The following is a 288,358-nucleotide window of genomic DNA, read 5'->3' on the forward strand; positions in this document are numbered from 1 at the left end:
GGAGCCTGTCAGTCAGTGCTTTATACAGTTCTGTATCTAGCTCCATCGAGTGATTAATTATGATATGACATTAATCCTTTGTATTCTGAACATTTCACATAATGTCACAGAGTGGGCCATTCGGCCCCTCGAGCCTGCTCTGCCATTCAAGATGAACATAGCTGATCGGATTGTGGCCTTAACTCTGCTCTCCTGCCAGCCCCTCATAACCCTGGACTCCCTGGTTGTCCAACTCGGCCGTGAGTAGATTCAATGGTCCAGCCTCCGCTGCTCCCTGTGGTAGAGAATTCCAAAGGTCAACAACCCTCTTCTTCGAAACACTGCCGTGTGATCTCTTACATTCACTCGAGAGGACAGACAGGGGTTTGGTTTAATAGTTTATCCAAGAGAAAGGGCAGCACGGTAGCATAGTGGTTAGCACAATAGCTTCACAACTCCAGTTGCCCCAGGTTTGCATGTTCTCCCCGTGTGTGCGTGGGTTTCCTCCGGTTGCTCCGGTTTCCTCCCACAGTCCAAAGATGTGCAGGTTAGGTGGATTGGCTGTGATAAATTGCCCGGAGTGTCCAAAATTGCCCTTAGTGTTGGGTGGGGTTACTGGGCTATGGGGATAGGCTGGAGGTGTGGGCTTGGGTAGGGTGCTCTTTCAAAGAGCCGGTGCAGTCTCGATGGGCCGAATGGCCTCCTTCTGCACTGTAAATTCTATGATAATTAAGATAATCTATGAGATTATTTTATCTGGTTTGGCAGTGCTGCACTCCCTCAGTACTGCACTCAGTGCCTGCCCTAGAATTTTGTGCTCAAGTTCTGGAATAAGACCATTAGACCATAAGACATAGGAGCAGAATTAGGCCACTCGGCCCATCAAGTCTGCTCCGCCATTCAGCCATAGCTGATATTTTTCTCATCCCCATTCTCCTGCCTTTTACCCATAACCCCTGATCCCCTTATTAATCAAGAACCTATCTATTTCTGTTTTAAAGACACTCAGTAATTTGACATACAAAGAAAAAAGAACAAAGAAATGTACAGCACAGGAACAGGCCCTTCGGCCCTCCAAGCCCCTGCCGACATTGCTGCCCGTCTAAACTAAAATCTTCTACACTTCCTGGGTCCGTATCCCTCTATTCCCATCCTATTCATGTATTTGTAAAGATGCCCCTTAAATGTCACTATCGTCCCTGCTTCCACCACCTCCTCCGGCAGCGAGTTCCAGGCACACACTACCCTCTGTGTGAAAAACTTCCCTCGTACATCTCCTCTAAACCTTGCCCCTCGCACCTTAAACCTATGCCCCCTAGTGATTGACCCCTCTACCCTGGGGAAAAGTCTCTGACTATCCACTCTGTCTATGCCCCTCATAATTTTGTAGACCTCTATCAGGTCGCCCCTCAACCTCCATCATTCCAGTGAGAACAAACCGAGCTTATTCAACCTCTCCTCATAGCTAATGCCCTCCATACCAGGCAACATCCTGGTAAATCTCGTCTACACCCTTTCTCAAACCTCCACATCCTTCTGGTAGTGTGGCGACCAGAATTGTGGCCTAACTAAGGTTCTATTCAGCTGCAATATGACTTGCCAATTCTTATACTCCATGCCCCGGCCATTGAAGGCAAGCAAGCCGTATGCCTTCTTGACTACCTTCTCCACTGGTGTTGTCCCTTTCAGTGACCTGTGGACGTGTACACCTAGATCGCTCTGACTGTCAATACTCTGAAGGGTTCCACCATTCACTGTATATTCCCTACCTGCATTAGACCTTCCAAAATGCATTACCTCACATTTGTCCGGATTAAACTCCATCTGCCATCTCTCCGCCCAAGTCTCCAACTGATCTAAATCCTGCTGTATACTCTGACAGTCCTCATCGTTATCCGCAATTCCACCAACCTTTGTGTCGTCTTCAAACTTACTAATCAGACCAGTTACATTTTCCTCCAAATCATTTATATATACTACGAACAGCAAAGGTCCCAGCACTGAACCCTGCGGAACATCACTAGTCACAGCCCTCCAATTAGAAAAGCACCCTTCCATTGCTACTCTCTGCCTTCTATGACCCAGCCAGTTCTGTATCCACCTTGCCAGCTCACCCCTGATCCCGTGTGACTTCACCTTTTGTACCAGTCTACCATGAGGGACCTTGTCAAAGGCCTTACTGAAGTCATATAGACAACATCCACTGCCCTACCTGCATCAATCATCCTTGTGACCTCTTCGAAAAACTCTATCAAGTTCATGAGACACGACCTCCCCTTCACAAAACCATGCTGCCTCTCACTGATACGTCCATTTGCTTCCAAATGGGAGTAGATCCTGTCTCGAAGAATTCTCTCCAGTAATTTCCCTACCACTACGTAAGGGTCACCGACCTGTAGTTCCCTGGATTATCCTTGCTACCCTTCTTAAACAAAGGAACAACATTGGCTATTCTCCAGTCCTCCGGGACATCACCTGAAGGCAGTGAGGATCCAAAGATTTCTGTCAAGGCCTCATCAATTTCTTCTCTAGCCTCCTTCAGTATTCTGGGGTAGATCCCATCAGGCCCTGGGGACTTATCTACCTTAATATTTTTCAAGACGCCCAACACCTCGTCTTTTTGGATCTCAATGTGACCCAGGCTATCTCCACACCCTTCTCCAGACTCAACATCCACCAATTCCTTCTCTTTGGTGAATACTGATGCAAAGTATTTATTAATACTTCGCCCATTTCCTCTGGCTCCACACATAGATTCCCTGGCCTATCCTTCAGTGGGCCAACCCTTTCTCTGGCTATCCTCTTGCTTTTTATGTAGGTGTAAAAAGCCTTGGGACTTTCCTTAACCCTATTTGCCAATGACTTTTTGTGACCTCTTCTAGGCCTCCTGACTCCTTGCTTAAGTTCCTTCCTACTTTCCTTATATTCCACACAGGCTTCATCTGCTCCCAACCTTCTATACCTGACAAATGCCTCCTCTTTCTTTTTTTTTTTTTTAAATTTAGAGTACCCAATTATTTTTTCCAATTAAGGGGCAATTTAGAGTGGCCAATCTACCTATCCTGCACATCTTTGGCTTGTGGGGTGGAACCCACGCAGACACGGGGAGAATGTGCAAACTCCACACGGACAGTGACCCAGGGCCGGGATTCGAACCCGGGTCCTCAGCGCCGTAGGCAGCAATGCTAACCACTGCGCCACCGTGCTGCCCCTCCTCTTTCTTTTTGACGAGGCCTACAATATCTCTCGTTATCCAAGGTTCCCGAAATTTGCCGTATTTATCCTTCTTCCGCACAGGAACATGCCGGTCCTGAATTCCTTTCAACTGACATTTGAAAGCCTCCCACATGTCAGATGTTGATTTACCCTCAAACACCCTCCCCCAATCCAGGTTCTTCAGTTCCCGCCTAATATTGTTATAATTAGCCTTCCCCCAATTTAGCACATTCACCCTAGGACCACTCTTACCCTTGTCCACCAGCACTTTAAAACACATCCACAGCTTCGTGCGGCAAAGGGTTCCACAGATTCACCACCTTCTGGCTGAAGAAATTCCTCCTCTTCTCTGTTTTAAAGGATCGTCCCTTTAGTCTGAGATTGTGTCCTCTGCTTCTAGTTTTTCCTGAAAGTGGAAACATCCTCTCCATGTCCACTCTATTCAGGCCCCGCAGTATCCTGTAAGTTTCAATAAGATCCATCCTCATCCTTTTAAACTCCAACGAGTACAGACCCAGAGTCCTCAACCGTTCCTCATAAGACAAGCTCTTCATTCCAGGGGTCATTCTTGTGAACCTCCTCTGGACCCTTTCCAAGGCCAGCACATCCTTCCTTCGATACAGAGCCCAAAACTGCTCACAATACTCCAAATGGAGTCTGATCAGATCCTTATACAGCATCAGAAGTACATCCCTGCTCTTGTATTACAACATGAGTGCTAATATTGCACTTGCCTTCCTAATGCCGACTAAACCTCCACATTAACCTTAAGAGAATCTTGAACAAGAACTTCCAAGTCCCTTTGTGCTTCTGATTTCCTAAGCATTTTCCCATTTAGAAAATAGCCTGTGCCTCCATTCCTCCTTCCAAAGTGCATAACCTCACACTTTTCTACATTGTATTCCATCTGCCACTTCATTGCCCACTCTCCTAGCCTGTCCAAGTCCATCTGCAGCCCCCTTGCTTCCTCAATGCTACCTGTCCCTCCACCTATCTTTGTACCATCTGCAAACTTAGCATATGCCACATGAATGAACAACCTTGTCACCTAAAAAAGCTCGCAATCTATCCACTACACCAAGCATGCAGATAGTGAGCTAAAGGGTTGAAGAGAGGCATTCATTTTACATAACAGGACAATCGTATATGTCTCTCTTCACAGGATGAATGAGCTGTTATTCACGCTATCTCAGCAGGTGTAGGTTTACATGTTGGGAGTGGTTAATGGTTGGTACACCACTCTCTGTACCCCTCCCATGCAATTTTTCATTTATTCTTTTTCCACCCTCCCCACTTAACTCGGTTCTGACCTGTTTGTCTCTGGAAACGTTTCTGAGTCCGCAAATGTTGCCAGAACTGCTGACTATTTCTGTTTTTACTCAGTTTTTCCAGCATTCGCAGTATATCGCTCTCGTTTTCTAAACCAATTTGAACGTATTCTTGTTTCCTTGGGGGGTTTTTTTTTCAGCTCAGGGCTGACTGTGATAAATTAAACCCCTGCTCGCTGGATTTGTGAGAAAGCTGTCAGTTTGAGTAATTTCACCATTAAGTCAGTTCAGTTTCAGAATATTCACCCTCCTTACAAACGGAGCCAGCGTCCAGCCCCGATGAGATCGGGTTTCAGCTGAGATGGCAAACACTGGTTTGTGCTTTGCCCTGATCTCTGATTAAGTTGAAGGGAATGTCGCATTGTCTGTCTCGTGTAAAGGTATCAGATCTGGCTCAGTGAATAACCCTCTCTCCTCAGCAACCAGAGATTGGGAGAAGGTGGCCAGCTCCCCAGGTTGGGCCCGTGATCTAAGCTGACATGTTCCTGGAAGAGTTCTGCACTGTTGGAGAGTCCTGTCTTTTGAATGGGATGTTAAACATGGGATGTCTGTCCCCCTCTGATAGGATCCCATGACACTACCTGCTAGCAGAGCAAGGGAGTTTCCTGGTACCCTGGGCGAATGTTGATCCAGTAACCATTACCTCCGCCATCTGTTTGCTTTCCCATTGCCATCTGTGGACTTTGCTGAGTGCAAATCAGCTGCCATATTTCCTCCATTACAACAATCACCATGCTCCGTCCCATCTAAATGATGGCTCCTCGGACAGTGCTGCACACCCTCAGCACTGCCCTGCAAAGCTAGCCTTGGTTTTCATGCTCAAGCCCTACTGTGGGACAATCTACCAACCCCTGACTCTGGCACACTGTGTACAGTTCTGGTCACCACACTATAGGAAGGGTGTGATTGTACTGGAGAGGCTGCAGAGGAGATTCACCAGCATGTTGCCTGGGCTGCAGCGTTTCAGCGATCAAGAGAGACTGGATAGGCTGGGGTTGTTTTCCTTGGAGCAGAGAAGGGTAAGGGGGGGGGGGGGGGGGGGGGGGGGGGGGGCTGATTGAGGTGCATAAAACTATGAGGGGCATAGATAAGGTGGACAGGAAGGAACGTTTCCCCTTAGCGGAGGGGCCAATAACCAGGGGGCATAGAGTTAAGGTAAAGGGCAGGAGAATTTGAGGGGATGTGAGGAAAAATGTTTTCACCCAGAGGGTGGTGGGAATCTGCCTGAAAGTGTGGTAGAGGAGGGAACCCTCACAACATTTAAAAAGTATTTAGATGAGCATTTGAAACGTTGTAGCATACACGGCTACGGGTCAAGTGCTGGAAAATGGGATGAGAGTACATAGAACATAGAAAATATAGCACATAACAGGCTCTTCGGCCCACAATGTTGTGCCAAACTTTTGTCCACGATTTAGAACAAATTAATCTACACCCCATCATTCTACTGTAATCCATGTACCTATCCAATAGCCGCTTGAAGGTCCCTAATGTTTCCGACTCAACTACTTCCACAGGCAGTGCATTCCATGCCCCCTCTACTCTCTGGGTAAAGAACCTACCTCTGACATCCCCCCTATATCTTCCACCATTCACCTTAAATTTATGTCCCCTTGTAAAGGTTTGTTCTACCCGGGGAAAAAGTCTCTGACTGTCTACTCTATCTATTCCCCTGATCATCTTATAAACCTCTATCAAGTCGCCCCTCATCCTTCTCCGTTCTAATGAGAAAAGATCTAGCACCCTCAACCTTTCCTCGTAAGACCTACTCTCCATTCCAGGCAACATCCTGGTAAATCTCCTTTGCGCCTTTTCCAAAGCTTCCACATCCTTCCTAAAATGAGGTGACCAGAACTGCACACAGTACTCCAAATGTGGCCTGACCAAGGTTTTGTACAGCTGCATCATCACCTCACGGCTCTTAAATTCAATCCCTCTGCTAATGAACGCTCGCACACCAGAGGCCTTCTTCGCAGCTCTATCCACTTGAGTGGCAACTTTCAAAGATCTATGAACATAGACCCCAAGATCTCTCTGCTCCTCCACATTGCCAAGAACCCTACCGTTAACCCTGTATTCCGCATTCATATTTGTCCTTCCAAAATGGACAACCTCACACTTTTCAGGGTTAAACTCCATCTGCCACTTCTCAGCCCAGCTCTGCATCCTATCTATGTCTCTTTGCAGCCGAGAACAACAGTAGATAGGTGTTTGATGGCCGGCGTGGACACGATGGGCTGAAGGGCCTCGGCCTGGGCTGTAAGACTCTCTCACTCAGAGACGATCGTGTTCCCAACTGAGCCACAGCATAAACCCGAAAAGCAAACCTTGTTCTTGCAACACATTTCATGAATGGCTCGATTTCAGGAGCACCCAACCAGAGAAGATGGGAGATTAACCTCCTTCCCACCAGCCGAGGCTGGTTTAGCACAGTGGGCTAAACAGCTGGTTTGTAATGCAGAACAAGACCAGCAGCGTGGGTTCAATTCCCGTACCGGCCTCCCTGAACAGGTGCCTGAATGTGGCGACTAGAGGCTTTTCACAGTAACTTCATTGAAGCCTACTTGTGACAATAAGTGATTATTATATTATTATTATTAGCTGGAGGAGTAAATCCACAGATTTACTAAGTTTTCTCCTTTTTAAAGATAGTTATGAGTGGCTCATCATCCATTTCCACAGTTTCAGGACGGCCAGATATGAAGTTGCAAAATTTTATAGATTTCATAGAATTTACAGTGCAGAAGGAGGCCATTCGGCCCATCGAATCTGCACCGACTCTTGGAAAGAGCTCCCTACCCAAGGTCAACACCTCCACCCTGTCTCCATAACCCAGTAACCCCACCCAACACTAAGGGCAATTTTGGACACTAAGGACAATTTAGCATGGCCAATCCACCTAACCTGCACATCTTTAGACTGTGGGAGGAAACCGGAGCACCCGGAGGAAACCCACGTACACACGGGGACGATGTGCAGACTCCGCACAGGCAGTGACCCAAGCCAGGAACCGAACCTGGGACCCTGGAACCGTGAAGCATATGCGCTATCCACAATGCTACCGTGCTGCCCAGTTCTGACAGGCAAAGATTAAAGCAACAAGTTCCCCCTCGATCTGAGTGTAACGAGTCTCCGAGTCAGTGAGGACCCTTGTAGCAAAGGCTATTGTTCTGTCATTCTGGATGCAGACTGTACCAAGTCTGTGCTGGGGGGGGGTGTCGGCTGATATAAGTCCAGGTGCTCGAACGGCAGAGTATTGCGGCACTGGTGGGGCTGTGAGGGCCGGTTTGAGTTGTTGAAGCCGCTGTGAGGCGCCCTTGCCAACAACATTCAACATCCTGGTGGAGAAACTGATGAAGACGTCCAGTGACCTCACTGTAACTCGGGAGATACTGAGAAAGATCATTTGTCATATCGATGAAGCGTTGTAGGGTGTGTTTGTCCACAGGAATGGCCATTGTCGTGTCTGGATCAGGCCTTACACCATCGGCTGTGAGTAGATGGCCCACGTAAGGATCCTGCTTGACCCCAAAATCAGCATTTCACAGGGTGAAGTTTAATTAGGTGGTCCTGATTCTGTTCAGGAAGAGACAAAGAAAATACGAACAACTAAAACATTTTGAACATTGAAGGGAAAAGAACATGGGCTGGATTCTCCGCCCCGCCACATTTCTGTTTCACCCCGCCGGCGGGATGCTCCCGTACGCCAGCTGGTCAATGGGGTTTCCCATTGTGGGGCGGCCCTCCGCCGTCGGGAAACCCCCGGGCTGCCGGCAAAATGGAGCATCCAGCCGGCGGAGAATCCCGCCCCGTCAATTTAGGTCAGTCAACAGGAAATCAAATCGGGAGTTCATTAGAGGCTTTATTACTTAGTGAGAACAGTGAGAATGTGGAACTGGCTGCCACTGGCAGTATTTGAAGTGAATAGTATAGATGGATTTAATGTGGAAGTCCGATAAACACATGAGGAAGAAGGGAGTAGAGGGATATATTGTTAGAGTGAGATGTGAACAGGTAGGAGGAGGCTCATATGGATCATAAACACTGGCACAGACTTGGTGGGCTGAATGGCCTGTTACTATCCCCTAAAGTTACACTCGCACACTGAAGGCAATGCATCGAGGAACATTGGTCAGCTGTAGGCCGATTATCCCCTCAAATCGACCAATGCCATTAAATTAGATCATGGCTGATCCATATCTTAACTTCATCTTTCTGCCTTGGGTCCGTAACTCTCAATCCACTTACCCAACAAAAATCTTTCCATCTCACTTTTAAAATGATCAACAGGCCCCAGCCCTGTGTGTGAGCACGTGCTTCCTGAATGACCAGCTCTCACCTGGAGCTTCTGCCCCGTGTTCTGCAATCTCCCCGCCAGAGGAAACGGTTTCTCTTTATCGACCCGAACAAATCTGATCGTCATTTCAAACACCTCAGTGGGACCACCCCTCAATCTTCCAGACCGCAGGTAATACAAGATCAGACTCCACAACTTGTTTTCATTATTTAAGACTTTCAGTAGGGGTGTCATGCTGCTGAATCTGTACCATTTCTCCTCCAAAGCCAACTTGTCCTTCCTGAATTGTGGGCTGGATTTTAATGCAGTTGTTTTGGATCGCAGCCATGCACCCCCCCCCCCCCCCCCCCCACCCCCCACCCCCCAAATCAGACCTGCTCCATTGTGGGGTAGGCTCGACTGTTTTCATAGATTTGGGCCAGCTTATAAAGCACTCATGGAGCATCGACCCTCCGAGATGTTGCGAGTCATGGCCCGGATGAGAGAACCTTTTGAAATATAACTTGAAATATAAATCTTACCCCTGCCGTTACTTCAAAGCTGTGTCCCCTACCCCCCCGCCAGTGGTTCAGAGGAACACACAGAGAGAGGTTTATGAGGAAAGCGGGATTAGGCTATTGAGTTGAATGATCAGCCATGATCATAATGAATCGCAGAGCAGGATCGAAGGGCCGAATGGCCTCCTCCTGCTCCTATTTTCTGTGTTTCAGGAGCCACTTCCAGTCATATGCTGGACAATTTCTCTCAGCACCGTCCCCATCAAACAATCCCAGGACAGGTACAGCACTGGGTTAGATACAGAGTAAAGCTCCCTCTACACTGTCCCCATCAAACACTCCCAGGACAGGTACAGCATGGGGTTATATAAAGAGTAATGCTCCCTCTACACTGTCCCCATGAAACACTCCCAGGACAGGTACAGCATAGGGTTAGATACAGAGTAAAGCTCCCTCTACACTGTCCCCATCAAACACTCTCAGGACAGGTACAGCATGGGGTTAGATACAGAGTAAAGCTCCCTCTACACTGTCGCCATCAAATACTCCCAGGACAGGTACAGCACGGGGTTAGATACAGAGTAAAGCTCTCTCCGCACTGCCCCATCAAACACTCCCAGGACAGGTACAGCATGGGGGTTAGATACAGAGTAAAGCTCCCTCTACACTATCCCCATCAAACATTCCCAGGACAGGTACAGCGCGGGGTTAGATACAGAGTAAAGCTCCCTCTACACTGTCCCCATCAAACACTCCCAGGACAGGTACAGCATAGGGTTAGATACAGCATAAAGCTCCTTCTACACTGTCCCCATCAAACACTCCCAGGACAGGTACAGCACGGGGTTAGATACAGAGTAAATCTCCCTCTACACTGTCTCCATCAAACACTCCCAGGACAGGTACAGCATAGGATTAGATACAGAGTAAAGCTCCTTCTACACTGTCCATATCAAACACTCCCAGGACAGGTACAGCACGGGGTTAGATACAGAGTAAAGCTCCCTCTACACTGCCCCCATCAAACACTCCCAGGACAGGTACAGCACGGGGTTAGATACAGAGTAAAGCTCCCTGTACACTGTCCCCATCAAACACTCCCAGGACAGGTACGGCACGAGGTTAGATACAGAGTAAAGCTCCCTCTACAATGTCCCCATCAAACACTCCCAGGACAGGTACAGCATTGTTCTAGACACAGAGTAAAGCTCCCTCTACACTGTCCCCATCAAACACTCGCAGGACAGGTACAGCACGGGGTTAGATACAGAGTAAAGCTCCCTCTACACTGTCCCCAACAAACACTTCCAGGACAGGTACAGCACGGGGTTAGATACAGAATAAAGCTCCCTCTACACTGTCCCCATCAAACATTCCCAGGACAGGTACAGCACGGGGTTAGATACAGAGTAAAGCTCCCTCTACACTGTCTCCATCAAACACTCCCAGGACAGGTACAGCATAGGATTAGATACAGAGTAAAGCTCCTTCTACACTGTCCATATCAAACACTCCCAGGACAGGTACAGCATAGGGTTAGATACAGCATAAAGCTCCTTCTACACTGTCCCCATCAAACGCTCCCAGGACAGGTACAGCGCGGGGTTAGGTACAGAGTAAAGCTCCCTCTACACTGTCTCCATCAAACACTCCCAGGACAGGTACAGCATAGGATTAGATACAGAGTAAAGCTCCTTCTACACTGCCCCCATCAAACACTCCCAGGACAGGTACAGCACGGGGTTAGATACAGAGTAAAGCTCCCTCTACACTGCCCCCATCAAACACTCCCAGGACAGGTACAGCACGGGGTTAGATACAGAGTAAAGCTCCCTGTACACTGTCCCCATCAAACACTCCCAGGACAGGTACGGCACGAGGTTAGATACAGAGTAAAGCTCCCTCTACAATGTCCCCATCAAACACTCCCAGGACAGGTACAGCATTGTTCTAGACACAGAGTAAAGCTCCCTCTACACTGTCCCCATCAAACACTCGCAGGACAGGTACAGCACGGGGTTAGATACAGAGTAAAGCTCCCTCTACACTGTCCCCAACAAACACTTCCAGGACAGGTACAGCACGGGGTTAGATACAGAATAAAGCTCCCTCTACACTGTCTCCATCAAACACTCCCAGGACAGGTACAGCATAGGATTAGATACAGAGTAAAGCTCCTTCTACACTGTCCATATCAAACACTCCCAGGACAGGTACAGCACGGGGTTAGATACAGAGTAAAGCTCCCTCTACACTGCCCCCATCAAACACTCCCAGGACAGGTACAGCACGGGGTTAGATACAGAGTAAAGCTCCCTGTACACTGTCCCCATCAAATACTCCCAGGACAGGTACGGCACGGGGTTAGATACAAAGTAAAGCTCCCTCTACAATGTCCCCATCAAACACTCCCAGGACAGGTACAGCATTGTTCTAGACACAGAGTAAAGCTCCCTCTACACTGTCCCCATCAAACACTCGCAGGACAGGTACAGCACGGGGTTAGATACAGAGTAAAGCTCCCTCTACACTGTCCCCATCAAACACTTCCAGGACAGGTACAGCACGGGGTTAGATACAGAATAAAGCTCCCTCTACACTGTCCCCATCAAACATTCCCAGGACAGGTACAGCACGGGGTTAAATAGAGAGTAAAGCTCCCTCTACACCGTCCCCATCAAACACTCCCAGGGCAGATACAACACGGGGTTAGATACAGAGTAAAGCTCCCTCTGCACTGTCCCCATCAAACACTCCCAGGACAAGTACAGCACGGGGTTAGATACAGAGTAGAGCTCCCTCTGCACTGTCCTCATCAAACACTCCCATGACAGGTACAGCACGGGGTTAGATACAGAGTAAAGCTCCCTCTACACTGTCCCCAATTAAACATTCCCATGACAGGTTCAGCACGGGTTAGAAACAGAGTAAAGCTCCCTCTACACTGTCCCCATCAAACACTCGCATGACAGGTACAGCACGGGGTTAGATAAAGAAGACCCCCTGTGGTCTGAGTAAGGATTCCCTTGTTGCAATGGTGTACATGGATGTAATTGCTAACCTGGAACAAAATGAAGGACACTATTTAGAGGTGCATTTGCATCTGCTAAGAATTTGTTGACTCTCAGAATAGGCCCATTAAGTGGAATTGGATTTAACGCTAGACACCAGAGGACTAGGCCCTGTGTGTTAACCAACCACACCTCCCGAACCACCCATTCAAACATAAAACAACAATCTTGTGTCCCTAAACTGAGATAACAGCAGGTATGGCAGATGATAATTAAAATGGGCAGTACTTGGCAGGAAGCAAGCCAGCTGTCTATACAATGATCTCCTCTTCAGTGAAAATGTACATTGTGCGAGAGCAGGAATTCCCAGGGCATTTGTTGCCTCCCATGTTCTAGAATAGAAAGAGAGTGACTTGCCCCCCCTTCCAGCCACAATGATCTGAAACCGATGTGACATTTTGTCAATGGCACTGTCCTCCCATAGTCGAGACGCAACCAGCCATGATTTAATTGGTGATAATCCCGCCTGTGCATCTTTCACACTGGCAGGATGTCCCACAGCGATTTACAGCCAATGTCTGAAACAATGTCATCTCTGCAGCAGTTTGTACACAGCAAGCTACCACAGCTGTAATGTGACAACAACCAGGTAACCTGGCTGAGTGATGTTGCTTGAAAGTCAGGGGACCAGGGAGAACTTACCAAGTCTCCTTTGAGGTAATTCCCTGTCTCCCTGATGATGAAGACACCTCATCTGAAATACTGATCTCCAGAGGTGCAGCACTCCCTCGGTCCGGCACAGCAGTGACTGCCGGCACCATCAGCTCAGGTGTCTGGAGTGCGATTTAAATTCATAACCAAAGAAAAGTGTGCTGTCCACTGTGCCGTGACTGACCCAGAAATCCACCACCGGCTACGGGAGGATAATCCCAGTCACCAAATTAAATCACAGAGCCAGGGTCCCAGGTTCAATTCCCGGCTTGGGTCACTGTCTGTGCGGAGTCTGCACGTTCTCCCCGTGTCTGCGTGGGTTTCCTCCGGGTGCTCCGGTTTCCTCCCACAAGTCCTGAAAGACGTGCAGGTTAGGTGGATTGGACATTCTGAATTCTCCCTCAGCATACCCGAACAGGCACCGGAATGTGGTGACTAGGGGCTTTTCACAGTAACTTCATTACAGTGTTAATGTAAGCCTACTTGTGACAATAAAGATTATTATTATTAATGAAGTCTGAGCCTATTGGAGGATGGCAGGTTCTGTTGGTTATGAGCACTTGTCTCAAGATGGAATAATGGTAAAATAGGAAAGACCTGTGTGTGCGGTACCTGCTGATGTAGTCAGGGGTTCCACTCTGTCCAGCCATTCCTCAGTATCCCTGCAGTCTGTGTGTTGAGCATGAGCCAAAGGTGGGGGTCAGGGTCAGTGAGAAGTCCCCTGATATAAAGCGACACAGAGGTTGCCAGGTATGAATTGACACTTTGACAAGGGCAGCTTACAAATCTTCTGCCTCAGAAGCGAAGGGAAAGTTTGGTACCCAAAGTGCTGTTGCCCTTGTCCTAACTCACACTGAAGTCCTGTTTACCCATCCCCGCTGACCTTGCTCACTTACATTGGATCCCAGTTAGACAACACCTTTATTTTAAAATTCTCATATCATGGAAGCAAATCATTGCGGATGCTGGAATCTGAAACAAACACAGGAAATGCCACACAATCTGAGTTTGAGTCACCCAGACTCGAAACGTTCGCTCCCTTTTCTCTCTCCACAGAGACTGTCAGGCCGGCTGAGACTGTCCCGTATTTTCTGTTTTTGTTTAAAATTCCCATTGTTGTTTTCGAATCCCCCATGATCCCCCGCCCCCGCCCCCATCTCCCAAATATCCGCCACCCCACAGCCGTTTGAGATATCCAGGATCCTCCAATTCTGACCTCCAGCCCCGATTTTACTTGCTCCACTATTGGCGGCAGTGCCTTCAGCTGCCGAGATCCCAAGTTCGGGAATTCTCTCCCTCAACCTCTCCGCCTCTGTACATCTCTCTGCTCCTTGAAGGCAAAGTTTTTTGCTCACCTGCCCTGATATCCCTGCACGTGGTTTAGTGTCAAATTGTAACAATGCTCCTGTGAAGTGCCTTGTTGGGATATTTCACCATGTTAATGATGCTACGTGACTGTAAGTTGTTGTTGTTTTGCTGGGTTCAGTCATGCGTTTGGGGGGTTGGGCTGGTCGGTGGAATGTCTGGCTGGAATTAACTATAATTCTGCAGTAGAAAGAGCTCATTAAACTGACCTGCTAATGACCTCCCTCACCCTCTCTGTAACATGATGTGGAGATGCAGGCGTTGGACTGGGGTGAGCACAGTAAGAAGTCTTACAACACCAGGTTAAAGTCCAACAGGTCTGTTTCAAGCACGAGCTTTCGGAGCGCAGCTCCCTCCTCAGGTGAATGGAGAGGTATGATCCAGAAACATTTATATAGACAAAGTCAGAGATGCCAGACAATGCTTGGAATGCGAGCATTTGCAGGTAATCAAATCATTACAGATCCAGGGAGAGGGATAATCACAGGTTAAAGAGGTGTGAATTGTCTCAAGCCAGGACAGTTGGTGGAATTTCGCAAGTCCAGGCCAGATGGTGGAGGGTGGATGTAATGCGACATGAATCCAAGATCCCAGTTGAGTCCGCACTCATGCGTGCGGAACTTAGCTATAAGGTTTTGTTCCTGTGGTGATTGTAGATCTGACTAAATGCAATACACCTGAGCAAGCACTAGAGGGAGCATGGTAGAGCTATATATACACAGGGACAGGAAGTGACGAGACACTTCACGGAAGGCAGAACTGAAAGCAGGACACAGACACAAGCAGGCAGCATTTGAGGTAGCCGTAAGTTAAGCTCTGAAGAGAGAACAAATTCACAATAAAGCATCTTCCCCACCTTTGAGACTACGAGCTTTATTAAGACACGAGGAACAACACATGGTACCAGGAGTGGCTTCAGACGCTTACTACAGGACAACTCAGCTGCAGACACAGAAAGAACAAAATAGCATGGAAATCTCCTACTGGACATTGGCCTTGGGAATTCATCGTTGATTCGAGGATGTGGCTTGGATACCCACCTCAGCTGGACATGACTGGCAATGTAAGAAATGTCTGGAAAATGTTTAAACAAATGTTCGATTTTTATATCATAGCTAATGATGTAGCAGCAACCTCAGACGAAATTAAAATAGCAATGCTCATCGCAGAACATGAAGCTAGGAAAGTATATAATGGATTTAAATACTCAAGAGATGAAGACAGCAACAGCTTACAAATAATACTAAACAAATTTGAAGAGTCCTGTAAGGAATTTGAACAGCACGGTATGCTCAGAGGCCAAACTGCACAGAGACTGAGTGATGCAAAACTTAAACAATCACTAAAAGAACAAGAAATCGCGAGTGAAAAGTACAGATCAAAAAGAAGAAATAACTTGAATTTTTCACACAGCCACAACGCTGAAATCCAGTCCAGATCGAAAGGAAAAGGAAACTTACAACTTTCAGAAAGAAAAAACGCTGAAATCCGCGATAAAATGGCGTCGGAGCACATTTTACAGTCTCGGGCAGACAAAGAACTACAAACTGCGTCTGCGCATGCGCAAGAAACGGAAGCCGCGCATGCGCAGTTACAATCACCCGTTTTGCGTTCTGCGCATGCGCAAGCCACGCATGCGCAGTAGACACAAAACTGCACAGTACAGGAAGACCGATTTGCGCATGCGCAATTGATTCCTACGCATGACGTCACGAGCGTCATGACGTCTGAGCATCCGGACCACGCCTACTTAAAAGGGAAATGCCCGAAAATTGAAAACAAGATACTTAAAGCGGTAAAACCAAACTTTCTTGCCTCAGAAGACAAAAAAAACGCCTGAACTTAAACCAGCAGTTAAAAACAACTCGCACAACACCCTGGAAAAAGCAGTCTGCACCACCCAAAGTGAAGAGAACAAAAAGAAATCAAAAACAACAAAAGATGATTTGTTTTTCGAAGATTACTACTCAGACATGGCTGAGTTATTCGGATATGCCGATCACAGCATCAGCGACACGGTCGCAAAGCTCAACACGAATCTACTCGTGGTAGATGAATCCAACACCATGATGCCATGGCAGATCGTCGATACATTGGATGACAGCAATACCCAAGACGAAGACGACACCACACAGAGAGCACAGAAAGACTCCACAGAGAGAGCGATGACAGGCTCCACAGTGAGAGTGATGAAAGACTCTGAAAGGGAAGCAAGCAAACACTCCCTGGCGAATACGATGCATGAACAAGACCATGAAGGTCAACCCGGCCTACCTGAGCAACCGAAAGCAGACTATGAAAGTCTACCAAGCTCACATAAACACGAGGAAGACAATGTACATCTACCCACTGTATGCAAAAACAGTGACAAGGTGATCACACTCGACATACAGGAGATACAGGATCACAGTGAGACTGACAGTTCTCAGCTTGTCTGTACAGAAGCACAGAGTGAGACCACGCTAAAAGAAACCATGCAGATTTTGACTCCAGAAGAGGAGCGCCAAGAGTCCAGAGAGACCACGTCAAGTGAAATCATGAAGATTTTGACTCCGGAAGAGGAGCACCAAGAGTCCAGAGAGACCGCGTCAAATGAAATCGCGAAGAACTTGACTCCAGAAGAGGAGCACCAAGAAAGCAAAGAAGACAAATCTAACCCACAACAAATGACTGATGTCACCAGCATCAATGCAACATCAGATCATTCTCACCATTCTCGAGACGAAACGTTCAATGACTCAAATTATCCACACGGGACACTCATTGAGCATAACAAGAAAAACAAAAGCCAAAAGAAGCACAGCAGAAACGAGAACAACAGCAAGAACAAAAGCAACATGAAGCGCGACAAGAACAACAAAAATCGCAAGAAGCACTGCAGAAACAAGAACAACAACAGCACCAACAAAAACTACAAGCACAACGACAAAAACTACAAGAAGAACAACAAAACCAACAAGAAGCATAACAAAGATAGCGACAACAACAAAGACAGAAACGACAAAAACAGCAACAAGAACGGCAACGAAAACAACAAAGACAGGAACGACAGAAACAACAGCAATGAAACAACGACTTGTACAAAATGGTACAACTATGCACATGAAGGACAATGCCACAGCACACTGCAAAACAATCACAAGACTACAAACATACCATGGGATGACAACGAATCGCACAAACTGACATCTGCTCCAGAACAAGCAAGCACACCAGCTTTCAAGGCAGATGACACACTACATCGATACCACAAGCACAGAAAAAAGTCCATGTCAGTCAACATCAGTGGTTCGACCATGCAAACACCTCGGGATGACGCATTGGTTACTTAAAATAACAAGGAACACCGACAACATTCACAACGGAGTTGCAATATCAATATCACCACGTCAACAACAACAAAAGAAAAAACTCAGTGAACAAATTCATCAAGTTTGGACTCATAAATGTTTTTATTAAGATTGGACTCATAAATATAAATTGGCTTTGTAAAATATGCAATAGCACCATCACTTGTATAGATACACATATCATAAGTAACTGTTTTGTACAATTTCCTTTAACGATGTACAGAAAACATGTAAAGAAAAAACAGGGGATGTGGTGATTGTAGATCTGACTAGATGCAATACAACTGAGCAAGCACTAGAGGAAGCACTTGAGAGCTATATATACACAGGGACAGGAAGTGACGAGACACTTCACGGAAGGCAGAACTGAAAGCAGGACACAGACACACAGGCAGGCAGCTTTGAGGTAGCCGTAAGTTAAGGTCTGAAGAGAGAACACATTCACAATAAAGCATCTTCTCCACCTTTGAGACTACGAGCTTTATTAAGACACGAGGAACAACACAGTTCCCTTCCAGTTGGGGAACACTTCAGCAGTCAAGGGCATTCAGCCTCTGATCTCCGGGTAAGCGTTCTCCAAGGCAGCCTTCAGGACACGTGACAACGCAGAATTGCCGAGCAAAAACTTATAGCTAAGTTCCGCACGCATGAATGCGGCCTCAACCGGGATCTTGGATTCATGTCGCATTACATCCACCCCCCCACCATCTGGCCTGGACTTGCAAAATTCCACCAACTGTTCTGGCTTGAGGCAATTCACACCTCTTTAACCTGGATTATCCCTCTCTCTGGATCTGTAATGATTTGATTACCTGCAAATGCTCGCATTCCAAGCATTGTCCGGCATCTCTGACTTTGTCTATATATATGTTTCTGTAACATACCTCTCCATTGACCTGAGGAAGGAGCAGTGCTCCGAAAGCTCGTGTTTGAAACAAACCTGTTGGACTTTAACCTGGTGTTGTAAGATTTCTTACTACTACTACTACTCTCTGTAACACTAATCTGTATCCCATTTGATTTGGATATTCCTCGTCGTCACATCATTCTTGTGTTCAATTGCAGGCTTTTGAATCCTGCTGATATCACTCTGCCTCCTCAGGCACCGAGAATCAGCCTGTGTCGGAATATTCAAATTCTTCATTACCCTGTGAAGTCTCTGCAACTAAAGTCAAATTGGACAGGGACAAAAGTAAAGGTAAAAGCACGCCAGTCGAAGAGAGATTGTGAAGTAGGTTGGTAAAGAACTCTCTCTCTCTGTGTGCTGCTATTCTGAGTCTGATAGGGACCAGTGCTGTTTCTGGGTCACCTCTCTCTTGGGAATCTCTGAAGGACAACTTAATTTTTCAAAGTCAAAAACACACATACATGCAGATACACATTAACACAAAATCATTATCACACTCATACACTCATATGCAGGCAGACACTAACACATACTCACTATCATACACACCCTCACATGCAGGCAGACACTAACACATACTCACTATCATACACACCCTCACATGCAGGCAGACACTAACACATACTCACTATCATACACACCCTCACATGCAGGCAGACACTAACACATACTCACTATCACACACACCCTCACATGCAGGCACACATTAACACATACTCATTATCACACTCACACACTCATATGCAGGCTGACACTAACACATACTCACTCTCATACACACCCTCACATGCAGGCACACATTAACACATACTCACTATCACACTCACACGCAAAAGACACATCCGCACACACACTCAAATGCAGGCACACACTAACACATACTCACTACCACACACACACACTCAAATGCAGGCAACACTAACATATACTCATTATCACACACACACACACTCACATGTAGGCAGACACTAACACATACTCATTATCACACTCACACACACACTCAAATGCAGGCAACACTAACATATACTCATTATCATACACACACACACACACACTCATATGCAGGCAGACACTAACACATACTCATTATCACACTCACACACACCCTCACATGCAGGCACACATGAACACATACTCACTATCACACTCACACACACCTTCACATGCAGGCAGACACTAACACACTCACTATCACACATACACACACCCATACAGAGACACAAATGCACAGATACACACTCGCTCACAAATAGATATATTATCAAAGGCACAAACACGCACGCATACAGACACACACTAACATATATTCACTATCACATACAGACCCAGGCACTGACATGCACACACACACACACACACACACAGACACACACACACGCGTAGGCATCTCCTCCTCCGGCAGTCCATTCAGAGGAAGATGATTTGCTCCCGCTCTGGTTTGATAGGTTTGATAAGTCCCGTCCGTGATCTGTACACACATGTGGGGCAGATGGTGCTGGAAGTGTTGGCAAGACGGGCTGTTTGGATGTTTGTGCTCTGTCTCCAACGTCTGTACCTTCCTGACAAAGTCTCTCGATGTTTTCGGTGCTTTCCCAAAGCAGCTTTCTCCCTCCTGGTTGGTCACAAGTTCAGGGTCTCCCATGTGTCCATGGGGATGCTTGATATTTTCAGGGATACTAGAGGACATCCCGAGGGCATTTCCACGCTCCTGCTGGGAATCTCCTGCTGAAACTGAGTTCCAATTCGAGCAATTGCTTCGGGAGCCTGGTGTCAGGCATAAAGAGCCATATGTTTTAGTGGGGATGGTGATGGGGTAACAACACTGAATGAGTAATCCAGGCCACTCTGGGGACACAGGTTCAAATCCCGCCCAGCAGCTTCAATTAATAAGTTTGGAATTGAAAACGAGTCTCGGTAATGGTGACCATTGAACTATCTTCAACTGTTGTACAAACCCATCTGGTTCATTAACGTCCTTTAGGGAAGGAAATCGGCCGTCCTTACTGCGCCTTGAATACATGTGACTGCAGACCCACAGCAATTTGGTTGGCTTTAAGTGTTGATTGGGGATGGGCAACAGCTGATGACCTTACTAACGCCACGTACATAGATCATAGAATTTACAGTGCAGAAGGAGGCCATTCGGCCCATCGAGTCTGCACCTGCTCTTGTAACGAGCACCCTACCCAAGCCCATACCTCCACCCTATCCCCATAACCCAGTAACCCCACCCAACACTAGGGGCAATTTTGGACACTAAGGGCAATTTATCCTGGCCAATCCACCTAACCTGCACATCTTTGGACTGTGGGAGGAAACCGGAGCACCCGGAGGAAACCCACGCAGACACGGGGAGGATGTGCAGACTCCGCACAGACAGTGACCCAAGCCGGAATCGAACCTGGGACCCTGGAGCTGTGAAGCCATTGTGCTATCCGCAATGCTACCATGCTGCCGTACATCCCATAAGAATGAATTTTTTAAAATGTCCGGCCCAGCGAGTCTGCGGCGGCCCTTGGAAGGAGCAGCCCACTTAAGCCCACACCCGTAACCCAGTAACCCCACCTAACCTATTTGGACACTAAGGGCAATTTAGCATGGCCAATCCACCTAACCTGCACATTTTTGGACTGTGGAAGGAAACCGGAGCGCCCGGAGGAAACCCATGCAAACACGGGGATGTGCCACCAATGTGCTACTGTGCTGTCGTGACAGTTTTAAATCATTAGCGGCTCAAGGCTGAGCAAGTTAACTTGGAACGGGCCACTGCTGTTGGAGCATCTTTCCTCCCAACAGATTTGGAGGCTTTTGTGAAGATTATCGCTGATGGTATTTCACCACTGTTCTGAGGTGGGGCTGTACGTGTCCAAATCTCTGAAGCATTTGGAGCACGGGGTCACTGCTGCCCTATGGATATAATAATAAAAATAATGATCTTTATTATTGTCTCAAGTAGGCTTACATTAACACTGCAATGAAGTTACTGTGAAAATCCTCTAATCGCCACATTCCGGCGCCTGTTCGGGTACACTGAGGGAGAATTCAAAATGTTCAAATCACCTGACAGCACGTCTTTCGGGAATTGTGGGAGGAAACTGGAGCACCCGGAGGAAACCCACACAGACACGGGGAGAACGTGCAGACTCCGTACACAGTGACCCAAGCCAGGAATCAAACCTGGGACCCTGGCGCTGTGAAGCAACAGTGCTACCCACTGTGGTACTGTGCCATCCAACTATGACCTGTTTATTGAACAGTTTTCCATCTGCTCTTAGACTGATGCACACACACTGACACATACACACTCACTAATACACACACACTCACTGCCGCACACACAGTGACTGACGCATTCACACTCGCTGACGCACACACACTCACTGATGCACACACACTGACTAACGCACACACACTGACTAATGCACACACAAGTACACACTCACTGATGCATGCTAACTGATGGACATTCACTGATTGATGCACACACACACGTGCACGCTCACTGACACACTCACTCACTGACGCAGACTCACTGACGCACACCCACTCACTGACGCACACACACTCACTGACGCACACACACTCACTGACGCACACACACTCACTGACGCACATACACTCACTGACACAGACACACATGCACGCTCACTGATGCATGCTCACTGATGCACACTCACTGACACACACTCACTGACGCACATTTACTGACACACACTCACTGATGTGCACTCACTGACACACATTCATTGACACACATTCACTGACACACACTCACTGACACATGAGCGCTCGCTGACGCACACACGTTCACTGTCAGACACACACTCACTGTCACACATGCACTCACTGACACACAAACTCATTGACACACACGCACATGTGCACACTCACTGACGCACACATGCATGCACACTGACACAGATGCTCACTGACACGTATGCACTCACTGACACACACGCTCATGCTCACTGACACATATTTACTCATTGATACACATGCTCACACCCACGTACACATAAAGATCTCACGCACACACTCAACACTGACATGTGGACACACACACACCATCAATGATAGTTTTGTCTGCGTGGTGAATTTGGCTGTCGTGGTTGATGTAAGTATTGACAGTGGACAGGTGAGAACTTCGCAACATCAGTATAATTGCGTAATGATGCTAACCGTGGTGAGATGGAATGGTTACATCAGTAATAAAGCTGCTTAGTTTCCACAGCCTGTGATTCAGTGCCCACATGTGACCTTCCACTCTCTATCTTGAATGGCATTCATTGATGGATGAACTAGGAAAGCCAGAGCTTTGATCTTTTGTTTTTCTATGAAATGCAACGATGAGATACATACAGATTGAGAATGAAAATTTGGTGTTATTTTGGCTTTTGACAGTTTCAGTAATTCATTCCTGGGAGGTCTGCGAATATTGAACTGAGTCACAAGCTGCTTAATTACTTCTTTTGGAATCTTTGAAGAATTATCCTTTGCAACGACAAGCGTGATGATTATGCTACAGAAATATGAGTGAAGGATGTCATTTAACAGCAAAAACGTGAGTGCTGCTGAGAAAGGAGACATGCTGTTGAAACTTTTCACCTTACACACATCTGGACAGTTGCAAGAAGACCAAATTTCAAAGAGAGCAACAATTTACTCTGCAAGAGAAAATTGCGCTGATCGGTTGACACGTCGGCTCTGATTGGTGTACTTGCCGTGGAGAATGCACCGTACAGCTTTTTTGAATGAAAGAAATACCCAAATCCTAGACCTGTTCTTTCAGCAATAACTTGCATTTATACAGAACCCTTAAGCACCATCCCAAATTATCTCGCAGAAGCAATTAGCCAAATAAATTTGACGTTGATCCACACATGGAAGTTGTAATGCAGGTGACAGCTTGCTTAAAGAATACATAGCCCCAGGTGACCATAGGCTGTTTTCCCCTTTGGGGGGGGGGGGGGCTGACTGGTGGTCATTTAACCTGAGGGTCACCACACCTCAGGCGAGGGGCGAAGTTGAGAAGGCGAGGCCTTCATCAATAACCTCAGCCGGTACGGGTGATTGAACCCCCGCTGCTGGCCTCGCTCTGCATCACGAAACCAGCCGTCCAGCCAACTGAGCTGAACCAACTGAAAGAGCGTCTTAAAGGAGGGGAGAGAGGCAGAAACACATAGAAATATTGGGAGGGAGTTCCAGATCATGGGGCTTAGACAGCTGGAGGCTCGGCTGCCAATTGTGAAGTGAGTTAAATCAGGCCAGCATTGGAGGAGCACAGGGAGTTCCGAGGGTGGTGGGGCTGGAGACGGTCACGGAATAGGGAGGAGTGAGACCATTAGGAATTTGAAAACAAGTGTGTGAATTTGAAAATGGAGGTGTTAATGGACCTGGAGGTAATGTAGGCCGGGGAACACAGGGTGTGATGGACTCACAGTGCTTGGTATGGGTTAGGATGCAGACAGCCAATTGTTGGATAAGCTGAAGTTTGCCATGGCTGTGAGAAGGAGGCTGAGCGGGAGTGTGCTGGAACAGTCAAGTCTGGATATATATGTACGCTTTTGTCGAATTAATGAAAGCAATTGATGGAAACGCGAACGCCAATGAAAAAGCTTGCAGCGCCATGCTTATTCTTGTATCTGACAAGGAAATGAAGTTAATTACAACTGACCATCAAGATCAAAACTCAGAGGGCAGCACGGTGGCGCAGTGGTTAGCACAACTGCCTCACGGCGCTGAGGTCCCAGGTTCGATCCCGGCTCTGGGTCAGTGTCCGTGTGGAGTTTGCACATTCTCCCTGCGTTTGCGTGGGTTTCGCCCCCACAACCCAAAGATGTGCAGGCGAGGTGGATTGGCCACGCTGAATTGCCCCTTAATTGGAAAAAATAATTGGGTACTCTAAATTTATTTAAAAAGAAGATCAAAACTCAGGAACACAGAGGATTGGAGGTAACACAGGGCAGGGATAAAGTGAGTTAATCACAGGGCACAGTCATACGTGTGCTATTAGACTGGCTTGGTTAGAGGTTGCCTGTGTAACACTGGAACAGGAGAAAGCCATTCAGCCCCCCCAAGCATATTCTGCCATTTAATCGGAACATGGCAGATCTGCACCTTAACTCCATTTACCTGTCTTGGCTCCATACCCCTGGAGAGCCTAACTTAACAAAAATCTCAATCCTGATTGCTTCAACCTCATAGAATCCCTGCAGTGCAGAAGGGGGCCATTCAGCCCATCAAGTCTGCTACGACCCTCTGAAAGAGCACTCCATCCAAGCTCACTCCCCCCTCCTTCCAAATAGCCCCTTAACCTAACTTACACATCTTTGGACACTAAGGGGCAATTTAGCGTGGCCGATCCACCTAACCTGCACATCTTTGGACTGTGGGAGGAAACCGGAGCACCCGGAGGAAACCCACGCTGACACGGGGAGAAAGTGCAGACTCTGCACAGACTGTGACCCAAGGCAGGAATTGAACCTGGGACCCTGGCGCTGTGAGGCAGCAGTGCTAACCTGTGTGTCACTGTGCCGCTTTCCACAGCCCTTTTCAGGGAGAGAGTTCCAGGGTTCCATCCTCTTTTACTTCCTGAATCCTCTTCTATATGCCTAGCTTCAATTTTAAGATTTAAGATTAGCTATAATATTGTGCTATAATTTTAAGATTATGTTCCCTTGCTTGTGATTCCCCTGCTAGAGAAAGTAGTTTTGCTACATCCACGATGTATCTACAAGATGCACTGCAGGGGCTGCATGGTGGCACAGTGGTTAGCGCTGCTGCCTCACAGCTCCAGGGTCCCGGGTTCAATTCCGGCCTCAGGTTACTGTTTGTGTGGAGTTTGCACATTCTCTCCGTATCTGCATTCCTCCGGATGCTCTGGTTTCCTCCCACTGTCCAAAAAGAGTGCAGGTTAGATGGATTGACCATGATAAATTGCCCCTTAGTGTCCAAAGGGTTGAGTGGGGTTACTGGGTTACGGGGAAAGGGCGGAGGCATGGGCTTTAGTAGGGTGCTCTTTCCAAGGGCTGGTGCAGACTCCAATGGGCCTTCTGCATTGCAAATTCAATAAAAACTGGCCAAGGTTCCTTAGGCAGCACCTCCCAAACTCGCAACCACTGTCATCTAGAAAGACAAGACAAGAGACAAGAAGGGAAGGCCACCACCACCTTCTGAAGGGCAACTAGGGATGGGCAATAAATGCTGGTCTAACCAGCGAAGCCCATATCCCGTAAATTAATTTTAAAAAATTAACCGTTTTATCGTCTTAAACACCTGTATCATTTCAACATTCCATGCGTGAAACTCAAGCGAATACAAGTGTCTCTTTATGGGTGTTGAAGAGGAGAGAATTGAACTCAACTGTGATGCCTTCCATTGGGACATAGCTCACTGAACCCACGTTAATTTGTGTAGAGTCCGTACCTTGCTGAGATCAGGCTGATGACAGTTCTGCTCTCCAACGATTCAGTGCTTTCAAAGGAGAACGGGAGAGAATGGAATGGCCGAGATTAAATGAGGAAAAGGTGTCAGAGTTGATATTAGCGATTTCATCATTATCTCCTCTTTCATCTTCTATACTTTAGTGTTGATATTTTATCAAATTAATTTCATACGCAAGCTATGCTGAGCCCAAATTATAAAGATGTCAAATTTTTGTAATGAATGGGTCTGCCTACTTTTTCTTATTAAAATGCACCATGCTGATTTCATCCTGTGCATCTTTTATCAAAGATAAACTGGTTTCCTCAGAGGCAAATAATTACAGGCAGATAGCTCGGTACATCACCGCAGACAAAGCTGTAACCTGCACAGATTGTTAGCGACCAATCCCCTGATTTATTTATTTTCCAATTAAGGGGCAATTTAGCGTGACCAATCCACCTACCCCGCACATTTTAGGTTGTGGGGGTGAAACCCACACAGTCACGGGAGGGAATGTGCAAACCCCACATAGACAGTGACCGATGGCCGAGATTCGAACCCGGGTCCTCAGCGCCGTAGTCCCAGTGCTAACCATTGCGCCACGTGCCGCCCCTCAATCCCCTGATTTATTGCACTGTGGCTAGTTTTATTTTTAAAACTCGTAACTGTATGGTCAGCGAGAGATTTCACCGCTTGTTAATATCAGTCTGGGTTTATTGGATGGAGGAGTTCAGGGAAAGAACAAAGAACAAAGAAAAGTACAGCACAGGAACAGGCCCTTCGGCCCTCCAAGCCTGCGCCGACAATGCTGCCCGTCTAAACTAAAATCTTCTACACTTCCGGGGTCTGTATCCCTCTATTCCCATCCTATTCATGTATTTGTCAAGATGCCCCTTAAACGTCACTATCGTCCCTGCTTCCACCACCTCCTCCGGCAGCGCGTTCCAGGCACCCACTACCCTCTGTGTAAAAAACTTGCCTCGTACATCTCCTCTAAACCTTGCCCCTCGCACCTTAAACCTATGCCCCCTAGTAATTGACCCCTCTACCCTGGGAAAAAGTCTCTGACTATCCACTCTGTCTATGCCCCTCATAATTTTGTAGACATCAATCAGGTCGCCCCCCCCAACCTCCTTCGTTCCAGTGTGAACAAACCGAGTTTATTCAACCGCTCCTCATAGCTAATGCCCTCCATACCAGGTAACATCCTGGCAAATCTCTTCCTCACCCTCTCTAAAGCCTCCACATCCTTCTGGTAGTGTGGCGACCAGATTTGAACACTATACTCCAAGTGTGGCCTAACTAAGGTTCTATACAGCTGCAACATGGCTTGCCAGTTTTTATACTCAATGCCCCCCCCCCCCCCCCCCAATGAAGGCAAGCAAGCCGTTTGCCTTCTTGACTACCTTCTCCACCTGTGGTGTGGGTATATCAGAGTGTTACAGTGAGGGGTGTGGAGTATATCAGAGTGTTACAGTGAGGGGTGTGGAGTATATCAGAGTGTTATAGTGAGAGGTGCGGGGTATATCAGAGTGTTACAGTGAGGGGTGTGGGGTATATCAGAGTGTTACAGTGAGGGGTGTGGGGTATTTCAGTTTGTTACAGTGAGGGGTGTGGGGTATATCAGAGTGTTACAGTGAGGGGTGTGGGGTGTATCAGAGTGTTACAGTTAGGGGTGTGGGGTATTTCAGTTTGTTACAGTGAGGGGTGTGGGGTATATCAGAGTGTTACAGTGAGGGGTGTGGGGTATATCAGAGTGTTACAGTGAGGGGTGTGGGATATATCAGAGTGTCACCGTAAGGGGTGTGGGGTATATCAGAGTGTCACCGTAAGAGGTATGGGGTATATCAGAGTGTTACAGGGAGGGGTGTTGGGGGATATCAGAGTGTCACCGTAAGGGGTGTGGGGTATATCAGAGTGTTACAGGGAGGGGTGTGGGGTATATCAGAGTGTTACAGTGAGGGGTGTGGGGTATATCAGAGAGTATTACAGTGAGGGGTGTGGGGTATATCAGTGTTACAGTGAGGGATGTGGGATATATCATAGTGTTATAGTGAGGGGTGTGGGGTATATCAGAGAGTGTTACAGTGAGGGGTGTGGGGTATATCAGTGAGTGTTATAGTGAGGGGTGTGGGGTATATCAGAGTGTTACAGTGAGGGGTGTGGGGTATATCAGAGTGTTACAGTGAGGGGTGTGGGGTATATCATAGTGTTATAGTGAGGGGTGTGGGGTATATCAGTGTTACAGTGAGGCGTGTGGGGTATATCAGTGAGTGTTATAGTGAGGGGTGTGGGGTATATCAGAGTGTTACAGTGAGGGGTGTGGGGTATATCAGAGTGTTACAGTGAGGGGCGTGGGGTATACCAGTGTTACAGGGAGGGGTGTGGGGTATATCAGAGTGTTACAGTGAGGGGTGTGGGGTATATCAGAGTGTTACAGTGAGGGGTGTGGGATATAACAGTGTTACAGTGAGGGGTGTGGGGTATATCAGTTTGTTACAGTGAGGGGTTTGGGGTATATCGGAGTGTTACAGTGAGGGGTGTGGGATATAACAGTGTGTTGCAGTGAGGGGTGTGGGGTATATCAGTTTGTTACAGTGAGGTGTGTGGAGTATATCAGAGTATTACAGTGAGGGGTGTGGGGTATGTCAGAGTGTCACCATAAGGGGTGTGGGGTATATCAGAGTGTTACAGTGAGGGGTGTGGGGTATATCAGAGTGTTACAGTGAGAGGTGTGGGGTATATCAGAGAGTGTTACAGTGAGGAGTGTGGGGTATATCAGAGTGTTATAGTGAGGGGTGGGGGGTATTTCAGTATGTTACAGTGAGGGGTGTGGATTATATCAGAATGTTACAGTGAGGGATGTGGGTATATCAGAGTGTTATAGTGAGGGGTGGGGGGTATATCAGAGTGTTACAGTGAGGGGTGTGGGGTATATCAGAGTGTTATAGTGAGGGGTGGGGGGTATATCAGTATGTTACAGTGAGGGGTGTGGATTATATCAGAATGTTACAGTGAGGGATGTGGGTATATCAGTATGTTACAGTGAGGGGTGTGGATTATATCAGAGTGTTACAGTGAGGGATGTGGGTATATCAGAGTGTTACAGTGAAATGTGTTGAATCCACCATCCACTTTAACTGTCCTACTCTCTACCCTCACACACACAAGACGGCCAAACACAGAGGGGTGGAAAGGGATACAAATAGGATTGTTGAAGGTCAAAAGATGCATCTTTGCTTCAAATGGTGAGCACATTTCCCTCGCAGAACACTTGTTGATTAAAGTCTCTGGTTTGCAGCTGTACATAGACTTCTTTTAAGAGTCACGCCTTCAGGTTCCCTGCAGGTTAGAAAACGCAGTATTCACAGGTCGCGTGCTTTCTGGAGAAAGACTTTAGTTTGCATCAAACCTTGCTTGCCTCCCAGGGGTTGTGTTCAGGCCTCTGCAGCCTTAAGAGAACAACCCCAGACTTGCTGGTTTTGGATTTTGGATTTGGATGTGTTTATTGTCACGTACACAGAGGTACGGTGAAAAAATAATGTTCTGGTTATTTCCGGAGAGAAGTACAATGCTCCCAGCATGCCTTTCAGGAGAGAGTTTGAGCTGGATAATTTTGGAGAGTATTAGATTAGCAATAGCTTTAGAACATAGAACGATACAGCGCAGTACAGGCCCTTCGGCCCTCGATGTTGCACCGACATGGAAAAAAAAACTAAAGGCCATCTAACCTACACTATGCCATTATCATCCATATGCTTATCCAATAAATTTTTAAATGCCCTCAATGTTGGCGAGTTCACTACTGTTGCAGGTAGGGCATTCCACGGCCTCACCACTCTTTGCGTAAAAAACCCACCTCTGACCTCTGTCCTATATCTATTACCCCTCAATTTAAGGCTATGTCCCCTCGTGCTAGCCACCTCCATCCGCGGGAGAAGGCTCTCGCTGTCCACCCTATCTAACCCTCTGATCATTTTGTATGCCTCTATTAAGTCACCTCTTAACCTTCTTCTCTCTAACGAAAACAACCTCAAGTCCATCAGCCTTTCCTCATAAGATTTTCCCTCCATACCAGGCAACATCCTGGTAAATCTCCTCTGCACCCGTTCCAAAGCTTCCACGTCCTTCCTATAATGAGGCGACCAGAACTGTACGCAATACTCCAAATGCGGCCGTACCAGAGTTTGGTACAGCTGCATCATGACCTCATGGCTCCGGAACTCAATCCCTCTACCAATAAAGGCCAACACACCATAGGCCTTCTTCACAACCCTATCAACCTGGGTGGCAACTTTCAGGGATCTATGTACATGGACACCGAGATCCCTCTGCTCATCCACACTACCAAGAATTTTACCATTAGCCAAATATTCCGCATTCCTGTTATTCTTTCCAAAGTGAATCACCTCACACTTCTCCACATTAAACTCCATTTGCCACCTCTCAGCCCAGCTCTGCAGCTTATCTATGTCCCTCTGTAACCTGCAACATCCTTCCGCACTGTCTACAACTCCACCGACTTTAGTGTCGTCTGCAAATTTACTCACCCATCCTTCTGCGCCCTCCTCTAGGTCATTTATAAAAATGACAAACAGCAACGGCCCCAGAACAGATCCTTGTGGTACGCCACTCGTAACTGAACTCCATTCTGAACATTTCCCATCAACTACCACTCTCTGTCTTCTTTCAACTAGCCAATTTCTGATCCACATCTCTAAATCACCCTCAATCCCCAGCCTCCGTATTTTCTGCAATAGCCGACCGTGGGGAACCTTATCAAACGCTTTACTGAAATCCATATACACCACATCAACTGCTCTACCCTCGTCTACCTGTTCAGTCACCTTCTCAAAGAACTCGATAAGGTTTGTGAGGCATGACCTACCCTTCACAAAACCATGCTGACTGTCCCTAATCATATTATTCCTATCTAGATGATTATAAATCGTATCTTTTATAATCCTCTCCAAGACTTTACCCACAACAGACGTGAGGCTCACCGGCCTATAGTTACCGGGGTTATCTCTACTCCCCTTCTTGAACAAAGGGACCACATTTGCTATCCTCCAGTCCTCTGGCACTATTCCTGTAGCCAATGATGACCTAAAAATCAAAGCCAAAGGCTCAGCAATCTCTTCCCTGGCTTCCCAGAGAATCCTAGGATAAATCCCATCCGGCCCCGGGGACTTATCTATTTTCACCTTGTCCAGAATTGCCAACACTTCTTCCCTACGCACCTCAATGCCATCTATTCTAATAGCCTGGGTCTCAGCATTCTCCTCCTCAATATTATCTTTTTCTTGAGTGAATACTGACGAAAAGTATTCATTTAGTATCTCGCTTATCTCCTCAGCCTCCACACACAACTTCCCACCACTGTCCTTGACTGGCCCTACTCTTACCCTAGTCATTCTTTTATTCCTGACATACCTATAGAAAGCTTTTGGGTTTTCCTTGATCCTACCTGCCAAAGACTTCTCATGTCCCCTCCTTGCTCGTCTCAGCTCTCTCTTTAGATCCTTCCTCGCTTCCTTGTAACTATCAAGCGCCCCAACTGAAACTTCACGCCTCATCTTCACATAGGCCTCCTTCTTCCTCTTAACAAGAGATTCCACTTCTTTGGTAAACCACGGTTCCCTCGCTCGACCCCTTCCTCCCTGCCTGACTGGTACGTACTTATCAAGAACATGCAATAGCTGTTCCTTGAACAAGCTCCACATATCCAGTGTGCCCAACCCTTGCAGCCTACTTCTCCAACCAACACATCCTAAGTCATGTCTAATGGCATCATAATTGCCCTTCCCCCAGCTATAACTCTTGCTCTGCGGGGTATACTTATCCCTTTCCATCACTAACGTAAAGGTCACCGAATTGTGGTCACTGTCTCCAAAGTGTTCACCTACCTCCAGATCTAACACCTGGCCTGGTTCATTACCCAAAACCAAATCCAAAGTGGCCTCACCTCTTGTTGGCCTGTCAACATATTGTGTCAGAAAACCCTCCTGCACACATTGTACAAAGAACGACCCATCCAATGTACTCGAACTATATCTTTTCCAGTCAATATTAGGAAAGTTAAAGTCTCCCATAACAACTACCCTGTTACTTTCGCTCTTTTCCAGAATCATCTTCGCCATCCTTTCCTCTACATCTCTAGAACTATTAGGTGTCCTATAGAAAACTCCCAACAGGGTGACCTCTCCTTTCCTGTTTCTAACCTCAGCCCATACTACCTCGGAAGAAGAGTCCCCATCTTGCATCCTTTCTACCACCGTAATACTGTCCTTGACTAGCAGCGCCACACCTCCCCCTCTTTTGCCCCCTTCTCTGACCTTACTAAAGCACCTAAACCCCGGAACCTGCAACAACCATTCCTGTCCCTGCTCTATCCATGTCTCTGAAATGGCCACAACATCGAAGTCCCAGGTACCAACCCATGCTGCCAGTTCCCCTACCTTATTTCGTATACTCCTGGCATTGAAATAGACACACTTCAAACCACAGACCTGAACACTGCCGCCCTCCTGCGAAGTCAAAACTGTGCTCCTGACCTCTCTACTCTCAATCTCTCGCACCCCAAAACTACAATCCAGGTTCCCATGCCCCTGCTGAATTAGTTTAAACCCCCCCAAAGAGTACTAACAAATCTCCCCCCCAGGATATTGGTGCCCCTCAGGTTCAGATGTAGACCATCCTGTCTATAGAGGTCCCACCTTCCCCAGAAAGAGCCCCAGTTATCCAGAAATCTGAATCCCTCCCGCCTGCACCATCCCTGTAGCCACGTGTTTAATTGCTCTCTCTCCCTATTCCTCATCTCACTATCACGTGGCACGGGCAACAACCCAGAGATAACAACTCTGTTTGTTCTCGCTCTGAGCTTCCATCCTAGCTCCCTAAAGGCCTGCCTGACATCCTTGTCCCCTTTCCTACCTATGTCGTTAGTGCCAATGTGGACTACGACTTGGGGCTGCTCCCCCTCCCCCTTAAGGACCCGGAAAACACGATCCGAGACATCACGTACCCTTGCACCTGGGAGGCAACATACCAAACGTGAGTCTCTCTCGCTCCCACAAAATCTCCTATCTGTGCCCCTGACTATTGAGTCCCCAATTACTAATGTTCTACTCCTTTCCCCCCTTCCCTTCTGAGCAACAGGGACAGACTCCGTGCCAGAGGCCCGTACCCCATGGCTTACCCCTGGTAAGTCGTCCCCCCCACAAGTATCCAAAACGGTATACTTGTTACTCAGGGGAACGACCGCAGGGGGTCCCTGCACTGACTGCTTCTTCCCAGTCCCTCTTACAGTTACCCATCTATCTCCAGTCTTTGGTGTAACTACATCCCTGAAGCTCCTATCTATGACCCCCTCTGCTTCCCGAATGATCCGAAGTTCATCCAGCTCAAGCTCCAGGTCCCTAACACGGTTTTTGAGGAGCTGGAGTTGGGTGCACTTCCCACAGATGAAATCAGCAGGGACACTGACGGCGTCCCTCACCTCAAACATTCTGCAGGAGGAGCATTGTACTGCCTTCCCTGACATCCCCTCTAGATTAAAAAAAAAACAAGAAAAAGAAAAAGAAAGGAAGAGCTTACCTGATATTACCTCAAACCCTGATCCCGCTGAAAGGTAAGCAAATTTAAAGGCACTCACTCACCTTCACGACAGGCCCCTGCTCCCGCTTCCCAACCACCGTGGGGTGGGGGGGTTGGTTAGAGGAGGAGGTAGGGTGGGGGGGGTTGGTTAGAGGAGGAGGTAGGGTGGGAAACACTCACAAAGTGTTTCGGGTTTAACTGTCACTTGCCAACAGCCCCTCCACAAACCACCTTCAACTTAGGCTGACCGCACTGCACGTATGCAAATTTCCCCAGAACAGCTGATCAGTAGCTCTGCTCTGCTGCCCTCTGCTGGTTGCTTGCCTTTATTCAAACTCCTTGGGTCTTCTTCGCAGGTTCACCTTCAACTTAGGCTGACCGCACTGCACGTATGCAAATTTCCCCAGAACAGCTGATCAGTAGCTCTGCTCTGCTGCCCTCTGCTGGTTGCTTGCCTTTACTCAAACTCCTTGGGTCTTCTTCGCAGGTTCACCTTCAACTTAGGCTGACCGCACTGCACGTATGCAAATTTCCCCAGAACAGCTGATCAGTAGCTCTGCTCTGCTGCCCTCTGCTGGTTCTGGAGGGGTTTTCACTGGAACTCTTCCCTCCGTGTTGCCAAAAATGAAACTAACAGCTCTTTAGGTCTCTGAACCATTTCAGTGGGATAAGATCCAAGCACCACCTGTTACCAGACGGAGCACAGCCTTTTGGGCCAATTCATTAGCCATCAGCCAAATCAATCAACCAGAGTCCCAGCCAATTTCTGTCAATGGTGGCGGACAGCCCACAGCTCCGTTTTGAACCAGCACAGGTTCACCCAGTGATCCCTCCTGCTGCTGAAATCCTCTGCTTGAATTAAAGGCACAGGCCAATGCTTTCTTCTGCTTGAATTAAAGATACAGGCTGACTTAAAGACACACATCCACCAACCATCCCTGGATCCAAAATGGAAGGGTAAATAAAGGAATAAACAGCGAATAAACAGGAAGGACACTTACAAGATGGGAGTGACGTGGATAATGGAATAAAATATGCATTATTTGGAGATGTGGTAAACAGGGAGCTTGATCGAGAATGATTGAGCAAGGATATAGCTAGATTAGCTGATTGGACAGACAAGGTAGTGCATGGATTTTGATGCAAAGAAGTTGAGATGATGAAATGAAAATGAAATGAAAATCGCTTATTGTCACGAGTAGGCTTCAATGAAGTTACTGTGAAAAGCCCCTAGTCGCCACATTCCGGCGCCTGTTCGGGGAGGCTGGTACGGGAACCGAACCCACGCTGCTGGCCTGCTTTAAAAGCCAGCGATTTAGCCCAGTGAGCTAAACCAGCCCCTTGCATTTGGCAGAAGGGATATGGAGAGGCAACTAGGGATAGGCAAAAAATGCTGGCCCAACCAGCGATGCCCACATCCGGTAAATGCATTTTAAAAAAAGGTAACATCGACTTGATGGTACAACTCCAAAGAGTGCAGAGTGGCAGAGAGACCTGGAGGTCATGTGGACAAGTTCCTGATGGTGCCAGGACACATTGAGAGAATAGTTAACATCTTGATCTTGGGCTTCATAAGTCGAGCTATTATGAACAAAAGCAGGGAGGTTTTTCAAAACCTTTAGTAAATCTCTCGTTAGGTCACAACTTTGCATTCAGTTTTGGTCACCTCACTTTATGACGGATGTGAGGGTCCTTGAGAGGGTGCGGAGGAGATTTACCAGAATGCTTCCAGGGATGGGAGATTTTATTTACAAAGGTAGGTTGGAGAAGCTAGGGGTCGGGGGGGAGGGGGGGGGGGGGGGGGGGGGGGGAGACGGTGAGGGGGGGGTTGTTCCCCTTGGAGCAATGGAGGTTGAGGGGAGGCTTGATAGAGTTGTGTAGGGCGAAGACAGCTTTCGAAAGGCAGCCAAAGGAAGGCTGTTCCCAATGACAGATGGTGCAAGGACCATGGGACACAGATATAGGCCGGGATTCTCCGACACCGCGCGATTCGGAGAATCCCCGGGGGGCGCGGGAATTGCGCCACCCCGTCCCGACGCCGGCTCGCCAATTCTCCGGCGCGGTTTTTGGGCACCTGTGGGATCGCCGCTGCGCCGGTTGGGGGCCGTTGAAAGCGCCCCCCACTCCCGGCGATTCTCTGGGTGAGTCCCGTCACCGTGGGTTATGTATGGTCCCACATGGCGGGGCCTGGGAGTTCTGCCTGCGGGGGCCGTCCTGGTGAGGAGGGACGGCGGGGGGGATCCGACCCCGGGGGTGCCTCCACGGTGGCCTGGCCCACGATCGAGGCTTACCGATCGGTGGGTGGGCTGGTTCCGTGGGGGCCTATGTTCCTCCGCCCGGGGGCTGGCGTGGAGACGGGGAACCATACGCATGCGCGGAATCACGCCGGCACCAGGGTGCTGGAGCTGCGGAGGCCACTCTGGTGCCGTGCTAGCCCCCCTGGGGAGGGGTGGATAGCTGCCAGATGAGGCCCGTTGACGCCGGAGTGGCTCGCGCCACTTTTCACGCCGGCCTCAGAACTTGGTCGCAGGATTGGAGGATCCCGACCATAAAGTCTTTGGACTAGGTATGCACGGGTATATGACAAAGACATTTTTATGCAGTGAGTGTTTATGACCTGGAACTTGCTGCCTACTGGGAAAGTAGAAGGGGAGGAACATCAAACAGACATTGGATGGACACCTGAGGAAGATAGAGTGGGGGAATGGGATTGACTAAATGTCTCTACAGAGAGCTGGCATGAATATAATGGGTTGAATGGCCTCTTTCCTTGATGTTGCAGCATTGTTCAGGGCTATACCCAGTTCCAGTGATGGCCTCGGGTCTATCAGAGTATGACGCTGAGAGTAATAAGCTATAAGGAATGTTATAGTCGGTTATTTATCTGGTGATGTATTTATGACTGCGATGCTGATGGAACAGATGATATTTTCAGAGCTGCAAATTCCTATCCTTTTCCTGGAGTCAGCTGATCATCCTTCCACTAAATAAATAAACACTGTATATAGTTAGCACGGCAAATGCTATGACAAGCTGCTGCATCTCCTGGGGTGTCTTGAAGCCAAGTCCAAAGTAACGCACAATATAAAAAGTTTCTGTGTCTGCAATGACTACCAGGAACTATCTCTAATTAATTATTATTTCACTATATAATAAAGCCTTATTTCACTGGTGAATGTTTTAACTCTTCCTTTTTCTTAGAGAGGGAAATATCTGACACAGGTCCTCATAATGCAATAAATGAAAGAGCTTGAATTGAGACAGCACATTGAACGTTGTAAAGCATCCAAATGTGCGCCACATGAGGAGAATCAAACAAGATTTGCCATTGATCCTAAGGAAGTGTGAGGCTGATCTTTAAAAACTTGGCCAAAGAGCTAGATTTTAAGGATTATCTTCTTTATTTACTTTTTTTTATAAATTTAGCGTACCCAATTCATTTTTTCCCATTAAGGGGCAATTTAGCCTGGCCAATCAACCTACCTTGCATATCTTTGGGTTGTGGGGGTGAAACCCACGCAAACACGGGGAGAATGTGCAAACTCCACACGGACAGTGAGCCAGAGCCGGGATTCGAACCTGGTACCTCGGAGCCGTGGGGCAGCAGTGCTAACCACTGCGCCACCGCGCTGCCCAAGGATTAACTTAAAGGAGGAGAGAGGCAGTGAGGGTCAGGAGACAAAATTGATTGGAAAGGGTGAAATTCCCAACTCAGGTCACAGAATCATGGTAAAAGTACAGAAGGATGACATTCGCCCTGCCATGTCCATACCGACTCTCTGTACATGTCCTCAGCTGGTCCCATAACCTCACCTTTTCCTCTTAAACCTGCAAACCAGGATCCAATTCTATATTCAAAGCCTTGGTTGACCACACTCTCAGGCAGTGCACTCCAGATCCTAACTACTCGCAGAATAAAAAAAGTTTCCCTTCATGTCTGATGGAACCATCAATTCACCAGACATGTGTTTCTGATATAAATATAGGCTTTAATCTACTTACTACAGAGCCAGCCTGTTACCCGTTGATGAACTCTCAGTGAACTGCAGGCTGACTCTGGACAAGGGTATTTATACAGCAGCACTAGGGGGAGGAGTCGTGGGCGGAGCCAAGGGTGGAGCCCTGTACAAGCTCCTGAGCATTCCCAGAGCTACTCCCCCTTGTGGTCAGATAACGTTACTGCTTACAAAGATATAGTGTGAATTATCATGTTACATTCACCACAATGTAGCCTTAGATCCTTTCCCAATCACCTGAAATCCCCTGAAATCAGCTGAGATCATCTGAAATCAGTGCCCTGTGGACCCCGACCCTTCCGCTAATAGGAACAGTTTCTCCCTCTCTACCCTGTCCAGAACCCCTCATAGTTTTGAACATCTCCATCAAATCTCGTCTCATTTCCAAAGTGAACAGCCCCAGTTTTGCTGATCTATCTACAGAACCCAAGTCTCTCACTATTCACGTGCACCTTCTTCACATCCTGGCTGCCCAGAACTGGACACAATCCTCCAATTGAAGCCAAACTGATGTTTTAGAAATGTGGGTCGTAACTTTGCATTTCTACTCTCTGCCTCTGTACAGAAAGCCCAGCGACCCGTATAACTGCTGTCTCCTTCAGCTCTGTCTCCTTCAATGACTTGTGCACATACACCCTCAGATCGCTCTGCTCCTGCACCACCTTTAGAATGACACCCTTTATTTTACATTGCCTCACCTTGTTCTTCGTGTCCAGCTGTATCACTTCACCCTATCATGTGTCTGCCTGCTGATATCCTCTCCATGTCTATCACAACCCTCCTCACAGCACTTTGAAGTTTTGTGTCATCTGCAAATCTTGAAATTCTGTCCTGTTCTGTTCTGTCTTGAACTTCAATGTTCAAGATTCAACAGAAGTGTAAAGGGATTAGGTTCAAACGAAGAAAGGAGGCCATGCCAGATCTCAATTTCATAGTGAGAATACAGAGAGGAGTCCATCTCAGATAGTTTGTAATTGGTCAAGTAGGTTCAGAAAGTATCAGCCGCAGTAATAGAAATAAGAGAATTGTGCCTTGGGGAAAGAAACCTGCCCAGGAACACAAGTGTTATCTTGACTCATTGATAACATTATTGCCTCTGATTCAGAGAGTGTGGTTTCAAGCTCCTCTCCAGAGACGTGAGTGCAAAACCTAATGTGGTAGTGAGGAAGCGCTGCACTGTCAGATGTACTTTATTTTAGACGAGATGTTAAACTGAGCCAGTCTCCTTATTCAGGTGAATATAATGGAATAGTGTTCTAGTTTCCGGGTTTAATGTAACTGCATTAAAGCTATTTCCTTGTGAGTTAATGCATGTACCTCACTGTAACACTGACATACTATGACTCCTGATATATATATATATAGGACACCACACCATCCATGTACGAGCTGACATTTCCTCACGCTCTCAGAGCACCATATGTTTCTTGTGACGGTCCTTGGCACAGGTTGAGCGGAACGATAGTCGTCGCTGATCTGTTCTCACTCGAAATACCCTGCAGAACACATGAGCTGAAGAGGTTATTGAGTGATGATTAACCACTTCACTTTTCGATTGACGATAAGTTGAGCTGACTTTCTTTTTGTCTTCGTTCGATGGGGGGGGGGGGGGAAACAAAATTGGGAACACATTCTCTAGCCATCATATTGCTGTGTGACAGAGTGACATCTCAGTTCCTGATCTACGCACTCGAGTGCATCACTGTTCAGCTTGAATGCAAACAGACTAACACTTCAAAAGGTTTCAAAATGCATTACGAATGAAAGTTGTGGCGGATTAGGAGGTAATTGTCACTCAGGATATTATTTGTAATTATTTTTTTTTTAAAAAAAGGACAGAATTTGCATTCACATGTGTCTTTCACGACCTTGTGAATTCCAAAGTGTCCTTGCAGCCAATAAGGTACCTTTGAAGTGCAGTCACAGTTGGAAAGTAGGAGATTCAGCAGCCAATTTGTGCAGAGCAAGCCCCCACAAAGAGCAATGTGATAATGTAATAATCTGTTTCAGTCAAGTTGCCCAAGTCGACTGGAAGAACTTTGCACTGCTGCAGGGCAGACTGATGGGGGAAGGCAAACAGACAGATATCATGGTACACATCGGGACCAACAATATAGGCAGACAAAGGGATGAGCTCCTGAAAGCAGAATTTAGGGAGCTAGGAAGTAGATTAAAAAACAGGACCCAGAAGGTAGTAATCTCTGGATTACCTCTGGTGCCACGTGCTACTGAGTATATAAATAGGAGGTTCGTCCAGATGAGTGTGTGGCTGGAGAAATGGTGCAGGAAGGAGGGCTTTAGATTTTTGAGACACTGGGACCAATTTTGGCTACAGTGGGACCTGTACATGGCGGGGGGTTTGCACCTGAACCCGAAATGGGCCGAGTGTCCTTGCAGGGAGGTTTGCTAGTGCTGTTGGGGAGGATTGAAACTAACTTGGCAGGAGGCTGGGATCCTGAGATTCGGTTCAGCAGGGATAGAGGCGCAGACAAAATGAGAAGAGACATCAAGTGAGTCAGTTCTGTGAGGGCTACGAAGAATCCAGCACGAGTTTGTAGAATAGAAAGAAATAACATTTATTTACAATTACATATATATATATACACACAACAGCAGCAGCAGTGCTCCACCTCTGCTCACTCCTCTCTCTAGCTGGTTCCACACTGGGCAGCTCTATTTATGCAGGGAATCTGCTAATGATTTCTCCAACCCGCTCATTGGGGAAGCTCATACTCCCTAAGGATTGTGGGATTGCCATTAGTCCCCAGCCGGTGGTAAGCAGGTAGGTTATAACAGTCAGGAAGGCACAGAGGTTCGAGACCAGTTGAATGACAAGGGAGTTTGGCAAGATTGGATGGTATTTCTTGTAATGCAAGGAGTCTGAAGAACAAGGCTTGAGGGCACAAATTCTAATATGGGGGTATGATGTCATTGCTTCACTGAGACATGGTTGAGAGAGGGGCAGGACGAGCAGCTCAATATTCTAGGAGATAGAGGCTGGGATTCTCCGATCCCACGGCCAAGTTCTGACACCGGAGACAAAAGTGGTGCGAGTGACTCCGGCGTCAAAGGGCCTCCAGGCCCAGGCATTCAGCCCTTCCTAGGGGGCTAGTATGGCACCGGAGTGGTGTCCGCTGCTCCAGCGCTCGAAAGCCAGCGCACCACGGCCGGCGCGGGTCCACGCGGGCGCGTGGGTTGCCATCTCCGCGCCGGCCCCCGGGCAATGTGGCAGAGACCTACAGGGGCCCGGCACGGAGGAACATAGGCCCCCACGGAACTAGCCCACCCGCCATTCGGTAGGCCCTGATAGCGGGCCTAGCCACCATGGAGACATCCTCTGGAATCGGAACCCCCGCCCCCCCCCCCACCAGGACCGCCCCCGCAGCCAGAACTCCGAGGTCCCGCCGGGTAGGACAATGTGTAAGCCACGCCGGCGGTACTCGGCCGGCACTTGGTCCGTCGCGGCACGGGTAATCACCTCGGCGGGTGTGTCAATGGCCCCCGACCGGCGCAGCGGCGACCCCGCAGGCGCGATTGGCGCCGATTCTCTGGTTGCTGGAGAATCAGCCGACCGGTGTCGGAGCGGCGTGGTGCGATTCTCGCACCCTCCCCCCTCTGGCAATTCTCCGACCCCGCACGGGATCGGAGAACCCTGGCCAGGATCTTCAGGTGAGACAGGGAAGGAGGTAAAAGATAATGAGGGGGTGTCACAATTTTGATCAGGGAAGCAATTACAGCAGTAAGTAGGGTGATACAACCATCAATTCACTCGAGACGGGAGTAGAAGTAAACTGTGCCTTTAATCAACTTAGAACAGTGCCTGCCTGCGACTGATCCAATACTGAGAACCGCCTACAGATCGACTGCTCTTTATACCTCACTTCAAAGGGAGGAGCCATGGGCGGAGCCCATACAGGCCCCAACGTGTTCCCCTATGGATAATGCCATACAATGGCCCATAGGAGGAGCCCACAAGGGCAACAGCACAGATACAAATACACTGGTGGATTATTGGCATAATACTTTCACCACATAGGGAAAATGGGCGCGATTCTCCGCCCCCCACGCCGGGTGGGAGAATAGCGGGAGGGCCTCCCGACATTTTTCACACCCTCCCGCTATTCTCCCCCCCCCCACGCCCGACCCACGCCACGAATCGCCGCTCGCCGTTTTTTACGGCGAGCGGCGATTCTCCGAGGCCGATGGGCTGAGTGGCCGGGCCTTCACGCCTGTTTCAACGCGGCAGCAAACACACCTGCTCGCTGCCGTCATGAAACGGGCGGCAGATGCCCGTTTGGGGCATCTGGGGGCCCGATTGGCACGGGAGCACCACGGCTGTGCCAAGGGGGGCATAGGCCCGCGATCGGTGCCCACCGATCGTGGGCCGTGCGTCCGTAACGGACGCACTCCTTTCCCTCTGTCGCCCCGCAAGATCAATCCGCCACGTCTTGCGGGGCGGCTGAGGGAAAAGACGGCAACTGCGCATGCGCAGGTTGGCGTTGTCCAACCTGCGCATGCGCGGCTGACGTCATCGGCCACGTCAGCCGGCGTGACGCTTGACATGCGGCCTTGACGACCTTCATCAAAGCCGCGCCGCCGTGATGCACGTGGCTGCACTCCTAGCCCCGTGTGTGGGGGGGGGGGGGGGGGGGGGGGGGGGGGGGGGGGGGGGGGGGGGGGGGGGGGGGAGAATCGGCCCCGGAAGTGGGCGTGAAGGTGCGGAGAATCTCGCCCAACATCTTTGAAGGCTCTTCAACTGAAGCCATATGGGTAGAACATAAAAACCAAAAAGGAGCAATCACATTACTGGGAGCGTTCTATCGGCCCCCTAACAGTCCAAGAGAAATAGAAGAGCAGATATGTAGGCAAATTTAAGAGAAGTGTAAAATTAATAGGGGAGTGGGGGATTTCAACTTCCCCAATATTATCCATGGGAATCATAGTGTGAAAGGTTTAGAGGGAGTGTAATTCTTAAAATGCATCCAGGAGAACTTTTTAAGCCTGTAAGTAGAAGAACCTACAAGAGAGGGGGTGGTCCTGAACTTAATTTTCAGTAATGAAGCTGGGCAAGTGGATGAAGTGTCAGTGGGGGAGCATTTTGTGGACAGTGATCATAACTCTGTTAGATTCAAAATTGTTATGGAAAAGTACAAAGGTGGCCCTGAAATCAAAGTTCTAAACTGGGGGAAGGCCGATTTTAATAAGATCAGATATGATTTGGCCAGAGTGGACTGGGAGCAGACACTTTCAGGTAAATCTGTGACAGGACAGTGGGACACAATCAAGAAGGAAATAATGAGAGTACAGGGCCAACGTGTTCCAATTAGGAAAAAGGGTAGGACCAACAAATCCAGTGAACCCTGGATATCGAGGGATATACAGCATAGGATTGGGCCTCCTCCTGCTCCTATCTCCTATCTATGTACGTACCTGTGAGAAGAAGAAAAAAGGGAGGCGTATGGCAAATATTGAGGATTCAAAACAGCAGAAGCCCTCTAGACATAGAGAATGTGGAGGAAGAAACTTAAAAACAAAATTTGGAGAGCAAAAAGGGGTCATGAAAGGATACTGCGGATGTTCCGAAATTTGGTGGGGTGGTCTTCGATTACAGGAGGATATAGACGAGCTGGTTAGATGGGCTGATCAGTGGCAAACGGAATTCAATCCGGATAAGTGTGAGGTGATGCACTTGGACAAGACAAACAAGGCAAGGGAATACAGGATAAACATCAGGACCCTGGAAAGCACCGAGGATCAGACGGACCTGGGTGTGCATATACACCGGCCCCTTAAGCAGGGCGGGTAGATACTGTGGTTAAGAAAGCATACGGTATACTTGCCTTTATTAACCGAGGCATGGTGCTTAAGGGAGGTTACGCTGTAACTGTATAAAATATTGGCGAGGCCACAGCTAGAGTATTGTGTGCAGTTCTGGAATCCACATTATAGGGGGGATGTGATAGCCACTGGAAAGGGCGCAGAGGAGATTTACCGGGATGTTGCCTGGGCTGGAGAGTTTTAGTTATGAAGAGAGATTGGATAGATTTGGATTGTTTTTCTTGGTGTGGAGATGCCGGCGTTGGATTGGGGTGAGCACAGTAAGAAGTCTTACAACACCAGGTTAAAGTCCAACATGTTTGTTTCAAACACTAGCTTTTGGAGCACTGCTTCATTCACCTGAGGAAGGAGCAGTGCTCCGAAAGCTAGTGTTTGAAACAAACCTGTTGGGCTTTATCCTGGTGTTGTAAGACTTCTTACTGTTTTCCTTGGAACAGAGGAGGCTGAGGGGGGACAGGATTGAGATGTATAGAATTATGAGGGGCATAGATAGAGTAGACAGGGAGAAACATTTCCCCTTGGTGGAGGGATCAATGATCAGGGGGCAGAGATTTAAGGTAAGGGACAGGAGGTTTAGAGGGGATTTGAGGAAAAACATTTTCACCCAGAGGGTGGTGGGAGTTTGGAACTGCTGCATCAGAACAATTAAAAAGTATTTCAAAGTGCACGTGCGATGCAAAGTCATACAGGGCCTTGGGCCAAGTGCTGGAAAATGGAATTAGAATAGGTAGGTGGTTTGGTTTTGACCGGTGCAGATGCGATGGGCCTTTCCTAAGCTGTATGACTCCATGACTCTATCACTCCTCTGGCCTTCTTCAAAATGGTGCGATGGGATATTTAACCTTTGTCAAACATGCCTGATCTGCTACCTCCACTCCACTATCCTGCCTTCTCTCCAATCCTTTGATTCCCTCAGAGGAGTCTGTCGGTCCCAGCCTTAAACATATTCAACAATGGAGCATCCACAGCCCTCTGGGGTAAATTCTAAAGATTGTTAATCCTTTGAATGAAAAAGTATCTCCTCACTTGAATCCGAAGTGATCAACTCCTTATCCTGAGGCGATGCACTCTGTTCGTGATTACCCAGTCAGGGAAAATAGTCTCTCAGGCCTCGATTCTCACCAGGTTGGGATGACTTAGAAAGCTGTAAAAATGGCAGGCAGTTCCCAATTCCAGCATTCCTGACCCCACTCCCGGGCTGTGTGATTTTTGGGAGCGTCTTTAAAGTGTACGGGGTGGGTTCCTGTCGGAAACCCACACCTGGCACTCCTGATCTGGCTGTCTCGGTTAACCAAAACTGTATGTGTATGACCAGGGTTACTTAAACAGAAGAAGGGCGGCATGGGGCACAGTGGTTAGCACTGTGACTGCGATACTGAGGACCCAGGTTCAAATCCCGGCCTTGGGTCACTGTCCGTGTGGAGTTTGCACATTCTCCCCGTGTCTGCGTGGGTTTCACCCCCACAACAAAAACATGTGCAGGGTAGTTGGATTGGGCACGCTAAATTGCCCCTAAATAATTCTGTACTGTAAATTTATTTTAACATATTAAACTGGAGAAAGGTTACTAGAGACAGGTTGTCTGTGAGGTCTAAGGGGTGAAAGGTTAAAAGTGTTAGGTTTTGCATTTGTAATGAGATGTCATGTGAGTTTAAGTTACAGATCTAAAATTTGCATTATGAGATAAATGGGGGAAAGCTGTTGAATTTCAAAGGGGAGTTCAGAGGTAACAAGGAACATTGGCATCTTTCAAGAGTAGACAGAGAAAGGTAAGTTACTGACCTGAAAGTAGAGGCAAAATAGAAAATATGAAAGTGTTTTTTTATGTTTGGTTAAGTTGAGTTCAAAGAACTCTCTAAGGACAATGGAATCTGGGATGAAAGGGGAAAAGGTATTTAATGGAGTGAGTCACTGTTGGGAAAGACCAGTTCATTTGTTTGGGATACTGAGGAGTTGTGAAAGTTTCGAATTGGAGGCAGCCACTCAATGTTAAGCCATGAGAGTCTTTGCTTTGGGAAACAATCGGCGGGATGCTCCGTCCCGACGCGTCACATTCCTGCCTCAACCCGCCGGCAGGATGCTCCGTTTCGCCGGCTGGCCAATGGGGTGTCCCATTGTGGGGCACGCCTTCGAGAAACCTCCGGACTGCCGGCAAAACGGAGCATCCCGACGGCGGAGAATCCTGCCCAGTGTGTTTGAGAATCTCCCTTTGGAATTTCACAGCAGTGTGGATGTGCGGAGGTCTGCCTTTATTAAACTGTCAGTTCCTTGACTGCAGCAATACATATTGGGTTTTTATGGTTAAAAAAACTATAAGAGGTTGTTGCCATAAAGGTAGTTTAAAAGTGTACTTTTGACAATTATATTAATCTTGGAGATTGTTTTGTCAGACTGTATTAACGGCGTAACGTTTGTCTCGTGCACTGAATTTTCCTTTCTAATAAATCTTTTAATTTTTAATCTCCCAAAGGTATTACTGGTGTTCTAAGCATTTGAGGTCAATGGTTCTTTGTCGTTGTCACACTAAAAATAAACGGGTTTATGACCAGCAAGATAGGGGCCTGGCTTGGTCAGCAATAATAGTGCTCGGAATAGCAGCGAAGTTACTTTTCTCAACCTGGGAGTAAGTTGAGAATGAATTGTGGGCGCGATTCTCCCAAACCGGGAGAAATCGTAAGGCTGGCGTCAAACCCGGGCGGGTTTGACGCCAGCCCCCCCCTTCCCGACCGGGAACCGATTCTGGTCCCCGGTCGGGGCTAGCAGCCCGACGCCGTAAGCTCTGGCATCACGGGCTTAACGAATTTCGTTAAGCCCGCTTGCCCGAGTTAGCGCCGGCTGACGCGTCATATGACGTCAGCCGCGCATGGGCGGATTGGTAAAACTACAACCCGCGCATGCGCGGATGACGTCATCGCGCATTTGCGTGAAACCTGCGCATGCGCGGGCCGGGATGCCCCTCAGCCGCCCCGCGAATGGATACTGCGGGGCGGCGGAAGGACAAATAGTGTGCGGGCAGCGGGCCCGCTGCCCGCGATCGGTGCCCACCGATCGCGGGCCCACGGCACCCTTGGCACGGCCGTGGTACTGCCGTGCCAATCGGTGCCATGGTTATAAAATGCGAGTGTTTACGGCCGTTTTTACGAACGGCCAGACCAGGTGTGTTTGCCGTTCGTAAAAACAGCCGTAAAGGGCTGGGAACTCGGCCCATCTATCAGCTGTGAATCGCTGCCGGCCGTAAAAAAAACGGCGGCAGCGATTCGTGTCGGGAGTTGGGCGTGGGGGGGGGGGGGGGGAGAATAGCGGGAGGGCGTCGGAACAGCGTGGCCGTAAAATTTTACGAGCCACGCTATTCTCCGCACCGTCGGGAGTGCGGAGAATCTCGCCCTACATTTTTGAAGCTTTTATTCAACACCTGCTGTCAGACTCATTGGTTCTAATCAGTTTGTAGTTGGTCAATGGACAGGGAAGTGCCGCAGCTTTGCATTATGGTGGGTGGAAGGGCAGAACTTGACATAGCAGGTATGAGGGGCCATGGGGGTATGGGTGAGGGGCATGCGGTGGCATAGATGGGGCATGGCGAGTGTTTGGAGGGTGGGGGGAGGGGGGTGTGAGGGCTGGAGGGACTTTGTCTTTTTATTTTAAATGGGACAAAGACCCATTGCACTGAGGTGGTCCTTTCAAACAGCGCTCCTCTGCACCTGACAGCCCCTGTGGCTGCCTCCAAACATTTTCTCAGGTTGGCTGGCAAGACCCCACCCCACCCCCGGCAATTAAGGGATTTTCTCCTGAGCCCGATGGGGCTAGCCAGTAATTTTCCTGACTCTTGTGACCCGTCTCGTGGATGAAAATCCAGGCCTTGGTCTGTCTGTCTCTTTGCATTTGCTTTGTATCCTCCTCACAGCTTACATTTCCAGCGAGCTTTGTATTGTCAGCAAACGTGGATACATTACCCTTGGTTTCTTTGTCTAAGTCATTAATCTAAATTTCCAATCGCTTAGCCCCAGTATTGATCCCAGAAGCACCCCACTAGTTACAGCCTGTCAACTTGTAAATGTTGCATTTAGCCCCAATCTCCACTTCCTGAACATTAACCAATTCTCCACCCATGCTAATATATTATCCCAACTCCATGAACCCTTATCTTGACCATTAACCTTTAGTGCGGCAACTTGTTGAAGAATACCCTTCGGACGTCAAAGTATATTGCATCTACTGGTTTGCCTTTATCTACATCATAACAACGGCACCTCCAACAGCACAGCACTCCCTCAGTACTGCACCAGGAGCATCAGACCAGATTGTGTGTTCAAGTCTTTGCAATGGAACTTGAAGCCATGCGCCTCTGACTGAGAACAAAGAGTCAAGGCTGGCTCATTGGCAATAGGATCAATCTCAATTCTTCACAGTAAGAAATCTTACAACACCAGGTTAAAGTCCAACAAGTTTGTTTCAAATCACTAGCTTTCGGAGCACTGCTCCTTCTTCGGGTGAATGGCACCCTCACCTGAGGAAGGAGCAGTGCTCCTAAAGCTAGTGATTCCAAACAAACCTGTTGGACTTTAACCTGGGGTTGTAAGACGTCTTACTGTGCCCACCCCAGCCCTGGCATCTCCACATCAATTCTTCACCTTTTGGACTGGGCCCTGCCAGTCAGTGGCATCATTGCATTGGCACCTGTTTTATACCCTGCTTAATGATTTTTAACAAGGTACAAAACATGTGTTAAATTTACAATGAACCCATGTTAATTGTGTTAACCTGCTGTTAAAATTACCCTGTCTTTGTCTTTAAACCTCTCTCCTTTTCAAATGATGATCCTTCTCCTGAGTGTGGTACTCGAAGGGTTAACCCGTTCCCTTCAAATATTTGAGCTGGATTTTCTTGTTCCAGGAACAAAGGACACACAACTGATGAGATGCAGAGTTTTTATTGGAAGGATGATTACCGTCGAGCTTCTAATCCCTTCATTCTGTCTCGAGTGCTCTGTGACTCTGAGTGACAAATGGCAGGCGCAATCAAATGATGTAAATCACAGCGTGTGGAACTGGAACAAGAGGAAACAGTGAGCGAAGAAATTCCATTTGTTAGAACCAACAAGTGAGAAATAAGAGACAGAGAAAGGCCTGGATTTTGACCTGGCCAGTGCAGATGTTGTATTTTATATTTTCCCCGCGTCTTGACTGTGATAGAGAAATACAAACATGATTCATTAGGTAAGCAAAACTGAACTTTATTTCCGAATTAGAACTGACTGCTAGCAGTAAATGGCTGAGACTTTTGAAGTCGGAAGGCAGTCAAATACAAACTGCTGAGTCCGTCCCAAGTCTGCGATATTACAGGAAAAGAAGGCGATTCTTATACATTATAGGATCAAGATAACATGAATACAACTTGGTCAGGAATTTGATCGAAAGTAAAACATAAGTAATAACCGTTACAATGGCATCACCTTGCTGACCTTTAGGGGACTTGAGTTTCATATCATTATCTTGTCTTTGTTTTAAGAAAGGGAAGAATTTGTTTAGGAACAGGAAGAAATAGTTGTTCAGCTTGTTATGTATTAAGACTGCTTCTAGTTTCAAGCCTTATCTAGACTCTCAGAGTCACCCAGTTCTCAGGACATGCTGTCTCTGTGTATTCTGTTATATGAAATCAGTTTAAATTCACTTGTACCAAGAAAACTTGACTACTTTTCCCATCATGCCATTATTTGCTTCACACAATACCACACAGACATGGTGATATATTTCCCATTCAGGATGGCCATTGGCCTGGAGGGAAACTTGCAGGTGGTGGGGTTCCCAGGTACCTGCTGCCCTTGTCCTTCTGGGTGGTAGTGGTCATGGGTTTGGAAGGTGCTGTTGAAGGAACCTTGGCGAGATGCTGTAGTGCATTTTGCAGATGGTACACCCGGCTGCCACTGCGTGTTGGTGGCGGAGAGGGTGAATGTTTAAGGGAGTGGATAGGGTGCCAATTAAGAGCATTTTCATTTTTCTCTTCACTCCCCAAGTGATTCATCCTTTCCTGTGGTCTGACTCTGAGTCACCTTTATTCAGCTGTGAGCCGAGAAGGACAATGGGCTATTCAACCATGATTAGTTTATATCTGAGGCTGCTGTTATCCTCATTTATACACTTCCACTTCTGGCAATCAGGAGCAGGAGCTTGGTTGATGTTACTCCACGCTTGCCGGGTGATGCTGGGTGAGGCTTCCTCCAAGTCTATACGACTCAGATATTCACTGGATTCACTCGCTGAACTATCAGCCACACTCGAGGTGCAACAAGAAACCAAAAACAACTCTCAAGGAATCAGCGTAATCTCAACGAAGGAAATTAATGGTTATTTTATTTTTATTTGTTCATGGGACGTGGATGTCACAGGCTGTGCCTGCATTTTCTGCCCATCCCTAATTGCCCTCCAGGGGGCAATTAAGAGCCAACCACATTGCTGTGTTCTGGAGTCACATGTAGGCCAGACCAGGTAAGGACAACAGGGGCGGGATTCTCCGACCCCACGCAGGGTCGGAGAATTGGCGGGAAGCGGCGTGATTTCCGCTCCCGCAGGTCTCCTAATTCTCCCGCCGGTAAAAAACCGGCGTTGTGCAAATCCCGCCGGCAGCCTGTGAAAACAGCTGGCGCCGGCGGGATTTCTTTTTTTAACAACTAACCTTAAATCTCCGGCCCGGATGGGCCGAAGTCCCGCCGCTGGGAGGCCTTCTCCCGCCGCCGAGGTGTACACCACCTCGGAAACGGCGGACTCAGCGGCGCGAGCGGGCCCCCGGGGTTCTGGGGGGGGCGGGGGGCGATCGGACCCGGGGGGGTGCCCCCACGGAGGCCTGGCCCGCGATCGGGGCCCCCCGCTCACTCTGCGGGGCAGTGCCGTGGGGGCACTCTTTCTCCTTCCGCGCCGCCACGGCCTCCGCCATGGCGGACGCGGAGGAGAACCCCGCATCGCGCATGCGCCGGCAGTGAGGTCAGCGGCCAGCTGCCGCTGACGTCACTGCCGGCGCATGCGCCGACCGCCGAAAGCCTTTCGGCCAGCCCCGCTTCCGACTGCGCCGGGTGTTTGCGCCAGTCTACCGGTGCAAACTGCTCCGGCGCGGGGCTGGCCCCCAAAGGTGGGGAGAATTCCCCACCTTTGGAGGAGGCGCGACCCCTGAGTGGTTGGCGCCACTCCCCTACGCCGGCACCCTCCGTCACGCCGGGTAGGGGAGAATCCCGCCCCAGATTTCCTTCCCTAAATTAGTGAACCAGATGGGTTTTTACAATAATGGTTTCATGGCCATGCTTAGATTTTTAAACCCAGATTTTGATTGAATTCAAATTTCACCATCTGCACTGGCCGGATTTGAACCTGGATCCACACAGCATGACTCTGGGTTTCTGGTTTACTAATCCAGTGATAATGCCACGACACCACCGCATCCCCACTCCAGGATTGCAGTGGATAGTAGGTTTTGATGCTCTGAAGGCCTTCTCCTGTGTCTTGTTACGTATGGGGCAGCACGGTAGCATTGTGGATAGCACAATCGCTTCACAGCTCCAGGGTCCCAGGTTCGATTCCCGGCTGGGTCACTGTCTGTGCGGAGTCTGCACATCCTCCCCGTGTGTGCGTGGGTTTCCTCCGGCTGCTCCGGTTTCCTCCCACAGTCCAAAGATGTGCAGGTTAGATGGATTGGCCATGATAAATTGCCCTTAGTGTCCAAAATTGCCCTCAGTGTTGGGTGGGTTACTGGGTTATGGGGATAGGGTGGAGGTGTTAATCTCGGGTAGGGTGCTCTTTCTAGGAGCCGGTGCAGACTCGATGGGCCGAATGGCCTCCTTCTGCACTGTAAATTCTATGTCTATGATGTTAATCAGTTTCAATCTGAAGCATAATTTGTACATTCTTTAAAAATGTCCCTTCCGGTCCGGAGGTGAAAGGGAAGCAGACGAGGACAGAGACACAATTAGCCAGTTTCAATCAAGGTCAGACAACTGAAGAACTCCTTCACACATGGAAGGAGATCAATTGAACCGACTTTCTGAAATTACAGTTATGGTAATCATAATTAATTCCTTTTGAAAGAAAGAAACAAACTCAATTGATTTTAGTTTAAAACCTGGAGTGTTAACTGCAGCAGTGAGTTTAGACTTTGATAATTAAATACCTGCTGCGACATTCCAGGCACATCTGAATGATTGAAAATATAATTCAAAAAGGTAATTGGATCAATACTTGAAGGGGAATCATTTGAAGGGGTTTGAATAAAGAGTGAGGAAAAGGGATTTCTTCAAAAGAACCAGCACAGACTTAATGAGCTAGTGGCTTCCTCCTCCGCTGTACTTTTCGATGATTTGATTTAATATCGGGGCTGATGGTGGTAGCATTGGAATCGCAATCCAGAGGCCCAGGCAAATCCCAACATGGCAACTTGTGGAATTAAAAAAAAAAAATTTAGATTAGCCAATTATTTTTTCCAATTAAGGGGCAATTTAGCGTGGCCAATCCATCTACTCTGCACATTTTTGTGTTGTGGGGGCGAAACCCATGCAGACACGGGGAAAACGTGCAAACTCCACATGGACAGTGACCCAGAGCCGGGATCGAACCTGGGACCTCAGCGCCGTGAGGCGGTTGTGCTAACCACTAGGCCACCGTGCTGCCCCAACTTGTGGAATTTAAATTCAATTCATCGATCTGGTAATGGTATCCATGACAACTATCATTGTTCTTAAAAACCCATCTGGTTCATGAAGGAAGGAAATCTGCCATCCTTATTGGATCTGGCTGACGTGTGACACCGGATACACGGTCATGGGATTGACCTTTAACTGCCCTCTGGAATAACTGAGTTCAAGGGAAATTAGGGATGGACAACAAAGGTTAGCCTGTCCACATCCTCTGAAAGAATGAAGCAAAAAAATAGACCCTTGAACGTGTTCTGGGTACCAGTCAATCATTTTGTAAAAACCTCTCCCCACCAGCTATGGGGTTCAGGTTTCAATAAGGTTACAGCATTCTGCAACAGCAAACCAACAAAACACGCAAAAGTGTCTTGTGTGTGTGTGAGATAGGAAGCAGAAAACACGACGAGCAAATCCGACCAGGAAACTTGGGATCACAGCTCAGTTTACAGTCTTGTGTTTCTGATCGAATCTTTGATATTGAATTCGCTGAAAGAATCCACTTTGGTGGGTTGAGGGGCGATCCAATCGAGGTCTTTGAAATGATTCTGCCCCTTGATATGGTAGCTATGGAGAAAGTATTTACTCTGTTGGAGGAATCAAAAGGAGGGAGGGGGTGGGTATACCCTTGAAGCTGAAACCATACCGATACAGGAGTGAAATTAGTGAAGAATGCTGACAATCTGGAACACTCCCCCTCCCAAAGGGTATGGAGGTGAAGAAATAGTTGGAGCTTTCAAAATTGAGATCAACAGGCGTTTGTTGGTTATGGGTACGATGTAATAGATTTCATAGAATTTACAGTGCAGAAGGAGGCCATTCGGCCCATCGAGTCTGCACTGGCTCTTGGAAAGAGCATCCTACTCAAGGTCAACACCTCCACCCCATCCCCACCCCCATAACCCAGTAACCCCACCCAACACTAAGGGCAATTTTGAACACTAAGGGCAATTTATCATGGCCAATCCACCTAACCTGCACATCTTTGGACTGTGGGAGGAAACCGGAGCACCCGGAGGAAACCCACGCACACACGGGGAGGATGTGAAGACTCCACACAGTGACCCAAGCCAGAATCGAACCTGGGACCCTGGAGCTGTGAAGCGTTGTGCTATCCACAATGCTACCGTGCTGCCCAAATGTGGACCAAAGGAGGTAAATACAGTTTGACAACTGATCAGCCATAATCTGAAAATGTCAGAGAAGGTTCGAGTGCGTGACTGAATGATCTCTCCCTGTTCCAATGTTCAACTCCTGCAGTCTAACACGACATGATACATATTGCTTTGTAAATATTGGGTCACATTACACACATGCCCTATGGAATCTCCGAACCCCTGAACAAATGTGGTCCTCTGGTTTTATGTTACAAGTGAGTCAGGAAGGCACAGAGATTATAGGCCAGTTAAGTCATAAGGGAGTTTGGCAAGATTGAATGGTATTTATTTTAATGCAAGGAGTCTGACGAGCGAGGCAGATGAGTTGAGGACACAAATTAAAACAAAATCTGATGGCATTGCTGTCACTGAGACATAGTTAAGAGATGGGTAGGATTGGCATCTCAATATTCCAGGATCTTTAGGCAAGCCAGGGAACTGGGCAAAAGAGGAGAGAGTCACAATTTTGATAAGGGAATAAATTAAAACAGTAAAGAGGGATGACATTTTGGAAGGTTCTTCAAAGAAAGCTACATGGGTAGAAGTTAAAAACCAAAAAGGGGCAATCACATTGCTGAGAGTTAGCTGTAGGCCCTCGAACTGTCTGAGAGAAATAGAAGAGCAGATATGTAGGCAAATTTCAGAGAAGTGTAAAAGTAATAGGGTAGTGTCAGTGGGGGATTTCAACTTCCCCAAGGTTTAGAGGGAGCGGAATTTTTAAAATGCATCCAGAAGAAATTTTTAAACCAGTACGAAGGAGAACGAACCTACAAGAGAGGGGTCGGTCCTGGACTTAATTTTTAAATTAATAATAATAATAATAATAATCTTTTTTATTGTCACAAGTAGGCTTACATTAACACTGCAATGAAGTTACTGTGAAAAGCCCCACGTCGCCACATTCCGGCGCCTGTTCGGGTACACAGAGGGAAAATTCAAAATGTCCAATTCACCTAAGAGCACGTCTTTCGGGACTTGTGGGAGGAAACCGGAGCACCCGGAGGAAACCCACGCCGACATGGGGAGAACGTGCAGATTCTGCACTGACAGTGATCCAAGCCAGGAATCCAACCTGGGACCCTGGGGCTGTGAAGCAACAGCGCTACCCACTGTGTTACCATGCAACCCGCGAACTCATAGAATCGTAGAATTTACAGTGCAGAAGGACGCCATTTGGCCCATCGAGTTTGCACCAGCCCTTGGAAAGAGCGCCCTATAGTAAGTCCTCACCTCCACCCTATCCCAGTAACCTCACCTAACCTTTTTTTTGGACACTAAGGGCAATTTATCGTGGCCAATCCACCTAACCCGCACATCTTTGGACTGTGGGAGGAAACCAAAGCACCCGGAGGAAACCCATGCACACACGGGGAGAACGTGCAGAGTCCGTACAGTGACCCAAGCCGGGAATCAAACCAGAGGCCCACAGCTTTGAAGGAACTGTGCTCACCATAGTGTTGCCAATAATTGTTGGACTCCTAGTAAGGTAACACTGGTACTAACTCCTATTGGAATGACAATTGCATCAGTTCCTGATCTTTCAGCATTAGTACTTTCTGAGTTTACAGGAATAGAGTTATGACTGACCAGGGTAATTGATGTCATCATGTCCCTGTATCTCCTCAGAGTTTCTGCCACATTGTAAACAGGATTTGAACCATACTTACATTATTACAGCAACATAAATCCAGACAAGCTTTGCCACTTAAAAATAGACTGAAATTTCCGGAAAGGGTATGGGGTGGGACCAGCTGGTGGAAGGACTATCCTTTATTTATTGAAAGGAAAATCAGAGAAGTTAAGATCGTTGAGCTAGTAGGAGCCAAGTGGGTCAGTTAACATCTTTAAATCCTGACCATAAGACATTCCTTGGACAAAGTGAGAGCATACAGGTGTATATGGTGGACAGGATACTGTGAAATTAAGAATGGGCCCCTTTATGTTATTTGATTTGGCCACCAGGTCCATGTTTCTATCACAGGTCAAATATAACCTCGCCATTTTGATGGTGACCACTTGCTGCATTGAGACCATACCGGGCAGACCTAAACAGAGTGAGCCCCCAAGCCTGCTTATCTCAGAGTAGCACAATTTCTCTGAGGCGCCCTAAAACAGGCATCATCTGCCTCAGCATGTGCAAAGGGTCAGGGTTGGCCATATTCCTGGAAGTGTCATCACATGAAATGCGAACATAAGTTTGTGTTGGCCTTTCGGGCCCTTGAACCGTTCTCCCAGCCATCATGTCTAATCTTCCACCTCAACCCCAGCTTCCCACATTATCCCCATATCCCTTAATTCCTTTAACGTCCAATAAACAATTGATCTTGAATTTGCTCAATGACTTAGCCACCACCATCCTTTGCCAGAGATTCCTAAGCATCACCACCCTTTGAGGGAAGAAATACTTCCTCACCTCATTCCTAAATGGCGGACCCTTTATTTTGAGATTGTCACGAGGACTGATATCAGGACCTGTCATCTCCTTCCACTTATCTCTTTCCATCGCCAATACCTTTCGTAGCTGATAAACAAACTTATTCCTGCTCCTCATCCTTGTATTCCGAGAATAGAATCTCATAGATTCAATGATAATGGTGTGGTGAATGTAATTTAGTAATTCACACTGTATTTACCAATACCATTGTAAGCGCAGTAGCGTTATCTGACCACTAGGGGGAGTAGCTCTGGGAATGCTCAGGAGTTTGTACGGGGCTCCACCCTTGGCTCCGCCCATGACTTGTCCCCCTGGACTACTGTATAAATACCCTTGTCCAGAGCCAGCCTGCAGTTCATCGAGAGTTCAACGGGTAACAGGCTGGCTCTGTAGTAAGTAGATTAAAACCACTGTTCATATCTTAAAGCACGTGGCTAGTGAATTGATGGTTCCATCAAATGGTTTGCTCATTTTGGACAGAGATACGGAGACACTTTGTCACGCAGAGGGTTGTGAATTTTCCAATTCCTCTACTGCAGAATGTTGGGCTGTTCAGATCATTCAAAACAGAGATTAATTGTTTGTTGGACGCGACAGCAATTAAGGGAAATGAGAGTGGGGTGGGAATGGGGAGGTGAGGTAGCACACACAGATGATCTTGTTGAATGACAGAGTAGGCGCAAAGGGTTGTATAATCGTCCCCGGTTCTTATTTCTGTTCATAGATGGTCGCTCCAGATGGCTGCAAAATGGCCCTGGGGATGTGGGTCTCCCAAACTTTGTTGTCGTCATACCCCCCTATCCCCACAAATTGCCACAAATTTTCCATTGCTTTAGGTCTTCTCATCTTCAGTCCTGTCTTCACCATTCCCGACACCGTGCATGCCTATTTTCTGTAAGATTTAACTCCTCAGAGCTGTTCGAGCCTCTCTGCAAAAGCATGCTCTGAATCTTGCTGTAGTCTCTCATCCTCTTGTCACAGTTGTCTAACCCTCCCATGCCGACAAACCCTACTGTGGAGCTATAAATAGTAACCTAACCACACGGCCAGTCCGATGTGATTTGAACTAAGCTGAAGAATTGTAAGCATCTCTATGGCACCCAGGGTGTTTTCTTTTAAACCGGTGCTTCAGATAGTCATTAATGCAGTTTGCTTTCCGGCATCAAACAAGACTTATAAATTTTTCTTAAATTCACAGTCCAAGAAAATACAAGATTCTTTTTAAATGTCGCACCTTAAAAAGATTCGGAGCCAATAATATAGTGCATTTAAATCACAGTAAAGGCAGCTTGCTGAGCAACGTTTATGAGTAATTTCTCGAGCTTATAAAACTGACCAGCTGGGTGTTATCTGAATTCTCAATCATTTAATCCTTCGAATGGAGGTGAATTTAAATGACCCAAACCATCATTAATGAAAAAAACATGGATACTCTGCTTTTTTTCGCTCAAAAATGCTGGCGATCAAAGCTTCTGGGGAGGTGAATTAGAATTAGATAAATTCTACAACACAGGAACCATATTTTGACCCAACCCACCAGTGCCTCTGTTAGTACTCCACACAAATCTGCTCCCCTTCCCCCGCTTCATCTAACATTAACAGCAAATTAAAAACAAAATACTGTGGATACTGGGAATCTTTAATATAAACCAAGACTGCTGGAAATATTCATCAAGTCTGGCACCATCATTTTTGTTCTATCTGCAGGGAATGTAAGTGCCACTTGCATCATCAACCTTTGTTACTCATTCCTAATGTTTGAAACATTCTTTATTTCAGAATGTTTTTATTGAGTTTTATACATGGTGGGCACCCCGATGCCGAAATTGCCCTTGAGCGGCCTACTTGAACTGCTACATTCCATGTGGTGTAGGTGCACCCACTGTGCTGTTAGGGAGGGAGTGCCAGTATTTTGACCCAGTGACAGTGAAGGAACGGCGATATATTTCCAAGGCAGGATGGTGAGTGACTTGGAGACGAATCTCCAGCTGGTGGGATTCCCATGTTTTAATTTCCTTGTCCTTCTAGGTGATTGATTCAAGGGTTTGGAAGGTGCTGTCGAAGGAGCCCTACTGAGTCCCTACAGTGCATCTTGTAGATGGTACACACGGCTGCCACGGTGTGTTGGTGGTGGTGGAGGGAACAAATGTTTAAGGTGGTGGATGGGATGTCAATAAGGCAGGCAGCATTGCTCTGGATAGTGGGGATGTCAATATGGCAGGCAGCATTGCTCTGGATGGTGGGATGTCAATAAGGCAGGCAGCATTGCTCTGGATGGTGGGATGTCAATAAGGCAAGCTGCATTGCTCTGGATGGTGGGATGTCAATAAGGCAGGCAGCATTGCTCTGGATAGTGGGATGTCAATAAGGCAAGCAGCATTGCTCTGGATGGTGGGATGTCAATAAGGCAGGCAGCATTGCTCTGGATAGTGGGATGTCAATAAGGCAGGCTGCATTGCTCTGGATGGTGGGGTGTCAATAAGGCAGGCAGCATTGCTCTGGATGGTGGGATGTCAATAAGGCAGGCAGCATTGCTCTGGATGGTGGGATGTCAATAAGGCAGGCAGCATTGCTCTGGATGGTGGGATGTCAATATGGCAGGCAGCATTGCTCTGGATGGTGGGATGTCAATAAGGCAGGCTGCATTGCTCTGGATGGTGGGGTGTGAATAAGGCAGGCTGCATTGCTCTGGATGGTGGGGTGTGAATAAGGCAGGCTGCATTGCTCTGGATGGTGGGGTGTGAATAAGGCAGGCAGCATTGCTCTGGATGGTGGGGTGTCAATAAGGCAGGCAGCATTGCTCTGGATAGTGGGGTGTCAATAAGGCAGGCAGCATTGCTCTGGATGGTGGGATGTCAATAAGGCAGGCAGCATTGCTCTGGATGGTGGGATGTCAATATGGCAGGCAGCATTGCTCTGGATGGTGGGATGTCAATAAGGCAGGCAGCATTGCTCTGGATGGTGGGATGTCAATAAGGCAGGCTGCATTGCTCTGGATGGTGGGGATGTGAATAAGGCAGGCAGCATTGCTCTGGATGGTGGGGTGTGAATAAGGCAGGCTGCATTGCTCTGGATGGTGGGGTGTCAATAAGGCAGGCTGCATTGCTCTGGATGGTGGGATGTCAATATGGCAGGCAGCATTGCTCTGGATGGTGGGGTGTCAATAAGGCAGGCTGCATTGCTCTGGATGGTGGGATGTCAATATGGCAGGCAGCATTGCTCTGGATGGTGAGATGTCAATAAGGCAGGCTGCATTGCTCTGGATGGTGGGGTGTCAATAAGGCAGGCTGCATTGCTCTGGATGGTGGGATGTCAATAAGGCAGGCTGCATTGCTCTGGATAGTGGGGATGTCAATAAGGCAGGCTGCATTGCTCCGGATGGTGGGATGTCAATATGGCAGGCAGCATTGCTCTGGATGGTGGGGTGTGAATAAGGCAGGCTGCATTGCTCTGGATGGTGGGATGTCAATAAGGCAGGCTGCATTGCTCCGGATGGTGGGATGTGAATAAGGCAGGCTGCATTGCTCTGGATAGTGGGATGTCAATATGGCAGGCAGCATTGCTCTGGATGGTGGGGTGTGAATAAGGCAGGCAGCATTGCTCTGGATGGTGGGATGTGAATAAGGCAGGCTGCATTGCTCTGGATGGTGGGATGTGAATAAGGCAGGCTGCATTGCTCTGGATGGTGGGGTGTCAATAAGGCAGGCTGCATTGCTCCGGATGGTGGGATGTGAATAAGGCAGGCTGCATTGCTCTGGATGGTGGGGTGTCAATAAGGCAGGCTGCATTGCTCTGGATGGTGGGATGTGAATAAGGCAGGCTGCATTGCTCTGGATGGTGGGGTGTCAATAAGGCAGGCTGCATTGCTCTGGATGGTGGGATGTGAATAAGGCAGGCTGCATTGCTCTGGATGGTGGGGTGTCAATAAGGCAGGCTGCATTGCTCTGGATGGTGGGATGTGAATAAGGCAGGCTGCATTGCTCTGGATGGTGGGGTGTCAATAAGGCAGGCTGCATTGCTCTGGATGGTGGGATGTCAATAAGGCAGGCTGCATTGCTCTGGATAGTGGGCTGTCAATAAGGCAGGCAGCATTGCTCTGGATGGTGGGGTGTGAATAAGGCAGGCAGCATTGCTCTGGATGGTGGGGTGTCAATAAGGCAGGCAGCATTGCTCTGGATGGTGGGGTGTGAATAAGGCAGGCTGCATTGCTCTGGATGGTGGGATGTGAATAAGGCAGGCAGCATTGCTCTGGATGGTGGGGTGTGAATAAGGCAGGCAGCATTGCTCTGGATGGTGGGGTGTGAATAAGGCAGGCAGCATTGCTGTGGATGGTGGGATGTGAATAAGGCAGGCAGCATTGCTCTGGATGGTGGGGTGTGAATAAGGCAGGCAGCATTGCTCTGGATGGTGGGGTGTCAATAAGGCAGGCTGCATTGCTCTGGATGGTGGGATGTGAATAAGGCAGGCTGCATTGCTCTGGATGGTGGGGATGTCAAGAAGGCAGGCTGCATTGCTCTGGATGGTGGGGTGTGAATAAGGCAGGCTGCATTGCTCTGGATGGTGGGGTGTGAATAAGGCAGGCAGCATTGCTCTGGATGGTGGGGTGTCAATAAGGCAGGCAGCATTGCTCTGGATGGTGGGATGTGAATAAGGCAGGCAGCATTGCTCTGGATGGTGGGGTGTCAATAAGGCAGGCAGCATTGCTCTGGATGGTGGGATGTCAATAAGGCAGGCAGCATTGCTCTGGATGGTGGGGTGTGAATAAGGCAGGCTGCATTGCTCTGGATGGTGGGGTGTCAATAAGGCAGGCTGCATTGCTCTGGATGGTGGGATGTCAATAAGGCAGGCTGCATTGCTCTGGATGGTGGGGTGTGAATAAGGCAGGCTGCATTGCTCTGGATGGTGGGGTGTGAATAAGGCAGGCTGCATTGCTCTGGACGGTGGGATGTTTCTGCAGCGTTGTTGGAGCTTCAGGCAAATGGCGACTTTTCTATCACACTCCTCACTTGTGCCTTGTAGATGGTGGACAGGCTTTTGGGAGTCAGGAGGTGAGTAATCATCACAGGATTCTCAGTCTTTGACCTGCTTTTGTAGCCACAGTATTTATATGGCTAGTCCAGTTCAGTTTCTGGTCAGTGGTAACCTCCAGGATGTTGATATTGGGGGATTCAGCAACAATAATGCCATTGAATGTCAAAGAGAGATGATTAGATTCTATCTTGTTGGAGATGACCATTACCAGGCACTTGCATGCCATGAATTTGCCGATTATCTGTTGAAGCCTGAATGTTGTCCAGGTCTTGCTGCATATCAACATGGACTTCTTCAGTATCTGAGGAGTCACGAATGGTGCTGAACATTCAGCAGGAAACAACCCAAGTTCTAACCTTATCAGGGGGGAAGGTATTTGTTCGAACAGTTGAAAATGGTTAGGCCAAGGACACTAACCTGAAGAAAGCCTGCAGTGATTTATCTCTAACAACCATAATCAGGTAACTTTGTTCTAAATGTGGCTTCAAACAATGAAGAGTTTTCCCCCAATCCCTAGTGACTCCATCCCTCATGTCATACTTAGTCAAATGCCAACCCGGAAAATACCCATTTATCCCTACTCTCGGCTTCCTGTTGACTAACCAATCCTTTATCCAGGTGAATATGTTACCCCCCTCCACCATGAGCTTTTCTAACATGTAGAACAGTTGGAAATTAGCAAACGTGACACCACTGTTTAAAAAAGGAGGTAGGCAGAAAGCAGCAAATTATAGGCCAGTGAGCTTAACTTCGGTAGTAGGGAAGATGCTGGAATCTATCATCAAGAAAGAAATAGCGAGGCATCTGGATAGAAATTGTCCCATTGGGCAGATGCAGCATGGGTTCATAAAGGGCAGGTCGTGCCTAACTAATTTAGTGGAATTTTTTGAGGACATTACCAGTGCAGTAGATAATGGGGAGCCAATGGATGTGGCATATCTGGATTTCCAGAAAGCCTTTGACAAGGTGCCACACAAAAGGTTGCTGCATAAGATAACGATGTATGGCATTAAGGGTAAAGTAGTAGCATGGATAGAGGATTGGTTAATTAATAGAAAGCAAAGAGTGGGGATTAATGGGTGTTTCTCTGGTTGGCAATCAGTAGCTAGTGGTGTCCCTCAGGGATCCGTGTTGGGCCCACAATTGTTCACAATTCACATAGATGATTTGGAGTTGGGGACCAAGGGCAATGTGTCCAAGTTTGCAGATGACACTAAGATGAGTGGTAAAGCAAAAAGAGCAGAGGATACCGGAAGTCTGCAGAGGGGTTTGGATAGGTGAGGTGAATGGGCTCGGGTCTGGCAGATGGAATACAATGTTGGCAAATGAGAGGTCATCCATTTTGGTAGGAATAATAGCAAAAGGGATTATTATTTACATGATAAAATATTAAAGCATGCCGCTGTGCAGAGAGACCTGGGTGTGCTAGTGCATGAGTCACAGAAAGATGGTTTACAGGTGCAACAGGTGATTAAGAAGGCAAATGGAATTTGCCTTCTTAACGGGGAGAACGTGCAGACTCTGCACAGTGACCCAAGCCGGGAATAGAACCTGGTACCCTGGCACTGTGAAGCAACAGTGCTACCCACTGTGCTACGGTGCTGCCCCAAATTGGGCACCCAGTTGGCCAAACTGGGCCATCCCTACCTGAGATGCTATGAAACCGCCTTGTGTGTGGCGTAACAAACATAGACCCTGAGGACCAACCAAAGTATTTCAGGGCCCGCTCATTCCCTACACATTGCTGACAAAGGTAGAGGATGAATTCAACCACTTGGAAAGCCAGGGATCAACTGGCCGATGTTATATTGCAGATGGGGCAGCACCTGTAGTCCTGGTACTGAAACCGAGAAATTCGTCCCCTTGTGCGGCGATTACCGCGAACAAGGCTTCGCGTTTGGACAGATTCCGATGCCGTGAATCGAGGACCTTTACACAAAGCTGGCTGGAGGACACTCTTTCTAAACTCGACATGTGTCACGTGTACTTCTAACTGGAGCAAGGCCCAGTTTCCAGAATATTCATGTCATTGATACCCACAGAGGACTCTCTGAATATACAAGGTTGTCATTCGGAGTGTCATCAGATTGGGGTATTGTCCCGCGAATCACGGAGAACATCCTCCAAGGACTATCGGCGCTGGTGGTTTACTTGGATGATATTCCGGTTACCGGAGCCACCAAAACGGAGAACTTGAGCAACTTGGAGGAATTCCTCCGTTGGTTTTCCCGAGAGAGGCGTCCACTTTAAGAGATGAAAGTGCATATTTTACATGTACTTATGGTGTGTTGACCGAGAGAGCCTGTACCTGCTGGAGGAGAAGGTGAATTCTCGGAAAGCAATGGGTCCTGGCAGGGTCCCTGGTCCTGCCCTCAGATCCTGTGCAGACCAACTGGCGGGTGTGTTCGCGGACATCTTCAACATCCCCTGACTCCGTTCCGAGGTTCCCACCTGCTTCAAGAAGATCACCATCATTCTGGTGCCAAAGAAGAATCAAGCAACGTGCCTCAACGACTACCGTCCGGTGGCCTTGATATCTATCATTATGAAGTACTTCGAGAGGTCGATCATGAGACACATCAATCCCACACTCCCAGAATGCAGAATCCACTGCAATTTGCATACTGCCGCAACCGGTCCACAGCAAACACCATCTCCCTGGCACTACACTCATCCTTGGAGCATCTCGACAACAAGGACTCTGACGTCAGACTCCTATTCATTGACGACAGCTCCGCCTTCAACACCATAATCTCAGCCAAGCTCATATCAAAGCTCCAAAACCTAGGACTTGGCTCCTCACTCTGCAACTGGATCCTTGACTTCCTGGGATCTGTGGGATCCGTGCTCAGACCACTGCTTTTTGTGATATACATAAATGATCTGGAGGAAGGTATAGGTGGTCTGATTAGCACGTTTGCAGATGATACTAAGATTGGTGGAGTTGCAGATAGCGAGGAGGACTGTCAGAGAAATCAGCAAAATATAGATAGATTGGAGAGTTGGGCAGAGAAATGGCAGATGGAGTTCAATCCAGGAAAAAGCGAGGTGATGCATTTTGGAAGATCTAATTCAAGAGCGGACTATATGGTCAATGGAAGAGTCCTGGGGAAAATTGATGTACAGAGAGATCTGGGAGTTCAGGTCCATTGTACCCTGAAGGTGGCAACGCAGGTCGATAGAGTGGCCAAGAAGGCATACAGCATGCTTGCCTTCATTGGACGGGGTATTGAGTACAAGAGTCGGCAGGTCATGTTACAGTTGTATAGAACTTTGGTTAGGCCACATTTGGAATACTGCATGCAGTTCTGGTCGCCACATTACCAGAAGGATGTGGATGCTTTAGAGAGGGTGCAGAGGAGGTTCACCAGGATGTTGCCTGGTATGGAGGGGGCTAGCTATGAAGAAAGGTTGAGTAGATTAGGATTGTTTTCGTTGGAAAGATGGAGGTTGAGGGGGGACCTGATTGAGGTCTACAAAATTATGAGAGGTATGGACAGGGTGGATAGCAACAAGCTTTTTCCAAGATTGGGGGTGTCAATTACAAGGGGTCACGATTTCAAAGTGAGAGGGGGAAAGTTTAAGGGAGATGTGCGTGGAAAGTTTTTTACGCAAAGGGTGGTGGGTGCCTGGAACGCTTTGCCAGCGGAGGTGGTAGAGGCGGGCATGATAGCATCATTTAAGATGCATCTAGACAGATATATGAACGTGCAGGGAACAGAGGGAAGTAGACCTTGGAAAATAGGGGACAGGTTTAGATAAAGGATCTGGATCGGTGCAGGCTGGGAGGGCCGAAGGGCCTGTTCCTGTGCTGTAATTTTCTTTGTTCTTTTAACTATAGACCACAATCAATAACGTTAAACAATAACAGCTCCTCCACAACAGTGCTCAATACCGGGGCCTCGCAAGGCTGCGCACTTAGCCCCTACTATACTCCCTATACACACACGGCTATGTGGCAAAATTTGGCTCCAACTCCATCTACAAGTTTGCTGATGACACGATTGAAGTGGATCGGATCCCGAACAACGATGAGTCAGAGTACAGGAGGGTGATAGAAAACCTAGTGGAATGGTGCAGTGACAACAATCTCTCCCTAAATGTCAGCAAAACTAAAGAGCTGGTCATTGACTTGAGGAAGCAACGTTTTGTACACATCCCTGCCTGCATCAACGGGGCTGAGGTGGAGATTGTTAACAGCTTCAAATTCCTAGGGGTGCACATCTCCAACAATCAGTCCTGGTCCACCCATGTCGCGCTACTACCAAGAAAGCACAACAGTGCCTATACTTCCTCAGGAAACTAAGGAAATTCAGCATGGCCACATTGACTCTCATCAATTTTTACAGATGCACCATAGAAAGCATCCTATCTGGCTGCATCACAGCCTGGTATGGCAACTGCTCGGCCCAAGACCGTAAGAAACTACAGAATCGTGAACACAGCCCAGTCCATCACACAAACCCGCCTCCCAACCATTGACTCCATCTACACCTCCCGCTGCCTGGGGAAAGCGGGCAGCATAATCAAAGACCCCTCCCACGGGCGACTAACTGGATGATTTTGACTATCGATCAAAGAGCCTGCCCTTGTGGCTCCAATATTTTTAGAGTTAGTAAACAGGAGTGTTTAAAGAGAAGGTGCAATGTTTCCAGTCCCTGGAATTTTTTCCTGGTCTGTTTGGAGCAGACAAGAGAGTAACCTTCAACTGGAGCCCAATGCTGGAGCAGAGGCAACTCCCAGTTGGACAAAGAGCCCTTGTGATAAGTCTTCATTTCAACAGAAGGATAGGAGGAAAGTGCTTTCGGATGGAGAACTCAAACTGCATTTGCAGAACAGGGGTGAAAAAAAATTTCATAGATGCTTTAGAATTAAATATTTAATCAGTCTAATCTTCAACGAAAGGTCACCGGACAGGTCTGAAGATCAGACAACTGTCAGCAGATGGGAAACAACATGAATTTTCTGTGCGAGCTTCATGGTCCTCCAGCCTCCCAGAGTGGAGACGGAGCTTACTTCCTCTCAAAGACCCTCCTGCTACAAAACTAAAGAACATCAAATAAAGCCCTCATTAGCAGAGCCTGTTCCTGCCTTGTAAAATCTATTTGTTCCAACTACTCAAAGCCGGTGTTTTTGCTCGACACAAGTAATTTCTGACTGTAATTCATTTCACTGACTTCAGCACTTAATTTAGACAGACAGTATGCTGCACTGTCAGAGGGTCAGTACTGAGGGAGTGCTGCACTGTCAGAGGGTCAGTACTGAGGGAGTGCTGCACTGTCAGAGGGTCAGTACTGAGGGAGTGCTGCACTGTCAGAGGGTCAGTACTGAGGGAGTGCTGCACTGTCAGAGGGTCAGTACTGAGGGAGTGCCGCACTGTCAGAGGGTCAGTACTGAGGGAGTGCCGCACTGTCAGAGGGTCAGTACTGAGGGAGTGCTGCACTGTCAGAGGGTCAGTACTGAGTGAGTACTGCACTGTCAGAGGGTCAGTACTGAGGGAGTGCCGCACTGTCAGAGGGTCAGTACTGAGGGAGTGCTGCACTGTCAGAGGGTCAGTACTGAGGGAGCGCTGCACTGTCAGAGGGTCAGTACTGAGGGAGTGCCGCACTGTCAGAGGGTCAGTACTGAGGGAGTGCCGCACTGTCAGAGGGTCAGTACTGAGGGAGTGCTGCACTGTCAGAGGGTCAGTACTGAGGGAGTGCCGCACTGTCAGAGGGTCAGTACTGAGGGAGTGCTGCACTGTCAGAGGGTCAGTACTGAGGGGGTGCTGCACTGTCAGAGGGTCAGTACTGAGGGAGTGCTGCACTGTCAGAGGGTCAGTACTGAGGGAGTGCTGCACTGTCAGAGGTCAGTACTGAGAGAGCGCTGCACTGTCAGAGCGTCAGTACTGAGGGAGTGCCGCACTGTCAGAGGGTCAGTACTGAGAGAGCGCTGCACTGTCAGAGCGTCAGTACTGAGGGAGTGCCGCACTGTCAGAGGGTCAGTACTGAGGGAGCGCCGCACTGTCAGAGGGTCAGTACTGAGGGAGCGCTGCACCGTCAGAGGGTCAGCTCTGAGGGAGCGCTGCACTGTCAGAGGGTCAGTACTGCGGGAGTGCTGTATTCTCAGAGGGTCAGTACTGAGGGAGTGCTGCACTGTCAGAGGGTCAGTACTGAGGGAGTGCTGCACTGTCAGAGGGTCAGTACTGAGGGAGTGCTGCACTGTCAGACGGTCAGTACTGAGGGAGCGCTGCACCGTCAGAGGGTCAGTACTGAGGGAGTGCCGCACTGTCAGAGGGTCAGTACTGAGGGAGTGCTGCACTGTCAGAGGGTCAGTACTGCGGGAGTGCTGTATTCTCAGAGGGTCAGTACTGAGGGAGTGCTGCACTGTCAGAGGGTCAGTACTGAGGGAGTGCTGCACTGTCAGAGGGTCAGTACTGAGGGAGTGCTGCACTGTCAGAGGGTCAGTACTGAGGGAGTGCAGCACTGTCAGGGGGTCAGGACTGAGGGAGCGCTGCACTGTCAGAGGGTCAGTACTGAGCAGATGCTGCACTACCAGAGGGCCAGTACTGAGGGAGTGCCGCAGTGCCAGAGGGTCAGTACTGAGGGAGTGCCGCACTGCCAGAGGGTCAGTACTGAGGGAGCGCTGCACTGTCAGAGGGTCAGCAATGAGGGAGCGCTGCACTGTCAGAGGGTCAGTACTGAGGGAGCGCTACAATGTCAGAGGGTCAGTACTGAGGGAGTGCAGCACTCTCAGAGGGCCAGTACTGAGGGAGTGCTGCACCGTCTGAGGCTCAGTATTGAGGGAGTGCTGCACTGTCCGAGGGTCAGTACTGAGGGTGTGCTGCACTGTCAGAGGGTCAGTACTGAGGGTTTGCTGCACTGTCAGAGGACCAGTACTGAGGGAGTGTCGCACTGTCACAGAGTCAGTACTGAGGGAGTGCTGCTCTGTCAGAGGACCAGTACTGAGGGAGTGCTGCCCTGTCAGGGGGTCAGTACTGAGGGAGCGCTGCACTGTCACAGAGTCAGTACTGAGGGAGTGCCGCACTGTCAGAGGGTCAGTACTGAGGGAGTGCCGCACTGTCAGAGGGTCAGTGCTGAGGGAGTGCTGAATTGTTCAGAGGGTCAGCAATGAGGGAGCGCTGCACTGCCAGAGGGTCAGTACTGAGGGAGTGCCGCACTGTCAGAGGGTCAATACTGAGGGAGTGTTGCACTGTCAGAATTGTTACTGAGAGTATTGTTACTAATGTGGCGATATGCATCACTGTAAATACACAAGGTGTTAATATAAATACACGTAGACTAGCTAGACACTAGAGGGAGCACCAGAGACATGACACACAGACATTCAACCAATAGGTCAGTAAGATAGGACACGACCAATGGGCATTCACGACACACACAGAGGTGACACTACCACAGGGGGATTACACCAACCCATATATAAGGACACAGCACACATGATCACCCTCTTTCCAGTGGAGACACTTAGCGAGTAGACAGGGTTGATTTGAAACATATCACACCCACCACGTGGATTGTAGCAGACTGGTTCGTCAGTCTGAGTAGCTACAGCAGGATTAACAGGAGAGTCGAATCCAAGTAGGAGAATCGTTAACAGTTTAATAAATGTGTTAAAGATATCTCCAAGTCTGAACCTTCCTTTGTCGGAGTGCACATCAAGGAAGCAGCTTATGCTACGTGAAGAACATAACAAAACATGTTTCAAATCAACCTTATCTGTACTCACTAAGCGTCTCCACTTGAAAGAGGAAGATAATGTGTGCTGTATCCTTATATATGGGTTGGTGTAATCCCCCCTGTGGTAGTGTCACCTCTGTGTGTGTCGTGAATGCCCATAGGTCGTGTGCTATCTTACTGGCCTATTGGTTAAATGTCTAAGTGTCATGTCTCTGGTGCTGTCTGTAGTGTCTATCTAGTCTACGTGTATTTACATTAACCCCTTGTGTATTTACAGTGATGCATATCACCACAACTAATTTGATAGATTCTGGCAAATCAAATTAGTCACAATACCGTAGAGGAGGAATTCTTGGAGTGTATACAGGATGGTTTCCTGGGCCAGTACTTTGTGGAACCAACCAGAGAGCAGGCCACCCTAGACTGGGTATTGTGTAATGAGAAAAGAATAATTGGCAATCTTGTTGTGCGAGACCCCTTCGGGATGAGCGACCATAATACAATAGAATTTTTCATCAAGGTGGAGAGTGAAGCAGTTGATTCTGAGAGAGGGTCCTGAATCTTAATAAAGGAAACTACAATGATATGAGGCGTGGGTTGGCTATGATAGATTTGGAAACTATACTTAAAGGGATGATGGTGGATAGGCAAAGGCAAACATTCAATGAGCGCATCGGGAAACTGCAACAATTGTTTATTGTCTGGTACAAAAATGAATTCAGAAAGGTGACCAAACCGTGGCTTACAAGGGACATTAGAGATAGCGTTGGGTCCAAGGGAGAGGCATATAAATTAGCAACGATAAAAAGCAGACCTGAGAACTGGGAGAAGTTTAGGATTCAGCAAAGGAGGACAAAGGGAATGACGAAGAAAGGGAAAATAGAGAAAGCTTGCAAGGAGCATAAAAACTGACTGTAAAAGCTTCTACGGGCACGATCTATGGCCACATCCCGTCAGTATTGGAGTGGGACATGGCCGGTAAATGCCTCCCACTGGGATCCCCGATGGCCGCAGTGCTTCGCGTGATCTGACCAGGCCCTCTGGGTGACCCCCCCCCCCCCCCCCACGGCGCCATTCTGGTCTGGTCCACTTTTGTGGGGGCCAGCACTTGAATGTCACTCCCCTGAGACCGCCAAGGTGAAGGGGTAATATCCCAACGTCTTGGTTTGATCATAAGATAGTTTTTTGAAGAATTAAGGAATAAAGGGTTATGGTGTTTGGATGGGAAAGTGGAGCTGAGTCCACAAAAGATCAGCAATGGCCTCATTGAATGGCGGAACAGGCTCAAAGGGATAGATGGCCTACTCCTGCTCCTAGTTCTTATGTTCTTATGTTCTTATGTTATTAGAGTGAGATCCCCCTGGATCTCGGGAGCCATGGCAAGCGGGTAGATCCCGGAAGAGGGATCTCCCGGCATCTACTTGCCGCGCATGCTGCGCCGCGTTGTGTTTCAGGCATAACGTGGTCGGTAGATCGTGCCCTGAGAAACTTTTCCCCCTCAATCCCGCCCGGTGTGTACGCGATGAGAAAAAGATTGGTGAAGACAAATGTAGGTCCATTACATTTGGAAACAGGGAATTTTTAATGGCGAACAAAGAAATGGCTGAGCAACTAGAACATAGAACATAGAACAGTACAGCACAGAACAGGCCCTTCGGCCCTCGATGTTGTGCCGAGCAATGATCACCCCACTTAAACCCACGTAACCCGTATACCCAACAATCCCCCCATTAACCTTACACTACGGGCAATTTAGCATGGCCAATCCACCTAACCTGCACATCTTTGGACTGTGGGAGGAAACCGGAGCACCCGGAGGAAACCCACGCACACACGGGGAGGACGTGCAGACTCCACACAGACAGTGACCCAGCCGGGAATCGAACTTGGGACCCTGGAGCTGTGAAGCATTGATGCTAACCACCATGCTACCGTGAGGCCCCTAAATACATACTTTGGTTCTGTCTTCACGAAGGACATAAATAACATACCAGAAATGTTGGGGAACATGGTTTAGTGAGATGGGATATATAGATGACTTACAGCTATCAAGAAAAGGGGTTCGATCATTTTAATTTTCCCTGTCTATGTACAGCATTATTAGCCGTGCAAAATCGCGAATGTGGAAGTCCCCTCAAAGGCACAGCTCCCAGGTTGTTAGACCCATCAAAGCAAGGCAGCTTTGCTGACTTGGGCATGGTCACAACCCAAATACTGTCTGTATGCTGAGGTAGCGGGAGCCAGATAATCCGTGCGATGCCACAGGCTATGCTTCAAGTGTAATGATATGTAGAATATGATTTGTGTATATAACATAATAACCTAACTGTATATGAACATTAGTGCCTGCATGCATAGTTTGCAATTCTGGCATCCGACCACAGGTGGCAAAGTCGGCACGCAGGCACACCCAAGGTCGGCCTGACTGTTCCCATGGATGTAGCGGGGTGGCTGGTGGGAGCTTCTTCTCCTGCTCCTGGCATGTGGTGCATTGTTGGGCCAGCCGTTCGATCGTATCATCCAGGCCTGTCCACCAAACATAGCTTCTGGCCAGCTACTGGGTGTCAGTAGTGCAGGGGCTGGTTTAGCACACTGGGCTAAATCGCTGGCTTTTAAAGCAGACCAAGGCAGGCCAGCAGCATGGTTCAATTCCCATACCAGCCTCCACGAACAGGCGCCGGACTAGGGGCTTTTCACAGTAACTTCATTGAAGCCTACTCGTGACAATAAGCGATTTTCATTTCATTTCATTTTTCAGATCCTGGAGAATCGCCTGTCTGCCCGGCACGGGACCACGAGACGATCTCCCCACAGGAGGATGCTGTCTTCCCCACTGAACTCCTGCACCTTGGTGTCAAAGGCCCATTGGTCCTCGGGCAGCTTCTCTTGCTGACCCTCGTACGAGATGATGTGGTGTACTTTCGCCAAATCTAGGTCCTTTTGTATCCAGCCGAGTACCTGGGCGGCTGTGACTGACAAGGCATCCATGAAGTTAAGCATCAAAATGACTCTGTCGGCCCTCGGTGGGTCTGCAGGGTGTGTTGGCAGCGGGAACCTGCTCAGCACGTCTGCATTTGCAAATGTGGACCTGGCCGATGCTCGAAGTGCGATGCTGGGAGGGCGATGCTGGGTGGGCGATGCTGGGAGGGCGATGCTGGGAGGGCGATGCTCGAAGGGCGATGCTGGGAGGGCGATGCTGGGAGGGCGATGCTGGAAGGGCGATGCTGGGAGGGCGATGCTGGGAGGGCGATGCTGGGAGGGCGATGCTCGAAGGGCGATGCTGGGAGGGCGATGCTGGGAGGGAGATGCTGGGAGGGCGATGCTCGAAGGGCGATGCTCGAAGGGCGATGCTCGAAGGGCGATGCTGGGAGGGCGATGCTCGAAGGGCGATGCTGGGAGGGCGATGCTGGGAGGGCGATGCTGGGAGGGCGATGCTGGGAGGGCGATGCTGGGAGGGCGATGCTGGGAGGGCGATGCTGGGAGGGCGATGCTGGGAGGGCGATGCTGGGAGGGCGATGCTGGGAGGGCGATGCTGGGAGGGCGATGCTCGAAGGGCGATGCTCGAAGGGCGATGCTCGAAGGGCGATGCTGGGAGGGCGATGCTCGAAGGGCGATGCTCGAAGGGCGATGCTGGGAGGGCGATGCTGGGAGGGCGATGCTGGGTGGGCGATGCTCGAAGGGCGATGCTGGGAGGGCGATGCTGGGAGGGCGATGCTGGGAGGGCGATGCTGGGAGGGCGATGCTGGGAGGGCGATGCTGGGAGGGCGATGCTGGGAGGGCGATGCTGGGAGGGCGATGCTGGGAGGGCGATGCTCGAAGGGCGATGCTGGGAGGGCGATGCTGGGAGGGCGATGCTCGAAGGGCGATGCTGGGAGGGCGATGCTGGGAGGGAGATGCTGGGAGGGCGATGCTGGGAGGGCGATGCTCGAAGTGCGATGCTGGGTGGGCGATGCTGGGAGGGCGATGCTCGAAGTGCGATGCTGGGAGGGCGATGCTCGAAGGGCGATGCTGGGAGGGCGATGCTCGAAGGGCGATGCTGGGAGGGCGATGCTGGGAGGGCGATGCTGGGAGGGCGATGCTGGGAGGGCGATGCTCGAAGGGCGATGCTGGGAGGGCGATGCTCGAAGGGCGATGCTGGGAGGGCGATGCTGGGAGGGCGATGCTGGGAGGGCGATGCTGGGAGGGCGATGCTGGGAGGGCGATGCTGGGAGGGCGATGCTGGGAGGGCGATGCTGGGAGGGCGATGCTCGAAGGGCGATGCTCGAAGGGCGATGCTCGAAGGGCGATGCTCGAAGGGCGATGCTGGGTGGGCGATGCTCGAAGGGCGATGCTGGGAGGGCGATGCTGGGAGGGCGATGCTGGGAGGGCGATGCTCGAAGGGCGATGCTGGGAGGGCGATGCTGGGAGGGCGATGCTCGAAGTGCGATGCTGGGAGGGCGATGCTCGAAGGGCGATGCTCGAAGGGCGATGCTGGGAGGGCGATGCTCGAAGGGCGATGCTGGGAGGGCGATGCTGGGAGGGCGATGCTGGGAGGGCGATGCTCGAAGGGCGATGCTGGGAGGGCGATGCTGGGAGGGCGATGCTCGAAGTGCGATGCTGGGAGGGCGATGCTCGAAGGGCGATGCTCGAAGGGCGATGCTGGGAGGGCGATGCTCGAAGGGCGATGCTCGAAGGGCGATGCTGGGTGGGCGATGCTGGGAGGGCGATGCTCGAAGGGCGATGCTGGGAGGGCGATGCTCGAAGGGCGATGCTCGAAGGGCGATGCTGGGAGGGCGATGCTGGGAGGGCGATGCTGGGTGGGGCGATGCTGGGAGGGCGATGCTCGAAGTGCGATGCTGGGAGGGCGATGCTCGAAGGGCGATGCTGGGTGGGCGATGCTCGAAGGGCGATGCTGGGAGGGCGATGCTGGGAGGGCGATGCTGGGAGGGCGATGCTGGGAGTGCGATGCTGGGAGGGCGATGCTGGGAGGGCGATGCTGGGAGGGCGATGCTGAGGGCGATGCTCGAAGGGCGATGCACGAAGGGCGATGCTGGAAGGGCGATGCTGGGAGGTCGATGCTCGAAGGGCGATGCTGGGAGGGCGATGCTCGAAGGGCGATGCTGGGAGGGCGATGCTGGGAGGGCGATGCTGGGAGGGCGATGCTGGGAGGGCGATGCTGGGAGGGCGATGCTCGAAGGGCGATGCTCGAAGGGCGATGCTGGGGGGCGATGCTGGGAGGGCGATGCTGGGAGGGCGATGCTGGGAGGGCGATGCTGGGAGGGCGATGCTGGGAGGGCGATGCTGGGAGGGCGACGCTGGGAGGGCGATGCTGGGAGGGCGATGCTGGGAGGGCGATGCTCGAAGGGCGATGCTCGAAGGGCGATGCTGGGAGGGCGACGCTGGGAGGGCGATGCTGGGAGGGCGATGCTCGAAGGGCGATGCTGGGAGGGCGATGCTCGAAGGGCGATGCTGGGAGGGCGATGCTGGGAGGGCGATGCTGGGAGGGCGATGCTGGGAGGGCGATGCTCGAAGGGCGATGCTGGGAGGGCGATGCTCGAAGGGCGATGCTGGAAGGGCGATGCTGGGAGGGCGATGCTGGGTGGGCGATGCTCGAAGGGCGATGCTGGGTGGGCGATGCTGGGAGGGCGATGGTGGGAGGGCGATGCTCGAAGGGCGATGCTCGAAGGGCGATGCTCGAAGGGCGATGCTGGGAGGTCGATGCTGGGAGGGCGATGCTGGGAGGACGATGCTCGAAGGGCGATGCTGGGAGGGCGATGCTGGGAGGGCGATGCTGGGAGGGCGATGCTGGGAGGGAGATGCTGGGAGGGCGATGCTGGGAGGGCGATGCTGGGAGGGCGATGCTGGGAGGGCGATGCTCGAAGGGCGATGCTCGAAGGGCGATGCTGGGAGGGCGATGCTGGGAGGGCGATGCTGGGAGCGCGATGCTGGGAGGGCGATGCTCGAAGGGCGATGCTGGGAGGGCGATGCTGGGAGGGCGATGCTGGGAGGGCGATGCTGGGAGGGCGATGCTGGGAGGGCGATGCTGGGAGGGCGATGCTCGAAGGGCGATGCTCGAAGGGCGATGCTGGGAGGACGATGCTGGGTGGGCGATGCTCGAAGGGCGATGCTGGGAGGGCGATGCTCGAAGGGCGATGCTGGGAGGGCGATGCTGGGAGGGCGATGCTCGAAGGGCGATGCTCGAAGGGCGATGCTGGGAGGGCGATGCTGGGAGGGCGATGCTCGAAGGGCGATGCTGGGAGGGCGATGCTCGAAGGGCGATGCTGGGAGGGCGATGCTCGAAGGGCGATGCTGGGAGGGCGATGCTGGGAGGGCGATGCTGGGAGGGCGATGCTCGAAGGGCGATGCTGGGAGGGCGATGCTGGGAGGGCGATGCTGGGAGGACGATGCTCGAAGGGCGATGCTGGGAGGGCGATGCTGGGAGGGCGATGCTGGGAGGGCGATGCTGGGAGGACGATGCTCGAAGGGCGATGCTGGGAGGGCGATGCTGGGAGGGCGATGCTGGGAGGACGATGCTCGAAGGGCGATGCTGGGAGGGCGATGCTGGGAGGGCGATGCTGGGAGGGCGATGCTCGAAGGGAGATGCTGGGAGGGCGATGCTCGAAGGGCGATGCTCGAAGGGCGATGCTGGGAGGGCGATGCTGGGAGGGCGATGCTCGAAGGGCGATGCTGGGAGGGCGATGCTGGGAGGGCGATGCTGGGAGGGCGATGCTGGGAGGGCGATGCTCGAAGGGCGATGCTCGAAGGGCGATGCTGGGAGGGCGATGCTGGGAGGGCGATGCTGGGAGGGCGATGCCGGGAGGGCGATGCTGGGAGGGCGATGCTGGGAGGGCGATGCTGGGAGGGCGATGCTGGGAGGGCGATGCTCGAAGGGCGATGCTCGAAGGGCGATGCTGGGAGGGCGATGCTCGAAGGGCGATGCTCGAAGGGCGATGCTGGGAGGGCGATGCTCGAAGGGCGATGCTGGGAGGGCGATGCTGGGAGGGCGATGCTGGGAGGGCGATGCTGGGAGGGCGATGCTCGAAGGGCGATGCTGGGAGGGCGATGCTCGAAGGGCGATGCTGGGAGGGCGATGCTGGGAGGGCGATGCTGGGAGGGCGATGCTGGGAGGGCGATGCACGAAGGGCGATGCTGGGAGGGCGATGCTGGGAGGGCGATGCTGGGAGGGCGATGCTCGAAGGGCGATGCTCGAAGGGCGATGCTCGAAGTGCGATGCTGGGAGGGCGATGCTGGGAGGGCGATGCTGGGAGGGCGATGCTGGGAGGGCGATGCTGGGAGGGCGATGCTCGAAGGGCGATGCTCGAAGTGCGATGCTGGGAGGGCGATGCTCGAAGGGCGATGCTGGGAGGGCGATGCTGGGAGGGCGATGCTGGGAGGGCGATGCTGGGAGGGCGATGCTCGAAGGGCGATGCTGGGAGGGCGATGCTGGGAGGGCGATGCTGGGAGTGCGATGCTGGGAGGGCGATGCTGGGAGGGCGATGCTGGGAGGGCGATGCTCGAAGGGCGATGCTCGAAGGGCGATGCTCGAAGGGCGATGCTGGGAGGGCGATGCTGGGAGGGCGATGCTGGGAGGGCGATGCTGGGAGGGCGATGCTGGGAGGGCGATGCTGGGAGGGCGATGCTGGGAGTGCGATGCTCGAAGGGCGATGCTGGGAGTGCGATGCTGGGAGGGCGATGCTGGGAGGGCGATGCTGGGAGGGCGATGCTCGAAGGGCGATGCTGGGAGGGCGATGCTCGAAGGGCGATGCTCGAAGGGCGATGCTGGGAGGGCGATGCTGGGAGGGCGATGCTCGAAGGGCGATGCTGGGAGGGCGATGCTGGGAGGGCGATGCTCGAAGGGCGATGCTCGAAGGGCGATGCTCGAAGTGCGATGCTGGGAGGGCGATGCTCGAAGGGCGATGCTGAGAGGGCGATGCTGGGAGGGCGATGCTGGGAGGGCGATGCTGAGAGGGCGATGCTCGAAGGGCGATGCTGGGAGGGCGATGCTGGGAGGGCGATGCTCGAAGGGCGATGCTCGAAGGGCGATGCTCGAAGTGCGATGCTGGGAGGGCGATGCTGGGAGGGCGATGCTCGAAGTGCGATGCTCGAAGGGCGATGCTGAGAGGGCGATGCTGGGAGGGCGATGCTGGGAGGGTGATGCTGGGAGGGCGATGCTCGAAGGGCGATGCTGGGAGGGCGATGCTGGGAGGGCGATGCTGGGAGGGCGATGCTCGAAGGGCGATGCTGGGAGGGCGATGCTGAGAGGGTGATGCTGGGAGGGCGATGCTGGGAGGGCGATGCTCGAAGGGCGATGCTGGGAGGGCGATGCTGGGAGGGCGATGCTGGGAGGGCGATGCTGGGAGGGCGATGCTCGAAGGGCGATGCTGGGAGGGCGATGCTCGAAGGGCGATGCTGGGAGGGCGATGCTGGGAGGGCGATGCTGGGAGGGCGATGCTCGAAGGGCGATGCTCGAAGGGCGATGCTGGGAGGGCGATGCTGGGAGGGCAATGCTGGGAGGGCGATGCTGGGAGGGCGATGCTCGAAGGGCGATGCTCGAACGGCGATGCTGGGAGGGCGATGCTCGAAGGGCGATGCTGAGAGGGCGATGCTGGGAGGGCGATGCTGGGAGGGCGATGCTGGGAGGGCGATGCTCGAAGGGCGATGCTCGAAGGGCGATGCTGGGAGGGCGATGCTCGAAGGGCGATGCTCGAAGGGCGATGCTGGGAGGGCGATGCTGGGAGGGCGATGCTGGGAGGGCGATGCTGGGAGGGCGATGCTGGGAGGGCGATGCTGGGAGGGCGATGCTGGGAGGGCGATGCTCGAAGGGCGATGCTGGGAGGGCGATGCTGGGAGGGCGATGCACGAAGGGCGATGCTGGGAGGGCGATGCTGGGAGGGCGATGCACGAAGGGCGATGCTGGGAGGGCGATGCTGGGAGGGCGATGCTCGAAGGGCGATGCTCGAAGGGCGATGCTGGGAGGGCGATGCTGGGAGGGCGATGCTGGGAGGGCGATGCTGGGAGGGCGATGCTGGGAGGGCGATGCTCGAAGGGCGATGCTGGGAGGGCGATGCTGGGAGGGCGATGCTGGGAGGGCGATGCTCGAAGGGCGATGCTGGGAGGGCGATGCTGGGAGGGCGATGCTGGGAGGGCGATGCTGGGAGGGCGATGCTGGGAGGGCGATGCTGGGAGGGCGATGCTCGAAGGGCGATGCTGGGAGGGCGATGCTGGGAGGGCGATGCACGAAGGGCGATGCTGGGAGGGCGATGCTGGGAGGGCGATGCTCGAAGGGCGATGCTGGGAGGGCGATGCTGGGAGGGCGATGCTCGAAGGGCGATGCTGGGAGGGCGATGCTGGGAGGGCGATGCTGGGAGGGCGATGCTGGGAGGGCGATGCTGGGAGGGCGATGCTGGGAGGGCGATGCTCGAAGGGCGATGCTCGAAGGGCGATGCTCGAAGGGCGATGCTGGGAGGGCGATGCTGGGAGGGCGATGCTGGGAGGGCGATGCTGGGAGGGCGATGCTGGGAGGGCGATGCTCGAAGGGCGATGCTGGGAGGTCGATGCTCGAAGGGAGATGCTGGGAGGGCGATGCTCGGCGCGCGATGCTGGGAGGGCGATGCTGGGAGGTCGATGCTCGAAGGGCGATGCTGGGAGGGCGATGCTGGGAGGGCGATGCTCGAAGGGCGATGCTGGGAGGGCGATGCTGGGTGGGCGATGCTGGGATGGCGATGCTGGGCGGGCGATGCTGGGAGGGCGATGCTGGGTGGGCGATGCTGGGAGGGCGATGCTGGGAGGGCGATGCTCGAAGGGCGATGCTCGAAGGGCGATGCTGGGAGGGCGATGCTGGGAGGGCGATGCTGGGAGGGCGATGCTCGAAGGGCGATGCTCGAAGGGCGATGCTCGAAGGGCGATGCTGGGAGGGCGATGCTGGGAGGGCGATGCTGGGAGGGCGATGCTGGGAGGGCGATGCTGGGAGGGCGATGCTCGAAGGGCGATGCTGGGAGGGCGATGCTGGGAGGGCGATGCTGGGAGGGCGATGCTCGAAGGGCGATGCTGGGAGGGCGATGCTGGGAGGGCGATGCTCGAAGGGCGATGCTGGGTGGGCGATGCTGGGAGGGCGATGCTGGGAGGGCGATGCTCGAAGGGCGATGCTGGGTGGGCGATGCTCGAAGGGCGATGCTGGGAGGGCGATGCTGGGAGGGCGATGCTGGGAGGGCGATGCTGGGAGGGCGATGCTCGAAGGGCGATGCTGGGAGGGCGATGCTGGGAGGGCGATGCTGGGAGGGCGATGCTGGGAGGGCGATGCTGGGAGGTCGATGCTCGAAGGGCGATGCTCGAAGGGCGATGCTGGGAGGGCGATGCTGGGAGGGCGATGCTGGGAGGGCGATGCTGGGAGGGCGATGCTGGGAGGGCGATGCTGGGAGGGCGATGCTCGAAGGGCGATGCTGGGAGGGCGATGCTGGGAGGGCGATGCATGAAGGGCGATGCTCGAAGGGCGATGCTCGAAGGGCGATGCTGGGAGGGCGATGCTGGGAGGGCGATGCTGGGAGGGCGATGCTGGGAGGGCGATGCTGGGAGGGCGATGCTGAGAGGGCGATGCTGGGAGGGCGATGCTGGGAGGGCGATGCTGAGAGGGCGATGCTCGAAGGGCGATGCTGGGAGGGCGATGCTGGGAGGGCGATGCTGGGAGGGCGATGCTGGGAGGGCGATGCTCGAAGGGCGATGCTCGAAGGGCGATGCTCGAAGGGCGATGCTGGGAGGGCGATGCTCGAAGGGCGATGCTGGGAGGGCGATGCTGGGAGGGCGATGCTGGGAGGGCGATGCTCGAAGGGCGATGCTCGAACGGCGATGCTGGGAGGGCGATGCTCGAAGGGCGATGCTGGGAGGGCGATGCTGGGAGGGCGATGCTGGGAGGGCGATGCTCGAAGGGCGATGCTGAGAGGGCGATGCTGGGAGGGCGATGCTGGGAGGGCGATGCTCGAAGGGCGATGCTGGGAGGGCGATGCTGGGAGGGCGATGCTGGGAGGGCGATGCTGGGAGGGCGATGCTCGAAGGGCGATGCTCGAAGGGCGATGCTCGAAGGGCGATGCTGGGAGGGCGATGCTGGGAGGGCGATGCTCGAAGGGCGATGCTCGAAGGGCGATGCTCGAAGGGCGATGCTCGAAGGGCGATGCTCGAAGGGCGATGCTCGAAGGGCGATGCTGGGAGGGCGATGCTGGGAGGGCGATGCTGGGAGGGCGATGCTGGGAGGGCGATGCTCGAAGGGCGATGCTGGGAGGGCGATGCTGGGAGGGCGATGCTGGGAGGGCGATGCACGAAGGGCGATGCTGGGAGGGCGATGCTGGGAGGGCGATGCTGGGAGGGCGATGCTGGGAGGGCGATGCTCGAAGGGCGATGCTGGGAGGGCGATGCTGGGAGGGCGATGCTGGGAGGGCGATGCACGAAGGGCGATGCTGGGAGGGCGATGCTCGAAGGGCGATGCTCGAAGGGCGATGCTGGGAGGTCGATGCTCGAAGGGCGATGCTGGGAGGGCGATGCTCGAAGGGCGATGCTGGGAGGGCGATGCTGGGAGGGCGATGCTGGGATGGCGATGCTGGGAGGGCGATGCTGGAAGGGCGATGCTGGGAGGTCGATGCTCGAAGGGCGATGCTCGAAGGGCGATGCTCGAAGGGCGATGCTGGGTGGGCGATGCTGGGAGGGCGATGCTCGAAGGGAGATGCTGGGTGGGCGATGCTGGGAGGGCGATGCTCGAAGGGAGATGCTCGAAGGGCGATGCTGGGAGGGCGATGCTCGAAGGGAGATGCTCGAAGGGCGATGCTGGGAGGTCGATGCTCGAAGGGCGATGCTCGAAGGGCGATGCTGGGAGGGCGATGCTGGGAGGGCGATGCTGGGAGGGCGATGCTGGGAGGGCGATGCTGGGAGGGCGATGCTCGAAGGGCGATGCTCGAAGGGCGATGCTGGGAGGGCGATGCTGGGAGGGCGATGCTGGGAGGGCGATGCTGGGAGGGCGATGCTGGGAGGTCGATGCTCGAAGGGCGATGCTCGAAGGGCGATGCTCGAAGGGCGATGCTGGGAGGGCGATGCTGGGAGGGCGATGCTGGGAGGGCGATGCTCGAAGGGCGATGCTCGAAGGGAGATGCTGGGAGGGCGATGCTGGGAGGGCGATGCTGGGAGGGCGATGCTCGAAGGGCGATGCTGGGAGGGCGATGCTGGGAGGGCGATGCAGGGAGGGCGATGCTGGGAGGGCGATGCTGGGAGGGCGATGCTCGAAGGGCGATGCTCGAAGGGCGATGCTGGGAGGGCGATGCTGGGAGGGCGATGCTGGAAGGGCGATGCTGGGAGGGCGATGCTGGGAGGGCGATGCTGGGAGGGCGATGCTGGGAGGGCGATGCTGGGAGGGCGATGCTGGGAAGGGCGATGCTGGGAGGGCGATGCTGGGAGGGCGATGCTCGAAGGGCGATGCTCGAAGGGCGATGCTCGAAGGGCGATGCTGGGAGGGCGATGCTGGGAGGGCGATGCTGGGAGGGCGATGCTCGAAGGGCGATGCTGGGAGGGCGATGCTCGAAGGGCGATGCTGGGAGGGCGATGCTGGGAGGGCGATGCTGGGAGGGCGATGCTCGAAGGGCGATGCTGGGAGGGCGATGCTGGGAGGGCGATGCTCGAAGGGCGATGCTCGAAGGGCGATGCTGGGAGGGCGATGCTGGGAGGGCGATGCTGGGAGGGCGATGCTCGAAGGGCGATGCTCGAAGGGCGATGCTGGGAGGGCGATGCTGGGAGGGCGATGCTCGAAGGGCGATGCTCGAAGGGCGATGCTGGGAGGGCGATGCTGGGAGGGCGATGCTGGGAGGGCGATGCTGGGAGGGCGATGCTGGGAGGGCGATGCTCGAAGGGCGATGCTGGGAGGGCGATGCTCGAAGGGCGATGCTCGAAGGGCGATGCTCGAAGGGCGATGCTGGGAGGGCGATGCTGGGAGGGCGATGCTGGGAGGGCGATGCTGGGAGGGCGATGCTGGGAGGGCGATGCTCGAAGGGCGATGCTCGAAGGGCGATGCTGGGAGGGCGATGCTGGGAGGGCGATGCTGGGAGGGCGATGCTGGGAGGGCGATGCTCGAAGGGCGATGCTCGAAGGGAGATGCTGGAAGGGCGATGCTGGGAGGGCGATGCTGGGAGGGCGATGCTGGGAGGGCGATGCTGGGAGGGCGATGCTCGAAGGGCGATGCTCGAAGGGCGATGCTGGGAGGGCGATGCTGGGAGGGCGATGCTGGGAGGGCGATGCTCGAAGGGCGATGCTGGGAGGGCGATGCTGGGAGGGCGATGCTGGGAGGGCGATGCTCGAAGGGCGATGCTCGAAGTGCGATGCTGGGAGGGCGATGCTGGGAGGGCGATGCTGGGAGGGCGATGCTCGAAGGGCGATACCCCTGCTTGCTGCTTCATACCCCTGCTTGCTGCTACATACCCCTGCTTGCTGCTTCATACCCCTGCTTGCTGCTACATACCCCTGCTTGCTGCTTCATACCCCTGCTTTCTGCTACATACCCCTGCTTGCTGCTACATACCCCTGCTTGCTGCTACATACCCCTGCTTGCTGCTACATACCCCTGCTTGCTGCTACATACCCCCGCTTGCTGCTACATACCCCTGCTTGCTGCTTCATACCCCTGCTTGCTGCTTCATACCCCTGCTTGCTGCTTCATACCCCTGCTTGCTGCTACATACCCCTGCTTGCTGCTACATACCCCTGCTTGCTGCTTCATACCCCTGCTTGCTGCTACATACCCCTGCTTGCTGCTACATACCCCTGCTTGCTGCTTCATACCCATGCTTGCTGCTACATACCCCTGCTTGCTGCTACATACCCCTGCTTGCTGCTACATACCCCTGCTTGCTGCTTCATACCCCTGCTTGCTGCTACATACCCCTGCTTGCTTCTTCATACCCCTGCTTGCTGCTACATACCCCTGCTTGCTGCTTCATACCCCTGCTTGCTGCTTCATACCCCTGCTTGCTGCTACATACCCCTGCTTGCTGCTACATAACCCCGCTTGCTGCTTCATACCCCTGCTTGCTGCTACATACCCCTGCTTGCTGCTACATACCCCTGCTTGCTGCTACATACCCCTGCTTGCTGCTACATACCCCTGCTTTCTGCTACATACCCCTGCTTGCTGCTACATACCCCTGCTTGCTGCTACATACCCCTGCTTGCTGCTACATACCCCTGCTTGCTGCTTCATACCCCTGCTTGCTGCTTCATACCCCTGCTTGCTGCTACATACCCCTGCTTGCTGCTACATACCCCTGCTTGCTGCTTCATACCCCTGCTTGCTGCTACATACCCCTGCTTGCTGCTACATACCCCTGCTTGCTGCTACATACCCCTGCTTGCTGCTACATACCCCTGCTTGCTGCTACATACCCCTGCTTGCTGCTACATACCCCTGCTTGCTGCTTCATACCCCTGCTTGCTGCTTCTTCAGTAAAGTGTGTCGTATTGCGAAGGTGGTTACTAGGCCAGGAAAACATTTTCCATAGTACTTTACAAAACCCAAGAACCACCATAACCCTGTCACGTTTTCTGGAGTGGGGGGGGGTTTGCTTTATTGCCCACACTTTCTCCTCAGCTGTGTGCAGTCCATCCCAATCCACGCGATACCCCAAGTTTGTAACTTCCTTGGCATAGAAAAGGCATTTTCCCCTCTTGAGGCGGACACGTGTCTCGGAAAACTGGCGGAGGACTTCCTCCAGGTTGTTGAGGTGCTCCCTTTGCATGGCATGGGTGACCAGGACGTCATCCAGGTAGACTGCCACTTGGGGTAACCCTCCCGGGATCCTCTCCATAATGTGCTGAAATATGCACAGCCGACAATACTCCAAACGGCATAGAGGCCCCCGTGGGTATTAATGGTTACATGATGCCTGGAATCAGCGCCCAACTCCCACTGAAGATAGTCGGGGCTCTGGTGGAGATGGAAAAGAAAAGCTCGCCAACCAACTTTGCGTATAGATCCTCTCTTTGTGGTATTGAGTACCTGCTCAGAAAGGAGGCCTTGTTTTCAACCAACTTAAAATCACCGAAGAGGGGTACGGTTTTGTCAGGTTTTAGTACAGGGACTACTGGCGCTGCCCAATCAGCAAACTGCACCGGTCAGAGACACTGAGGCTTTCCAATCAGTTGAGTTCGTCCTCGGCTTTCGGCAGCAGTGCACAGGGGGCCGGCGGGTCTGGGGTACTTTGGCTGGGTCTCAGGGTCCACATATATCTTGGCCGTGGCCTCCTCAATCTTGTCAAGTGTCTCCTGGCCGATTTCTGGGTACTCTCCCAAGTCGTCCGGTGCCCATCCGGATGATCTGTTGCCAGTCCTGCCGGAGGAGTGTAGCCAGTCACGGCCCAGCAGATTCGGTCCGGGGTGCTGCACCATCGTTAACGGCAGCCGAGTGGACTTCAGCCCTCACTTAATTGGAATCACCGTTGTGCCCGGTATGGCTATGGGTTCCCCGTCTGGGTCGCTAGCCTCGCCTCGGTGTCCCACAAACCCAACTGTTGAACTCCAGTCCTGATTCTCTCGAAGGCCTACCTCCCTATTACTGAAACGGCGGCCCCCGTGTCCATTTCCATCTTTCACCCGAACCCAAACAGGCGCCGGAATGTGGCGACTAGGGGCTTTTCAAAGTAACTTAATTGCACTGTTAATGTAAGCCTACTTGTGACAATAAAGAATATTATTATTATTATTATTATTATTATGCTGTTCACTTGGACAGTAATCCAGATGGGGGAGATGCGTGGTGTGACAGTGCAGTGCAATTGCAACCATTCCTCATCATCAGGTTGCTCTAAGTCCTGGCTCTGGGCTGGCATCTCCCTCAGGCTGGACGGCGAGTTCGCTGGATGACCTGTGGTTTCCTATCCCCCACGGGTTCGCTGGCGCACGTGCCGCACCACCTTGGATCATCCTCCATTGACTTCGGTTCCCCCTGACTGCAGTGACCCTTGGCCTTCCGGCCTGGTCCTGACCATGTTCGGTCCAGTGTGAAGTCCTGGGGGTCTCAGTCCTAGGGGGTGTTGTTTGCTGGAGGTGGGGGGGGGCTATTGCTACGCTGTTTGCTTCCATGCCTGACATCCCCTGGAGTTCCTGGATTCTCTTCTCTGCACTCTCCTGTGAGAGGGAGATCTTGATGGTCTTTTAGATTTTGTTTATTGTCGCGTGGGCCAAGGTAAAGTGAAAAGTATTTTTCTGCGAGCAGCTCAACCGACCATTAAGTACATGAAAAGGAAATAAAATAAAATACATAATAGGGCAACACAAGGTACACAATGTAACTACATAACACCGGCATCGGGTGAAGCATACAAGGGTGTAGTGTTAATGAGGTCAGTCCATAAGAGGGTCGTTTAGGTGACTTTTGTATCTCCTGCCCGATGGGAGAAATTGGAAGAGTGAGTAGGCCGGGTGGGTGGGGTCCTTAATTATGCTGCCCGCTTTCCCCCGGCAGCAGGGGGTATAGATGGAGTCAATGGATGGGAGGCAGGTTTGTGTGATGGACTGGGCTGTGTTCACGACTCTCTGAAGTTTCTTACGGTCTTGGGCCGAGCAGTTGCCATACCAGGCTGTGATGCAGTCCGATAGGATGCTTTCTATGGTGCATTTGTAAAAGTTGGTAAGAGCTAATGTGGACATATGTCGTCAGCAAACGTATAGCTGGAGTTGGAACCAAATTTTGTCACACAGCCATGTGTGTGTAGGGAGTAGAGTAGGGGGCTGAGCATGCGGTCTTGCGTGCCCCGGTATTGAGGATTATTGTGGAGGAGGTGTTGTTTTTCCTTACTGATTGTGGTCTGTGGGTTAGAAAGTCGAGGATCCAGTTGCAGAGTGAGGAGCCAAGTCCTAGGTTTTGGAGCTTTGATATGAGCTTGGCTGGGATTATGGTGCTGAAGGTGGAGCTGTAGTCAATAAATAGGAGTCTGATGTAGGAGTCCTTGTTGTTAAGATGCTCTAGGGATGAGTGTAGGGCCAGGGAAATGGCGTCTGCTGTGGACCGCTTGCAACGGTATGCGAATTGCAGTGGATCAAGGCGTTCTAGGAGTATGGAGGTGATGCGCTTCATGACCAACCTCTCGAAGCACTTCATTACGACTGAAGTCAGTGCCATCGGATGGTAGTCATTGAGGCACGTTGCCTGGTTCTTCTTTGGTCTTCTTGAAGCAGGTGGGGACTTCGGAATGGAGTAGGGACAGGTTAAAGATGTCCATGAACACCCCTACCAGCTGGTCCGCACAGGCTCTGGGTGCACGACCAGGGATCCCGTCCAGGCCCGTCGCCTTCCGAGGGGTCACTTTCAGGAAGGCCAATCTGACTTCAGAAGCTGTGTTGGTGGGTCTGGGTGTGTTATCGGCTACTGGGGCACTCGACAGCAGATCGTTGGTTTCCTGCTCAAACCGAGCATGGAATGCATTGCTTTTTTTTAACGTCCAATAATAGTTCGCCCAGCATTTTCTGCCGGGACACCATATTATTTACATCCCCAATAGTAGGGGTTTCCCTTAAAAAAACAGCGTTCCGCGTACTGAGTTCAGTCCTCTCCAAGAGCATTTTCAAAATGGTGCAAACCTTATCCTGTCATGAAGAAAGGTGGTCGTGCACCAAATGGTTAGCAGCGGCGACTGTAGTTCCGCTTTATCCTCATCGCCAATTTCGTGGTCACGGAGGAGTCTGGAAAGGAGAGTCAAAAACATAGTTTCTTTACTAGAAGACCGTATTTACAAGTAACAGACCCAGTCAGACCCTCTTTACAGCTCAGCCCCTACCTGGGCCGGCTTTTGTGGCACTGAATCAACGAGCCCCCTAATCGGCCTCTGCCCCTCAGCTGTGGGCCTCATACGCCACGAGGCTCATGGGGAGGTTAATGATGTCATCCCGTGGGTCACTGACAGAAATCTATTTTTCTTCTAGGTAATAAAAGTTTAAAAGAAGAAATGATTTAGTGACATTATATTATTAGAAAGCATGTATTAGTCATGACAGCAGAGAATGCTGAGAGCATGGGAAAGGATCAGATAAGGAAGTCAGTTTGAAAACTGACTATACACTACAAGGCCACGTTGCAGAGTAAACTCATTGGTATCATTACTGGGCAAAGATCCCACTTCTAGGAAACATGGTGGGAAACAGGTGGTTTGATCACACCATATTATGGAAACATAGAAATTCTCTCATGCCACATTATCTCTTAAAACTTGATAGACAGACATTTTGGTCAAATTAGATGAACTATAATTATTTTAACCCAATCACAGTCAAAAAGGGGACAGAACCTTAAAAGATTATGATTTCCTTAAGAGACCGGGAGAGAACCATTTTTTCTCTCTCTGATTTCATCTTTAACCTAACCTTTGAAACCTATTCTTTGCTTTGCAAACAGCTATTTTGTTTCATTTCACTTTTGTATTGTGCATTTTGATCTGAAAAAATTACCATGAACTGAATTGTATTTTGAATTCAACTCAACCTTCTGTATTTGCGTTGGAACTTTCTAAATTCTGTACTCGCATTTAATTGACTTGATCAGTAGACTGAAAACTGACACAAATAAAGCTACACTTTACTTCGCCCAAGAAGCTCAGTCTCAAGTTCTGTCGATGAATGTAGTTATGTGTCGCCGCACTATATATTACTGGAGGTTATAGCAGATACCCTATCAGCATACTCCATGAACAAGTAGTAAACAAGCATTTCTGAGGAAGCTCGGAGTATATGAGGGGAAGGAGGTAGAGGATGACAATGACGGGTTTACATAAGGAAAGATGGGCAATGCTTGACGATGGATGGGTTGGGCTGAATGGCTGTTTCTGTGCCCTACGTCCCATGTTACATAAGAAAAGGAATGAAGACCATTGATAAATCTTTCAGCAATGACAAATTTGTAGAAAATGTAAATAATCACAATATTTTGGGGAGTGCCCAGGAGATATGAGCAAACAGCTGCAACGTTGTGGAGGGATGCATCGTCTCAGTTAGAGACAACCTGGTTTAGGCCTTATTGTTCGTGGTGGCACCTGAATATTTCGCTTCAAAATAGTCCTGAGCATCAATTATTGAACGTTTAATTAAAGTGATTATGTGCAAAATTTTACAAGTGTCCAAATCCCTGGGAAAAATTAGTTTTGAATGAATGGTACGCTCTAAAGATAAAGCGACCAAAACCTTTATTCCAAGTCAGATCTGGATGAATTGTGTCCCAGGAAGCAGTGGGAGGCGAGGGAGGTGATTGCAGGGGCTCTGACCCAAATTTCTAATTCCTCTCTGGCATCAGAAGACCGGAGAACAGCTAATGTGGTCCCACTGTTCAAGAAAGGTTGTCGAGATGAACAAGGGAACTACAGACCAGTGAGTTTCATGTCTCCTCTGAAGGAGAGAATCTATCTCCACTTGGAGAGTCAAGGTTTGATCAGGAATAGTCAGCGTGGCTTTGTCAGAGGGAGCTCATGCCTAACAAATTTGAATACATTTTTTGAGGAGGTGGCCAGATGTGTAAATAAGGGGAGTACAGTTGATGCAGTTTACCTGGATTTCAACAAAGACTTTGACAAGGTTCCACATGGGAGACTTATAAAGAAGGCAAATGCACATGGGATACAGGGTAATTTGATAAGGTGGATTCAAAATTGGCTTAGTTATCGGAGACAGAGGATGATGACAGACGGCTGCTTTAGTGACTGGAAACCAGTGTCCAGTAGTACACCACAGGGATCTGTGCTGGGCCCCCTATTATTCAGAATTTATATAAACAACATAGATGACTATGTGGGGGATAGAATCAGTAATTTTGCGGCTGAGACAAAGATTGGCCGGGTGGTTAAGAGTGAGGTTGAGTGTCTTGGTTACAGGAAGATATATACGGGATGGTCAAATGGGCAAGTAAGTGGCAGATGGAAATGAAGACTGAAAGGTGTGAGGTTATACACTTTGGAAGGGTAATGTGACAAGGAAATATTCAATGAATGGCCTGACACTGGGAAGTTCCAGGGAACAAAGGGACCTTGGTGTGTTTGTCCATAGATCTCTGAAGGCAGAAGGGCAGGTTAATAGGGTGGTGGGAGAGGCATATAGAACACTTGCCTTTAGCAATTGAGGCATAGATTACTAAAGCAGAGAGGTCATGCTGGAGTGTCGAGAACTTTGGTGAGGCCACAGCTGGAGTACTGTGTGCAATTCTGGTGGCCACATTATAGGAAGGATGTGATTGCACTTGAGGGGGGTGCAGAGGTGATTCACCAGGATGTTGCCTGGGATGGAACATTTTAGTTATGAAGAAAGGTTGGATAGGTTTGGGTTGTTTTCTCTGGAGCAGAGAAGACTGAGGGGCGACCTGATCGAGGTGGACAGGATTAAGAGGGGCATGGACAGGGTGGATAGGGAGCAGCTGTTCACCTTAGTTGAAGGGTCAGCTATGAGGGGGACACAAGGTCAAGGTGAGGGGCAGGAGGTTTACGGGGAGTTGAGGAAAAATGTTTTTACCCAGAGGGTGGTGATGGTCTGGAACGCACAGCCTGGGAGGGTGGTGGAGGCGGGTTGCCATCTTTTAAATCACTTGGCACATTCAAGGCTATGGGCCAATGGTAAATGGGATTAGGTAGGTAGGTTAGGTGTTGTTCATGCATCGGTGCAGACTCGATGGGCCGAAGGGCCTCTGCACTGTACTATACTCTGATTCTGTGATTTCTGTGATTGTGTGACATGTCAGCAACGTCTTGTAACTGTTCCAAATTGGAGAAGTAATGTGTTTTACAGGGGAGATGGTGGTCATGTCACTATCGGCGGCACAGTAGCACAGTGGTTAGCACTGTTGCTTCAGAGCACCAGGGACCCGGATTCGATTCCCGGCTTGGGTCACCACCTGGGCGGAGTCTGCACGTTCTCCCCGTGTCTGCGTGGGTTTCCTCCGGGTGCTCCGGTTTCCTCCCACAGGGGCTTGTTCGGTAAATTGGACATTCCGAATTCTCCCTCAGTGTACCCGAACAGACGCCGGAATGTGGCGACTAGGGGATTTTCACAGTGACTTCATTGCGGTGTTAATGTAAGCCTGCTTGTGACAATAATGCTGATTAGAATAAGTCTCAGGTCCCTGGGGATATATGTTCTAATTCCAGGGGTGGAATTTAAATTAAATCCATTAATGAAGTCTGGAATTGAAAGCTGGCCTCATGGATGATGACTGTGGCAACTATCATTGATTGTCACATAAACCCATCTGGTTCGCTAATGTCCTTTAGGGAAGGAAATCTGCCGTCCTTACCTGGTCTGGCCTACATGTGACTCCAGATCCACAGCAATGTGCTTGACTTTTAAATGCCCTCTGAATGGTCCAGGTCGAGGGCGATTCAGTTCAAGGTAATTAGGGATAGGCAAGAACTGCTGGCCTTGACAGTGACGAATCCCATGAATGAAAATAGGACAATGTTTTAATTAGCGCATCTTAAAGAGATGTTAAATTTTAATGAAAAGTATTATTCAGGGCACAGCAGGTTAAAGTACTGATTAGTTTGGCATACATATAATTGTAGAATCATATAGCACAACAGGAGGCCATTCAGCCCTTTGTCCCAGTGCTTGCTCTTTTAAAGAGTTGTCCAATTAATCCTTCTCCCCTGATGCTTCCTCAGGGCTCGGCAATTCTTTTGAGTCCTTCAAGTACACATCGAATTCTCTTTGATAGTTACTTTGAACTGCTTCCGTTGTTCTTTCAGCCAATGTGTTCCAGATCATAACCACTCATTGCTTTAAATAAATTTCTCCTCATTTCCCCGCGCCCTCATTTCCCAATTATCTTAAAGCTGCATCCATTGGTTACCGACTTCATGCCAGTGGGAACAATTTCTCCCGACTTACTTTTGAATGCAAAGTGCGAAGTTCCGAAGTTTGTCCCATCCCCCCCCCCCCGAATCTGTGATGTTAACTGGATTTGGTCAGCCCAGTATTGTTAACATCACAATTCCCACCCAGCCCTCCCAGGCTCAGGGAGGTCAGAGCTGGTCACAAGGTTCCGGTGATCCCTGCTGGAAATGTACATGTCAGGAATAACTGGGATTGGCCGGAGTTGCGATACCACCCACAGTGTAATATCCACATTGGCAGAAAATGCCTGAAGTCACACACGAGGAATTGCTGCCAGGGTGACTGTCTCCTCAATCAACATACACACACAATAACACATACACAAACATACACAAACATACACTCATAAACATATACAAACATACACAAACAAACACTCATAAACATATACAAACATACACAAACATACACTCATAAACATATACAAACATACACAAACAAACACTCATAAACATATACAAACATACACAAACATACACTCATAAACATATACAAACATACACAAACATACACTCATAAACATATACAAACATACACAAACATACACTTATAAACATATACAAACATACACAAACATACACTCATAAACATATACAAACATACACTCATAAACATATACAAACATACACAAACATACACTCATAAACATATACAAACATACACACACAAACATACACACACAAACATATACAAACATACACACACAAACATACACACACACAAACATATACAAACATACACACACAAACATACACAAACATACACACACAAACATACACACAAACATATATAAACATATACATACAAACATATACAAACATACACACAAACACATACAAACATACACAAACATACACACACACAAACATATACAAACATACACACACAAACATATACAAACAAACACACACAAACATATACACACAAACATATATAAACATATACACACAAACATATGCAAACATACACACACAAACACATACAAACATACACACACAAACATACACACACACAAACATATACAAACATACACACACAAACATATACAAACATACACAAACATATACAAACATACACACACAAACACATACAAACATTCACACACAAACATACACACACACAAACATATACAAACATACACACACAAACATATACAAACATACACACACAAACATATACAAACATACACACAAACATATACAAACAAACACACACAAACATATACACACAAACATATATAAACATATACACACAAACATATGCAAACATACACACACAAACACATACAAACATACACACACAAACATACACACACACAAACATATACAAACATACACACACAAACATATACAAACATACACACACAAACATATACAAACATACACACACAAACATACACACACAAACATATATAAACATATACACACAAACATATACAAACATATACACAAACACATACAAATATACACAAACATACACTCATAAACATATACAAACATACACTCATAAACATATACAAACATATACACACAAACATACACACACAAACATATACAAACATACACACGCAAGCATATACAAACATTCACACACAAACATATACAAACATACACACACAATCATATACAAACAAACACATACAGACATACACACACAAACATATACAAACATACACACACAAACATATACAAACATACACACACAATCATATACAAACAAACACACACAAACATATACACACAAACATATATAAACATATACACACAAACATATGCAAACATACACACACAAACACATACAACATACACAAACATACACTCATAAACATATACAAACATACACGCACAAACATATACAAACATATACACAAACATATACAAACATACACACACAAACATAAACATACACTCATAAACATATAGAAACATACACACACAAACACACACAAACATACACAAAGATACACACACAAACATATACAAACATACATACACAAACATACACACACAAACATATACATACAAACATACACACACAAATATATACAAACATACAAACACGCACACACATGCAAACACATGCAATACCCGAACATTCAAACACACAAACATACAAACACGTACATTCACAAACACAGTAGTGGCACAGTAGCACAGTGGTTAGCACTGTAGCTTCACAGCGCAATGGACCCAGGTTCAATTCCCCCTTGGGTCACTGTGTGGAGTCTGCACGTTCTCCCCGTGTCTGCGTGGGTTTTCTCCGGGTGCTCCTGTTTCCTACCACAAGTCCTGAAAGACATGCTGTTAGGTGGATTGGACATTCGGAATTCTCCCTCTGTGCACCCGAACAGGCGCCGGAATGTGGCGACTAGGGGCTTTTCACAGTAACTTCATTGCAGTGTTAATGTGAGCCTACTTGTGACAATAAATATTATAATATTATAAATATTCACACACAAACATATAGAAACAATACAGACAAACCTACACAAATGTTCACACGTGCACACAGAAATCTACATGTACAGACATGTACAAACATACACACATGCACACACACACAAATACATGTACAAACGGTTACACGCACACGCCTTCCAACATTTTGACTGGATAGAGATCGACAGGGCACTATGACTAATTCACACTCCCTAATCCACAGCAAGGAGGATGCTGGGCATTTATTGAACTGCTACGGTGTGAGGATTCAATAGCTTCCGGAGCTGAGAATAAGGGATAAAATTGGTGAGAGGGCGGGGGCGGGGGGGGGTGCGAAGGGTTTGTAAACTTGCTGCTCCCTATTTGTTAGACATGACTAAATAAGCACACGGCCCATGAGGAATCTAAAGACACAACTCTCGCAGCCCCCTGCCAGTGCAGCTGGACTGAGAGAACAACAAGCCTCCTGCATGAAGTTTAATATTGTTTGGATTGATCCGGCTTTCTTTCCCACTGGGTACAGACAAGTAAACTGAATGAGCCTGAGAGAGTCTGCTTCTGATTTTCCAATGCTGATTCACCCGCACACATCCGCCATGCCCACAGGCCAACACCCGGCAGGCAGCGTTGTTACTGGGAATATTTGGAGGACGAGGTTGTTAAAAAAATTGAACAGTAAAACAAAAAGGGTTGATTGAGCGGGCAAGTACTTTCCTTCAGAGTACTGGCATCTCAAAGCCCCCTCACATTGTGAACAATGGAGCCTGGTGAGTTCATGTTGAGATATCGATCTCTGTCAGGACAATGGGCCTTCCCTGGGATTCAGCTCGCAACCAGCTGATTGGGCTCCTTGCTCTCACAACCAATCTGTGCACCTTAAATGTAAGTGTTTTAACTGTATGAGGGGAATGTTCGAACAACAAACAAACATGCATTTATATTGGTTGCGATCTACAGGCTGCATCGCTCCCGGCTGGGAGCGTGACGTGGCCGGTAGATGCTGGGGGAAGCTACTCACTGGCTTCCCGGCAGCCAGTATGACCCGTGAGATTTACCCAGACCTCATGAGGTGGTGTGATTTGGATCCCACCCGCAATGGGCAGGTTCAAACCCTAAGTAGGTTTTGAATCTACTAAGGCGTACGCCCCCGGGAACCACCAACCTCTCGTTACCCCCTAGCCTCCACAGGGAGTTCCCAGCGGGGCACCGTTCTGTACTGGTGCCCACAAACGTGGGCCAGGTGGAGCGACACCGAGGGGCTTGCTCATCGGAAGCCCCTGGATCATCAGGGCCAGCCGGGGTGGGGCGGACCCCTGGTCCTCTCCCGGGAATGTGGGCAACTTGGCACTGCCATGCTGGCACCTTAACACTGCCTCCGTGACACTGCCAAGGTGCCTGGGTGGCACTGCAAAGCTGGCAGGAGCGTTGCCAGGGTTCCAGGGCCTGAGGGTGAAAGGAGGGCGGAGGGCCATATAAAGGGTTGGGGGGGGGGGGGTGCAGGGCAGGTTTGAAGGGGCCTTTGGATGGTTGGGGGGGGGGGTGAGGGGTGGGGGTCCTGGAAGAGACGGGCCTGAAAGAAGGGGGTGGGAAGGCCTGGAAAGTGGGAGGGGGGGGAAGGGAGGGGGGGGGGGGGGGGGCTCTGAGCCACCCCATAGCGAGATGGGCAATTAAATGTGGGATCTTGCTGACCAGTTTAATCCCAGGTATCACATTTGCGACTGAGTCAATGATTCACTCAACAACTGTAATTCTTCACTGCTTCACTCAGTCAGTAACATCGGAAACTGTGAACCTGTGAATGAGCGAGGTTTCTTTCAGATTATGACACAGTTTCAGAAATACAACCCAGCTTTCTATTAATGCAATAGAGGTATTGAGATGACTAAATATCCTGAATCCCTACAGTTATTTATAGAATCCCTAATTGGGCACGGTGAAACATTAATGGATGTGTGTGGGCTGAGAGGAGACGTTTTAAAGCTCACTTGTATAATTGGATCACCAAGAAGCAACTAAATGGAATATGTATTGCTATCAAACACTACCTGTACCCCTGACATGCAGAACGGAGGTGGTGCTGCCTTATCGGAGGTGCAGTCCGCTGGGCGCCTTCCCAGGGAAATGTAAAAGGGAATATTTGAAGAAGAGTAGGGGTTTCTCCCTGTTGTCCAGGACCAATATCTGTCCCTGAATCAACATCGAAAACTGATGATCTGGTCATTGCCACGTGGCTAATTGTGGGAGATTGCTATGCACAGAATTGGCCGCTACATTTCTAATATAACAACCGTGACTATTGGTTGGAAAGCACTGAGGAACATCCTGAGGTCATAAAAGATGCTATATAAATGCCAGTTCTTTATTTTAGCAATCAATGAAGGCTTCGCAGATTTGCAGAGGGCAGTGATAGTGTGGCACATGCAGCAGAGTTTGAGGTTCAAGGTTCAGCTGGAGAAGCTCTCGATTATTCAGACCTGTGTGACAGAGGTCTTTGAATCAAGTATCCTGTTGGGAATTTAGGAAATGAATGAGGTTAACAGTAAACTTGAGATGAAAACAAAATAACAGACAAGTAACAAGGCTAGCAGGTGCCTAGAGGAACGATGAGGTGCGATTTCCCCAGTAACAAGATTAGCAGGCATCTAGATACATTGAAGTGAGAATGGCCACATCAGAAACATTGTTTAGCAGAGATCAGTGAGGCTATACAGATGATAACATCTATAGGGAAGGAATTTGAGTGAGATAGATAGTTGAATCCACAGGGTGGGATATCAAAGAAATTGAACCCTCGTTGGGGAAGCAGGCTAATTCTCCATCCAACAGTCAGACAGCCAGTTCCACCTGTGATCCGAGCCATGGAGGCCTGTTCCATCCAACATCTAGAGGCACAGCAGATTGCAGATATTCTCCTCTAAAAGACAGTTTTGTGCCTTTGCTGAACTAGCAAGAGTCGTTTTCCCAAACTTGGTCACCTAAGCGGTATTGTGTGGTAACTATTAGTTGGACTTGACCTATAGAGTTACTAAAATTGGATGTTGCTTAGGAAAAGGAATGTCTCAGTGAGTTCAGGGAACTTGGATACATTTTGGGAATATGAGATAACTTCAGATAAAACAATGTGATTAGTTATTAATACACTTATGAGCAATAATGTATATTTGTCTTTTGTCGTGTGTTTTTAAAATGTTCTTTTCTTTTAATAAATATTCTTTATTCATTGTTTATACAATGACTGGTATGCTTCCTCACATTATTCCAAACAAAAATACACCACTGAGAACCTGTGTTTCAAGTTATGTTTTGGGGTTTTGAGACACTTTTACAGGTAATATCATAGAACATAGAACATAGAACAGTACAGCACAGAACAGGCCCTTCGGCCCTCGATGTTGTGCCGAACAATGATCACCCCACTTAAACCCACGTAACCCGTATACCCGTAACCCAACAATCCCCCCATTAACCTTACACTACGGGCAATTTAGCATGGCCAATCCACCTAACCCGCACATCTTTGGACTGTGGGAGGAAACCGGAGCACCCGGAGGAAACCCACACACACAGTGGAGTTCTTAACAATTCCAATGTTCTCCTGGCTGGTCTCCCATCTCCCATTGGTCCAAAAATGTGCAGGTTAGGTGGGGTTATGGGGAAAGGGTGGGGAAGTGGGCCTAGGTGGGGTGCTCTTTCAGAGGGTGGGTGCAGACCTGATAGGCCGAATGGCCACCTTCTGCATTGTAGGGATTCTGTGGATTCTTGGATTCTATTACATCCTCTGTAAACTTGAACTCATCCAAACCTTTTTCTGCCTGTATCCGAATGTGCACAAATCCCATTCACCCGTCACACCTTAGGCTTGCTGTTCTACATCAGCTCATAGTCTGACAATGCCGCAAAGTTAAATTATTCAGTGCTCTTTTCAAATACCTCCATTGCCTTGCCCTGTCATACCCCTGTTACCTCCTCCAACCCTACAACACTCCCAAATGTATGTGCTCTTCCAAAATCCTGGAACCCTCCCTAACAGCACTATGGGTGCACCTACAACTCATGGACTGCAGTGGTTCAAAATGGCAGCTCGCCACCACCTTCTCACTGGTGATTAGGGATGAAAATGAAATGAAAATGGCTTATTGTCACGAGTAGGCTTCAATGAAGTGACTGTGAAAAGCCCCTAGTCGCCACATTCCGGCGCCTGTCCAGAGAGGCTGGTACGGGAATTGAACCGTGCTGCTGGCCTGCTTGGTCTGCTTTAAAAGCCAGCGATTTAGCCTTGTGAGCTAAACCAGATGGACAATCAATGTCCAGAAATGCTCACATCCCAAGAATGGGGTATTCGCTGTGATGCAATGCAATCTCCTTACTTCAATTCACTACCACAGAAAGCAGTTGAAGCTAAAACACTGCATGTTTTCAAGAAGCAGTTCGATATAACACTTGGGGTGAAGGGGATCAAAGGATATGGGGGGAAGATGGGATCAGACTATTGAGTTGGATGATCAGCCATGATCATAATGAATGGCGGAACAGACTCGAAGGGCCGAATGGCCTCTTCCTGCTCCTATTTACTATGTCAATAGTACTCAATAACCAGAAGGAAGGTCTTCCCCTTAAATTCAGTAAGTCCTTTCCCTGGCGCTCTCACAGCCTTGATGGAACAGTAGAAGGTAATAGTGGTTCTTTTTGTTCTTGGCTGTTTATGACACGGGCAAGACAGTTAGAAATTGTTTCTTCTGTGGAGTGAGTAACGCTTGGCCACCAGATTGATCGCCGGGCTCTGACATGATAGTTTGTTATTCCTAGATGACATTTGTAGAATATGAAGCCAAACTGCCCTCTGCGTGATCATTCTCTCATTGAAGATTAATAAGTCGTCAATGATTGTGAGGTGCTGCACTCTTCAAATTACTTCCATAGTATTGGAATAGTCAGGATACAGTCTGACCATCCTTTCAGACAATATACTTGGATTTGGAGAATTCTTCGCCTCAATGTTGACTTGTTTTATCTTCTGCAACATTTTAGCAGCAGTTGGCAAATTCTCAGTGATTAAGCGTGTTTCACCCTGTTCAATGAAATGTAAATTCTCATGTTTGGTTCCTTCTAATGGTATTCGTGACAGTGTGACTGCCATTGTTTGATCTTCCCCTCACACATGCTCTGTTATTGAGTCATTTCTCATCAATCTTCGTCTGAACCATTGGATTGTGGGCGGCACCGTGACAATTTCTTTCACCATCAGTGGAGTGACTAGCTGTTTATGGTCTGTCTAGATTCTGAAATACCATCCCAGAACATAGCCTGAGCAAGTTTCACATGTCCACGTTGCTGCCAATGCTTCTTTTTCTATCATGGTGTCACATTGTTCTATTTCTGTTAGTGACCTAGTGGCCTCGTGAAGGCCCCACCTGCTCTACCTCACCCCTCGCCTGAGGTGTGGCGACCCTCAGGTTAAATCACCACCAGTCAGCTCTCCCTCTCAAAGGGGAAAGCAGCCTATGGTCACCTGGGACAATGACAATTTTACTTTACTTATTAGTGGCATGGAAGACTGGTGTACATTTGCCATCTCTCTGCACTTGAAATAAATCTACCCCCTGACCTGTAGACAATGCACCTGCTCCTACTTTTTTCGATAATTCTGAGTTGTAACTTGCCAAGTTTTCAGAAAAGATTAAACGTTCTTGAATCCTCTCGAAAGGATTTTGTTGGTCCATGTTCCAGCACCTGTCTCAACGACTGTCTCAAGAGCTCATTGACCTCTGCTAAATTTGGTAGAAACCTGCCTGCTTGATTGATCATCTCAAACAATCTTTGAAGCTAAGTTATGTTACTGGGTTGTGGAAATTCTTTGTGCATCAATGTGATTCCAGTGGCTTGGACTTTGTGACCTAGAAACTTGACCATGGTATTGACAAACTCACAGTTTTCATTCAATGTTAGACCTGTACTTTGTAGGACTTTCAGGATTCCCCTGGCTCTGCGATCAAGCTCTTCACTTGTGCAGACATGTGTAAGTATGTAGTCCATTTGACATATTGCTCCTTCCATGCTTTCTGGAGTGTAAGATATTGTTCTCTGGAACATTTCTGGGGTGGACGCTATTCCACACAGCAATCTATTGAAACCATGTTGACCAAAGGGTGTTATGAATGTGGTCAGCAAACCAAGTTCTTCGTCCATAGGCAACTGTCAAAAGCCACTCTTTTCATCACCAACTTTATCCATCTTATTGATTAATTGCAGTTTTCGGTCTGCCTCTCTGTTCAGCAGCGAGCACCCTTGACTTTGGGGTCACACTTTCAAAGTTGCCCCTCCAAGCCCTTGCAATCTAAAATAATTTCTGTATCCAAAAAACAATCTGCCAATCACAGTTGGGAAAATTTCAGTTGCCCTTGAATTGTGCGGGGAAGAGATCCAGTACAAAATTCTCCATCCCATTGGGGTAGGCATTCTCGGTATCCCAGGATGGAGAATCCCGCCCCTAGGTTTTCACTATCCTTTGTATGAATAAAAGCTTCCTGATTCCGCTCTTGAAGGACCTGGCTTTTATTTTAAGATGTGGAGATGCCGGCGTTGGACTGGGGTGGACACAGTAAGAAGTCTTACAGCACCAGGTTAAAGTCCAACAGGTTTGTTTCAAACATGAGCTTTCGGAGCACGGCTCCTTCTTCAGGTGAATGAAGAGGTAGGTTCCAGAAACATATATATTGGCAAAGTCAAAGATTCAAGACGATACTTTGAATGCGAGTCTTTGCAGGTAATTAAGTCTTTACAGATCTTTACAGAGAGGGATAACCCCAGGCTAAAGAGGTGTGAATTGTCTCAAGCCCGGACAGTTGGTAGGATTTTGCAAGCCCAGGCCAGATTTTATTTTAAGGTTGTGCCTTTTGCTTTCTCAAGGAAAATAGTTTCTCTGTATCTGCCCGATCCGCCTTAATCATTTTAAACACTTCGGTCAGATCATCCTCAACATTCTAAACTCGAGGGACTACACATAACATTTATGCAACCTTTCCTCATAATTGAACACTGCGCCATTCTGGTGAATCTGCTCTGTACCCTCTCCAAGGACAATAGGTGGGATTCTCCGGTCCCCCAGCCGCATGTTTCCTCGTGTCGCACCGTTCACTGGGTGGTGGGATTCTATCTTCCCGCCGCTTGGAGGCATCCCACACTGCTGGTTAACACTGCTGCATCACAGCGCCAGGGACCCGGGTTCAATTCCCGGCTTGGGTCACTGTCTGTGCGGAGTCTGCTAGTTCTCCGCGTGTCTGCGTGGGTTTCCTCCGGGTGCTCCGGTTTCCTCCTGCAAGTCCCAGAAGACGTGTTGTTAGGTGAATTGGACATTCTGAATTCTCCCTCCGTGTACCTGAACAGGCGCCGGAATGTGGCGACGAGGAGATTTTCACAGTAACTTCATTGCAGTGTTAATGTAAGCCTAATGTGGCAATAATAAAGATTATTATTATGGGAAAGCCACAGACAGCTGCCAGCGGGAAAAGAGAATCCCAATGGCCAGAGAATTCCGGCTAATGTATCCTTCCTGATGCAGTGTCCAGAATGGACAGCGTTATTCCTGCTGGAGACTAACTGAGACCATGCACAACCAGAGCATCACCTTCCTCATTGTTAAATTCCAACTCTCTTGAGATAGAGGTCAGCATTCCATTCGCCTTTCTGATTCAGTAATAAACAAGGGTCGAATGCATTGATTTCTTCATATAAATACTTGAAAAGCAAAAGAAAACCTGCGGCTATACGGGGAAAAAGTAGGTGTGAGTGTGTCTGATTGGACAGCTCTCCCAGAGAGCTGGCACAGGCAGAAGGGCCTGAATGGTCTCATTCAGCGCTGTGTAGTTTTATAATATCTGCCATTCAACAGCAGCATATTTAGTTGGAATGAAAGCGGGAACTTAATACAACCTCAAGTCCTGCCTGTTTGATTAAATTCGAGGCAGAGGGATTTTCTCAGTTGCTCTCCGCAATATTTCTGTCAGGAGCTTAAGGACATGGCTTCCACCCATTGTCGGTCTTGTCAGAAGTGAGTCATTGATGTACCATCAATTGAATGCAAGACGAGTTGCTGAACAAAAGTATGGCTTTAATCTACTAGATGGTAAGCCCTGTGGTCGATTACAGTAGAAGGATGACCACCGGGAGTACTGGGTATTTATACCCCGCCCTGGAGGCGGGGTTAACTCAGCCTCTCGACCAATCGGGGAGCCGTCACATGACTGGTCTCAGCCAACCGGTCGAGAGGCACATGACCGATGGTAAGCCGGTGTTCTGCACCAATGGCAGGCAGCTATGCTAATCATACCACCACAGTCATCTTTCCTATTTTGGTGGCAGTTTGCTGACAGGATGTTAAACAAGACATATGAAGGTCCCTAAAAAGCCCAGCAAAACTGGACGTTCAAAACAGCGGCATTGACTGCTTGTGGGGACAATATATTGTCAGTTTCTGGTGACCTGGGAATGGGATTGAAAGTCATTCACCCTGTATGGAGACTGACAGATGTCTCCTTCTGCAGCCGCCATTCTTTGTGTGCTTTCTGCACATATATATGCACAAACAGATCGAAGTATACAGACACACACACAGATACACAAACACATTGACAGACACAGATACACAAACACATTGACAGACATAGATACACAGCTACATTGACAGACACAGATACACAAACATAGTGACAGACACAGATACACAGGACATTGACAGACATAGATACACAGGTACATTGGCAGACACAGATATACAAACACAGTGACAGACACAGATACATAGGACATTGACAGACATAGATACACAGGTACATTGACAGACACAGATACAGAAACACAGTGAAAGACACAGATACACAGGACATTGACAGACATAGATACACAGCTACATTGACAGACACAGATACACAAACACAGTGACAGACACAGATACACAGTACATTGACAGACATAGATACACAGCTACATTGACAGACACAGATACACAGGACATTGACAGACATAATTACATAAACACATTGACAGACATAGATACACAAACACATTGACAGACACAGATACACAGGACATTGACAGACACAGATACGCAGGCATACTGCTAGACGCAGACACACAAACACAGTGACAGACACAGATATGCAGACACATTGACCGACACAAATACACAAACACATAGACAGACACAGATACACAAACACATTGATCGACACACATACACAAACACATCGACAGACACAAATACACAAACACATTGACAGACACAGATACACAAACACATTGACCGACACACATACACAAACACATCGACAGACACAGATACACAAACACATCGACAGACACAGATACACAAACACATTGACCGACACAGATACACAAACACATTGACTGACACACATACACAGGCACATCGACAGGCACAGATACACAGACACTGACAGACAAAGACACACAAACACATTGACAGACACACATACACAAACACATCGACAGACACAGATACACAAACACATCGACAGACACAGATACACAAACACATCGACAGACACACATACACAAACACATCGACAGACACAAATACACAAACACATTGACAGACACATACACACAAACACATTGACCGACACACATACACAAACACATCGACAGACACAGATACACAAACACATCGACAGACACAGATACACAAACACATCGACAGACACAGATACACAAACACATCGACAGACACATACACACAAACACATTGACCGACACACATACACAGGCACATTGACAGACACAGATACACAGACGTTGACAAAGACACACAAACACATTGACAGACACAAATACACAAACACATCGACAGACACAGATACACAAACACATTGACCGACACACATACACAGGCACATTGACAGGCACAGATACACAGACATTGACAGACAAAGACACACAAACACATTGACAGACACATTGACAGTCACAGAGACACAGGTAATTTAGGGCAGATAGAAAATGGCAGTGAGATGCAGAACTGCTGCCTATTTTGATCCTTAATTCATTCCTTTCAGCCTTTCCTCCACCCAGTGGCCACCCGCCCCAGTTCCCACCCCAGTCACAGATTGGTGGATTAAGACGTCAGATGCAAGTTCAATCCCACCTCTCATTCTGTAACTCGCTCCCCTCCCCACCATAAACACTGAGCTCTCAGTGAATTAGAGTGGAAGAGGAAACTGCAGGAGCTAATGGTTTGTGTGTGTTATACCCACAGCTAAGAAATGCCATTGTGCAGCGTGAGGAGCAGGGAAAATCATTCACTGTGGGGGAGAATGAACAAAGGCTGCTTGTGAAGACAAGGACAGACCTAGCAACAGCCCCCTGGCTGAAGTGTGCTGTGCAGTTTCATTTTGAAGAAAGGGACCGACAGAAACATCAAGAGGGAGGTGAAGAGCTAGAGATAAGGGAGTTAGCCCTTTGGAAATCACACGAGTGGGGAGAGGCTCGGAAGGGTGTAAGTTTCCTTTTAGCTGCCGGACCCTACGAAACTGCCAAGACGCCGCGTGCAGTGCTGAGAGTGAAAAATGCGCTCCCGAGAGCGCCCAAGCCAGCGCCCACTTCCGATCTGGGTCCAGCGGGATTTAACATCGAGAGGTCGCAGAGTCGGATCAGTCTGTCGGCTTCCTTCGAAGCCTTGGCCATCTACTTCCCATGTATGAACTCCTTCGATGAGGACGATGCCGGTAAGCAAAGGGGGGGGGGGGGGGGGGGGGGTTGTTTGCCTTGCTGAGTTTCCCCGGATAGCGTTTCCCAGCCCGATGGGGGTGAATCTGAACTTGGCCAAGGAAACAGAAGAGGTCACAAGGGAAAGGTTACCCCAGTACGGCCGAGAGCTGAGATCCAGAAGCAGGGCAGAAGGAAAGAACGGGAGGGGGTCTGCAGGAACGGTAGAGAAAAAGACAGAATGTGAGAAAGAAAGAAAAAAAATGGGAGAGCAAGCGCCTGTAGGAATGATAACGGGATGAGAGAGAAAGAGAGAGAGAGAGAGAAATGATAGACAGAATGAGACAGAGAGAGGGAACGAGAGCGAGCCAATGTAAATGATAAGGTGAGAGAGTGAGAGTCGCTGGAAATTATAGCGAGAAAGACAGACACAAAGAGGGAGTGTGAGAGCGAGGAATGAAACTTTGGAATGCAGTACCTAATGTATTGGTCAACACACAGCCCTACCAAACTAATCTGAGAAAGTATTCAGAGTGATGATTTATTCTGAATATCTGTGATTGTCTGCTAGAAATATTTGCAAGAAGCAGTTCTCTCTCTTTCCTCATCACACACAATAAATAGACAGGCAGAATGTGGAATCAGGTCAGGGCGGATTCTTATAGAAAGAGGATTTCTTGAGAAAGAGAGAGAGAGAGGAAGAAAAGCATTGTCCGAGGCAATAGAGTGAGCCAAGAGGAGTGAATCATACTGAAAAGCTGAGAGGGAGGACAGAAAGCAACAGGAAATATGCATGAGAGAGATGAACAAAGGACAGCAGAGTCAGAGAGAAAGGTAATGAAGGTGTGGCTGCTCTATCTTGTGGTTGCACTATAAGGCTTGCAGAAGGTGATGCACAAAGTTTGATGATGTGAGAGATGACTGTAGACCTAGTTCACTTCACTAGGTTACTGTGAGCAGCCCCAGGATTATTGGTTGCAGATTAATGCTGCATCGGTGTAGATGAAAATTGGTTGGTGTAAGGGATTTTATTTTGACAGGACCATGAGACTGAACCGAGTCCATTGTTTCTCATTGCAGATTCTAATTGTTGCCCATCCCAATCTTTTCAAGGCCTCTCACGCGGTGTGTGTCGCCCAGAGTGGGAAAGTGATTAGCTGCTTGCTCCCAACATCTTATTTCCCATTGAGAGAGCAGGCAGGAGTTGAAAGCATGCTGTTAACCATTCTGGAGTGCAGGACAATGAGCTAGCTTGTTTCATTCGCTCCTTTTCCCCTTCCTGCTTCCTTTTCCATTTCAGGTGGCGCTTGTTTGGTGTCACTCCACTGTCCCCTCATTGTCATTGATTGATTCAAAGTAACTCATTGGAACTGACTACGTTTACTCAGGTATCTGGAATCGTGCCATTCCATTTTATAGTCGATTCATTGTTGAGCCTCATCATCAAGACCCTCAAACAGTCCACGTGGGCTAGAAGCTGCTCAACTGGAGCACATGCCCACATCATCGTGGCTGACCTACATTAGATCCTGGTCCAGCAATGCACTGACTTCAAAATTCTCATCCTTGTTTCCAAATTCCTCTGTGGTCTAACTCCTGCTGATCTCAGTCACCTCCTCTAACCCCACAACCTTCTCAGAGATCTGCGTTCCACCTATTCTACTCTCTTGAGCATCCTCGATTTTAATGACTCAATCATTGGTGATTGTGCCTTCTGCCGTTTGGCTTCTACGCTCTGAAATTCGCTTTCTAAACCTCACTGCCACTCTTTCCTCTCTTTTGTGTGTTCCTCTGTTCTTGTGTTTCTCCTTTAAGTAGCTTCTTAAAACCTGCCTCCTTGACCAATCGATGAATTGTCTTACAGCTTTTAGCTAAATTACAGGTGTTATACAAATGGAATAAAAACAGGAAGTGCGCGGTAGCGCAGTGGTTAGCACTGTTGTTTCACAGTGCCGGGGACCCCGGCTCGGTTCCCAACTTGGGTCACTGTCTGTGCAGAGTTCTCGCCGTGTCTGCGTGGGTTTCCTCCGGGTGCTCCGGTTTCCTCCCACAAGTCCCGAAAGACGTGCTTGTTAGGTGAATTGGACGTTCTGAATTCTCCCTCAGTGTACCTGAACAGGCGCCGGAATGTGGTGACTAGGGGCTTTTCACCGTAACTTCATTGCAGTGTTAATGTAAGCCTACTTGTGACAATAATGAAGATTATTTATTATTCTAAGATCTCAGCAGGTCTGGCAGTATCTGCGGTAGACAAACAGAGTTGACGTTTCGAGTCCAATGTGACAGTCATATTGTTAACTCTGTGTCTCCACACATACTGCCAGACCAGCTGAGATTTCCAGAACTTTCTGTTTATATCTGATCTCCAGCATCTGTAATATTTTGCTATATAATGGAAGATGTTGGTGATGAAAGTCTAACAGTTAAGAGTTATGGAACGGGTGGAGAGATGTGGGCCAGGATTCTCTGAGCCCGCACCGGGCCGGAGAATCGTCAGGGGCGCGGGAAATTCCCACCACACCGCTCCGGCCCGCCGATTCTCCGGCGACCGGAGAATCGGCGCCAATCGCGCTTGTGTGGTCGCCGCGGCACGGGTCGGGGGCCGCTGTAATAGGCCCCCTGTGGTGATTCTCTGTGGGCGACCGGCCGAACTCCCGACGACGTGGTTTACATCTGGTACCAACTGGCGGGAACTTGGACCTGTGGCCACGGTGGCGGTCCTGGTGGGGGGGCGGGGGGAATCTGACTCTGGGTAGGGGGACCTCAGCGGTGGTCAGGCCCGCCATCGGCCACTGATCGGCGGGCCATCGCGATCTGGGGCGACCTACTTCACTCCGCGCGGGCTCGCTGTGTGGCTCCGCCATGTCGGTGGCGCCCGGGCCGAGGTGGGCCGCCGCGTGCATGCGCAGACCCGCTTGCGGCCACCATGCGCATGCGTGGCCGCGCAGTCTGGACAGAGGGCCCCACCGTCAGCCAGAGCTGCGGGACGCATGCCGGGGCTCTGCTAGCCCCCTGGAAAACGGAGAATCACCCTGGACTTTCGAGGAAAAAGTCCGGAGTGATTCTCGCCCGTTTTTCGGCGGGGGTGGGGACATAGTGCCCTAAAGGGAGAACCCTGGCTGTGGTGTTTTCCACACAGTCTGTCTGCAGATCTACCTTCTGACGGAGACTCTGAGGAAATGTAATGATATTTTGTGACTGGAGAGGGCTGATCATTGGTTGTTTGGTGTCAAATGCAAAGAAAGGGAGCTGCCTGCGAAGCCTTTCAATATTTGTCGAACGATCCAAACATATTGCGCAATATCATCCCGAGGATTAAAAAAAATGCAACCAAAATAATATGATAATATCAGGTGTGGTTACTTTACAAAGCAACCAGTATTCTAAAAGTTCCTTCCTCACTGGGATTAAGGATTATTTTATATTTGGTCGGATTTTTATAGAGAGATTAGGAAATTACTATCTCCTGTAGTTGGGGAGGCAGTAACCGGGAAACATCAATTTAAATTTATCGCTGAAAGAATACGGAGACAGGCTGGGCGATATACCTTCAGGATTATTAGAGCACAGAATACTCAGTGACGGGGAATCCTGGATGCAGGGATTATTGCATTTTTCAAAGTGACATGAGCTCTCAAAACAAAGGAAGGCAGAGGGCCATGGGAGAGGTGGGACAGTGGGATTAATATTTGAAGGCTGCAACAAAGAGCTCGCACAAACACCGAGGGTCGAATGATCACCTCGATGTTGAGAACTTCTGGAGTTCCAATGACTTGGCTTGAAATAAGGAAAACGACTTGCATTTCCATAGCACCTTTCATGATGTTCTGACGTCCCACGGTTCTTACAACTAATGAAAATCTTCTGACGCGCAGACTGTTGCAATGTAGGAAATGCTGAGCCAATTTGTGCACAGCACGGTAATGACGAGATAATTTGCCTTTTATCAGTCTTGGTTGAAGGATAATCTTATGGCTGGGCACCTCACTTTTCTTTAAAATAATGGCTTTGAATCTTTTCTTCCTAACTGAGAGGGCAGACAGGGCCTGGGTTTAATGTCTGACAGTGCCGTGGTCCCTGGGAATGTAGATGAAAGTTACCTTCTGCTTTATGATCAGATAGACACACACCCATTACCCAGTGCAATGATGTGGAGATGCTGGCGTTGGACTGGGGTGAGCACAGTAAGAAGTCTTACGACACCAGGTTAAAGTCCAACAGGTTTGTTTGGAATCACTAGCATTCAGAGCGCAATTCCTTCATCGGATGAGTGAAGAGGTAGGTTACACAAACACAGCATATATAGACAAAGCCAATCATGCAAGATGGTAGGAGAAGGAGCGGACCTGTCTTTGTACCAATACATTTCCCACATCCTCTTTATACAAAACAGTCTTAGTGAGTCAAAGATAATTGCACAGCACTCACCCCGCCTTATTCAAGCAGAAGTACATTCTATCAAATGGCAGAATCAGTCTATGACACTATAAAGATACCCATGTATAAGCTATGTCCTATGTCACCGCATTGAACAATTAGATTTATAGAATCTTACAGAAGGAGGCCATTTGGCCCATCACACCAATGCCAGCTGCTTGGTAGTACTCCATTTGGTAGCTGTTGGCCCACTCACTGAAGCGATCTATATCCCTTTGTAACAAAAACAGGAAACACTGGACAATTTCAGCAGGCCTGACAGCTTCTGTGGAGAGCGAAGGGAGTCTGGGTGACTCTTTGTCGAAGTTGGGGAGAAAGAGCTGAAGTTCTCTTCAGCTTTGCCAAAGAGTCACCCAGACTTGAAACACTCGCTCCCTTTGCTCCCCACAGATGCCGCCCGACCTTCTGAGATTGTCCAGTATTTTGTTTCTGTTTCAGATTCCAGCATCAGCAGGAAGAACAAAGAACAAAGAAATGTACAGCACAGGAACAGGCCCTTCGGCCCTCCAAGCCTGTGCAGACCATGCTGCCCGTCTCAACTAAAATCATCTACACTTCCGGGGTCCGTATCCCTCTATTCCCATCCTATTCATGTATTTGTCAAGATGCCCCTTAAATGTCACTATCGTCCCTGCTTCCACCACCTCCTCCGGCAGCGAGTTACAGGCACCCAATACCCTCTGTGTAAAAAACTTGCCTCGTACATCTCCTCTAAACCTTGCCCCTCGCACCTTAAACCTGTGCCTCCTGGTAATTGACCCCTCTACCCTGGGAAAAAGCCTCTGACTATCCACTCTGTCTATGCCCCTCATAATTTTGTAGCCATCTATCAGGTTGCCCCTCAACCTCCATCGTTCCAGTGAGAACAAACCGAGTTTATTCAACCTCTCCTCATAGCTAATGCCCTCCAAACCAGGCAACATCCTGGTAAATCTCTTCTGCACCCTCTCTAAAGCATCTAGATCTCTCTGACTTTCAATACTCTTGAGGGTTCTACCATTCACTGTATATTGCCTACCTGCATTTGACCTTCCAAAATGCATTACCTCACATTTTTCCAGATTAAACTCCATCTGCCATCTCTCTGCCCAAGTCTCCAAACGATCTAAATCCTGCTGTATCCTCTGACAATCCTCATCGGTATCCGCAATTCCACCAACCTTTGTGTCGTCTGCAAACTTACTAATCAGACCAGTTACATTTTCCTCCAAATCATTTATATATACTACGAACAGCAAAGGTCCCAGCACTGATCCCTGCAGAACACCACTGGTCACAGCCCTCCAATTAGAAAATCACCCTTCCATTGCTACTCTCTGCCTTCTTTGACCTAGCCAGTTCTGCATCCACCTTGCCAGCTCACCCCTGATCCTGTGTGACTTCACCTTTTGTACCAGTCTACCATGAGGGACCTTGTCAAAGGCCTTACTGACGTCCATATCGACAACATCCACTGCCCTACCTGCATCAATCATCTTTGTGACCTCTTCGAAAAACTCTATCAAGTTAGTGAGACACAACCTCCCCTTCAGAAAACAATGCTGTCTCTCACTAATATATCCATTTGTTTCCAAATGGGAGTAGATCCTGTCTCGAAGAATTCTCTCCAGTAATTTCCCTACCACTGACGTAAGGCTCACCGGCCTGTAGTTCCCTGGATTATCCTTGCTACCCTTCTTAAAAAAGGAACAACATTGGCTATTCTCCAGTCCTCCGGGACATCACCTGAAGACAGTGAGGATCCAAAGATCTCCATCAAGGCATCAGCAATTTGCTCTCTAGCCTCCTTCAGTATTCTGGGGTAGATCCCATCTGGCCCTGAGGACTTATCTACCTTAATATTTTTCAAGATGCCCAACACCTCGTCTTTTTGGATCTCAATGTGACCCAGGCTATCTACACACCCTTCTCCAGACTCAACATCCACCAATTCCTTCTCTTTGGTGAATACTGATGCAAAGTATTAATTTAGTACCTCGCCCATTTCCTCTGGCTCCTCACATAGATTCCCTTGCCTATCCTTCAGTGGGCCAACCCTTTCCCTGGCTATCCTCTTGCTTTTTATGTACGTGTAGAAAGCCTTGGGATTTTCCTCAACCCTATTTGCCAATAACTTTTTGTGACCCCCTTCTAGCCCTCCCGACCCCTTGCTTAAGTTTCTTCCTACATTCCTTATATTCCACACAGGCTTTGTCTGTTCCCAGCCTTCTAGCTCTGACACATGCCTCCTTTTTCTTTTTGACGAGGCCTACACTATCTCTCGTTATCCAAGGTTCCCGAAATTTGCCGTATTTATCCTTCTTCCCCGCAGGAACATGCTGGTCCTGAATTCCTTTCAACTGACATTCGAAAGCCTCCCACATGTCAGATGATGATTTTCCCTCAAACATCTACCGCCAATCTATGTTCTTCTGTTTCCGCCTAATATTGTCATGATTACCTTACCCCAATTTAGCACATTCACCCTAGAACCACTCTTATCCTTGTCCACCAGCACTTTAAAACTTACTTAATTGTGGTCACTGTTCCCAAAATGCTCCCCTACTGAAACTTCTACCACCTGGCTGGGCTTATTCCCCAATATCAGGTCCAGTACAGCCCCTTCCCTAGTTGGACTGTCTACATATTGTTTTAAGAAGCCCTCCTGGATGCTCCTTACAAATTCTGCCCCGTCCAAGCCCCTAGAACTAAGTGAGTCCCAGTCAATATTGGGGAAGTTGAAGTCTCCCATCACAACAACCCAGTTGCTTTTACTCGTTTCCAAAATCTGTCTACCTATCTGCTCCTCTATCTCCCGCTGGCTGTTGGGAGGCCTGTAGTAAACCCCCAACATTGTGACTGCACCCATCTTACTCCTGATCTCTACCCATATATCCTCGCTGCCCTCTGAAGTGTCCTCCCCGCAGTACAGCTGTGATATTCTCCCTAACCAGTAGCGCAACTCCGCCACCCCTTTTGCATCCCCTCTATCCCGTCTGAAACATCTAAATCCTGGAACGTTTAGCTGCCAATCCTGTCCTTCCCTCAACCAGGTCTCTGTAATGGCAACAACATCATAGTTCCAAGTACTAATCCAAGCTCTACGTTCATCTGCCTTACCCATTGTACTTCATGCATTAAAACATGTGCACTTCAGGCCACCAGACCCGCTGTTTTCAGCAACATCTCCCTGCCTACTCTGCCTCAGAGCCATACTGGCCCTATTCCCTAATTCTCCCTCAATGCTTTCACCTTGTGACCTATTGCTCCGGTGCCGACCCCCCTGACATACTAGTTTAAACCCTCCCGTGTGACACTAGCAAACCTCGCGGCCAGGATATTTATGCCTCTCCAGTTTAGATGCAACCCATCCTTATACAGGTCACACCTGCCCCGGAAGAGCTCCCAGTGGTCCGGATAACGGAAACCCTCCCTCCTACACCAGCTGTTTAGCCACGTGTTTAGCTGCTCTATCTTCTTATTTCTAGCCTCACTGGCACGTGGCACAGGGAGTAATCCCGAGATTACAACCCTAGAGGTCCTGTCTTTTAACTTTCTGCCTAGCTCCCTGAACTCCTGCTGCAGGATCTCATGCCCCTTCCTGCCTATGTCGTTAGTACCAATATGAACACAGATCTCTGCCTGTTTGCCCTCCCTCTTCAAGATGCCCGCTACCCGTTCTGAGACATCCTGGACCCTGGCACCAGGGAGGCAACATACCATCCTGGAGTCTCTTTCACATCCACAGAAGTGCCTATCTGTGCCCCTGACTGTAGAGTCCCCTGTGACTATTGCTCTTCAGCGCTTTGACCCTCCCTGCTGAACATCAGAGCCAGCCGTGGTGCCACTGCTCTGGCTGCTGCTGTTTTCGCGATAGGCTATTCCCCCCCGACAGTATCCAAAGTGGTATACCTGTTCGAGACCACAGGGGATTCCTGCACTTACTGCCTGTCCCTTCTGGTGGTCACCCATTTCTCTGCCTACACCTATACCAATGACACAAGTTAAACTAATTGGCCTACATTTTCCTGCTTTCTGCCTCCCTCCCTTTCTGAATAAATCACTTATAAATCATCCAATTGTTGATGGCACCATGACTTATGATGTTGGAGATCTAAAAATCTCTTTAAGAAGTACGTCAGGTGTCAGTACGCCCAGACACAGATTCATACAGAGAAAGGTATGTGGAGTGTTCAGTTGCTCAGTGTTTGATTATCACAGCATGTCTGTTGACTGCTCATTGTGTATGGTTAGTTAGAGCTGGATGTGGTCACTCAGAACAATCACAGAATCACACAGTGCCCTTTGGCCCATCGAGTCTGCACCAACATGTGAAAAACGCCTGACCTACCCTACCTAATCCCATTTACCAGCCCTTGGCCATAGCCTTGAATGTGCGCATCTAGGCAGTGCATTCCAGACCGTCACCACCCCGTGGGTAACAGGTATTTTCCTCAAATCCCCCCTGAAACTCCTGCCCCTCACCTTGAACTTGTGTCCCCCTCGTAACTGACCCTTCAACTAAGGGGAACAGCTGCTCCCTATCCACCCTGTCAATGCCCCTCATAATCCTGTCCACCTCGATCAGGTCGCCCCTCAGTCTTCTCTGCTCCAACAAAAACAACCCAAGTCTATCCAACTTCTCTTCCTGACTTCATAAGAAACTATACTGTAGGAAAACTAGCAAAAACATGAGAACAGACATTTTAAAGCATTGAATATATCTGTTTGTGTAGCAGGACCATTAGTGTAACATCTTTGCATATCTCCAAAGCAGGACATAGAAACTAGAAACAGGAGGAGGCCATTCGGCCCTTCGAGCCTGCTCCGCCATTCATTATGATCGTGGCTGATCATCAAGTTCAATACCCTGATCCCGTCTTCTCCCCATATCCCTTGATCCCTTTAACCCCAAGAGCTGTATCTAATTCCTTCCTGAAATGACACAACGTTTTGGCTTAAATTACTTTCTGTGGTAGTCCTAAAAGTTTACCCCTTATCTAAGAACAAAGAACAAAGAACAATACAGCACAGGAACAGGCCCTTCGGCCCTCCAAGCCTGTACCGGTCATGATACCAACCTTGTGCCTTATCCCTCTATACCCATCCTATCCATATGTTTGTTGAGGTGCCTTTTGAACGCCGTTAATGTATCGGCTTCCACAACCTCACCTGGCAACGCGTTCCAGGCACTCCCCACCCTCTGCGTAAAAAAAAGTCTTGCACATCTCCTCTAAACTTTGCCCACGGACCTTAAACCTATGTCCCATAGTGACTGACCCCTCCACCCTGGGAAAGAGTGCCTGCCCATCCACTCTATCCATGCCCCTCATAATCTTGTAGACATCTATCATGTCGCCCCTCAACCTCCGTCTTTCTAATGAAAACAGTCCGAGTCAATTCAGCCTCTCCACATAGCTAACACCCTCCAGACCAGGCAACATCCTGGGAAACCTCCTCTGCACCCTCTCCAAAGCCTCCACATCCTTCTGGTAGTGTGGCGACCAGAATTGCGCGCAATATTCCAAGTGCGGCCGTACCAAGGTTCTGTACAGCTGTAGCATAACGTGCCAGTTTTTATACTCCATGTCCCGTCCAATGAAGGCAAGCATTCAAAATGCTTTCTTGACTACTTTGTCCACTTGTGTTGCCACCTGCAAAGATCTGTGGACCTGCACGCTCAGATCTCTCTGACTTTCTATATTCCTAAGAGTTTTACCATTTACGGTCTATTTCCCCTCTATGTTAGACCTACCAAAATGCATTACCTCACATTTGTCCAGATTAAACTCCGTTTGCCATTTCTCTGCCCAAGTCTCCAACCTATCTATGTCCTGCTGTATCTTCTGACAATCCTCGACACTATCTGCCACTCCACCAACCTTGGTGTCATCCGTGAACTATCCTCAAACAATAACCCTTAGTTCTCGACTTTCCCACCAGCGGGAACATTCTTTCTGAATCTACCCTGTCTAACCCTGTTAGAATTGTGTAACAAGCAGCAGTGTGGACTGGATGGGACAGTCTTGCTGACTGTGGTTTATTGATGAGGGGAGTATTAAAGTAAAATTAAACACTAAAATGAGGGGAGCACTGTGACCCATATATTCTGTCTCAAGGTGATTGGCCGTTGAATCTATCTTATCAGTGGCGTTACTCACAGACACCTGCCGTGTTCCCTTGCTGATATCTGCCTCCTTATTGGTGAAGCTCAATGAACGGAATTTTGCCATCATTTGTCAAAGTGTCAACACTAAGGCTGAGGACCAGTGAGCACCTCTCCAGATGCACTGCCAAATTCTCAGACCACATCTTCAGCCACTTGGACATAAATACATCTGGGGGCGTCTTTTAAGCTATCACTCTGGTTGGGTCTGATGGAGCCAGCAAGGCTGGGTCCACAGAGATTGGGGCATCATACCCACCCCCCCTCCATCCGCTCTCCGCCTACAGACACAGAGGACCCCCCCCTCCCCCGGCCCCCCACAAGCATCAGAATGATCCCCCCCCCCCAACCATGGAGGTATCGTGGGCTCTCCCCCTCAGCCCTACCGCTGTGGAAGTATCGGAAATATTCTCCCCCTTCACTGGCAAACCTGCCCCAACTTCGATGGCATCAACCTTTCACTCACACCCTCCCCCCACCCCGATGCACATGATGGGAACTCAGCGCCCCCCCCCCCCCCTAATGGGGCTCCCTGGAGGGTCCAACCTGGCACTGCCCCAGCACAGGTTGGTACAGGCTGGCACTGCCAGTTTGACACGGACAACCTGCGCCGGGGCAGCTCCAGGGAGCAGTGCCAAGGTACTACGCGGGCATGTCCGCCTCCCCCAGGGGGCTATACTTACCTTGGAATATCAAAGCACCTGCATTAGCTGTCTCCCTCACTAACACGTCCTTTTCTCTGTCCCTCTCACTGTCTGAGGCTCAGCCAGGATGGTGAGAAATATGAAAGTTCAGAGACCTGTAATCATTTTGCTCTCCACTGATACAAGCAGCCGGGCTGAATATTTCCAGCCATTTCTGTTTCCATTTCAGGCTCCCAGCGAGATTTTGCTTTTGTATTAATATCTCCACAGAGTCTTATTTTACTTGCGAGGCAAGCTTGGGACATTAAAAGTGGAATGGGATGGTATAGTTATTGGATTTAGTTATCTCTTCAGGTACTAGCGTCACTCAGTGATATCATGGAGCTCTAACTGAATTATAGAACAGGGAGTATGGGTTATATCAACGAATAATGTTTGTGGTATCAGTTATTTCATAAAATTGTAACGCAAAGGAGAAAGTGTTACAGTGAGGGGTGTGGGGTATATCAGTGAGTGTGACAGTGAGGAGTGTGGGGTATATTAGAGAGTGTTACAGTGAGGGGTGTGGGGTATATCAGTTTGTGTTACAGTGAGGGGTGTGGGGTATTTCAAGAGTGTTACAGCGAGGGGTGCGGGGTATATCAGTTAGTGTTACAGTGAGGGGTGTGGGGTATATCAGTGAGTGTTACGGTGAGTGATGTGGGAGATATCAGTGAGTGTTACAGTGAGCGGTTTGGGGTATATCAGTGAGTGGGTCAGTGAGGGGTGTGGGGTATATCAGAGAGTGTTACAGTGAGGGGTGTGGGGTATATCAGTTCGTGTTACAGTGAGGGGTGTGGGGTATATCAGTTTGTGTTACAGTGAGGGGTGTGGGGTACATCACAGAGTGTGACAGTGAGGTGTGTGGGGTATATCAGAGTGTTACAGTGAGGGGTGTGGGGTATATCAGTGAGTGTTACAGTGAGGGGTGTGGGGTATATCAGAGTGTTACAGTGAGGGGTGTGGGGTATATCAGTGAGTGTTACAGTGAGGGGTGTGGGGTATATCAGTGTGTTACAGTGAGGGGTGTGGGGTATATCAGTTCGTGTTACAGTGAGGGGTGTGGGGTATATCAGTTCGTGTTACAGTGAGGGGTGTGGGGTATATCAGTTCGTGTTACAGTGAGGGGTGTGGGGTATATCAGTTTGTGTTACAGTGAGGGGTGTGGGGTACATCACAGAGTGTGACAGTGAGGTGTGTGGGGTATTTCAGTGAGTTTTACAGTGAGGGGTGTGGGGTATATCAGAGAGTGTCCTAAAAAAAAGTAAGGGTAAAGGGGGGTGTGGTTGTTGGGTTACGGGTATAGGGTGGACACGTGGGTTTGAGTAGGGTGATCATGGCTCGGCACAACATTGAGGGCCGAAGGGCCTGTTCTGTGCTGTACTGTTCTATGTTCTATGTTCTATCAGTGAGTGTTACAGTGAGGGGTGTGGGGTATATCAGAGTGTTACAGTGAGGGCTGTGGGGTATATCAGAGAGTGTTACAGTGAGGGGTGTGGGGTATATCAGTGAGTGTTACAGTGAGGGGTTTGGGGTATATCAGTGAGTGGGACAGTGAGGGGTGTGGGGTATATCAGAGAGTGTTACAGTGAGGGGTGTGGGGTATATCAGAGAGTGTTACAGTGAGGGGTGTGGGGTATTTCAGTGAGTTTTACAGTGAGGGGTGTGGGGTATATCAGAGAGTTTTACTGTGTGGGATGTGGGGTATTTCAGAGCGTGTTACAGTGAGGGGTGTGGGGTATATCAGTGAGTGTTACAGTGAGGGGTGTGGGGTATATCAGTGAATGTTACATTGAGGGGTGTGGGGTATATCAGAGAATGTGACAGTGAGGAGTGTGGGGTATATTAGAGAGTGTTACATTGAGGGGTGTGGGGTATTTCAGAGCGTGTTACAGTGAGGGGTGTGGGGTATATTAGAGAGTGTTACATTGAGGGGTGTGGGGTATATCAGTGAGTGTTACATTGAGGGGTGTGGGGTATATCAGAGAATGTGACAGTGAGGAATGTGGGGTATATTAGAGAGTGTTACATTGAGGGGTGTGGGGTATATCAGGGGTAGCAGGGTAGCATGGTGGTTAGCATAAATGCTTCACAGCTCCAGGGTCCCAGGTTCGATTCCCGGCTGGGTCACTGTGTGTGTGGAGTCTGCACGTCCACCCCCTGTGTGCGTGGGTTTCCTCCGGGTGCTCCGGTTTCCTCCCACAGCCCAAAGATGTGCGGGTTAGGTGGATTGGCCATGCTAAATTGCCCGTAGTGTCCTAATTAAAAAAGTAAGGTTGGGGGGGGGGGGTTGTTGGGTTACGGGTATAGGGTGGACACGTGGGTTTGAGTAGGGTGATCATGGCTCGGCACAACATTGAGGGCCGAAGGGCCTGTTCTGTGCTGTACTGTTCTATGTTCTATGTTCTATCAGTGAGTGTTACAGTGAGGGGTGTGGGGTATATCAGAGTGTTACAGTGAGGGGTGTGGGGTATATCAGAGTGTTACAGTGAGGGGTGTGGGGTATATCAGTGAGTGTTACAGTGAGGGGTGTGGGGTATATCTGTGTGTTACAGTGAGGGCTGTGGGGTATATCAGAGAGTGTTACAGTGAGGGCTGTGGGGTATATCAGAGAGTGTTACAGTGAGGGCTGTGGGGTATATCAGAGAGTGTTACAGTGAGGGCTGTGGGGTATATCAGAGAGTGTTACAGTGAGGGGTGTGGGGTATATCAGTGAGTGTTACAGTGAGGGGTGTGGGGTATATCAGAGTGTTACAGTGAGGGGTGTGGGGTATATCAGTGAGTGTTACAGTGAGGGGTGTGGGGTATATCAGTTAGTGTTACAGTGAGGGGTGTGGGGTATATCTGGGTGTTACAGTGAGGGCTGTGGGGTATATCAGAGAGTGTTACAGTGAGGGGTGTGGGGTATATCAGTTAGTGTTACAGTGAGGGGTGTGGGGTATATCTGTGTGTTACAGTGAGGGCTGTGGGGTATATCAGAGAGTGTTACAGTGAGGGGTGTGGGGAATATCAGTGAGTGTTACAGTGAGGGCTGCGGGCATATCAGAGAGTGTTACAGTGAGGGGTGTGGGGTATATCAGAGTGTTACAGTGAGGGGTGTGGGGTATATCAGTGAGTGTTACAGTGAGGGGTGTGGGGTATATCAGAGTGTTACAGTGAGGGCTGTGGGGTATATCAGAGAGTATTACAGTGAGGGGTGTGTGGTTTATCAGAGTGTTACAGTGAGGGGTGTGGGGTATATCTGTGTGTTACAGTGAGGGCTGTGGGGTATATCAGAGTGTTACAGTGAGGGCTGTGGGGTATATCAGAGTGTCACAGTGAGGGCTGTGGGGTATATCAGAGAGTGTTACAGTGAGGGGTGTGGGGTATATCAGTTTGTGTTACAGTGAGGGGTGTGGGGTATATCTGTGTGTCACAGTGAGGGGTGTGGGGTATATCAGAGAGTGTTACAGTGAGGGGTGTGGGGTATATCAGAGAGTGTTACAGTGAGGGGTGTGGGGTATATCAGTTTGTGTTACAGTGAGGGGTGTGGGGTATATCTGTGTGTCACAGTGAGGGGTGTGGGGTATATCAGAGAGTGTTACAGTGAGGGGTGTGGGGTATATCTGTGTGTCACAGTGAGGGGTGTGGGGTATATCAGAGAGTGTCACAGTGAGGGGTGTGGGGTATATCAGAGAGTGTTACAGTGAGGGGTGTGGGGTATATCTGTGTGTCACAGTGAGGGGTGTGGGGTATATCAGAGAGTGTTACAGTGAGGGGTGTGGGGTATATCAGTTTGTGTTACAGTGAGGGGTGTGGGGTATATCAGAGTGTTACAGTGAGGGGTGTGGGGTATATCAGTGAGTGTTACAGTGAGGGGTGTGGGGTATATCTGTGTGTTACAGTGAGGGCTGTGGGGTATATCAGAGAGTGTTACAGTGAGGGCTGTGGGGTATATCAGAGAGTGTTACAGTGAGGGCTGTGGGGTATATCAGAGAGTGTTACAGTGAGGGCTGTGGGGTATATCAGAGAGTGTTACAGTGAGGGGTGTGGGGTATATCAGTGAGTGTTACAGTGAGGGGTGTGGGGTATATCAGAGTGTTACAGTGAGGGGTGTGGGGTATATCAGTGAGTGTTACAGTGAGGGGTGTGGGGTATATCAGTTAGTGTTACAGTGAGGGGTGTGGGGTATATCTGGGTGTTACAGTGAGGGCTGTGGGGTATATCAGAGAGTGTTACAGTGAGGGGTGTGGGGTATATCAGTTAGTGTTACAGTGAGGGGTGTGGGGTATATCTGTGTGTTACAGTGAGGGCTGTGGGGTATATCAGAGAGTGTTACAGTGAGGGGTGTGGGGAATATCAGTGAGTGTTACAGTGAGGGCTGCGGGCATATCAGAGAGTGTTACAGTGAGGGGTGTGGGGTATATCAGAGTGTTACAGTGAGGGGTGTGGGGTATATCAGTGAGTGTTACAGTGAGGGGTGTGGGGTATATCAGAGTGTTACAGTGAGGGCTGTGGGGTATATCAGAGAGTATTACAGTGAGGGGTGTGTGGTTTATCAGAGTGTTACAGTGAGGGGTGTGGGGTATATCTGTGTGTTACAGTGAGGGCTGTGGGGTATATCAGAGTGTTACAGTGAGGGCTGTGGGGTATATCAGAGTGTCACAGTGAGGGCTGTGGGGTATATCAGAGAGTGTTACAGTGAGGGGTGTGGGGTATATCAGTTTGTGTTACAGTGAGGGGTGTGGGGTATATCTGTGTGTCACAGTGAGGGGTGTGGGGTATATCAGAGAGTGTTACAGTGAGGGGTGTGGGGTATATCAGAGAGTGTTACAGTGAGGGGTGTGGGGTATATCAGTTTGTGTTACAGTGAGGGTGTGGGGTATATCTGTGTGTCACAGTGAGGGGTGTGGGGTATATCAGAGAGTGTTACAGTGAGGGGTGTGGGGTATATCTGTGTGTCACAGTGAGGGGTGTGGGGTATATCAGAGAGTGTCACAGTGAGGGGTGTGGGGTATATCAGAGAGTGTTACAGTGAGGGGTGTGGGGTATATCTGTGTGTCACAGTGAGGGGTGTGGGGTATATCAGAGAGTGTTACAGTGAGGGGTGTGGGGTATATCAGTTTGTGTTACAGTGAGGGGTGTGGGGTATATCTGTGTGTCACAGTGAGGGGTGTGGGGTATATCAAAGAGTGTTACAGTGAGGGGTGTGGGGTATATCTGTGTGTCACAGTGAGGGGTGTGGGGTATATCAGTGAGTGTCACAGTGAGGGGTGTGGGGTGTATCATAGAGTGTCACAGTGAGGGGTGTGGGGTGTATCTGTGTGTTACAGTGAGGGGTGTGGGGTATATCAGTTAGTGTTACAGTGAGGGCTGTGGGGTATATCAGAGTGTTACAGTGAGGGCTGTGGGGTATATCAGAGTGTCACAGCGAGGGCTGTGGGGTATATCTGTGTGTCACAGTGAGGCGTGTGGGGTGTATTATAGAGTGTTACAGTGAGGGGTGCGAGGTATTTCAGAGAGTGTTATGATGAGACCATCAATTCACGCGACACGTGGTTAGAAGTGAACAGTGGTTTTAATCGTCTTACAACAGAGCCTGCCTGTGACAAGATGAACTCCAGATGAACTGGCAGGCAGGCTCTCAGCATCAACCTTTATACTTCCGGTTAGTGGGAGGAGCCGTGGGTGGAGCCAAGGGTGGAGCCCAGTACAAACTCCCGTTCACTCCCAGTTAATCTCCCCCTAGTGGCAGAGCAGTGCAACTGCTCGTGTGCCGAGCTTACAGAGACATAGTACGACATGTGTAATACAGTGTGAATTACGCTACTGTGATTCACCACATGTTACATTGTGGGGTTTGTAATTATCAGGCTGTAACTGTTGCAGAATGTAGAGAACTTGCTGTCCGCGATGTCTTTGTTGCAGGCCTTAGAGCGAATTACGTGCGCCAGCGACTGCTGGAGAAGGGGACCTAAATTTGAAAGATACTGTTGAACTCGCTACAACTATGGAGGTCTCATTTCGTAGCCTCACCTCGTTTCCTGCCGACTGCGCAACCCCGTCATGGGCCCCCGACCAGCGACAACCCCCAGGCCTGCGCCGCACGGCCACCCAGCCACCATGCTGCCCCACCATAAGTGAGTGTGACAGTGAGGGGTGTGGCATGTATTGAGGATTGTTGATGTGTGAGGTGTGGAGGTTCTGCTGATATTATCAGACAGTTTTAGACACGCTGAAAATCCTGAACTCCTTCTCAAAGACCTTTGTGAAATTGAGCGGTAGTGAATCCAGGGTTAGAGATTCAGGGCGATTTTCGGAAACAGAAAGAACGTAAATTTGATTTTGAACAGGAAAGGATGGCTCTGTTGGGTTTCACGGCTTTTTGCTGTTTCTAACAACTCACATGTGCCCCTGTTTCGGTTTGTCAGTCTGTGGCAAGAATCACTCCCAGTCTATTCCCTGTCCATTGCTCTGGCACAAGGTAACACAGAAATATAGGGCGCAATCTAACATCGATGAAACAGAGACCTGTTCTGGCTGCTATTAAACGGGACACAGTTTAATTTCTAGGCCTCTGCGAGGAATGCCGTGCTCAGACCACACTGAAGCTCATTTCCTGCACTAACGAGTTCAGTTCTCTGGTCTCCCACTGTGGCCTCCGGAAACCCCCTCCCCCCGCCCCCCAACGCCGCAACGTACTAATCAGTGCTACATTGAGCCCCCTGCACCCCACCACCCATGGGCAAGGCAATCCTGAGCCTGATCCCCAACATGGGCAAGATGCCACCTGTGCACCTTGCCACTGCCAACCTGCCAGTGCTACCTGGTACCCTGGTATTGCCTGATCGATGGACCAGCCGTACCGGCTCTTGGAAATGGGGGGGTTTCCAGGTGGTTGGGGCACCTGGATGGTAGGGCTCTGGGCAGGGTGGTACCCTGGCCTTACCGGTGCCATCCACCCTGTGGCACTACCGGCCCAACAGTGCCAGGGAGCACAGGTGACACTGCCAGACTGGCAGTGGCAACTTGTTCAGGTGGCATCTTGTACCTACTGGGGATAGGGCTCGGAGGTCACCTACCCTTCTGAGGTGGGGTACGGATGGCTTGACGACCATCTAATTGGTAAGTTGCCACATTGGGGGGTCCGGACGCCGCAGTGGGGGGGTCCAGCGATTGGCCAAATGAGCCGCAGTGCAGCCTTGATGGAGCATTCTTCAGACCCTGCGGGGGGGTCGGAGAATTCCGCCCCTTGTTCCTTCAGTCTCTCAGTTGCTTGTCCAGTTTTGCAGCTAAACCAGTCACCAAACCATACAAGGTTTGTGTTATAATCGGCAAGGATCTTTCAGGGTGAGAACAATTAACTTCCCCATGGACCTTGCAGAATATGAGTGGGGACTGGGGGGGGGGGGGGGGGGGGGGGGGGTTGAGGGGGGGGGGGGGTGGGAGTGACCTCTAAACAATGTCTAGTTGTGGGGTATATAAAACCGGCCAGTTAGGCACTGGGAACGCTGACAGTTGGGATCCACTGTGTGATGTACATGATAGTTATTATAAAGATACTACGTTTTTTTGAACTACTCGGTGTGGACTCCTTCGTGTCCTTATAAAACTGGGGACGAGGGTCAAACTGGACAGCTATAGACGCTGCTACAACATCGGATAAACCACCTTCCGGTCCCTTTTGCATAAAGGTTGGAATTTATTTTTCATTATGCCTCTGTTGGGATGGTTAGATGTACAAAGAACAAACAAAAGAACAAAGAATAGTACAGCGCAGGAACAGGACCTTCGGCCCTCCAAAGCCCGTGCCGACCATGCTTCCGGTCTAAACTACAATCTTCTACAATTCCGGGGTCCGTATCCCTCATTCCCATCCTATTCTTGTATTTGTCAAGATGCCCCTTAAACGTCACTATCGTCCCTGCTTCCACCACCTCCTCTGGCAGCGAGTTCCAGGCACCCACTACACTCTGTGTAAAAAAACTTGCCTCGTACATCTCCTCTAAACCTTGCCCCTCGCACCTTAAACCTATGTCCCCTAGTAACTGACCCCTCTACCCTGGGGAAAAGCCTCTGACTATCCACTCTGTCTATGCCCCTCATAATATTGTCGACCTCTATCAGGTCGCCCCTCAACCTCTGTCGTTCCAGTGAGAACAAACCAAGTTTATTCAACCGCTCCTCATAGCTAATGCCCTCCATACCAGGCAACATCCTAGTAAATCTCTTCTGCACCCTCTCTAAAGCCTCCACATCCTTCTGGTAGTGTGGCGACCAGAATTGAACACTATACTCCAAGTGTGGCCTAACTAAGGTTCTATACAGCTGCAACATGACTTTCCAATTCCTATACTCAATGCCCCGGCCAATGAAGGCAAGCATGCCGTATGCCTTCTTGACTACCTTCTCCACCTGTGTTACCCCTTTCAGTGACCTGTGGACCTGTACACCTAGATCTCTCTGACTTTCAATATTCTTGAGGGTTCTCCCATTCACAGTATATTCCCTACCTGCATTAGACCTTCCAAAATACATTACCTCACATTTGTATGGATTAAACTCCATCTGCCATCTCTCCGCCCAAGTCTCCAAATGATCTAAATCCTGCTGAATCCTCTGACAGTCCTCACGCTATCCACAATTCCACCAACCTTTGTGTCGTCTTCAAACTTACTAATCAGACCAGTTACATTTTCCTCCAAATCATTTATATATACTACGAACAGCAAAGGTCCCAGCACTGATTCCTGCGGAACACCACGAGTCACAGCCCTCCAATTAGAAAAGCACCCTTCCATTGCTACTCTCTGCCTTCTATGACCTAGCCAGTTCTGTATCCACCTTGCCAGCTCACCCCTGATCCCGTGTGACTTCACCTTTTGTATCAGTCTGCCATGAGGGACCTTGTCAAAGGCCTTGCTGAAGTCCATACAGACAACATCCACTGCCCTACCTGCATCAATCATCTTTGTGACCTTTTCGAAAAACTCTTTCAAGTTAGTGAGACACGACCTCCCCTTCACAAAACCATGCTGCCTCTCACTAATACGTGCGTTTATTTCCAAATGGGAGTAGATCCTGTCTCGAAGAATTCTCTCCAGTAATTTCCCGACCACTGACGTAAAGCTCACTGGCCTGTAGTGGATTATCCTTGCTACCCTTCTTAAACAAAGGAACAACATTGGCTATTCTCCAGTCCTCTGGGACATCACCTGAAGATAGTGAGGATCCAAAGACTTCCGTCAAGGCCTCAGTAATTTCCTCTCTAGCCTCCTTCAGTTTTCTGGGGTAGATTCCATTCGGCCCTGGGGACTTATCTACCTTAATATTTTTCAAGACGCCCAACACCTCGTCTTTTTGGATCTCAATGTGACCCAGGCTATCTACACACCCTTCTCCAGACTCAACATCCACAAATTCCTTCTCTTTGGTGAATACTGATGCAAAGTATTCATTTAGTACCTTGCCCATTTCCTCTGGCTCCACACATAGATTCCCTTGCCTACCCTTCAGTGGGCCAACCCTTTCCCTGGCTACCCTCTTGCTTTTTATGTACGTGTAAAAAGCCTTGGGATTTTCCTTAACCCTATTTGCCAATGATTTGTCATGACCTCTTCTAGCCCTCCTGACTCCTTGCTTAAGTTCCTTCCTACTTTCCTTATATTCCACACAGGCTTCATCTGTTCCTAACCTTCTAGCCCCGACAAATGCCTCCTTTTTCTTTTTGACGAGGCCAACAATATCTCTCATTATCCAACGTTCCTGAAATTTTCAGTATTTATCCTCCTTCTTCACAGGAACATGCCGGTCCTGAATTCCTTTCAACTGACATTTGAAAGCCTCCCACATGTCAAATGTTGATTTACCCTTAAACATCCGCCCCCAATCTAGGTTCTTCTGTTCCCGCCTAATATTGTTATAATTAGCCTTCCCCCCATTTAGCACATTCACCCTAGGACCACTCTTATCCTTGTCCACCAGCACTTTAAAACTTACTGAATTGTGGTCACTGTTCCTGAAATGCTCCCCTCCTGAAACTTCTACCACCTGGCCAGGTTCATTCCCCAATACCAGGTCCAGTACAGCCCCTTCCCTAGTTGGATAGTTGATAGTCTTTGATATCAGCCTGGAAGACTGGAATCAGTATGCGGAGCGAATGAGTTACTTTTTCAGGGCCATAAGTATCTTGTTGACTGCCTGTGGCACACAGGTGTATGGAGTCACACAAAGCCTTACCTACCCAGCAGCACCCAAAACGCAAACCTTCGACTAGCTAGTACCTCCAGTGGGGCAGCATTTTAACCCAATTCCATCCGTTATCATTCAATGGTATCGTTTTAGTACCGCGGAACGGACCCCAGGTGAGTCCATCACCGAGTGTGTCACGGTTGTGAAAGATTGTAGTTTTGCAATTACGGCACTGCCTTGCAGGAAATGCTGCAAGACCGATTAGATTGCGGCATTAACAGCGCCATCACCCAAAATAAACTATTGGTCAAAGCTTCCCTGAATCTACAACAAGCCAGACAAATTTCACTGTCCCGGGAAAGCGCGGAGCATGGGGTGCAGGAAATACAAGACATGGGAGTAAACACCTTGGGGCGCCCCCCCCTCTTGGTGCAGGACCCCTCCCCAGACGGCTACCCGAGCGTCATAAAGGCCCGACCCATTGGCCGAAGGCTGAGTTATCCTGATGGGAGACTCCATCGGAATCCGTTGAGAGTGAGATGGGTCACTGGGGGACGTGTGGTTGCCGGCCCAGGCGAGAGCACAGACTACAGACCAACCAGAGATCCAGGCTTCCCGGTCGAGGTCGGCGTCAGTCTAGAATCCGTATCTTCCACTTGGAAGAACCTGAAGGCGATGACTGCATGCAGTTAAATTGTGGGCGGTGTTCAAGGTGGCCCCCTGAAGGATTGCGGTGCAGGTAAACGAACATTCACTGGACATGGACCTGGACACTGGCGTGACACTTTCCATTGTGAGACAGAGTATGTTTGACCGTATTAAACAGGGAATACAGGACCTGGGCCTGACCGATACCACGGCTAGGTTAGCCATCTATACGGGTGAGCCATTGAACATTGCAGGTCCTACCATGACTACGGTGGTTTATGGACACGAATTCGTGCGCCTCCCACTTATTGTGGTCAGGGGACAGCTTCTTGGGCCATGATTGGTTGAGCCATTTACAACTAAATTGGCAACATATCCTCCAGATGGGGTCCGGGGGACTAAGCGAAGTGTTGGGTAAGTACCCCAAAGTATTTCAACCCGGACAGGGGAAGACAGTAGCTCGCATTCATGTTGACTCGGTAACCCAACCTCGGTATTTCCGGGCACGCCCAGTTCCCTATGCGTTGTTGGAAAAGTGAAAACTGAACGCAGTCGGCTGGAGAGTCTGGGTATCATCAGGTCCATATGTTTCGAGCATTGGGCAGCGCTGGTGGTGCCGGTGTTAAAACCAGACAGGACAGTCTGGTTATGTGGGGACTATGGTCTGACAGGCTTCAAGCTTGGACCATTACCCCACCCCTATTGAAGATCTTTGTGCGAAGTCAGTGAGTGGACGCTCGTTCACCAATCTCGATATGAGCCTCGCGTATTTACAGCTCATGTTGGACGCGGTCTGCTGGAAATATCTTACAATCAATGCACACAAGAGGACTTTATGAATACATCCGCTGCCTTTTGGTATGTCCTCTACCTGTGCTATATTTCAACGGGTATTGGAGAACATCCTGAGGGGTTTGCCAGATGTGGCGGTTTACTTAGATGATGTGCTGCTCATGGGAGCGACTGAACAAGAGCATTTGGAAAACCTTGAGGCAGTGCTGAAACGGTTCTCTGAGCCTGGTGCCCCCCTGTGGCAGAAGAAATGTATCTTCAATGCCAGGGAGGTGGTTTACCTCGGTTATCTGGTGGACCACGAAGGCTTACACCCCGTCGCTGGCAAGGTGCGCGCGATCCACCATCACAGACACTTTGGAGCTTCATTCGACCATCGGTTGGGGACTCAGATAGTGAACGCCGATGAGCTGAGCCGTATGCCTTTACCGACCAGCCAAATATCGTCTCCTAGGGTGGACAAAGTGGTTGCCACCTTAAACTTCATGGACTCTTTGCCTGTCATGGCATCTTGGATCTGTGAACAGACTCAGATAGACCTGATTCTCGCAAAAGGTCTGCACGCCCATGTACTATGGAGGTCAGCATTGACAGCTACCAGGCGAATTATAGACCTTCTCATAAAAACGTGTGGAGGATGGTATCTGCTTTGGAGTGCGCACGCCATGTGGAGTGGACTCGATGGGCCGAATGGCCTTACTTCCACTCCTATGTCTTATGGCCATTATTCTAAAAAAGACCAGGTGTTGATATTGAAGGACCTCCACAATGGACATCCAGGGGTGTCCAAAATGAAGATGTTTACGTGCAGATATGTCTGGTGGCCGGTCCTGGATGTGGACATTGAGAAAATTGCCCAGCACGGCTCCGTCTGTCAGGAGCACCAGAAGCTCCTACCGGCTCCACTCCTTCACCCTTGGAATGGCCAGCACGGACGTGGGCACAATTGTATTCCGACTTTGCCGGTGTCCGGGTTCAATGTTCCTTTTCCTAATTGACACCATTAAAAATGGCTGGAGGTCCACAAGATGGTGGAAACCACATCCTGGGTGACCATCGAGAAATTGCAATTGCCGTTCAGCACACACGGCATCCCTGAATTGCTCGTTACAGACCCCATTATGAGTGAGGTGTTCTCGGGGTTTTTGAAGGCGAATGGGCTATGCCACATTCGTACCGCCCCGCACCAGCCGGCTTCTAATGGTTCAGCGGGGCGGGTGGTACAGATGTTCGAAAGAGGCCTCAAGGAGCAGTCTACTGGTTCAATGGACACAAGGCTGGCACGTTTCTTATTTTGCTGCAGAACCATCCCTCACGCAGTGACTGAGACGGCCTAGGTGAAATGCTGATAGGCCGCAGACTTCTAACCCGCCTTTGTATGATTTTTCCCAGAAATAAGTGCGCCACAACCAGGAGCTGCAATGGTGTCGCCCTGTTCGACGCGACCCCCCCCAGACGCTTCGTACCAGATACACGGTGTATATTTGAGACTTTGCAGATGGCGCCCAGTGAATCTCTGGGACTATCCTCCGCCAGACAGAGCTAGGTTGCTATTAAGGGCAAGTCCAAGGAAGGATCACGTGAAAACACCTTTATCACAATCAACCCAGGCGGCCAATTCTTTGAAAATTTCTTCGTGAGCGTCAAGTTTTCATCCAGCCGACTCTGATGCCACAGCAGGCTGTAGCGGAACCCTAAGGGGGTCAAGACGCCGAAAAGTGAGCGGCTGTGGACACAGATTCGCAAATGAAAACTCAAGCATCAAAAATCTCCGATAGAGAACCAACAGACCAGCAGCCTCCAGCAGAGCATCCACCACGAGGTTCCAGTCAAACGTAACGTTTCCCGTCCAGATTCAAGCCCCACAGGTGGCGATGTCCAGCTGACACAAAGAATCCGGCGCCCTCCTTCCCAGCAGATGTCAGAGGATTCTTCGGACTTTAAGGGGAAGGAATGTTATAACCCCCAAGGGATGTTATAACTTCCCCATGAATCTTGCAGGATACAAATTCCCTCTTTAAGGGGACAGGGGAACCTGTAAACAATGTATAGCTGTATGGTATATAAGGCCGGCCAATTTGAGACCCATTTGGGACATACTATGTGATGTATATAATAGTTATTGTAAATAAACTAATTTTCTTTGAACTACTCGGTGTGGACTCCTTTGTGGCCTTAGAAAAGGTTGGATTGTCACATGGCCTCTCTCTTCAACCAAACAGTGACCCAAATATGGTCATAGCCCAGTTGCTTTGATTGAGATTATACAAGAGAATTCCTCACTCAGCCAGGATCCCATTGTCCAAGTCATTATTTCCAATGACCTGTCTCCACCTGTTTGAGTATCCAGATGATTGTCTGGATGCTTTGCTAAAGGGAAAGGAAGTGGTCCCCATTTACCTCCTTTCAAGGCAATTGTTCCTGGCGTGGCTGTGTAGACAGGTTGCCTCCAATTCAATAGTTTTGGAATGCAGAATGTACAGTGATGCAAATGTTCAGCCATCTTTGGCTATAATCTCAAGTCACAGGACTTTGTCTTTAGTCATTTGAAAATAATCAATTAGGGGTTTCCAGCCAGTAAATTCAGAAAACATTTGTTGATCGAAAGTATGGTTTGAAATGATAGAGTTTTCACTTAGAGTAGATAAATGGATTAGTTTCCACCGGCAGGGGAGACGGCGGCGTGGTTGCAATGTCACTGGATTAGTAATCCGGAATCATAGGCTAATGTCCTGGAGACATAGGGCGGAATTCTCCGCTCCCCACGATGCTTGGGAGAATAGCGGGAGGGCCTCCCGACATTTTTTGCGAACCCCCGCTATTCTCCCCCCCCCCCACGCTCGCCCCGCGCCCCGAATTGCCGCTCGATGGGCCAAGTGGCCGTCCGTTTACGACCTTTTCACGACGGCGGCAACCACACCTGGTCGCCACCATTGTGAAACGGGCGCCAGAAGCCCATTTGGGGCTTCTAGGCGCCCGATTGGCACGGCAGTACCACGGCCGTGCCAAGGAGGGCAAAGGCCCGCGATCGGTGGGCACCGATTGCGGGCCTTGCGTCCAAAAGGTACGCACTATTTTCCCTCCGCCGCGCCGCAAGATCAAGCCGCCACGTCTTGCTGAGGGAAAAGACGCCAACCGTGCATGCGCGCGCTGTCCAACCTGCGCATGCGCGGCTGATGTCATTAGACGCGTCAGCCGGCGTCATGCTTGGCGCGTGGCCTTGACGACGGTCGTCAAGGCCGCGCCCCCGAGACGCCAGGGGCCCCGCTCCTAGCCCTGATAGGGGGGGAGAGAATCGGGTCCCGGGAGGGGGCGCGGAGGCTGCCGTGGGTGACAGCCTCTTCCACGGCAGCCTTCCCAATTCTCCGCCATTGCGGAGAATCACGTCAATGGGTTCAAATCCTGCCTCTGCAGATGGTGGAATTTAAATTCAATTAATAAGACCTCGAAGTAAAAGCTAATCTCAGTGAAAGTGACCAGGAAACCATTGTCGATTGTTGTAAAAGTCTATCTGGTTCATTAATGGCCTTTAGGGAAGGAAATCTGCCATCCTTACCTGGTCTGGCCTACATGTGACTCCAGACAATGATGTGGGTGACTCTGAACTGCCCCTCTGAAACGGCCGAGCAAACCACTCCGTTCAAGGGCAATTAGAAATGAGCAACAAACACTGGGCCTTAGCAATGACACTCACATTTCATGAACAAATAAATAAAATGGATTGGCAAATGAATCAAAGAATTATTTTTATAACACAAGTTGTCATGATCTGGTATGCGATGCCTGAAAGGGCGGGGGAAACAGATTTGATTGTAACTTTGGAAGGAGAACTCGACAAGCACTCGAAATACATGACGAATGTGCAAATCTAATTTGACAGTTCTTTCAAAGAGCTTGCATAGGCATGATGGACCAAATGGCCTCCTTTTATTCTGTATCATTCAATGATTTGGAGTCAATGAAAGTGACAGAAACACACAATAACTGCACTAGATACAGAAGGCTGCCTAGATATTCATGTTACCCTGCACAATGCATTATATAAACACGTCATAGTCATTCAAAGAGAGTTAATCTGAAATGTAAGGAGACAGTAATTGCTTAAATTGCAACCTGTAGTACAATCCTGAATGCACCCTTTGAAACATCAAACCAAAGGAAACCTTTGAGACTGCTTTCACCATGGAGTTATTCATGAGCAGTGTAATTCTTCCCCCAGATATTTTCATTCATAATTTCAACTGGAGTCATAGCAACTGCTAAGCATGTGCGAACTCTCAGTTTCATATAACATGAATTTTAATAATTTCTGCTGTCTAAAATTCATTTTTCACACTGCATTAATGTGCCATAATTCATGATTGACCCTGCCTTATATATATCGTAGATCATAGGGCTCTTTAACACTGAGCTCATTCCACTGCTGACTTTTTATGTGCTCACTGAAGAGAGGGTTTCAATGATGGACGATAAAACATGTTGACTCTTTGCAACTTCCATCCTAATGAACACTCCCAGAGCAGATACAGAGAAACCACCGTCCAGACTGTCCCCATTAAACACTCCCAGGACAGGTACAGCATGGGGTTAGGTACAGAGTAAAGCTCCCTCTACACTGTCCCCATCAAACACTCCCAGGACAGGTACAGCATGGGGTTAGGTACAGAGTAAAGCTCCCTCTACACTGCCCCCATCAAACACTCCCAGGGCAGGTACAGCACGGGGTTAGATACAGAGTAAAGCTCCCTCTACACTGTCCCATCAAACACTCCCAGGACAGGTACAGCACGGGGTTAGATACAGAGTAAAGCTCCCTCTACACTGTCCCCATCAAACACTCCCAGGACAGGTACAGCACAGGGTTAGATACAGAGTAAAGCTCCCTCTACATTGTCCCCATCAAACACTCCCAGGACAGGTACAGCACAGGGTTAGATACAGAGTAAAGCTCCCTCTACATTGTCCCCATCAAACACTCCCAGGACAGGTACAGCACGGGGTTAGATACAGAGTAAAGCTCCCTCTACACTGTCCCCATCAAACAGTCTCAGTACAGGTAAAGCACGGGGTTAGATACAGAGAAACCTCCGTCCACTCTGTCCCCATTCAAACACTCCCAGGACAGGTACAGCACGGGGTTCGGTACAGAGTAAAGATCCCTCTACACTGTCCCCATCAAACACTCCCAGGACAGGTAAAGCACGGGGTTAGATCCAGATTAAAGCTCCCTCTACACTGTCCCCATCAAACACTCCCAGAGAGCAGGTATTACACAGGGTTAGATTTGGAGTAAAGCTTCCTCTACACAGTCGCCATGAAACACTCCCAGGACAGGTACAGCACGGGGTTAGATACAGAGTAAAGCTCCATCTACACTGTCCCCATCAAACACTCCCAGGACAGGTACAGCACGGGGTTAGATACAGAGTAAAGCTCTCTCTACACTGTCCCCATCAAACACTCCCATGACAGGTACAGCACGGGGTTAGATACAGAGTAAAGTTCCCTCCACACTGTCCCCATCAAACACTCCCAGGACAGGTACAGCACGTGGTTAGATACAGAGTAAAGCTCCCTCTACACTGTCCCCATCAAACACCCCCAGGACAGGTACAGCACGGGGTTAGATACAGAGTAAAGCTCCATCTACACTGTCCCCATCAAACACTCCCAGGACAGGTACAGCACGGGGTTAGATACAGAGTAAAGCTCCATCTACACTGTCCCCATCAAACACTCCCAGGACAGGTACAGCACAGGGTTAGATACAGTAAAGCTCTCTCTACACTGTCCCCATCAAACACTCCCATGACAGGTACAGCATGGGGTTAGATACAGAGTAAAGCTCCATCTACACTGTCCCCATCAAACATTTCCAGGACAGGTACAGCACGGGGTTAGATACAGGGTAAAGCTCCCTCTACATTGTCCCCATCAAACACTCCCAGGACAGGTACAGCATGGGGTTAGATCCAGATTAAAACTCCCTCTACACTGTCCCCATCAAACACTCCCAGGACAGGTACAGCACGGGGTTAGATACAGAGTAAAGCTCCCTCTACACTGTCCCCATCAAACAGTCTCAGTACAGGTAAAGCACGGGGTTAGATACAGAGAAACCTCCGTCCACTCTGTCCCCATCAAACACTCCCAGGACAGGTACAGCATGGGGTTAGATACAGAGTAAAGCTCCCTCTACACTGTCCCCATCAAACACTCCCAGGACATGTGGAGCACGGGGTTAGATACAGAGTAAAGCTCCCTCTACACTGTCCCCATCAAACACTCCCAGAGAGCAGGTATTACACAGGGTTAGATTTGGAGTAAAGCTCCCTCTACACTGCCTCCATCAAACACTCCCAGGCGAGGTACAGCACGGGGTTCAATACAGAGTAAAGCTCCCTCTACACTGTCCCCATCAAACACTCCCAGGACAGGTACTGCACGGGGTTAGATACAGAGTAAAGCTCCCTCTACACTGTCCCCATCAAACACTCCCAGGACAGGTACTGCACGGGGTTAAATACAGAGTAAAGCTCCCTTTACACTGTCCCCATCAAACACTCCCATGACAGGTACAGCACGGGGTTAGATACAGAGTAAAGCTCCCTCTACACTGTCCCCATCAAACACTCCCAGGACAGGTACAGCACGGGGTTAGATACAGAGTAAAGCTCCCTCTACACTGTCCCCATCGAACCCTCCCAGGACAGGTACAGCACGGGGTTAGATACAGAGTAAAGCTCCCTCTACACTGTCCCCATCAAACACTCCCAGGACGGGTACTGCACGGGGTTAGATACAGAGTAAGGCTCCCTCTACACTGTCCCCATAAAACAGAAACAATGTTGAAACTGCATAACATTTCCATACTCCACAGAAGTTTTTTGGTGGGTTATTTCAGGTTCTTTTGGAGAGACTGAGTTGAAGGTTCCATCCATAGTGTAATCCAGCAGCAGACCAACACTTCCTCTGTGTAGCTTGGAGATAACTTTATAGTTTCAATTAGAACAAGAACTTGCAATAATTCAACAGCATAATGTCATAGGGTTCTTCACAGCACAGATCATCAAACACAATTTAACACCAAGAGGTATTGAGCTAGATACTCAAAAGTGTGATCAGCGAGATAGATTTCGGGGACTGTTCTAGAAGCGAAGGGGTTTCGGGGGAAATTCCAGAGCTTTGGGACGAGACAGCTGAAGGCAGGGCCACTAACACTCAAGTGATCATTAAAATGATGTGCAAGAGACTGGAGTTGAAGGAGTTCCGAGATCTGCAAAGGTTACAGGGCTGGAGGAGCATAGGGAGAGGTGAAGAAAATGGAAGGGTTTGCTAAAAAAGATGAGAATTTTAAAATGGGAGCTGTTATATTTTAAATAATGACTTATCTAAAATATATATATTACTCTTGAATCCACCAGGATGATAAAATGACCAATAGTCTTCTTGTTAATGAGTAATAAAATAATAAGCTGTGAGTCCTTTTATTCAATACTAAACTAACAATAAAGAATTGAAGTACAATCCAGACAACAATATAACTATACACTATTATAACAAACTAGTTCTAACTTCTCTCACTCCAGCTATTCTATGTCTTGCTTGTTCATTGTTCTGATATCATCTTGTCATCTGACTTTGAAAAGGTGGGAAATCAGTCCTTATAGTATCTGTCTGTGAACCATCTACTGTTGAAATGACTTTACTACATTTACATACATTGATCATGTATATTGATGTCTGAATATCACTACAGGAGCATTGTCATGTCTTGAGCCTATGTATGTCAGCATGTATAGGGTGATGGGTGAGTGGGCCTCAACCTGAGTTATGATACAGGCCGGAGAGTTTTGGAGGAGTTGAGGTTCATGGAGAATGTCAGATGTGTTATGGGAGCGGTGTTTTCAGAACCCCAAAATGTATCATGGAGTTCAACCAACCTCTCCCTTTAATGGATTGTTAGCTTTTGAAGCAAACGGCTTATTACAATTATGGACACGTGGGTTTTTAAACACAAAACAATGTTTATTCCATGAATTCAACTTAACCTTTTAAATAAACATTGGATCACTTAACACCCCTTACTTCAAAGATAACCCCGAAAATAATACAACACTAAATAATCCCTCAAAATGTTCCTTCAAACCTCCAAAAGACTTCACCTTTAACAACAGAAACACATCAGGTTAAAGACATGACTATTATGAGTTTAATTCACCCAAATGATTCAGATAGTCTTTCATGGCAGAAATCACAGCAGATCCAGCTCACTGCAAACACAGACACACCCAAGCTATTTTCCTCAAAAAAACATCTTTCTCCTTTCAAACAGCTCACAGCAAACCAGCCAGGCACTTTTCAGCTACTCTCTCTCAAACTGAAACTAAAAGCAGAAGTGAGATCAGCTCCCCCCACCCTCTGACATCACTTCAGTAATATGAGCTGCTCCATTTCTTAAAGGTACATTACTTAAACATTCATTTCTTAAAGTACTCTCACATGACAGATGTGAGGCTGAGGTTTTCAGATGTTTGTACAATTATATTTCACTGCTGGTGTGAATATCATGATGTTTTTTGGTGTTCTGCCTATTGGCTCAAATATGTTCAGCAGGTTTCCAATGTGCTGAGTATTCGATGGGTATCTGCTTTTATTGGCAATGATTGAGGTATGAATATTGGGCAGACAATTGGGATAAATGAAGGTCACTTCACTGAAGGAACCCTTGGATCCGTTACAAATATATTTCATGTTTAATGTCTACTTTGAGTGGAAAACCACTTCTAAAAATTACTTTCATAGTACATGGACCTCGCTGGCAAGGACAGCATTTATTGTCCATTTGCGATTGTACAAGAGATGATTCACTGCAGTCCATGTGCTGCAGGTACACCTATTGTGCTGTTAGGAAGGGGGTTCCAAGATGTTGGCCCAGCAATGATGAAGGTACGCATCGTTCATCATAGGGCCTATAGCCCTTACCTATAATAATAATCTTTATTGTCACAAGTAGGATTACATTGACACTGCAATGAACTGACTGTAAAAAGCCCCTAGTCGCCACATTCCGACGCCTGTTCGGGTACACAGAGGGAGAATTCAGAATGTCAAAAATACTTAACAGCATGGGCGGGATTCTCCAACCCCCCCCCCCGCCGGGTCGGAGATTCGCCGGGGTGCGACGTGAATGCTGCCCCACCGGCTGGCGAATTCTCCAGCGCCGGAGATGTGGCGGGGGTGGGAATCACGCCGCGCCAGTCTACGACCGCTGGCAGCGGCCTCCCCGGCGATTCTCTGGCCCGCGATGGGCCGAGTGGCTGCCCGTTTTCGGCCAGTTCCGCCGGCGTATGTTACACCAGGTATTTGCCGACAGGACCTCGGGGGAGCGCGGGGAATCTGACGGTGGCCTGGCCTGCGATCGGGGCCCACCAATCCACGGGCGGGCCTGTGCCGTGGGGGCACTCTATTCCTCTGCACCGGCGGCTGTAACAGTCCGCCATGACCGGTGCGGAGATGAATCCCTCTGCGCATGCGCTGGGATAACAGCAGCACACACTGGCGCTCCCGCGCATGCGCAAACTCACGCCGGCCAGCGGAGGCCTTCGGCGCTGGTTCGCTTGGCGTCAAGCCCCTTCCCCCCGGCCAGCGGGGTGCAAACCACACCGGCGCTAGCTTAGTCCCTGAAGGTGCGGAGAATTCCACACCTTTGGGCTGCCCGACGCCGGAGTGGTTCACGCCACTCCTTAGCGCCGGGACCCCCCGCCCTGCCGGAGCTTCACACAACATCTCTACTGAGTAGTTCTACACTCCGTATGCTTCACCCGATGCCTGTGTCTATGTGTTTACATTGTGTATTATATGTTTGCCCAATTATGTATTTTCTTTTCATGTCCGGAATGATCTGTCTGAACTGCTTGCAGAACAATACTTTTCACTGTACCTTGGTACATGTGACAATAAACAAATCCAATCCAATTCAGCCCCTAACCACTTACTGCGTGATAAAGCATTTCCTCCTGTCGCCATTGCTTCTTTCGTCAATGACCTTAAATCACTGGCCTCCGGTTCTCGATCCTTCCACCAATAGGAACAGTTTCTCTCTCTCTCTACCCTGACCAGACCGCCCCCCCGCCCCCCCCCCACACACACACACACACACACTGTCCCATGATTCTGAACACCTCTATCAAATATTTTCAGAGTAACTTCATTGCAGTGTTTATGTAAGCCTACTTGTGACACTAATAAAGATTATAACATCAGGAGGAGCTAGGCGGGGAAATGGAGGATGGGCTGTGGGCAGAGGCCCTGAGTAGGGTAAATTCGACCGCGACATGTGCCAGGCTCGGGCTGATCCAATTTAAGGTCGTTCACCGGGCCCATATGACGGTGGCTCGGATGAGCAAATTTTTCGGGATAGAGGACAAATGCGCTAGGTGCGCGGGAGGACCAGCGAACCATGTTCACATGTTTTGGGCATGCCCTGAGCTGAGGGGGTACTGGGAGGGATTTGCGGGGATCATGTCCCAGGTGCTAAAAACAAGGGTGGTGATGAGTCCAGGGGTGGCAATTTTTGGGGTTTCGGAAGACCCGAGCGTCCAGGGGGAGAAAGAGGCCGATGTGTTGGCCTTTGCTTCCCTGATAGCCCGGCGACTAATATTATTGGCGTTGAGGGACTCAAAGCCCCCGAAGACTGAGTGGTGGCTTGCGGACATGTTGAGTTTCCTGGGGATGGAAAAAATTAAGTTCGCCTTGAGGGGATCTGTGCAGGGGTTCACCCGGAGGTGGCAACCATTTATTGACTTCTTTGCGGGAGAGTGAGCGTCAGCAGGGGGGTTGGGGGGGGGGGGGGGGAGGGGGGAGGGGGGGGGGGGTAGAGTAGAGTAGGAGGGAAAATATGGCGGGTAGTACCGGTGGGAGAGGAGCGGGCTTGTGCAATATGTTACGATGGAAGTATTGAATGTACGTGGATGTTTGCACATTTTTGCCATTTTTGCTTTCTTTCTGATGATGTCTGTAACTGTTTATAAAGCCAAAAACTACCTCAATAAAATTTTTTATTAAAAAAAAAGATTATAACATCTCCTCCCAACCTTCTCGAGTCCAGGGGAACAGGCCCAACATCTCCAATCTATCCATCATGGAAGTTCCTTATCCCTAGAACCATTCTCATAAATATTCTCTGCACTCTCCCTAATGCTTTCATGTCCTTTCTGAAGTGTGGCGCCCAGAACAGAATGAAATGTTCCAGGTATAGGTGGTAGAGTTCTCCGGTTTGGAAGGTGCTGTCGAAGGATGTTTGGCAAGTTGCAGTAGTACATCTTGTACATTGCACTCACTGCTGCCGTTATGCATCGATGATGAAGAGATTGAGTGTTTAAGGTGATGGGTTGGGTGTCATTTGTGCGGGCTGCATTGCCCTGGATAGTTTTGAGGTTTGTCAGTGTTATTAGAGCAGCATTAATCCAGGCAAATAGAGAGTGTTCTGTCACATTCCTGACTTGTGCCTTGTAGATGATGGACAGGCTTTGGGGAGTCAGGAGGTGAGTTACTCACTGCAGAATTCTCTACCTCTGACCTACTCTTGTAGCCACAAGATGGCTGGTCCAGTTCAGTTTCTGGTCAATGATAATCCCCAGGATGTTGACAGTGAGGGATTCAGCAGTGGTAATGCTGTTGAATGTTAATGGAAGATGCTTAGATTCTCTCTTGTTGGTGAGGTTCACTGCCTGGCATTGTGTGGCACAGGTATCAGAATGACAGTGTGACAGTCCTCCAGTTGGAAGGCAGCCTAGAGTGTGCACTCAAGCCCTGGTGAAGGAGCAGAACCTCCAGAGTTCACCTCAACTGTTGAGTTAGATTGACATTTAAAACTTAATGTTCCTCTGTGTTATTGAGGAGTTGAACACCTTGGGCGTGAGTTCCCTTCACTGTTTTAATTGGACTGCTATTTTTGATCTTTCTAATGCTTACTTTTCCTATTATCTGGTGTTTCAGCTCCTGAATGTCACTTTAAAATTCTCCAGGGAGAAACATGTTCAGCAGCTAATTGTTTTCCTGTTCTTTATCGGGATGTCGGTATCACTAGCAAAGTAGACGTTCATTTCCCATCTCAAAGAGCGCCTCAGGAGTTGATGGTTGGCTTCCTATTTAAACCAAGCAGTTTGATGCATCAGAGTGGCTACTTCAGTGGGAATATAATAGTCAACTACATTGATGCGAGACTGGATTCATATACAGGCCCAGACTAGGTAGGGAAGGCAGATTTTCTTCTCTAAAGGACATTAGAGAATCCGTTTGGATTTTATGACAATCTAACAGCTTGAGTGGTCATTTTTCTGATATCAGCCTTTTAGTTCCAATTAAAAAAAATATTAATTCAAATTCTTGAACTGCCAGGATTTGAACTTGCATTTCTTGGACTAATAGCTCAGTAGCATTGTGGTGATATCATGGTTGTGTTGTAATTCACCAACTGCCCACTAGGAGTCTCATTAGTGTCTAAGTGAATGTTAGAATCGGGTGACCTCAGACTGACGAGGGAGCTGGGAGAGAGGTTGCTAGTGCATGTTCATACTGTTATTCATCTGTTGTTTTGTATATATTTGACCCGCAGTTAATGTTAATAAATCGTTCATAGCTTTAGCTACAAGTGGGTGGCACGGTAGCACAGTGGTTAGCACTGTCACTTCACAGCTCCAGGGTCCCAGGTTCGATTCCCCGCTGGGTCACTGTCTGTGCGGAGTCTGCACGTTCTCCCCGTGTCTGCGTGGGTTTCCTCTGGGAGCTCCAGCTTCCTCCCACAGTCCAAAGACATGCCGGTTAGGTGGATTGGACACACTAAATTGCCGCTCGTGTCCAAAGGGGTTGGGTGGTGTAGCTGAGTTATGGTGATAGGGCGAAGGTGTGGGGCTTAAGTGGGGTGATCTTTCCAAGGGCCGGTGCAGACTTGATGGGACGAATGGTCGCCTTGTAAATTGTATATCTATGTCTAAGTGTTCTTGTAATATAAATCAAGGCCTCCGATCAGAACATTACAAGCATAATCAAAAAAAAAATGGAAGTTGCCACAGTCCCCAGGGACTGTCAGCTGCTCTCTCATTTTGAGAGAGAGCTGAATGGTGGTGGTTTAACCTAAGGTGAGAAGAAAGATTGAGAAGGCAGGGCTTTCATGGATAACCTCAGCCGGGACAGGAATTGAACCTGCGCTGTTGGCGTTGCTCCGCATTAAGCATCAGTCATCCAAGCTAACCAACCCCCATATAGTACAATCACTGCATTGCTGACATACAGGTCTGCAGATTGCATTATCATGAATATCTGAGCTTTACTTCAGCGGCTACAGAATTAACGTTGATTCAGGGGTTGTTTCTGTCAGGTGATTGAGCTCCAAGGCACAAATGTCATAGAAATACACAGTGTTTAAAGCACAGGAAAATAGGCCATTCGGCCCAAATGCTCTGTGCTGATGTTTCTGCTCCACATGGACCTCCTCTCCCTCCTTCTCTTCATCTCGTCCTACCACCAGGTCCTTCCATTCCTTTCTCCCTCATGTATTTTTCCAGATTCCCCTTAAATGCCTCGAGACTATTCACCACAGGCACCCCCTGTGGTAATACATTCTCACCACTCCCTCGCTAAAACATTTCTCCTGAATTCACTATTGAATTCATGGATGCTTATCTTAAATTTATGATTCCTAGTTTTAGATTCCTCTACAGGTTTAAACATCTTCTGATCAAACCCCAACAAACTCCTTCATAATTTTAAAGATCTTCGTCAGGTCACCCCTCCGCTTCTAAGCTTGATGGATCTCAGTCTCCCGTTGAGGAGATGAGCCCAGAGCTAAGCTCAATGTTAGCAGCTGAAAAACAACAGCAGGTCAAAAAGCAAGCAATCAAAATTTTCATCTCAGAAATTCCTGCTTCCTGTGATGTGTAAAGAATCACAAAACAGGGAAAGTGAATTATCAGGAAGAGGTGTTTGATCAGACAGCTGCTAAGCTTACAGTGGCCTGTAAGTGCCATCTGGAGTATCATGTCTGCTTAGAGGCACCCTCCGGTGACCAGCCAACCTAACTGCCAGCCTCACAGGGGCTGGCCCACATGCTTCAGAGGTATTCTTGTGCTTCTTGTCAAGGTGACGGATGACAGCTCGAAAGGGGAGGCTTCTAATCCATTCCCGAATAAAACAAAAGACACTGAACAGTTCTCAGACCTCGATGCGTGATGTGGTGCAGTCTTCTGTCTCAGCTGTGGCTCCCTGGGTAACACTCTCACCCCCTGAGCCAGCGATCTGCTGGATTGGGCCCCACACCAGAGCCTTGAGCACACACCCTGAGGGTGACCCTGGCAGCGTAGGGAGTGCTGCACCGCCACAGAGGTCTGAGGCAATATTACACCAAAGCCTTCTCAGGTGTACATAAAAGGCCCCGATTCAGGTAAGAACAAGGACCTTCTCCCTGGCATCCTGACCATATTTATCTCTTAACCAAAACCCCAAAACAGACCATCTGCTCAACTGACATTCTCTAAAACATACTTCATTTAGCACGCATTTGACAAACAGCTGTGATATCGCCTGTGGGTGCCTTGGTGTCAAACTGTGCTTTATAAAATCTCCTTGGGACAGTTTACGATTTTGAAAGAACTTTACAAATAAATATTTGTTGTCTTTGGCCATTTCCTCATTGCTATTTGTGGGATCTTGCTGTGCACAGATTGGCTGCTGCTTTTCCTATATTACAACGGTGACGACAGTTCAGAAGGACTTTATTGGCCGTGGAAGTCATTGGGTCATCCTGCGGATGTGAAAAACGATTTGTCAACGTTCTCTCTTTGTTTTCTTCCCAAGTTTTCTCAGAGGGAATCTCGCCGATCTCGTTGAAAGATTGTTTCTCCATCGTTGCATTCAGCCACCCTTTCAGTTTATTGGAGAGATTCCAAAGCCATTTCCAAAGTTTCGGAATTTGGGGAATTTTACATTTATTCATATTGCCGTGTGTTTTCAGTTCTGTTGTGGGTTGTATGTCATTGCTGACGATTTGGTGCAGTTTAGTAGCGGTGTATCATTCCCAATAATATTCACTGCAGTCTCGAGAAGGCTTAAACTCAGGGCCGGCCCAAGGTACCGGCAACTCGGGCAGTCGCCCGGGGCGCCATGTGCTAGGGGGCGCCAGAGACTCGGGTCCCGCGCATGCGCAGTTGGGCCGGTGCCAACCAGCGCATGCGCGGTGGCCGCCCTCCCCCAGGGCGGCCCCCTCCCCCTCCCCAGGGCGCCCCCCCCCTCCGGCCGCCCCACCCTCCGTCCACCCCCCCCTCCGTCCACCCCTCCCGTCCACCCCCCCTCCGTCCACCCCCTCCCCTCCATCCGTCCCCCGCCCCCGCCTCGGCCCCGCCCCCCCTCGCCCCCCCCCTCGGCCCCTCCCCCGCCCCACCCTCGGCCCCGCCCCCCTCGGGCCCGCCCCCGCCCCCCTCGGCCCCGGCCCCTGCCCCCCTCGGCCCCGCCCCCTTGGCCCCCCCCACCCCCCCTCGACCCCGCCCCCCCGCCTCGGCCCCCCCCCTCGCCCCGAAGGGCGCTGAAGTTCAGCTTGCCCGGGGCGCCAGCAACCCTAGGGCCGGCGCTGCTTAAACTGATAGGTTTATTCAGTTAAAGAAATACAAGGCTGCGACACTGTGGGCAGGACATCCACTCCTAGCCCGGCCCAGCCAAAGGTGCCGGTTCCAATCCTGGTCGGCTTTTATCGGTCTGATTTAAACCAGCCCCTCAGCGGGAGAGCTCGCCTTCCACGTGGGTCTTATAGGGGTTACCACATCCCCCCTGCCGACCTCCACAAGTCACTCAAGTCCACAGAGGGGGTCTCCTTCGTCGTTTAACCCGTAAAAACCCGCATGAGGGGTAACTGTGATTGATCTCTCTGTGAGGCTTGTGGATATGGGCCTCCCCTCTCGGGGGCAGAGCCCCCCCCCCCCAGCGCGCACTGGTAAGAATCGAGTGTAAAGGCCGGCCTGGGCAGGGACTGGCACGTTTCACTGCTGTGGGCAGACTTTATGTTAACTTGATTAAATCCTCTGTCTTTCTTACTGCTGACTCCCTGGGTCTTAATAGTATCCATGGCTCATGTTGAATTTGGAGAAGGAGTGACCCCCAGCCAACCAGGCTGAGAGGTCCTCCATTGGTGGCATTGGATACCCACCCAGCCGAGAGGCCTTGTTCACCGTCAATCTGTAATCGCCACATAGGCGGGCGGTTTGATCCGGGTTCAACACTGAGAATACAGGCGCTGCCCACTCTGTGAAATGTACAGGGCGACTAATCTCCAGGCTTTCCATCTGGCTGAGCACATCGCCCACAAGGCATAGGGACCCGGTTATTACACTCGGACCTCACACAATCCCCCAGTGCCCATTTTGGAAACCTGCTGCCAGTCCAGATGGAGCCTCTGCAGCCAGTCAAGGCCCAACACACTGGGTCCGGGCCCTAGTACTATTATCAGTGCTACTGCCCCTGGGCAACCGGATTCGGCATCTAGCCCGCAATGGCCAGAGGGTCTCCGGTGTATGTTGCCAAACGTGCCTTCCTGTCCCTCAGGCCCAGGAGTTGGATTCCTGCGCGGACTTTCCCACGCGGCTGCTGCCCTATGATCGGGACGGCAGCCCTGAGTCAATTTCTATCTCTAACGGGTGGGCATTAACCTGGACGATAGTTTTGATGGGGGCTATTCTTGGTGAGGCAGGTTAGCTGCATGCACTCGTCCTCGCTGGGCTTTGCTGGGTGTAAAGCTCTGGCTCTGACTAGGCATGTCCCCCAACCAGGCCGACCCGCTCGCTGGCGGTCCTGGCATCCCCGGTCTCCACGCTTCCTCCGATCACAGGGGTAGCGCCGCTGTGAGTCCTCTTCCGTGCATTGGGAATTCTGTGACCGATCCCCTGGGGGTTTGCCTGGGTGTGTTAAACGTGTACCTCTGTAAAATCACCGTCGTGTTGGGGCGGTAATGGTCCACCACAAGTGCTACCAGCTCGTCAAAGGGTTTTGAGTCTGTGGCTGTCGGGCAGGTCAGGCTTTTGACGGCACTAAAGGTCGGGGCCCCACAGATGGTCAGAAGCATCACCTGTTGGCAGTACTCTCCTGCGAAAAGCAGCACATTCTCTCTGCTTATTGGGCCCAGTCTTCTACGCTTGCCTCCAGAAAAGTGGCATTTTAAAATTTGTTCTGACCTTGCTCCTTCATAGCGAAGTTCAACTTAGAACATAGAACGTAGAACATACAGTGCAGAAGGAGGCCATTCGGCCCATCGAGTCTGCACCGACCCATTTAAGCCCTCACTTCCACCCGATCCCCGTGGTCCAGATGTCCAGAATTGCAGCCTGTAGTTCTGTTTTTCCTCGTCGCCAGTATAATAGTCACAGGCATCCCAAAAAGGCTTAATCTCATAGGTTTATTCAGTTAAAGAAATGCAAGGCCGCGACGCAGCGGGCAGGACATCCACTCCCAGCTGGGGTCACCCAAAGATGCTGGTTCCAATCCCGGCCGGCTTTTATTGATTTGACTCAATCGCCTCCTGTCCTCAGCGGGGGAGCTCAAATTCCATCAACTCCACGGGGAGATCAACCGGGTCATCCCCATGGGTCTCGAGGGGATATTACATTCCCGCATTGAGTATGAAAGCGCTGTGGTAAAACTGAAGCTCACTGATGTCCTCAAGCCAATTACTGATGCGATTGTTGGGCTGGTGCCAATTTTCTCAAATTCAGGCCAGTTTGTTCTTCTCATTCACTGGAAGCCTGGTTGAAATAGTTCTACCTCATTTCATTCAGGACCTCTGTCGATGTTTGTAGGGAGGCTGTCACAGGCTCCATCTAAGACTTGACCCGAAGACTGGTCTGCTACTACTGCTCCAGGCCCGGCAGACGCAGTTCATGGCTGTGGGAATGTTGTCTGGCTTGCTGTAAAATCCCTTTACATGATTGCAGCATGACATCAGTAGAAGGGAGATGTGTCAGGTGATGCAGTCTTAGTTACACTTTGGCCTTTGAGCAGAACACACACACACAGCTCTGCTGTTAATGTCTTCAAGCTTTCTACCAATGTATAATTGCTCCCATGTGCTTATTCTAAATAAATGTACACACAACTTGTTTAAATAATAACTTATGAGTGATTGATGCCTTTATATCAGTATAAAAACATGTCATAACTGTTTAAAGTCAATGCGGGGGGGGGGCTTAAAAAGTTCTCCAATCGGTCCAAGAGCCCAGAAGGCACCATCATTTGGAGTTGGTTAGATTCTGGATTTACTTTGTAAATGAAAAGAAATGAAATTAAATCAAAATCGCTTATTGTCACAAGTAGGCTTCAAATGAAGTTACTGTGAGAAGCCCCTAGTCGCCACATTCCGAGAATGGTACGGGAATTGAACCCACGCTGCTAGCCTGCCTTGGTCTGCTTTAAAAGCCAGCTACTTAGCCCTGTGCTAAACCAGCCCCTGAGTAAAACAGAGGGTGGGATTTTCCGGTCTTACTTGCTGGTGGGAGATTCCGGTTGAGTTGAGGCGACCCCCACCGCGGCAGGTTCCCCAGCAGCAGGACGGGCGAGTCGCGCAAAATGTCGTCGACATTGAGGGGGGGGCAGGAAGATCCCACCGGTGGCCAATAACGGGCTGCCTCTGCCATAGGAAAACTTTCCCAGAGTAGCAGAGGCTTCTGTGGGGTGTTAGCACTTGCTTCCCATGAAGGTTAGTTTTCATTACAGGCAGATTCTATCTCTATGACTCTGACTATACCTTGCAATGGCAAGGTAGACATGGCTATGGGTCAAGTGCTGGGAAACGGGATTAGAATCGTTAGTTGGTTATTTTTGACCAGTACAGACTTGATGGGCCCAAGGGCCTTTTCTGTGCTGTCTGACTCTAGGAGATTCAATTTTTGTAAATTGCTTCAAGCCAAGATCTGTAATCCCAGTTTGTTCCTTCAAATCTTCCTGATGTTTTCCAGGAATTATCTTGTCATTCTCCAAAGACGCAGCTCCGTGATGCCTGTCTAAGGAAGTTTGTGAAGAGATTTTTGATGGGATTCCTGATGGGTTTCCTCAGATCTCCAGTCTTCCTGAAGTGGTTCTGGATTACGTTTCCATAGTATTCTTCCTGTCCATCCATACAGTCCCTACAGCGCAGAAAGAAGCCATTTGGCCCATCGAGTCTGCACTGACCCTCCAAAAGAGCACCCTACCTAGGTCCCACTCCACTGCACTATCCCCGTAGCTCCCCACATTGATCATGGCCAATCCACCTAACCTGCACAGCTTTGGACTGTGGGAGGAAACCGGAACACCCGGAGGAAACCCATGCAGACACAGGGAGAACGTGCAGACTCCGCACAGACAGTCATCCAAGGCTGGAATTGAACTCAGATCCCTGGCGCTGTGAGGCAGGAGTGCTAAACACTGTGCCACCTTGCCGCCTCATAGCTTATGGGATTTTTTATGTAACTTCGTTGTGGTTCTCATGTCCCTAACAGCGTCCCAGTGAAACTCCTGATCAAATTCCTGATGTGTTTCTTCATGGGATTTCTCGTGTGCTCCCTGCATTCCCAATGAGATTCCTGATAGGTTTCCTGTCAATGTCGCTGCTGTGATTCCTGACAGAATTCCTGGTGAACTTTGTGGGCTGATTTAGCACAGTGGGCTACACAGCTGGCTTGTAATGCAGAATAATGCCGGCAGCGCGCGTTCAATTCCCGTACCAGCCTCCCCGAACAGGTGCCGGAATGTGGCGACTAGGGGCTTTTCACAGTAATTTCATTGACACCTACTCGCGACAATAAGTGATTATTATTATTAATAAAATTCCCCCAAATATTCCGGCAATCTCCATGTTCGTTCTTGATGTGACTTCCAGAAATTTTCAGTCCGAAGTTGACAGAATTCCTGGTTTTCTTCAGAATGTGCTTGTTTGGGAGATTGGTATTAATTGAGCAGTCATGTTTCATCGTTTTCTCGGTCATATTCTTGCCGACGAATCTGGTCCTTTTCCCAGTCATCACACAGAAATGTACCTGGATGTTCTCCCCTTGCCGTTCTAGTCGTGGGCACGATGGATCTTTCAGTTTGGCAAGGGTGACGAGTAATGAGTCATGTGGAGAGAGGTGGACTTAATAGAAATGTTCAAAATAATTAAATGTTTTCCAGAGTGAATAAGGAGTCGCTGTTTCCATCAACGAGAGGGTCAGTGAGAAGGCACAGATTTAGAGTAATTGGCAAAAAAATCAAAAGGAAAGATGAGGGACAGATTTTGTTTTAAAATTTTATTTAATTTATTAATGGGATGTGGGCAGCGCTGGCTAGGCCAACATTTATTGCCAGCCCTGTCTACCATTGAGAGTGACTTGCGAGGCCATTTCAGACAGAGTCACACGTAGGCCAGACTGGGTAAGGGCGGCAGATTTCCTTCCCAAAGGGACATTAGTGACCCAGATGGGTTTTTACAACAATCGACAATGGGTTTCATGGCTATCGTTACATTTTGAATTGAAAATGTTGAGCGAGATTTCACGGCTTGGTTGCACACGACTTGGTGTCAGGATGAGGGTATTGAAACTCGTGAATGGCCCCTCGCGAGATTTGCGACCATCGAAATGCCGAGCGAGATTTAACAAAATCTTGCGAGACGTCATGACCTGGATCCTGCCCTCATTGGGCGTGATCCAGATCAACATGTTTAAATCAGCCAACGGCCTCCCCAGCGAGGCCTCGACCAGGCGCAGTTTAATACTGGACCACACAAACATGGACCAGACGTACCCGCCACCTGGGGGGTCGCCCAGGCCTTTGCAGACTCCAGGTGGTCGAGCTCTGGTCAGGGTGGTACCTGGCGCTCCCGCTGCCACCGGGGAACTGTGGCACTGTCAGGGTGCCCAGATGGCACTGCCAGGGTGCCAGGCTGGTAGTGTCCAGGTGCCTGGTTGCCTGGGTTACCCCTGCCAGGGGATCAGGCCCGGGCTCCTTGCCCTTAAGAGGTGGGGTGAGGGGGGTGCTTGAGGACCTTGGAAGAGGTACGTTGGGTGCAGTGGGGGGGGTGGGAGGGGGGGGGGGTGGTTACCGCAGGAGAAGTAGGGATGCTGACGGGCATCGAAAGATTGGAGCTGCCTTTAAAAATGGCGGCCCAGTCCGCGATCACCTCCCTGCACTGGTGAGCTGAGCTGGTGAGCCAGTGCAGGAAATGGTGTAGGTGCGGCATCGACAGGGCGTTCCCCGCTGACTCCAAAAGAACGGCAAAGCGCCGTTGAATAGCGGGGTGTTCCTTGGGACTGGAGTCACCAGGAGACATCCCGCTGACCGCGCCCTAAAGCGGACTCTGATTTTTTTCCCTGTGAAAACGTGCCCGCTAATTCCAGATGCAGCAATTGTTATGATTTGGACGTGCTGATTATGATATGAAATTGGGAAATGTAGTTAGCAGAATCCAGAAGGACAATGACAGACTGGTGAAATGGGTGGGCAGATGGCACTTGAAATTTAATGCAGAGGAGTGCAAAGTGATTCATTTTGGTAGAAAGAATAAGTCGAGACTATGTAAACTAAACGGTTCAATTTTAAATGTTAGCAGGAACAGAGAGACTTGACTCCCAGCTGGAGTGCAGGCCGGGATTTTGCTGGGCTAATGGGGGTCTCACCGGCGGCCGGAGAACAGGTGGAGAGCCCCAAACTGTTCCGTGGGGCGAGGCTTGATGGAACCAGCTTCCCGCCAGGCACTTAAATAGCCCCCATCGGGGTCTTCCCCGTGATTGAGGGTCCTGGTGGCAGAAACCACACCCACCAAGAGCTCCCACCCAATCAGAAGTTGGCAGTGCTGGCGGGGGCGGTGGGCACTGGCTCCACTGCACCTATCCGAGGCCCAGGCCATGGTGAGTGAGGGTGGTATGGGGTAGGGGAGAGGGAGCCTGAGGAAAGGGGGGGAAATAGCTTTCAGCAGCAATTCCATGCCGAATGCCAAGTCCCCCAATCGGGCACAGACTGGCTGATAGCAAGACCCCCCCTCCTCCAAGGGACCATTTGCAAACCCAAATGGTTAAGCTGGTGCGGTTTTCTGAAGGTTGAGGAGGAAAGCATGGCCTCCAAGCATGGCAACCATGGTGGGTTCGTGGATAATGGAATGCATTAGAAAGTGTTTCTTGTCGCAATATATTATCAAGTCAATCAGGGAACTGGTAATTTAGTACTATGGAATGAGATAGGATTAATTGATGATCTGGTGATAAAGGGGAAGAGTGATCACTGCATAATTTCATCTCAAATTCAGTTTGAGGGAAATACACCTAAGTGCCACCCTAATATCTGGCGTTAAACCCAGGTAATTACTGAGGCATGGCTACATGCCTATGTCCTAGTGGACTGCGTAGAAAGACTAAAAGGTCTTTATGAACAGTGCAAATATTTAAGAAGATATGCAATCCTAACTGAAATATATTCCAGACAGAAAGAAAGATTGCAAGAGGGGGAAAATGCGTTTGTGACTAAACAAGGAGGTTAAAGATAACATAAAGGCAAAAAGTAAGCATAGATCTGTGGCAGGCTGGCGCACTGGGACTAACAAAGAGTTAACGAAAAAGTGATAAAAATATCAAGGTAAATTATGAAAAAAAAACCTAGTGCGAAATATAAAAATGGCTTGCAAAAGATTCTATAATTATATAAAAAGAAAGAGCAACTAAACCTTTTGGTCCCATAGAGGAGAAGACTGGGGTGAGGCCGAGGTGTTAATAAGTGGGAAATGCTTGGGCAGCACGGTGGCCTAGTGGTTAGCACAACCGCCTCACGGCGCTGAGGTCCCAGGTTCGATTCTGGGTCACTGTCTGTGTGGAGTTTGCACATTCTCCCTGTGTCTGCGTGGGTTTCACCCCCACAACCCAAAAATGTGCAGGGTAGGTGAATTGGCCACACTAAATTGCCCCATAATTGGAAAAAATAATTGGGTAATCTAAATTTATAAAAAAATAAAAAAAAATAAGTGGGAACTGTAGAAATGGCAGAGACATTAATTCAATATTTTGCCTCGGTTTTCATGGTGGAGGACACTAAAATCACCCCAATAGTAACAGGTGATGCAGAGGTTGGTGAAAAGGAGGAACTTAAAGCGCCGTAAACAAGTTTTAAAAAGTCCGGAACTGATTCACCAGGGGAGCGTATTGCTGTGTACCTTGGCACAATCACAGGCGGTTTGGGGTCGCACTGGTCCAAAACTATTGCCTGGGGTTCATCGAACGACCTGGAATCTGGTGCAGGCGGGTAGGTCAAACTTCTGATGATTCCAAATGTCTGGGCCCCACAGGCGGTCAGAAGGAGAACATTTTGTCAGTCATCCCCCAATATACCATTTGCTGTTGTGAATGGAGGTGAATTTATTTACATATTTACAATTACACGTTTGCACAGAATCTTAGTCCCAGTGCAGATCGCGAGGAGGATAGATCTGATCAGGCCCTGAGGTGGGCCTGCTTTTACCCCCTGCCTTAACAAGCCCCCAGTTGGTTCACCTCCACCCCCTACCTGGGGAGGTCCTCTTCCATGAGTCACACAGGGAGATCAATAATAATTTCCCCATGGTCCTCATGGGGTTTATAATACCCTTGTTAGACATTCTACAATGAGAGGCCATGGGCCGGATTCTCCGCCGGCGTGGTTCTCTGTTTTGCCGGCGCCCTGGGGTTTCCCGACGGCGTGGGGCTGCCCCACAATGGGGAACCCCATTGATCGGCCGACGTAACGGTGTTTTGTTATGTTCTTCACGTAGCATAAGCTGCTTCCTTGATGTGCACTCTGACAAAAGAAGGTTCAGACTTGGAGATAGCTTTAACACATTTATTAAACTGTTAACGATTCTCCTACTTGGATTCGACTCTCCTGTTAATCCTGCTATAGCTACTCAGACTGACGAACCAGTCTGCTACAATCCACGTGGTGGGTGTGATGTGTTTCAATCAACCCTGTCTACTCACTAAGTGTCTCCACTGGAAAGAGGAAGATCATGTGTGCTGTGTCTCTTTATGTGGGTTGGTGTAATCCCCCCTGTGGTAGTGTCACCTCTGTGTGTGTTGTGAATGCCCATTGGTCGTGTCCTATCTTACTGGCCTATTGGTTGAATGTCTGTGTGTCATGTCTCTGGTGCTCCCTCTAGTGTCTATCTAGGTGTAGTGTGTTCACATTAACCCCTTGTGTATTTACAGTGAAGCATATCACCACAAACGGAGCGTCCCGCCGGCGGGTCAGGGCAGAAATGTGGAGAAATGGCGGGGTGTGGAATCCAGCCTCATAGTTTTAGGCCAAGGGCTTGTGAACCTGTGGAATGCTCCTCCCAGAGTGCAGTTAAGGGGGAGATAGATAAATTGATAATTAGTGGCGGGATGTAGGGTTATGGGGGGTGGACAGGGAGGCCGAGATTAGATCAAACATGATCGTACATGAAATGAAATGACATGAAAGTCAGAGCAAGTTCCAGGGGCTGAATCGCCTACTCCTGCTGCTAGTTCTCATCTTCTTATAAGGCGAGTCAATCAGTCCATTGATGAACCTAATTATTACCCCCCCTCCGGCTGCCTCAGTCCCTTGAGCTCTCCGACTTGATTGGTGGACGTTCTCCTGCCTCACCTACGATTATGTGGGCCTGGCTGGTTCCCGCTTTGCCAATCTGCCTTGAATCCAGTTCTTTGTGTCTAATTTTGGGAGTGGCACTTTAGAAGGATGCCAAGGTAGGAACATAGGAACAGGAGTGGGCCATTCTGCCCCTCGAGCCAGTCCCACCTTTCGATGAGATCATGGCCGATCGGTGGCCCATATCCCATAGTCTCTTTGCTTAACAGAAATCTATCTGTCTCAGATTTGAAATTAACAACTGTTCTGGCTTCAATTGCTATTGTGGGAGACAGTTATAAACCTCCATCCCACTGTGAGCTTCCTAATATCTCTCCCAATGGTCTAGCCCTAATTCTTAGACTCCAGGCACGATTTAATGGGAAGAGTTCTAAGTGCTGTATCAAACCGGCGAGACCATGACCCGTATTTAAGGGCACTTAGTGCCAGGAATGATCCCCTACCAGCTCCATGGCAGCAATGGCCGTCCCGTCAGCTGATTGGCCTGGATCGGGCCCGGCAGCTCCCCACTGACAAGGAGGAGCAGCTTATAAACCGTTCCCCCTGAACACACTCCAGTCAGCGCATGGCTATGTCACCACGTAGACCTGCTCCACGCTTCAGTGGTGGGGCCTAGCCAGGCTGCTGTACCCCATGTAGGTGAGATGGGATGTTCCCCTGAGGGGGGCGGAGAGTCAGCCGCAGGACAGCCAATGACGCCTGGGAGGCGGTGGCAGCGGCCGCCAGTTCGGGCAGCGTGACCAGGAGGACTGCCGTGCAGCGCAGGACCAATGACCTCCACTGAGCCACAAGGGTAACACCGGCCCCCTGGCATTGGTCCCGCCTCCCACCACCCTGACCTCTGACCCCCCCTCCTCAACAAATTGGCATCTGGCACCCCGGGAATGGGCCCAGACGGGAATGGGCCCAGACGGGAATGGGCCCAGACGGGAATGGGCCCAGACGGGAATGGGCCCAGAGAGGAATGGACCCAGACAGGAATGGGCCCAGACAGGAATGGACCCAGACGGGAATGGGCCCAGACAGGAATGGGCCCAGACGGGAATGGGCCCAGACGGGAATGGGCCCAGACGGGAATGGGCCCAGACGGGAATGGGCGCAGACGGGAATGGGCCCAGACGGGAATGGGCCCAGAGAGGAATGGACCCAGACAGGAATGGGCCCAGACAGGAATGGGCCCAGACAGGAATGGGCCCAGACAGGAATGGACCCAGACAGGAATGGGCCCAGACAGGAATGGGCCCAGACAGGAATGGGCCCAGACAGGAATGGGCCCAGACAGGAATGGGCCCAGACAGGAATGGGCCCAGACAGGAATGGGCCCAGACGGGAATGGGCCCAGAGAGGAATGGACCCAGACAGGAATGGGCCCAGACGGGAATGGGCCCAGACGGGAATGGGCCCAGACAGGAATGGGCCCAGACGGGAATGGGCCCAGACGGGAACGGGCCCAGACGGGAACGGGCCCAGACGGGAACGGGCCCAGACTGGAACGGGCCCAGACGGGAACGGGCCCAGGCTGGAATGGACCCATATGGAAATAAGCCCAGATGGGAATGGGCCCAGACGGGAATGGGCCCAGACAGGAATAGGTCCAGACGGGAATGGACCCAGACAGGAATGGGCCCAGACGGGAATGGGCCCAGACGGGAATGGGCCCAGACGGGAGTGGGACCAGACAGGAATAGGTCCAGACGGGAATGGACCCAGACAGGAATGGGCCCAGATGGGAATGGGCCCAGACAGGAATGTGAATGGGCCCAGACAGGAATGGGAATGGGCCTAGACGGGAATGGGCCCAGACAGGAATGCGAATGGGCCCAGACAGGAATGGGAATGGGCCCAGACAGGAATGGACCAAGACAGGAATGGACCCAGACAGGAATGGACCCAGACAGGCGGCGCCGTTCTCGACATCAGAGTCCTTACCTTCTAAAAGGAACGGGCCCTGGAGATCGTGGGGTTGTCAGAAGATCGAGCAGTCACTGACAGCGGGGTTGGCCTGCACCGCAGAGGTGATCCACTGCCCCTTCATCCAGGTGTCCCGTCTCAAGTGAGTTATTCATGTCGGACAAAATGATTCTTTCCTCCCACTGACCACATGCCCATTGTCTCACAGGATCATCACCACCTGATGGGGCGGGACCAACGGGGGTCCCCCCCCCCCCCCGCCCCCCCCCCCCCCCCCCCCCCCCCAACACTGCCCCCCACCCCACGACCACCCAAGAGAACAAGAGAAGAGTTTGAGGATGTCACCATTGAGGCATCACGGCTCTCACCCCCACCCTCCACCAGCACAGAGACACACACCTCAGTGGGTGACATTAGTGGACAGGCTTCTGGGGCACAATCTGGTGGGCACCAAACAGACATCAGGTGTAGGCAGGAACGTCCATGGGAGTCAGCAGCCGGAGATCTGCTGGATCCCAGGGCTCAGCTGGGTCCCAGCCAGGGTCCCAGCCTCTGGACAAGGTTCTCCCAGAGCTGATGCAGATGATAGGGCACAGCCATGATTCCAGAGGGTGCCGAGCTGATTGGAGGAGTTCCAAAGGCTATGGGCACAGGAAATGATGCGGACAATGCAGGGCACCGAGGCCAGCACTCCGAGGGTGGTTCCCGCAGTGGGAAGTCTGCAGGACGAAGTCCACATCTTTAGTGATGCCGTCCAACGTGTGGCTCAGTCATTGACGGTCATGGCTTAGAACCTTGACAGCAAGTTCCAGTCACTGGAGGACGTGTCCCAGACGCAGGTGGACATTGCCAAGGCATTCCATAGCTTTTCTCAGGCGCAAGTGGATAGTGCAGCATGAATCATCATAGAATTTACATTGCAGAAGGAGGCCATTCGGCCCATCGAGCCAGCACTGGCCCCTGGAAGGTGCACCACATCTCCACCCTATCTCCACACCTCCACCCTATCCCCATAACCCCACTTAACCTTTTTTGGACACTAAGGGCAATTTAGCATAGCCAATCCACCTAACCTGCATATCTTTGGACTGTGGGAGGAAACCGGAGCACCCGGAGGAAACCCACGCAGACACGGGGAGAACGTGCAGACTCCGCACAGACAGTGACCCAAGCCGGAATCGAACCTGGGACCCTGGCGCTGTGAAGCAACTGTGCTAACCACTGTGCTACCGTGCTGCCCTTGTGCTACTGTGCTGCTCTTCTCTGCTGACATGTTCTTGCTATGGAGGGAGGGCAGCGAAGGTTTCCCGGGCTGATTCCTGGGATGGTGGGACTGTCATATGAGGAGAGACTAAATTGGTTAGGATTATATTCACTGGAGTTTAGAAGAGTGAGGGGGGATCTCGTAGAAACTTACAAAACTCTAACAGGATTAGACAGGATAGATTCAGAAAGAATGTTCCCGATGTTGAGGGAGTCCAGAACTAGGGGTCATAGTTTGAGGATAAAGGGTAAACCTTTTAGGACTGAGGTGAGGCTAGATTTCTTCACCCAGAGAGTGGTGAATCTGTGGAATTCACTACCGAATTAGATATAACCCTTGGGGCTAAAGGGTTCAAGGGGTATGAGGAGGAAGGCGGGATCAGGGTATTGAACTTGATGATCAGCAGTGATTATAATGAATGGCGGTGCAGGCTCGAAGGGCCGACTGGCCTCCTCCTGCTTCTATTTTCCACTTACGTACTGCCACAATCTTTACAATTTGGTGTTTGAGAGCTGGTATTGGTGAGTTGGGTATTGATGCCGGCTTTTCAATCTGTCGGACAGCTCTGCACCTCAATTCTTGCTACTCATTTCTATGGCAACAGGACAAAATTGTAAAAAGCACAAGTTTATACGCGAGCAGGGAAGTTTAATTGGCACTGCAGCATGGAAGGCAGCAGACTATGATTCAATGCAGTATCTAGGGGAACAGTACATTCCCACATAATTCGATTCTGTGCATTGCACAAACTGATTTGTTAACACAGCATTTTGACAACTTTCAAGCTTGTAATTTTGTTCATTCGTTCGGGGGCATCGCTGGCTGGGCCAGAATTTATTGCCCCTCCCTGAGGGTAATGAACAGTCAATCACATTTGCTGCGGTGTGTATCTGGAGTCACATGTAGGCCAGACCAGGTAAGGACGACAGATTTCCTTCCCTGAAGGACGTCAGTGAACCAGATGGGTTTTTACGAAAATGGACAATGGTTTTAATTCTATAGTTTTTTTAATTGAATTCAAATTTCTCCATCTGCTGTGGTGGGATTCGAATCCAGGTACTAGTTACTAGTTCAGCGACAATGCCACTACGCCACCGCTGCCCTACAATATGCATGCAATCATGATATAACTTAGTTAATGAAGCAGTCCAGGCCTGTATTGGGGAAAATGTTAATGTGCGTGATTTAACACATCGGTGTATCAGTAGATGCAAGGTGGAACTTTGCCACAGATCGTGGCAACGGGTGAGAAAAGTGGCACTGGAGCTGTTGGAGGTGACTGCGGCTTTCTCCGTCGTATTATTGGGAACGTTGTGTAGAAAGCTTCAAGAGGCAGTTCCCAGGATGCCATTCTGGTGGGGCAGGCTCTGATTGAGCCAGAAACGTAGGGCTGGATTCTCCGATTCTGCGGCTATGTCCACAGAATCCGTCTGGTCTTATGACCAAAAGGTCTGTGCCACCCCTGCACCGATGCTGCGCCCGGTTGGGGGGCTAGAAGCCGCGCCACGGGCTTTACCTGCCGATACGGACGCAGAATGGCCGGGCCCGTGGCCGCGCATGCGTTGACCGCGACCGGATCCAGCCTGCCAAAAACTGCAGCCCTGTGACCCCCCCCCCTCGCCATCCCCACACCCCACCTGTACCCCAGTCCCCGCCGAAGCCCTCCGGCCTGCGGAATGGCTCCCCCCCCCCCCCCCCCCACCCGGCTGTGACAGTGCTGGACACAGTCTGCAGCCGCCACGCGAGGTCTCCGTAAAGTGAGAGGACACGGGACCGATGGCGTCAGGAAGTCGCCCCATCAGAGGTGGGCCGTCCCAACGGCGTGTGGCGTACTCCTTGAGAACGCCGTTTTTGAGAGGGTGGAGCATCGGAAAAACGGCTCCGGCCCTGTTTTGGCGTAAAAAGGTATTCTCCGGCCGATCGCCGAACGCGTTTTCAGTGTCGGCAATCGGAGAATCCCTCCCTTGGGTTTTTTAAAGATGGGGGCACGATTTTTAAAGGCTGCCCCAGTGCACAAAAGTAAAAATGGAACCACCCCCGACCCCGGGGCATTGCCCTCTGTTACTGCCTGGGCAGGGGGCGGTGACGGGGATAGTGCCCAGGCCCACTGCCCAGGTAATGCGATGCACTCACCTGAGGCTGTCTGGCAGGTCTGTCCACCAGGTGCCTGCCGTGGGAGACTAGTCCTAATTGATGCTGATGGAGATGGATTATTTTATCTGATTATTCTCAGGCGTAGAGACCTGACAATGAGATTCCAATTGGTGGTGTTCCCCATTGACCAGCGGGGCAATTGCAGCGAGCCTTCCCACCGACAGCCCGATTTGGGCCTCTCGCAAGATTTTCCGATCCCGTCACCAGGCCCAGTTCGAACAGGGCAGGAGCAGAAGATTGTGGCCTCAGTCTTCTTCAGATGGTTGTGGATCCTTGGAATTCCGCACCCCGGAGAGCTGGGGAGGCTCGGCCACTGAGTAGATTCAAGACGGAGATCGGTAGTTTTTGGGTGGTAAGGGGATTGAGAGATATGGAGGAGAGTACGGTAAGGTAGAGTTTGAAGTAGGTCCTGTTGAATTACGAAGCAGGGTTGAGGAGCTAAGTGGCCCAGTCCTGCTCCTATTTCTTATATTCTTATACAGGAAAGTAGTTTAAAGCAGCATTATTTAATGCCTGAGTATCGACCTTAGAAGTTTATAATAGCGTGAATTAACACTCTAAAGTAACGAACATCAGTGAGTAACAGCGCTATTTAACACTGCATCTTGTAACAGTAATGGAACACTGCATCCTATAGGGTAACAACACCAATGTTTAATGCTTCAGTATGCAGTATATCTGCCTGTTACAGCATTATTTTATACTGCAGTGTTTAGGGAAGCATTCTCCAAGGCTGCAATGTGTGGAATCATTTGTTTTCTGAAATGTTGATGTACAGAGAGAGTATGATTAGCAATGTGTCTGTCACATATTCCTGGAGATACTACCATATTTTAGATACAGCACCCGATGGGTGGGAAAGACGCTGAACTAAGTCATTATCCCCACGGTGATGTATTTATTAGTGCGAGGGCTCATAATATGTTTGTAAAGCTTGAATAAAATAAAACACTGAAATCTAGCATCAGCCAGGATGGGTTTGCTGCTGCGTATTCCAGTCGCATGAGCAAGGAGTGACTTTTGGCAGTTCTCCCAGTTCTGATTGCAAGTCGGTACTGGGGGGCGGGGGGGGGGGGGGGGGGTCGCCAGTTTAGAAATCTAGGCCCAGGCTAATGCTCTGGATACCTGCCGTCCAATCCCACAATGGCATTTTCTTTATTCTTACATCGGATTTGGGAATACCTGACAAAGGCTGCAAATGTTGCCCATCCCTATTTGCCCCTGAAGTGAGTGGCCATTGAGAGTCTGAAAAAATTCAGTCAAATGAGACCAATAGAAAAATGTCGCCAGGTGCTTTACAAGAACAATATCACTGAGCCACACAAAGAGATCAAAAGACAGTGGAGGAAGGGGGTCATTGAATATTTTAAAGACAGAAGTGGTTAGATTTTTATGAGACAAGAGAATCAAATGCAATCAGGAATAGACAGGACCGTGGCACCTGAAAAGCAAATATATCAACTATGATCTTATTGAATGGTGGAGTAGGAGCGAGGGGCTGAGTGGCCTACTACTGGCTCTGTTCTGTATGTTCGTAACCAGTCGTGGTCAAAGAGTCGGTAACAAGAGGTGACTAAAAGCAGGACAGGGAGAGACAGGGAGGCAGCATTGTTTAGAGAGGGAATTTCAGTGAACAACCTTAGGCTACCTGAGGCATTCAACTGATGGTGGAATGGTGGACATTGGGAATGTGCAAGAGCCCAAAAGTAGAAAAGTGCCAAGGTTTTGAAGTGAGCTGGTCACAGAGATAGGGAGAGGTGAGGACTTGGAGGGACACAATGTACAGTACTGGACTCAGCTACATAGCGACTACGTTGCCCACCTTAAGTCACTGTCTAGGGCCTGGGTGAAGTGTTGGAGGGCTCTTTTGCAGGAGAGAAAGTTGGAATCGGACAATGTATGGTAAATGTTCATGCGGGCAGGCTCCCGGCACAGAGTCTCATTATACCAGGGCATAGATTGGGATTAAGATATAATGATTCACCACCCCCCATCTGCATTACCATCCTGCATGGTTGCAGAAGTGCTTCACTGAATTTACGTGTTATTACCTCAGCTACTGAAGATGAGTGAAGTCAATGTTTTCACCCCTGTTTGTTAGTCGGTTTGTCTGTAAATGATATATTTCAAAAACTAGTGGGCTGATTTCATGAGACTTGGAATACAGATTGGGCATGGACCAAGGAAGATAATATGGATCCAGATCCCGATTCTGGAATTTTTTAAAGGATCGATTAACATTGGGAGATATGTCAAGTTGACATTTTCTATTCGACTCCTGTGGGTTGTTTTATTTGGAGTATTGTTGGATTGTTTTAGAATGTTGTGGATTGACTGTGGTCACAGCTGCCAAAATGTGAGCAGAGTTTACAGAGCAGGTTGTTGGATATGGGTTTAGACATGCCTCCCCAGTGAGATGGAAAAACTTTAAAAAAAAATATTTCTTCAACTTTATAGTTACAGATCACCAACCAGGCAGGGAACATCCTCAAGGAAGAGCTCTGTAATTGTAGTAAGGTTGAGTTAACGTAACGTGGTACATTTATACATGCTATTGAGTGGCCTGTTCACTTCTTTTCATGTATCTCTAGCTAATTGTTAATAGCCTGATAATTTAGGGAGGTTGTGTTGCATTTACGGCAAAACTAGATAAACACATGAGAAGGAAGGGAGTAGAAGGATACCTTAAAGAGTGAGATGAGGTGTGATATGAAGCAGTAATACTGGGATGGATCGATTGGGTCAAGTGGCCTGTTTCTGTCCTGTAATTATGATGCAATAAACATAACGGATTCGTAACCATTTCTCGGTGAAGTGAGAGATTGCAGGTTGGGTGGTTGGGCTCCGCAGCACCTGTGTCGAGATGTTCCCATTAAAATATTCTTATCGACAGAGAAACTGCAGCTGGTTGGAGTGAATGTGGGAGAGTTGCCAGATCTGCTGACTGCTCAGGTTTATTTTTAAACAAATGAAAGACTTGCATTTCCATTGCGCTATCCACGAAATCAGGTTGTCCCAAAGCACTGTGCAGCAAAAAGAGTAATTTCTGAAGCAGAGCCAGTATAGTAATGCCAGCGACCAACACACGCACAGTAGTATCCCGCAAATAGTCTTTATTCCTTGGGGATGTTGGCAAAGGGAAAAATGTTGGTCCAGAAATTGGGACATCTCCCCTGCTTCTCGTCAAAGGGATGGTTACCGCCCACTCGATTTTTCACTTTTTCAAGAAATTATGTCATTAGAATGGCACAGATTAATCGCCAGATTTATCTCTGTCAGTTATTGTGCTGTTTGCTCAATACTCTGACCCCAGTCTATAACTCAGTACAATAGTGGCTGCTGACTTATTCAGCTATGTACTTAACTCTGCAATCTCTCGAACCAATATTAATGTGTCAGCTACATTTTAAAAGCAGCCTAATTTGTGCTGGCGAATTGAAAGCCACCAAAATAGTTTCTGCATTCTGCTTTGTCAAAAATTATGTCATGCGTTCCTGGCCTCCCCTTCAGCTGAAGATCAATCAGCGAATGTCGCGGACTGTCAAACAGCACACGGAATTTTAAATTTCAGCAATTAAGTTGAATGAGCTTCCTCCTCCTGAACAGACTTTCCTTGCCTTCTCCTGACACACCGTTGAATTCAAATGTGCTCTGGTACTGGTCGAGTTGGGTGATTCGCTGTGACAGATCACACTAACTGACTGCTCACACACCCCTCATCTCACAGACATTGAGAAACACCCTTGTGTCAGTGTCCAGTTGGCAATGAGTGTGAGTTACGCAAACAAGTATTGGGCAGAGGCAGATGGAGATGTAGCATTTCCGGTTATGAGCGAAGGAATTCTTACAGGGGATAGTATCGTGATCCTGGACCAGATCAGTGACTCGGACACGGGACAGAAACCCCAATATTTTATTAAAATTTTGTCAGACTGTGAGGAAAGGATTCCTCGCTTCCACGCTCCAGGAGTGATTTCACACAAAATAGGGATATGGTTTATTAAAACAAAATTAATTGCTAACACACAATTCAAATCTTTAACCTCACACAAGTAAGTAGTTTACAATTACCCCTTAAACAATGCTAATTAATACAGTGGCAAAATAACCCTGCACTGCTATCTTTACTCCCACTCAAACAACGAAATAACATTACAACCCACAATCCGCTTTCAAACACAGTTAGCACTCAGGAATACCTCCCGTACCCGCCTCCCCGGACAGGCGCCGGAATGTGGCGACTAGGGGCTTTTCACAGTAACTTCATTGAAGCCTACCCGTGACAATAAGCGATTTTCATTTCATTTCATTTCATTTCATACAAAGATGTCTGAACATTCTACTTTGAGACAGATTCAACACTGATTTAAAGAAAAGAGCAGAATCCTGTCAGAACCAGGCAGAAACTCTGGCTGTGTTTCTTCAGAAGCTGCTTCTCAGCTTGTTTTAGCTCACCATCCAATCACACAAGTCTGAACTGCTTGGAAAGAAACTGCTCATCTGTCTATCAACACATCTTTAACTGAACTACAGTGAGAGCCGATGCTTGACTTCTGTTCAAATCGCCATCTAAATCTCAACTAAAACTGCTTTTCTTTAAAATGCCTGCTAATTTATTTCCTCCTGTTAATGACATCACCTTACCGTATTTAAACACTACGGGGTGAATTCGCTGTATCCCAGCCGCTTTGTTCCTCGGCCTCACTCCTTCACTGGCAGCGGGATTTGCCATTCCTGCTGTCGGCCAGTGTGATTTCCCACGGCAGCCACCCCATGCCACCGAGAAACTTGTGAGCGGGGGTGCACTTCCAGTGGAACGGTGAATTCTGCCGGGAAAAGATTTACTCCAATGTATCTAATTAACAGGGAATGCTCTTAATACAAACAAAACTCCATTATCCCATGCTTTTACCATGCCTTAATTGCACCGCTCGCTGCCAAAACCTTTCAAAGCAAGATTTTTTTACAAACACATATGCAGCAGTCATACACACACTAAACCAAGTTTTTAACCCTTACTGCACCAAATGCATACAATACAGAATAGCTGAAATTCCCACATTCATCACAATGGATGCATCTGTGTACAGAACCTTGTGGCATAATGGCAATGCGCGGGGTTATTCAGGAACTGTGGGGTTATTCTGAGACTGCAGGGGTATTCAGAAATAAGTCGGGCAATGTAAGTGGAAGATCACTATATGTGGCATGTATGTTCAATTTGAATTCATAGTGTGCTATCCTACAAGGCAAGTACTAGCACTACTGCAGCCACCTCCACTGAGCTGACCCTGATGCTTATTATACTCTGTGACCACATCAGTGAGGAGAATGGGTCGTTCCTTCCCTCGTTGCATTGAGACAGCAATGCCCCAGCCATAAATCAAGCAGCCAGAAACCTCTTACACTTGGAATGAACACTTGCACCCTTGCCTGTGTAATGTTCTTTTCACTCTGACCATCAATCCACATGGGTCACAGGTAGAGTGTCCAGGTTTGGGTTAAGGTGAGGTGGCTAAATTGTGACTATCACATCTGTGACTCAGTGGAAAGCACAATCGCCTCTGACATCATGGGTCTGGGTTCAGGCTCCAGTTAAGGGACCTGAGCAACACATTGCAGTGAAGAGACCCTGAGGAGTACTAAGGGAGTGCCGCACATTCAGAGGGTCAGTACTGAGGGAGTGCTGCACTGTCAGAGGGTCAGTACTGAGGGAGTGCTGCACTGCCAGAGGGTCAGTACTGAGGGAGTGCCGCACTGTCAGAGGGTCAGTACTGAGGGAGTGCTGCACTGTCAGAGGGTCAGTACTGAGGGAGTGCCGCACTGTCAGAGGGTCAGTACTGAGGGAGTGCTGCACTGTCAGAGGGTCAGTACTGAGGGAGTGCTGCACATGTCAGAGGGTCAGTACTGAGGGAGTGTTGCACTGTCAGAGGGTCAGTGCTGAGGGAGTGCCGCACAATCAGAGGGTCAGTACTGAGGGAGTGCTGCACTGTCAGAGGGTCAGTACTGAGGGTGTGTTGCACTGTCAGAGGGTCAGTACTGAGGGAGTGCCGCGCATTCAGAGGGTCAGTACTGAGGGAGTGCTGCACTGTCAGAGGGTCAGTGCTGAGGGAGTGCCGCACTGTCAGAGGGTCAGTATTGAAGGAGCGACGCACTGTCAGAGGTTCAGTACTGAGGGAGTGCTGCACTGTCAGAGGTTCAGTACAGAGGGAGTGCTGCACTGTCAGGGGGACAGAACTGAGGGAGTGCTGCACTGTCAGAGGGTCAGTACTGAGGGAGTGCTGCACTATCAGAGAGTCAGTACTGAGGGAGTGCTGCACTGTGGGAGGGTCAGTACTGAGGGAGTGCTGCACTGTCAGAGGGTCAGTACTGAGGGAGTGCTGCACTGTCAGAGGGTCAGTACTGAGGGAGTGCTGCACTGTCAGAGGGTCAGTACTGAGGGAGTGCTGCACTGTGGGAGGGTCAGTACTGAGGGAGTGCTGCACTGTGGGAGGGTCAGTACTGAGGGAGTGCTGCACTGTCAGAGGGTTAGTACTGAGGGAGTGCTGCACTGTCAGAGGGTCAGTACTGAGGGAGTGCTGCACTGTCAGAGGGTCAGTACTGAGGGAGTGCTGCACTGTGGGAGGGTCAGTACTGAGGGAGTGCTGCACTGTGGGAGGGTCAGTACTGAGGGAGTGCTGCACTGTCAGAGGGTCAGTACTGAGGGAGTGCTGCACTGTCAGAGGGTTAGTACTGAGGGAGTGCTGCACTGTCAGAGGGTCAGTACTGAGGGAGTGCTGCACTGTCAGAGGGTCAGTACTGAGGGAGTGCCGCACTGTCAGAGGGTCAGTACTGAGGGAGTGCCGAACTATCAGAGGGTCAGTGGTGAGGGAGTGCCGCACTGTCAGAGGGTCAGAACTGAGGGAGCGCTGCACATTCAGAGGGTCAGTACTGAGGGAGCGTTGCCCTGTCAGAGAGTCAGTACCGAGGGAGTGCTGCACTGTCAGGGGGTTGTACTAAGGGTGTGCTGCACTGTCAGAGGGTCAGTACTGAGGGAGTGCTGCACTGACAGAGGGTCAGTACTGAGGGAGTGCCACACTGTCAGAGGGTCAGTACTGAGGGAGTGCCACACTGACAGAGGGTCAGTACTGAGGGAGTGCCACACTGTCAGAGGGTCAGTACTGAGGGAGTGCTGCACTGACAGAGGGTCAGTACTGAGGGAGTGCCACACTGTCAGAGGGTCAGTACTGAGGGAGTGCTGCACTGACAGAGGGTCAGTACTGAGGGAGTGCCGCACTGTCAGAGGGTCAGTACTGAGGGAGTGCCACACTGTCAGAGGGTCAGTCCTGAGGGAGTGCCGGACTATCAGAGGGTCAGTGGTGAGGGAGTGCCGCACTGTCAGAGGGTCAGAACTGAGGGAGCGCTGCACATTCAGAGGGCCAGTACTGAGGGAGTGCTGCACTATCAGAGGGTCAGTACTGAGGGAGTGCTGCACTGTCAGAGGGTCAGTACTGAGGGAGCGTTGCCCTGTCAGAGAGTCAGTACCGAGGGAGTGCTGCACTGTCAGAGGGTCAGTACTGAGGGAGTGCCGCACTGTCAGAGGGTCAGTACTGAGGCAGTGCTGCACTGTCAGAGAGTCCGTACTGAGGGGGCGCCGCACTGTCATAGGGTCAGTACTGAGGGAGTGCTGCACTGTGGGAGGGTCAGTACTGAGTGAGGGCTGCACTGTCAGAGGGTCAATACTGAGGGAGTGCCGCACTGTCAGAGGGTCAGTACTGAGGGAGTGCCGCACTGTCAGAGGGTCAGTACTGAGGGAGTGCCGCACTGTCAGAGGGTCAATACTGAGGGAGTGCCGCACTGTCAGAGGGTCAGAACTGAGGGAGTGCCGCACTGTCAGAGGGTCAGTACTGAGGGAGTGCCGCACTGTCAGAGAGTCAGTACTGAGGGAGCGCCGCACTGTCAGAGGGTCAGTACTGAGGGAGCGCCGCACTGTCAGAGGGTCAGTACTGAGGGAGCACCGCACTGTCAGAGGATCAGTACTGAGGGAGTGCTGCACTGTCAGAGGGTCAGTACTGAGGGAGTGCTGCACTGTCAGAGGGTCAGTACTGAGGGAGTGCTGCACTGTCAGAGGGTCAGTACTGAGGGAGTGCTGCACTGTCAGAGGGTCAGTACTGAGGGAGTGCCGCACTGTCAGAGGGCCTATATGTGTAGTTAGGGTTCAGTGTCTCACAAAGAGATTATTAGGTATGTGAGGTCGAACAAGGGGCCAACACTTTTTGCTCCTCTTCTTTTTAGCAGGTTTGAAAGTTGGTTCCTCCCGCAGTCCAAAGATGTGCAGGTTAGGTGGACTGGCCAGGCTAATATTGCCCTTAGTGTCCAAAAGATTAGGAGGGGTATTGGGTTATGGGGATAGGGTGTGGGTGAGTGCAGACTCGATGGGCCGAATGCCTCCTTCTGCACTGTATGTCCTATACACATCTCCAAGGGATAGCCCTGACAAGATACTATCTCCATGCTGACTTCTTCTTGGCCAGTACTCTGCACAGTGCATTTCGATTGGCACAGTGGCACAGTGGTTAGCACTGCTGCCTGAATGCGGCAGGGACCCGGGTTTGATTGCGACCTCGGGTGACTGTGTGGAGTTTGCATTTTCTCCCCGTGTCTGCGTGGGTTTCCGCCGGGTGCCTCCCACAGTCCAAAGGTAGAGTCATAGAGGCCAGCAGCACAGAAAAGGCCATTTGGCCCATCGAGTCTGTGCCAGTCAAAAACAACCACCTAACCATTCTAATCTCATTTCATAGCACTTGTCCCATAGCCGTGTCTGCCCTGGGATCGCAAGTGCACACGTAAATACTTCTTAAATTTAATCAGTGTCTCTGCCTCCACCATCCTTTCAGGCAGTGAGTTCCAGACTCCCACCACCCTCTGGGTGAAAAGGATTTCCCTCAAATCCCCTCTAAACCTCCCGCCCCTCACCTTAAATCTCTGTCCCCTGGACATTGATCCCTCCACCAAGGGGAAAGTTTCCTCCTGTCTACTCTATCTGTGCCCCTCATAATTTTATACATCTCAATCCTGTCCCCCCTCAGTCTCCTCTGCTCCAAGGAAAACAATCCAAATCTATCCAATCTCTCCAATCCCCTACCAGCCTCCCCGAACAGGCGCTGGCATGTGGCGACTAGGGGCTCTGCACCCTTTCCAGTGCTATCACATCCCTCCTATAATGTGGATTCCTGAACTACACACAATACTCTCGCTGTGGCCTAACCAACATTTTATACAGTTCCAGCATAACCTCCCTGCTCTTAAATGCTATATTTCGACTAATAAAGACAAGAATACCATATGCCTTCTTAACCACTGTGTCCACCTGCCCTGCTATCTTAAGGGATGGGTGTACATGCACATCAAGGTCAGTCTGATCCTCGGTGCTTCCCAGGGTCCTGCCATTTATCGTACATTCCGTTGTCTTGCTTGTGCTGCCCAAGAGCATCACCTCACACCTATCCAGATTGGATTCTATTTGCCACTGATCAGCACAATCTGATCAGCCCGTCTGTATCTGAGACTATCCTCCTGTTCACCACCCCACTCATTTTCATATCATCCACAAACTTACTGATCAATCTTCCTACATTCATGTCTAAATCATTTATTTAAACCACAAACAACAATTGCTTGCAATAGTTTCCCCACCACTGAGGTTTGACTGATTGGCCTGTAGCTTCCTGGTTTATCCCCCAACTCCCTTCTTGAATAATGGTATCACATTGATTATCCTCCCGTCCTCCGACTCCTCTCCTCTGGCCAGGGAAGAATTGAAAATTATGGCCAGTGTTCTTGCTATTTCCTCCCTTGCCTCACTCAACAACCTGGGATACACACTATTTACCACTGATTTACATACTATTTACCACTGATTTACACACTATTACCACTGATTTACACACTATTACCACTGATTTACACACAGTTTACCATTGATTTACACACTGTTTATCACTGATTTACACACTATTTACCACTGATTTACAAACTATTTACCATTGATTTACACACTATTTACCACTGATTTACACACTATTTACCACTGATTTACACACCATTTACCATTGATTTACACACTGTTTACCACTGATTTACACACTATTTACCACTGATTTACACATTTTCCTGACTGATTTACACACTATTTACCATTGATTTACACACTATTTACAATTGATTTACACACTACCATTGATTGACACAATATTTGCCATTGATTTACACACCATTTACCATTGATTTACACACTATTTACCATTGATTTACACACTATTTACCACTGATTTGGATTGGATTTGGATTTGTTTATTTTCACGTGTACCGAGGTACAGTGAAAAGTATTTTTCTGCAAGCAGCTCAACAGATCATTCAGTACATGGGAAGAAAAGGGAATTAAACAAAATTCAAGAAAATACAAGAAAATACATAATAAGGCAACACAAGATATACAATGTAAATCAGTACATAAGCATTGGTATCGGATGAAGCATACAGGGTGTAGTGTTAATGAGGTCAGTCAATAAGAGGGTCATTTAGGAGTCTGGTGACAGTGGGGAAGAAGCTGTTTTTGAGTCTGTTCGTGCGTGTTCTCAGACTTCTGTATCTCCTGCCCGATGGAAGAAGTTGGAAAAGTGAGTAAGCCGGCTGGGAGGGATCCTTGATTATGCTGCCCGCTTTCCACAGGCAGCGGGAGGTGTAGATGGAGTCCATGGATGGGAGGCAGGTTCGTGTGATGGACTGGGCGGTATTCACGACTCTCTGAAGTTCCTTGCGGTCCTGGGCTGAGCAGTTGTCATACCCAGGCTGTGATGCAGCCCGATAGGATAGGATTTGCAGACTACTTACCATTGACTTACACTCTATTTACAATTGATTTGCACTCTATTTCCCACTGATTTACACATTTTCCCCACTGGTTTACACGCTATTTACAATTGATTTACTCACTATTTGCCATTGATTTACACACTATTTACCATTGATTTCCACACTGTTTACCACTGATTTACACACTATTTACCATTGATTTACCCACTATTTACCATTGATTTGCACATATTTACCATTGATTTACACACAATTTACCACTGATTTATACACTATTTACCATTGATTTACACACTACTTACCATTGATTTACACACTGTTTACCACTGATCTACACACTATTTACAATTGATTTGCACACTATTTACCATTGATTTACACACTATTTACCACTGACTTACACACTATTTACCATTGATTTACACACTATTTACCATTGATTTGCACATATTTCCCATTGATTTACACACTATTTACAACTGATTTACACAGTTTACCATTGGTTTACACACTACTTACCATTGATTTACACACTATTTACCATTGATTTACACACTACTTACCATTGATTTACACACTAACCATTGATTTACACACTATTTACCATTGATTTGCACATATTTGCCATTGCTTACACACTATTTACCACTGATTTACACACTACCATTGATTTACGCACTACTTACCATTGATTTACACACTATTTACCACTGATTTACACGTTCCCCCACTGGTTTACACGGTCTTTGCAGTTGATTTACACACTATTTACCATTGATTTTCACACTATTTACCATTGATTTACACACTGTTTACCACTGATTTATACACTATTTACCATTTAGTTACACAATATTTGCCACTGATTTACATACTAATTACCATTGACTTGCACACTATTTACCACTGATTTACACACTATTTACCACTGATTTACACACTATTTACCATTGATTTACACACTATTTACCATTGATTTGCACATATTTACCATTGATTTACACAATATTTACAACTGATTTACACACTATTTACCATTGGTTTACACACTAATTACCATTGATTTACACACTATTTACCATTGATTTACAGACTACTTACCATTGATTTACACACTAACCATTGATTTACACACTATTTACCACTGATTTACACACTATTTACCACTGATTTACACCCTATTTACCACTGATTTACAAACTAATTACCACTGATTTACATACTAATTATCACTGATTTACACACTATTTGCCACTGATTTACAACCTGCTGCTGCCTTTGTGTGTGACCTCCAAACTTATTATTTAATAAATCACTGTTCTCAAACTATTCACATCTAATTCTGAACTGTTTTCTCCTATTTGGGACCATTGGTGGGGTGTTATATGGCTTAATTATTAGTCTCCCCCATGAGTGCAAACATCTTTTTACACCTGCTCTTTCAAAGCATTTCCAATACTACCATTAGGTCTCTCCCGCAGCACTGAACACACTCGCCACTTCCTTACACCCCATCCTGCCTTCTTACCCCCATCCTGCCTCCTTACCCCCCACCCCACTTCCTTACCCCCATCCTGCCTCCTTACCCCCCACCCCACTTCCTTACCCCCATCCTGCCTCCTTACCCCCACCCCACTTCCTTACACCCCATCCTGCCTCCTTACGCCCCACCCAGCCTCCTTACCCCCCCACCCACTTCCTTACCCCCATCCTGCCTCCTTACCCCCCACCCCACTTCCTTACCCCCATCCTGCCTCCCTACCCCCACCCCACTTCCTTACACCCCATCCTGCCTCCTTACCCTCCCATCCTGCCTCCTTACCCCCCATCCTGCCTCGTTACCCCCCATCCTGCCTCCTCACCCCCTATCCCGCCTCCTTACACCCCATCCTGCCTCCTTACCCCCCATCCTGCCTCCTTACCCCATCCTGCCTCCTTACCCCCCATCCTGCCTCCTTACCCCCCAACCTGCCTCCTTACCCCCCATCCTGCCTCCTTACCCCATCCTGCCTCCTTAACCCCCATCCTGCCTCCTTACCCCACCCAGCCTCCTTACCCCCCACCCCACTTCCTTAACCCCCATCCTGCCTCCTTACCCCCCATCCTGCCTCCTTACCCCCACCCCACTTCCTTACACCCCATCCTGCCTCCTTACCCCCACCCCACTTCCTTACACCCCATCCTGCCTCCTTACCCCCCATCCTGCCTCCTTACACCCCATCCTGCCTCCTTACCCCCATCCTGCCTCCTCACCCCCTATCCCGCCTCCTTACACCCCATCCTGCCTCCTTACCCCCATCCTGCCTCCTTACCCCATCCTGCCTCCTTACCCCATCCTGCCTCCTTACCCCCATCCTGCCTCCTTACCCCCATCCTGCCTCCTTACCCCCATCCTGCCTCCTTACCCCATCCTGCCTCCTTACCCCCCATCCTGCCTCCTTACCCCACCCAGCCTCCTTACCCCCACCCACTTCCTTAAACCCATCCTGCCTCCTTACCCATCCTGCCTCTTACCACCCCACTTCTTACACCCATCCTGCCTCCTTACCCCCCACACACTTCCTTACCCCCATCCTGCCTCCTTACCCCCACCCCACTTCCTTACACCCCATCCTGCCTCCTTACCCCCCCATCCTGCTTCCTTACCCCCCATCCTGCCTCCTTACCCCCCATCCTGCCTCCTTACCCCCCCATCATGCCTCCTCACACCCCATCCTGCCTCCTTACCCCATCCTGCCTCCTTACCCCCATCCTGCCTCCTTACCCCCCAACCTGCCTCCTTACCCCCTATCCCGCCTCCTTACCCCCATCCTGCCTCCTTACCCCCCAACCTGCCTCCTTACCCCCCATCCTGCCTCCTTACCCCATCCTGCCTCCTTACCCCCATCCTGCCTCCTTACCCCCATCCTGCTTCCTTACCCCACCCCGCCTCCTTACACCCCACCCCACTTCCTTAACCCCCATCCTGCCTCCTTACCCCCCATCCTGCCTCCTTACCCCCACCCCACTTCCTTACACCCCATCCTGCCTCCTTACCCCCCACCCCACTTCATTACACCCCATCCTGCCTCCTTACCCCCACCCCACTTCCTTACACCCCATCCTGCCTCCTTACCCCCATCCTGCCTCCTTACCCCATCCTGCCTCGTTACCCCCATCCTGCCTCCTTACCCCCCATACTGCCTCCTTACCCCATCCTGCCTCCTTACTCCCATCCTGCCTCTTACACCCCATCCTGCCTCGTTACCCCCATCCTGCCTCCTTACCCCATCCTGCCTCCTTACCCCCACCCCACTTCCTTACACCCCATCCTGCCTCCTTACCCCCCATCCTGCCTCCTCACTCCCATCCTGCCTCCTTACCCCCATCCTGCCTCCTTACCCCATCCTGCCACCTTACCCCCCATCCTGCCTCCTTACCCCCATCCTGCCTCCTTACCCCATCCTGCCTCCTTACCCCCATCCTGCCTCCTTACCCCCATCCTGCCTCCTTACCCCCATCCTGCCACCTTACACCCCATCCTGCCACCTTACACCCCATCCTGCCTCCTTACCCCCATCCTGCCTCCTTACCCCCCACCCAGCCTCCTTACCCCCCACCCCACTTCCTTAACCCCCATCCTGCCTCCTTACCCCCATCCTGCCTCCTTACACCCATCCTGCCTCCTTACCCCCCACCCAGCCTCCTTACCCCCCACCCCACTTCCTTACCCCCCATCCTGCCTCCTTACCCCCACCCCACTTCCTTACACCCCATCCTGCCTCCTTACCCCCACCCCACTTCCTTACACCCCATCCTGCCTCCTTACCCCCACCCCACTTCCTTACACCCCATCCTGCCTCCTTACCCCCAATCCCACCTCCTTCACCCCATTTCCCACCTCCTTCACCCCCATCCTGCCTCCTTACCCCCACCCCACTTCCCTACACCCCATCCTGCCTCCTTACCCCCACCCCACTTCCTTACCCCATCCCACCTCTTTACCCCCATCCTGCCTCCTTACCCCCACCCCACTTCTTACACCCCATGCTGCCACCTTACACCCCATCCTGCCTCCTTACCCCCAGCCCACTTCCTTACCCCATCCCACCTCTTTACCCCCCAATCCCACCTCCTTCATCCCCAATCCCACCTCCTTCATCCCCAATCCCACCTCCTTCATCCCCAATCCCACCTCCTTCACCCCCAATCCCCACCTCCTTCACCCCCAATCCCCTCCTTCATCCCCAATCCCACCTCCTTCATCCCCAATCCCACCCTTCATCCCCAATCCCACCTCCTTCACCCCCAATCCACCTCCTTCATCCCCAATCCCACCTCCTTCATCCCAATCCCACCTCCTTCATCCCCAATCCCACCTCCTTCACCCCCAATCCCACCTCCTTCATCCCCAATCCCACCTCCTTCATCCCCCAATCCCACCTCCTTCACCCCCAATCCCACCTCCTTCACCCCAATCCCACCTCCTTCACCCCCAATCCCACCTCCTTCATCCCCAATCCCACCTCCTTGACCCCCAATCCCACCTCCTTCACCCCAATCCCACCTCCTTCATCCCCAATCCCACCTCCTTCATCCCCAATCCCACCTCCTTCATCCCCAATCCCACCTCCTTCACCCCTAATCCCACATCATTCATCCCCAATTCCACCTCCTTGACCCCCAATCCCACCTCCTTCATCCCCAATCCCACCTCCTTCACCCCCAATCCCAACTCCTTCATCCCCCCAATCCCACCTCCTTCATCCGCAATCCCACCTCCTTCATCCCCCAATCCCACCTCCTTCACCCCCAATCCCACCTCCTTCATCCCCAATCCCACCTCCTTCACCCCCAATCCCACCTCCTTCATCCCCAATCCCACCTCCTTCATCCCCAATCCCACCTCCTTCACCCCCAATCCCACCTCTTTCACCCCCCATCCCACCTCCTTCACCCTCAATCCCACCTCCTTCATCCCAATCCCACCTCCTTCATCCCCGATCCCACCTCCTTCACCCTCAATCCCACCTCCTTCATCCCAATCCCACCTCCTTCACCCCAATCCCACCTCCTTCACCCCCAATCCCACCTCCTTCGTCTCCCAATCCCACCTCCTTCACCCCAATCCCACCTCCTTCATCTCCAATCCCACCCCCATATCCCACCTCCTTCATCCTCCAATCCCAACATCCCTTCATCCCCAAATCCCACATCCTTCATCCCCAAATCCCACCTCCCTTCATCCTCAATCCCCCTCCTTCACCCCCAATCCCACTCCTTCATCCCCCCATCCCACCTCCTTCCCCCCCAGCCACCTCCTGACCCCCAATCCCACCCTGGTACTCATCCCCAAGTCCCACCTTCGCATCCCCATCCCACCTCCTTCTCCCCCCAATTCCCACCTCCTTCATCCCCAAGCCCACTTCCTTCTCCCCATCCCACCTCCTTCATCCCCCCATCCCACCTCCTTCCGCCAATCACACCTCATCGATCCGCCCTACCCACCTCCTCACCCCCATCCCACCTCCTTCACCCCCAATCCAACTCCTTCAGCCCCCAATCCAACCCTCATCCCCATCCCACCTCCTTCCCCCCATCCCCCCTCCTTCACCCCCAATCCCCCCTCCTTCATCTCCCAATCCCACCTCCTTCATCCCCAATCCCACCTCCTTCATCCCCCAATCCCACCTCCTTCACCCCCAATCCCACCTCCTTCACCCCCAATCCCACCTCCTTCATCCCCAATCCCACCTCCTTCATCCCCCAATCCCACCTCCTTCACCCCCAATCCCACCTCCTTCACCCCCAATCCCACCTCCTTCAGCCCCAATACCACCTCCTTCACCCCCAATCCCACCTCCTTCATCCCCAATCCCACCTCCTTCAGCCCCAATCCCACCTCCTTCACCCCCAATCCCACCTCCTTCATCCCCCCAATCCCACCTCCTTCATCCCCCAATCCCACCTCCTTCATCCCCCAATCCCACCTCCTTCATCCCCAATCCCACCTCCTTCACCCCCAATCCCACCTCATTCATCCCCAATCCCACCTCCTACATCCCCAATCCCACCTCCTTCATCCCCAATCCCACCTCCTTCACCCCCAATCCCACCTCCTTCATCCCCCCTATCCCACCTCCTTCACCCCCAATCCCACCTCCTTCATCCCCAATCCCACCTCCTTCACCTCCGATCCCACCTCCTTCACCCCAATCCCACCTCCTTCATCCCCAATCCCACCTCGTTCATCCCCAATCCCACCCCCAATCCCACCTCCTTCATCCCCAATCCCACCTCCTTCACCCCCAATCCCACCTCCTTCATCTCCAATCCCACCTCCTTCTCCTCCCAATCCCACCTCCTTCACCCCCAATCCCACCTCCTTCTCCTCCCAATCCCACCTCCTTCATCCCCAATCCCACCTCGTTCATCCCCAATCCCACCCCCAATCCCACCTCCTTCATCCCCAATCCCACCTCCTTCACCCCCCAATCCCACCTCCTTCATCCCCAATCCCACCTCCTTCATCCCCAATCCCACCTTGTTCATCCCCAATCCCACCTCCTTCACCCCCAATCCCACCTCCTTCACCCCCAATCCCACCTCCTTCACCCCCAATCCCACCCTTTTCTCCTCCCAATCCCACCTCCCTTCTCCCCACCAATGCTGGGCACGTGGTCAGCCTGCAAAGTGAGTGAATGTTAAGCTTCAGGATGTGTCATTTGCAATGAGGCTGCTGAGAGAGTCAATAGGCAACCTGGTTATACCAGAGGAACATTCTGTAACTACTCCCTTTTATTAAATAACATATCTGGGTCTAAGCAACATCTCGCAATCTAACCTTTGACATTTAAAATTAACCCCAGTCTCAGCAGCTTTCTCGGGGAGATGGTTTCAGATTTTCACAACCCGAGTGATTCCTGACATCACCGCTGGATGACCTGGCTCCAATTTTAAAGTTTGGCCCTCATCACAGGCAGCAGTTCCTCTCTATCTATCCTATTCATACTTTTAATCATCTCATGCAATGGGAAGGCGGTGGCGTAGTGGTCTTGTCATTAGAGTAGTAAACCAGAAACCCAGGGTAAAGGCTCTGGGGACCCAGGTTCAAATCCCACCAGGGGAGATAGAACATTACAGCGCAGTACAGGCCCTTCGGCCCACAATGTTGCACTGTCCTGTGATGCCCATCTACACTATTGAAATTTAAGTTCAATAAAAAAAATATGGAATTAAAAGGTCTAATGATGACCATGAAACCATTATCATAAAATCCCTCACCCTGGTCTGGTCACCATGTGACTCCAGACCCACAGCAATGTGGTTGACTCAAAACTGCCTCAAGGGTAAAGGGCAATTAGGGATGGGCAACAAGTGCCCACGTCCAATGAATAAAAAACACCTTGATTAAGGTGCCATGTAAGGTGCCAGGAGTGGGGCAAGACTCTTGTGGAGTGGTGCAGACCAATTGAATGAAAAAATGAAAATCGCTTATTGTCACGAGTAGGCTTCAAATGAAGTTACTGTGAAAAGCCACATTCCGGAGGCTGTTACAGGAATCAAACCGTGCTGCTGGCTTGCCTTGGTCTGCTTTCAAAGCCAGCGATTTAGCCCTGTGAGCTAAACAGCCCCTGTTCCAGTCCTGGGCTTTAGTCTGGAGGGATTTTCTGATCCTGAATTGTGTCCAGCAGTCTCTCAACGATCTTGAAGACCGATAGAAATTGAAGTTGATTACAGTGATGGGTTTGGACATGGAGCCGGGATTGGGGGAGTTTGGCAGTGCGGGGGCGATGGGTTGGGAGGCATAAAGATTTATTTCCAAATAAAAACTTTTTCCCAACTTAAATTAGGCGAGTGACTGCAGGGGTCATTAACAATCCGAGAGTAGAGAAGCAGGGGGTGAGGGGGCCTCTGGAATAAGAAACTGGTGACACATCTATTAATGCGAGGACTCATACTGTCTTTCTGAAGGTTGAATTAATTAAAACACTGAAATATAGGATGGAGCTGAATCAGAATGTATATTTAGTTATGTTTCCTAGGAGTTCGGGAGTCACTCCAGAACTTCCTAGTTCCCCAGGGTCACATTTAGAGGGTGCCCCAATGATGCACTGGGAATTCCGCTAGAATGTTCCCATGTAAGGGTTTACCCGGCAATTGCCCAAAAGTGCTAACTTCTGGGGGACAATTGCCCTGCGCTGATAAACAAACAAAATTGCTGACTTCGGCTGGGTTCACTCTGTGGACATTACGGGCACTGTTGGCAGCTCGCCCAGTATTACAACTCTGATTATACGCTGGGGCGATGGTGGCATATTGGTAATGTCACTGGACTAATAGCTCAGAAGCCCAGGCTCAGGTGGAATTTAAATTCAATTAATAGAATCTGGAATTGAAAGCTCGTCTCAGTAATGATGACCATGAAATTACCATCGATTTTTATCAAATCCCATCTGGTTCATTAATGTCCTTTAAGGGAAGAAATCATAGAATCATAGAATTTACAGTGCAGAAGAAAGCCATTCGGCCCATCGGGTCTGTACCGGCACTTGGAAACAGCACCTCACTTACGCCCACGCATCCACCTTATTCCTGTAACCCAGTAACCCCACCCAATCTTTCTACAATAAGGGGCAATTTAGCATGGCCAGTCCACCTAACCTGCACATCTTTGGATTGTGGGAAGAAACCGGAGCACGCGGTGGAAACCCACGCAGTCACGGGGAAAATATGCAGGCTCCACACAGTCACCCGAGACCGGAATTGAACCGGGGACCCTGGAGCTGTGAAGCAGCAGTGCTAACCACTGTGCCGCCGTGCCGCCATCATTACCTGGTCTGGCCTACATGTGACTCCAGACCCACAGCAATGTAATTGGCTCTTAAATGGTCGAGCAAACTGCTCAGTTCAAGTGCAACAAACTCTGGCCTTGCCAAGGATGTCCACATCCCAGAGGAGAATAAAATTAAATAATCTGAGACCCTTTTCTCATTTATGTATTCAAGGTGTCTAAAGGTTGACTTTAGAGCTAGCTAAAATCTGGGTCATGTAAATGTAGTAGTGGCGCCAGTTTCTGTGTAAATTGGGCACTGCTAAATTGGTGTATTTTCACACTCAGAATGGGCAGGATGCAGACATGTTTCTCTCTCATTGTCTCTATAAAGGCTCACACAGCCAACAACAAAACCTTGCATTTTTGTTGCACCTTTAGCATAGTAAAATGTCTCAAAGCACCACTGAGAAATGTTATCAAACAACATTTGTCATTGAGCCGTAAAAGGAGACCCTTCAACGCCAGGAGCATCCGGAATAAGGAATGGGAACTTGCAGCATGGGTTGGTACTAGGGACTTCGATGTTGTGGCCATTTCGGAGACATGGCTAGAGCAGGGACAGGAATGGTTGTTGCAGGTTCCGGGGTTTAGATATTTCAGTAAGCTCAGGGAAGGTGGTAAAAGAGGGGGAGGGGTGGCATTGTTAGTCAAGGACAGTATTACGGTGGCAGAAAGGACATTTGATGAGGACTCGTTTACTGAGGTAGTATGGGATGAGGCTAGAAACAGGAAAGGAGAGGTCACCCTGTTGGGAGTTTTCTATAGGCCTCCGAAAAGGTCCAGAGATGTAGAGGAAAAGATTGCAAAGATGATTCCAGATAGGAGTGAAAGTAACAGGGTAATTGTTATGGGGGACTTTAACTTTCCAAATATTGACTGGAAACGCTATAGATCGAGTACTTTAGATGGGTCTATTTTTGTCCAATGTGTGCAGGAGGGTTTCCTGACACAGTATGTAGATAGGCCAACAAGATGCGAGGCCACATTGGATTTGGTACTGGGTAATGACCAGGACAGGTGTTAGATTTGGAGGTAGGTAAGCACTTTGGTGATAGTGACCACAATTCAGTTACGTTTACTTTAGCAATGGAAAGGGATAGGTATAAACCGCAGGGCAAGAGTCATATCTGGAGGAAAGGCAATTATGATGCGATGAGGCAAGACTTAGGATGCATCGGCTGGGGAGGGAAACTGCAGGGGATGGGCACAATTGAAATGTGGAGCTCGTTCAAGGAACAGCTACTGCGTGTCCTTGATAAGTATGTACCTGTCAGGCAGGGAGGAAGTGGTCGAGTGAGGGAACCGTGGTTTACTAAAGCAGTTGAATCACTTGTCAAGAAGAAGAAGGAGACTTATGTAAAGATGAGATGTGATGGTTCAGTTAGGGCGCTCGAGAGTTACAAGTTAGCTAGGAAGGACCTAAAGAGAGAGCTAAGAAGAGCCAGGAGGGGACATGAGAAGTCTTTGGCAGGTAGGATCAAGGATAATCCTAAAGCTTTCTATAGGTATGTCAGAAATAAAAGAATGAATAGGGTAAGAGTAGGGCCAGTCAAGGACAGTAGTGGGAAGTTGTGCGAGTAATCCGAGGAGATAGGAGAGGTGCAAAATGAATATTTTTCATCAGTATGCACGCAGGAAAAAGACAATGTTGTCGAGGAGAATACTGAGATACAGGCTACTAGACTAGAAGGGCTGATGTTCATAAGGAGGAGGTGTTAGCAATTCTGGAAAGTGTGAAAATAGATAAATCCCCTGGGTTGGATGGGATTTATCCTAGGATTCTCTGGGAAGCTAGAGAGGAGATTGCAGAGCCTTTGGCTTTGATCTTTATGGTGTCATTGTCTACAGGAATAGGGCCAGAAGACTGGAGGATAGCAAATGTCATCCCCTTGTTCAAGAAGGGGAGTAGAGACAACCCCGGTAACTATAGACCAGTGAGCCTTACTTCTGTTGTGGGCAAAGTCTTGGAAAAGTTTATAAGAGATAGGATTTATAATCATCTAGAAAGGAATAATTTGATTAGGGATAATCAACATGGTTTTGTGAAGGGTAGGTCGTGCCTCACAAACCTTATTGAGTTCTTTGAGAAGGTGACCAAACAGGTGGTCGAGGGTAAAGCAGTTGATGTGGTGTATATGGATTTCAGTAAAGCATTTGATAAGGTTTCACACGGTAGGCTATTGCAAAAAATACGGAGGCATGGGATTCAGAGTGATTTAGCAGTTTGGATCAGGTATTGGCTAGCAGTAAGAAGACAGAGGATGGTAGTTGATGGGAAATGTTCAGCCTGGAGTTCAGTTACTAGTGGTGTACCACAAGGATCTGTTTTGGGGCCACTGCTGTTTGTCATTTTTATAAATGACCTGGAGGAGGGCGTAGAAGGATGGGTGAGTAAATTTGCAGATAACACTAAAGTCGGTGGAGTTGTGGACAGTGCGGAAGGATGTTGCAGGTTACAGAGGGACATAGGTAAGCTGCAGAGCTGGGCTGAGAGGTGACAAATGGAGTTTAATGCAGAAAAGTGTGAGGTGATTAATTTTGGAAGGAGTAACAGGAATACAGAGTACTGGGCTAATGGTAAGATTCTTGGGAGTGATTCTTGGGAGCAGAGAGATCTCGGTGTCCATGTACATAGATCCCTGAAAGTTGCCACCCAGGTTGAGAGGGTTGTTAAGAAGGCGTACGGTGTGTTAGCTTTTATTGGTAGTTGAATTGAGTTTCGGATCCATGAGGTCATGTTGCAGCTGTACAAAACTCTGGTGCGGCCGCATTTGGAGTATTGCGTGCAGTTCTGGTCACCGCATTATAGGAAGGATGTGGAAGCATTGGAAAGGGTGCCGAGGAGATTTACCAGGATGTTGCCTGGTATGGACGGATGATCTTATGAGGAAAGGCTGAAGGACTTGAGGCTGTTTTCATTGGAAGGTTAAGAGGTAACTTAATTGAGGCATACAAGATGATCAGAGGATTAGATAGGGTGGACAGTGAGAGCATGTTTCCTCGGATGGTGATGTCCAGCACGAGGGGACATAGCTTTAAATTGAGGGGAGATAGATATAGGACAGATGTCAGAGGTAGGTTCTTTACTCAGAGAGTAGTAAGGGTGTGGAATAACCTGCCTGCAACAGTAGTGGACTCGCCAACACTAAGGGCATTCAAATGGTCATTGGATAGGCATATGGATGATAAGGGAATAGTGTAGATGGGCTTTAGAGTGGTTTCACAGGTCGGCGCAACATTGAGTGCTGAAGTGCCTGTACTGCGCTGTAATGTTCTATGTTTTGGCCCTTTGAGCCTGCTCCACCATTCATCACGATCATGGCTGATCATCCAACTCAATAGCCTAATCCTTCTTTCTCCCCATAGTCTTTGATCCCATTCTCCCCAAGTGCTGTACCCAGCCGCATCTTGAATATATTCAAAGTTTTAGCGTCAACTACTTCCTGTGGTAATGAATTCCACAGACTCACCACTCTTTGTGTGAAGAAATGTCTCCTTATCTCTGTCCGAAATGGTTTACCCAGAATCCTCAGACTGTGACCCCTGGTTCTGGACACACCCATCATTGGTAACATCTTCCCAGCATCTACCCGGTCTAGTCCTGTTAGAATTTTATAAGTCTCTATGAGATTCCCCCCTCATTCCTCTGAACTCCAGCGAGAACAATCCCAACCTAGTCAATTTCTCCTCAGATGACAGTCCCACCATCCCTGGGCTCAGTCTGGTGGGTACACCCAATCTCGCTTCAAAACCGTCATTTCCCCTCTGTGACATTATACCCAAACCATTAATTCCTGGATTGTTCTGTTCCTGCAGATACCGTGACTCTGTCGAATTAGGAGCTGATGGTCGATAAATCAATTACATAATTGTTATGAGTCACTTGCAGATGAAAATGCTGAACTATAATTACTTTCATTTCTTGAATCATTTTAATGACTTGGAATTTTAATATGGTGGATGGAGTGTAAATTAAAACTGATGAACATTGTGGAATCGAAAGCCCCCGGAGTCAACTAAAGAAAGGTTGCCATGGGTTGGAGTCACTGGCTGGGTTCTGTTTGTTCTGTCATTTTTTTCTACCCAACAGTCTAGTGTCTCAGATACATGGGACTCGCTGGGTGGGGGGTGGTGGGGGGGAGGGGGGCGGGGTGTGGCGAGGTTGGGGGGGGTGGTGGAGAGATCCGGCACCCCTACTACAGGAGTTTGGGAGACCCCATTAGAGCATTTTCCACTTATCTGAACACGAGTGCTCTCGTGATTCGCATGGCGGGGGGGGGGGGGGGGGGGGGGATGTAGGAAAACCGGATTGGGTGCCGTGGAACCCCGAGGTAGGAAACTCCAACACTGTCTGACGGGTTCACCTTCTTCCTCTAGATGGAGATGGTCGCAAACTACGAGGTGCAATCCAGCGCAGCACGGAGACAGGACTAGCCGTCGAGATGCCCAGCAGGACAGTGCGTCAAGCCAGCCATGAGTCCATTGAGGAAAGCATGAACAGCTACGGATCCGAAGGGAAGTAAGTGGTAAAGCGACTGATGAGCCCAGCCTGAGGGCATTGGGGCTCCGAGGTGGTGAGAGGGGAATGGGGGAAATCTGCGTTATCCCATCATCCCCATGAAAGAAGGGGGACGAAACTGAGGGCAATGGGAAAGGAGGATTGGAAAAAGTGTAAATCGGACAGGAGATTTTAACCTGTCCAAAACCAATTTTCCTCCCAGTGTTCCCAATATTTCAAATCTCTTCCATGTCCCAATAGTTGTGAAAGCGAATGCACAAAGTCTCGGTCCAATTGGTGATGGGTCCATTTGCCGATAACACCAATCTACCATCAAACATTGTGCAAACATTACCTTTCGCTTGTATCTGATTGTAATTTTCCCACACATTTCACCGGTTGAGATACTTTTGATTCTTCCAAACATTGGAAATGAATGGACCAGAGGAGGTCCGCTCTCCGTCAAGCCTTCCTCACCTTCCCCACACACACTCTGGTAGCAGCAGAATCCTGACTCAATACTTTACTCATTCTTGGGATATGGTCATCCCTGGTGAGGCCAGGTTTCCTTGCCCATCTCTAACTGCCCTTGAGGAAGTGATGGTGAGCTGCCTTCTTGAACCGCTGGTCCATGTGGTGTAGGTACACCCACAGTGCTGTTAGGGAGGGAATTCCAGCATTTTGGCCAAGGAACAGTGAAGGAACAGTGACATATTTCCAAGTCAGGATGGTGAGCGTCTCAGAGGGGAATTCCAGGTGGTGTTCCCATGTTTCTGCTGCCCTTGTCCTTCTAGATGATTGATATCACAGGTTTGGCAGGTGCTGTCGAAGGTGCCTTGGCGAGCTGCTGCAGTGCATCATGTAGATCAGGGGTGGGCAAACTTTTCCGTGCAAGGGCCACATTCAGAAATTCACAATTTTAAAGGGCCGCATAGTATATTAAGTAAAATAATTACTTCACCCGGTTATGATTCTGGGCGCCTCATATAGAACATAGAACAGTACAGCACAGAACAGGCCCTTCGGCCCTCGACGTTGTGCCGAGCAATGATCACCCTACTCAAGTCAACGTATCCACCCTATACCAGTAAGTAACCCAACAGCCCCCCCTATTAACCTTAAAAAAATAATTAAAAATTAAAAATGAAAATTAAAATTTTTTTTTTTTTTTTTTAAATGACTTGGTGGGCCGCATAAAGACCTTTGGCGGGCCGCATGCGGCCCACGGGCCGTAGTTTTCCCACCCCTGATTTAGATGGTACACACGGCTACCACTGTGCATCAGTGATGGAGGGAGTGAATGTTGGAGATGGTGGATGTTGGATGGGCTATCAATCAAGCGACTGCTTTGTCCTGGATGTTGTTGAGTTTATTGAGTGTGGAGAGTATTCCATCACACTCGTGACTTGTGTTTGCAGATGGTGGATAGGCTTTGGAGAGTCAGGAGGTCAGTTACTCCTCGCAGAATTCCCAGCCTCTGACCTGCTTTTGTAGTCACAGTATTTATATGGCTGGGTCCAGTTCAGTTTCAGTTCAGTTCTGTCCTTCACCTCCTGGTTTTCTGGAATACAGCAGCTATATGCCCCACCCCAATTTGCCTTCACTGTTACTCAATGTGAAATTAATGCCAAGAATGCTCATTGAAAGTTGCATTCAGAAAAGCAATCCTAACCAGGAGGTCCAGAGCTCAGTGTTTCTTTCCCCCAGAGAGGAGTGGACCTGTAGAATAAATTGCAGGCACTGCAGTGGATCTGTTGACTTCCTTCAGGGAAGAGTTGGAAAGCAGGACCTCGGGAGCAAAAGACTCGACACAGACAGTGACCCAAGCCGGATTCGAACCTGGGACCCTGGAGCTGTGAAACAATTGTGCTATCCACAATGCTATCGTGCTGAAATATATGTCAAAGTATTATTAGTTCCCCCTCCCCTCCCAGCATCCCACCCAGTGTGGAGTGATCTGCATTCAGTGCGACATTCAGCAATGCCATTACTGCGCCAGGCATGGGCAGTTCACTGAGGGAATGGCAGAGGAGTTAACTCTCCCCTCTGCTGAGGCAGCAAGGTGTAAGAGCTGCCCCAGGTTGTGTTAGCTCTGAGTACTGAGGGAGTGCTGCACTGTCAGAGGGTCAGTACTGAGGGAGTGCTGCACTGTCAGAGGGTCAGTACTGAGGGAGTGCTGCACTGTCACAGGGTCAGTACTGAGGGAGTGCCGCACTGTCAGAGGGTCAGTACTGAGGGAGTGCCGCACTGTCGGAGGGTCAGTACTGAGGGAGTGCTGCACTGTCAGAGGGTCAGTACTGAGGGAGTGCCGCACTGTCAGAGGGTCAGTACTGAGGGAGTGCCGCACTGTCAGAGGGTCAGTACTGAGGGAGTGCCGCACTGTCAGAGGGTCAGTACTGAGGGAGTGCCGCACTGTCAGAGGGTCAGTACTGAGGGAGTGCCGCACTGTCACAGGGTCAGTACTGAGGGAGTGCTGCACTGTCAGAGGGTCAGTACTGAGGGAGAGCCGCACTGTCAGAGGGTCAGTACTGAGGGAGTGCCGCACTGTCACAGGGTCAGTACTGAGGGAGTGCTGCACTGTCAGAGGGTCAGTACTGAGGAAGTGCTGCACTGTCAGAGGGTCAGTACTGAGGGAGCGCTGCACTGTCAGAGGGTCAGTACTGAGGGAGTGCTGCACTGTCACAGGGTCAGTACTGAGTGAGTGCTGTACTGTCAGAGGGTCAGTACTGAGGGAGTGCCGCACTGTCAGAGGGTCAGTACTGAGGGAGTGCCGCACTGTCGGAGGGTCAGTACTGAGGGAGTGCTGCACTGTCAGAGGGTCAGTACTGAGGGAGTGCCGCACTGTCAGAGGGTCAGTACTGAGGGTGTGCTGCACTGTCAGAGGGTCAGTACTGAGGGAGTGCCGCACTGTCAGAGGGTCAGTACTGAGGGAGTGCCGCACTGTCAGAGGGTCAGTACTGAGGGAGTGCCGCACTGTCAGAGGGTCAGTACTGAGGGAGTGCCGCACTGTCAGAGGGTCAGTACTGAGGGAGTGCCGCACTGTCACAGGGTCAGTACTGAGGGAGTGCTGCACTGTCAGAGGGTCAGTACTGAGGGAGAGCCGCACTGTCAGAGGGTCAGTACTGAGGGAGTGCCGCACTGTCACAGGGTCAGTACTGAGGGAGTGCTGCACTGTCAGAGGGTCAGTACTGAGGGAGTGCTGCACTGTCAGAGGGTCAGTACTGAGGGAGCGCTGCACTGTCAGAGGGTCAGTACTGAGGGAGTGCTGCACTGTCAGAGGGTCAGTACTGAGGGAGTGCTGCACTGTCAGAGGGTCAGTACTGAGGGAGTGCCGCACTGTCACAGGGTTAGTACTGAGGGAGTGCTGCACTGTCAGAGGGTCAGTACTGAGGGAGAGCCGCACTGTCACAGGGTCAGTACTGAGGGAGTGCCGCACTGTCACAGGGTCAGTACTGAGGGAGTGCCGCACTGTCAGAGGGTCAGTACTGAGGGAGCGCTGCACTGTCAGAGGGTCAGTACTGAGGGAGTGCTGCACTGTCACAGGGTCAGTACTGAGGGAGCGCCGCACTGTCAGAGGGTCAGTACTGAGGGAGTGCCGCACTGTCAGAGGGTCAGTACTGAGGGAGTGCTGCACTGTCAGAGGGTCAGTACTGAGGGAGTGCTTTTAAATCAATTTTACTCATCTTTTGCACTGCTGTGTACCAGTTCCACACCTTGTTAACTGCTGAATTTGCTTTTCTGTTTATGTTTCTATATGATGCTTACATGTTTCTTTGTTTTTAACCTAATATTTAATCTATATGTGAATTTGTCGATGTAATTTGTACTGCACTTCAGCCTGTTTGGTTGTACTTAATACCTTTATTATTATTATCACAGTGCTGCTTGTGGGAACCTGCTATATGCAAATTGGCCGCTGTGTTTACTGTATCACAACAGTGGGAACACATTAAAATAGCATTCAATTGGCTGTAATGCACTTTAAGCCATACTGGGATTGTGAAAGGGGATATATAAATGTAAGACACTTTTCTTTCAAGGTGTGTTTGAAAACCTTGCCACATTTATATCTTCCATGGACTTCGTACTTCAAAGTGTAGGAAAACTAACACAGTACTTACCTGGCAAGGCTGCACGTTGGCAAGGTGGCATGGTGGCAAGGCAGCATAATGGTTAGCACTGCTGCATCACAGCGCCAGAGACCGGGGTTCAATTCCGGCCTCGGGTCTGTGTGGAGTTTGCACTTTCTCCCCATGTCTGTGTGGGTTTCCTCCGGTTTCCTCACACAGTCCAAAGCTGTGCAGGTTAGGTGGATTGGCCACATTAATTTGTCCCTTAGTGTCTAAAAGGTTAGATGGAGTTACGGAGGGTCAGTGCAGACTCGATGGATGAATGGCCTCCTTTTGCACTGTGGGGGTTCTATGATTTGATTCTCTGAAGGCCAATCAGCCAATCGAGCTTGTTCAAACAATCAATCAAGGCTGATCTGTATCTCGACTGATTCTGTCGCCCCTCAGTCTCATTGCCTCATCTCAGTTCTGAAATTTCCACTTGATCCAGGCTCACCAGCTTTTTTTGCGGGAGGGGGCTCCAGATTTCTACCATCTGTTTGAAGAAATATTTCCTGAACAACATGGATATAATTTTAATATTTATTTTGGACTCTCATGCCGGAGGAAATAGTTTCTCCTCTAATCTATCCGATCGAATCCTTTAATCATCCTGATCTTTATCACCCCTTAATCTTCTTTACTCGCGGGAATACAAACATGGATTATGCAAACTGGTTTTGTAATTTAATCCTTTTCGCCCAGTGTCATTCCAGCGAATCTGTACTGCACCTCTTGAACCACTGGGGAAAGAGGTTTCTTGTCAATTCCCTACTAGATTTATGAGTGACTGTGTTAGGTTTATGGCCTCCAGTCTTTGCAAACCCCCCCCCCCCCCCCCACTTGTGGTAACACCATCTCCATATCTAACCTATCCACCCCGACAGAATTTGAAAGACTCCAGGTTACCTCCCCTGTCGAGAGATAGGACCCCACAGACTGTCTGCTTTTCCTCCCGCTCACAGTGATATTCCTGGAATGTAGTTGCTCTGTTAATGAGTTCACCCCATAATTAGCATTTCTCTTGTTGGGTCTGCTCCATTGTGGCCTCGCCTTCTGTTTCCGTCTGAAGTGCTCCAGTCCACTTTGGCTGTCTCGACTGCCTGTCAAATCAGGCTCCTCGCTCGACACTGAGGTCCTCTTCTTCAAGGCCTGCTCCAATCATTTTGTCTCTCCTTGCGCCGGGCTGATTCCTCTTATTGTCTGCGTGTCGGCACTCACCGAAATCACAGTCACAGCGCTGGTTACTTCTGATCAACGACAGAAGCTGCCTGCCTCTTGGGAGCGGTTGACTTTTAAATCACAGATTGGAAGGACAAAACAAGACAAAGAACATCAGTTCAAGGGATGTGAAAAATTCTGATGAGTAAGTGATGAGAATTGTTCAAGAGAACAATTCAGCACGGTAGCACGGTAGCATGGTGGTTAGCATAAATGCTTCACAGCTCCAGGGTCCCAGGTTCGATTCCCGGCTGGGTCTCTGTCTGTGCGGAGTCTGCACGTCCACCCACTGTGTGCGTGGGTTTCCTCCGGGTGCTCCGGTTTCCTCCCACAGTCCAAAGATGTGCAGGTTAGGTGGATTGGCCATGCTAAATTGCCCGTAGTGTCCTAAAAAGGGGGGGGTTGTTGGGTTACGGGTATGGGGTGGATACGTGGGTTTGAGGAGGGTGATCATTGCTCGGCACAACATTGAGGGCCGAAGGGCCTGTTCTGTGCTGTATTGTTCTATGTTAGAAGGTGGCCCAATCCTGCTATTCTCGGGGACAAAATGGAGGAAAGACGCACCCATTTTCCGCAGGTTGCCTCGATGATACAGGCATTCCTCGTGGTAGCCTGCAACAGGTGTTCAGCTAATCGTTGATGTTAATGAGGATTTTATACATGTTCATGACCCATTCTGAGCAGAGCAAGCATCGACTATATTTGCAGCTATCCCCCCCTGAGAGGCTTACCTATTGAGGGACCTTCGAGTCCCCACCCCCTACCTCATAAGGGCAGGGAACCCCCTAACCCGATTCCCGGCACGGACAAAATGCCACCTCGGCGCGGCCAGCCTGGCACCAGGGTGGCCAGCCTGGCACCGGGGTGGCACCAGCACTGCCAGGGTGCCATCCTGCCAGGAGGCTGACCACCCAAGGGCCTCGCGGATGATGGAGTCTCCTTGGCGAGGCAGTTAGATCCGGGGGGCTAGTTAGCTCGGGTGGAGACATATTTGAGTGCGCAGTTATGTATAAATCTAGGCCCTGCCCACAATGGGCGTGATCCAGATCGTGCCATCTTGCGAGGTCCCGTTAGAGCTTGTGAGGCGGGGCAAGAATCTCTTGCGACATTTACCGGCCACGTTGGGTCGCAAGTCGACTGCGACTTGGCAGTTAGATTGCGCCCTGGGATTCTCTCCCTGAATCTTTCCTCCTTTTTACCCCCCTTTAAGCATCTCCTTATTTATAACCTACCTCTTTCACCAAGTCTTTGGCCATCTGCCCTTCATCTGGCTCATTACATTTTGTCATCTTACATTCCTCACGTCACTGTGTGTGATGTGCCATATCAATGGAAGTTGCTGTTGTCTCCCCAGTGACGAGCTAGATTTACCAACATGAATGTCATTTTATAAATTTGATCTTGCTGAATGTGGAGCTCAGGGAACAGGACATCTTCTCCTTCCTCCATTGTACGTCTGTGTTCTGCTGATGCCCCATTCTTGCCTTGTCCTCCATTTTCTGTACCTCTGTACTTTTAACTTTATTCATTTATGGGATGTGGCTGTCACTGGCTAGGCCAGCATTTGTTCTCCATCGTTAGTTGTTCTTGAGGAGGTGGCGGTGAGCTGCCTTCTTGAACCGCTGCAACCCCTGATACACCCACAGTACTGTTAACCAGGACTTTGACCCAGTGACATTGAAGGAACGGCCGATATATTTCCAAGTCAGGGTGGTGAGTGACTTGGAGGGCAACCTCCAGGTGGTGGGGTTCCCAGGTATCTGCTTCTCTTGTCCTTCTAGATGGTAGTGGTCACGGGTTTGGAAGGAGCTGCCTCAGGAGCCTTGGTGAGCTGCTGCAGTGCATCTTGAAGATGGTACACACGGCTGCCACTGTGCGTCGGTGATGAAGGGAGTGGATGTTTGTCGATCGGGTGAGATCAAGCAGGCTGCTTTGTCCTGGACGGAGCCAAGCATGGATTGGTCATGCTAACATTGCACCATTGTGTTAGGTGGAGTTAAGGGGATAGAGTGGAGCAATAGGCTTAGGTAGGCTGCTCTTTCAGAGGATCGGTGCCGATTTGATGGCCAAATGGCCTCCTTCTGCACTGTATAGATTCTATGGAATTCGATGGATCTATGGGTTGCTTTCTCCTGGATGGTGTTGAGCGTCTTGAGTATTGTTGGAGCTGCACTCACCCAGGCAAGTGGAGAGAATCCATCGCACTCCTGACTTGTGCCTTGTAGATGGTGGACAGGAGTTGGGGAGTCAGGAATTGCAGAATTCCCAGCCTTTTTCGGCGGGTCTGGAAGATGCTACCGGCTGGAATGTATCCTTCCCGAGGGATCCAGTAACAAACTCAGTTCTCCGGATGGGATACACAGGTTCTTGGTGGGCCTGAACCTCCCCAATCTCATGGCAATGTTGCCAAGGCAATATCAAAAATTGAACAAAGAAGAAGTGGTCTGGAATCAAAATAAAAAGTTCTGAAAACCCACGGCAGGTCAACCAGCTTCTGTGGAAAAAGAGGAAGACAGGTTAATAGGTCAGCTCTGGGACCTTTCATCACCTGGGAAGATTTCCGAGAGTTCGGAGATTTTAAGTAATACGGAGACTGGAAAACGGGGCAGGGAGGGAGGAAAGGAACTAACGGTTTGTGATTGAGTGGGAGTGATTAAATGACAAAAGGAATTGATGGTGCAATGCAAAATGAGAAAAATACAGCTTGTATTTATTTAGCTTCTTTAACAGAGCAAAACATCTGAAGGTGCTTCACAGGAGAGCTATTAGTCAAAATGGATAGGTAAAGAGATATTCGGACTGCTGAGTTATCAGGATAAATATGAAGGAGAGGAGAGAAGTACAGAGACCGAGAAAGAATAGATCTGGCCAGAGGAACTGTAAATGGTTAATTGTAGGTGACTCCGATAAGAAGGCACCTCAAAGGATTCGAGAAATTCCACAAGGTCATCCAAATAAGGTGACAAGAGAGTCAGTGCACCAGCAGATTGCTCTTCCCAGCCAATACACTCAGCAAGCTGCGAATCACTGATAGCCAGCTCCATTGGGCAGGACATGCCGTTCAATGCCTGATACCAGATCCGTGAAACAACCACTCCACTCGGAACTCAATCACAGCAGGAGACTCCCAGGCGGGCAGCAAAAATGCTTTCGGGATATCCTCAAAGCATCGCTGAAGATTTAAAAACCCCGACCCAACCGAAATGGAGAAGAGGTATTTGGGAAAGCACCAACACATTTGAGAGGCTTCATCGGGAATGTGAAGGGCGGGGGGTGGAAGTTGAGGCATTCGAGGGAGCGCACCAACCTCCCGAAAATGGACTTTAGGCATCTCAGACCCATCGATCAGAAATGGGATCGAGTCGTCCTTGATCCCGAGGAATGCCCGAAGGAATGGTTACAGCGACATTGCTGGAGGAAGTGCCGATGACAGGGGGGATTGGAGAAGAGGGTAGTGGCGGCGGTTTATGGGGCTATTTTGAAAGAGGAGAAAGTGCCTCTGGAAGCGATCAAAGCAAAGTGGAAGGAAGAGTTGGGAGAGGGTATTGAGGAGGGGTTCTGGTGTGAGGTACTCTGGAGGGTGAACGTCTTCACCTCGTGTGCGAGGTCGGGGCTGATACAGCTGAAGGTGGTGTATAGGGCACACCTTACAAGGGTGAGAGTAAGCCAGCTCTTTCAAGGGGTAGAAGATGTGTGTGAACATTGCCGGGTTGGGGGGGGGGGGGGGGGGGGGGGGGGGGGGGGGACGGATGCGCAAAACACGTTATGTTTTGATCCTATCCAAAGCTGGAAGGAGGGTGTGTTTAGGCTAATCCCTAAAGTGGTGCACGTGAAACTGACCCGGGCCCTCGGGAGGCCATATTCAGGGAGTCGGACCAGCCGGGGTTGGAGATGGGTGCAGAGACAGGCATTGTAGCCTTCGCCCCATTGATCGCCCAAAGGCGGATCCTGTTAGGGTGGAGATCAACTTCTCCACCCTGTGCCCTGGCGTGGCTGGGGGGAACCTGCTGGAACTCTTGGCACTTGATAAGGTCAAATTTGAACTGAGGGAAGGATAGAGGGGTTCTACAATTAATGAGGCGTTATTGATTATGCACTTTCGAGAATTGGATTACATCAAACATTAGGGGGGGTCTGGAGGGTTGCGGGGAGGGGGACTGTGTGTGTTAATGGTGGTCTATGGGGGATTCCTGATCCTTTTTGTCATTTGTTTATGTTAACATGCGGGCCAATGTCTGGGGTTTGGTGGGAGGATTGGATCGTTGTTATGGATACGGGGATTGACATTACATTCGTTACTGATTATTGTTGGTGGGTGTAAATTTGGGAGAAAATTGTGAAAAAGAAGGAGAAATAAACAATATTTACAAAAAAAGAAATGGTCACAGCTGAAAAAAGCAGATGGGGAGGGGAGCACAGAAAATCTGACAAAGAGGAGAAGATTGTATGGCCTGGGAGCCTCACTAACTGTATTCACTCACAGCGAGATCATCCCTTCGGTGAGGTTGATCGTGACTGGTACCCCCGCAAAATTTGATCTCATTAAGTAGCTTTTTAAAAACAAAATTCACAGGCTACGGGCATCACTGGCAATGCCCTCATCTAATGTCCACCCTTAACTGCGTGGCGAGGTAGGCGATTTCAGAGACAACCATGATGGAGTTGTATAAAGGCCAGGCTAGCCAAAATCATCACTGGGTTTCTATCCCTGAGGGATACTAATGAACCTGCCTGGGCCTTTACAGCAATGGCCTCCATCTCTGATCCTGTCACAGCTTTCAATTCCACCTTCATTATTGTATTTCAATTACAAGTCTGGAAAATACTTCATCAAATTTAGTCCACTAACATTACCACTAGACGGCCAATTACTCCTCCAGTTCTTGAGCACCAGGGCCGAAACTAGAACAGCACAGAGCAACCCCCGGCTGCTGAAGAGTTTCCCATTTCATGTCGAGAGGGCTGGAATACAAGAACAGGGATGTACTTCTGAGGCTGTATAAGGCTCTGGTCAGACCCCATTTGTCGTACTGTGAGACGTTTTGGGCCCTGTATCTAAGGAAGGATGTGCTGGGCCTTGGAAAAGGGTCCAGGGGAGGTTCACAAGAATGATCCCTGGAATGAAGAGCTTGTCTTATGAGGAACATTTGAGGACTCTAGGTCCTGTACTCGTTGGAGTTCAGAAGGTGGAGGGGGGGGGGGGAGGGGGGGGGGGGGGATCGTATTGAAACTTACAGGATACCGTGAGGCCTGGATAGAGTGGACATGGGGAGGATGTTTCCACTTGTAGGAAAAGCTGGAACCAGAGGGACACCATCTCAGACTAACGGGGCAATCCTTTAAACAGAGGTGAGGAGGAATTTCTTCAGCCAGAGGGGTGGTGAATCTGTGGAACTCTTTGCTCAGGAGGCTGTGGAGGCCAAATCACAGAGTGTCTTAAGACAGGATAGATAGGTTCTTGATTAATAAGGGGATCAGAGGTTATGGGAGCGAAGGCAGGAGAATGGGGATGAGAAGAATATTAGTCCATGATTGAAATGGCGGAGAAGACCCGATGGGCCAAGTGGCCTAATTCTGCTCCTATGTCTTACGGTCTGATGCTTTCATGAACTGAGTGCTAGATCATCTCATTCACTGTCCAGAAAAATAGAAGGCTTCCAAAGGGTCTTTAAAATTTGATGCAATCTTTTCCATAGGGTAGACGTGGAGAAGGCGACCCATGATCTGCGAGCTCCAGGGCGTCATAACGGAGGTGGGGGTGGTCTCCAAAGATGTGCTGGGGAACGATCCCCACCAGATCCCCAGGTAACGATGGCTCGGAAATTTACCCAAGATATTCACATTTGCGTTGGGCAATTACCCTGCGAGGGGAATGATCTGAAAGTACATTCTAAACCACAAACGTCTGGTGGTTCTGACTGTTTTACAGCGATGGCACCAATTTTTACTTCTGGGTATCTATAGCACTGCCCTCCCCACCTCCACCAACTAGCCCCATGGGAGCTCCCTGACTATGCCACCGTCCCCGACTCGTGCCCCCTGACTGCTCTCTGACTAACTCCGCCCAATGACCTCATCCCACCCCCTGATTACCCAACTCATCCCTCCATCAACACCCGCCACTGAACTACCCGCTGATTATCTCATACAGCTGACCAACCCTCACTGACCAGCTGACCTCTCATTGATCATAGAGTCATAGAATTTACAGAGCTGAAGGAGGCCATTTGGTCCATCGAGTCTGCACCAGCCCTTGGAAAGAGTGCCCCACCCAAGCCCACACCTCCACCCCATCCCAGTAACCCAGTAACCGCACCTCACCTTTTTCTATGGCACTAAAGGCAGTTTATCATGGCTAATGCACCTAACCTGGACATCTTTGGACTTTGGGAAGAAACAGAAGTGGGATTCGAACCGAAGCTTCTGACTCAGATGCAGAGAGGCTACCCACTGTCCCACAAGACCTCATTTAGATATTAAGCTTCTTTTTTTATTCCTCCTGCCAAAATGGACAATTTCGCATTGCCCACATTTACTCCGTTTGCCAGATCTTTACCCACTCTCTTAACACATCTGTGTCATTTTGTAGACTCCTTACATCCTTTTCACACCTTGCTTCCCTGCCCTACTTTGTGACATCAGGAAATTTAGCACCATTGCTAGCTGTCCATTCACCCCAATCATTTACTGCACCTCCAATGAATCAAACACAGGAAGGCACATCGCTGCTAGCCACTCTTGGCTTGGGGCACGGGCATGGTGGGGAGGGAGGTGCCTCCTATCTGGCTGGACATTTCCTAGGTACTCCCCTTCCATCCAGGAAGCATAGATACAGAGACACTGCTGATGGCTAACACATTGCCTGTGTCCAAAATAGGGAGAGCGGAGTGGATTCCAGAGAAAAACATAAGTGGAGATACCAAAGTGGTTACATAGAACATTATAGCGCAGTACAGGCCCTTCGGCCCTCGATGTTGCACCGACCTGTGAAACCCCTCTAAAGCCCAATCTACACTATTCCCATTATCATCCATATGTCCTATCCAATGACCATTTGAATGCCCTTAGTGTTGGCGAGTCCACTATTTTTGTAGGCAGGCATTCCACGCCCTTACTACTCTCTGAACTAACCTCTGACATCGTCCTATATCTATCTCCCCTCAAATTAAAGCTATGTCCCCATCGTGCTAGATCATCACCATCCGAGGAAAGAGGCTCTCACTGTCCACCCTATCTAATCCTCTGATCATCTTGTATGCCTCAATTAAGTCACCCTCTTAACCTCTTCTCTCTAACGAAAACAGCCTCAAGTCCCTCAGCCTTCCCTCATAAGATCTTCCCTCCATACCAGGCAACATTCTGGTAAATCTCCTCTGCACCCTTTCCAATGCTTCCACATCCTTCCTATAATGCGGCGACCAGAATTGCACGCAATACTCCAAATGCGTCCGCACCAGAGTTTTGGACAGCTGCAACCTGACTTCATGACTCCAAAACTCAATCCCTCTACCAATAAAGCTAGACACCGTACGCCTTCTTAACAACTCTCTCAACTGGGTGGCAACTTTCAGGGATCTATGTACATGGACACCGAGATCTCTCTGCTCATCCACACTACCAAGAATCTTACCATTAGGCCCAGTACTCTGTCTTCCTGTTATTCCTTCCAAAATTAATCACCTCACACTTTTTGCATTTAACCTCCATTGCCACCTGTCAGCCCAGCTCTGCAGTTGTTAAATAGTAAAAAAGAAATAAAATGTGTAATCTATGAATTGTACCAAGCACATTCAACTTAGACACCCCAACAACTTTGAATGTTTACTTTGTATTAGTATGATCATTAATCATTTAAGGATTTGGATTTGTTTGTTTATTGTCACATGTACAGTGAAAAGTATTTTTTCTGCGAGCAGCTCAACGGATCATTAAGTAAGATAGGGAAAGCGGTGATAAGCATATGAGGGAGAACGGGAAATAAAAGGTATGTTGAAAGGGTGCAATGAAGAGGGATAGGAAGAGAGTAGGTGTGGAGCAATGGAGCATGATCACCCCGATGGAGCAGTTGGGTTCAATTTTTTACAAATTCGTTCATGGGGCGTGGACGATACTCACAAGTGTTGTGCCATCAGCAAATTTTGAAATTGTGCCCTGAAGACCCAATTCTAGGTCATTAATATAGAAAAGGGATGATCCTCAAACTGCCCCTAGGGACATCCACCTTCCTCCATTTCACCCTACACCGTCACTCAGCCAACTTTACATTCATTCAGACGCACTTATGCTCTTTTCCAAGGCTTCAACTTTGCTTGAGAAGCCAGTTATGTGGCACTTAATCAACCCACATTAACCGCAGAATCTCATCAACCTTTCTGTTACGTCATCAAAAAACTCTATTAAATAGCTAACACCATTTGCCCTGAACAAATCTTTATTTAATCAAGAAAAAATTTGCAGGAAACTGGTGAGTGTTAATCCGTTTAAAAAGGCATTGGATATTGTCCTTTCTTGCATCTCACCGCGTGGTCGCTGAGTTCCGGATCCCTGTAACCCCAGTGAGATTCAGTATCCTGCCAAAGACCCGGCTGATTGGGTGAACAGTCAATAAATCCTTCTTTAATGATGTTAATTGAGTGCATTTGTTTTGTTAAGCAGTTGAGCAAGATTTATTTCAACTTTGTGCTGATGGCACTTGCAGCCATCCACTTATGATAATTAACCAGGCGGATTACTGAAATGATCAGTTGAAGATTTTTGCTGATCATAGAACATAGAACAATACAGCACGAGCAGGCCCTTCGGCCCTCGATGTGTGCCGAGCAATGATCACCCTACTCAACCCACGTATCACCCTATACCCGTAACCCAACAACCACACCCCCCCTTTACCCTTACTTTTTTTAGGACACTACGGGCAATTTAGCATGGCCAATTTACCTAACCCGCACATCTTTGGACTGTGGGAGGAAACCGGAGCAACCCGGAGGAAACCCACGCACACAGGGGGAGGACGTGCAGACTCCGCACAGACAGTGACCCAGCCGGGAACTGAACCTGGGACCCTGGAGCTGTGAAGCATTTATGCTAACCACCATGCTAACCGTGCTGCACCCTAAATGCCTTGGTCGATTATTTAACAAGTCAACTCCCACGGCATTGAGACCAGATCCAGGAGGCGCATTCCGTTGGTCAAACATTCATTCCTGCCTGCAGCATCCCAACGCACAAACCCACTCTCACCCTTGTTCACAGGAATCTCAACCGACAAGCCTTTTCTATTCCCTGTCGTTATTGGGAATCTCAATAGGTGGTCCCCTTTCCTCCCACTTCCATAGAGTTCAATCCCAACGGATAAATCCGTCCTTGTGCACCTTTCTTTGAGTAGAATTCCAATGGAGCAACTCTCTAATTCACTTCCATTGAGAATTCCAGTGGACGAACGCACTTTTCCCAATTAATCCGAATTCATTGGAATCACTTCCCATTAACCCATAGTGCGACTTTCCTGATCATTCCCTTTGTGCATTATTCCAAATAATCAAACTCCTATCTGTTTATTGGCACTCTGTAGAATCCCATTGGATACTCCTGCATTCGTTCTGGGAATGTGTATCGCTGACACTTTTATTACCCGAACCCGAGTTGCCCCAGAAAAGGTGCTGGGATATCAATATTGTTTCAACAAAGGTATTTCACTGGCAACTGAGAGTCCATCCTTTGTAATCTTGGATTAGAGTTACGTCTAAGACAGATCAAGGTAAAAGAGTTTGGCTCCTTTTCCATTCCAAAATTTATCTCCATTTCACAAATTCCAATGAGAATTTAAATTCCACACCTCTCTTAGCCCAGTACTATAATCAATACGTTATTGTACACGTTGTACGGTCCACTGATAGACACATCTTTATCTGAAACTCTATGGGCTGTTTTCCAATTCACTTGTGTTTCAAATCCCAATGGAGAAAATCACTCACCATCATTCATTCATTCACTCACAGCCTCCCTGAACAGGCGCCGGGATTGTGGCGGCTAGGGGCTTTCACAGTAACTTCATTTGAAGCCTACTCGTGACAATAAGCGATTTCATTTTCAGTTTCATTTCATTCACTCACTCACTCATTCACTCACTCACTCTCCCAATATGCTGAATCTAAATAGGCAAACTCATTTAAATTTAGCTGCCCATTGATCATATAGAGCCATAGAATCCCTACAGCACAGAAGGAGACCATTCAGTCCATCAAGGTCTGATCCCCTGAAAGAGAACCCTAACAAGACTCGGACCCCCCCCCCCCCCCCCCCCCCCCTCTATGCTGCAACCCCCCTAACCTGCACATCTCTGGATCATGGGAGGAAACCGGAGCACCCAGAGAAAACCCACGCAGACACGGGGAGAACGTGCAAACTCCTCACATTCAGTCACCCAAGGCCAGAATTGAACCTCTGTCCCTGGCACAGTGAGGCAGCAGTGTTAACCCGGATCCCTGGCACTGTGAGGCAGCAGTGTTAACCCGGGTCCCTGGCACTGTGAGCAGTGTTAGCCCGGGTCCCTGGCGTTTTGAGGCTGCTGTGCTAACCTGGGTCCCTGGCTCTGTGAAGCAGCTGTGCTAACCCGGGTCCCTGGCTCTGTGAGACAGCAGTGCTAACCCGGGTCCCTGCACTGTGAGACAGCAGTGTTAACCCGGGTCCCTGGCACCGTGAGGCAGCTGTGCTAACCCGGGTCCCTGGCTCTGTGAGACAGCAGTGCTAACCCGGGTCCCTGGCACTGTGAGACAGCAGTGCTAACCCGGGTCCCTGGCACTGTGGGACAGCAGTGTTAACCCGGGTCCCTGGCACTGTGAGACAGCAGTGCTAACCCGGGTCCCTGGCACTGTGAGACAGCAGTGTTAACCCGGGTCCCTGGCACCGTGAGGCAGCAGTGTTAACCCGGGTCCCTGGCGTTTTGAGGCTGCTGTGCTAACCTGGGTCCCTGGCTCTGTGAAGCAGCTGTGCTAACCCGGGTCCCTGGCTCTGTGAGACAGCAGTGCTAACCCGGGTCCCTGGCACTGTGAGACAGCAGTGTTAACCCGGGTCCCTGGCACTGTGAGACAGCAGTGTTAACCCGGGTCCCTGGCACTGTGAGACAGCAGTGTTAACCCGGGTCCCTGGCACTGTGAGACAGCAGTGCTAACCCGGGTCCCTGGCACTGTGAGACAGCAGTGTTAACCCGGGTCCCTGGCACTGTGAGGCAGCAGTGTTAACCCGGGTCCCTGGCACTGTGAGGCAGCAGTACTAACCCGGGTCCCTGGCATTGTGAGACAGCAGTGTTAACCCGGGTCCCTGGCACTGTGAGACAGCAGTACTAACCCGGGTCCCTGGCATTGTGAGGACAGCAGTGTTTAACCCGGGTCCCTGGCACTGTGAGGCAGCAGTACTAACCCGGGTCCCTGGCATTGTGAGACAGCAGTGCTAACCCGGGTCCCTGGCACTGCGAGGCAGCAGTGTTAACCCGGGTCCCTGGCACTGTGAGACAGCAGTGTTATCCCGTGTCCCTGGCACTGTGAGACAGCAGTGTTTAACCCAGGGTCCCTGGCACTGTGAGGGCAGCAGTGTTAACCCGGGTCCCTGGCACTGTGAGACAGCAGTGTTAAACCCAGGTCCCTGGCACTGTGAGGCAGCAGTGCTAACCCGGGTCCCTGGCACTGTGAGACAGCAGTGTTAACCCGGTCTCTGACAGCAGTGCTAACCCGGGTCCCTGGCACTGTGAGGCAGCAGTGTTAACCCGGGTCCCTGGCACTGTGACACAGCAGGGTTAACCCGGGTCCCTGGCACTGTGAGGCAGCAGTGTTAACCTGTGTCCCTGGCACTGTGAGACAGCAGTGTTAAACCCGGGTCCCTGGCACTGTGAGGCAGCAGTGTTAACCTGGGTCCCTGGCACTGTGAGGCAGCAGTGTTAACCCGGGTCCCTGGCACTGTGTGACAGCAGTGTTAACCCGGGTCCCTGGCACTGTGAGGCAGCAGTGTTAACCTGGGTCCCTGGCACTGTGAGGCAGCAGTGTTAACCACCGTGCCGTCACATTTCAATGGGAAAACCCCTTGTCATTCATTTTGATTGTGTAATATTAAATAATCTAAACATTCTCCAATGATACTGCCAGGAGGAATTTTAGTCAACAAACCTCTGTCATATTCAATCTGTTATGTGAATCCCAATGGGCGTACCTCGGTCCGAATTCCTCTCCATCCCATGAAATGCCGTTTCTTTCAGTCAGAACCATTGAATTCATTCTTGGAATCCAATCAATGGGATTATTTGCTAAAGATTGGGCCCATTCTGTTGTAACAGCGCATTGGCTTTTGCATTTGCTAGACTTGCTCCTTGCATGTTTAGAGTTGTATCTTTTGTATGTGGCAAGTTACTGACAGCGGAGCTGATAATGTGTCTGCGAGAGAACCTGGGGGCACTGGCGTTGGGGTGAAGAAGCCAAGGAACAGGGTACTTTCTCACCCAATTAGATGCCAAAGCCTCAGAGAGGATTGAGAGGAGGTTGACCCGCATGTTGCCAATGATGAGGGACTTCAGTTATAAGCAAAGGTGAAAACGTTTCTGCTCTTCTTGGAGCAACGAAGGTTATAAGACGACCAATTCGAGTTTTTGAAGATGTTGAGAGGTTTTTTAAAAAATTTGGAGTACCCAATTCATTTTTCCCAATTAAGGGGCAATTTAGCATGGGCAATCCACCTACACTGCACATCTTTGGGTTGTGGGGGCGAAACCCACGCAAACACAGGGAGAATGTGCAAACTCCACACGGACAGTGACCCAGAGCCGGGATCGAACCTGGGACCTCGGCGCCGTGTGGCAGCAGTGCTAACCACTGTGCCACCGTGCTGCCCAATGTTGAGAGGTTCTGATAGGATAAACAGGGAAAGTTATTTTTCCTGGTGGGTGAACCAATAATAAAAATAAATAATAATTGCTCTTCCCCTCACCCCCCCTCTTCCCCTCACCTCCTCCTCTTCCCCTCGCCCCCCCTTCCCCTCGCCCCCCTCTTCCCCTCGCCCCCTCCTCTTCCCCTCGCCCCCTCTTCCCCTCCCCCCTCCTCTTCCCCTCACCGCCCTCTTCCCCTCACCCCCTTCCTCTCCCCCTCTTCCCCTCACCCCCCTCTTCCCCTCACCCACCACTTCCCCCCACCCCCTCTTCCCTCACCTCCCTCTTCCCCTCACCCCCCCTTCCCCTCCCCCCCCTTCCCTCACCCCCCTCTTCCCCTCACCCCCCCCCCTCTTCCCCTCACCCTCCCTCTTCCCCTCACCCCATCCCCTGTCCCCTCCGCTGACTATCCCACACCCCAGGCACCCAACGTGCAGGTGGAATATTAGATCACCTCAAGATGGTGGTGGTGAGCTGCCTTCCTGGTCTCTGAAGTCCAGTGTTGTAGGCACACCCACCACGCTGTTAGGGAGGGTGCCCCAGCATATTTGGGAATTTGGAGCAAAGTGGAAATTGAACTGGTGGTTTTGAAGGTTTTTAGGTTAAGTATCCTCGTTAAAGGCCAACATGAAATGAAAAATGAAAAAAATGAAAATCGTTTATTGTCACAAGTAGGCTTCAATGAAGTTACTGTGAAAAGCCCCTAGTCGCCACATTCCGGCGCCTGTTCGGGTACAGTACAATAACCAGATACTTTAAAATCTTTTGATTTAAAGGGGAGATTGGGTGAAATATTTTCACTCACATTTCTCAGTTGATGAATGAACATTTCATGAACAAATTCATCTTCTGGATGTGAAAATTGGTTCTCTGCACTGAACAGTTTTTCCTTGGCAGTGTCTAATTCCTCTGTGCTATCTACCAAGCGCGTCTTCTGTACTTTTCCTTCTGCCGACTGTTTCTGAGACTCTTGCAACTGCTCAACTTTTTCTCAGTTCCTGGTTTTCATTTTGACCGTGTCGTTTTTCAACAACTCAGTGGTTCTCAATACGTTTGAGAAATCCAACAGGCTGGATTCTCCATTTCGAAGACTAAAGTGTTGAAGCCAGCACAGAATTCGGAGGCAGGAGGCTGCCAGCCACCACCATTCGCTGTGCCTGGGCGCAGGTGGCAGAGGGCGTCAGCGCCAACAGCAACAGAGCCCGGACAGCCAGCAGTGCCGGAAAAAACTGTACAACCTTCTCAGGGTGGCCAGGATGAGTCGGCATCACTGTGCCACTGGCACTAATCCCATCCCACAAACCTATAAGCCTATCCCTGTGAACCTGCACCACGTGCTGGCACTCATACCGGCATCCATGAATGGGTGCTCCAGCCCCAGAGGCCACCAGCTACCCAAACCCTGGGCTATCGCTGTCGTTTTGGGTTTGCCCCCTGTGGCGAATGTAACTTAGTAATTCACACTGTATTTACCAATACCATTGTAAGCGCAGCAGCGTTATCCGACCACTAGGGGGAGTAGCTCTGGGAATGCTCAGGAGTTTGTACAGGGCTCCACCCTTGACTCCGCCCACGACTCCTCCCCTTGGACTACTGTATAAATACCCTTGTCCAGAGCCAGCCTGCCAGTTCATCGAGAGTTCAACGGGTAACAGGCTGGCTCCGTAGTAAGTAGATTAAAACCACTGTTCATATCTTAAAGCACGTGTCTAGTGAATTGATGGTTCCATCACCCCCCCCCCCCCCCTCAGGTGAAGACCGCCACAACCGCCGGCAGCGGAAGGGGACCGAAGAAGGACCACCGGACCTGTGGCCTCTCACTGTGGTGAGCAGAGTCCCTGGACGTGGTCGGTAGCCCAGAGGAACGGGAGGTCACCGGGGTGGAATTCGGCTGCGGGCGAGGAAGTCAGACCCTGGTCAGTTGTGGCTCCCCATGATGTGTGTGTCAAACCCCTCCACCCCAACACCACCTCCACCCTCTCACTTTCACATTTACCCACACACCACCCTCATCCCACCCCCACACCACCCTCACTTCACCCCCGCCCCCCCCGGCTCGCGGTCTAGTCATGTGTCTTGTCTTGTGTCTTGCAGGACCTGCTGGAGATGGGGCGCGTCCATCTGGCGTGCCCGTGCCCGCCCCCAGCCAGTGCCACAGCCGGAGCCCCCCAGCGAGCCGAGCACTGACAGGGGGGGGGGAGCAGCCCAGACACCAGCCCCCTGCCCGAGACCCAGGACACCCCGGAGTTCGGGTCGGAGGAGGACAGTGATTTCCCATCACAGCTTCTCCTACACCTTCAACATCCCAGAGACACTCACCTCAGTCGGGCACTTTAGTGAAGAGGTTCCTGGGGCGCTATCTGGTGCTCACCTCACAGATGACCTGGTACAGCAGGTGGAGATAGGAACTCCCGAGGGGGCAGATGGTCGGAGGGCAGGCCGGTCCCAGGGACTAGCTGCTGTCCAGGCGGGTCTTGGCTTTAGGAACGGACAGTCCCATCGATCGTGGAGACGCAGACACAGAGCCAGGGACTCCATGAGGGGTTGTCGGTGAATATCCAGCTCCTGCAGGAGCAGGTGGAGGAGTCCGCGTGCAGGAGCAGGAGGTGGTGCCGGCCATGCCTGCCACCCAGGCTGCTGTTTTAAGAAGTTGTTTTTCATTGAGCTGAGCTCAGTTGTGGCCGTGGACCGTGCTGCAGCTCTATTCCAGCTGCACACTCTGGTCTGCTGGGGCTAAATCTGATTGCTGCAGGTTTTAAAAGGTCAGGGGCTGGATTCTCCGCAGCCCCGTGCCAAAATCGCGTTCGGCACGGGAGCGGAGAATCGATGCTGCCGACCGAATCAGGCCCTGCGCCGCTCCGGCCATTCTCTGGCCCCCGGAGAATTGCTCGTCCGTGAAATATGCCGCGTGGCTGGGAGCCATTGCCAGCGGCCCTCCCAATCCCGACTGGCCGAGTTCCTGACGCCGTGGAACTAATGTGGTATGGCTGGTCGGGACTCCCGCGGAGCGGCTGCGGATTCAGTCAGTGGGTGCCCTGGTGGGTGGGGGGGGGGAATCAGGCACCGCGGGGGGGGGGGGGGGGGGGGGGGGGAGGGCCATATGGGTGGCCGGGCAGCGATCGGTCCGATACCGTAGCGCGCAGTAGATCGGGGGGCCTTGTTTCTTCGTGATGGTCTGTGGCCCGAGCCCACCATGGCGCTTGCCGTGCTCTCTGGATGACGCCGCCGTGCGCTTGCGGGGACCCGGAACCGGATGTGCGGCTCCCCGGGTCCCTGCTCGCCCCCTGCTAGCCCCCCTGCTAGCCCCCTGCTAGCCCCCTGCTAGCCCCCTGCTAGCCCCCTGCTAGCCCCCTGCTAGCCCCCTGCTAGCCCCCTGCTAGCCCCCTGCTAGCCCCCTGCTATCCCCCTGCTAGCCCCCCTGCTAGCCCCCTGCTAGCCCCCTGCTAGCCCCCCTGCTAGCCCCCTGCTAGCCCCCTGCTTGCCCCCTGCTAGCCCTCTGCAGTTAGGTGAATAGCCATTTGTTTTTTGCAGGAAACTGGGGATTGAAACGGCAGCGTTTTCACGCCGGTGTGGGGCAATAGCCCTATGTTTGGTGAATCCAGCCCCATGTCTGTCTTTTCACTGAATTCACTCAGCCTTTTTGTGATCGGGCCAGGTCCTTTGACTCAGTGTTTCATTAAGTCTGGAAATGGACCTTCATATTACATTCCTTCAGCCTCAATGTCTGCAATGTGTCTGCACAGTTCCAACTGTGTCTGCAATACTGGCGCACTTCTTGCAGGCCGATATCTGTTTCTAAACTTTATCATGTGTTCAGGATTTTGGGCTCCGTGCTTCACAGCCACCATGTTGTTGAAGCCTGGATGGTTGAACATAAGCCATTTATTGCTCATACATAACCTCTGCAAGGTACAACCCTACATGAGTGCTGTCTCATTGCTGGCTTCTTTCAGACTCCACTACACACAGCCGGCTATCTTGTCACTCTCCACATCGTGCTGTAGCCAGTAATATTCTCCAGTCCCACATTAACCCTCGCTCTGCCCGGATGCCCTCGTACAACACACACATTTACTCAAACAACTGCAGACCTCACACGCACAATTCTCCGTCATTTCCTGGCAGTGGGATTCTCCGTCGGTTCCCGACAGCCGGATTCTCCGCCTGTTCCCGGCAGCGGGATTCTCCGTCATTTCCCGGCAGCGGGATTCTCCGTCCTTTCCCAGCAGCGGGATTCTCCGCCTGTTCCCGGCAGTGGGATTCTCCTCCTGTTCCCGGCAGTGAGATTCTCCTCCTGTTCCCGGCAGCGGGATTCTCCTCCTGTTCCCGGCAGCGGGATTCTCCGCCTGTTCCCGGCAGCGGGATTCTCCGTCGGTTCCCGGCAGTGGGATTCTCCGCCTGTTCCCGGCAGCGGGATTCACCGTCGGTTCCCGGCAGCGGGATTCTCCGCCTGTTCCCGGCAGCGGGATTCTCCTCCTGTTCCCGGCAGGAGGATTCTCCGCCTGTTCCCGGCAGCGGGATTCACCGTCGGTTCCCGGCAGCGGGATTCTCCTCCTGTTCCCGGCAGTGGGATTCTCCGCCTGTTCCCGGCAGTGGGATTCTCCGCCTGTTCCCGGCAGTGGGATTCTCCGCCTGTTCCCGGCAGCGGGATTCACCGTCGGTTCCCGGCAGCGGGATTCTCCTCCTGTTCCCGGCAGTGGGATTCTCCGTCGGTTCCTGGCAGTGGGATTCTCCTCCTGTTCCCGGCAGGGGGATTCTCCGCCTGTTCCCGGCAGCGGGATTCACCGCCTGTTCCCGGCAGTGGGATTCTCCGCCTGTTCCCGGCAGTGGGATTCTCCGCCTGTTCCCGGCAGCGGGATTCTCCACCTGTTCCCGGCAGTGGGATTCTCCGTCGGTTCCCGGCAGCGGGTTTCTCCGCCTGTTCCCGGCAGTGGGATTCTCCGTCGGTTCCCAGCAGCGGGAATCTCCGCCTGTTCCCGGCAGCGGGATTCTCCGTCGGTTCCCGGCAGCGGGATTCTCCGTCAGTTCCCGGCAGCGGGTTTCTCCGCCTGTTCCCGGCAGCGGGTTTCTCCGCCTGTTCCCGGCAGTGGGATTCTCCGTCGGTTCCCGGCAGTGGGATTCTCCGTCGGTTCCCGGCAGCGGGATTCTCCGCCTGTTCCCGGCAGCGGGTTTCTCCGCCTGTTCCCGGCAGTGAGATTCTCCGTCGGTTCCCGGCAGCGGGATTCTCCGCCTGTTCCCGGCAGCGGGATTCTCCGCCTGTTCCCGGCAGTGGGATTCTCCGTCGGTTCCTGGAAGCGGGATTCTCCGCCTGTTCCTGGCAGTGGGATTCTCCGTCGGTTCCTGGAAGCGGGATTCTCTGCCTGTTCCTGGCAGTGGGATTCTCCGTCGGTTCCCGGCAGTGGGATTCTCCGCCTGTTCCCGGCAGCGGGATTCTCCGTCGGTTCCCGGCAGCGGGATTCTCCGCCTGTTCCCGGCAGTGGGATTCTCCGTCGGTTCCTGGAAGCGGGATTCTCCGCCTGTTCCTGGCAGTGGGATTCTCCGTCGGTTCCCGGCAGCGGGATTCTCCGCCTCTTCCCGGCAGCGGGATTCTCCGTCGGTTCCTGGCAGTGGGATTCTCCGTCGGTTCCCGGCAGCGGGATTCTCCGCCTGTTCCCGGCAGTGGGATTCTCCGTCGGTTCCCGGCAGCGGGATTCTCCTCCTGTTCCCGGCAGCGGGATTCTCTGCCTGTTCCCGGCAGTGGGATTCTCCGTCGGTTTCCGGCAGCGGGATTCTCCGCCTGTTCCCGGCAGCGGGATTCTCCTCCTGTTCCCGGCAGCGGGATTCTCCGTCAGTTCCCGGCAGTGGGATTCTCCGTCGGTTTCCGGCAGCGGGATTCTCCGATCCCACTGCAGGTTACCATTGATCAGAAACTGAACTGGACTAGCCAATTTAATACTCGGACAAAGGCCATGAATCATACAGCGAGTAACTCACCTTCTGACCCCCCAAAGCCTGTCCACCATCTACAAGGCACAAGTCAGGAGTGTAATGGAATACTCTCCACTTGCCTGGATGAGCGCAGCTCCAACACTCAAGAAGCTTGACACCATCCAGGACAAAGCAGCCCGCATGATTGCTCCCCCTTCCAAAAACATTCAGACCCTCCACCACCAAAGAACAGTATCAACCGTGTGCAACATCTGCACGATGCACTGCAGAAATTCTCCAAGATTCCTTAGATACCTTCCAAACCCACAACCATTACCATCTAGAAGGACAAGAGCAGCAGATACCTGTGAACCCCACCACCTGGGGGTTCCCCTCCAAGTCACTCATCACCCTGACTTGGAAATATATTGCTGCTCCTGCACTGTCGCTGGGGAAACATCCTGGAACTCTCTCCCTAACAGCACAGTGGGTGCACCTACATCTGAAAGACTGCAGCGGTTCAAGAAGGCAGCTCACCACCACCTTCTGAAGGGCAACTAGGGATGAGCAATAAATGCTGGCCTGACCAGCCACGCCCACATCCCCTAAATGAATTTTTTAAAAATGGGAGATTTGGCTGAGTGGCAAATTCTCTGCCCTCGCTGCCAGTGGTCGCGGGGTGAACTGGAAACGGAAAACCCTAGCCCATGTCTCCAGCTGTTTAGTTATGTAAACACATCTGCAATCTTCTGATTCTCAGCATTTTACTTTATCCAGTAAACACAAGTTTCCTTTTGATTTGTAATTGTCTTAAGCCTGTGAGATTGGCTGCCTTTGGATATTCACTGAGTCCCCACCCCCTCCACTGAGTTTACATTTAAAATTTAATTTCTAAAACTAAAAGGCTATGAGCGGGATTCACCGACCCCGTGCCGGGTCGGAGAATCACCGGGGGTCGGCGTGATTCCCGCCCCCGCCGTCCTCCGAATTCTCCAACCCCCCCAAAAGTCGGCGAGGCGTGAATCACGCCGCCCGCCTCGGAGAATGGCGGGGACCGGCGCGACTCAATGGGCCCCGGGGCTGCCCAAATTCTCCGGCCCGCGATGGGCCAAAGTCCCGCCCGTTTTTTGCCAGTCCCGCCAGTGTGAATTGGAGTAGGTCCCTTACCGGCGGGACCTGGCGGCGCGGGCGGCCTCTGGGGTGCATGGGGGGTGGGGGGGGATCTGGCCCCCGGAGGTGCCCCCACGGTGGCCTGGCCCGCGATCGGGGCCCACGTGGTGAGTGAGATGTCATAACATTGGAACAGCATAACCTTTGGAGATCCAAGTTTAACCATGTATCTACTTTTGGGTAAAATTGCCACCCATTTGCACACGAGTAACCACAATACTTTGTTAGAGGAACCAGGGATAATGTTGCTCTGCAGATGTTTAATAATGGGGTTCCACTAACTTCAAAATTACAAAATTCAAAAAATGTCATTGTCATTCCTGCTTGTTGTGTTCTGTATTATAAACTGTTGTAATGATGTACACAGAACATCTTGCTGTTCAACTAGAAAGATGATTTATTAACAAACACGTGGAAAGATAACTAACAAGCTATAATAATGGCTACTAAATGAATTCAGTGAGTTCGCCTGGAGTCACTCTCAGTGCGACTATCCTCGTGTACGACTCACTACCAACTGGCCGGTGTCTCAAGTCACATGGTAGATCTCTATCGCCACCTGCTGGTCGGAGGTCATACCGATAACTATATACACTGATAAGACAACTATATACATTGATGTGGACATGCATATCACCACACTGCTGAATGCAGATTGTGGCAAAGGGATTTCATTGCTATTTTTGATTTTAATGGTTCTGCCCCAGTTGTCCTTTTTTGCTAACTGACACTGTTCAACATTGGTGATATATCCCATTACATCTTAGAACTTGGAACAATAGTCATCTTTTATAAATGTATGTTGTCAAAATGTATGTGACGCACTGAAATAAATGTATAAAAGATAAGTAAAGCCTTCAAATTTCAGCTATATTCTTACTGCTATCTTGGTTAATGGTGATGGCTTTCACCAGCTGAAAGTGTCATCTTTCCATTCAACAATCAAATTGTTACTTGTCTTACTATTTATCTAGCACTGCATGTAGCGATATATTTGTCAAGTGCAACTGAATTATCTTGTCTTGTGTCTCTGAGAGAGGCGGAAGCAGAGAAAGAGCAAGGGAGAGTGTGAACAAAACAAGGGATAAGCTGGTGTTAAGAGCCAGCAGGACCTGATTCACTCAGTTTATTTATCCATTTCTGCTTCTGATTTTATTTTATTAAAATGGGGAATCAGTGGGAAAGTGGGCCCGGAGAGGGTCCGGAGGAGGTTCACAAGAATGATCCCTGGAATGAACAGATTGTCATATAAGGAGCGGCTGAGGACTCTGGGTCTGTACACGATGGAATTGAGAAGGATGAGGGGGGATCTCATTGAAACTTACAGGATATTGAGAGGCCTGGATAGAGTGGACGTGGAGAGGATGTTTCCAATAGTAGGAGAAACTAGAACCAGAGGACACAATCTCAGACTAAAGGGACGATCCTTTAAAACAGAGATGAGGAGGAGTTTCTTCAGCCAGAGGGTGGTGAATCTGTGGAACTCTTTGCCGCAGAAGGCTGTGGAGGCCAAATCACTGAGTGTCCATAAGACAGAGATAGATCGGTTCTTGATTAATAAGGGGATCAGAGGTTATGGGGAGAAGGCAGGAGAATGGAGATGAGAAGAATATCAGCCATGATTGAATGGCGGAGCAGACTCGATGGGCCGAGTGGCCGAAGTGGCCTGGGGGCTGGTTTAGCACTGTGGGCTAAACAGCTGGCTTGTCATGCAGAACAAGACCAGCAACGCAGGTTCAATTCCTGTACCGGCCTCCCTGAACAGGCGCCGGAATGTGGCGACTAGGGGCTTTTCACAGTAACTTCATTGAAGCCTACCTGTGACAATAAGCGATTATTATTATTCTGCTCCTGTGTCTTACGGTCTGATGCTTTCATGGACTGAGTGATAGACATCCTCATTCACTGTCCAGGAAAGAGAAGCTTCAAAGGTCTTTAACATGATGTATCTGTTCTATCGGGTAGATGTGGAGAAGGCGGCCTGTGATCTGTGAGCTCTGGGGCTTCATAATGGAGAACAAATCACTGAGTGTCTTTAAGACAGAGATAGATAAGTTCTTTATTAATAAGGTAATCATGGGTTATGGGGAGAATTGGGATGAGAAAATATCAGCCATGATTGAATGGCGGAGCAGACTCGATGGGCCGAGTGGCCTAATTGTGTCTTATGGTCTAATGGAAATAAATCTGCTACAGTTACTAACCTCCATCCACTCCACCCTTTTGCACCAATCGTGGAATTGCTGTTGCTGTTTCAGCTGAAGGAGGCACTATGGAGCGATTAATAGTTGAAAACTCCAGCAATTGTTTTTAAATCTTTTTTTAAAAACTGAGTGAACAGTGTGTAATTGTCGATCCTTTGCACCGGCTGTCAATCTGTCTCAATATGGACCAGAAATGTGAACACGTGGTGATCTTTTGCTGCCTTACGGCTGCACCTTCTCGCCTTGTTATTCTAAAAATCTTCTTAATAATCATTCCGGACGGTAAAGTTTAGCCAGAATGTGAACTGAGACACAACAATGGCTCAGTCCCAGTTGGAAATTGGTTTTATGATACTGCTGAGTAAATGTTTCAAAGCCAGATTGAGTGAGGTTAATGCGGTGTGCCTCAAATCATTGATTTGCTACTTAACTCTGGGCCACAGTAGATGATACAACAACAACTTGTATTTATATAGCACTTTAATGTAGTGAAATGTCCTCAGGTGCTTCACAGCATTCAATCTATTGTACCTACCAATGGCACTCAGTAATAGTTGCTTTCCAGAGATGTTCTCTGAGAAAGAGAGATTTTTGACACTGCTTTAAATACAAGATCTGACTCCTGTCAGACTCATGCAGAAACAGGTCAAAAATATGGCATTGAGCGACAGAATGGGATCCAAAGACAGGAGAAGAAAAGCTTGGTCCAGAAGGTAGATCTCCAAAACAAATGAGTCGTCGTGAGGTTTAAACTCAACTCAACCACACAGGGGGCTGGTTTCGCCGTCGGCGGAAGCTCCGCTTTACCGGCAGCACACTCACACCCGGGAATTTCCCAATGGCGTGGGGGTGGTCACAATGGGAGACCCCATTGGCCGGCTGCCGGGACGGAGAATTCCACCCGGGATGTCTGCTTCCATACCTGAAGTAATGGACAACTTTCAACCTTGGCTGTCTGAGAACCAAAACAAATAAGCACCAGGCTGTCCTGCGAGAGTCGCTCTGTGCTACATTAGCATTCGATACGAGGAACATCGTCAGCAACAAAAGGGCTGACCCAGGCCTGCTGTGCTGGATGTAGGAATTTCAGATGCAATGTATTATAGGCATTTGGTGCAGTAAGGGTTAAAAGCCTGGGTTACAGTGTGTTTGACTGCTGTAGTCATGTTTTAAAAGAAATCCTGGTTTGAAAGACAAGTGTATTTTAGGAGCCAGGGGTGTAATTAAAGCATTGTAAAAAGATTGAGAGAATGCAATTTTGTTCTGATTAAGGGAAGTCCATGTGGAGTTAATGAGATTTCAGCTTGGTAAGATGATATCATTACTGGGTAGAGCGAAGGTATCAGGCATTTTGGAGCAAACGCAGATCAGTGCAGTTCTGTATGAAGCTGTGACTACAAGTAATAATAATAATAAGCTTTATTATTGTCACACGTAGGCTGACATTAACACTGCAATGAAGTTACTGTGAAAATCCCCTAGTCACCACATTCCGGCACCTGTTTGGGTACACAGAGGGAGAATTCAGAATGTACAATTCACCTAACAGCACATATGTCGGGACTTGTGGGAGGAAACCAGAGCACCCGGAGGAAACCCACGCAGACACGGGGAGAACATGCAGACTCTGCAAAGACAGTGACCCAAGCCGGGAATCGAACTCGGATCCCTGGCGCTGTGATGCAACAGTCATGCAGTTTTGCTCTCTGCAGGTCAGTTAAAACGGCCCTGGGTGACTATCTGTGTGAAGTTTGCACTTTCTCCCCGTGTCGGCATGGGTTTCCTCCAGCTGCTCCGGTTCCTCCCACAGTTCAAAGGTGTTCAGGTTAGGTGGATTGGCCATGATCAATTGCCCCCTGGTGTCCAAAATGTTAGGTGGGGGTAGCGGATAGGGTTGGGGACGTGAGCCTAGGCAGGGTATTCTTTCCAAGGGTCAGTGCTGACTCGATGGGCCCAATGGCCTCTTTCTGCATTGTAGAAATTCTATGATTCTGTCAGTAAGCATAAGCGTGAACAGAATCTGAGTGTATACCAGAGTGTTATTACATTAGAAATAATGTATTAATGAGAAAATGGAGACCTTTACATATTCAAACAAATGAGAAATGTGCAGAAGTTGATCACGTGGTGTTATCAGTGTGTTATAGAAAGGAGGTTTTAATGGCAGTGCAAGTGGTTGCAGCAGGGGATCATTGAGGAGTAAGAAAACTCTTGCAAAATACAGAAACATTTCTATTGCCCTGGACTGCATAAGGATGTAATTGAATGTTGTCATACGAGTCACGCATGTTAGGTGGCAATCAAACCATCATCTTTAATACCCAATCCAGCATTTGAGAACCTTTTACTAGGGTCCTAATTGACGGCGTGGGCCTCCTGCCGAAAACAAAAAATGTTGACCATAATGGATGTGTCTACTAGATTTCCGGAGGCCATTCCATTAAGAAACATACAGTAAACAGGGTTGCAGAGGGATGAACCATATTTATTTTAACAGATATGAAAATGGCTTATTGTCACGCGTAGGTTTCAATGAAGTTACTGTGAAAAGCCCCTAGTCGCCACATTCCAGCGCCTGTCCGGGGATCGAACCGTGCTGCTGGCCTGCTTTAAAAGCCAGCGATTTAGCCGAGTGAGCTAAACCAGCCCCTGGACTATGGGCTAACAAAGGAAATCCGATCAGATCAGGGTTCCAATTTTTGTCAACATTTTTCAAGGAAGTTATGGATAGTTTCAGCATAAAGCCTTTTGAAAAATTAAACCATCTTTTTATATTGCTGGCTCATTTTTTTTAAGGTGTGGAAATTTCAAATGTATTGGGCGCGATTCTCCGCTCCCCACGCCGGGTGAGAGAATCGCGGGAGGGCCGGGCGACTCATTTCACGCCCCCCGACGCCCCCCACGATTCTCCCACCCCCCCGCTCGGAAGAATCGGCGCTCACTGTTTTTCACGGCGACCGGCAATTTTCTGACCCGGATGGGCCGAGCGGCCTACCGATCGTGACCGTTTCACGATGGCGGAAACCACACCTGGTCGCTGCCGTCGTGAACATGGGCACCAAAGGCCTGTTTGAAGCTTGTGGGGGGCGGAGAGGAGAGTGAGCACCACGGCCGTGCTCGGGAGGGGACTGGCCCGTGATCGGTGCCCACCGATCGTCGGGCCGGTGTCTCAAAGCGACACACTCTTTCCCCTCCACCGCCCCGCAAAATCAAGCCGCCACGTCTTGCGGGGCAGCGGAGGGGAAGACGGCCACCGCGCATGTGCGGGTTTGAGCCGTCGTGATGTCAGCCGCGCATGCGCGCATTGGAGCCAGCCAACCTGCGTATGCGCGGCTGACGTCACTTAGGCGCCGCCGTCGCGTCAGTCTCGGCGCGCCGCCTTAACGCAAACGTCAAGGCCCGGCTGCCGAGAATAACTGAGCGCCGCTCCTAGCCCCCCGGGTGGGGGTGAATACGGTGAGAGGAGCGGCCTCCGAAGCCGTCGTGAAACTCGGCCGAGTTCACGACGGCCTTCCCGATTTTTCCCGGGAGCGGAGAATTCCGCCCATTGTATTCTACATATTTGGTTGCAGTAAGGGTTAAAGGCCTGAGTTAGAGTGTGTTTAACTGCTGCAGTCATGTTTTCAAAGAAATCCTAGTTTGAAAGGCAAATATATTTTGGGAGCCGGCGGTGCAATTAAAGTATCGTGAAAATCTTGGGCGAATGGAATTCTGTTTTGATTAAGGGAACTCCCTGTGGAGTTACTTAGATTTCAGCTGGGTAAGATGATGTAATTACTGAGTGGAGCTACATATGAGGCATTTTCTGGGAAAAGCAGGTCAGTGTAGTTGTGGGTGAAGCTGTGATCACAAGTCAGGTTTAGCTCTTTGCAATTCGGTTAAAATGAGGTTGACAATCTTTGAAGCAGTGCGGACTTGTCTGAGGACGGGGGGAGAAGTTGAAGCAAGCTGAGAAACATCTTCTGAAGACATACAGACTGCGTTTCTGCATGAGTCTGACAGGAGTCAGATCTTGTATTTAAAGCAGTGTCAAAAATCTCTCTTTCTCAGAGAACATCTCTGTAAAGCAAATATTACTGAGTGCCATTGGTAGGTACAATAGATTGAATGCTGAGAAGTCTTTTTCCTTGTTGTTTAAGTGGGAATAAAGATTGCAATTGAGTGTTATTGCATTCACTGTCTCGAGTCGTATTATTTTTTTAAAAAAGTAGTTGTAAGTTATTTTCTGGTGTGATGTCAAATATATTTTAATATTGTGTTAGTAATAAAGTTTGTTTTAAGTGGAGTTTGTCCTGGAGCGAAGTGTCCTTTCCTCACAGTCTTACAAAATTAAATTAAAATATTGGGGTTTCAGTCCCGTATCCTAGTAACTGTTGGAGTCTGGTCTGGGATCGGGATACTGTAAAGAGTTTTGTTTGAGCCGCAGGATCAGAAAGATGAGTGTCATGGTCCAGGATGTTGCCATTGACACTGGAAGTTGTTGAGAGTTTCACATGTCTGCACAGTCACCGACGCTCTGTCACTTGCGCTGAAGCCAACACATGAATCACAAAAGCAGCAGCTGCTATGTCCAAGCTGAGTGAGGAAGTGTGGAACAACAGCGACCTGACTGTCAGACAGCAAACTGCACGTGTACCAAGCCGGCATCCTCAATGCACTCCTCCGTGCGGAGTGAGGTAGACAAACAGTCTTCAGATCAGATGTGGATGACACCAGGATGGTGAACAAGTTAGCATGTGATGTTTTATAAGAATCACTGGGGACCTTGTTAACCATCACTGTTAGTAAGTTATAAGGAGCTAGCTAGGGTTTTGTCTGTGACTAAAGCCTCACAAAGGCCAGGAACTTTCTTCAATAACAGCAGAGGGGGTCTTGATCAGAAGATGAAGATTTATGTTTCCATCCATTATGTCTGCTGCATAGTGACATTGTTTGGGTCTATACTTGGTTGGATGAAGTGAAATGATTGGGTTGCAACCGGATTTGGTTTGTCAGATTCAACAACTTGTCCTACAAATAACTCTACTGTTCTTCTCTCTTCAGCTTGAACTACAGTGGAGTTTGCCTGGCATCTGATGGGCTGTTCAGAGACTTCCTGGATGGAATGGGTCCTGCACAGTTTGTGGGTCGTCAAACCCTGGCCACACCATCGATGGGTAAGACACACTTGTTACCTCAACTAGAACTCCAGCAGTGACCCTCTGAGCTCTCCCGGGCCTCTGAGAGAATGTGGTCCTCCTGATCCACACTGAAAGCTGTGTAAGAGGCGCTAATGCTGTGGGACCCGGCAGCTCATTCCGCCCATTCATTCCCGGCTTTCCTGGATTCTGGGAAATCCAACCACAAGTGTTCAACTCAAATTAGGCTCCCATCTGCATCTCGAGGGCCTGTTGACACTATGATTTTCGCCATCCCCCCGCCCCTCTGCACAGAACACACACATACGAATTAATTATGCCCCTTACTGTTAGAGTGGCAGCAGGCGGCTATGTTGTGCGCCCTCGGACATACTGGGGAGTAGTTTCTGGCCAATGTGTTTAAGAGTGCGAAAGAGAGAGAAGATCAGTAAGACACAAAGAAATAGAGGATTGTCCGATCCTGAGACTAACTGTCCGCGCTAACAGAGGATCCGCGGTGTTTCACGATGTGAAAATCCGCGCGAAAACGTCACCGATTCCGGTACCGGTGAGGGGCTAGCACCGGCGCCGTGTGAAACACCCGCAGAACGTGCGGAAAATGTTCGGAGAATCGCCGGGACCCGTGCTGCACATGCGCAGGACTGATTCCTAGCTTTGACAAAGAGTCATCCAGACTCGAAACGTTCGCTCCCTTCTCTCTCTCCACAGATGCTGTCAGACCTGCTGAGATTGTCCAGTGTTTTCTGTTTTTGTTTCAGATTCCCGCGTCCTGGCCAATATTTATCCCTCAATCAACATTGTTATAGCCCACAAGGGGCCTCGAGGGTGGGAATTATTATTTTCCCCGTCTCGCACAGCTGCACCGCCAGGGGCAGAGTGTCACTATTAACCCCTGGGTAACAGATCGGTCAGTAAGGCACTGGCCAGAAGACAATGGTCTCTTTGCTGTCTGTGAGATCTTGCTGTGTATAATTTGGTTCAACAATATTTCATTCACTGCAAAGCACTTTGGGAAAGTTTCTGGTCAGGAAAGACACGATAGAAATGTAAGTCTTTCTTTTTCATTTCCCGTCCCATATAATCTTCCCGCAGAGACTTTAAAAAGCAGAGAAAATCCCAGGGCCAATCAGGGAATAAATACGATGGAAAATTCTTCTCCGACCTCCACAGTTGATCAAAACTGGGAGATCTCAGAAAGCAAGTGATGTTTGTAAAGCTCTTGGCTCTATAACTCTGAGCCAGTCAAGAACTGCTCCAGCTCACTCTTGAATCATAGAATCCTTACAGTGCAGAAGGAGGCCATTTGGCCCATCGAATCTGCACCGGCCCCTGGAAAGAGCACCTAACTTGAGTCCATGCTGCCACCCTATCCCCTTAACCCCACCTAACCTTTTGGACACTAAGGGGCAGTTTATCACGGCCAATCCACCGAACCTGTGCATCTTTGGACTGTGGGAGGAAAGCGGAGCACCCGGAGGAAACCCACGCAGGCACGGGGAGAAAGTGCAGACTCCGCACCGACAGTTACCCGAGACCGGAATCGAACCCGGGTTCCTGGAGCTGTGAGGCAGCAGTGCTAACCACTGCTGCACATACAGCTCAAGAGCTGGGAATACATTCCAGAATTTCACTGCTCTTTGGGAAAAGAGGAGCTGCCCATCGTCTAATCAATCCCTACTCCAACACCCGTTCTTTCCCAATCTGTTGAGCCGGAAAAATCTCTTCATAGGTAAATAATATGGCCATTGAATTCTTTTATAAGGTCAGTGCCAGGTCATATCCATGTCTTAGCCAATCTGAAGTAAGTAGATTGATAACGCTGGAGTCCTTGAGTAACTGAGTGTTCGATCTCCGAATTTCACTGCTATTCGGTACTGGAACGGGCTCCACCTGCAGGTTTGTCTTCATGTTGCTGAATCCAGCATCAATTCTGTCTTCCTACCACATGGGGTCAGTATAGCACCACAAATGAACCCTTTAATCAAAGCTATTCACCAAGGTTACTGAATAGCTCACGGGCGTTATTTGGAAAGGAGCCATGCTCACAAACACTCGAAGGTTGTGTTTATTTTCCACACAAGCCCCATCCTAATTCCACCAACCTGCCCTGCTCCAATACCCCACATTCCGCTTTCCTTCAAACGATCAGACCAATAAAACTGAAATGCTTCTCGTGGACAATTGAGAATAATTGATCCCCTGCAAACAATTCCTCATGAAACAAAGTTATAATCCCTTCTTTCACTCTCAGGCCAACCAGCTGCCACTTCTTCACCCAATTCGCAGCTTACAATGAAAATCACGTAAACACTTTCCGAGGAAGTTGTCAATCTCTCACAAGAACAGATGGTCAGCTGTACGAGATTGAATCTCCAGAGTCAGGCACTATTGATAACACGATCCAACTTCAGTCGCATGGATCGTGATGTGATTTGGGCCTTTAATCAGATCGCAGTTTTCAGATTCACGCAATTCGACTTCCAAAAATATACTCAGCACGCGTCAAGTGGAGTCTGCACGTCCTCCCCGCGTGTGTGTGGGTTTCCTCCGGGTGCTCCGGTTTCCTCCCACAGTCCAAAGATGTGCGGGTTAGGTGGATTGGCCATGCTAAATTGCCCGTAGTGTCCTAAAAAGTAAGGTTGGGGGGGGGGGGGTTGTTGGGTTACGGGTATAGGGTGGATATGTGGGTTTGAGTAGGGTGATCATTGCTCGGCACAACATCGAGGGCCGAAGGGCCTGTTCTGTGCCGTACTGTTCTATGTTCTATGTTCTATGTAAGTGTGCTTGAAAAGCGAGAGAAAAGTTCATTTTCAAAGTTACCCTGGGTAGCAGCTGTCACTCACTCGGGCAGCGCTCGCAGCTCTGAGCCAGAAGGTCAAGTCCTCACCTAGATACTGATCCCCAGAATCGAGGCCAACTCACACAGTAAGGTGTTGAGGAAACATAAGTTGCACGGTTCAAAGTGTCACCTCCTGGAGCTTTAAACCAAGGACCCATGACACACTCAGGACCATTTTTATTCTTTCGTGGGATATGGTGTCGCTGGCTAGGCCAACATTTATTGTCCATCCCTAATTACCCTTTTGAAGCTGGTGATGAGCTGCCTTCTTGAACCACTGTAGTCCCTGTGGTGTAACGTAAAGTCACCATAGTCCCAGATGACCAGAGGCCGCTTTCCCCTTTGAGGGGGAGAGCTGGCTGATGGTGATTTAACCTCAGGGTCACCTGGGGAAGGGAAGGTTGAGAACGCGGGGCCTTCATGAACAACTCAGCCGGTACGGGGGATTGAACCCACCCGGCTGGCGTAGGTACGATCATACTGCGTTAGGGAGGGAGTTCCAAGGTTTGCACCCAGCGACAATGAAGGAATGGCCGATATATTTCCAAGTCAGGCTGGTGATCGATTCTCCGTTGGCCGACGCTGAAATCGGGACAGGCGATTGGGCGGAGAATCGGTCGTCAGGCCAAAATCATTGCTGGCTCCGGGCGCCCGTCAGAATGGCACATCCGGAGCCACGACAGCGGCGACAAGGCGTTCCACTCCACACGTACAGTAAATGACGTTCGCATATCATTAGCGGGCCTGACCGGGTATTCTCCGGGGTGTCCGCGATGCTGCGCCTCCACCAGGAGGAATTACCGCCGGTGGGTTTACTTGTGGCTTCAAAATTCCGGAAACTGACGCCGCGGCTGATGAGGGAGAGAGAGAGGAGGAAGGACAGAAAACACACGGACGTATGCAGCACAGCGGGTGGGTAGCAGCTGGTGCTGATGGCCAGGGCACCTGGCCTTGGCAGACGGTATGGATGCTGGCGTGTGGGGCAGGGTGGGGGTTCAGTCGCCCTCCGGGTGGGAGGGAGTGGCTGAAGGGTGTCACTCACCCTGGCTGCTTTGAGGAGGTTGTGCAGTTTCTTCCTGCGTTGCTGGCCAGTCCTGGCAGTGTTGCCCACGGCGCTCATGGCCTCTGCCACCTGCACCCAGGCCTGATGCACGGTGGGTGGAAACCCCCTTCCCACCCCGGGAGACAGGGAAGCCTCCTCCACGGTGTCCAGCAGGATCTCCAGCTCCGCATCTGCAATAGGGGTGTCATTCTCTGTGCAGCCAGCTTGTTGGCTGGGGTGGTGCGTGTGGGGAGTGGGTGCTGGGGTGGTGTTGGGATGAGAGTGTGTGGGGAGGGGCGCTGGGAGGGTGTTGGCAGGGATGAGAGTGTGTGGGGAGGGGGGCGCTGGGAGGGTGTTGGCTGGGATGAGAGTGTGTGGGGAGGGGGTGCTGGGGTGGTGTTGGGATGAGAGTGTGTGGGGAGGGGCGCTGGGAGGGTGTTGGCAGGGATGAGAGTGTGTGGGGAGGGGGCGCTGGGAGGGTGTTGGCTGGGATGAGAGTGTGTGGGGAGGGGGTGCTGGGGTGGTGTTGTTGGGCTGAGAGTGTGTGGGGAGTGGGTGCTGGGGTGGTGTTGTTGGGCTGAGAGTGTGTGGGGAGGGGGCGCTGGGGTGGTGCGTGTGGGGAGGGGGTGCTGGGGTGGTGTTGTTGGGATGAGAGTGTGTGGGGAGGGGGTGCTGGGGTGGTGTGGTTGGGATGAGAGTGTGTGGGGAGGGGGTGCTGGGGTGGTGTTGTTGGGCTGAGAGTGTGTGGGGAGTGGGTGCTGGGGTGGTGTTGTTGGGCTGAGAGTGTGTGGGGAGGGGGCGCTGGGGTGGTGTTGGCTGGGATGAGAGTGTGTGGGGAGGGGGTGCTGGGGTGGTGTTGGCTGGGATGAGAGTGTGTGGGGAGGGGGTGCTGGGAGGGTGTTGGCTGGGATGAGAGTGTGTGGGGAGGGGGTGCTGGGGTGGTGTTGTTGGGATGAGAGTGTGTGGGGAGGGGGTGCTGGGGTGGTGTTGTTGGGATGAGAGTGTGTGGGGAGGGGGCGCTGGGGTGGTGTTGGCTGGGATGAGAGTGTGTGGGGAGGGGGTGCTGGGGTGGTGTTGTTGGGATGAGAGTGTGTGGGGAGGGGGTGCTGGGGTGGTGTTGTTGGGCTGAGAGTGTGTGGGGAGGGGGTGCTGGGTGGGTGTTGTTGGGCTGAGAGTGTGTGGGGAGGGGGTGCTGGGGTAGTGTTGTTGGGATGAGAGTGTGTGGGGAGGGGGTGCTGGGGTGGTGTTGTTGGGATGAGAGTGTGTGGGGAGGGGGTGCTGGGGTGGTGTTGTTGGGCTGAGAGTGTGTGGGGAGGGGGTGCTGGGGTGGTGTTGTTGGGATGAGAGTGTGTGGGGAGGGGGTGCTGGGGTGGTGTTGGCTGGGCTGAGAGTGTGTGGGGAGGGGGTGCTGGGGTGGTGTTGTTGGGCTGAGAGTGTGTGGGGAGGGGGTGCTGGGGTGGTGTTGTTGGGCTGAGAGTGTGTTGGGAGGGGGTGCTGGGGTGGTGTTGTTGGGATGAGAGTGTGTGGGGAGGGGGTGCTGGGGTGGTGTAGGCTGGGCTGAGAGTGTGTGGGGAGGGGGTGCTGGGGTGGTGTAGGCTGGGATGAGAGTGTGTGGGGAGGGGGCGCTGGGAGGGTGTTGGCTGGGCTGAGAGTGTGTGGGGAAGGGGTTCTGGGATGGTGCTGGGGTGGTGCGTGTGGGGAGTGGGTGCTGGGGTGGTGCGTGTGGGGAGGGGGTGCTGGGAGGGTGTTGGCTGGGATGAGAGTGTGTGGGGAGGGGGTGCTGGGGTAATGTTGTTGGGATGAGAGTGTGTGGGGAGTGGGTGCTGGGGTGGTGTTGGCTGGGATGAGAGTGTGTGGGGAGGGGTGCTGGGAGAGTGTTGGCTGGGCTGAGTGTGTGTGGGGAGGGGTGCTGGGAGGGTGTTAGCTGGGCTGAGAGTGTGTGGGGAGGGGGCGCTGGGAGGGTGTTGGGATGAGAGTGTGTGGGGAGGGGGCGCTGGGAGGGTGTTGGCTGGGATGAGAGTGTGTGGGGAGGGGGTGCTGGGGTGGTGTTGTTGGGCTGAGAGTGTGTGGGGAGGGGGTGCTGGGGTGGTGTTGTTGGGATGAGAGTGTGTGGGGAGGGGGTGCTGGGGTGGTGTTGGCTGGGCTGAGAGTGTGTGGGGAGGGGGTGCTGGGGTGGTGTTGGCTGGGCTGAGAGTGTGTGGGGAGGGGGTGCTGGGGTGGTGTTGGCTGGGATGAGAGTGTGTGGGGAGGGGGCGCTGGGAGGGTGTTGGCTGGGCTGAGAGTGTGTGGGGAAGGGGTTCTGGGATGGTGCTGGGGTGGTGCGTGTGGGGAGTGGGTGCTGGGATGGTGCGTGTGGGGAGGGGGTGCTGGGGTGGGGGTGCTGGGACGAGTGGGTGTGGGGAGGGGGTGCTGGGTTGGTGTTGCTGGGGTGGTGCGTGTGGGGAGTGGGTGTGAGGAGGGGGGTGCTGGGGGGGGTTTGCTGGGGTGGTGGGTGTGGGGAGGGGGTGCTGGGGGGGTTGCTGGGGTGGTGCGTGTGGGGAGGGGGTGTGGGGAGGGGGTGCTGGGGGGGGTTGCTGGGGTGGTGCGTGTGGGGAGGGGGTGTGGGGAGGGGGTGCTGGGGGGGGTGCTGGGGTGGTGCGTGTGGGGAGGGGGTGCTGGGGGGGTGGGGGGTTGCTGGGGTGGTGCGTGTGGGGAGGGGGTGTGGGGAGGGGGTGCTGGGGGGGTGCTGGGGGAGGGGGTTGCTGGGGTGGTGCGTGTGGGGAGTGGGTGTGGGGAGGGGGTGCTGGGGTGGTGCGTGTGGGGAGGGGGTGTGGGGAGGGGGTGCTGGGGGGGTTGCTGGGGTGGTGCGTGTGGGGAGTGGGTGTGGGGAGGGGGTGCTAGGGGGGGCTGCTGGGGTGGTGCGTGTGGGGAGGGGGTGGGGAGGGGGTGCTGGGGGGGTTGCTGGGGTGGTGCGCGTGGGGAGTGAAGTCGCTGATATGCGGCTGCAGTTTGTCAGCCTCTCGAGTGTCAATCCCGACTCCGGCGAATCGGACTCTGTTTTTGATTGGAATCGATTGTGTTCCACGTGAAGTTGGTGCTAACACATTAACGGATGATGAACTGCTCTGGGAACGGCACCAATTTTGCTGTCGTAGAACATCACCGATTCAGTACCGGGGTCAATACTGAGGGTGGGATTCTCCGTTGCCGGACGCCGATGTCGTAATCGGTGATCGGACGGCGTTCCGATGCTGAAATCGGGGGCGGTGCCGTTTTGTCGCCGCTTTTCTATCCCCCACCCCCTCCAAAATGGCGTCAGCCCGTCGCGCACCGCAGGGCATTGGAACGGCGTTGGCACGTCATCGGAAAACCCTCCCCCAATGCTCCACCTCCGATGGGTCGAGTTCCCGTCCGCGAGGTTGGCGTGTGGTCTGAACGGTCGGGAAGCCGGCGAGGCGGCCGCGAACTGTGTCCAGCGCCGCCTCAGTTGGCCAGAACTGTGCTGCTAGCCGGGGGGGGGGGGGGGCTGCTTCCACGAGGGCTTGGGGTACTGGTGGGGATGGCCAGGGGTTGTCCTGTGGGCAGTAATTGGCAGGCTGGGTCTGTGTACAAACAGCAGCATGCTGTACGGCCCAACCACTGCAGGCCATCACTGTGCGCCTGCGCGGCCACGGGTCCGGCATTGATACGGCCGTTTTTGGTGCGGGAACCGGGGGTTTTACCCGGCTGTTAGCCCTTCACTGGTCCCAGAATCGGAGGGGCTTCGGCGCCGACTTTGACATTGTAAAACGCCACAATTCCCACGCCGACATCGGCACTGAGCCTCAGCAATGGAGAATCCAGCCCTTCGTCCCTGAAACAGAAAATCCCGCCAACTAGGACAGAAATGATGGAATCTGAATGGGTCGAGTTAAGAAGCACCACGGGGAAAAAAAACATTCATAGGAATAATATACAGACCACCAAACTGCAGTGGAAATGTTGGAAATAGCATTAGACAGGAAATCAGAGATGTGTGTATTAAAGGAACATCTGTGATTATGGGTGACTTTAATCTGCCTACAGATTGGGTGACTCAAATTAGTTATGGTGCAATAGAGGAGGAATTTCTGGACCAGTACATCGAGGAACCAACAAGGGAATAGGCCACCTTGGACTGGGTGTTGTGTAATGATAAAGGATTAGTTGGCAACCCAGTTGTGAGAGAACCCTTGGGGATGAGTGACCATAATATGGTAGAATTCTTTCTCAAGGTGGATAGTGAGATAATTGATTCTGAGACCAGGATCCTGAACCTCAATAAAGGTAACTATGATGGTATGAGGCATCAGCTGGCTACGGATGAGGAAACATTACTGAAAGGAAGAATAGCAGACAGGCAAGCACGGTAGCGCAAGTGGCTAGCACTGTGGCTTCACAGCGCCAGGGTCCCAAGTTCGATTCCCCGCTGGGTCTCTGTCTGTGCGGAGCCTGCATGTTCTCCCCTTGTCTGCGTGGGTTTCCTCCGGGTGCTCCGGTTTCCTCCCCATAGTCCAAAGATGTGCAGGTTAGGTGGATTGGCCATGATAAATTGCCCTTGGTGTCCAAAATGGTTCGGAGGGGTTACTGGGTTATGGGGATAGGGGGGAAGTGAGGGCTTAAGTGGGTCGGTGCAGACTCGATGGGCCGAATGTGGCCTCCTTCTGCACTGTATGTTCTATGTTCGATGTTCAATGGCACGCATTCAAGGAACGACTAGGTAAACTCCAAAAGTTTATTTCTATTTGACGCAAAAGTAGAAGGGGAACTGTGGCCAAACAATAGCTGACAAGGGAAATTAGAGATAGTATTAGAATCAAAGAAGAGGCATACAAATTAGCAAGAAAAAGCAATAGACCTGAGGATTGGGAACAATTTAAAACTCAGCAAAGAGATTGATTAAGAAGGGAAAAATACAATATGAAAGTAAACTAGCAGGGAACATAAAAACTGACTGTAAAAGTTTCTATACGTATGTAAAGAGGAAAAGATTGACAAACATGAATGTAGGCCCCTTACAGTCAGACTTCATAAAGGGGAACAAAGGAATTACTGAGGAACTAAATTTTTATACTTTGCTTCTATCTTCATGAAGGAAGACATGAATAATGTACCGGAAAATCTGAGAAAGCTGATCAGCAGACAGGGAGCAAAAACGTTGGAATAAATGGGTCTTTTTCTGATTGGCAGGCAGTGGCTAGTTGGGTATCATAGGGATCTGTGCTCAGACCCCAACTATTCACATTATATATTAATGATTTGGACGAGGGAACTAAATGTATTATCTCCAAATATGCAGATGATACAAAGTTGGGTGGGAGGGTGAGCTGTGAGGAGGATGCAGAGATACTTCAGCGGGATTTGGACAGGCTGAGTGAGTGGGTACATGCACGGCAGATACAATAAAATGTGGATAAATGTGAGGTTATCCACTTCGGTAGCAAAAACAGGAAGGCAGATTATTATTAGAATGGATGTAAATTGAGAGAGGTGGATACTCAGCCAGACCTTGGTGTCCTCGTGCATCAGTCACTGAAAGTAAGCGCGCAGGTACAGCAGGCAGTAAAGAAGGCAAATGGTATGTTGGCCTTCATAGCGAGAGGATTGGAGTATAGGAATAGCAATATATTACTGCAATTGAATAGGCTACACCTGGAGTATTGTGCGCAGTTTTGATACCCTTATCTGAGGAAGGATGTTCTTGCTATGGAGGGAGCGCAGCGAAGGTTTACCAGGCTGATTCCTGGGATGGCGGGACTGTCATATGAGGAGAGAGTAAATTGGTTAGGATTATATTCATTGGAGTTTAGAAGAGTGAGAGGGGATTTCATAGAAACTTACAAAATTCTAACAGGATTAGACAGGGTTGATTCAGAAAGAATATTCCGGATGGTGGGGGAGTCCAGAACTAGGGGTCATAGTTTGAGGATAAGGGTTAAACCTTTAAGGATTGAGGTGAGGAGAAATTTATTCGCTCAGAGAGTGGTGAATCTGTGGAATTCAGAAAATAGTTGAGGCCAAAATGTTGTGTAATTTCAAGAAGGAATTAGATCTAGCTCTTGGAGCTAAAGGTTATTGAACTTGATGATCAACCATGATCATAATGGATGGTGGAGCAGGCTCGGAAGGCCGAATAGCCTCTTCCTGCTTCTATTTTTTATGTCTCTAAGTAATTCGCTCTCCTTAGGCTGACTTCTGACCTCAGGGTCTTGATTCCAGGGCCTTTGCACCCTGATTGGCAGACTTTCCCAAAGAGACACTGGGGGGGTCTCGCACCCATTCTCCAGCTGGAAGGCGAGACCCCAGCCATTCAGCAAGATTCTGCCTCTTTCATTAATCTGAAATATTGCACAGAATTTTCCCAACCCTTCGTCGCAGACGCGGAAGCAGCAGGTGCCAGGGAATTAGCGGAGGACATGCATGGGGATGGTTTCCTGATGCATTCCTGCTATCGGAGAACTTTCCCAGTGCCGACCTGGGAACAGGATCAGCTCCTGGCTCCACGGAGGCAGGCAGCCAGTTCAAGGTGATTTTGAAGCATTTCCGACATTTTGCCGTGACGTGTGGAGACTGAATGGACACAGCTGGAGGCTTCATACCCCAAAAAGGCGCCTGCGTCTGGAAAGATCAAAATTGTGCCTGAGATCGATCCAGCGGAGAAGTTTCCCCTCCATACTGATGGACCTACGGTGTTATTTGATCAATTCAGTGAAGGCCAGCGAAGGGAGCTGCTGTGTTGAGATGCCCTCCCAGTCCCTGACCTGCCTTAGCAGAGTCAGGCTGTCCTGTCCCGAGTGGGCCTCACTCAGCTACATGCTGGCAGCCTGAATTGGATGGCATGTATGGACAGGCCAAGTAGAAGGTCACCTCAGGGAACTATGCACCACGCCTGTCTCCCTCCGGCAAGTTTGAGCGAGATCCACAATTTGTCTCGATGACAGGGATCTGAAATCGACGGGAAAATCCAGCCCCATTAACCCCGTTTCTCTATCTGGCGTGGAGTACTTCCAGCTTCAATACTTTGCTTTTGTGTAAATAAATCATTTTCTCTGCTTACATTCATTCATTCTTTACACTTTCTGTCAGGTTGAGATGCTTCAGGTTCACAAGGAGCTGAATAACAAACACTCAAGAGATTCTTTGCTTCAATTTGTTTGCTAGGCGATGTGGAAATTGGAATTTTGGAGAGGAATGGGCAGCTTGAGGTGGAGGTGATTCAGGCTCGAGGACTTACCCCGAAACCAGGCACCAAGTCTCCACCAGGTAATACACCCCTGTCCACATCCCCTTGACCATCTTCCCTTAAGGAACAAATCTGCCTTTGACCATCCACTCCTCCCTCAACCATCCTCTCCCTCCTTGACCATCCACTCCTCCTCAACCATCCACTCCTCCCTCAACCATCCAACCCCCTCCTAGACCATCCACTCCTCCCTCAACCATCCACTCCTTCTCGACCATCCACTCCTCCTCAACCGTCCACTGCTCCTCGACCATCCACTCCTCCCTCAACCATCCAACCCCCTCCTCGACCATCCAACCCCCTCATCGAGCATCCACTCCCTCCTCAGCCATCCACTCCTTCCTCAACCATCCACTCCCTCCTCGACCATCCACTCCTCCTCCTCAACCATCCACTCCCCTCCTCAACCATCCACTCCCCTCCTCAACCATCCACTCCCCTCCTCGACCATCCACTCCCCCTCCTCGACCATCCACTCCCCTCCTCGACCATCCACTTCCCTCCTCGACCATCCATTCCCCTCCTCGACCATCCAATCCCCTCCTCGACCATCCACTCCCCTCCTCGACCATCCTCTCCCTCCTCGACCATCCACTCCCCTCCTCGACCATCCACTCCTCCCTCAACCATCCACTCTCCCTCAACTATCCACTCCTCCCTCAACCATCCACTCCCTCCTCGACCATCCACTCCCTCCTCGACCATCCACTCTCCCTCAACTATCCACTCCTCCCTCAACCATCCACTCCCTCCTCGACCATCCACTCCCTCCTCGACCATCCACTCCTCTCTCAACCATCCACTCCCCTCCTCGACCATCCACTCTCCCTCAACTATCCAACCCCCTTCTCGACCATCCACTCCTCCCTCAACCATCCACTCCCTCCTCGACCATCCACTCCCTCCTCAACCGTCCACTCCCCTCCTTGACCATCCACTCTCCCTCAACTGTCCAATCCCCTTCTCGACCATCCACTCCTCCTCGACCATCCACTCCTCCCTCAACTATCCTCTCCCTCCTCGATCATCCACTCCCTCCTCGACCATCCACTCCCTCCTCGACCATCCACTTTCTCCTCGACCATCCACTCCCTCCTCGACCATCCACTCCCTCCTCGACCATCCACTTCCTCCTCGACCATCCACTCCTCCCTCAACCATCCACTCCCCTCCTCGACCATCCACTCCTCCCTCAACCATCCAACCCCCTCATCGACCATCCACTTCCCCTTCCCGACCATCCACTCCTCCTCGACCATCCACTCCTCCTCAACCATCCACTCCCTCCTCAACCGTCCACTTCCTCCTCGACTATCCACTCCCTCCTCGACCATCCACTCCTCCCTCAACCATCCACTCCTTCTCGACCATCCACTCCTCCCTCAACCATCCACTCCTCCCTCAACCATCCAACCCCCTCCTCAACCATCTAACCCCCTCATCGACCACCCACTCCCCTCCACGACAATCCACTCCCCTCCTCAACCATCCACTCCCCCTCCTCGACCATCAACTCCCCTCCTCAAACATCCACTCTCCCTTTGGCCATCCAAACCTCCTCTTTGACCTTCCACTCCACCCTTGACCATCCACTCTGCCATTGACCATCCACTCCCCTCCTCAACAATCCACTCCCTTCCTCAACCATCCACTCCCCTCCTCAACCATCCACTCTGCTATTGACCATCCACTCTGCCCTTGACCATCCACTCTGTCCTTGACCATCCACTCCGCCCTTGACCATCCACTCCCTCCTCAACCATCCAATCCCGTCCTCGGTCATCAAACCTCCTCCTCGACCATCACTCACCCTTCAACCATCCACTCCGTCTTTGATCATCCACTCTGCCCTTGACCATCCAGTCCCTGTTTGACCATCCAATCTCCTACTCGGCCATCCAATCCCCTCCTGGACCAACCAATCCCCTCTTTGGTCATCCACTCACACCTCAACCATCCACCCATTCCCCCCCTAACCATCCACTTGCCCCGTAAATGCTTTGTTCTCTCCTCCCTCCACTGAATTGAGTTTATCAGGATGGAATGAATGGATCATCTCAGGAACTTCCCGCTCTCCACCTTTCACCCCCTCAGTGGAATCAGCAACATGTGTGGGTTCAGTGTATTTCTGGCCAGGACATGATTTGCTCAGCCTGAGGGTCTCAATTGTGCAAGAGCAAAATGTTACAAACTGCTCATTCATTCTCCGATGTGTCTTCGCTCTTCTTACAACTCATTAGAGGATGGAGTATGTTTCACGCTCTCAGATTAGGGTCTGTAATCTTTTTCTTTTTCTCTGTTTCAGCTGCTTACATCAAACTCTACCTGTTAGAGAACGGAACATGTGTAGCAAAAAAGAAAACCAAGATGGCTCGGAAATCTCTGGAGCCCCTGTACCAACAGATCCTAATCTTCACGGAGACTCCGCAGGGAAAGATCCTGCAGGTCGGTACGGGGAACGATTGAGCGGCTGAAGGTGACAATGTTTAAATTCAGGAATGCAGTGAGCACGGCTGTTACACACAGCGGCCACACCTCACTGAACTGGACAAACAATGGCCAGTGTCCAGGTCTACAAACTTCACCAAGTATTAAAGGCATTGTCAGCGTGGGTGTGCGGGAGTATGATGATGCTGGTGTGAGTGTGTGATTCTGAGTGTGTGTGGGATTGTGGCTGTGAGTATGGGTATTTGTGTGTGTGAGTCAGTGTGTGGGTGAATATATATAAATGTGTCAATGTGTGTTCTGTGTGAGTGCGTGTGTATGAATATTTGGGAACGTGTGTGCACATGAGTGAGTGTGTGTGGACCGAGTGAATATATATGAGAATGTGAGTGTACATGTGAAGGTGACTGTGTGTGTGTCTGTGTGTGTGTGAAGGTGAGTGCGTGTGTGTGTGAAGATGAGTGTGTGTGTGTGTGTGTAAAGGTGAGTGTGCGTGTGAAGCTGAGTGTGTGTGTGTGAACATGTGTGTGTAAACCTGAGTGTGGTTGTGTTTGTGTGTGTGAAGGTGACTGTGTGTGAAGATGAGGGTGCATGTGTGAACGTATGTGTGTAAATGTGAGTATGTGTGTGGGTGTGAAGGTGAGTGTGTGTGTGTATCAGCTGAGTGTGTGTGTGAAGATGATTGTGTGTGTGTGAACATGTGTGTGTAAACCTGAGTGTGGTTGTGTGTGTGTGTGTGTGAAGGTGTGTGTGTGAGTGTGTGTCTGTGAATGTGTCTGTGAAGGTGTGTGTGAAGGTGTGTGTGTGTGTCTGTGAAAGTGTGTGTGTGAGTGTGTGTCTGTGAAGGTGTGTGTGGGAAGGTGTGTGTGTGAGTGTGTGTCTGTGAAGGTGTGTGTGTGTGAAGGTGTGTGTGTGTGAAGGTGTGTCTGTGAAGGTGTGTGTGAAGGTGTGTGTGTGAGTGTGTGTCTGTGAAGGTGTGTGTGTGTCTGTGAAGGTGTGTGTGTGTGAAGGTGTGTGTGTGTGAAGGTGTGTGTGTGTGTGTGTGTCTGTGAAGGTGTGTGTGTGAGTGTGTGTCTGTGAAGGTGTGTGTGTGAGTGTGTGTCTGTGAAGGTGTGTGTGTGTGTCTGTGAAGGTGTGTGTGTCTGTGAAGGTGTGTGTGTCTGTGAAGGTGTGTGCGTGTGTCTGTGAAGGTGTGTGTGAAGGTGTGTATGTGAGTGTGTGTCTGTGAAGGTGTGTGTGTCTGTGAAGGTGTGTGTGAAGGTGTGTGTGTGAGTGTGTGTGTGTGAAGGTGTGTGTGTGTGAAGGTGTGTGTGTGAGTGTGTGTCTGTGAAGGTGTGTGTGTGAAGGTGTGTGTGTGAGTGTGTGTCTGTGAAGGTGTGCGTCTGTGAAGGTGTGTGTGTGTGAAGGTGTGTGTGTGTGAAGGTGAGTGTGCGTGTGAAGGTGTGTGTGTGTGAAGGTGTGAGTGTGTGTGTGAAGGTGTGTGTGTGAGTGTGTGTCTGTGAAGGTGTGTGTGTGGGTGTGTGTGTGTGAAGGTGTGTGTATGAGTGTGTGTGAAGGTGTGTGTGTGTGAGTGTGTGTGTGAAGGTGTGTGTGTGTGAGTGTGTGTGTGAAGGTGTGTGTGAGTGTGTGTGTGAAGGTGTGTGTGTGTGAAGGTGTGTGTGTGTGAAGGTGTGTGTGTGTGAAGGTGTTTGTGTGTGTGTGTGTGTGAAGGTGTGTGAGTGTGTGTGTGAAGGTGTGTGTGTGTGAAGGTGTGTGTGTGAAGGTGAGTGTGTGTGTGTGTGAAGGTGTGTGTGTGAAGGTGTGAGTGTGAGTGTGTGTGTGAAGGTGAGTGTGTGTGAAGGTGTGTGTGTGAGTGTGAAGGTGTGTGTGTGAGTGTGTGTGAAGGTGTGTGTGTCTGTGAAGGTATGGGTGTGGGTGTGTGTGTGAAGATGTGTGTGTGAAGATGTGTGTGTGTGAGTGTGTGTGTGAAGGTGTGTGTGTGAGTGTGTGTGTGAAGGTGTGTGTGTGTGAGTGTGTGTGTGAAGGTGTGTGTGTGTGAGTGTGTGTGTGAAGGTGTGTGTGTGTGAGTGTGTGTGTGAAGGTGTGTGTGAGTGTGTGTGTGAAGGTGTGTGTGTGAAGGTGTGTGTGTGTGAAGGTGTGTGTGTGTGAAGGTGTGTGTGTGAAGGTGTGTGTGTGTGAAGGTGTGTGTGTGTGAAGGTGTGTGTGTGTGAAGGTGTGTGTGTGTGAAGGTGTGTGTGTGAGTGTGTGTGTGAAGGTGAGTGTGTGTGAGTGTGTGTGTGAGTGTGTGTGTGAAGGTGTGAGTGTGAGTGTGTGTGTGAAGGTGAGTGTGTGTGAAGGTGTGTGTGTGAGTGTGAAGGTGTGTGTGTGAGTGTGTGTCTGTGAAGGTATGGGTGTGGGTGTGTGCGTGAAGATGTGTGTGTGAAGATGTGTGTGTGTGAAGGTGTGTGTGTGAAGGTGTGTGTGTGAGTGTGTGTGTGAAGGTGTGTGTGTGTGAAGGTGTGTGTGTGTGAAGGTGTGTGTGTGTGAAGGTGTGTGTGTGTGTGTGTGTGTGTGTGAAGGTGTGTGAGTGTGTGTGTGAAGGTGTGTGTGTGTGAAGGTGTGTGTGTGAAGGTGAGTGTGTGTGTGAGTGTGTGTGTGAGTGTGTGTGTGAAGGTGTGAGTGTGAGTGTGTGTGTGAAGGTGAGTGTGTGTGAAGGTGTGTGTGTGAGTGTGAAGGTGTGTGTGTGAGTGTGTGTGAAGGTGTGTGTGAGTGTGTGTGTGAAGGTGTGTGTGTGAGTGTGTGTCTGTGAAGGTATGGGTGTGGGTGTGTGTGTGAAGATGTGTGTGTGAAGATGTGTGTGTGTGAGTGTGTGTGTGAAGGTGTGTGTGTGAGTGTGTGTGTGAAGGTGTGTGTGAGTGTGTGTGTGAAGGTGTGTGAGTGTGTGTGTGAAGGTGTGTGTGTGTGAGGGTGTGTGTGAAGGTGTGTGTGTGAAGGTGTGTGTGTGAAGGTGTGTGTGTGTGAAGGTGTGTGTGTGTGAAGGTGTGTGTGTGTGTGTGTGTGTGTGTGAAGGTGTGTGAGTGTGTGTGTGAAGGTGTGTGTGTGTGAAGGTGTGAGTGTGTGTGTGAAGGTGAGTGTGTGTGAAGGTGTGTGTGTGAGTGTGAAGGTGTGTGTGTGAGTGTGTGTGAAGGTGTGTGTGTGAGTGTGTGTCTGTGAAGGTATGGGTGTGGGTGTGTGTGTGAAGATGTGTGTGTGAAGATGTGTGTGTGTGTGTGTGTGTGTGTGTGTGAAGGTGTGTGTGAAGGTATGTGTGTGTGAAGGGGTGTGTGAGTGAGTGTGTGTGTGAAGGTGTGTGTGTGAGTGTGTGTGTGAAGGTGTGTGTGTGTGAAGGTGTGTGTGTGTGAAGGTGAGTGTGAGTGTGTGTGTGAAGGTGTGAGTGTGAGTGTGTGTGTGAAGGTGTGAGTGTGTGTGAAGGTGTGTGTGTGAGTGTGAAGGTGTGTGTGTGAGTGTGTGTGAAGGTGTGTGTGTGAGTGTGTGTCTGTGAAGGTATGGGTGTGGGTGTGTGTGTGAAGATGTGTGTGTGAAGATGTGTGTGTGAAGATGTGTGTGTGTGTGTGTGTGAAGGTGTGTGTGTGAGTGTGTGTGTGTGTGAAGGTATGTGTGTGTGAAGGTGTGTGTGTGTGAAGGTGTGTGTGTGTGTGTGTGTGAAGGTGTGTGAGTGTGTGTGAAAGTGTGTGTGTGTGAAGGTGTGTGTGTGTGAAGGTGTGTGTGTGTGAAGGTGAGTGTGTGTGTGAGTGTGTGTGTGAGTGTGTGTGTGAGTGTGTGTGAAGGTGTGAGTGTGAGTGTGTGTGTGAAGGTGAGTGTGTGTGAAGGTGTGTGTGTGAGTGTGAAGGTGTGTGTGTGAGTGTGTGTGAAGGTGTGTGTGTGAGTGTGTGTCTGTGAAGGTATGGGTGTGGGTGTGTGTGTGAAGATGTGTGTTGGAAGATGTGTGTGTGAAGATGTGTGTGTGTGAAGGTGTGTGTGTGAGTGTGTGTGTGAAGGTGTGTGTGTGAGTGTGTGTGTGAAGGTGTGTGTGTGTGAGTGTGTGTGTGAAGGTGTGTGTGTGTGAGTGTGTGTGTGAAGGTGTGTGTGAGTGTGTGTGAAGGTGTGTGTGTGAAGGTGTGTGTGTGTGAAGGTGTGTGTGTGTGTGTGTGTGTGTGAAGGTGTGTGAGTGTGTGTGTGAAGGTGTGTGTGTGTGAAGGTGTGTGTGTGAAGGTGAGTGTGTGTGTGAGTGTGTGTGTGAGTGTGTGTGTGAAGGTGTGAGTGTGAGTGTGTGTGTGAAGGTGAGTGTGTGTGAAGGTGTGTGTGTGAGTGTGAAGGTGTGTGTGTGAGTGTGTGTGAAGGTGTGTGTGTGAGTGTGTGTCTGTGAAGGTATGGGTGTGGGTGTGTGTGTGAAGATGTGTGTGTGAAGATGTGTGTGTGTGTGTGTGTGTGAAGGTGTGTGTGTGTGAGTGTGTGTGAAGGTATGTGTGTGTGAAGGTGTGTGTGTGTGAAGGTGTGTGAGTGAGTGTGTGTGTGAAGGTGTGTGTGTGAGTGTGTGTGTGAAGGTGTGTGTGTGAGTGTGTGTAGGTGTGTGTGTGAAGGTGTGTGTGTGTGAAGGTGTGTGTGTAAGTGTGTGTCTGTGAAGGTGTGGGTGTGTGTGTGTGTGAAGGTGTGTGTGTGAAGATGTGTGTGTGAAGAGGTGTGTGTGTGTGTGAAGGTGTGTGTGTGAGTGTATGTGTGAAGGTGTGTGTGCGAAAGTGTGTGTGTGAGTGTGTGTGTGAAGGTGTGTGTGTGAGTGTGTGTCTGTGATAGTGTGTGTGTGTGAAGGTGAGTGTGTGTCTGTGAAGGTGTGTGTGTGAGTGTGTGTCTGTGAAGGTGTGTGTGTGTGAAGGTGTTTGTGTGTCAGCGTGATTAGTTATGCTGCCAAATCTTTCCCTGATAATTGCACCTTACTATATTTTACTATGTTATCGGTGCTATATAATTGCAAGTTTTGGTTGTTGATCTTGACTGGATGGGCCGTTGTTTTTGCAAGGATTTTTCGTGGTTGCAGAAGTCACCTTATATGCCTACATCAACTGTAACTGATTGCTTTATTTAAATATATAAACCTCATGATTAACTTTTGAGATGTCTCCCATGGCGCAGCCTCAGGGAAACTCTGAAACCCTACCTGCTGAATCAGACTCTTAAACAAGAATTATAGAATCAGAGAAAAGTTCCAGCACAGAAGAAGGCCATTTGGCCCATCTTGTCCATGTGCCCCATCCAATCCTACCTTCCTGCACCTGTTTCTGACAGCACTTAAAGTGCAGACCTAGGTACTTTTTAAAAGAGTTTAGGGTCTCTGCCTCCACCACCAACTCGGACAGCAAATTCCAGACTCCCGTTACCCTCTGCGTAAAAAAGTTCCTCCTCATGCACCTTCTGCCTCTGATCTTGAATCTCTGTCCCCTGGTTCTAGAATTCTCCACCAAGGGAATTTTTTTTATCTTATCTCTTCCCCTCATAATTTTGTACACCTGTTAGGTCCTCTCTGTTCACTGCTGCAGTTGAGTCCCTGCGTAACTATTTATTTTAGCGAAACCCCACTCCGGAGACTGCAAGCATAAAATCCCCCAGTGCCAATAGGAGTGCCACACTGCCAGAGGCACCATCTTGGGTTAAATATTGAGCATGTGCAAGGTAGGTGGATTGGCCACGTTAAATTGCCCCTTGATTGGGAAAAATGAATTGGGTACACTAAATTTATGAAAGAAAATCAGCAGGGAGGCAGCAGGGTAGCATGGTGGTTAGCATAAATGCTTCACAGCTCCAGGGTCCCAGGTTCGATTCCCGGCTGGGTCACTGTCTGTGTGGAGTCTGCATGTCCTCCCCCTGTGTGCGTGGGTTTCCTCCGGGTGCTCCGGTTTCCTCCCACAGTCCAAAGATGTGCGGGTTAGGTGGATTGGCCATGCTAAATTGCCCATAGTGTCCTAATAAAAGTAAGGTTAAGGCGGGGCTTGTTGGGTTACGGGTATAGGGTGGATACGTGGGTTTGAGTAGGGTGATCATGGCTCGGCACAACATTGAGGGCCGAAGGGCCTGTTCTGTGCTGTACTGTTCTATGTTCTATGTTCGAAATAAATAAAATGTTAAACCGAGACACTCGGACATAAAGGAGTCCAGGGAACTGGCCAAGGGTTACCCATCAACGCGATCACAGAGACACATTCTTTGGTCATTATCAGTTATGGGATCTTGCTGTGTAAAAATTGGCCGCTGCGCTCCCTACATTCCAACAGTGACTACACTTCAAAAATTGCTTCACAGGCCAGAACAGGCATTGTAGAAATGCAAGTTCCTTATTTTTCAGGGGATTTGTCTCTATTGCTGATATTCTGCTTTACTGTCTTTGGTGTCTGTGGACACAGGTTCAATAGTCGCTTTCAGAAGGCGATTGGATTAAACGCTTGAAGGAGGAAATTGTTGCGGGGTTCTGGGGAGAGGGCAGCCGGAGCCTGAATAAAGACCAGGGTCAATAGGGAATTGGGGCCCTGTGGTCCGGTCATCTTTATTGCCCTTGCCTGGAGAATATGCATGACAGGGAATGATTTCCACCAGCCCTGCAGATTTAAAAATGAAAAAAGAAGTATTTTTACAATGATGGCACGATTGAAACCCACCGGTGTGATTTATTTCCTTTCTCTCTCTATCCTGCAAGGTGATTGTGTGGGGCAATTACGGGCGGATGGATCGTAAGTACTTCATGGGTGTGGCCCAGGTTCTGCTGGAAGACTTGGATCTGTCAAGCACCGCGATTGGATGGTACAAGCTCTTTCCCACCTGCTCCATGGTGGACCCGCCTCTGGCTCCGCTCCTGCGCAACGCCTCGCAACTCTCCCTGGAGAGCACCGTTGGACCCTGCTGTGACCGATCCTAATAACAGTGGAACCTTTCTCAGTTTTTATTTGGTGCTGAGCGCACGGGCTGCGGGGGCCCCTTGAAGGGAGGGGGGTGTCCTTCCACGCGATGCATGTTTGACTCGGTCATTCCCTCCTGGAGCCCCTTTCGGCGAAAGGATAATCGAGTGACTGGAAATGATGTCAAAGAGGGGAGGAGGTAATTTCCACCCCTATGTCTGGCACCGTCCCTGTGAGGGCCGGTCGTAGTTGCATTGTTTCATGCGGCAGTTGTCTAAAACCATGCTCAGTTTTTTTATAGACTTCTATTACCTCACCATCTAGTCAATGTGCCAAGTGCTGTTTACAATTCTTTTGATGGTTTCCTAGATTATCATTCTCTGATCCAGCACATTTCTAACGCGTGTCTGTTTGAAGGGCCCATCTCTTGAGAAAGCAAGGAAAGTGTTTCGACGACTTGCACCAAAGGTGCAAAGTTGTCTGAAAGGTTCAGAGCCTAATTGTGAGCTCCGTAGATCAGTCTGCAATGGAGGTGTTGGCAACCCGTAGGGCAAACAGCACATTTGGTCCTTTAGTTCCACGAGAAAATCTATCATTCCTAAGAGTTGGGAAAGCAATTCTCATGGATAGATCACCATTGACATTCCATTGTCTTGGCATTGCACTTACGTTACGTCACCACATGCTTCCAACGTGTTCGACGTGACAATTTGCTTCCTTAGAGTTTACACCAATAAATAGATAAATAAGTAAAATGTAGTTTTCAGTGCTACTTTAATCTATCTCACCACTTAAAGCACTGGTTTAAAAAAAGAATAGCAGGACTCTTCTTTGGCAATAATCGTCTTGAATGATGGGAAGCGTGTCAACCTTGAATGTTGATCAAGAGTGAGGATCAGTTTGATGGACGTGAATTAAGAATAACAGTTTATTTGAAGAGAGAGTGTAAGAGGGTAAGAGGAGAGTTTGCGGAATAAGCAGCTAGTGTAGCAGTGCATATTGAATATCTTAAAACAAAACTGGAATTCTCTTTAATTAAGAATGATTTGAAACCTTTAGACATTCTCTGTGTATTGAGAGAGGATGCAGTAGTGGTAGGTTGCAGCATGCGAGAATAGTATTTTAGATTAAGGCTGTTTGGGTTTAGCATGGAGTAAATGTGTTCGGAACTGTGTCAGCCTTGTCCCTCTGCACTGAAAGCAAATGATGTACAAGGTTGGGAAGCTCACGTTGGAAGGGAGGGATCTATGGTCTAATTGAAGCGATGGATAATTCTGATTAAAGCTTCTGTGCGTATTCCAAATTAAATCTTACTTTGAATCTATCAGCAAAAATCAATGTCCAATCTCAACCCCCAGCATTTACATGTAAATCACTGGCTACTCCGAAGAAACTCCCAGTCAGTTTCTTTTACTGTCGTTTATTAAATTAAATCCAGCTATAAATTTGTCAAAAAAGCACTTCCTTTGCATCAATTTCAAAATGTGCGAGACTGGAGTGAATCTTCAGATGAAATAATTACCCATATTATAATAAGAAATCCAAATTAATTTAGGCTAATTTATGATACTGAAGGATCTGTCAATGGCAGTTAAAGGGATTAATCCCTTCAAAGCAATAAAAATAGGGAGAGAATTACTGGAGACCATTCCCTTCTAACCCGCTCTGATTGTTTACCAATTCACAAACCAGTTCTGTTTCACACTAGCCTAGCTGCTACATTACAATACCTATTGTTAATATTACCATGTTATTCTTTAAAACGAAACCTCATATTACTCTAATTAGCCTGGTTTCTTAGAATTATCAAACAGCAGCCTAATGGAGGAAGTTTGCAATTGTTTCTTTTTTAATGGTGCTGAAAGATAAGTTTGTGACTTATTCTATGTTTAACGATGAAGAGTTTAAGCAAAACAGAAGAGAGGTTTAGGGTTGCTGTTACAATGGATTTAATTGTTAACAGTTAGATTAATTTGATGAAGAGTTAGCTATCTGCATGTTTGGGGTAATGTTTGCCCTGTAGTGAGTTAAAGGCAAAGCACATTTCTAAATTCTGGCATCTTTCAGTATTTCTACACTGATCTGTAATCACTAAAATGTATAGATGCCGCACATGTAGCAATTTAGGAGCCGGCTGCACTCAGCCATGTAGGATTTCTCTTCGCAATATATGTTGGAAAATGTGAGTAATGCCATTGACAAAGTAGCCTTACCATAGATGTTAGTAATAAACGATAAGAACAGGGTTCAAAATTACCGTAAAACCCACAGCGGATTTGCTAATTACAATTGAGGGAAGATAGATAAATGTGACAATGTAGGAATAAACTTTATAAATAGGTAAATTGTATAATCTGACACATTTCCTTTGATTGTTTTAATCTAACTCTGAGAGCCCGTTAGTGGTTTAATTTTAAATGTGTACTAATATAGAACTTTTGAAAGTGGTTGAAACCTTTAGAATTGTGCACTGTGAGGATCTTTCCAGAGGGAACTGTGTAATATTTGGGTTCATAATTGTTTGGCGAGAGGGGACTGGAGACTGACTTTAACTGCTGCATTTTTCCCAACCACCATTTGGAATGTTACAGGCATCAAGATTACTTCACGTCAATGCTAATCTTGTTATTTTTTTTTAAAAATTGGACGTTTCGTTCAATGCCAAGCTGGGAATCAACGATTAGGTTGTCTCATTATGCCTGAGTTTTCCTTCACTGTTCTTTAAAAATAATGTGGCGTGTTAAGAGTGGCAGCAACAATTGCTAAGCATTAGGGGATGCATCTTTCGCATCCGAGTGTGAAGCATTATTATCTGGCTGGAGAGTAGAGAGGAGAATTGGGCAGGGAATTCTCTGGTCTGCCAGCCGCATTTCCTGGGCGGCGCGCCCTCGCCGGCAGCGGGAATCTCCTTTCCCGCCACCTGCAAATGGGATTTCCCGTTGTGGCCACCCCACGCCACTGGCAGCACAACGGAGAATCCCATCGACGGAGAATCCCATCGACGGAGAATCCCATCGACGGAGAATCCCATCGACGGAGAATCCCATCGACGGAGAATCCCATCGACGGAGAATCCCATCGACGGAGAATCCCATCGACGGAGAATCCCATCGACGGAGAATCCCATCAACGGGGAATCCCATCGACGGAGAATCCAGCCCCACATATTTATTACAGAACTTACCCTCCCACCGTTACCCCTGGTTTCACTTCAATTCATTTAAACCCACTCACTTGAGTGATATTTTACACTCAGGAGATGAAGATTGAAGTCTACTACACCCGCCTGTCTTATCAAATCACCAATTACATTCTTCTTATCCAGTCAGTTAGAAAACCTTTCTTTTGTATTGGATTGGATTGCGTGCTTTTTTAAAAAGTTCATCTCTCCTGCCCAGGCTGCAGGTACTTTCAGTGCAATGGGTAACCAAGTTAGAGTTAATGGATTGATATTGGGTTCCAATTCTTGTTAGAGCACAAAAACTAATTCTCAGAGGAGTTGGTAGCAGCCCGTGACTCCTCATCATTAGTCTCTTTCATTCTGAAAAGAGAGCGATGTTGCTAAAGATCTCATCTGACACACATCAGGACAAATGAAAGAATGCCAAACTTCAAACAATCTCTATAGCCCCATGTTGTTTTCTGCATGGTAATATCTGCCAATCGGAGTCGACTTGCTAACAGGTCAGCAACCTTTTTTCCTGCAGTATAGATTGTTGTGATTGTTTGAAATTTGGTATTCTTGTGTTTGTCCTGATCAGTAAACCATGAAATGCTTCGATAACATTTCTTTCTTCTCAGCAAGATTCAAGTTCTGTACCATTAAGCAACTATTTCACTATGGTTGTTCAAGGACTCTGTCAAGTCTATTTGCCCAATTAATTTTCCACAGACATCGATAGTCCCATCACTCAAACACCTCCACCTGCCCTATTTTAAGGAACAGGGTCCAATTTTCACCTCAATTCAGTACATTACTGTGATTTAAACAGTATTTTAAAATTGTATCAAAAGAATTTTTAGCCTCAATGATCGCTCTAGCAGAAAGCAAAAAGTGTGACAGGTAAATATTCCACTTTCCACTATCCATTTAAAGTTACACAGAAATGTCTTCTTGCGATTGAAATTGTAACCATGAATTCCCTCTGCGAAAGTCCAAAGACGTGCAGATTAGGTGGATTGGCCATGATAAATTGCCCTGAGTGACCAAAACGGTTAGGAGGGGTTATTGGGTTATGGGGATAGGGTGGAAGTGAGGGCTTAAGTGGGCCGGTGCGGACTCGATGGGCCGAATGGCCTCCTTCTGCACTGTATGTTCTATGAAACTGGCATCAAAGCATCCTTAGATGGGGTGATTGAAGGGGAGGATTTGGGTGGTGCTCCCGGTCATGTGGGCCACTTCCTCTTTTATCTGCTAGGTTAAGAAACTTTGAGGTCTGTATTGCGCCCGTTTCACAGTCATGAACTGGCACAAAGTGGCCACTGAGAGCTAGTGAGGGTCTTCTGAGTTGAGGCGGGGGTGGGCAGGGAGAGGGGCACTGGGGTGGTGGTGGTCGGGAATTGTAAGACTGGAGGATGGGATTGTAGAGGAGACTGGCGTTCGGGGAGGGGGGAGGGGCAGCTGGGGAATAGGTGGGGGGATGGACATCTAGAATGGAGGCCAGAGGCAGAAGGAAAAAGGGGAACAGAGAGCAGGCAATGGGGTCAGAGGGGAAGGGTGAATGGGAATTAGGAGGATGGGAACAGAGAGAGAGTGAGGGGACCTGGGTTTGGAGAGAGGGTTGAGGATACTCAGTTGTTGCACAATATTGGAAATTGTGATCAAAGGGAATCAAGGGATATTGGGACATTATTATGGTAGGAGAGTGGAGTTGATGTGGAAGGTCAGTCATTATCTTATTGAATACTGCTGAAGGCTCGAGGGGCTGAATGGCCTATTTCAACTCCTACTTCTGATGCTCAAAACAGATTAATTTAATAGTAGGATGGCCTGGGTTTAATCTGCACGGATGTTGATATTGCTGCTAAATTGTTGGACCCTTTCATTTAATTACCTGTCCTGGAAGTTTTCATTCTGTTGGAGTTATCAATTTCTTAATTCTGTTGTTATTTACATTGTTGATCTTAAAACCAAGGAAATTGGGCCTTTTGTTGCATTTCAGGCAGTGAAAAGGCCAAAAAGAACCAATTTCCTGGTCCTAATTCCTGTGCCCGTAGATACCTTAAATCCCTTAATGGGCCAGGTGGTATTTTGCCATTCCATGTCACTTCAAAACACCAGCGTTAGGATCTAAGCCTGTTCCAGAACTTTGCCCTGAAATTTACTAGGGAGTAACAGAGGCAGTACCACCTTGTTCAGTTCTTTGGGGTCATAAGCTGCTCAAGTGGCGAGTCTCACAGAGACTGTCAGTAAAATTTGAGATTCATTTCATGTGAGTTTCTATTTTACATGTAACTGGCAGGAGCGGGGGCACCCATGCCAGCCAGAACCTGCCCTCTTCAATTCTCATCCCTCCCTCTCCCGTTCTCTCTCCTCCCTCTCTCATTGTTCCTCACCCCCTGCCACCCCCCCCCCCCCCCCCCCCCCCCCCCCTCTCCACGCCCATTCTCAGTCTGGTGGTTGTTGGTGTGCAGGAGTCAGTGTGAAGTGCCCTATTGGTGATGGGGGCCGGAATTCTCTGCCCGTTGCGATTCTCTGTTCCCGCTGGCCGTGCACCCCGCCCATGGGTTTCCCGGCGGTGTGGCGGGTGTTTTCAATGGGAAATCCCATTGACCAGCGGTGGGAGTCTAGAATCCTGCCACTAGCGGACGGCGCTCTGTCGAGAAACACGCGACTGTGAGGCGCCGGCAAATCTAGACCCATGGAGTTTATTTTGATGAATTGCAGATTTCAGTCGGTTTTTCTTACAAGATTAGTCCAGCTCCCCCGGATTACAGAAAATTGCCATTTTTTCGGGGACACAGCTTTTGCAAGTCGGGGTTAGTATCTGGGGCATGTTAAAGAAATTTCTGCCTTTGCTAATCCCATTCTGCACCTACCCTGAGGTATTAATGCAATTGCAGCATTGTGCAGTCATCATGTTACAATATGCAGCACAGAAACAGACCATTCTTCACAGCTGGCCAGTGTTCATGCCCCACACAAACCTCCCCACATCATTCATCTCACCCCATGAATGCACTCCTTGGTGCCTTTCTCCCTCATATGTTTGTCCAATTTGGCCTTAAATGCATATAATCATAGAATTTACAGTGCAGAAGGAGATCATTTTTAGCGTCACATGTAGTCTTACATTAACACTGCAATGAAGTTACTGTGAAAAGCCCCTAGTTGCCACATTCTGGCGCCTGTTCGGGTACACTGAGGGAGAATTCAGAATGTCCAATTCACCTAACAGCACGTCTTTCGGTACTTGTGGTTTCGAGACCCAAGGTCTGGTCTCATCCACAACTGGGAAACTGACTACATCCAGCCTATCAAACCCCTTGATAATATCACAAAATAGGACCCAGAAGCGCTGTGGCAGAATGTGAAAAGAAAGAAATGGTGCCAGAGTCATCAGGAGAGGCCACTTTTCTCCAGGAAAGGGCAGACCAAGGGTTGACCGGATTGATGTTTTTTAAATTATAAAAGCGTTTGATAACATAAACGTAAAGAAGGTGTTTCCGCTTGTAGCAGAACAACATTTAAGGCCACAGTCAGTAATAAATCCAACAGAGGAAGCCAGGAGAATGGGCTTTGGCCGGGGGGGGGGGATACGGAAAAACAACACAAAATGCTGCACAAGCTCAACAGGTCTGGCAGCGTCTGTGGGGAGAGACACAGAGTTAGCGCTTGGAATCCGAATGACCCTTCGACAGAGCTGCGGCTCACTAGCACAGGTCGAGGTGAATTTAAGGAGAAGCGAGAGAAGTATATGAGGGAAAAGCGATGGAAGGATATAGAGGTGGATTGAAATGAAGAGGGTTGAGAGGGAGCTCTCGTTAAACACCAGTATGGCCTGTTGGACTGAAGGCTGTGTTTCTGTGCTGTACATTCAATGTAAAATAGGGAGGCATCGGATAAAATAATTAACTGTTTCATCCAGCTCATTGTGTTGAATGTCTCAGCTGAAATCTGCTGACTGTCGACCTGTCGAATGCAGGGAGATAGAGCTGAGGTAGAATATCAGCCATGATTGTTCTGAATGGTCAAGCAGGCCCGAGGGGCTGAATGGCCCTCCCCCAATTTCTCACCTCAGGCAGAAAGCCTGGACCATGGCGTCATTGCATTTCATACCCGAATCTTCAATAAGGCACAACAAATTATTTGGCAAACGAGTAAATATTCAGTTTCACTGGAACTTTGATCTTGGGGCCATTACACCTGTTGAGAGGTGGCATCTTTTCGGTGGCAAACTGCTGATTGCAAAATCTCTTTGTGCACCCCACCCCCTGCTCATCGCGTTCAGTCATGTTGTGCCTCCTCGGTGTCAGACTTCCTCCTATCCAGCAGTTGCCGTTCCCCGTCCCCATCTTCATCTTGCGTCTTTCAGGCAATATTGGAAGAACTTTAAAGTTTACTGACCATTGGAAAACTGCGTTTAAAAAAAAATAAACTCAGTTCTGAAGTGCGGAGGCTGGTGGAAGGGAATGTAGAGGCCAATCCACAAAGGTTAACTTGGCAAAAATCTATTTTAATTGTGAGTATCACTAATCCCCAGGACAGTGAGCATTATTTAGGAGCTACAGCACAGAATCAGGCCATTTGGCCCAACTAGCCCATGCTGGTGTTTATGCTCCACAGGAACTTGCTCCCATCCCTCTTTGCCTCACCCTATCAGCATTTCTTTCTATTCCTTTCTCTCTCTTGCGTTTATCTCGCTTCACCTTCAATGTGCCCACGCTACTTCCAGCAACCACTCCCAGTGGCAGCGAGTTCTACATTTTCACCACAGTAAGCCATAACAACTACCCGTAATAATTCATACACACGCCCACCACCTTCTTGGGGCACCAGTGACAGGCCTAGAAGTTAGTTTCCAAGTTTGGAAAATATTATCAAGAGACTTGAGAGGTAAAATCCATTAAGAGCATTTATGTGTGAGCCATACAATGTTGAAAGCTTAGATAAATGTCCATTATATAGGGAAGCACAAACATTTTAGGGTCTGATTAATGTTGATACTAAAAATTAATTTTGCATTGTTCACTATGTATATATAGTCCAGGACGACCTTTGGAGGATAGTGCATCCGTGGCATTGTTAAGCTACTCTACAGCTTTCTGGACACTAAGGGCATCAAGTGATAGGCTGAGAAAGGAGAGTTGAGGTTCAAGACCTGCCATAACCTGACTGAATGGGCATATGAGGCTGTATTGCCAACTCCTTCCATATGCAATGATTTGGACTGGAATTTTGTCAAAGAAACAATGAGAGGGTATCATATTTCTTCACTGCACCCTGTTACAATTTAGTTAGATACTTTTAAAATGTAAAGAGATATCTGAACATCATTTTAACCTATAGAAATATACCACAAGGTTTCGCTTTTTAGTTAGATAGTTTTAAAACGCAAAGAGATATCTGAGCATCATTTTAACCGATAGAAATATACCACAAGGTTTCGCTTTTTAAAAAATCAAAACAAACTTTATGGTACACAAAAGACTGAGACAAAATGAAATGAAGTGAAAATGGCTTATTGTCACGAGTAGGCTTCAAATGAAGTTACTGTGAAAAGCCCCTAGTCGCCACATTCCGGCGCCTGTTCGGGGAGGCTGGTACGGGAATTGAACCGTGCTGCTGGCCTGCCTTGGTCTGCTTTAAAAGCCAGCCATTTAGGCCAGTGTGCTAAACCAGCCCCAACAAGCACTGTTATCTTAACAATGTGGTTTACTCAAGTTTACTCCTTACTCCCCTAAGATTTCTCTTATAAGTCAATTCAATCTTATTTACTTCTATAGAGACCACTCCTAACTCTGCCATAATCAACTGGAGAATTTGAAATGAAAATCGCTTATTGTCACAAGAAGGCTTAAAATGAAGTTACTGTGAAAAGCCCCTAGTCACCACATTCCAGCGCCTGTTCAGGAAGGCTGGTACGGGAATTGAACCGTGCTGTTGGCCTGCCTTGGTTTGCTTTCAAAGCCAGCGATTTAGCCCTGTGCTAAACAGCCCCTACTGTTTCCCTCAGCTCCAGCTGTAAAACTTTAATTCACTGTCCCTTGACAGTGGTGGTCTCAGTCCCTTGTTCAGGTTACTTTCCAACACTTCCAAAATATCTCTACTCTCATTTTTTTCGCACAAGGCTCTGTGAAGACCAGGGTAGGGTTGTCCATTATTTTTAACCGAGCAATCTTCCAGCTTCTGATCCCTCACAAAATTCAAACTGAGAGTAAGCCTCACCCATCTTCCACACGGTTCATGATGTAATTAGTTTTTTTATTCAGCTTATCGCGCAGATCTATCTAACTCTCCTTCCTTTTGGTTATTTTATCTCGGTGAGCTGCAAACTACATGAGGTCCAAACTGTAACTAACTGTATCAGCAAAAACATCCTGATAAATTGAAACTGGAGATCACCCCTAAACTCCGCCCATCTCCATAACAATATAATCTTCTCTGGACTCTCCTCAACCCAGCTTTTAGCTTAATTATCCCTCATTTATAATTTTTTATTTGATCTGATGGAAGTAAATGGATTTTCCAAACTTTGAGAGTTCACTGAATGCTTTTAAACAAATTACTCATGAACACAAAGCATCTCTCTGAACTGCATTTCTTGCAAGCATTGCAGACATTAAGTCTCCAGGTTAAGTAAGCCCCCCTGCTGCCCCTTGATCCAACCTTTCCATCTGTTAACCTTTTAAATCAACATGGCCACAACCGTTTAAGCATAATAGGCTCCAAACTTGCTTTAGTTTCATTTACTTCACTTTTTGCAGTTAAAACTTTAATTTCTAAAACTAAAAACTACATACTAAAGCACATAAGCCATGAACCAAATAATTGCAATAAGTCCTACCCTCAAACTCAGGAAGGAATCAATTTTTGCCAATTTACTGCAGCAGAAAAATAAATTGAAGAATTTAGTGGTGGAAATCCTTGTTTAAAAGGCTCCTGGGAATATTTTGCCCACTTTGCCTGAGCTCCAGAAACGAATTTCTGAAACAAAACCTGACTTACAAACATTCTCTGGAATTTAATTTGGCAGCAAAATGTCAGTTTGAGATTCTGACCGATCATGAATAAAATTGGCAGTCACTCAACTAAACCGACAAGGGGCGAAGATAGTTTCAAACTATAGACCATCAACTCTCGACAGACTCCACTTTGCAATGACGCTATTGGCAAAAAGCTTTCCCTTATTTTTAAAAAAGTAAACCTCGGCCAGATGTTGCTGTATCCCACTTGATGTCACATACTGCCACTCAATTCATATAGCACAGAAGGAGGCCTTTTGGCCCATCAAGCCTGTGCTATCTCTTTGAAGGAGCTATCCAATTTGTCCCACTTTCCATGTTCTATAGCCTTACAAACTTTTCCCCTTCAATATTTATCAAATTTCCTTTCACAAGTTCTGACTAAATCTGCTTCCACCGTCCATTCACACAGCACTTTCCAGGTCATACCAGCTCCTGGCATAAAAGGAATCCCCCTCATTTCCCCTCATCACCCTGAATTTGTGCCCCTTTTTTTTACCAAGTTTTCTCCCACTGAAATAGTTTCTCCTTATTGAGTCAACCAAAATTCCTCATCAATTTGGACATCTTGCCTAAAACTTATTTTCTGCTTTAAGAGGACTAATCCTAGTTGGACTTTCCTCTTAGCTTTTTGCTAATTCAAAAGTTCTCACCCAAATGATACAGACACGTCCGAGATCAAAGGTTGAGAAGAGAAGCTGCCAGATTTGCAGGACAATCTTGGAGGATGAGGCGGGATAGAGGTTCCTAGGAGTCAAATGGACGCAGGTCCTCCAAAGAAACATTGACTGACCTCAAAATGATTGATGGATGCCATGATCCTTCCTCCCCCAACTCCATACTGGACAGGGGAGTACCTATTGCTCATCTCTCCATGCCTTGATGGTGCAGTACTTCAATGTCCAACACCAAAGGTGGCTCAGTAATACCACCACAGACCCAGCTGGCCATCATAAGTGGGGATGTTCGCTGATGACTGCATAATGTTCAGCCCCATTTGCGACTCCTCAGATAATTAAGCAGTCAGTGTCCGAATGCAGCAAGACCTGGACAATATCCAGGCTTGGGCTGGCAAGTGACAAGTTGCATTTGCACCACACAAGTGCCAGGCAATGACCATCTCTAACCAGAAAATATCTAATCACCGCCCCTTGACATTCAGTGGTATTACCATTGTTGAATCCACCACTATCAACATCCTTGGGGGTTACCACTGACAAGAAACTGAACTGGACTAGCCATATTAGTTACTGTGGCTACCAGTATAGATCAAAGGCTAGGAATTCTGCAGTGAGTAACTCACCTCCTGACCCCCCCAAAGCCTGTCCACCATCTACAAGGCACAAGTCAGGAGTGTAATGAAATACTCTCCACTTGCCTGGATAAGTGCAGCTCCAACAACACTCAAGAAGCTCAACACCATCCAGGACAAAGCAGCCGCTTGTTTTCTCCCCCTTCCACAAACATTCACTCCCTCCACCACCAACGAACAGTGGGAGCCATGTGTACCATCTACAAGATGCACTGCAGCAACTCACCAAGGTTCCTTAGACAGCACCTTCCAAACATATGACCATTACCATCCAGAAGGACAAAAGCAGCAGATACCTGGGAACCCCACCACCTGGAGGTTCCCCTCCAAGTCACTCCCCATCCTGAATTGGAAATATAAAGCAGTTCCTTCACTTTTGCCGTTCCTTCCTGGAATTTCCCCTCTAACAGCACAGTGGGTGTACCTACACCTCGGGGACGGCAGCGGTTCAAGAAGGCAACGCACCACCATCTTCTCAAGGGCAACTTGGGGTGGGCAATAAACGTTGACCTAACCAGCGATGCCCACATCCCGTAAATTAATTTTTAATAATTAAGAGTCAAGCGAGCGCCTTTAGTCACATGTGGACCACAGCAGATCGCTGTGGTAAATCCATTTTTCCTGTAGGGCATTGGTAAACTGGTTGTGGTCTTGTGATGATCTGGCAGATTTTTAATGGCAATTTCCAGGCACAGCTCACCAATTATTGAATTCAATTTCCTAACTGGCCCTGGTGGGATTTGAACACGCAAGCTCTGGATCACTGGCCCAGTATTTTAGGCTGCAGTATCTCATATGTCTGTTGGCTTTTCCCAATATTCTGCGGCATTGCCTTTCCTGACTGAGTTTGGGTGTTCTGGTCCGGAATGTGGCGACTAGGGGCTTTTCACAGTAACTTAATTGAAGCCTACTTGTGACAGTAAGCTATTATTATTATGGTGTCTTTAGCTGTGGTGTTACCTTGTAAGTGGATCCATCAATGCCTTACTATTAATAAACTTGGTAGAGTGACACAAGACAAACTCCCTTGACAACAGAAGTGGAAGTATCAGTTCGGAAAGTCTAAGGTATAAATCCTACTGGCCAATCCAGAAAATAATTTTTTTGAAGGCTGATTCCTTACCCCAAATAACTTCCTACTTTAATGGCTGAACTTACACACTTATATGCATATATGTCTACACAGACAAAGATGAACATACAAACCTATATGGACCACAAATCAATCAAATCTATTGAATGGCTTAAAGAGCTGAGTGGGCCCCTCGTGTTCCCACGTCGGTAGTTAATTTCTGTTTCTCAGTGAGGTTTTCTACAGCTAGGAAATGGGCTTTGAAGAACATTGCTGAACTGAAGAAATGCACAGGAAATGGAGGATGCATGGAAAACGATGGCGGGATGCAAGGGAATTGTATTAAGATGCATGAGCAACGGCAAGTTGAATGGGGACTAATGGAGTGGATCAGTAGTAGCATGCTGCATGGAAGGATGTACGGAAAACGGTGGCGGGATGCATGGAAAATGGAATAACGCACGGAAAATAACAAGATGCACGGAAACTGGTGGCGGGATGCATGGAAAATGGCATAGCGCATGGGAATGACAAGATTCATTGGGAATAGTGGCTGAGGCATGGCCAGCCTGTGGTGCTCTCATACACAGAGCGCCTAAAATAAGCATGAATTTCAGGTTTATTAAAATGGTCGTGCCCATAATGCAAGTCCTGAGCCAATAGTTGGTGTTCCGACAGTAACGTTTTAAAAACTCGTTCATGGGGCATGAACATCGTTGGCAGTTGTATTTGAAGCAGCAGATTTAGTTTGATGGACTTAATCATCCTCATTCACACAATACAAGCAAAGTGCCCAGGGGGATTGTACAAGCGATAAGCAGACCTCTGTGTTGATAAATGCAGCATATACAACAGCAGCAAAGAATCCAACTGCAAATATCTTTCAGTGAAAGGATTCTTCTTTGGGTCCCTTGTATTTGGATCCACTCTGTTGATGATACTGGCACTAGGGTTTGACCCCAGCACACGGATCAATCTTTGATCTCTGTCCATACTGTGCCCACTTAACCCATCGGATAACCAGTGACGCATTCATCACGAGAATTGTTTTATTTCTAAACTGCTAGACTTTGTAAATCGAGACCCTCACTGAGAGCAGATTAATTAAATACTGTGTAATGTGGTCAAGGTCCTTTTATTGAAATGACACTTGCATGCTCACTCTTAACTTCAAGAAAAAGAAAACATGCCCATATTCGAGTAGGGATCTTTACAATTATGAAGAGATTCTGATAGGGTCGTCAAAGAGAAGATGTTTCCACATGTGGTGAGGCTAAAACTGGGAGTATTAAATATAAGACAATCACCAATAAATCCAATAGGGTGTTCAGAAGGAACCTCTTTACCCAGAGAGTGGGAAGAATGTGGGACTCGCTCCCACAGAGACTGGGGAGAATGTGGAACCTGTTCCCACAAGGAACGGGGAGAATGTGGAACTCGTTCCCACAAAGAGAGATGAGAATGTGGCACACACTCCCACGGGGAGTGGGGGAGAATATGGGACTCGCTCCCACAGGGAGTGGGGAGAATGTGGAACTCGCTCCCACGGGGAGTGGGGAGAATGTGGGACTCGCTCCAACGGGGAGTGGGGAGAATGTGGAACTCGCTCCCACGGGGGAGTGGGGAGAATGTGGGACTCGCTCCCACGGGGTGTGGGGAGAATGTGGAACTCGTTCCCACGGGGAGTGGGGAGAATGTGGGACTCGCTCCCATGGGGAGTGGGGGGAATGTGGGACTCGCTCCCACAGGGAGTGGGGGGAATGTGGGACGCGCTCCCACAGGGAGTGGGGGAGAATGTGGGACTTGCTCCCACGGGGAGTGGGGAGAATGTGGAACTCGCTCCCACAGGGAGTGGGGAGAATGTGGGACTCGTTCCCATGGGGAGTGGGGAGAATGTGGGACTCGCTCCCATGGGGAGTGGGGGGAATGTGGGACTCGCTCCCACAGGGAGTGGGGGGAATGTGGGACGCGCTCCCACAGGGAGTGGGGGAGAATGTAGGACTTGCTCCCACGGGGAGTGGGGAGAATGTGGAACTCGCTCCCACAGGGAGTGGGGAGAATGTGGGACTCACTCTCACAGGGAGTGGGGGGAATGTGGGACTCGCTCCCACGGGGAGTGGGGAGAATGTGGAATTCGCTCCCATGGGGAGTGGGGGGAATGTGGGACTCGCTCCCACAGGGAGTGGGGGGAATGTGGGACGCGCTCCCACAGGGAGTGGGGGAGAATGTGGGACTTGCTCCCACGGGGAGTGGGGAGAATGTGGAACTCGCTCCCACAGGGAGTGGGGAGAATGTGGGACTCACTCTCACAGGGAGTGGGGGGAATGTGGGACTCGCTCCCACGGGGAGTGGGGAGAATGTGGAACTCGCTCCCACAGGGAGCGGGGGAGAATGTGGGACTCGCTCCCACAGGGAGCGTGGGAGAACGTGGCACTCGCTCCCACAGGGAGTGGGGGAGAATGTGGGACTCGCTCCCACAGGGAGTAGGGAGAATGTGGGACTCGCTCCCACGGGGAGTGGGGAGAATGTGGAACTCGCTCCCACAGGGAGCGGGGGAGAATGTGGAACTTGCTCCCACAGGGAGTGGGGAGAATGTGGAACTTACTCCCACACGGAGAGGTGAGAATGTGGGACTCGCTCCTAAAGGGAATGATTCCGGTAAATAGGATAGATGCCTTCACGGGGAAACTAGATAAACAAATGAGGGAGAAGGATAAGTTGATAGTGTGAGATGGAGTAATGTGGGCGGAGCCTCATGCGGAGCAGAAACAACAACACGGACCAGCTGGGCTGAATGGCCTCTTCCTGTGCTGTAAAGATGTGTAATTCTAGGTAGTTTTCAACATTCAAACGAATATATTAAACCTGGAGCCATAAAAGAAAAGAATGCAAAGCACAGACGAGAGACTAACTCAGATCCACAGCTATAAATCTTCACTATCTCTCTTGGTAACTGTTGTTGTGTAAATGTTCTATCAAATGCATTTTTGCCACATTGAATCAAATCGCTTAGAGGATATTAAGAGCTGAGGAAACTCCCATTGAAATATCTCCCAGAGTAATAATCCTTTCGTAGCACAATGTTTTCCCAAGCCAATTGCTCAACTGCACCACGTTGATAAATAAGAAATGAATGTAATAATCGCCCAAACACAGTGAGCACGTCCTTCCCAATGAAATGAACAAATTACTGAGATGTTGTCACTTAGAGCGTTTCATGTGCTTTCATGTGCGCAATGAGAAGGGAGCGTTGATGCCATCCCAAAAACAATGGAGTTAGTCCTGCCATTAGATGACAAGCTCTCTTTAACGTTAGTCAAGAAGGTGTATGGTGACGACTGATTGGTGTTTGCTTCACTGCTTCAGTGAACTGGAGGGTGGGGTTTTTGTGGATCGACTTAATAACTCTGGGACGGAACTCTTGTCAAAGTCCCGGAAGGAGCGAAAATTAAGACAAAGTTAGACCTGGGAAAAAAAAACACTTAACATTTGTAACAAAATACCCCCATCGCCCGACCTTCCAGCCAAAGAAGCAAAGCTTGGCTTCCTCCTTAACTTCTTCTCTCCCGACTATAAAATGTTTCAGAGGTTTTTGTGCAGGAAGGTTGTATTAGAGCAGAACCATTCTAGAATTGCCCTTTAGGTTAATCACACAGCTGTTCCCGTTCCCTCAGGAATGACAAGTTGAGAGTTGTCGTGTTTTGTGCGTTAGCGTTTGCTTCACCCACAGCCTCTGACCTAATCCCCTTTCTGAACGACTCTGAAGATATCAAACACCAAGAGACCTTGATGTCGAACTTAATGTTTTACCCGTGATGTGTGATGGTAGAATTCTAAGTATGTAGGTCTGATCAATCCTGTAGGTATGAATCAGTAAGGCAGTCAATCGCAGTCCTGCAACATCACTCAAGAATCGAATTTGAGACAGCGATGAATGGCAAATTGCACAGTTTGATGTAAATGTTAAAATTGCAAAAGAAACTTTTTTTTCCAGATAAATGCTTTGGTGTGAAGTTTTTATTTACTTCAGGAGCCTGTTGCCAAAGGCCTTTTACACCTATTTGTAAAACTGGAAAATGATGTGTTTATCCAATCTGAATATTTTACAAAATAAATTGAATGATTAAACTTTGCAACACTGTTGAATTTACTATTCTCACATTACAATGAGAGACTCGAGGTTTGCTATTGCATAACAAGAAAATAAGGGAAACACAGTGAGTGATAAAAGGAACCTAATTCAGACACTCATTGGGGTTTTGGGGAGCATTGACTGTCAGAGGTTCAGTACTGAGGGAGTGCTGTACTGTCAGAGGGTCAGTACTGAGGGAGTGCCGCACTGTCAGAGGGTCAGTACTGAGGGAGTGCCGCACTGTCAGAGGGTCAATACTGAGGGAGTGCTGCACTGTCAGAGGGTCAGTACTGAGGGAGTGCCGCACTGTCAGAGGGTCAGTACTGAGGGAGTGCCGCACTGTCAGAGGGTCAGTACTGAGGGAGTGCTGCACTGTCAGAGGGTCAGTACTGAGGGAGCGCTGCACTGTCAGAGGGTCAGTACTGAGGGAGTGCTGCACTGTCAGAGGGTCAGTAATGAGGGAGTGCTGCACTGTCAGAGGGTCAGTACTGAGAGAGTGCTGCACTGTCAGAGGGTCAGTACTGAGGGAGTGCCGCACTGTCAGAGGGTCAGTACTGAGGGAGTGCCGCACTGTCAGAGGGTCAGTACTGAGGGAGTGCTGCACTGTTAGAGGGTCTGTACTGAGCGAGTGCTGCACTGTCAGAGGGTCAGTACTGAGAGAGTGCTGCACTGTCAGAGGGTCAGTACTGAGGGAGTGCTGCACTGTCAGAGGGTCAGTACTGAGGGAGTGCCGCACTGTCAGAGGGTCAGTACTGAGGGAGTGCCGCACTGTCAGAGGGTCAGTACTGAGGGAGTGCCGCACTGTCAGAGGGTCAGTACTGAGGGAGTGCCGCACTGTCAGAGGGTCTGTACTGAGCGAGTGCTGCACTGTCAGAGGGTCAGTACTGAGCGAGTGCTGCACTGTCAGAGGGTCAGTACTGAGGGAGTGCTGCACTGTTAGAGGGTCAGTACTGAGGGAGTGTTGCACTGTCAGAGGTCAGTACTGAGGGAGTGCCGCACTGTCAGAGGGTCAGTACTGAGGGAGTGTCGCACTGTCAGAGGGTGAGTACTGAGGGAGTGTTGCACTGTCAGAGGGTCAGTACTGAGGGAGTGCTGCACTGTCAGAGGGTCAGTACTGAGGGAGTGCTGCACTGTTAGAGGGTCTGTACTGAGCGAGTGCTGCACTGTCAGAGGGTCAGTACTGAGCGAGTGCTGCACTGTTAGAGGGTCAGTACTGAGGGAGTGCTGCACTGTTAGAGGGTCAGTACTGAGGGAGTGCCGCACTGTCAGAGGGTCAGTACTGAGGGAGTGCCGCACTGTCAGAGGGTCAGTACTGAGGGAGTGTCGCACTGTCAGAGGGTGAGTACTGAGGGAGTGTTGCACTGTCAGAGGGTCAGTACTGAGGGAGCGCTGCACTGTCAGAGGGTCAGTACTGAGGGAGTGCTGCACTGTCAGAGGGTCAGTACTGAGGGAGTGCTGCACTGTCAGAGGGTCAGTACTGAGGGAGTGCCGCACTGTGGGTTAACACTGCTGTCTCACACCACCAGGGACCCGGGTTAACACTGCAGTCTCACAGTGCCAGGGATACAGGTTAACACTGCTGTCTCACAGTGCCAGGGACTCGGGTTAACACTGCTGCCTCACGGTGCCAGAGATCCGGGTTAGCACTGCTGCCTCACAGTGCCAGTGACACAGGTTAACACTGCTGCCTCACAGAGCCAGGGACCCGGGTTAACACTGCTGTCTCACAGTGCCAGGGACCAGGGTTAGCACTGCTGCCTCACAGCACCTGGGACACTGGTTAACACTGCTATCTCACAGTGCCAGGGACCTGGGTTAGCACTGTTGCTTCACAGTGCCAGGGACCCGGGTTAACACTGCTGCCTCACAGTGCCAGGGACCCGGGTTAACACTGCTGTCTCACAGTGCCAGGGACCCGGGTTCACACTGCTGCCTCACAGTGCCAGGGACCCGGGTTAACACTGCTGCCTGACAGAGCCAGGGATCTGGGATAACACTGCTGTCTCACAGAGCCAGGGACCTGGGTTAACACTGCTGTCTCACAGTGCCAGGGACCCGGGTTAACACTGCTGTCTCACAGTGCCAGGGACCCGGGTTAACACTGCTGTCTCACAGTGCCGGGGAGCCGGGTTAGCACTGCTGTCTCACAGAGCCAGGGACCCGGGTTAACACTGCTGTCTCACAGAGCCAGGGAGCCGGGTTAACACTGCTGTCTCACAGCGCCAGGGACCCGGGTTAACACTGCTGTCTCACAGAGCCAGGGACCCGGGTTAACACTGCTGTCTCACAGAGCCAGGGACCCGGGTTAACACTGCTGCCTCACAGAGCCAGGGACCCGGGTTAACACTGCTGCCTCACAGTGCCAGGGACCTTGGTTAACACTGCTGCCTCACAGTGCCAGGGACCTTGGTTAACACTGCTGCCTCACAGTGCCAGGGACCTTGGTTAACACTGCTGCCTCACAGTGCCAGGGACCCGGGTTAACACTGCTGCCTCACAGTGCCAGGGGCCCGGGTTACACTGCTGCCTCACAGTGCCAGGGACCTTGGTTAACACTGCTGTCTCACAGTGCCAGGGACCTTGGTTAACACTGCTGTCTCACAGTGCCAGGGACCTTGGTTAACACTGCTGTCTCACAGTGCCAGGGCCTTGGGTTAACACTGCTGCCTCACAGTGCCAGGGGCCCGGGTTACACTGCTGTCTCACAGCACTAGGGACCCGAGTTAGCGCTGCTGCTTCAGAGCTCCAGTGTCCCTGGTTCAATTCCAGCTTTGGGTGACTGTGTGTGGAGATTGCACTTTCTCCCACGTCTGTGTGCATTTCCTCCGGTTGTTCCTGTTCCCTCCCTCAGTCCAAAGATGTGCAGTTTGGGAGGGGATATCAGTGGAGTGCTTTTTTTGAGAGCCGGCCATGGGCCGAATGGCCTCCTTTTGCATTGTCGGGATTCTATGGATGTGAAGAGAGGACAATGGGGGGGCTTCCATTTCATTTCAGATTGTTTCAAAGGATGTTGTTGTCTCTGCTTTGGCTTGTATCTGTTGTCCATCCCTAGTTGCCCATCAGAAGGCGGGGTGAGCTGCCTTCTTGAACCGCTGCATTCCTTGAAGTGTAGGTACACCCACTGTGCTGTTAGGCAGGGAGTTCCAGGATGTTGCCCCGGCGACAGTGAAGGAACGGCCGATATATTTCCAAGTCAGGGTGGTGAGTGACTTGGAGGGGAACCTCCAGGTGGTGGGTTTCCCAGGTATCTGCTGCTCTTGTCCTTCTAGATGGTAGTGGTTGTGGGTTTGGAAGGTGTTGTCTAAGGAGCCTTGGCGAGTTCCTGCAGAGCATCTTGTAGATGGTACACACAGCTGGCACTGTGTGTCAGTGGTGGAGCTGGTGAATGTTCAAGGTCATTTTAATTTCAATTGGCCTGTGTATCTGTAACCAGGAAGTGTTGAAATCAGTTCAGGCTCACTCCTTAATGCTCTCCCCTGACCAGAGCATATTTACAGAAAACAGCTGAGGACGGGAATGGTTAAGGAATCGTGGCCAAGGGTCAGTAAAAGAAAAATCACTTGGCTGTGTCCTGGTATCTGTGCATCAATTTCCCAGCAGGAGGATCCAGATAGAAAACCAACAGTTTCTCACATAAAGAGGAGACTTGCACCATTTGCATGTCACGAGTGCGCCTCCTGCTGGTTTAACACAAGTTAGACAGCTCTAATGAAGCCTAAATACTATATTAGCCAGAGAATACCTTGCTGTCAACATTCCCATTCTGAATGATACTGTCCTCTATACACACATACACATGTACGCAACCACACATATACACAGGCACACAGACACACACACACACACAGGCACTTACACACAGACACACACATACACACAGACAGACACACAGGCACATACACACTCACATACACAGGCACACACACATACAGGCACACAGACACATACACACATACACACACACAGGCACTTACACACAGGCACACACATACACACACAAGCGCACATAGACACACAGGCACGTACACATATATATATACACAGACGCGTGCATACACATACACACTCACATATACACACACACATACACAGACACTTATACACACGCAGATACACAGGCACACACATACACAGGCACACACATACACACAGACAGGGGCAGCAGGGTAGCATGGTGGTTAGCATAAATGCTTCACAGCTCCAGGGTCCCAGGTTCGATTCCCGGCTGGGTCACTGTCTGTGTGGAGTCTGCACGTCCTCCCCCTGTGTGCATGGGTTTCCTCCGGGTGCTCCGGTTTCCTCCCACAGTCCAAAGATGTGCGGGTTAGGTGGATTGGCCATGCTAAATTGCCCGTAGTGTCCTAATAAAAGTAAGGTTAAGGGGGGGGTTGTTGGGTTACGGGTATAGGGTGGATACGTGGGTTTGAGTAGGGTGATCATGGCTCGGCACAACATTGAGGGCGGAAGGGCCTGTTCTGTTCTGTGCTGTACTGTTCTATGTTCTATGTTCTACATGCACGCACATGCACACAAACACACGTACACACACACAGACAAGCACATGCACATACAAATACCAGACACGCACACACACATATACACAGGCACTCACACTCGCATAAATACGCACACAGACAGACACACATACACACAGAGCCACCAACACATACACACACACAGACACGAGCATAGGCACATACACACTCTCATACACAGGCACACACACACATACAGTCACACAGACACAAACACACAGGAACTTACACACAGGCAGGCACACACATACATACACACAGATGTGCATACACATACAGACACACATATACGCAGGCACACACATACACACAGACGTGCATACACATACAGACTCCCACACACACAGGCGCACACAGACACACACACAGATACGCACACACATGCAGACTCACACAGACACCAGACACATACTCATAGAGTCAAATGCATACACACACATAAAGAACTGAGAGATACACGTTGACACACACACAGACTCACACAGATACACACACAGTGACACACACACACAGTCACACACACACACACACACACACACAAAGAGCTGAGAGAACAGACAGGAACAATGCGACTACAAATATCAGATACAGGAGAGTCCACAACATTGGGTAAGACAGGTGTTGGCATTGTGCCAGGGCACAGAGTTTCCTGCACTGCATTGCAGCAGGACTTGAGACAGTTGCATGTTGCAGGCTTTGTAGATTGTGTAGATTGTGGCTGAAAGTCTCACCCACTGAAAGAGTAGATCGGAAATTCAGTTTCCCTAATCAGTTTCCAACGGGTGAAGTTCTTGCACACAGTCCAAGCCCTAAATAAGATATAAAACCATGGAACCAAAATAGTCAATGACACAAAGGTGAGCAACATTTTAATCAGTGTAGTTAGACACAGATAATTACATTGATATTAATAGATTAAGTGAATGGGCCAATGGATTTTAATGGACATAAAAGTCATCAACGTCAACCAAAATAGGGTAGAAGAGGGAACTTTGTAAATGGGAAAAAGCTGGATACAGTGGAGGTCCAAACAGGTTTGTAGGTCCTGGTATATAGATCATTAATCTGCCATTAACAAGTACAGAAGATAATCAAGGAGATTAATGGAATGCTGGTCTTTATATCGAGAAGTCATGTTTCAACTAGACAAAGCCTTGGTTAGACGGTGGGCTAGATTCACCAGACTCCCAGCCACGTGTTTCACGGAGGCGGGTTAGCGCGCGCCGTTCGCTGGCGGCGAGATTCTCTGTTCCTGCCGCCGTCAATGGGAATTCACAATGACGCCACCCCGCATCGCCGGGATGCCTGCGGTCTGGGTGGGTGTCTCGCTGGAGAATCCCGCCTCCAGCGAATGGCGTGCATCTGGAGTCACTGTGAGCGGTTGTGGGCACTCCACACCTTAGGCAGGATGTACTGGAATTGGAGAGAGTGCAGTGTAGATTCACCAAAGTGATACCTGAACTCGAAGGGTTAAATCACAAAGGGAAATGACAAAAGGTGGCTGTATTCCCTGCAAGCTATAGGGTTGGGGGATGATTTAACGGAAGTTTTCAGGATATTAAGATGAACAGAGCTGAGGTGGAGAGAAACTGTTTCCACTGCTTGGGGAGCGAGGCAGAGTCTCAGAATTAGAGGCAGATATTTCAGACTGAAATTGGGAAACCTTTCCCCACACAGAGGGCGGTCTACATTTTAAACATCTCCCCCGCCAGCAGCATTAGACTCCAGGCCAATTGTTAACTTTAAATGAGATTGAATGATTTTTGTTAATAAATGGCGTTATGGCACCTGGGGCAAAGGTGGGCGTGTGGAGCTGGGCTGCAGGTCATCCAGGGATTCAATGCATGATGGGACAGACTAGATGGGCCGAATGGCCGCCTCCTGCTCCTCAACTAGAAAAATTAGGGGTGGGCAACAGGTAGTGGGCAAGACACCAAAACCCATATCCCATTAAAAAAATGATGTTGGATATGCAGCTGGCTCTGAAAGAAGAATTGAGTGCCACCTTGTGTTACAGCACTGAACTATACACCCTTAAACATATTAACAGGCAATGAAATTATACTCGGGCAATGTTCCTCAGCTGTGCATTGCATTCTGTAACTTGTACCTGCAACGCTTTGAGCCTTTGCTCGCTGTCCTTGGTGCTGAATTCAGTACCTTGTGAAATTGCTTCAGTGGAATCTGACTGACTGTGACAAGAGAACTGTGGGTATCGTGTGGAATGGGTCAATGCTATTTCTCTGACAGAAGCAAGCCTGTTGTATTCACCTGGTAGCTGGTTGTTCTGCAGTGTGGGACAGCAGTGGCCGTAATTCTCTGCGAGTTTGACACCCGGACAGATATTCTCTGCCCCCCCCTCCCCCGGCTGAATGGCGGCTGGAGAATATTCAAACGCTACCTTACAATCTAATTGACACAACATGAATTCCCAGACAACAGGAAACAGCGTCTCAGAGTAAAATGAGGCTTTGTCCAAAATGGTGACATAAATCGAGAAAATCAACAGTGTGTGGTTAGTGACCACTAAGTGGGTATGTGATTATGCAGAGAGCAGGGCAATCACTGCCAGGCAGAAACATGAAGAAGTACACAAATCTTCTGTAAGTGTCTGGGCAAGATGGGGAGACTGCTAAAATACATATAGGGTTCTAGGCTTTGTAAGCACAGGGCAGGATCTTCAGGCAGTTCCAGGACCCTCTTGCCATCCACCACCCTTAACTAGACAGGGAACCTGTCTCTGTGCCAATCCAATGAGTTCCTTACCCTGGGGAGAGGTTTGACGTCTGGCAAAACACCTGGTTCCTGTTTTCTACCCCCAAAGCAAATATTCAGCCGATAGAGCCCAAAAGTAAGGACGTTACACTGAACCTTGAGAAAATGGTGTTTAGACCGCTCCTGGATAGAGGTAAAAGTAAAGTCACTGCAGTCCCAGTTGACCATCGGCTGCTTTCCCCTTTGAGGGAGAGAGCTGGCTAGTGGTGATTTAACCTGAGGGTCACCCACACCTTAGGTGAGGGGCAAGGTTGAGAAGGCGGACTACCTGGTACCTGGTGTATTATCCTGGAGTACTATAATTCAGGAACGATGTCAAGATTTCGGAGTGGGTGCAGAGAATGATTACTAAAATGCTGTCCGGAATGAGGGACTTCAGTTAATGTGGAGAGAATGGAGAAGCTGGGATTGTTCTCCATAGCGTGGAGGAGGGAAAATTCAATAATAATAACAATAATAATAATCATCTTTCTTGTCACAAGTCGGCTCACATTAACACTGCAATGAAGTTACTGTGAAAAGCCCCTAGTCGCCACACTCCGGCGCCTGTTCGGGTACACAGAGGGAGAATTCAGAATGTCCAATTCACCTAACAAGCACGTCTTTCGGGACTCGTGGGAGGAAACCGGAGCACCCGGAGGAAACCCACGCAGACACGGGGAGAACGTGCAGACAGTGACCAAGCCGGGAATTAAACCTGGGACCCTGGCGCTGTGAAGCCACAGTGCTAACCACTGTGCTGGATGTGCTGTGTGGGAATTTGTGCTCTTGTCATTAATATTTATGGAGACAAGGCCTAACTGAAAAAAGAAACTGATTGGAAAAGGGAAACAGGAAAGAGAAATGGAAAGAAAAGTGACCATCCCAGTTTCTAATAAAACAAACAAAAAAGAACTGATTTTGAAACCAAACCTCTACGTTGAAAGTTATAAAAGGACATAGATTAATGCGAGCTGGGTAATCGCAGTCTCCAGCTAAGAGTCCAGTGGTGCAGCACAGGCAGGCTGAAGAAGGAGAATCCAGTTCCAGGAGTTCCGAATGTGCTCCTTTTCATAGATAACATTGGTGGGTCTATCCCATTCAAACCAAGTTCTGCAGATGTGTGCTATTTGTGGTGAATATTATTCCTGTGGAACTGCTGTCGGCTGAAGATCAGACGCACTCCTGGGAGGAGTGGAGCTGAAATTTTTCATGAGGAAGACAGGTCTTTGAAGGACTTTGTGAATGAGTGTGATCACCCAAATCTGAGTGTGCTGCTGAGCTGGTTCGTGAGATTTATATTCATTGTATCTGTAATTTATAGCTCATAATCAACCACATTTTGCCTCTTCATTCATGTTTTACTTGCATTGATTCTGGATGTTAGAGTAAAGTCACCACAGCCCCAGATGACCATAGGCTGCTTTCCCCTTTGAGGGGGAGAGCTGGTGGTGGTTTAACCTGAGGATCACCACAGCTCAGGCGAGGGGCAAGGTTGAAAAGGTGGGGCCTTCATGATAAACCTCAGCTGGTGCAGGGATTGAACCCACCTTGCTCTGCATCACAAGCCAGCCGTCCAGCCAACTGAGCTAAACCGGCCCAGAATGTTAGAGCACAAGTTATCTAAAATGGTATTTAGTGTTTGATTCGTTTCACTCTTGTATAGTAAAATAGGAAATGGCGGGAAGGTTGGTAACCAGAAGAGACAGATTGAAGGTGAAAGAACCAGAGGAGAATTTGTTATGCAGCAAATTATTAAGATTTAGAAAGGTGGTGGAAAGAGATTCAATGGCAACTTTCAAAATGGAATTGGGTAAGTGCTGAAGGAGCGAAAGTTGGCAGCCTGTGAGAAAGGAGGGGGCAAGTGGGGCAAATGAGGTAGCTCTTCCAAAGAGCAAGCACAGGATGATGGGTTGAAGAGTCTCCTTCTGCACTATTATTCTATGTCAATGCTTTTTACTTTGAGCAGTTAGGGCTTATCCTACTTGGCAGAATGCTTGTTGCTGATTGGTGGATCTGTTGACCAATCTTGTATGTAGGTTCTTACATTTAAGACGATTTTCTTGGAAAATGGGAGAGTCCGGAATCGAGGAATAGGTAAGCACCATGTGCAGGGACACAGACCATCTGTCAGTGAGGGAAGGAAGCTGGAAGATATTTGACTTGGATTGATTACCAGGTCTGAGCACATTGACTAATTCAGACCTCCTCATTTCCTTGACAAATATTCTCCCGCTTCTGATGCTTGCTGGTGTGAAAATGCTGTCATACTTTGATACTTCTCCCAATCGTCCAAATTGTTTGTGTGAGGCTCGACAGTCAGAGGCAGCAAGATGACAGGACATGTGTGACCATCAGAGCCAAATTTGATTCTTGTCTCACCCAATACATGTACACCACCTACTCCCCCCCCCCCCCCCCCCCCCCCCCCCCGATACTGCGACACATCGTACAACCCTCACTGACAAACTAGGTGAGGTCAGGTGTCTCAACGCAAGTTAGGAATTCAAGTTACTCTTCCTCTATGTGGTTGAGCTGTTCACTGCTTTAACTAGTTAAACCACTTGTGGGTGTCGGTGGGGCAGGAGCGTTGTGGCAAATGCTGAATAGGAATGTATCAGGGATTGAGATGAGGTTTAGACTTCACTTTTTCTCCTTTCCCTTCTATCCTGAGGGCCAACATTTAAGCTTGGACACCCGTTGCTATCTGATACCTTTTGTCAAACAGAGCTCCAGCTCCCCCTAGCCCACAGTTACTGAGGCCAGTGGGTATAAATCAATTCCTATCTCAGCTGAGATAATTTAACTCACTACATCACTGGCGATGAATCGCGAGCCTACAATGGTAGCATGGCTAAATTACGTTGCAAGTACTAGATTTTAGGCAGCTCTATACCTGGTTGGGGGTGGTGCGGCAATAATAGAATCATAGAATTTACAGTGCAGAAGAAGGCCATTCGGCCCATCGAGTCTGCACTGGTCCTCGGAAAGAGCGCCCTACTTAAGCCCACACCTCCACCCTATCGCCAACCTAACCTTTGTTTTGGACACTAAGGGCAATTTAGCCTGGCCAATCCACCTAACCAGCACATCTTTGGACTGTGGGAGGAAACCGGAGCACCCGGAGGAAACCCACGCACACACGGGGAGAATGTGCAGACTCCACACAGACAGTGACCCAAGCCGGGAACCGAACCTGGGATCCTGGAGCTGTGAAGCAACAGTGCTAACCACTGTGCTACCGTGCCACCCAATGGAAATGGTAATGGCACTGATGGTATTGCTCTACAGCGAGTAGATTAGGCTTTATGGACTGGGTTTGTTTCTGTACTGTAATGATTCTATAACTCTCTGACACCTGTCTGTAAGTGTCAATCCATCACGGTTGAGGATCGATGCAGTTACCAATGTGATGAATTGTCTCCTCCCTCGGTTCTCTTGAAGTTGCAGCTGTGCTTGCTGGGTTTGACCCCCTACCCCCACCCTCCCCCTTGTGTTATGTCTTCATGCATCAGGCCCGATACAGAGAGTCAGTCGACTCCCTGACATGCGATACCTCATGGTATCATTATTCCTAAAATAACAGAGAAAGAAACCATTTCTGTTGCAGTGACTTCCAACGATTTGAAACTATTCTCACCTTTCTGCCTCACAACTACATAGATACGCGGAAGATAGGAGCAGGAGGAGGCCTTTTTTGGCCCTTCGAGCCTGCTCCGCATTCATCACGATCATGGCTGATCATCCAACTCAGTACCTTAATCCTGCTTTCTCCCCATAGCCTTTGATCCCATTCTCTCCAAGTGCTGCATCCAGCTGCCTCTTGAATGTATTTAAGATTTTAGCATCAACTACTTCCTGTGGTAATGAATTCCACAGGCTCACCACTCTTTGTGTGAAGAAATGTCTCCTTATCTCTGTCCGAAATGGTTTACCCAGGATCCTCAGACGGGAAGATGACACAGCTGGTTGATGCGAGGAGAGGTCTCCCTCAGGCTTCCTGGCAGTTAGTATGCCTGGTGGGATCTACCCAGGTCTCACGCGGTGTTGCGATCAGGGTATTGCCCACATGGGCAGGACCAAGTCTTGAATGCCTAAGTAGGTCTAAAACATGCTTAGGAGTGCTAACCTGGGATCTACCAGGCTCCGGGCATCTATCGGGCTCCCCAGGGATTCCCCAGCCGGGCGCTATTCAGTACACCTGGATGAGGTGGAACAGCACTCAAGGGGGTCTTCTGGGCCATTGAAGGCCTCTGGGTGATCAGGGACAGGGCAGGATGCCCCCCCCATCCTCTCCCTTGAACGCAGGCACCTTGGCACTGCCACCCTGGCACTGACAAGGTGCCTGAGTGGCACTGCAAAGCCAACAGGAGCACTGCCAGGGTGGCAGTGCCAGGGTGCAAGGGTGGCCCTGCCAAGGTCAGGTCCTGAGTGGGGGGGCCAAGCCCACAAAAGGAGGGTAGGGGGGATATGGAGGATGGTGAGTGCAGGGCGGGCATGAAGGGACCTCTAGAAAGTTGCGGGGTGAAGGGTGGACTTCTGGAAGAGTGGGGAGGGTGCCAAAAGGGTGCGTGGGAAAGCTCTGAAAATGGTGGGCCTTCAACAACCCCATAATGGGTATGATCAGACGGGGGGACATGTGGTAATGTCCATGCATGTTGGGGTGACATGGGTCAGAGTGAAATTAGGGTTCTGCTGGACGCTTGTTTCACATTAGCAAGAAGGTGGCAGAAATTTCAAAGAGACAGACCAGAGGAGGTCCCCGGGGATAGAACACATAATATGGTTCTCTGCTGTTGAATAGGTTCCTGCTTCAGGAGTACATGGCTACTGTCCGTCCTAGTCAATCTCTGGCATCTGTAACTTAGACTCTGGAATAATTCCTGCAGATCGGAGAGTAGCTAATGTAACCCCACTATTTTAAAAGGAAGGTAGAGAGAAAACAGGGAATTATAGACCAGTGAGCCTGACATCGGGAGTGGGGAAAGTTCCAGAATCTATTGTCAAAGATTTTATAACAGAGCACTTAGAAAACAGTGGCAGGATCGGACAGAGTCAGCATGGATATATGAAGGGGAAATTATGCTTGATAAATCTACTGGAATTCTTCCAGGATGTAACCTGTAGAGTTGATGAGGGGGAGATAGTGGATGTGGTTTATTTGGACTTTCAGGAAAACTTTTGAAAACTTTTCAACTAAAGCACATTGGATTAGGGGTAGTGTATTGAGATGGATAGAAAACTGGTTGGCAGATAGGAAACAAAGAGTAGGAATTCACGGGTATTTTTAAAATTGGCAGGCAGTGACTAGTGGGGTACCATAGATTCGGTGTTAGGACCCCAACTATTCACAATATATATTAATGATTTAGATGAGGAACAAAATGTAATATCTCCAAATTTGCAGATGACACAAAGCTGGGTGGGAGGGTGAGCTGTGAGGAGGATGCAGAGATCCTTCAGTGTGATTTGGACAGACTGAGTGAGTGGGCAAATGAATGGCAGATGCAGTATAATGTGGATAAATCCGAGGTTATCCACTTTGGTAGCAAAAAGAGGATGACAGACTATTATCTGAATGGCCATAAATTAGGAGAGAGGGCAGCACGGTGGCCTAGTGGTTAGCACAGCTGCCTCACGGCGCTGAGGTCCCAGGTTCGATCCCGGCTTTGGGTCACTGCCATGTGGAGTTTGCACATTCTCCCCGTGTCTGCGTGGGTTTCGCCCCCACAGCCCAAAAATGTGCAGAGTAGGTGGATTGGGCACACTAAATTGCCCCTTAATTGGAAAAAATAATTGGGTGATCTGAATTTATTTTTTAAAAAACAGAACACCCCCTGCTGGCGAGGGTGGGTCACTGAGGAACACACGGCTGGCAGACTGGACAATCCCACCCTGAATGTTTTCCGGAAGCAGTTAGATAAAGCACTTGGGGGCAAAGGGGATGAAAGGATAAGGGGGGGAAAGCGGAATTAGGCTATTGAGTTGAATGATCAGCCATGATCATAGTGAATGGTGGAGCAGGATCGAAGGGCCGAATGGCCTCCTCCTGCTCTTATTTTCTAAAAAAAGTTTTCTAAATTTTCTAAAAAGTTAGCTTCTACATGGAGAAGAGTAGAGAAATAATCTACGGAAATGAAGGAATGTAATGACTGGGGTGAGGGCTCAGGAATGCACAAATGTTGTTTAATGTCAGGCATGGCTCCACCGGCCGGGGGGGGGGGGGGGGTCGTGTTTCTGCAGCATGAGGTTTGGGATCGAAATCCACCCAAAATAACCCTCAACTCTGACACTCCGGAGCAGTACTGGGGGGAGTGCTGGGCTGTCTTTCAAACGAGATGGCCATCTGACGGCCCCAATCTGTGTGGTTGTTGAAATATCCCCATGTCCTCCTTTGAAGAGCAGGTGAATTCTCCCTGGTGTCCCTCATTTAATACAATCTGCCCATTTTGCTCTCTTTGGAATTTGATTGGCAGCTCACAGTTTCGCAGTGACTGCGTTTTATTGGCTGTCAAGGCTTTGAGACCCCTGGTGTAAAGCGCTAGATAAAGGCACGTCTTTTAATTGAAATGGTAACAGCTGCGCTACAGGATCACACCTGCAGAGGGAGCCAGTGTGATATAATCTCACACAGAGATGCAAAGTAAAGGGAAATCAATGGAAGCTTGGGAGCTTTCTTTGCTGCTTTGCTGTCGCACTCTCCTCACCGGTGTCCAGAGAAAGAATTTAAATTATATACTGCCCTTCACAACCTCAGGACGTCCCAAAGCTTTTCACTATGAAGTATTTTTGATATGCGTAGACTGTTGTAATTTAGGAAATGTGGCAGCCAATTTGCACACAGCAAGATCCCACACATTAGGCCGGATTTATAGCCCCACCCCTGGCAGGCGTGTTGGCAGTAGGCGGGCAGTCTACCACCCTCCTGCCCATGTCTGAATGAGGTTAGTGAGAAGGGCAATCCATTAGGCCTCCTGCCCTTCAGAATACTGGGGGTGCTTATCTGTTTGATTGAGGGGCGGTTAAAGGCTTAATTCTGCCTCCACTACCATAACATGCCGGGCAGTGGAAGGCTATCAAGTTTGGGCAGGCTGTTTTTCAGCAAAGTTTATGAAAAGGCGGGAAGGAAGGGGGCTTTCTCCTTCATGGGGGGTGGGGTGGGGTGGGGGTGCATGCTCTCTGTGTGCATTTGGGCCCCCTCACCCAAGGCGTTACACCTCCCCCACCGTTTGTGCCTCCTTGTGCGGCCTCCAAAGCCTGGCCCTCTCATCCCCTTGCCCCAGCACCACCCACTAACGACTGTCTTCTGGAGCTGCTGGTCAGTCAGATCGGCCCCTGCTCTTCAGGACAGGACCTGGTTCCCCTGAGGGATGGGAGTTGGGCACCTTCCCAACGAATAATCCTTCCATCAGCGGTCTATCCTCCTCTTCTCGTGATGATGAACCCACCAAGAGTGTTTCAGCTCATCTCTCACTCCACTGCCCTCTTCCACCTCCTTCGTCCCATGTCCCACCTTCCATTCCCACACGCAATCTGGTAACTGCCCCAGTCCCCGCCCCGTGCAAAGCCCATCTCCACCATGGAAATACTGCCAGACCTAGGTCAGCTCGGGTTGGGTGTGAGGGGAGGTGGAAGCTCTGCTAGGGCAGTGTTGGCATCAAATCCTATTCTGAAATGCTCCTTCTCCCTCCTTCTCCTCCTCTCCCCTCCTTTTCCCGCTCCTCCCTTTCCGCCCTCGTCTCCTCTTCTTCCCCACCCCATTTCACATCCTTCCCCCTCCCTCCCCCTCCTCTTCCACCTTCCATCCCTCCTCTTTTTGCCCCTCCCCCAGCCCTTCTTTGCCTTCTCCCACCTGCCCCCTCCTTTGTTCCTCTCTCTCACACCCTCCTCTTCCCGCTCCCTTCTCCTCCTCCCTTTCCCCTCCTCCCCTCCCATTCCTCCACCTACTTCCTCTCCTCCACTTCCTCCCTCCCTCCCTCCCCCTCCTCCTCCTCTCCCTACCCCTTTCTCTCCCTCAGGCCGTTCATCCTTCCCCCATTCTCGTCCTCCTCTGCTTCTCTTTCGTTCCCCATCCCTTTCCACCCCCCCTCTTTCCTCTCCCTCCCTTTGTTTTCCTGCCCCCATTTCCTCCTCCCATTCCTTCCCCTCTCCTCCCTCCCTGATACTCGCACAAACCTAAGCCAGTGTTTGGAGGATATTGTGGGCTCAGGGATTTGAGATAAACCCAGTCAACCACCAGCCAATGTCTGTGCATTTTCAAACAAGAGGAGGAGGTCAATCAACCCCCCGAGCATTGAGACCATAGTTGATTGGTATCTTAACCCCATCTTCTTGCCTTGGTTCTTATATGTCCTTGTCCAGCAAAAATCTATTGATCTCAGATTTGAAATGATTACTTCAGTTTGCATGGACTGCGTTGTGTGGGATAGAGGTCCACACTTTTATCTTTGCGTGAGGAAAAGTTTGCTAACCTTTCTCTGAAATGGTTGGATTCTGGTTTATGTCCCTTTCTCCGAGACTATCCCACCAGTTGGAAAAGATTCTTTCTGTCAATTCTTTTCAAGATCCTAAAGCGTCAAGCAAATCACCCTTTCCCCTTTGACAATTCAGGGAATTTAAGCCAAGTTTATGGAACCCTGGTCCAAGTCAAATTTAATTTAATAATCTTTATCATTGTCACAAGTAGGCTTCCGTTAACACTGCCCCCGGAGGAAACCCACGCAGACACGGGGAGAACGTGCAGACGCCGCACAGACAGTGACCCAAGCCGGGAATCGAACCCGGGACCCTGGAGCTGTGAAGCAACAGTGCCAACCACTGTGCTACCATGCCACCCTCCCACCAGCAAAGCCAACTCATCCAAGCCGGTCTGTGTTAGTTAACGTGACCCGTGGATGAATTTTACCCTGTCCTGGCTCCATGGTCCACGTGCTCCAACCTGGTAATAAAAACAAACAGGGACACAGGCAGAATGCGTCTTCTTTATTGATAAAAATATAAAAGTGTCATGGTAATCCAGGCCATATCCTTTCCAAAATGTATACACGGCAAATTGTTTACATCAAATAGAAAACATCTGCATCTAATTACATTTTTACAAGGTTTTTGCTGCAGCCACAGTGCTTTGCAATCCCCTATCTTATACATACATTCCTTACAGACGTCACATGCTCAGCACTTCCCCACCACCATTAAATTCCGACATCAGAAACTGGGCAGCAAAGGGAAGCTGAAATACATTAGTGCAAATGAAACTCCAGTCATTAGCTTGCTTTTTACCTTGAGTAGACGCCAGCAGCTTTTGATGAGTCAACACATCATCGTAGCTCTGCAACCCTATCTCCTCCCAGGCTGCAACAGCAAAGGGCTTGATAATAAATCTCAGATCCAGAGAGAGAGAGAGAGAGAGAATGTCACAGGCGTCAGTATCAGAGGCTGAGGCAGTGGGCTTTCTGCGCTGGTCTGTCAGTGATGAATGACTTAGGGGGGTCAGGGTCCAAATAGATGCTTTTCCTCTCCAGTCGCTCCCAGGATTGGTCTGGCATGCTTGCCCTGAGAACGTGCATTGGGGTGGGAGCCTTTACCTTGTGAGGCCTGTTTGGTTAGTTCAAAGGGTTTTGAAGAGTCAATCATATTGGGGGGGAGGGGGGGGGGGGGGGGGGGGGGGGGGGAATCGACAACCTTTTTTTACCCGATTAACCTTTTCTTGAAAAAATGTGCCTCACTTAAAATGAGGAGACTTAAGACAAAACATACTGGCATTTCTAAACCAAATACCTGCCAAATGACCAAATCCATAGAATCCCTGCAGTGCAGAAGGAAGCCATTCAGCCCATCGAGTCTGCACTGACCCTCCGAAAGAGCACCCTACCTCGGTCCACTTCCCAGCCCTATCCCCACAACCCATGCGTTGATCATGGTCAATCCACCTGACCTGCACATCTTTGGACCGTGGGAGGAAACCGGAGCGCCCGGAGGAAACCCACGCAGACACGGCAGGGAATGTGCAGTCTCCGCACAGACAGTGACCCAGCGGGGAATCGAACTTGGGACCCTGGCGCTGTGAAGCCACAGTGCTATCCACTTGTGCTACCGTGCTTGGCTGTCCGCAGACACGGGGAGAAAGTGCAGACTCCGCACCGACAATCACCCGAGGGCGTAATCGAACCCGGGTCCCTGGCGCTGTGAGGCAGCAGTGCTAACCACTGTGGAACCGTGCTGCAAAATGTCTTTGGTCGAATGCATATTTTGTGTACATAACAAATAAAATAGATGTATTGAATTTATGTAGAAAATAAATAGAATTGAAAATACACAACTGAATTATCGAGTTCGACGTTTTTGACTATAATTTGGTCAGTAAAGGGACATTTAAAACTAACTTTAAATTAAGATGCTTAGAATTAAGACAAAGTTCTCAGCTACTGACTCTCATGATTTAAAAAAAAGGTTTTAATAGCAGAATGAGAATAAATGATCATGTCAGTTATCATGGAAACAGTAATGGTGAAAACACGTTCCTCTATTTCGAAGACAGTATGGATAGGCATGGTGTCGCTACACCACCCACAGAGCTTTATTTACCTGCTGATGTTCCTCATTAAAATAATTATCCCCACAACAGCAACGTGGCTCAAGCCTTCTCGACTGAGATTTTGAGGCTTTTTTCATGCTCGTGCGACCCACCTGTAGGCTGCAAATGGGCGTTAATAAGGTACCTGGGGTTGCGGAGCTGGACATTGCTGACCTCTGGGATGGTGTGTATGGGGGGGGGGGGGGGGGGGTAGGATGAAGACATCCTAATTCTAGTAGGAGATTTGCAATCAGAGCAAGCGCCTACTTTTATGCAATGGCCAATTTGACTTCCCATTGAAGTCACTGAGGGACTGGAGTCACATGTAGGTTGTGGGGGTGGGGGGGGGGGGGGGGTGGCTACAAATCCCTCTCAAGGACACTAAGCAAACCATTTAAAAAAAAACTAATCTTCATGTCATTTTCCAAGTGGTGACTCATAAATGAGCAGATTTGTTAAATTAAGTCCAGTTGACGGGATTCGAACTCTCAAAGTATAGACTTGCTGGGTAGGTTTCTGGGCAAGAACCACAACCTGACACCGTGACTCCGTTTCTGTTTCTCCTACAACAGAAACGCCCTCAATTTCTCAATGAGGGAAACTGATTGGTCACTCGGTTCATTTCTGAGGAATCTCCAACGGCTTCTCTTGGCAAAGCATTGAGTTGAATAAAAATGCAGCTGACCACATTTTGCTGAGAATGATTGAGCTGAGGTGCTGGTTAACTCTGTGGTAACGTGTCCTCTATTTGGGAGCTGGGCTCCACGGACCCCATGACTAGCTCGGGGTCAATCGTCCGGGAGCGTGCGAACCCTGGCCAATAGGGAGTTTACGCGGGGCCGTGGGAGCAGGACCCCGGGGAGTGTGGACCAGAGGATCAAAGTATTAAGACCCGTCTTACAGTGTTCTGTGTCTTTTTTTAAAATTTAGAGTGCCCAATTAATTTTTTCCAATTGTGGGGTAATTTAGCGTGGCCAATCCACCTACCCTGCACATCTTTGGGTTGTGGGGGCGAAACCCACGCAGACACGGGGAGAATGTGCAAACTCCACACGGACAGTGACCCAGAGCCAGGATTGAACCTGGGACCTCGGCACCGTGAGGCAGCAATGCTGACCACTGCGCTACCGCACTGCCCTGTGTTCTGTGCCTTTGCCTGTCATCATAAAACCCTTTGTTAACGACTGGAAGCCTCGAACAACCAGAAGCTCCCCGAGCGTTGCTGACTGTTATTAATGGTGTACAGACATTCCTCTCTGCTCTCGAGTTGTTCCGTTTTGTGTATTTTCCCCGTCTGGGGTTTGACTGATAGCTGCTATCTGTCTTCTCACTGCTACTGCCCCACCAGTACCACCCCCTCCCTATGTCTTTCATTTCTCCCAGTCCTACAACCTTCCAAGATTTCCTCCAATTCTGGATCCCAGATTTTAATCTCGCCACCATTGGTGGCCGTGTCGTCAGCTGCCTGGGACCGTAAGCGCTGGAATTCCCTCCACTCAGCCTCTTTGCCTCTTTCTCCTTCATTTCATCTCATTCATTCATCCAGCCATAGTCCCAAAAGACCAGACGCATCTCTCTCTCTCTATGACAGAGGCAATTTCGGTAACTCCCAACTGGAGGGCAAGGCAAGGAGGCAGGTCCTGCATGAAATACGACAGCCAATGGGGGTGTTGAACCCACACCACTGGTGTAATTCTACATCACACTCTAACCATCTCGGTAACTGAGCTAACCGATGACCCCCCTTCAAAGAAGATGCTCCTTAAACCCTACCTCTCTGAACAAGGTTTTGGTCACCTGCCCCAATATCTCCTTATGTGGTTCAGTGTCAAATGATGTTTCATAATACTCCTGTGAAGTGCCTTGCGATGCTAAACTCGCTGTAATCTGTCTAAATGCCAGTGATTGCTCAGTCCTCATTTACCAGTTGAGAGAATTCTGGGCGGTGCAGCCCAGCTGACCCTGACTTCTTTGATGACAATCTTGTCTAACTTAAAAAAAAAATAATTCTCAAGATGCGGGTGCCACTGGCAAAGCGGGCATTATTTACCCACCCCTAGTTTCCCTGTAAACTGGGTGGCCTGCGAGAACATTTCAGAAGGCAAGTCAACAATATTGGACTGGGGATTGGAGTCACATATAAACCACACCGAATGGTGACACCAGGCTTCCCTTCCCCGATGGACATTCGCTGAACGAGGCTCTTTGTTTTTATTACAGTTCATGGTCATTCTTATTTCAAGTAACTAAAAAAATAATCAATTGCAAACGCTCTCCAAGGCGGCCTTCAGGACGCGCTACAACGCAGAATCGCCGAGCAGAAACTGATAGCCAAGTTCCACACGCATTCTGCACGCATGAATACGGCCTCAACCGGGACCTGGGATTCATGTCTCATTACAATCACCCCCCACCATCTGGCCTGGGCTTGCGAAATCTTACCAACTGTCCTGGCTTCAGACAATTCCCACCTCTTTAACCTGGGGCTACCCCTCCCTCCAGTCGCACCGTCTGGACCTGTAAAGACTTAACCATCTTGCATCATTGACTTTGTCTCTATATGTGGTTGTGGAACCCACATCTCCACTCATCTGATGAAGGAGCTGCGCTCCGAACGCTAGTGATTCCAAACAAACCTGTTGGACTTTAACCTGGTGTTGTAAGACACGCCGGCATCTCCATATCATGGAGTCCATCGACATTGTAGAAATCAGTATCAATTTCATACTTTACATGGAACACAGCGAATCTCAGTGGCGGATTTGTGTAAAGGAAACACCCACAAAGTAATAACGACCAGATCATCTTGTTTTAGTGATGTTGACTGGAGATATGCCTTAGCCAGGACACCCCTGTTCTTCTTACTCAAATAGTGCAGCACTCCCTCAGAGCTGCACCTCCGATACTTATCCATTCCCTCAATCCTGCCCATCTGTCAGTGCAACATTCTCTCAATACTGAGGGAGTGCCGCACTGTCAGAGGGTCAGTACTGAGGGAGCGCCGCACTGTCAGAGGGTCAGTACTGAGGGAGTGCCGCACTGTCAGAGGGTCAGTACTGAGGGAGTGCCGCACTGTCAGAGGGTCAGTACTGAGGGAGCGCCGCACTGTCAGAGGGTCAGTACTGAGGGAGTGCCGCACTGTCAGAGGGTCAGTACTGAGGGAGCGCCGCACTGTCAGAGGGTCAGTACTGAGGGAGCGCCGCACTGTCAGAGGGTCAGTACTGAGGGAGTGCCGCACTGTCAGAGGGTCAGTACTGAGGGAGTGCCGCACTGTCAGAGGGTCAGTACTGAGGGAGCGCCGCACTGTCAGAGGGTCAGTACTGAGGGAGTGCTGCACTGTCAGAGGGTCAGTACTGAGGGAGTGCCGCACTGTCAGAGGGTCAGTACAGTACCTCGAACAGTATGGCATTCCCTTAGTCGAGCGCCTCAGACAGTGATGCATTCCCTCAGTGCTGACCCTCTGACAGTGCAGCACTCCCTCAGTGCTGACCCTCTGACAGTGCAGCACTCCCTCAGTACTGGCCCTCTGACAGTGCAGCACTCCCTCAGTACTGACATCTGACAGTGCAGCACTCCCTCAGTACTGACCCTCTGACAGTGCAGCACTCCCTTCATACTGACCCTCTGACAGTGAAGTACTGACCATCTGACAGTGCAGCACTCCCTCAGTACTGACCCTCTGACAGTGCAGCATTCCCTCAGTACTGACCCTCTGACAGTGCGACACTACCTCAGTACAGACCCTCTGACAGTGCGACACTCCCTCAGTACAGACCCTCTGACAGTGCAACACTCCCTCTGTACTGACCCTCTGACAGTGCGGCACTCCCTCAGTACTGACCCTCTGACAGTGCAGCACTCCCTCAGTACTGACCCTCTGACAGTGCGGCACTCCCTCAGTACTGACCCTCTGACAGTGCAGCACTCCCTCAGTACTGACTCTCTGACAGTGCAACACTCCCTCAGTACTGACCCTCTGACAGTGCAGCACTCCCTCAGTACTGACCCTCTGACAGTGCGGCACTCCCTCAGTACTGACCCTCTGACAGTGCGGCACTCCCTCAGTACTGACCCTCTGACAGTGCAGCACTCAGTCAGTACTGACCCTCTGACAGTGCAGCACTGCCTCAGTACTGACCCTCTGACAGTGCAGCACTCCCTCAGTACTGACCCTCTGACAGTGCAGCACTGCCTCAGTACTGACCCTCTGATAGTGCAGCACTCCCTCAGTACTGACCCTCTGACAGTGCAGCACTCCCTCGGTACTGACCCTCTGACAGTGCAGCACTGCCTCAGTACTGACCCTCTGACAGTGCAGCACTCCCTCAGTACTGACCCTCTGACAGTGCAGCACTGCCTCAGTACTGACCCTCTGATAGTGCAGCACTCCCTCAGTACTGACCCTCTGACAGTGCAGCACTCCCTCGGTACTGACCCTCTGACAGTGCAGCACTCCCTCACTACTGACTCTGTGATAGTGCGGCACTGCCTCAGTACTGACCCTCTGACAGTGCAGCACTCCCTCAGTACTGACCCTCTGACAGTGCGGCACTCCCTCAGTACTGACCCTCTGACAGTGCAGCACTCCCTCGGTACTGACCCTCTGACAGTGCAACACTCCCTCAGTACTGACCCTCTGACAGTGCAGCACTCCCTTCGTACTGACCCTCTGACAGTGCAGCTCTCCCTCGGTACTGACCCTCTGACAGTGCAGCACTCCCTCAGTACTGACCCTCTGACAGTGCGGCACTCCCTCAGTACTGGCCCTCTGACAGTGCGACACTCCCTCACTAATGCCCCTCCAACAGTGTGGCACCCCTCAGTGTTGCACCTCTGACATTGATGCACTCCCTCAGTACTGACCCTCTGACAGTGCAGCACTCCCTCAGTACTGACCCTCTGACAGTGCAGCACTCCCTCAGTACTAACCCTTTGACCATGCAGCAATCCCTCTATACTACCCCTCTGTCAGCGCAACTGACTTTCAATACTACTCCTCCAACTGTGTGGCACTCCCTTAGTCCGGCATCTCAGACAGTGATGCACTCCCTCATTACTGCGCTTGAGTATTTCAGCCTGGCCTTTCTGCTGAAGTCCCTGGATTTGGCATTAACCCATGATCTTCGAGCTCAGACACAAGAGCACAACACACTGAGCTGAGGCCAATACTTATCCGAGATTCCTCAATTGCTAAATAGCCCATTGACACTTACTATCTCTGCTCAAGCAAATTGGGCACTTTCACAAAGTATAAATGACCAGCTGACAAGAGTCAGCACTTTCAGGAGAATGAAGGATAGGTCCACACGTAATATTAACGTGTCAGGAGGAAGCAGCAACCACTACTGAAAGGTTAGCAGCTGAACAAAAAAAAAATCCATGGACTACAGTTCCGCAAACAGAAAGATCAGCACATCGCTTTGAACATAACCTCAATTACACGGAGAGATTAAAGAATTGTTCTCATTACAGAAGAGACGATTAAGAGGATATTTAATGGAGGTATTCAAAATAGTGAAGGGTTGTAATAGATAAAATGAAGAGTAAATATTTCTAGTGACAGCAGGATTAGGAAGCAGAGGACACAGATTTAAGATGTGGACAGCATTCAGGTTTAGCGAATTCTGCAGAATGTCTCACCGGCCAAACCCCCAAAGCCTGTCCATCAGCCCTGAGGCAGAAGCCAGGAGTGTGATGGTCTTTCAAAGGGTCGATGCAGACTCGATGGGCTGAATGGCCTCTTTCTGTACTGAAGGGATTCTGTGAGTCTATGATTCTATGAATGCTCTCCAGTTGCCTGGACGAGTGCAGCTCCAATAACATTCAAGAAGCTCGACACCATCCAGGACACAACAGCCCTGCCAACGTAAACATTCAGTCCCTCCACCACCAATGCACAGTGGGAGCAGTGTGTGTGTACCATCTCCAAGATGCACTACAGCGACTCACGGAGGCTTCTGGGACAGAACCTTCCAAACCTGCATCCTCTGTGGCCTTGAAGAACAAGGACAGCAGAGACATGGGAACACCACCACATTCAAGCTCCTCCCCAAGTCACACAACACCCTGACTTGGAATATCACAGTTGCTTCGCTGTCGCTGGGTCAAACTAGACTCACAGAACTTCACAGCACATGAAGTGGTCCTTCAGCCCATCATGGCCATCAGCACCTGTCCATTCTAATCCCATTTTCCAGCACTAGGTCCATAGCCTTGTGTGCTCTGGTGTTTCAAATGCTCGTCTAAATGCTTCTTCAATGTTGTGAGGGTTCTGGCCTCTATCGCCCTTCCAGGTAGCGAGTTCCAGATCCCCACCACCCTCTGGGTGAAAAAGATTTTCCTTAAATCCCCTCGTAATCTGCTCCGTACCTTAAATCTACGTCCCCGAGTTATTGATCCTTCTACGAAGGGGGACAAAAAGGGGAAAGTTTCTTCCTATCTATCCTATCCACGTCCCTCATAATTTTGTATCCCTAAATCAGGTTCCCCCCTCTGCCTTCTCTACTCTAAGGAAAGCAACCCCAGCCTAACCAGCCTCTCTTCAGAGCTGAAACTCTCCATTCCCGGCAACAGCCTGGTGAATCTCCTCTGCACCCTCTCCAATGCAATCACATCCTTCCTATAGTGAGGGGACCAGAACTGCACACTCCAGCTGTGGCCAAACCAGTGTTTTATACAGCTCCATCATGACCTCCACATCATCGGCTAATAAAGGCAAGTGTCACAGATGCCTTCTTGACCACCTTATCTACCTGTGCTGCTGTCTTCAGGAATCTATGGACATGCACCCCAAGGTCCCTTTGACCCTCTGTGCTTCCGAGTGTCTGCTTTTCATTGTGTATTCTCTTGCCTCGTTAGTCCTCCCACAATGCATCACCTCACATTGTTCAGGGTTAAATTCCATTTGTCACTGTTCTGCCCATCTGACCAGCCCTTCGAGATCATCCTCTAATCTATTTACACTATTTCCCACCGATCTCCTCACTACTTACCACCAATTTTCGTGTCATCTGCAAAATTACTGATCATTACCTCTCACTTTCCCGTCTAGATCATTCTTGTACACGACAAACAGCAAGGGACCCAGCACCGCGCAGAACACCACTAGACACAGGCTTCCAGTCACAACAAACAACCTTCGACCATCACTCTCTGCCTCCTGCCATTAAGCCAAAACAGGAGGACCTGAAGGAAGGGGGGAGATCAGGGCTGCCAGACAAAATGGCTCCCCAAAGTGCGAGGAGCCTTTCCTGCTGGCGAGCCTTGGTGGAGAGAATCTCCTCAAGGTCAAAAGATACAGCATAAGGCCATAAGACATAGGAGCAGTATTAGGCCACTTGGCCCATCGAGTCTGCTCCGCCATTCTCCTGCCCTCTCCCCCTAACCCCTGATCCCCTTATTAATCAAGAGCCTATCTATCTCTGTCTCAAAGACACTCAGTGATTTGGCCTCCACAGCCTCCTGCGGCAAAAAGTTCCACAGATTCACCACCCTCTGGCTGAAGAAATTCCTTCTCATCTCTGTTTCAAAGGATCGTTCCTTTAGTCTGAGATTGTATCCTCTGGTTCTAGTCTTTCCTAGAAGTGGAAACATCCTCTCCATGTCCACTCTATCCAGGCCTCACAGTATCTTGTACGTTTCAATAAAATCCCCCCCCCATATTCTTCTGAACTACAACGAGTATAGACCCAGAGTCCTCAACCGTTCCTCATAAGACAAGCTCTTCATTCCAGGGATCATTCTTGTGAACCTCCTCTGGACCCTTTCCAAGGCTAGTACATCCTTCCTTAGATACGGGGCCAAAACTGTTCATAATACTCCAAATGGGGTCTGACCAGAGCCTTATACAGCCTCAGAAGTACATCCCTGGTCTTGTATTCTAGCCCTCTCGACATGAATGCTAACATTGCATTTGCCTTCCTAACTGCTGACTGAACCTGCACGCTAACCTTAAGAGAATCGGGAACAAGGACTCCCAAGTCTTTTTATGCTTCTGATTTCCTAAGCATTTTCCCATTTAGAAAATAGTCTATGCCTCCATTCCTCCTTCCAAAGTGCATAACCTCACACTTTTCCACATTGTATTCCATCTGCCACTTCTTTGCCCACTCTCCTAGCTTGTCCAAGTCCTTCTGCAGCCCCCTTGCATCCTCAATACTACCTGTCCCTCTACAGATCTTTGTATCATCTGCAAATTTAGCAACCGTGCCTTCAGTTCCAACTTCCAGATTATTAATGTATATTGTGAAAAGTTGTGGTCCCAGCACTGACCCCTGAGGCACAACACTAGTCACCGGCTGCCATCCTTAAAAAGACCCCTTTTGCCCCACTCTCTGTCTGCTGCCAGTCAGCCAATCCTCTATCCATGCCAGGATCTTACCCTTAACACCATGTGCGTTGAATAGCTGCAGGCGCCGAGACATATCCCAGTAAATGTGCTGTTCAGCGGACTTTAACTCAAGCCTGCACCCTTCGTTTTCCTTCTATATTTTGGCTGTTCATCACCCTGTACTCTAACTCCACTCCGGAACCCAAGCCCCTGCCAAATTTGTTTAAACCCCCCACCCTGTAACAGCAATAGCAGCTGGCCTGCAAGGATGTTGCTCCTGTTCCGAGTTCAGGTGCAACCTGCCCAACCTGTACAAGGTCCCACATTCCCCTGAAACGGACCCAGTGATCCAGGAAACTAAAACCCTCCCTCCGGCACCAGACCTTCAGCCACGCATTCACCTGCTCTATCATCCTAATCCTATACTCACTGGCATGTGACATCAGGAAGTAATATAGAGATTATCACCTTTCAAGTCCTGATCACAATCTGCTACCCAGCTCCCAAAATTTATGTTGCAGGACCTCATCCCTCTTTCTACCCATGTCATTGGTGGCAAAGTGAACCACGACCTCTGACTGTTCACTCTCCGCCTTCAGGATGCCCTGGACTCGTTCAGTGACTTCACTGACCCTGGCACCAGGGAAGTAACACACCGTCCTGGAGTCACGTCTGCAGCCACAGAAACGCCTGTCTGCACCCCTCACTATCGAGTCTCCGACCACTATTACTCTTCCATTTCACCCCCCACCTTGTGCAGCTGAGCGAATCACAGTGCGGTGAACTTGGCTCTGGCTGTACTTCCCAGAGGAACCACCACTCTCACCGTTTTCCAACACAGAAAAACGGGTTCTCGAGTGAGAAGCATTCTGGGGCTTTCCTGACTACCTGCCTGCCCTCTTCCTCTGATTGGTGGCCACTCATTCACTCTCTGGCTGCACTTTCTTAAACAACTGAAAATGTGCTCTCCACGAACTTCACAGTCTCGCCGATGCCCCGCTACAGCCCCAGTGATGCTCAAGCTCTGAAACCCGGCTCTCCGGCTGGGTAAACCGGGGACACTTCCTGCAAATGTGGTCATCCAGACTGCAGGGAGCGCCTCGGGATTCCCACATGCTGCAGGCTGAGCAAAACACAGGACTGAACTCCCCAGTCATTGCTTTAGTTGAAAGACTCTTACGTTAAATTTATTCCAAGTAAAAAATTATTTAAGCTAGTTTTAAAGAGCTAGAACACTTACTTCTCCTTAATGTGGCTTTAAATTTGAGAAAAACCAACTTACCCACTTTCTACCAGTCAACTCTCTCTCTTGTAACCTCAACTCCTGCTGCAGGGCATGACCACTTTCTGAAGATGAAAAAGTCAGAAAGCAAATGAAAAAAGAGCTCCTCTTCCCCTCTGCACCTAATTCCCACTCTGTTCCAAATTCCCAAACTCTCGCTGTGTCTCACTCAGAAGCTTCAACACTAATCAACATCTACTGAGGCCTTATTCAGGCTTCAGGGTTATTGACAGTCAGCTGCCAATCAGTCAGCTGAGCCAACTACTGGGGGCTGGTTTAGCTCACTGGGCTAAATCGCTGGCTTTCAAAGCAGACCAAGGCAGGCCAGCAGCACGGTTCAATTCCCGTACCAGCCTCCCCGAACAGGCGCCGGAATGTGGCGACTAGAGGCTTTTCACAGTAACTTCATTGAAGCCTACTCGTGACAATAAACGATTTTCATTTTTTCATTTTTCATTTCATGTTGGCCTTTTAACGAGGATACTTAACCTAAAAACCTTCAAAAACACCAGTTCAATTTCCACTTTGCTCCAAATTCCCAAATATGCTGGGGCACCCTCCCTAACAGCGTGGTGGGTGTGCCTACAACACATGGACTTCAGAGACCAAGGAAGGCAGCTCACCACCACCATCTTGAGGTGATCTAATATTCCACCTGCACGTTGGGTGCCTGGGGTGTGGGATAGTCAGCGGAGGGGACAGGGGATGGGGTGAGGGGAAGAGGGGGGGTGAGGGGAAGAGGGGGGGTGAGGGGAAGGGGGGGGGTGAGGGAAGAGGGGGTGGGGGGAAGAGTGGTGGGTGAGGGGAAGAGGGGGGTGAGGGGAAGAGGGGGAGAGGAAGGGGGTGAGGGGAAGAGGGGGTGAGGGGAAGAGGTTGAGGTGAGGGGAAGAGGGGGCGAGGGGAAGGGGTGGGGTGAGGGGAAGAGGGGGCGAGGGGAAGGGGGGGTGAGGGGAAGAGGGAGATGTGAGGGGAAGAGGGGGGTGAGGGGAAGAGGGGGTGAGGGAAGAAGGGGGTTAGGGGAAGAGGGAGGTGAGGGGAAGGGGGGGTGAGGGGAAGAGGGGGGTGAGGGGAGGAGGGTGGGGTGAGGGAAGGAGGGGGGTGAGGGGAGGAGGGAAGGGTGGGGGAGGAGGTTGTGAGGGGAGGAGGGGGTGAGGGGAGGAGGGATGGCTGAGGGGAGTAGGGGGGTGGGGTTTGGGGGAAAATATGGGGTGGGCGTGACTTTCTGAAATCAAGACACCTGTTGCTCCTATTGCATTTTCTGCAGGTTCAATTTGAAGTGGTTCCTCTGTAATATTTGCAAAGTGAAACAGCACAACTGAGATTGGCCCAAAGTCTGGAAAAATGAGCTGGGGGGGGGGGCATTCTTAACTGCTTGAACTATTGATCCAGGATTGGACTCATGTCCGGTCCGCCCCCCCCCCCACTGAGACGTTCCACCACTCCAAACGGTGAAGATTCGAGCCATGAATTCCTGTCTCTCTGCCATGTGGAATAAAGGTGTTCCTGGAGGACCATGTTGGCATTCACTGCAGCCCTGGTCAAGAGCAAGGTGTTAAAATTTTAGAAATTAATTGTGAACATCAGTGAATTGCTGATTTCAAAATGTTCCTCTCTTCCAAATGCAGCGGAGTGTTAACGCGCTGCTGATTCACCATTGCACATTTTGTACCAGTGATCAAGGAGAATTTATAACCCTCGATGTGCAGCCCAAAACTGAATCATCCGCCGATCTCCTGCCCACCGACACAGTATAGGAAAGACTGGCAGTGCTGCCGAGCTGTCCCAACTCATGTCTGCAAATGCCTTCAGATCAGTGAAGCACCTTTTGAATTGCAATCTCTATTGACGTAGGAAACGAGACATTTCAATGTGCACAAGATCCCACAAACTACAATGAGGGTTAGAATTTTCTCCTCTCCCCTGGCGGGTTCTGAGGTGGGTGGGGTGAGGGTAAAATTGTATGGACGGGATTCCCTCTGGGGTCAGTTCTCCCCGACCCAGATGCCATTTCATGATGGGGCAGGCAGGGCCTCAGATGGGAAATTTGCCCAAGCTCCTCTTAAGGCCACTTAATGGCCACTTAAGAGTCTTTCCCTGCCCAGCCTCAATCTCTAGGCTGATGGGAGCAAGTTGGAGCAGGATGTCAAACTGAAAAAGTTACAAATCCCTATCCCAATCCCTCTCCGGGATCTGGGAGATCCTGCCCTTCCTCCTGAACTCTCGGCCTGCTCCCGAAACCAAAATCGACCCCCCCCCCCCTCCCTGATCCCCCAGGGTATCTCATTCCCCCCCCCCCCCCCCCTCGTGGGACACTTGGTACTTACCTAAAGTGCAGTCCCAGGTCTTAAGGTCAGGCACACCGCTGCAGTGCTTCTTCACGCCATTGCCGCACATTGCCTGAGTGCTGTCAGCCGATAGCTCTCCAAGGTAGGACTTCCATACAAGGGCAAACAGAAGTCCCCCATGCTGCCAGCCAATGCTCAACTGAGTGTAAAATGGCAGCGGGTCTGTTGAGGTCAGTGATGATGCTGGCTCTCAGGATGGCGTGCACCAAGAGCTCCCCATCCTGAAAATGCAGGCCGAGACAATGATCAGACAATCATGATCTTCACTGTATGGCCAATTCAAGGAATATGCAAGGAACAGCAGCAACAAATGTTCACGGCCTTTATCAACTTCACAAAAGTCTTTGACTCTGTCAGCTGTGAAGGCTTATGGAATAGCCTCATCAAACTTGGCTGTCTTCAGGAATTTCCCAACATTCTCCCCCTGCTCCATGTTGAGATGCAAGCGATGATCATCACCAAAGGGCCACAACAAACTCTACCTCAATGAAGGCCGAGACCAAGCAAGGTTGGATCATTGTACCAACCCTCTTCCCCGATGTTCCTCATTGCACTACTGCGCCTCACCTCCAGCAAATTACCCATAGGCGTGAAGCTAATTTACTGAACAGACAGGGAACTGCTCAGCTTGCGCTGTCCTTCAACCCAAAAGCACTCCAACCTCACGCAGCTGACGCTTTTACTAAATAGACATCTGGAAACGAAGCTCCTTTTCTAATCAGCTCCCACAACAGTTCACCTCCCCTTGTCATTTCATATTACCGGTGAGATCCTCAAAAATATGAACATTTTACCATATCTTGGGAGCCTCCTCTTGACGAAGGTAGAAATAAATGGCAAACATTTCTCATCGCCTTCAATGTGGCAGATCAGCCTTTAGCGGCTGATGAAAAGAGTATTTGAGATCCAGGATCTCAAACCTGAGACGAAAGTCATGGTTTCCATGGCAGCAGTGATCCCCGCACTCCTATATGCTTCAGAGATTTGGACAATCGGCAGCCTTGCTGGAGAAGTATCACCAGCGGAGCCTTCACAACCTCCAAATGCAGCGGCAAGAAAGGAGGTCCAACAGCAGTGTCCTTACCCAACATCATCTCAATCACAAGTTTCAAGGTGAAGAGGGGAGGGGAAAGGTTTAAGGGAGATGTGAGGAGTAAGTTGATCACACAGAGGGGTGGGTGCCTGGAAAGAGCTGCCAGAGGATGTGGTGGAAGCAGGCACCTTAGCAACATTTAAGAGGCATCGGGATGGGTACATGAATAGGGAGGAAATAGAGGGACGTGGACCTCTATTTAGTCAGGGCATCATGATTGGCACAGGCTTGGAGGACAGAAGTTCCTGTTCCTGTGCTGTGCTGTTTTTTGTTCTTTGTTCCTTGATACCCAGCAGAAAGGTGCTTTTCACTCAAAGCCAGCTCCATGTGTGAGGGTATGTGGCTCGTATGCTTGACAGCCAGACTCCTGAAGAAACTATACTCTGTAATTACAGTAGGAAATGCCAAGGAGGACAGTGGAAACACTGCAGGGACGGTTACTGAAGTGATCAAACCATCCTCCTGACTCCTGGGAATCCATGGCTTACGACCAATCAAAATAGAGGTTTATTCAGGAAGGCAGTGAACACACAGAGAGACTTTGTCGGGACTTTACTGGATAAATTGAGGCATCAGAGAGTGTGCAGAAGCCTCCAAATCATTAATCTTTGCAACCCTTCAAGCACATACACCACATGTGGCAAAGTATGCAGATCGCTCTTTGGATTCATTGGCCCATCGGAACCCATTCAACCAGATTGGAAGCAAATCATCCTCGATTCTGAGAGTCTGCAGATGAATGAAAGAAGTGAAGGCAAAGAGATTGCGCACACTCTCACAAACTGCCGCAAGATAGATAGAATTTACAGTGCAGAAGGAGGCCATTCGGCCCATCAAGTCTGCACCGGCTCTTGGAAAGAGCACCCGACCCAAGCCCACACCCCCACCCCACATCCCCATAACCCAGTAACCCCACCCAACGCTAAGGGCAATTCTGGACACTAAGGGGCAATTTATCATGGCCAATCCACCTAACCTGCACATCTTTGGACTGTGGGAGTAAACCGGAGCACCCAGAGGAAACCCACGCAGACATGGGGAGAACGTGCAGACTCTGCACAGACAGAGACTCAAGCCGGGAATCAAACCTGGGACCCTGGAGCTGTGAAGCAATTGTGCTAACCACTATGCTACCGTGCTGCCCATATGTGACATTATCATAAATGTAAGAACTGCAAGGGTTGATGGAATGTCTAAACCAACCACTAGAGGGAGCCCGATGTACAAGTATACAAGACATTGATGCTGAGCCTTATGGGTGAGAGGTTGAGGAGAAAGCTAGAGAACAGACTGAAGGAAAAGTAGTGTGAGTGAGAGCAGATCACAGTGAATGTAACAGTGCAGGGATTAGTATTAAATGAGTGCAGGTTATATGTTTACTATCAACTGTATATTATCTAGAAGTGTTGAATCCAAATTAGTAGTGGTAATAAATTTATAGCTTTGTTCAATTTAAAGCTGTTTTGCGGTCTTAGACCATAAGACATAGGAGCAGAATTAGGCCACTCGGCCCATCGAGTCTGCTCCGCCATTCAATCATGGCTGATATTTTTCTCATCCCCATTCTCCTGCCTTCTCCCCGTAACCCCTTGTGAACACCACGCCAACCATCTTAAAATTAGCACCATAAAGAAAGAACACCACAAGATAAAGATCAGATTGTTTACTGTTGGTTAGGGGATGGAACTGACCAGGATGGAGAGCACCCCCCCCCCCCCCGCACCCTTCCTTGAATAGTTCCGTGGGAAGTTTTACATCCGCCTTTAGTTTAACGCCTCACCTGAAGGATGACACATCCTGATTACTTTGGGAGGACGAGCCTGGAATGTGCGATTGAGTCGGTGCAGTGGGTTCGAGTTGCACCGTCTTTGGAGACTGGAAGTTTATCAGCACCCTCTTAATATTCCTCATTTGCTTCTGACGACACAGGGATGGGGAAGAAGTGGGAGTCTCACAGGTAACATGACGCAGCTCAGAGTGCGAACAGATGAGCCAAAATATTGTCCACAGATTCTGAACCATTAGAAATGTCAGACACACTTCCAGTCTATCAGTGTGCGTCCACTATCACCAGGCGTACCGGATCAGCAACATGTTTAAAAATCTTTGACAGCCCTCCTGCATTTTATATATAGTTCTGGAAATGCGGCCTGATCTTTTCACCTACCTCTTGTACTTAGAATTCCTCCCCAGCCTGAGGAGATTTCAATAACAATATACACCAGACAAAATCATTTCCTCTCCATCAGTTTTCAAACATGTTTCCGCCAAATATCCCCAGGTTACCTTGAATGAGCAATCCAACTCTGATTATTACTCACACAGCGGAACAAAATCCCCATCAACTCTCCGATTCCTGGAAATTGCATGAAATGAACGACCGCATTAAGGGTTGAAGATTGTAAAATGAGCACCGATAACATAATGCAATAACTTGCACAAAGCGGCTGCTTGCATAAAAAAAACTGATTGAATTATTGCAGCCGATTACAGTTTTCACTTCAAATACACCCCATGCTACATGATCCGATTGCAACAATCTGCATTAATATAGCTCCTTTAACAAAACAATTCATCCTAAGGCTCTTCACAAAGGAGCATTAGCAAAAGAAAATTGAGATTGAGCCAAAAGTGCTATCAAGAAGTAGCTAAAAGTGAGGCCAATGATTCAGTCACAGAGTCATAGATGTTTACAGCATGGATACAGGCCCTTCGGCCCAGCTTGTCCATGCCACCCACTCTGTGTTTATTTAACGGATCTTGGGTGGGCTGTCAACACGGAGGGACAAACGTTGGGCTGAGTTGGGATATTAGGATTCCCACCACTGATCACAGGTCTTTGATGGAAAGTTTAATAAATCAGGGTAAGGACACAATCATTCTCACTTGTGGTAGCTTCCACAGTCAAATAGCCAGCAAGCACTCGCACAGCAAGAACATTGGGGGAAAAGACCATTTGACCCTTCACGTTTGTACCATCTGTGCCAATCTTGCCCAATTTGCCAATCGCTTTATTCCTGTTCAAAAACGAAAGAGCAGGTGACACGTTTCCCCCGATCCTGTAGTGTGTGATATTAATCCAACCTCACAATCCTTCATTCATTTTAACACTAACGATCTACATTTCACTCGCGTTAGTATAGTTGAGTGGAGGAACCTCCCCAGCAAATTCACCCTCTTGTGAGGTGAGGAAACACTTCTTTGACCATCCAAAGATAATTTTTCAGCATGAGTTCTTTTCATGTGGTGGTATTCCTGAATATTATGACAAGAAAAGAATGCTTGATTCCTGAACGTTATTCAGAAAGACAATAAAGATAGAGAAGTAATATGTTTGGATGATTACATCGTGTCCCTTGTGCGTAATGTATACTTACATATACACATACACACTCACATGCATGTACTCACACAGACACACACACTGACATACAGACAGACACACACACAAACACACACACACAGACACACACACAGACACACGCATACATACACACATACAGACACACACATACATACACATACAGACACATACATACACACAGACACACACACACAGCCATATACACACACAAACACACACACACAGACACACGCACACATACACACACACAGACACACGCATACATACACACACATAGACACAAATACATACACACACATACAGACACATATATACACACAGACACAGACACAGCCATACACACATATACACGCATGCATGAAGGTCATGCCTAACAAATTAGATTGAATATTTTGAGATGATTGCATGTGCTGATGAAGGCAGTGCAGTTGATGTAGTTTATATGGATTTCAGCAAAGCCTTTGACAAGCTCCCACGTGGGAGCTCCCACGAGGGGGGACGGTGAAGGCTGCTTGTGTGACGGGAGGTTGGTGTCCAGTGGCGTACCACAAGGATCAGTGCTAAGTCCCTTATTGTTCGTGATATTATAAATAACATAGATGACAATGTGTGGGGGGGGGGGGGGGGGGGGGAATGATAAGTAAGTTTGTGGCTGACACAAAGATTGGCAGGGTGGTTAATGGTGAGGAAGAAGGTCTTAGATTGCAGGAGGATATAGACGGGTTGGTCAGATGGGCAGATCAGTGACAGGTGGAATTTAACCCTGGAAAGTGTGAGGTGATGCTCTTTGGAAGGAGTAACAAGACAAGGGAGTACTCAATGAATGACATTACGGAGCTCAGAGGAACAGAGGGACCTTGGGCTGCTGGTCCACAGATCCGTGTAGACAGAAATTGTTAATAAGGTCATTAAGAGGGCACACGGGACACTTGCCTTTATCAGTGGTGACGGAGATTATAGAAGCAGGAAGGTTATGTTGGAGCTGTACAGGACTTTGGTTAGGCCGCACATGGAGTACTGTGTGCAATTCTGGTACCCTCACTATAGGAAGGATGTGATTGCACTGGAGAGGGTGCAGAGGAGATTCACCAGCATGTTGCCTGGGGTGGAACATTTGAGCAATGAAGATAGGCTGGATAGGCTAGGTTGTTTTTTTTAGAATCATAGAAACACAAGTGCAGAAGGAGACTATTCGGCCCATTGAGTCTGCACCGACCTTCTGAAATGCTAACCTACCTAGGGTCAAGTCCCCGCCCTATCCTCTTAACCCAATAACCCCACCTAACCAAACCGCTAACCTTTTTGGACACTAAGGGGCAATTTAGCATGGCCAATCCACATAACCTGCACATCTTTGGACTTGTGGGAGGAAACCAAAGCACCCGGAAGAAACCCACGCACACACGGGGAGAATCTGCAGACTCGGCACAGACAGTCAACAGAGGCCGGAATTGAACCCGGATCCCTGGAGCCATGAGGCAGCAGTGCTAACCACTGTGCCACCGCGCCACCCCAGAGAAGGCGAGGGGGGGACCCGTTTGAGGTGTATAATGCTATGAGGGGTATGGACAGGGCAGATAGGAAGCAGCTTTTCCCTTTAGTTGAAGGGTCAATAACGAGGGGGCATAATTTTAAGGTAAGGAGCAGGAGGTTCAGAGGGCATTTGAGGAAAGGTTTTTTCACCCAGGGGGTGGTGGGAGTCTGGAATGTGCTGCCTGGGAGGGTAGGAGAGGCGGACACCTCACAACCATTAAAAAGTACGTGGCTGAGCACTTGAAATGTCAGAACATTCAAGGCTATGGGTCAAGTGCTGGAAAGTTGGATTGGATAGGTTTAGTGTGGCTTTGTCAGTGCAGAGTTGATAGGCTGAAGGGCCTCTTCTGTACTGTATAACTCTACCACTCTAGACGGATAGGGGCAGCAGTGGAACACCACCAACTGGAGTTTCCCCTCCAAGTCACTCACCAACATCTACAACACATGGACTGCAGAGGTTCAAAAGGGCAGCTCGTTCTAACCTTCTCAAAGGCAGTTAGGGATGGTTAATAAATGCTGGCTTTGCCTGCGATGCGCACAATGAACAGGAACACATATGGATGCATGCATATTTTCAGGGCTGAGAATGTTTTCTGGGTCTGTACTGATTCTGTATTCCCTAGAATGTGGAAGAATGAAGTGGGGTATAATTAACAGGCTTGGGAGTGTCGATAGAATATTCAAGGAATGAATAGGTGAACTATAAAAAGTTGTTAATTCCTATTTGGTGCAAGCGAAGAAAGGGAACTGTGGCCAAACCTTGGCTTACAAGGGAAATTAGGGATACTATTAGATTCAAAGAAGAGGCATACAAATTAGCAAGAAAAAACAATGGACCTGAGGATTGGGAACAGTTTACAGTTCAGCAAAGACAGACCACGGGATTGATTAAGAAGGGGAAAATACAATATGAAAGTAAACTAGCGGGGAGCATAAAAACTGACTAAAAGTTTCAACAGGTATGTAGAGAGAAAAAGAAAACGAATGTCGGCCCCTTACAGTCAGAAACGGGGGAATTGATAATGGGGAACAAAGAAATGGCTGAGGAACTAAATTCGTACTTCGCTTCTGCCTTCACAAGGAAGACATGAATAATGTACCAGAATCTCTGAGAAACACAAGTTTCAGTGAAGAGCTGAAGGAAATTAGAATGAGCAGAGAAATGGTTTTGTGGGGGCCTGATAATCTCCATCCCAGAGATCTGAAGGAAGTAGCCTGAGAAATAGTAGACCCATTGATGGCCATTTTCCTAACTTCTTTGGACTCTGGAATGATTCCGACAGATTGGCGGGTAACTAATGTAACCCCGCTATTCAAACAGGGAGGTCGAGGAAAAACAGGGAACTATAGACCAGTCAGCCTAACATCGGGAGCAAGGAAGATGCTCGAGTCCATTATTATGGCGTTCAGAACACAGCATTTTGAAAGCAGTGGTATAATCAGATAAAGTCAACATGGATTTATGAAATGGAAATCATGTTTGACAAACCTACTGGAATTCTTTGAAGGTGTAACTAAGAGAGTTGACCAGGGAGACCCAGTAGATGTAGTTTATTTAGACTTTCGACAAGGCCTCACACGGCAGATTATTATGTAAAGTTAAAGTGCATGGGATTGCGGGTAGTGTCTTGAGATGGATAATAATAATAATCCTTTATTGTCACAAGTAGGCTTAGATTAACACTGCAATGAAGTTACTGTGAAAAGCACCTCAGAATTCTCAGCTGGTACAGGAATTGAACCCACGCTGCTGGCCTTGCTCTGCATCACAAACCAACTGTCTAGCCCACTGAGCTAAACCAACCCTCCCAAAGGTGGTTAGCAGACAGGAAGCAAAATGTTGGAATAAATGGGTCTTTCTCTGATTGGCAGGCAGTGACTACTGGGGTATCGCAGAGATCTGTGCCAGGACCCCAACTGTTCACAATATTTATTAATGATTTGGACGAGGGAACTAAATGTATTATCTCCACATTTGCAGATGATACAAAGTTGGGGGGTGGTGAGCTGTGAGGAGGATGCAGAGATACTTCAGTGGGATTTGGACAGGCTGAGTGAGTGGGTACATGTGAGTTTATCCACCTCAGTAGCAAAAATAGGAAGGCAGATTATTATTTGAATGGGTGTAAATTGAGCGATGGATACTCAGCGAGACCTTGGTGTCCTCGTACATTAGT

At 49.6% G+C, this 288,358-nt stretch overlaps 1 protein-coding gene across 1 annotated transcript; it reads left to right on the forward strand.

Moving 5' to 3' along the window:
* Nucleotides 1-103,023: 103,023 nt before the first annotated feature.
* Nucleotides 103,024-234,977, forward strand: LOC119969169 (regulating synaptic membrane exocytosis protein 4-like; the record flags this gene model as incomplete). The annotated part of the gene is made up of 6 exons (XM_038802405.1): nucleotides 103,024-103,549; nucleotides 180,425-180,566; nucleotides 213,110-213,222; nucleotides 224,244-224,345; nucleotides 226,631-226,770; nucleotides 233,471-234,977. Coding segments are annotated over 6 exons (1,242 nt in total), but the record flags the coding sequence as incomplete, so codon positions are not given.
* Nucleotides 234,978-288,358: the final 53,381 nt, after the last annotated feature.

Source organism: Scyliorhinus canicula, chromosome 7 (genome assembly GCF_902713615.1).
Source record: "Scyliorhinus canicula chromosome 7, sScyCan1.1, whole genome shotgun sequence".
In the NCBI taxonomy this organism is placed as follows: domain Eukaryota; kingdom Metazoa; phylum Chordata; class Chondrichthyes; order Carcharhiniformes; family Scyliorhinidae; genus Scyliorhinus; species Scyliorhinus canicula.